Source organism: Elephas maximus, chromosome 2, assembly GCF_024166365.1.
Source record: "Elephas maximus indicus isolate mEleMax1 chromosome 2, mEleMax1 primary haplotype, whole genome shotgun sequence".
Classification (NCBI taxonomy): Eukaryota; Metazoa; Chordata; class Mammalia; order Proboscidea; family Elephantidae; genus Elephas; species Elephas maximus.
The window spans coordinates 129,816,872-130,105,229 of NC_064820.1; the positions used below are offsets into that span (position 1 = coordinate 129,816,872).

General features: G+C 39.0%; 1 protein-coding gene across 2 annotated transcripts; it reads right to left on the bottom strand.

Moving 5' to 3' along the window:
• Window positions 1-1,264: 1,264 nt before the first annotated feature.
• CCDC192 (coiled-coil domain containing 192) lies at window positions 1,265-235,903 on the bottom strand. 2 transcript variants are annotated; one of them, XM_049873251.1, is made up of 7 exons: window positions 235,802-235,903; window positions 232,920-232,971; window positions 202,575-202,682; window positions 166,262-166,393; window positions 165,390-165,446; window positions 66,889-67,021; window positions 1,265-2,109 (listed from the first exon to the last, which is right to left on the bottom strand). In XM_049873251.1, exons 2-7 carry the CDS (start codon window positions 232,932-232,934, stop codon window positions 1,823-1,825), a joined length of 732 nt encoding a protein of 243 aa, XP_049729208.1. In that variant the 5' UTR covers window positions 232,935-232,971; window positions 235,802-235,903; the 3' UTR covers window positions 1,265-1,822. The 2 variants fall into 2 exon arrangements, with proteins under 2 accessions (XP_049729208.1, XP_049729217.1); XM_049873260.1 differs by lacking the exon at window positions 202,575-202,682.
• Between the last annotated feature and the right edge of the window lie 52,455 nt (window positions 235,904-288,358).

Sequence of the window (288,358 nt, forward strand, 5' to 3'; positions counted from 1 at the left end):
CTAGATGTGTACTCATGATCAGCATGTAAGTTGGTTTCATTTCCGATTATGGACCACAACTGTGCATACATGCAGATATTGCAGGTGAAACTCTGAGGTTGTATATAAATATGAGAAAGTTCTAGCTTTGACTACAGAAACTACAGTAAGGTCCATGTTTTCTTTCTAGTGAAGCTCTGGATTCAATATCACAAAGCTATCATGTGTGAGTCCAAAATTACTTTCTTTTCTTTTCTAAATCAGGCTTTGGAAACTCCATTTTGTACATGGTGAGGATCCATAATCAGATTATGCGCTAGTTAAATTCTGCAAAGGATACCTCCCCTTGGTTTGTAAGAAGTAATTCTCTTTCTGGGCTTGGCCATTATCCTGGGAGCAAAAGTTTGACAGCTCTGGGTTGAAGCCATCCCTAAACCAATGTCATCTCAAATCATAGTTCCTGGAATATGTTCATCAGGAATATCACATGTGTTTGTTAAAATGCATATTCCTGAGCCCTACATCAGAGACCAGGGATATGCATTCTTCCTGATCACACATGCTCAGTAAATTTGAGAACATCTGCTAAAGCCGTAATCAAGTTTACCCCATGCTCATCCACTTTCTCTCTTCCATTTCCCATCTCTCACTATAATCACCATTACATTTAAATAGGCCAGTAACAGTCTCCTTTTTTTTCTCTTCATAAGCCATGGATACTTAAAAAATTATGAATTTTTTATGAACTCCTGTATGATAGAAGCTGTGATTCTCATGTTTGCTATGATAGTCCTAATGCTTATTCTAGAAGAGTTTCACTGACTATTTGCTGAACAGGTTGAATTAAATCGAGAAGTAGAGATATAGTCAAACACAAAGAATTGTTGTTTGCCTAGATCATGCTCTACCAGGGCAGCAAGAACTAAGTACCAACTGCTTCCTCAAAGTCTGTGCTTAGATACTCTGTTTGTGTGGGAAATAGTACATTTTAGGGAGGTGATAGGAGAGGAATATGATATTCCTTCTACTCCATTACTTACAGGATAGATTTCCCTTGCCCATCCTCCATTTTCTTCTACCATTATTTTGTGCTGTTCAAAGCTCCTTGATACAATCATAACAGAAGAATATATTTGCTTTGGTTTAGCCTTGCTCCTAAGGGAAACATCAATGCTATGTGTTTTCCCAGGGAGATGCTGTCCCAGGACACTTTTCCCAAAGGACCGCAGCTCTTGATTTTTTTTTTTCTTCAATTGCTTTGGTTTTATTTATTATTTGGTTTTATTTCATTCCCACCCTTGCTAAATGTTAATGAAATACATGACATAAAGAAATAAACCCCAGAGAACATAAAAGGACAGGCTTCATGGCTATGTTTTCTGTTGGCAATGATTCTCATCTTCAATGCGCTTCAATACTCTAATAGTCCCTAATATAAAGCTCGCCCTCCTGGACAGCAATTTGTTCACAATAGAGCTGCATACTAAAATGGGATCTGTACTACTCCTCTCCCCCTTTGCAGTGCGACAAACTTCTAGCAAGAGAATCTTTCATCATGTGTCTAACTTTGTGTTTCTCCATGCCCCACTGTTATCAGGAAGCCTAAAAACATAGTATTCTACATACGACAGCTGTGTGGGTTATGTGGCTACTGCTGTCTAAAGGGGAAATGTTCAGTGTTTGCGCCTGAACACTTTGTTTTGTTTCCTTCTAATATGAACAATACAGGATACAGTCAAACCCATGAACTTGAACTTGAGTTTGGCTGGTGAGGAGACAACTTGGGTTCTGGACTTTACCTTGACGGCATATAATAAATCTTTATTGTTTTCTTACTGAGTCTTTACACACCCTCATCAGAGACCACAGAAGTCATGTTATCATTAAAGATAATTGGGGTTTCTTGTAACCCTTCTGGAGGGTCCTGGGCCTCTTGGCAAGGAAAGGTTCCCTGCTCAGCTTCCAGTTGCTGGATCTTCCTTTCCTTTTCCTCTAAAACTTCTTCCAGCTGGGAGATCTTCTCGGTCTGAAGGGAAACCTGAGCTGACAACTCCATAATCAGATTAATTTTTCTATCATCTTCTTCCACAGGTGGGAGACCTCCACAGGACTCTTCCGGTGAGTTGTCTTCTAAAGCAAACAAGAAAAAGAAGGCCTGAGCAATTTTAATGGGATTTTCCAGAGCTCAAAGGGAGGAAATATGAAATAAACTTGATTTCTCACATTCTTAAAAGAAAACACAGATGTTGCATCATCTGGTCAGATGTACTGAGAATGGAATCTGGGCCCAGTGAAGGGAAAGAGTCTGGGTGCTCATGAAAAAGAACCTGGAGGCTCTTGAGAGAAGGGAGATCAACCCTGGCCAACTCATGTAACCTTCAATTACCCATGGGAATAAGGAGAAATGGGCAGTCCTTGAAAATCTAATCTACAAACAGCCATCCCAAGTTTTATGCTACCTTTCCCTAAGAATCTTTCACAAAGCCTAAAATAAAGTAGAAATAGACTTCAATTTGAATTTTAACTCCAAAAAAAAAAAAAAAAAAGTTGCCATTGCCCCTTCTGGGGAAGGTGATAATGAGAAAAGACCAGCTTTTTTTTTTTTTTTTTAAACCCAAGACAGCTTTAGAGTTGGCAGGGATGTAATTTGAGATGATTCAAGAAAACTCTACTAGCAAGACATCTCCCATGGAGATTCATTTCTTTCAGATCTGAGCTTTTCAACATTTCTAAAGAAAATCACAGATACCTCCTGGACATAAAAGCTTATTCTTTATCAATTTCTATCAGCTGATCCCTCAGGTAAGAATAAAAGCCTGAGTAAGGAGCGGAAGAGAGGCTTCAACAAAGATAAAAGATTAGTGGTTGGCAGCAGAGAGTCCTTGAAAATAAATCTCACTAGCCCAGCAAAAAAATTTATCTTCTAAAAGCAAACCCCGTCTCTCACTAGCCTTTAGCAGCACCACCCTCCTTACCACTCTAATCCTGAAATTTTCACCACAAAAGTCACTTTTCCAAGCTATATAGAAGGCAGACTTCAGAAAAGAAAAGGTCAATGACTCGGATACCACTTTAGAAAGAACAGAGCCAATGGCATATAAATAAACCAGACATACAGTCTGGACAATTGATTGCTATATCGAAGGTCCAGCATTTACTCATTTGCCAGTGAACATAAATCCCATAGCTGCATCTGGGATGCATAAATGTCAGTCCAGGGTACTATTATGTAACCAGTGCATCTAGATATCTGCTAGAGATGGGACAGCTTTGTAGTAGGAGTCCATGCAGGCACGACTTATTTGGAAGACTTAGTTTGAAACAAGGAATATGAAATATCTCATTAAGTTTTTTTTTTTAAAATATATATTGCATGTTAAAATGATAATGTTTTGTTAAATAAAATATGTTAAAATATATTTTCACTTTAGGAAAATATGGCTACTAGAAAATTTAAAATGTCATGTGTGGCTTGCATTTGTGGCTGTCATTTCCTTTCTGAAGAGAGCTCTCACAATTCAAGGTGGGTTTATTTCTTTTGGAAACCCTGGTGGTGTAATGGTTAAGTGCTACAGCTGCTAATCAAAAGGTTGGCAGTTCGAGTCCAGCAGGTGCTCCTTGGAAACACTATGGGGTAGTTCTACTCTGCCCAATAGGGTCACAATGAGCTGGAATTGACTCAAAGGCATCAGGTTTGGGTTTTTTTATTTGGGGTGGTACAAACAGTTAAAGCACTTGGCTGCTAACTGAAAGGCTGAAGGTTCCAGTCCACCCTTGGGCACCTTAGAAGAAAGTCCTGGTGATCTATTGCTGAAAAATCAGCCTTAAAAACCCTATGGACAACAACAGTAATAATAACCAAACCAACGTGCATGGTCACCTGGGTAGATATGTGCTCACATATGTGTATAGTGATATGAAATAATATTGGAATCATTATTCTCTGTCCTTGAGCATAGAGAATGTGACCCAACTGGAGCTGGACTCACAAGGACTCACAAGGACACATCAGCTGGGCCCTGAGGTATAAACACAATAGCTAGGATAATCTTGGAAAATATATTTTAGGGAACCTTTCACATAAGCCAATCAACCAGAATACAAAAGACTTTCCACCCTTATCTTTTTGTGTTAGCATTCAGTGAAAAGAAAATTTGTTGGACCAATGAAGACCCTCTTTACTTGTCTTTGCTGAAACCTGTACATTGGTAACAGACAATTTAAAATGTAGGATCACAGTTTTTAGCCAATCTGTGAAAATGTGAAGTTTTCAATGGTTTTCCCATTTTGTAATGTTAATATATTCTGATGATTCTATAATGTTCCTTGGACTCTAGCAGCATGCTTGTCCATTTTCACAATTCTTTGGCCTTCGACAGACACTGAAACCCTACTCTACCGCGGCAGCTCCCCAACCCCTTCGTTCACCATCTTTGCAAACTGCGGCTTCCGACCACAATTTGTCCCGAGCCCCCAATCCTTGTAAACCACAGCTTCTAACCTCAGTTTGTCCTGAGCACTAGATTTTTGTGCATGTACAAAGCAAGATCTTGGCACATGCCCTGATCAAGAGAATCCTGTCCTTATCTCACCCCAGACCTGAGCATCACCATAAGGGAAGATATTCTCCAGCACACAGTTCCACCTGAATCCCTTTGGAAAGCGAGAAGTCCCACAACTTGAACTTCCTATGAAGAGTGACTCAGCATGACTCAGCATCCAGATCTCCAGATTTGGGCATGGGAGGGCTCTAGGGTTTCAGGCAACAATCCCTCCCCACCAGGGACTTGAGGACATAAAAGGTCTCTGATCACCTTGGGCAGGGATCCTATGGTCTTTCGGCCACTAGTCCCCACATTGCTCCTTGTCTGTGCAGACAATGAATTTGCCACTTTGTTTCCCTTGCAGCTGACGTCCATCTACTTCAATTGGCTAATACAATAGACAAGAACCTGAAGAATTCAGTTACAACATGGCTCTAGCAGCATACTTATCCGTTTTCCCACTTTTGTCTGTTCTGTAATATTTCCTTGGACTCGGGCAGACATGGCTCTGGCAGCATGCTTGTCTGCGTACCACTTTTGCCTTTTTGAATATATGCCAAATAAAACTTTCTTTTTGCATTACTAAATTTTGTGATATTTTTCCCTACAACAATAGGAAGGTACATGTGCTTATTATGGGTGTGCATGGATGGGTGTATTTCTAGGCATGTTTGTGTGTTCTGCATATATATTCGTACACATAAAAAGCACATGGGGCACAGTTATGGATACTTCCCAGGCATAACCAAACACCTTGCAGGATTGGTTCACTGCGTTTGAAGGCTTAGGGCCATAGTCTGTGGGACAACTCAGTCAATTGGTATAACATAATTCATAAAGACAATGTTCTTTGTCCTAGCTTGGTAAATAGTATCTGGAGTCTTAAAAGCTTGCAAGTGACCATCTAAGATTCTGAGACCAGCAAAGGGCTGTGCCTGCTATCTTCTGTGATATAGGAAATATAGGAAATAACTCTCTGGTTTAAAGCTATCTCCTTATTTAGGTATGCTTCCCATTTCTGGCCAAGTTGAAGAAAACAAGGGACTGGGTTTGCAGGACCAGGTGAAACTGGCAAGAACTAGATCTGACCCACCTAAAATGCACAGAACCGTCGATCCCCTTCTCTGGGTGACCCCGGAACACTTCTCCCACCTGACAGAACCAAACTTTAGCAGCCCAAGATTGGGGGAAGGCTTTCGGAAATGAGGGGTCCGAGCCTAAGATCCATTTGAGAGACCCATCCTTTTCAGACTGAGCAAGTGCAGAAAGGTGAGACTGCCCTGGGAAGGCCTTTTCAGGCCAGACCAATCAGCAAGCTGGCCCTGCCTCGAGGTGTTCCTAAAGACCCCAGACCCAATTTACTTCACCCATATAAACCCCTCGGGCAGTTGTTCTGGGAGCCGTCTTGGTGACACAAGTCCCCGTGTGCTCCTTTGCTTGGCCAACCAAATAAAGCTGCTTCTTTCGTTTTCATCCGTTTCCTGTCTCTATGGCCACTCTGAGCAGGCCTGGAACAGTCTGGTTATAATACAACTATTGGTCTGTTCTCATCTGTAGCAAAAGAGAAAGAAGGTAACCAAAGACTCAAAGAAGAAACCAGTTTACAGGACTAATAGCCCACAGAAACCACAGCCTCATCTATCCTGAGACCAGAAGATGGTGCCTGGCTACCACTACTGACCATTCTGACCAAGGATGCAATAGATGATACTGAATAGAATGGGAAAAAAAATGCAGAAGAGAATTCAAATTCCTAAAAAAGGTCAGATTTACTGGACTGGCAGAGAAGAGAGGAACGGCCGAGATGCCCTTTAAACTTGGAACTGAAGCCATTCCCAGAGGTCACCTTTACAATATCACCCTTGAGTACTGTGCTCCTTTAAATAATTATCTACAGGAGACCAAACAGCCACCATTTACCCTAAAGCAAAAACAAGAAGGTTGGGTGGGGGTGGGGGTAGGGGGGCCGTGGCAGAGAAGTTAGACTAATGGGAACAGCGAGCAAAATGGAAATAATAATGCTGACACACTTTGAAAAATGTAACCAACGACACTGAACAATATGTGTAGAAATTGCTAAACGACAACATAATTTTCTGTGTAAACTTTCTCCAAAAATACAATAAAATACTATTAAAAAAAAAGTAAAAAACCCTGTGGAGCACAATTCTACTCTGACACACATGAGGTCTTCACGAGCTGGAGAGGACAACAACTGGTGTTGCTTGTAAATGGTTGTAATTAACTTGAACAGATGTTATTTGAGAGGATTGTTGGTCCTCACCCATTAACACATAGATCACTTTCGTGCTACCCCAGAAGATAGAGGCATGGAAAACTTGGGCTTAAGAGGATAGGTTACTATGAGTTGAAATGAGTTTCAACAGGAGAGGAAGGAAAAGACTGCGAAGTGGCCGCAGGGTGCAGTGGAAAGATGCCGAGGAAAGGAACAGCAAGTGAGATGGGGGACGCTGGCATCAGGGGCTCTCTCCCAAAGTGTGCCTGTCTATCATCTTCTTTCTCTTTGACCTCAGTTTTCTCTCCTTCCTAGAGAAGTTATTCTCTATCAATTTACACAATGAGGATTTATCGCAACTCTGAAAGGCATTTAGGAAGAACTGGTCAAAATGTTTTTGGTCTTTTTTTTTTTTATTAAATAATGCAATATAGAAGGAACACTTTATTCACCTTGTTCTAATGATAAAAGGACAAAAACACAGCAGGGCAGCATTACATAGGCAATCATAGTCTTTAGACCTATATTCTCTCTTTGTCTCTGGCTTTTCAGAAAAGAGTATGCAGGGAGAGGATAGACATAAAACGAGAGCAGGAGAATCAGGAAGAAGACAACTGGAAAAGCAGTAGAGAAGGAACATGTAGCTGAATTAGCAGCAATGGCAGGTCTTTGATTCTTGCTATATTGTTTTCATGTAATAAGTGAAAACGCTGATAAGGAGACAAGCTAAAGAGTAAGTACACCAATGAGGAAATTTCTCATACAAATGTTTTACTATTAAATGATCTATTTACACATATAACAAAAATTTTTTTGTTCTATAGCTAAACACATTACAAATAACAAAAGCATTTTAGCTCCTCAACAAGGTGGTGGATTCCAAGAATTGCATATCCTATTTGGATTGGAAACAGCTCAAAGCTGCCCCAGTGAGCTTTCCTGACTCCTCCACTAACCACCACGTGCCCTGGTCTGCACTACTGTTCCCTTGCCCGAGAGCTCTCATCTGTGACAAGAGAGTGTGAATCCCTAATGTCCTACAGTCCTGCATGCCCCAGAGTGCAAACACCCATCTCTGGGCTTTCTCTGGCAGCTCAGAGAGTCTTGCCAAGACCATGGCTGCCCAACGTGCAAAGACTCTACCATCTAATCAGGCCATCCCAGGTTAATTCCATGCTTTGAGGCTTTAGGAGACACAGCTCTGTGCTTGGGTCAGTTGAGAGGGACAACAAGAAAGGCTTTTCTGTTTGTGAGAAAGGAGGTAAACCTGGTTAGCCACAGTCAGGGTATGAACGCATCACATTTGTTACTATCATGAGGTGTTTTTACAAGCACATGTGATTTTCCCTTTTTTCTACTCCACTTAAAATAGGTGTGAAGCAGGAGTGAAAAGGAAGGTTTAGAGCTATGGCAGAAGGAACAGGAGAGGGGTGGTGATCGTTGGGGAGGTATACAAAGAGAAGAGACAACATGAGCATTCTGCCTGCAACTGGGCCAGGCTCCCTTCACTTTGACCTTGAAAGACCAAAGGCCCGGGAGAAATGGTGACATTTCCCCTTGGCCATTTCCAGCTTTTTTATTCTTCCTACCTTCAGAAACTTCATGCTCTTAGCAAAGTGTCATGTGAGAGTTATGTCAAAAATGACTAATATTAACTATGTTCTAATAGCACAGGAACCCTGGTGGTTTGTTGTTAAGAGCTATGGCTGCTAACCAAAAGGTCGGCAGTTCAAATCCACCAGGTACTCCTTGGAAATCCTATGGAGCAGTTCTACCCTCTTCTATAGGGTCACTATGAATCAGAATCGACTTGAAAGCAACTTTTTATTTTTTTAAATAATAGCAGAAGTAATTGTAGTTTAAAGAGCAGCTCAGAGACTTAGAATTGGAATGAATCTTGGCAGCTATCTGGTCTACCTGCCATCAAGTACAGGAATTATTTCTGCCACATCCCTAACAGATTTTCCAGGCAAACGGTCCTCAGACACTGGTGTCCCTCAAGCTTTTCATAAGGCAGCTGCCAAATTATAATCAATGAGTAAAACTTACATATTGCCATACTATAGCTACACAGTGTTATAGAGCTATCTGATGATGATAAACTGTGATGGACACTCTTGGTGGGCAGGCTGAGGAGCATAGCTAATCAGAGAAAGAATGGTATAATATTAGGCCACAAGACCTAGAACATGTGTGGATGCTCCCTCACGAGTTCAGGAACTTAATAATTTTATGTTAATAGTGATACAGCACTGGAGAGTGACCCAGTGAATGGCAAGAAGGGTTTTGTTTTTTAGATTTTTAAAATATTATTCTCTAAAAAGGGGTGTTCTCCTTTAAACCTCTTCACTGGTGCCACAGCCCAAAAGGGTACATTGAACAGAAATATGCTTAGAACCACTGATCTGGGTTCTGATTCAAATGCTTCCAACAACAAAGAGCACGAGTTTCCAGTCAGGTCTCAAGTGTCTTAGTTATCTAGTGCTGCTATAACAGAAATACCACAAGTGGATGGGTTTAACAAAAGGAAGTTTTTTCTCTCACAGTCTAGTAGGCTAGACATGCAAATTTAGGGCACCAGCACTAGCAGATGACTTTCTCTGTTGGCTCCGGAGGAAGATCCTTACCATCAATCTTCCCTTGGTCTAGGAGCTTTTCTGCAGAGGAAACTCAGGTCCAAAGGATGCACTCTGCTCCCCGCACTGCTTTTTTGGTGGTATGAGATCCCCCTGTCTCTCTGCTCACTTCTCTCTTTTATATGTCAAAAGAGATTGACTTTAGACAAAATCTAATCGTGTAGATTGAGTCCTGCCTTATTAACATAATTGCCACTAATCCCATCTCATTAACATCATAGAGATAGGATTTACAATGCACAGGAAAATCACATCAGATGACAAAATGGTGGACAATCACACAATACTGGGAATCATGACCTAGCCAAATTGACAGATAATTTGGGGGGACACAATTCAATCCATGACATCACATATCCTCTAGGGTTGTCTTTTTATTCACGCATTCATCCAGTATTTAGCTACTGGGACCGTGCACAGAGAAGGAGTACGATACCATCTCAGCTCCACGATGGGGTAGGGGAGAGAGGCAGCACTGAATTAGGCCCTAGAGGACATTCAGGATTTAACCTAAACAAACACCTCTGCTGGGTACTCACTTGTAAATGTTTACTTTTCTCTCTGCCTTTCAAGCTAATGACCAAGTCTGCCAAGTATGTACTCAATAATAAAGACTCTCACTGGTGAAATGATTAAATACCTCATTTCATCATAGCCACACAAGATTACTTTTTGGTCTAAAAGACTATGTTATCTTCCTCCTCTCTACAAATGCCCAACACTGACTCACCCTAGTTCTGGTTTTGCAAGCTGTGTATATTTTTCAGTAACCACAAGGGAGTCCAGTTTCACCTATTGCCATACTTGGACTTAAAAATTGGCACATCCTTGTAAATATATCCTTTTCACTACTTGAATTAAAAAAAAAAAAAACAACTTTCTTGACTTTTCTATCCTCTTGTCTGTCAGTTTGTCATACTGTGGTGGCTTGCATGTTACTATGATACTGGAAGCTATGCCAATGGTATTTCAAATACCAGGGTCACTGTGGTAGACAAGTTTCAGTGGAGCTTCCAGACTAAGACAGACTAGGAGGAACTTGGCTGTCTACTTCTGAGAAAGTTGGCGAGTGAAAACCTTATGAATAGCAGCGGAACATTGTCTGACACAGTGCCAGAATATGAGGCCCTAAGGTTGGAAGTCACTCAAAATACCACTGGGGAAGAGCTGCCTCCTCAAAGTAGAGTTGACCTTAAGGATGTGGATGGAGTCAAGCTTTCGGGACCTTCATTTGCTAATGTGGCATGACTCAAAATGAAACGAAACAGCTGCGAACATCCATTAATAATCAGAATGTGGAATGTAAAAAGTATGAATCTGGGAAAATTGGAATTCATCAAAAATGAAATGGAACACATGAAGATCGATATCCTAGGTATCAGTGAGCTGAAATGGACAGGTATTGGTCATTTTGAAGAGGGGAATCATATGGTCTACTATGCTGGGAATGACAAATTGAAGAGGAATTACATTGCATTCATTATCAAAAAGAACATTTCAAAATCTTTCCTAAAATACAAGGCTGCCAGTGATGGGATAATATTAACACGGCTACAAGGAAGACCAGTTAATGTGACTATTATTCAAATGATCTCTTTAATGTGTTGAAAAGCAAAGATGTCACTTCGATGGCTAAGGTGTGCCTGACCCAAGCCATTGTCTTTTCAAATGTCTCACGTACTTTGGACATGTTATGAGGAGGGACCAGTCCTTGGAGGAGGACATCATGTTTGGTGAGGTAGAAGGTCAGTGAAAAAGAGGAGTCATAATTGCAGACTGGAAAGAATATATATTTTCACCTAGCAGTGGTTCCATACCTAAGAGTTTAAAAGAATCTGTCTGTTTTAATAAGTGCCTTGAAAGGAAACATCACATGTGGCTGAGACTATGATGGAAAGGCTGCAACTCTGATGATATGGGGAAGTGCTCCAGGAGCCGCAGATTTTCCCCCTAAAACACGGGAAGCGAGAGAGACTGCACTGCAAGCAGTTGTTGCTTAAAGTTCATCTGGGCCCCAAGCAGATGCTGTGCCCACACCAGTCTCCAGAACCAGGTCCATGAGAGGCTTGGCTGATGTGGATGCTTTGAGGAGTCATCGGGTGTTTAGGGCCCATGTAGGAGGAAAAACCCTCATTACTAACCACTTGGCTGCCCTAAAACTTGTTGCAGTAAGATGCTCACCTTGGGAGATGTGTGGAAGCTAAGCTGACCAAGAGAACAGCAGATTCCTATCTTCTATCCTATGTTCACTCTGAGGCATATACTCACTCCAATGCCTATGCCTATCATTTATTTGAATGTTTAATTCTCTCTCTCCTAGTATATAGAGTTGAAGTCTCATAATAGCCTCATATCTGCCCTTTTAGTCTAGTTTCAAATCTACATGGAGAGATCCCACTGAAATGTAAGTTCAGTTGTGTCACTCTTCTTCTCAAAACCCTCCAATGGCCTTTAATTTCATGCAGACTGAACGTTTACATCCTTACACTGATGACAAGGCCCTGCATGACCTGGTCTTCCTTTATCTCCATGACCCATCACCTCCTCTTTGTCCCCCCTTCCCTCATTCACTCAGCTTCATTCCCACTACCCTCACTGCTGTTTCTAACAGATCAGGTATGTTCCCACCCCAGGGCGTTTTCACTTGCTATTTCCTCTGCCCTAGTGGTGTTAAAAGCTACAACAGCTAACCAAAAGGTTGGCAGCTGTAGTCTACCTGGCACTCCTTGGAAACTCTATGGGGCAGTTCTACTCTGTCCTTTAGGGTCTCTATGAGTTGGAATCAAATCGACGGCAATAGGTTTGGTTTTTTTGTTGTTGTTGTTATTTCCTCTGCTTGGATAAATATACCCCTGATGCATACATGGCTAGCTTCGGTTCCTTCAGGTCTTTATTCTCCAGTTACTTTCATACAATGAGGCCTTCCCTGGACATCCTACCTACAATTTTAACCCAACCTGCTTTGCTAAATACTTCACATCCCTGTTCTCTGTACTGTTTTTGCTCTTTAGCTTACTAACATACTGTATCCAACTACTGTATTTTTACTTTTGTTTGTAGTCTGTCTCCCTCACTAAAAGGAAAGCTCAGTGATGGCAGAGTCTTTTGACTGTTTTGTTCACTGCTGTATCCCTAGTGCCTAGAACAGTGTCTGGTGCATAGTAAGTGTTCATTTGTTAAATGAATGAAGGAATGAAAGTTAAGTGCATGTATGATACAAAATCACCATGGAAGTGGCCAGTCCTAAGGTTTCAATTAAAAAAGGGGGGTATCATTAAATGCTTCCTAGATTTCTTCCTGGGTCACATTTTATCTTCAAGGAGAGCTTTTTCTCCCACAATTTTTCAAAGACAATAAACGGTTTTGATTGCATGCGTCACCTAACATCTCTTAGTTTTTTTTTTTTCTGATAGAAAGTAGAGAAGTTAGAATAGTTGATCCCTAAGATCTCTTCCAGATCTATGATTCAGATTCAATGAGCTGTTAAAATGGGAAGCTTCCTCAATACAGAGAATACAAGGCCACACCCTTGAAATTCTGCTTGAGTGAATCTAGGTTCCTGAGAATTTATATTTTTATAAGGCTCCCCAGGTAATTCTGACGACCAGCCAGATTTTTACAATTGAGTTTTTGCTGACCTACAATAGCCATGGTGAATTAAGCTTTTGGCTAAATCCTTAAAGGCAGACCAGAAATATCCCAGGCAAGCCTCTTCTTGACACACTGCATGCACACGGCTGGAGGAGAGGGATCACATCTATTATGTCTCTCCCTGGTTACACCACAAGGCTCTGCCTATAAATGTTACCAGCTGACTGAATGCATCCATGGTTCCTCTGCGCCCCCCACCCCCGCCCCTTAATTAGCTTAAATCCCAGCAGTATTTTGCCAGTTCTAACTTGGCTAAATTATCTCCAGAACAACCAGAGAAAATGATGAGTGTTTGGGGTGTTTGTTTTTGCTTCTGTTTCTGTTTCCCAGTAGATGAATGGACTCATTTCCTCTCAAGCTGGTCTGGAGAGGAGCTTCTTTTTCTTTCCCTGAGGAATAGGCGGGAGAGGGAGGGTGAGCCACAGGAAGGGGAGGGGACAGATCACACCTTCGGGTGGAGGCTTCTATAAGCTTCCATAAGACTCTCTAGCTTCCTGAAGCATTTGGCAGCTACCATCACTATATTGGGAGGAAGTGAATCCCCTTCCGCAGATCTTAACCCAGGAACTTATTCTTTTTTTTCTTTCTTTAAAATGTTATTGTGGTGAAAAACCTTTGCCATTTCAACCATTTTTATATGCTGAAACACCAAATTTACACGTACAATTCAGTAACATTAATTACTTTCACCATGTTGTACTCTCACTTTCCATGTTTTTTCACCAAAATCTTTCTTTATCACAACTTTTACTTCCTGCTGCTCGTCTCCATAACCTTTCTTCTTTGGCTCAAACCATGGCTGCCCTGAATGGGTCACTGCATTCTTTTTTTAATTGTGGTAAATATATGGGAAAAAAACAAAAAAACACACACATTTACAAGGCCTTTCCTGGTGGCACAGTGGTTAAGTGTTTGCCTGTTAAACAAAAGTTCCTCAGTTCAAATCCACCAGATGCTCCTTTGAAACCCTATGGGGCAGTTCTACTCTGTCCTATAGATAGGGTCACTATGAGTCAGAATTGACTGGATGGCAGTGGGTTTGGTTTTAGTTGGTTTATTCTTGGAATTTGTCCAGGAGGATTGATAAGACTGAAAGAACATTATCACAGAAAGATTTGTGAATATCTTGGTGTTAGTAAGGAGTGGGGATAGGGTGGTAGGGTTTTGTGAAAAAGTGACAACTTCCCAAAGATGGTGCCACAAAACCAATATAAAGTGTTACATGGTGACAGGAGGAGAAAACTCCCAGTGGCCAGGTATTGCCTGGGTACACAGTTCAGTGGTATAGTCCGGCTTCTAACTACTCACCAGTAGGGCAAAATGTTTTACTTGAGGAGAGTACGACAGCATAGGTTAACTTCCCCTTTCCTCAAAATCGGGGGCAAGGTTATCTTCCCATCCCCTTTAAGGTCACAGCAGGATATTTTATGGAATGGGTTCTTTGACAACAGGAGAAAAGACACAAACACTGTTAGCATCACAATGCACCTGAGTTATATCAGGAGGAAGTTAATTTAAGCAGAAGAGAGAACTCTCTTATCTCTTCCTTTGAGGAAGACCTGAGGTGTTCTCCTGCAGCTCAAAGGCTGACAGGCTGGCCAGAGGTCAAAGGTAAAAATGGACCTTGGTGGAAGATCAGGATACGTGAAGGAAGGAGAGACCTAAGAGACCATGAGAAAGGAAGGAGAAGAAACAGTTTCTTCTTTCATGCTTATTTGAAGTGGAATCAGTGTGGACCAAAAGTCAACTGGAGGAATAAAAGTCAAGATAACCTTACATCTTTTAGACAACATGGTGCGCTAGAGTGTCTAACAGTGAGATTCCCTCTGCTTTTCTTCCTGATGCAGAGGGTTCACCTGGAGCTACGTCCTTATGAAGCAAAGAATGCCAATTTAGTTAGCTTTCATTCAATTTAAAAGGATTAGTTGTTACAGTTTCTGGTGATTTGTGGCATTGAGAAGAAATAAGGCTGTAGTTATAATAACATTGGCAGGGTCATTCTTCGATGCTGAATTTTTTTTTTATAGAGAAAGAAGGGATAAAGAATCCATCACTTTTGTTTATTAGAATTATGCTTGTTCGAAGTATGCAGAGAGATGGGTTTTGTACAGAGGGGGTTTCAGTCATTGTGATGTAGCTGATTTGATGGTATTAATGTCTCTGCTGGAACCCTGGTGGATCCGTTTGAATCCACCACCTGCTCCTTGGAATCCCTATGGGGCAGTTCTACTGTCCTATACCGTCATCATGAGTTGGAATTGACTTGATGGCAGTGGGTTTTTTTTTTTTTTTTTAATGATGGGACACTTTGATGCAGTCATTTTTGTGTGCAATATATCTAGTGATTCATGTAAAAACATCTCACAACAAATAGCCCCTTCTCTTTCTTGAACCTCACCCTGTCCTTTATTTTCTTCCTTTTGACTAGCTCTGTGATGACGATTGCATCGCTGACCTTTACCAGGTTCCCTTGATAGGGTGCTAGTTCTGCAGTCAGTGCCCCTTGGGTGGAGTTAAGGAATCTGTTCATATGACGTAATAAACTGCAGGAAATAGTACAGCAGCTGAAGGATCACACAGAATTTATTTGGTTTGGACATTTATTTTTCTCCAGAACACTAAAAACGATGAAATCAGCTGCTACTGGAGCCATTACAGTGGATGTTCATGTAACTCTCAGAACAAATTCTCTGAGTGGTGAATACTCCATCACTTGAAATGACATTGCTGAAATTCAAGTTTACTTATGTAAAAACATCAAGCGAGAAAACTTTTAAAGTTCTATCCATAATCCTCAGCAAGCTTGTTAGAATATTTTAGAAATAGGAAAGGTGTGGAAGGCAGGATAATATCCCCACCCCATCCCTGAAAGATGTCCATATTGTAATTCCAGAAACCTGTGAATATGTTAATTTTCACAGCAAAAAGGACTTTACAGATATAATTAAATTAAAGATCTTGAGCTGAGAAGATTATTCTGAATTATCTGGGTTGATTCAGTACAATCAGACGGGCCCTTAAAAGAGGGAGGCAGCAAAAGTTCAGAGTCAGAGAAGTCTCACGATGCTACCCTGCTGGCTTTGAAGACTGAGTCAGAGACCACTAGCCAAGAAATGCAGGCGGCCTGTAGAAGCCAGAAAAGGCAAAGAAATGGATTTTCCTCTAGAGCCTCTAGAAGGAACATATACTGTTGACCCCTTGATTTTAGCCCACTGACACCCACTTTGGACTTCTGACTTCTAGACCTTTAAGTTAATAAATTTGTATTGTTTTAAGCCACAAATTTTGTGGTAATTTGTTGCAGTAGCAGTAGGAAACAAATACAGAAAGGAAAGCTCATGAACTCTGAACAATGAGAAAAATCTACCCTTTAGAGGAGATCCACAGAGCTCAGTTGGGTGCACTGTCACCAAGGAACTTGAATTTCAACAGAGAGAGACTGAGAGCATCCAACCATTCACAGAGTTCTGAATTCCAGAACCCCTAGCCTCCTCTGGAATTTTATATCATTGTTATTCTCTCTTCTTTGTAAATGTTAACCTGTGGCTTTCTCCTGGTTCCTTGTCATTAGCATTTAAAGGCCTCAATCTATACCATTAAAAAAAAAAAAAAAAACTTTACTTAATGCCTTTTCAGTTATTGCTCTACCCCTTTTTCCTATTTAAGGAGAAACTCTTTGGAAGAGTTGTTTATACTCTCTGCCTCCATTTCCTCACCTCTTTCTGATATTAACCCACTGCAATATTTTTTTTTTTTTTTTTTTCAATATAGGTTTTGTTTTTACCTTCACTATTAACCTTGGCCTTGCTGAGGTTACTTGTGTCTCTAAGTCCAGTGGACATACTGCCCTGTGGATTTTACCTGACCTCTGAACATTTGCCACTAGTGGTTAAGAGCTATGGCTGCGAACCAAAAGGTCAGCAGTTCCAATCCACCTGGTGCTCTTTGGAAACTCTATGGGGCAGTTCTACTCTGTCCTAGAGAGTCGCTATGAGTCGGAGTTGACTCAACAGCAACGGATTTTGGTTTTCTTTTGGGGCTAGTCCCTCCTTAAAATACTTCTCCCTTGACTTCTCTAACATGACAGTGTTTCCTCTAAACTTTCTGGTTACTTTTTCAGTCTCAGCTCTTGGGCTTCTCTTCAGAATAATTATTATATGGAGAAACTTATAGTCCTGCTCTTAAACTTTCTCCTTTCTCTCTCTCTACGTCATCTCTATTACTCTTGTGACCTTGGTTGCAATCTGTTTGTGTGAATGACACCCAAATTTATAACCCTGGGTCAGACCTGAATGAACCTGGATGCCTATACTGAAATGTTAAAACTCATAAGCACCTCTGATACAGCATATCCAAAACCATATTCATTAACTAAACCTCAACATAGATTTCCCTCTGACCTTCTCTAGTTGAAGATCTGGCATCATTGTGCATCTGCTTGTTAAAGTTGGAAATCTGAGACTTACTTTAGATTTCTCCTTTATCCTCATTCTCCTCCATCCATTTTCTCACAAAGTCCTGTTGATAAAAACTTTTAAATATGATTTTTTAAAATAATTGTTTCCATCCCCATTAAAAAAAAAATTTTTTTATGCAAAATGCTCAAGCCCAATCCTTCACCACCATGCTCTAGTAATTCTCATTCAAAAATTATGTTCCTCATTTCAATGGACTTCCTAATGGCACATCTGAGCACTTAAATATTTATTGTTGGAATCTACAGGGCTCAATTTGGAAGAAACCAAGAGCAAAGTAGAAGTCTTTGGGGAAAGGTCTATAAAAGTGGTTTAAGTGCCTAAGAAGCAAAAGCAGAGTGGGTAAGAAAATACCAAAGTAGGGAGAGGTTCACAGAAACAAATAACTGCTTATCAATCTTATCTCTAATTCCTAGTGAGCAATTGTATTTAAATGTATTTTCAGTAACTCTCCCTCTTTTATTTTGCCCAATTTACTATTGTTTTAAATTTCACAGTTAGACAACAGCACTAAGAAACTGACTGAAAGTGAGGTGAGGGCCAGAGATGTCTCTGTTAAGTTAAATTGGCAGCATAGAAATTCCCTCTTCTTAAGGACAGACTGTGGAATAGGGTTATTTCAATTCCTCCTCCCAGTGGAATGCCATTCCAATTTTATCAGCTAGATTTTATTTTATTTTATTTTGTAATTTCAAGATGTAATTCCATCTTGAAATTACAAAAGATAATTTAAAAAGTAATGGAGGAAATCCCCAAGAGGAAATTCAAACAAGCTATTTTTTATTTAGGAAATCTTCTGATATCCAGTACAAACGTTAATTTTCATAGATTTTTTCCCATATAGTTACCCACTTTATCAGGTAAATTATATTCCTTGAGAACGTTCTCAAAGCTAATGGTAAAGAAATTATTTTCAAGTTGTGCTGAAATCCAAGACACTTAACCAAAACCGAAACCAAACCTGTTACCTTCCAGTCAATTCCGACTCATAGCAACCCTACAGGACAGAGTAGAACTGCCCCATAGGGTTTCCAAGGAGCACCTGATGGATTTGAACTGCTGAGCTTTTGGTTAGCAGCTGTAGTTTTTAACCACTATGCCACCAGGGTTTCCAAGACACTTCAGAGAGGCATGAACAATTGTCCAGAGGGCTGTGATGAAACACTCAGCAAAATTTTTCCACACTGGTGCTGGGAAGTTGTGCTGTATATAACTGGAAGTTTTGTTGTACACATTTGCACAAAAATAATATTAGGAAAATCATATTTATAATTTTTAGAGCTATTAAAGAATTTTCATAATAATGATTTCACTTTTTTTCTTTGTTGTGTAGTTCTATCTTTAATACTTGTGACAGTGGGAAAAGAGAGGGGGAAAGAAGAAGTGGGAAAAGAAACAAACATTTAGACCACTCACTTTATGTCATTTTACTAAGAACATGTTCATCAATCACCCCAATGCAGAATAAATATTTACATCTTGTTTCTATCATTATGACTAATACCACCAGAATTCTTGTATAGGAGCAAGTCTGAAATATGCAGGACACTTTTCAAACTCAGCAACCTAGCCTACCCCTCCTGTCAAGTATCCATGTAAACTCATTTAATAAAATGAATCTTTGGACCATTCAAGAGATACCTGAGTCATCTGTCCCTTCAATATCTTCTGATCAACAAGGGTCACAACATATCCATAGCGGTTACACGCTTAAACGGAAAAAAGCCAGACCATTGCCATCAAGTTGATTCTGACTCATAACGACCCTATGGGACAGAGCAGAACTGCCCCACAGAGTTTCCAAGGAGCGCCTGGTGGATTCGAACTCCCAACCTTTTGATTAGCAGAGGTAGCTCTTAACCACTACACCACCAGGGTTTCTATATGCTAAAAAAAAATGCTAAGCACGTCTCAATTGTTTATGGAATAATCCTGGCTTTAAAAGAATAGAACAACAGGCCAGGTGCCTCATTATTTTTTGTTTCCATCTATTATTAATTTTTGATCCAGCGAATACTAAGATAATAGGAATCCTAGGAATTGGCAGCAGAGTTACTATTTAAACCTGTGGGCATTTGTTCTGGCTACTTTCCAAAATGACCCTCCCCAGTGTCTTCTGGTTCTAACCACCTGGATAAACAAAAGCTTAGGGCATGCATTAATTTTCAGCAGGCCGAGTTCCTATTTTTGTTTCTGGTTTAAGACGTAGGAATTATTTAAATTTAATCTACATTATGTATTTTTTTTTTTATGTATTAATTGGCCACCTCAGTCCTTCAAACCACTTACACTGAAATTTCAGATTACAAAGTGTGCCTAAATTGTGAAAGTGCCTGTTCGTTTTTAGCATTCAGATTGGATTTAGTCAATCAGCCGAGGTTATTTAAATTTGGAGTTAGCCTCAAAAAATTGATATTGTTAGTAAACATAACAGGGTGATTTTTAGTTCTAGAAAACAGGACATGTGACTATCAGTAACTGAGAAAATGGGGAGTTTATTACTGTACATAAGATGAAGTCTGGAGAATTCCAGGGTTAGCTCGTTTCATGGCTCAAGGAAGCCAGGTTGGTTTCTCTTGGATTTTCTTGTTCCCCCCTCCTATTTTCAAAATGAATATATTCATCACAGCATATTGTCTAAAATCTGGAAGACAATAGAAAGTCCCGCCTTGTCGCCCCTTTTTAAGAGCTAGGAAATCTTCCCAGGATGCTCCCAGCAGAATTTACCTTCTGTTCTATTGTCCATGGCTACAGCACATGCCTAAAGCAGCCGTTTATAAGGGAAATAGGATCAGTATGATGGATTAAGACTAGTAAAAGTTAACCCTCTGAAGCGCATTCTCTGCCTAAATTATTTTAAAATTGGGGTTCTGATTACAAGAAAGAACAGTGTCTTTTACAAAGGTAACTAATAGTGTTTGTCACAGTGAACAAAACTATAAGAAATATCAAGAATAGCGTATCTATCAGTATCATTTTTTGTTATAAAAAACCTGAAAGGCCAACTATAACTGGCTTAATAGAGAATTTATTGGCTCCATAGATAGGGTTAGCTTCAGGCAAGACTTGAACTATTGTCCCCAATAATGTAACCAAAGATTCGGCTTTTGTGGGTCTCTCTGCTCTTTTTTTTTTTTACAGTCAGTTTCATCCTTAGCCTGGAACCACTGTGGTAACCAGATAAGCCATTTATCTTCCAGGGACAATCCTTCTTGCTGTCTAGTGTCTAGAGGGTCTTTACCTGACTCTACTACAGAAAATTAAGGAGATTTTTTCCTCCATAAATTTCAACACATATCCCTCGTCCTATTAGCTCATCTTTAAATCAATCTCTATTCCAAGGATGGGCTATGCAATTGGCTTAAGTCAAACAGGACCTTCTCTGGAGATAGAGCGTGAAGTCAAATTTCTTAATTAGGTAATTTAGGGTACCATTAGAGAGAAAGCATATATTTCCTATTAACGTTTATATTTAAGTCTGGTAGTTTAAGCTTACGACATTGTAATGCATTTAAAACAATGCAATTTACAACAGTAATCTTCTAACAAAAATGAAAGGAATCAGGAAGATGAATGAATGAATCAATGAATGAATAAAGACCCCTCCCAATTATCATATTCTCATATTGTATCCATTTTCCTAGTAAGAGTTTCCATAAATTTAATAATTGTTTTCTGGAAGGTAGCTAAAAATGAAGCAAGTTATAAAAATCAAATGTTTAGGAAACATTTGGTGAAAGCCACACCATTATTAAAATTCTAACAGAATAAGTAGATGGTTGCTTTGGATGCAATTTATTGGTTTTGAAAAAGGTTAAGAATTATTCAGTATGACATTTTGATATTGGGGAAATTAAACTAATGATTTTTTTTGCTAAAAAACTAACATAGAGTCCAATTAATTTAGATTCAAATTTGGCTTTGATATTTATCATTAGAAAAGACTTTTTTAAATATCAAAAGAAATAAAAAGAAATATTTTTGTGACATGTAGTTTTTAGTGCAAAATGATGTTTAATGCAAGGAATATCAACGCTTCTAGCATAGTTACTATATAGCCAGAATATTTAAAAGAAAAAAAATTATTCATACATTCTAAAATACTCTTACACAAGTTAATAGTGTCCAAGGACCAGAGTGAACCTACATAAATACAGTATAAAGGGGGGGTAGCTCCCAAAAGAAGTAAAGGGAGGATGCAAGGTCAACAATCACATAGACGACCACTACAATAATTTACAAAAGTCTCTCTTTGTCAGTTTCCTCATTTATAAAATGAAAATGTTAATTCATGTTATCGATGAAAATTTTCCCAACTCTAAAGTTCTATTGTCGTATTATCGACTTTGGACTTGTGGGCACATATTCTAAAGTATTTTGGCACTTAGTATAATGCATTGTACGGTTAATTTACATGTTTATATTTACACTCCCTACCCCTGGTTTGGAGCCCTGGTAGCGCAGTAGTTAAGAGCTTGGCTGCTAACCAAAAGGTCAGCAATTGGAATCCACCAGCTGCTCCTTGGAAACCCCATGGGGAAGCTCTACTCTGTCCTATACGTTTGCTATAAGTCAGAATCGACTCGACAGCAATGGGTTTGGTTAATGGGTTTGGTTAATGGGTTTCTACCTGTTCTAAGAGCTCATACTACATCTATGTTGCCCAGCAGTGGGTGCGTGGTAAGTGTCAGATTCTTGTTGAGTTAAATTGGAGGTAATGATGGTGATTTATGACTGTCTTATTCCATAGGTGAATAGCTTATTTAGTATCCCTCTAGCATCACTACAAGAGTCCCTGAGTGGCAGAAACGGTTAAGCACTAAACTATTAACCAAAAAGTTGGCAGCTTACACCCAAGCAGAAGCTCCTTGGAAGAAAAGCCTAGTGATCTGCTTCTGAAAGATCATAGCCTTGAAAAACCCTATGGAATGCAGTACTGCTCTGTACACATGGGGTTATCATGAGTCGGAACTGACTTGACGGCAATGGATTTGGTTTTTTTGGAGTATTACTACCAGTCCAAAACTACTTGTCAGTTCTTTCTTACAGACAAATAAATAAAATGGAAGAACCAATGATGGGCAGAAATGACTTGGTCAATATCTCTATCTTTATTTGTTTTAAATTCCAGGAAATTATGAATCCTATTGATAATATGGCACCCTGGTGGTGCAGCGTTTAAGAGCTTGGCTGCTAACCAATAGGTCAGCAGTTCAAATCTACCAGCCGCTCCTTGGAAACCCTATGGAGTAGTTCTACTCTGTCCTGTAGGGTCACTATGAGTTGGAACCGACTCGGTGGCAACGGGTTTTTTTTTTTTTTTTCTTGGTTTATTGATGATATACTATCACAAAATTACATATTTTCATATAAGCATAAATCTCCAAAAAAAAAAAAAGAGGGGGGGCCAAAGGAAAATAAAAATGTGAAGAATGTGGGTAAGTAAAAACTTTAATTAAAATTGAAAAAAAAAAAATTGACTCCCAAAATTGGCTCTACATTAACAGCTGGTATGAGAAAGGTTTGAAAAGTCAATAGGACAAATTAAACCCTTAAATTCTCAACTTTTTGCAAGGATGGTATAGGAGTGTAGATGTCTGTGTAGTTCAAGAACATCCAGAGAGAAAATATGATTATGAGACACAGGAAGGAAGAAGTAAGAGAGTAAGTGGTTGATATCCAACAGGGAATTCTGTATCTGGTCTTACCCCCCCTGAAAGTTGTTCTCTTCCTGTCAAAATAGCCCAACCTGCCACTATACTACAGAATCTATACGGGTAGAGAGGAAGGAAAAGAGAGAGAAAAGAGGAAGAACAAGATCTAGCAAGGCAGTAGAGTAGAGAGAGCAGCTACAGGAATGAGTAGTCATTGGGCAATCTTGCAGAGTATGCTTTAGAAAAGAGTGAGTCTGTGAAGTCTCGGCATTGTCCCGTGCAGTAGCAAAGTAGAAACTACTACAGAACCTCAGTACGCAAGATTTTGTGATTACGTTTTGTGTGAGAACTTTGAACAATTGCATATGGAGAGAAAGAGAATTCTCTGCTTTTAATATAGAAGCCCTGATACAAGAGAGTGACTCTACCATATACAGTCTGAAACTTAGACAATGAGAGGCACAGGAGAGGATGGCTAAGTCCTGCAGAACCTTGGCGATGATGCAAAATATGAATCGGGCCATGGAGGAGTTATTTTTCTTGAGTAAGAATTGAAAATTAACACTAGAATTACATTGTTTGCTCAAGGAATAACTTTAGAAAACTGTGTATGGGATGGTTTCAGGCTTTCCTAATCCTCTTATCTTTACAAAGTTCTAAGTCAAACAACCCTTCAGATATTGTTAGAGATAGACATGGGAAGTAGATGGAAGTGCCTGATTCTAGCAGTCAGGTATCTGGAGTGGTAAAACTGGATAAACAGCATCATTTCCCAAGTGCTGGTTGTATAAGACCTGATCCTACCTGGCTGTGCTCCACATTACGTACACATATGTACATTATGTATTCGTATACATGTCAGTATGAGCAGGAGTCAATAGAGAGTAGCTAAAATAATAGATTCTACCAATCCAAAGTTGTTAACTGTCTCTCCCCCCAAATCAATGCTACTCTTTTTCTATAAAAACAAATCAACCTAAAAGTTTCATCTCATAAAAAATTCTAATGAATTAATATCAACCAAATGAAAAGTGTAAATAAATGGAAAAGTACAAATCAGCAGTTTTGAATGGAGCTCATTTATTTTTGGAGGCTTTAGGGATTTAGACTCATTCATTCATCCAGCAAAGTGCCTATTGTATGCTGTTCTCTAACGTAGGCCTTGGGGATAAGATGGTGACTAAGAATCAGACACTACCCTTCAGGAAAAATACAAATGCTCAATTCATATTCGATTCAGAATAAGCTTGTTTTTATATCAATAATCCATTAATTGGCTCAGTTTCAAGATCAAGAACTGCAGATGTTCTCAGAATAAAAAAAGGACATTCCATGATGAAAGTAAGCATCTTGAGAAATATTACAGTAATTTTAAAATGTAAAATATATTGATTAGTTTCCAATAGTCAAGAAGAATGTGACTAGAATCATATATAAGAAATGTTTTCCTTGTGTATGAACAGAAATTAAATTACAATTATAACACTAATATTCAGGGAAGGGGTCAATCTGCATTCAAACTAGAGCCCTTCCACTCACTTGCTGTGCAAGCTTGGCAGAGATTTGAACTTTCTGTTTCTCCATCTGTTAACAGGCCTATTAATACATCAATACAGTACCTCATAGGGTTGTAAAGGGCTTAAGTGATTTAGTTCATGTTGAGCTCTTAGAATTGTGCCTGACATAGTAATTGCTCAAGAAATGCTAGTTATTAATATGATTGCCTACTTGCTGTTTCCAAGCACATTCCCCAAATTAAGGTGGCACAGTGGTGAAGAGATCGGCTGCTAACCAAAATGTCAGCAGTTCGAATTCACCAGCTGCTCCTTGGAAACCCTGTGGGGCAGTTCTATTCTGTCCAATAGGGTTGTATGAGTTGGAATTGACTTGATGGCAATAGGTTTTAATTTTCTGGTATCTTCCTGTAAATCAACTGATGTTACTGTTTAGCACAATGGTCAAGTAGAAGTTTCCATTTGTACAGGTTCACAGTACCATAGATCTATTTCTAAAAGCCTAAAAGCTCTGAAAAATGAATTTTTCATAGCTCATCTAGTGGCAAAATCTGACCTGAACTGATCTGAATTCATTTGGCAGAAAACTTGGTCTGAACTAAGGAGAAGCTATCTAGAGCATTTATACATCCCCTTAGTGTAAATATTAATATATTTGAGTATGAGGTGCTGCATTAGACCCTACTAGAGTTATCGTTCAAATCTGAAAAATTCTTCTTATTCAAACATATTTGTCCCCCAAGTTTCAGAAAAGAGATTGTAGGCCTATACTGGTCAGGGTAGACAGTATTAAAGAAATTTCCATTTGGCTCTGTGAGGCAAGATTAATCAAGCAAGAATGTAAGCTTTAATCAACTTTCTAGATTAGAAAAAATGTGAAACTTGTTTCCTCTATGACATTTGTTATCACTCAATCAATCCTCTCTCCTACTTTTTGTCCAGCCCACTATAACTTCCAAGAATCAAGTTATTTTGGTTTTGAAACATTTATCAAATTATGCTAATTCTACCCCTCCTCCTGATTATTTTAATTTCTACCATCTCCCCCCTCACTATTCATCTTCATATAAACATACCATAGAGCATAGGATAACACAGGCTCAAATTGTTGGGTGTAGGTATGTATCTCCTCAAGTTTGTATTTCCATCTACCTCTACCTGTGAGGAGTTAAGAAGGATGAGTCCTGCCAAGTATGTTGCCCTCCAGCACATGTCTTATTATAAGTGCACCACTGGTTGGAAGAACTGTCTAGTCTTCAGGCGGTTCATCTGGTTTTATTTCAGGAAGTGGACAGCAGATCCCGATCTAAAAGGCCCATTTTTGTTAACTACCCTTAGGATCTCCAGGAATGACTAGGAAAAAAGTTCTCTAAGTTTCCTCTCTTTTTTTATCTTCAGGGAATCTAAGGTCTTTTGATGTGTTTTTAAATTCTCCAGATAGGCTTAATCTCCACATCGGATTTAACCACAAAAACTGTAGCTGGGTTTAAAAATCTGATCTCACTCGTATTTCTAATAGAAAGCAGCAGTCTAGGTAGAGCTGAACCTGAAAATCTCTTCCAGGGTACTCAGGATGTTTTCTGTCTCTTTTATGGTCACAGGTGCCCCAAGAAGTAGAACTATTTGTGGCCAAATGTAAAGTAAAAGGGCAATGTGGCCAAAAAGTAAAGAGGCAAATATAGGCTTAGATGTTAATCCAAACAAGTGGAACATTCAAGCCCCAGAAAGTGAAGATCCAGTTTTGAAGGAAAGATGGTAAAGTGGTGCCTATGTTTGAAGTATCCCTGGGCCATTTACTCCTCGTGTGACCTAGGGAAAATTACGTCATTTCTCCAGGCTTTAGTCTTTTGGTCTGTAAAGTCGGGACCATAATACCCGCTTTTGCAGAATTGCCCCAGGCATTGCTAGAAAATTACTGAGGTGGGATTCAAATTCATATCTGTTTGTCTCCAAAACCACTGGTCTTGTCCTTGCATCATGTTGTTTCTCAAAAGTTCACATGTGAAACAGAACTTTTCTTCTGCTGTTAAGCAATCATTGCTGCTGTTGTTAGGTGCTGTCAAGTCGGTTCCAACTCATAGCAACCATATAGGACAGAGTAGAGCTGCCCCGTAGCATTTCCAAGGCTGTAATCTTTACAGAATCAGACTGCCACATCTTTCTCCCATGGAGGAGCTGTTGGATTCCGACTGCCTGCCTTTCAATGGGGTCGCTATGAGTAGGAATCAACTCGACAGCAATATGTTGTTTTTTTTTTTAATAGGACCTTTTTTTTTTTTGATTAACAGCCAAGTGCTTAACCACTGCACCACCAGGACTCCTTAGCTGTTACAATAGTGTATTAAAAACAGCATTTGGACAATTTAACTTCTGATGATGCATCTAGGATTTGGATTTGTTGATGGGGGCTACATGGAGAACATGGCTAAAATGCTAAATTTAAAAGACTACCCCATCCTAGTAACAGGGTGGTGGGTGGGTCAATCTGAAGATGCATGTGGGTTTTGTATGGTTAGATGTAAGCCTGGTTAGGCAGTAGACAGCAAACTTTAGGAAGTCCCACTGAAACATGTGAAGTGCATTGAGAGCTGAGAAGAAGAGTAGAAACTAGAGCAGAAATTTCCAGGTGCTTAAAAAATCTAAACAGAAAGTTAAGAAACTCCTCTTGAGCAATCCTAGTGTTTTGGGTATGACAGCTCCAATAAATCACCAAAAGGAATTGACTCAAGATAAGGGCCTGAAGCTAGCTTGTCATCAAAGAAGCCACTTTCCTCCTTGACTTTCTGGAATCCTTAAAGTTCCAAATATCTTTGATATACCTCTAAACACAACATTAAAAAACAATAAATTATAAAGTACATCTTCCTCTTTTTTTCCTAAACCCAGGAATTTGTTTCCAGTCAAGATAATAGGAAAACAGCTATGGAGCCCATTGTTGTATACTATTCATGAGGACTCAGAATTTATGTTTTAAAGGAAGGCTACTGAAGCTCTGGTGGTGCAGTGGTAAAGCATTTGGCTGCTAACCAAAAGGTCAGTGGTTCAAATCCACCAGCCACTCCTTGGAAACCCTGTGGGGCAGTTCTACTCTGTCCTTTAGGGTTGCTGTGAGTCGGAATCAACTTGAGTTTGGTTTGGTTTTGGTTTACCGGAAGAATAGTGTGAAGACACTGCCTCAGGTCAGTGGCATTTCCTTGCTTTTGTTGTTTCCTAATAAAAAATTTTTTTGATAGTGGTGATGGTGGACAAGTGGGTATAGGACTTTTAAAAAAGTGGATAAAGAGCTAAAAGAAGACAAAAGATAGGGAATTGGAGCATTAACTCTCCATTTTCCATTAATTATTTCTATCAACTATCTCTGTATCTATTGATAAATACAAATGAATTATTATTATTATTACATTATTAGGTGCTGTAGACTCAGTTCTGACTCGTAGCAACCCTATGCATAACAGGACAAAACACTGCCCGGTCCTGCGCCATCCTCACAATCGTTGTTATGCTTGAGCCAATCGTTGCAGCCACTGTGTTAATCCACCTCGTTGAGGGTCTTCCTCTTTTTTGCTCACCTTCTACTTTACCAATCATGATGAGCTGCTCCAGGGACTGGTCCCTCCTGATAACATGTCTGAAGTATGTGAGACAAAGTCTTGCCATCCTTGCTTCTAAGAAGCATTCTGGCTGTAATTTTTCCAAGACAAATTTGTTCCTTCTTCTGGTAGTCCATGATACATTCAATATTCTTCACCAACACCATAATTCAAAGGCATCAATTCTCCTTTGGTCTTCCTCATTCATTGTCCAGCTTTTGCATGCATATGAGGCCATTGAAAACAACATGGCTTTGGTCAGGCACACCTTAGTCCTTAAACGGCACTTTTGCTTTTTAACACTTTAAAGAGACACTTTTTAAACACTTTTGCAGCAGATTTGCCCAGTGAAATATGTTCTTTGATTTCTTGACTGCCACTTTCATAAGCGTTGATTGGGTATCCAAGTAAAATGAAATCCTTGACAACTTCACTCTTTTCTCTGTTTATCACAATGTTGCTTTATTGTCCAGTTGTGGGGATTTTTGTTTTCTTTATGTTGAGGTTTAATACATACTGAAGGCTGTAGTCTTTGATCTTCATTAATAAGTGCTTCAAGTCCTCCATGTTCAGCAAGCAAGGTTACAGAGTACACTGACTTGTGGTATGGAGGAGAGTATGATATGTGTTTTTTAGTTTTCCTATGGTCAATTTATAGGAGAGGGTATAGGATGAGTCCATTTAAATTATGAGTAAGTAATAATATCTCCGGAATCATGAGGACTTCACAGTGTTATCTAGCAGCAGGAGATGTACCTCCAAGCTTCTCAACAGTCATCAGAACACCCTGGAATATTATTAGTATTTGCCTGACTACATCTCTGTCCCCTCCCCTGCATGTAAACCCTTTGGGGGATATAGACAGTATGTTATCTGTCTTTATATCTCCAGTGCTTCACACAGTTCCCTGTCCCACAATGGATGTGCCACAAATGTTTGTTGACATCTTAGCAATATTGTGGAACCCAGTGTATACCTTGGGAAGGTAAAGAAAGCAATTCCCTTTCTAGGCTCTAGTGATTGGACTGGTTGTGATGTGGCTTCTTTGAGAGCTATTTTGTGTTCTTATTGGATGATGTGCTATATTTAGCTTGAAAGTCACATTTTACATAAAAGTAAATATCTCAGTTGGCTAATCCAAGCCATTCAGAGCAAGTTTGTTTATGTCTAATAAAATTACACAATGCACTAAGCTACCGGAAACTCACATTCTGTCTCTCTCCATTTTCCAGCTAAATTAGGCTCCAAGAAAGGAAATATACTTCTCTCTCACAGCCTACCACTTCTAAACAACCTCAAAGGCATATTCCCCTGGGTTATACTTTGGCAGAACACTGCTGTTAGCCTCTGTATGGGGTCATGTGAAATACTGTGATCTGGACAGTCAGTGGTCTACCATTCACTACTGGATATCACCTTTCTTATGGCTCCCTCATGGGAAAATAAATCCCAATGTTTATTGCAGCAGGAAAACCATGGGAATGATTGGAGAGTTGTGCTACATACAACCATTAAAACTCCTGTATTTTATTTAGTTCTGGACAATTACTAGTTCAACATTGACCATGTATTGTTGTATGGATTTCCCTATTCCATGCCCAATCATTTATACTCTCAGCTGGAATATACCTTTTACATTGCATTATTCTTCAATTACTAATACAGATGGACACATTAGCCAACAAATCTGAGAAAGGTAGAGCACTGGTTTCATCTGCTCATGAATTCTTTGTGATTTACTTAGGAAGTCGATATGAAAAGCTGCCACTCATTCTTGCATGCCAAGCTTTGGTATTTCCTACTTAGTGAGGTTGCCAAACGTTTCTAGGGATCTACTGAATAGTGATACAGTTTAAAGGTACATAAATAAAGGATCATACAATACTCTACTTTGAAAATCATAAAGGCATATATCATTTTGCAGACGCATAAGCAAGATGAGAAGGGTCTAGGGTCTAGCTTTAAGCGGAAGATGCCAATCTGAGTTCCCTTGGAAGCTTTGGAGACTCAGGAATGTCAGCCTTGCTTTGCAACATGTTCTGAGTCTTTCCATCTTGTTACGTTATAGACACTCCCACTATTTTGTCTAAGTTTAACGTAAGTCTCTTTCACACAGGTGCTTGTCTTGGCAAACACAGGGAAAGTGAGGAAACTGCCAAATTAAAATGAACACATTTCAAAAATACTGAAATTTGATCCATGTATTGATTCTTTTTCACAGGACAGGCAATAAAAACGGCCTTAGAGATGATTTGACATTCTGGTCTTCCCTAAGAAGTACAGATATATACAAGCCATTCTATCCAGTCTTCTATTTCTCTATCTTGACTAGAAAATGTTTTTAAAAAAGGACTTCCCATTAAACCAGTAAACATCAGTGCATCGTTGTCTTAGTGCTCTATAACTAACACTTAAACACAAAACAAGACTTCCTTTATTGAAAGTGTCCTGGACCAGATGTCAGAAAATGAGTGTTGCTTCTAGCTCTTACACTAACTAGACATGTGGCAAAGGGAAAATACTTCAGAGCTTTTATAAGCTGTTGAGACTTGGACTATCGTATATTAAGGGCACCCACCCGTTAAACCAAACCCATTGCTGTCAAGTTGCTTTTGACCCATAGCAACTCAATAGGACAGAGCAGAACTGCCCCAAAGGGCTTCCAGGGAGCAGGTGGTGGATTTGAACTGCCAACCTTTGGTTAGCAGCTGTAGCTCTTAACCACTGTGTGACCAAGGCTCCATAGTTGGGAAAGGACTGCAAATTAGGTAACAAATAAAAAGTTGCAAAAATGTAAAAAGTAGAATTTGCTTCCTCCTCAAATGCAACTCATTATTAGAACATGTTTATCCAAATCCTGTGTGGTGTACCCCAAAATTCAATTGATTTCTTCTTTTTTTATTTTTATTGATCTCCTATTCCCACTTGTTAGCAAGGGGAAAACATGAATTTAAACTTGCCCACTCAAGGTAACTATGTCCTTCTAGTTTAAAACATTCACTCCTAAGTCCCTTCAGGATTAGGTCAGTCAGTTCTGGGGTTTCCTCTCCTACTTTCCCCTACCGTTTTCCACGCTACAGTCTTTAAGGAGTTTATATACCATCCTGCTGTGGTTTGACAAAAGGATGCCTATTACTTGTATGGTCCCTGCTGTGGTCAGTCCTGCCCCACCTGGTCCCCAGGTGTTCTGTGCTGGTTCGTATCTGCTGAACTCAGCAGGTTTTACCTGTTTTAGGCTGCTGTGCTGAAACTGGATGCTGAAGCTTTCTGGTTTCTGATATATCCCTTGTTCTCCAGATCTCAACACTCTCTCCTTCTGGCTCTATCCCTTTTTTGCCTTGCCCTCCACCCCAGTTGGGACACATAAGAGCTTCTGTTTTTCCTCACAGTATATGTGAGACACTGGCAACCAGAAGTACTCCTGCTTCTGGCCAGTCACCATGGGGTATCTCAACAGGCCTTGAGACTCCTCACTGTGGCAAAGCAGTGAATTAGCTCCAAACCAAACTGGACCTTTATACCACTGCCTACTGCTTTCTCCCAGGGGCTTGGCCTTGTGCCAGTCTTCACAGACCTTTTCTCTCTCCTTTCTTAGACTCTTCCTCCTAGCAACAGAAAGGCAAGAACTTTGTTCACATCATATCACATTATCTCCCTTTCTTCTCAATGGTATAATCCATGGTCAATTTTCAGAGCTTGGGTCCTTGATGTACATTACAGGTTGAACAACAATATACTGCCATTTTTGTAGGTAAAAAATAATTAAATATTGGAAGTTTCATGTGATTCAACCCATGAAAATTTGATTTTGAGAAAATATGACTTAAAAATCCCAGTTTGAACAGCAGAATTAGATAATTATGCTTTGTACTATACAGTGGTTTTTTTTTTACTCTACAGTTAGCACTTTCCCCTACCCTGAGGAGTGAGCCTCAGCCTCAAGGTCTACCCTAATGACAAAATGAAATTTGAGGGATGTTATGTACTGAACTGTATTCTCCCAAAATATGTGTCAACTTTGTTAGTCTATGATTCCCAGTATTATGAGGTTGTCCTCCATTTTGTGATTGATATAATTTTCCTATGTGTTGTACATCCTAATCTCTTCCTGTGGTTAATGAGGCAAGATTAGATTATGTTAAAGAGGATTAGGGTGGGACGTGACACCCTTGCTTAGGTGACAGCCCTGATCCAATGTAAAGGGAGTTTCCCTGGGGTGTGGCCTGCACCAAGTTGAACTTACAAGAGAGAAAAGGAAAAGGAAGCCAGCAGAGAATGGGACACCTCATACCATCAAGAAGGCAGAGCCAGGACAGAGCATGTCCTTTGGACCCAGGGTTCCTGCTCAGAGAAGCTCCTAGTCCAGGGAAATATTGATGACAAGGACCTTCCTCCAGAGCCAACAGAAAGAAAGCCTTCCCCTGGACCTAATGCCCTGAATTTGGACTTCTAGCCTACTAGACTGTGAGAGAATAAACTTCTGTTTGTGAAAGCCATCCACTTGTGGTATTTCTGTAATAGCAGCACTAGATGTCTAAGACAAGGGAGAAACAAAAATAAAACTAAATTACTGAGACTAGAAATTATATCAGAGGATATTCCAAAACATTATTTTTCTACTACTATAAAAATTCGAATCAGGAACCAATACAATTGTTCCATGTTTTCCTTGAGGAAGTGTTGTGATAGCACTAACACGATTATATTTTATTAGGAAGAAGTAATGCTAAAACTCGTATATTTCTTATCTAATTTTTTTGAACTTTTCTTTCTGTTTTAAAGAAATGTTTGAAAAAAGGGACAAGAATGACTCTTAATATTACTTAAGACTATGACTCCTTTATCTACTTCTGTAAAAAGTTAAGATTTTTAAAAAGCATTTCATATAAATTTATTTCACTTGGTCCTTAGTAATAATAACCTGTGGACCTCTAAATTTCTAATGGATTTGCCCCAAATCAAAGAACTGTTAAATTATGTGACCAAGGGAAATGATTGGGCTTAAACTATTGGTATGTTTTGATTATTTTCCTCACCCAAATAATCACCCATTCTGGGAAAGAACCATAAAGTTGGCTGTCCCCGGAGCTGTACAAGCTGTGAGATGTGTATAGTCAGCGTGTGTGTGGAAGATGAGGCATCAGATGATGTCACTATTCTACAGGCAGAGCAGAGTGATAACTACTCAGCATTGTAGTTCTATTCTTAGAAAGCACCAACCTAGACTAGACAAGAATCTTTTATGTTCCTTCACAAATAGAACAAATAACCAGCTGCTGTCAAGTTCAAGTCCTGGTGACTTCACGTGTTGCAGAGTAGAACTGTGCTCTATAAGGTTTTCAGTGGCTGATTTTTTGGAAGTAGATCACCAGGTCTTTCTTCTGATGTGCCTCTGGGTAGATTCGAACTTCCAACCTTTAAGCAACCAAGCATTTAACCGTTTGTACCTACCCAGGGACTCCCACGTAAATCTAGCCCACCCTTAGCTAAACAGCTGCTGTCTACCTGCACTTAGATTTGCCCTTAGGTATTATTTCTCTCTCCCCATGGCTATTTAAGGAGCCCTGGTGGCACAGTGGTTAAAAGTTTGGCTGCTCCACAGTAGTCAAAACAGCCTGGTACTGGTACAACAACAGGCACATAGACCAATGGAACAGAATTGAGAATCTAGATATAAATCCATCCATGTATGAGCAGCTGATATTTGACAAAGGACCAGTGTCAGTTAATTGGGGAAAAGATAGTCTTTTTAACAAATGGTGCTGGCATAACTGGATATCCATTTGCAAAAAAATGAAACAGGACCCATACCTCACACCATGCACAAAAACTAACTCCAAGTGGATCAAAGACCTAAACATAAAGACTAAAACGATAAAGATCATGGAAGAAAAAATAGGGACAACCTTAGGAGCCCTAATACAGGGCATAAACAGAATACAAAACATTACCAAAAATGATGAAGAGAAACCAGATAACTGGGAGCTCCTAAAAATCAAACACCTATGCTCATCTAAAGACTTCACCAAAAGAGTAAAAAGACCACCTACAGACTGGGAAAGAATTTTCAGCTATGACATCTCAGATCAGCGCCTGATCTCTAAAATCTACATGATTCTGTCAAAACTCAACCACAAAAAGACAAACAACCCAATCAAGAAGTGGGCAAAGGATATGAACACACATTTCACTAAAGAAGATATTCAGGCAGCCAACAGATACATGAGAAAATGCTCTCGATCATTAGCCATTAGAGAAATGCAAATTAAAACTACGATGAGATTCCATCTCACACCAACTAGGCTGGCATTAATCCAAAAAACACAAAATAATAAATGTTGGAGAGGCTGCGGAGAGATTGGAACTCTTATACACTGCTGGTGGGAATGTAAAATGGTACAACCACTTTGGAAATCCATCTGGCGTTATCTTAAACAGTTAGAAATAGAACTACCATACAACCCAGAAATCCCACTCCTCGGAATATACCCTAGAGATACAAGAGCCTTCACACAAACAGATATATGCACACCCATGTTTATTGCAGCTCTGTTTACAATAGCAAAAAGCTGGAAGCAACCAAGGTGTCCGTCAATGGATGAATGGGTAAATAAAAAATTGTGGTATATTCACACAATGGAATACTATGCATCGATAAAGAACAGTGACGAATCTGTGAAACATTTCATAACATGGAGGAATCTGGAAGGCATTATGCTGAGCGAAATGAGTCAGAGGCAAAAGGACAAGTATTGTATAAGACCACTATTATAAGATCTTGAGAAATAGTAAAAACTGAGAAGAACACATACTTTTGTGGTTACGAAGTGGGGAGGGAGAGAGGGAGGGAGAGGGTTTTTTATTGATCAATCCGTAGATAATAACTGCTTTGGGTGAAGGGAAAGACAACACTCAATACATGGAAGGTCAGCCCAATTGGACTGGACTAAAAGCAAAGAGGTTTCCGGGATAAAATGAATGCTTCAAAGGTCAGCGGAGCAGGGGCGGGGGTCTGGGGAACATGGTTTGAGGGGACTTCTAAGTCAATTGGCAAAATAATTCTATTATGAAAACATTCTGCATCCCACTTTGAAATGTGGCATCTGGGGTCTTAAACGCTAACAAGTGGCCATCTAAGTTGCATCAATTGGTCTCAACCCATCTGGAGCAAAGGAAAATGAAGAACACCAAGGTCACACGACAACTAAGAACCCAAGAGACAGAAAGGGCCACATGAACCAGAGACCTACATCATCCTGAGACCAGAAGAACTAGTTGGTGCCCGGCCACAATCGATGACTGCCCTGTCAGGGAGCACAACTGAGAACTCCTGAGGGAGCAGGAGATCAGTGGGATGCAGACCCCAAATTCTCATAAAAAGACCATACTTAATGGTCTGACTGCGACTAGAGGAATCCCGGCGGCCATGCTCCCCAGACCTTCTGTTGGCACAGGACAGGAACCATCCCCGAAGACAACTCATCAGACATGAAAGGGACTGGTCAGCGGGTGGGAGAGAGATGCTGATGAAGAGTGAGCTAATTAAATCAGGTGGACACTTGAGAGTGTGTTGGCAACTCTTGACTGGAGGGGGGATGGGAAGATAGAGAGAGAGGGAAGCTGGCAAAATTGTCACGAAACGAGAGACTGAAAGGGCTGACTCAATAGGGGGAGAGCAAGTGGGAGAAGGGAGTAAGATGTATGTAAACTTACATGTGACAGACTGATTGGATTTGTAAATGTTCACTTGAAGCTTAATCAAAGTTAATTAAAAAAAAAAAAAAAAGTTTGGCTGCTAACCAAAAGGTCAGCAGTTCAAATCCACCAGCCGCTCCTTGGAAACCCTATGGGACAGTTCTACTCTGTACTATAGGGTCGATATGAGTTGGAATTGACTTGACAGCAATGGGTTTTTTTGGTGGTGCAGTGCTCGGCTACTAGCCAAAATGTCAGTGGTTTGAACACACCAGCTGTTCTGCAGGAGAAAGATGTGGCAGTCTGCTTCTGTAAAGACTACAGACTTGGAAACTCTGTGGGGCTATTCTACCCTGTCATATATAGTCACTATGAGTCAGAATCAACTCAATTGCAATGGAGTTTTTTTTTTTTTTGGTGGCACAGTGGTTAAGCCCTTGGCTGTTAGCCAAAAGGTCAGTTGTTTGAACCCACCAGCTGCTCTGCAGGAGAAGCATGTGCCAGTCAGCTTCCTTCAACATTTACAGCCTAGAAATCCTTATGGGATAGTTCTATGACTTGATAGCAATGGGTTTATGGTATGGGCTATTTGGCAAAAATTACTTAATTTCTGTACTCCTCATTTTTATTTTCCATCAAGAGAAAAGGTGGAGTTGGGTAATCTCTGGCTCTTCTTGAGCTGTTATTATCACCTTGGATGATCAAATGGAAAATATTAAGCCATGACTCTATTTAGAATCTACTATACTTTTGGTTTACTTTTTTGCATTCCACTTCTCTTAGGAGAGGAACATAGACTTTGAGTTTACTTTTCCTTGTCAGTTGCACCTTTTAATGGCCAAAGGAAACTATTTTACTAAAGTTCATTAATATATTGTCTTAAATGTACAATATTGATAGAAAAAAAGTAATTTTCATCATTTAAATTCTTAACATAAAAGCATAGTATCTGCATTAGCATTACTAGTCAATGACCAAAAAACATAAGAATTTACTTCTTAATAACATGCAAAACTACTCCTTGTTTTCTAGATTAAAATTCATTATTGCAGGAGGTAAACACTACAAATAAAAGAAATAGTTACTTACCTAATATTCAGTATTTTCCCAATTGCAATATAAAATTATTTATCCCCCTATTATATGGACAAGACAATTGAATCATAGAAGTTGCAACACAGTAAGTTAATACAGTTGCTGCAAAGTCGATTCTGATTCAAGGTGACTCTGTATGTTGCAGAGTAGAGCTGCGCTCCATAGAGTTTTCATGACTGTGACCTTTTGGAGGCAGATCACCAGGCCTTTCTTTTGGGGCACCCCTGGGTAAGTTCAAACTGTCAACCTTTTGGTTAGCTACTGAATACTTAACTGTTTGTGCCACCCAGGAACTCTAATAAGTTAATAAGAAAGACAGAATGAAAATTAGTTTCCAAAGGTTGGAACCTTTGTCTCCTGGAACAGCCTTATTCAAAGTAAATGTATTAGTCAGGACAGGGTAGGTTGGTCTATAGAAACAAACCTTGAAACTTGAGTGGATTAAAACATAGAAGTTTATTTTTCTGTCATAGAAAGCCACCTGCAAGTCCAGTGGTTCTGCAATGCAGCTCTGTTTCAGCAAAGCCTCAGGGATCCTGGGTGTTTGCATCTTGTGGCACTGCCATCTCAAGGTGAATTTTTAAATTGCCCAGGCAGGGGAAGAAAGAGATGGTCTCAGCCTGGGACAGGACGTATGTTATTTAAACTCAACATTGATTGGCCAGGGAAAGTCATACGACCTTATCTAACTGCAAGGGGCTGTGAAGGTTGGGTAGATAAGTGTATTAAGCATTAAATGCCTCTATCAAAACGAAATTTTTTAGACTGGGCAGTTCCAAATGATCTGAGCTGGCCAGGTCCTGAGGATTTAAGTCACAGGATGTACGAAGATGTCAAAATAGCCACTGTACTAGTTTCCCATTGATGATGTAACAAATTACCACACATAGAGTAGTTTAAACAACAAATTAGTTTTCTTACGGTTCTGGAGGTCAGAAGTTTGTCATAGGTCTTACACATGGCTTCCAATCAGTTCATTCCAGCTGGACCCTCTGCTAAGAATTTGCATTTCTAGCCCAGATATACTGAATCAGAATCTACATTTTAACAAGATTTCCAGGTGATTCTTATGTATATGTAAAAATCACTTGGGGGATCTTGTTAAAATGATTCAGTACATCTGGGGGTAGAAATGCAAATTCTCAGCAGGGGATCAAACTGAAACAAACCGGTTCAAAGCCCTAGTCTTACATGGCCTAAATCAAGGTGTTGGCAGGGCCGTGTCCCTTCTGGAAGCTCTGGGGGAGAATCTGTTTCTTGTCGTTTCTATTTCCCACAGGCCATCCAGATTCCTTGTGGCTCCCTTTCTCCATCTTCAAAGCCAGCAATGTCGCATCTCTCTTAACCATCTTTATAGTCACATCTCCCTCCGACCACAGCTGGGAAAGGCTCTCTGCTTTTAAGGACTTGTGTGATTACGTTGCACTCACCTGGATAATTCAGGCTAATCTCCCTTTCTCAAGTTTCTTAGCCTTGATCACACCTGCAAGTCCCTTTTGCCATGTAACACATTCACAAATTCTGGGGATTAAAGGATAGACATCTTTTGGGAGGAGGGGCAATGATTCTGCCTACTACTTTTTGCCATGATGAAATTCACTCATTTAAATCTGACGTTAATAACCAGCTGTAACCTTGGAACACCACTGTTTTCAACAGATATTCTTCTTGCTTTGGATTTTATTTGTTTTGAAAAACTATTGGTACAAATTTGTTCACACGAAACAGGACTTGAGACCAAGTTTTTAGTGTTTATATTTGTAGCAGACAGCTATCTTTTGTTTCTGCCAGGCAGTCCTATTTTTAGTAGTACCATCCCAACTTGGGTCATCTCTCCTTTTCTACTTTCAGGCTGTATGATTTGGGTGTGGTTGTCCTTACTGGAGCTGTGCTGGTGCTCCAGGAACCAAGCACACCCATCCAAAGCTTTACATCTCCCCAGCCAAGATAATTAATTCACAAAATTTCCCCCAAGAGAGTGAATGACAGGCCTTAGGTGGGGTTGTTCTAAAAGACAAGTTCTTCAAAATTCAAACTCACAAAAAAAGACCAGACTTACTGGCCTGACAGAAACTGGAGAAACCCTGAGGGTATGGCCCTCGGACACCTTTTAACTCAGTGCTGAAGTCTGTCCTGAGGTTCACCCTTCAGCCAAAGAGTAGACAGGCCCATAACACAAAATGAGGCTAAATGGGCACATCAGCCCAGGGACAAGGACAAGAAGGCAGGAGAGTACAAGAAAGCTGGTAATGGGGAACCCAAGATCGAGAAAAGCAGAGTGTTGACGTGTCATGGGATTGGCAACCACTGTCACAAAACAATTCGTGTATTGATTGCTTAATGAGAAACTACTTTCTCTGTAAACCTTCATCTAAAGTACAATAAAAATAAGTAAATAAATAGAAAAGGAGTTCTTTCCCCACTGGGGTTGCTAAGCATGTGCAATGTTGGTGTGGAGCTGCTGGCCTCTGACTCGCTACAGCAAGGGGAGAGCACACCCGAGAAGGAAACCACTGTGGAGGTAAGGAGAGTTGGAAGACAGAGACAGATTCCTGACTCCTGTTGACATTATTCAAGCCTCTGGGTCCAGCCATGGCTGAGATTTTTAATTGCAGAAACCTATACATGTTCTTTTTGTTTAAGCAAGTTTAATTTGGGCTCCTGACTCATACAACTTAAAACGTTCCAGAATAGCAACAGGAAGGTAAGCATTTAACGCACACACTCAAAGCAGTGGTTGAAGTTTTAGGGCACTTCACAGGCTGTCTTCCCCAGATGGTGAAAAGTCCACAAATCTGCAGAATAACGAGTGGCATCTTTTGTAAAAATACCACTGCTAATGCCCAGATTATTCCCTCTGTGATGCCACATAAACCCAGAAAATTCTCTATAGGTGGCAATCTTTGTGGGCATTTACTTCATATTTTATAGTCATACAAGTTGTTGAGCATTTATAATTTTGGAGGACGAATGCTCTACTCAAGGCCAGTCTAATATCAGATACGTCACTGGACTTTCATTGCCAAGTATGATATATGTTTCATGAATGCATACAGATAGGAGGTATGTGAAAACCGGGGGTGATGCTAAAGTAAGAAACGTTGATGAAAGTAAATTGAAGAGCATTTAATAAACTGAAAGAGGACAGGAAGTTTTTTTTTTAACAAGCATGTTGTGAATGTCAGGACCCAGATCCAAGAATGGGGGAAAAAAAAAGTTTTATAGTTTCCTGCTGTTAGGTTCTCTCTAGATTATTTGATTATTATTGTTAAAAGAAAGATTTACATTCCTTAACAATTACTCTTTCTTTTTTTTTTTATTACCCTGTTATATACACAACTTATTCATAATTTTTGGGGACCCTGAAATAGCATCGCTATGAGTCGGAATCGACTTGATGGCAACAGGCTTATAGTAGTAAAACTTAAAAGATCTTATTAAAACAGCAGAACACAAAATAAAATACTTAGGTTATAAAAATGTGTACATATATGCATTTATCTTTAAAAAAGAGCTAAACACACTGGGTTTGCCGTGAGTTGGAATCGGCTCGATGGCAACTAACAACAACAATATGCAAAAATAAACATTTTCTTGGGGCAGTGGGATTATAGGTAATTTTTTTAATCATGTTTAAGACTTTAGTTAGTATTATCATTAATGAAATATTTGATAAGTACAATATTTATGGTAGAGATAAAAATAATCAACTTATTTGTAAAAACGCTTATCAAAATATGCTCTGATTGTGGGAACATATGTATCCATTTCCTCAAAGGCCACTGTTTTTAAGTAGAATATCAATTTTCAAGCAGCTTTGCTGTTCTCTTAGTCCTATGACATATTTTTACTGACCTCTGTTTCCCAAGGGTGAGAATGAACATAATCTTGGGAAACCGTTTTTCTAGCTCTGTCTTTTATAAGCCTCTAATGGCTTCTCAACAGCTATAGAAGAGGTAACGGAAAGATATTTTGTTTTGATTCCCATTGTTCCAGCCATCACAAAAGGATAAGACTCTGGGAATCGGTTCTTGAACACCTCTCTGATGGCTCTTTGGTCTTAGGTAGAAAGAACGGACCCACATTTATCCCATCTCCCAGGAAGCTGAATTGTAACCATCTGCCGTATTAGAGTTGTTGCATTTCCAACTTGAATTTTGTTTTTTCCTGAAATAAGTTAGTCAGAAGAGGTTTCCAGAAGACGTTTGTTGACAAGTCTGATTTTTCAGAGGTCCTCCTTAATCATAGAGTTCAAAAGGCTCTCAACTAGGGGTTGAAAACTAGTTATTTCTTTACAGGTCAATCAGGTAAATGTGCACAAGTGAAGGCACCAGTGAGGAGCGTGGTGAACCCTGGAGCTCATTCCCCTTCTGAAGGAGGTTACCGTACAGCTCCAGCCCTTCCTCATCGCACAGGAAAGCAGCTCTGGGTCACCATAATTTCTGACTTCATGAAAAGAAAAGAAAAACAAAAAACAAATTTGAATTGCTAAAATGTGAACTTTCTCAATATTTAAACTTTGGTGAAATATTCTATGCCAACTTGTTTCAGTAATTTTATCAAAACAACAGTTTAAGAGCTTTAATAAGATGAAATCAAACACTGAGATGCCCAAACAGACATAAAACGTTAGGTCTCACAGTTTAGCTGTATACAAGAATTGGTTGGAAATGTGTTAAAGGTGGATTCCTGGTGCCTGCTCCAGATATTCGAATTCAGCTGGTTGGGGAAGCTGCCTTTTTATGACTCTTCCAGGTGATATTGATAAATATTATCTAGGCTCACACTTGAATAACACTGTTTTAAAAGACATCAGATAAACAAGTGGACACAACTTTTCAGGTTTTAACTGTTAGCTTGTATTCACATGTCATTGTTGTTAGCTGCTGTGGAGTTGACCCCCAACTCATGGTGACCTTAAGCACAATGGAAAGAAAAGCTCCCCTGTCCTGCTCCATCCCTATGATAGGCTGGGGATCAGACTGTTTTGATCCATAGGGTTTCCACTGGCTGATTTTTGGAAGTAGATCACTAGTTCATCTTAGTGTGGAAGCTTCACTGAAACCTGTTCAGCACCATACCCAAACGTGCCAGCCTTCTCTGACATAGGGGTGGTGGCTATGCCTGATCTGCATTGGCCAGGAATTAAACGCAGGCCTTCCTTATGGAAGGCAAGAATTACCACTGAACCACCACTGACCCCTTGCATTTACATAGTTGAGGTGTAAACTGTCTGCCAGCTCCCTGACCACCTTGCTTAAACCATTCAAGACCATTATCTGTGGTGCAGTGCCAGGCCTTTAACTCCCTGGGCTAAATTCATGTGGAGAGGGAGGTCGGAAAGGACTGGGTTTTGTTTGTTTTTGTGTGATGATGCCTGGTGATGGTGCCTGGACAATGTTGCCCACGGGAGACTTTGGTGTTGGCTCAGGAATGTCCTCCAAGGACCCTTATAAAAAGAATATCTTGAAAGAAGCTCATAGATTTAATCTTGACCACCCTGATACTCCCATTTGTACTTCATTTCACTATATTTCCATCTTCAGAAAACAATGTCGTTCATTTCTCTTCTGACTCTTGGTTATTGACTCTGAATAGTCCCCAAAGTAGATTGGTAACTTCTGACACTCTGGAGGTAGTTTGACAAAGCTAACAAAATTGACCATTAGGAAATGATGCAAAACAGAACATAATCCAGAGCCAAAACAGGAAGCATAGATAGGGTAGGTCAGTAAGAGACAGTCAAAACTGGCTTGGAATAGTTGCAATAGCTTCAGGGTGGGGGGCGGGGGTTGAGATGAACCATCAAAAATGTGCGGAATGGGGACAGATGAACAGTAAAGAAGGCCTGACTGATTTGGATCGCGGAAGAAGGTTCTTGGCTGCTGTACTCTTCCTCTAGGCTTTCTCTGAAGCTTGGACAAAAACAACTGTTTTCTCTTCTCTCAATCCTTCAATAGCCTTTTAGTTACTTTAAAATTGTGCATGCTTTAAAAAAAAAAAAATTTTTTTTTATATATAAATTAATTACCAATTTTCTCTGTTTATTTCCAGACTATTTATATTTGTTCGCTCTTCTAATCAGTCAAGTTCAGTAGGAATATAAACGTAGCTTTCCAAGGTGCCAATCACCTCATACATACTTTTTTTCATCAGCAAAAACTCTTACTAATCATGAAAAATACAAATGAGGGATAGGCTTGATAATAACTTTCTAATTATTTCCTTCTTGGCCTAAGTTTATCCAAAATAACTACAAATCGTCAATAATTATTCTTTAGCAATGGTTGTTCATGACATTGAGTAGCAATGTTGTAATTTAATGAAACTGTCTTAATTTCTTGGTGAATATTTCAGTGATACAACATGGAATGAATTTCATTATGTAAGCTTCATGAGAGAAAGGGATATATCTTTTTGTTTACAGTAAGTATGTGCTCAATAATATTGTGCAGGATAAAACTCATTATAATTTATATACCACTGTTTAGACTAATTTATATTTCTGTTTCAAAAACTATTTTATTTTTGAGGAGCCCTGGTGGTACAGCGGTTAAAGGGCTCATCTGCTTACTACAAGGTTGGCAGTTCGAACACACCAGCCACTCTGCTGGAGAAAGATGTGGCAATCTGCTTCTATGAAGATTACAGCCTTGAGAACCCTATGGGGGCAGTTCTACTCTGTCCTATAGGGTCACTGTGAATCAGAATTGACTCGACAGCAATGGGTATTGTATGGAGTCACATAGCAATATTAATAACTTTTATGTTTAGTGAAAAGTTATTTTTAAGAAAACTCAGTTCTGTAGAAGAGTTTACTATCTGTCCCTTGTTTCTGTTAACTAAGCCTATAGGAAGCCTATCTGTCTATGAGGTCATAGCTCAAAAACTTTGCCAATATATCTGAATTATAGATGCATTTGTGGTAATGTTTTACAACTTTTAACGTTCTTTTTTTTTGTCTTCTTGAATACAAAATCTTTTGCACTAGTTCACTGTAAGCATCTGTCTGCCTAAGGAGAAATTGAGATCTGTTACAAGGAAAACATCGACATACTATACTCAGCTTTTGACTTTCAAAACTGGGTTTGCCAGAAGCCTGTGTGGTAGACTATATTTTCCAAAGATGTCCATAATAATACATCCCACCCCACATGCTCTTCTAAAGTATGGACTGACCACACCCCACCAAGAGGTGGAATCTAATTCTCCTCCCATGGAATCTGGACTGGCTTTAGCGATGCTCTTGAAACTAATAGAATACAAAGAATTACATTTTACTTGTATATTTGAATTTAGGGTGAGTTGAAACTTGCAAACCTGCTTTATAGGTTTAGCATCCCTGAAAGGAAAAGACACCTCCAGGAAAAGGAAGGAACATGTATGTTGCCAGGAGCTTTCCTGTATTTTTTCAACAAAATATTACTAGTCTATTCCAATTTTATACAGGTGGAAAAACTGAGGTTCAGAGATGCTACATTTACACATTTTTAGGCTGAAATGTTAGTATTTGCAGAGCTAGGAATCAGGTCCCAGTTTTTCTGTTTCTTTTCACTCTACACTCTTTTTCCTAAGGACTAGATATTGAAAGCGAATCTTAAATATCTCTGACAAATAACATTTAAATCTTCACATTATACTAAGTACCCATGGATTCAGGTGCTTTTGGGAACTGGCTGGGCAGTTTTCTCTGGAGGATTTGAGCCATCACTTAAACATCAGTGGAAAGAGAAACTCGAGGGTGGTCACCGTGGAGATCTCGTGCCCCGTGCAGAAGACAGCCTGTTGACATTCTGAGGGGATATACACATGTCCAGTGTATTTGGCTAAATATTCAAAGATACGCAGGCAGGCTGTTTTGAGAACTTACTATAATTTTGAAAACACTATGAGTCACAAGTCTAGTACTGCAAGATTAAGATCAGGTGAGTCTCTAAGCCTAGCTTCTGCAGGTCCAGGATTGAGCTTTGAGACAGCAGATTCTCTGCTGGGTGATTGGGTTTGAATGGACAGCAATTTAATGCTCCTTTTTCTCATTGATTTTTTTATCATTTATGAAAGAGAGAGAGATACAGTGTGTGTGTGTGTGTGTGTGAAAGAGAGAGATTGCTAGTGAGTGGGTAACTTTTTACATTTATGTTTGGCAGTTGAGAGGCTGTGTTTATGCTCTTTTAAGCTCAGGAGCAGGCCCTTTGGCTTGTTGACACTGAAGCTTTATGACTAAGCCAGCCCCTCTGTTGTCCCAGAAACTCTCTCTTCAAACATTTCCTCCCCTGCAAACCCCGTGTGTACATTGTTGGTGCTAATGGGGAGCTCGGACACAGCCTCAGACCAGACCCTGTGTTTCTGCTTCTAAAGGTGCCTTTTATTGAACAGCTTCCTTCTCAGGCAAATGTCTGTTTAGAATGACTCATTTTTTGGGCCTCTTTCCATCTCTGTGTTAAAGCATCTTTTTGCCATATTGGGAAGAAGGTTTTTTTTTTCCCCTACAAAAATGCAAAACAGAAATAAAGGCATCATTCCTCACTTTTACTCTGGAGTTTAAAATTATTGGAGTTCTATAACATTTGGAACTAAATTTCAAAACATATCTGTGACTCATGCCTCATTCATAAAATTTTTTATTTTCTTCCTAAAAAGCTAGTTGATGCTAAGGAACTTACTCTCTGGCTGTTACCATAATAGGTTCTACAGAAAACAACCCTGAGGTTAGGGACCTCTGCTCACAGTGAAAATCTGTCCCCATTAGATATGACCCGTGTGTCCCAGAGGCCCATGAGTTATTTAGAAAACCGAAATTCTGTTCTAAGTACAGGATTGCTACAGATTTACCCTGGGGCATTTTCGATCAGAGGTCGGTGACCTCTAGTATCTGTCTTACTACCCCCACCACTTGGTCAGACAATGCTAAGGATGGGGTGTGCTATGCAGAGCTGGGAATGGGCTCCCAAAGGCTGGTCCTGGATATTTCATGGAGTCAATCTTCTTTGCAGGGTTCATGCTTATCTCCTCCCTTTCTGCATCATCTCCCCTCTTCTTCTCCCTCCTCCTCACTCCTGCAAAACAGGACCACTAGCTGCTGCTCAGCGTAGGGCATGATTGCAGGTGTTTTTTTCCTTCTCTTAAATAACTGTATCTATAAACAAGCTTTCTATTACATAGGGAACTCTGATCGGTCTAATCCGCCATCTTGGCCCTGCCCCCTACATAGGGAACTCTGAATCAAGCACCCAAATCGGCTCTTCTCCTCTGTTAACTAATATTTGGACCATAGTAGGGTCTCTTTTGGCTATTAAAATATACTCTAGTGTGTTTGTTAAGCTATCCAGTTCTGAAATGACTGATGTTAATCATAAGCTGAAGTTGTTAACTCTTTCAAGCCGTTACTTTTATCCTACCCAGTACCTTAAGCTTCTCATTAGAAATTAAGAGGAGTCTTAATAACTGGATGGAACCATGTCAAAATAATTACTTCTGCAGGACATTAGCTTATGTTCTAGTATTATAAAAGTTACTTTTGAAATAAAATACAGTAGAAGCTGAAAGACTCAAATATTTTAGAATCTCAAACGCTATTTTAAAAAGTGCTCTCACAAAGTAGGACAGCCATTCTAATACAAAACTTAGGAAGGAAAAAGGAGACAGAAAACTCTCTAAAGCCTGATACCTAAGAGGAAAACTGAAAAAAAAAAAAAACTAAACTAAATATATCCTTTTCTAAAACCGTATTATTCCATGCATATGTAAGGTTCTTTTCCACTGAATATTAAAAATTTTCCAAGGCCTTACCTCTTCTTATAAGAGTGGCCTGATTAGATACGCCTGCTTTAACATCAAGAATTGCTCCATTGTAAGTACTCAACCTGAGAGCCTTAACTTTCACGTTCAAAACTATCCTACTAGGAATCCAACTCAATGTTTTGGTGAAGGTTTTTTTTCTTTTCTTTTCTTTTTTCCCTTCCCTCTTTATCTTCTCTAATGTGGTGTTAACTTCTGTATAGTTTTAATCTGGATTAGTTGTGGATGGATATCATATGCCTTTTTGGCAGCCACTTCCCTATAAGAAAGTAAACTTTCTTTCTTGGACTGAATATAGATATTTTTTTTCTCTTTTAAATTGCTTTAAATAATAATAATGATAAAACTTAGATGGATTTTGATGGCATATATGAGATCTAGTTCAATTGCGTAAAATCAAACAACGGCCAAATGTGAAGGAACTACTGTTGGGTAACAATATTTGTTTGGCAATATTATTAAAAGTCTGTTTAAAAGTTGTGGGTGATGAAGTATAAAACTTTTAAAAAATATGAGTTCTAGGAAAGAAACATAAAATAAGTTGCCTAAAATTTATAGAGTTATAAAATCTTTGAGTATGCTTGGTTCATTAAGGAAACATCTTTGAATATGAAGGAAGCATTCTTTAGAAAGAGTCAAAAAGCCAGTAGAGTGATTAAGAGCTACTATATGTTACTGGGGAAGCCCTGGTGGCATAGTGGTTAAGAGCTGCAGCCGCTAACCAAAAGGTCAGCAGCTTGAACCCACCAGGTGCTCCTTGGAAACTCTATGTGGCAGTTCTACTCCGTCCTATAGGGTTGCTGTGAGTGTCCTATAGGGTCGACTGTTAGTCGGAATCAACTCGACAGCAATGAATTTTATCTGTTAGTGGAGCTCTGGTGGTACACTGGTTAAGAGCTCAGCTGCTAATCAGAAGGTTAGCAGCTTGAATCCACCACCCCCTCCTTGGAAATCCCATGGGGCTGTTCTGCTCTGTCCTATAGGGTTGCTCTGAGTGGGAATCAACTCCATGGCAATGGGTTTTTTGGTTACATGTTAGTAACCTAGTCACTGTGGTAAATATATTCTGATTGAGCAATTATATTTAAGGGGTTTGTCCTTCCTACTGTACCAGTCATGATATAATCTTTGAGTTTTTCTTTAATAATCCATGAAGCAGAGAACCCAGGAAAAGAAGGGAAAGAAACAGGGAGCACCAGTAGGGAAGTGCCATCCTCTGAGTGAAGGGGATCCAAGTACCATGATTATGGCCGGGAATGGAAGATCTTAAGAAGTGAAAGTGAGTGACTTCTTACTCTGATGAATGGGTGTAATGAGTCACCTGCGATACTCATTAAAAATGCAAATCGACACAGGCATACTAAATCAGAACCTCTTTTAAAAGAGCCTAGGAATTTAAATTGTCATCAATTTTCCAGGTGACTCTAATGTATGTTAACGTTTGCAATCCACATAAAGCCAATTTAGACATTTCTTTTTTCTTTTGCTACACAAAGCCAATCGCCTGTTAGGCCTCCTTTTAAGAAGAAAGATAATACGTTTGTAACCTAAGATCAAGCTAAGTAGCAACTGATAACCAGTAATATTTTATTTGAGGTGGCAGTTTTTACCAAAGTATTTTATTTCTGATTAATCTTGCTCTAAATTGTGCATCTGTACCTATTCATCTCTTAGAGAGTAACTAACAAAGGGATACTCATTAAGTACTTTCTACACTGAGAAAATACATAGTTGACTCGGAGATCTGGGTTCTGGAGCTGGCTTTAGTCTTTTGATCTCTCTGGGCTTTGATTTTTCTTTTCTGTAGAATATGGGTTTGAACTAGATCAGAAGTGTGAAGGCGAAGCCAGTCAGTGGAAATGGCCTGGGCAACCCCGTTGGGAATGATGGGAACTGGGTGACTGGAAAGACCTCATTGTGGTTAATGGTTGGCTACAGTTCAACTCTGGAGCCCTGGTGGCACGATGATTAAGAGCTTGGCTGCTAACCAAAAGGTCAGTAGTTCAAATCCACCAGCCGCTCCTTGGAAACCCTATGGGGGCAGTTCTACTCTGTCCTTTAGGATCACTATGAGTTGGAATTGACTCGAATGCAACTGGTTTGGTTTTTTTGTACTGTTCAACTTTAACCAAAGGATGCTACGCAGGAATACAGGCTCAGCGTTGCCAGGTTGTCCAACTTTTCAAGGGAAGCTAGAAATCCAGCTTTTAATGTTAATTCTCCTGATAGTTAAATGGTTCCAACTAATGCAAAATATTTAACACATACCACAAACCAATATTTTAAGGAACGATTAAAACACTATGGTGGCTGGATTTAGCCTGTGGGCTAATTTGTGACTTTGTTAAAATCCTTTCTAGCTCTAAAATCCTTTATATCTCTTGTCTTTCTCAGATATCCAGATCTGAGCTATTGCAACGGCAGCTCTAGGCACCTGGAAACAATCTAAATGGTAACCAGGAGAAAATTAGTTACTGGTAGTTCCCATATAGAGTTAATCCTGCTTCGATGTAAAAGATTCACATTACTATTCAAAGGAGTGATCCTAAGAAGGTGCTCAGAAGAGCAGATACCTGGTTGTGAAAACCTAAGATTGCTAATTTTCATTTAACATGTCATGGCTAATGACTATGTGTATACATGTGAGTTAGAATTAGACAGGACTGAAAATGTAAGCAGTTGGATTACCTATGATTCATTAAATCTATCCTATAAGTAGTAGAGCCTGTATTGCCATGTCATGTATACATACGATGAAGATAGCTAATTAGGACAAATACAAATTTCAGCTGTGTCTTACTCTTTTACAAACCATTAAGGCCTAAGAAATCTTCCTTTACCTCTCTTCTATAATTCATTCAATCTTTGATGGTTTGGATTTTTTTTTTTTTCTTTCTTAAATGTTAGATAGGTCTAATGCAATATTTCTTAACAACAACAACAACAACAGGCCATTATATATAGAACCTAGTTTGGTGTACATCCAATATTTGACATCCCATCCCTACACATAACATTACAGTATAAAAGTTTCTGCTCAGAGGTATTCCTTCAGCTGCATTTAGTGGTGTTTTCCCAAAGTTATTAGATTTCTGCTCCTTGTGTTGAACTACCCTTTGTTATGTTGATGTCTTAGAAAAATTAGGAAGTTCCATTTGACCTTTTAAAAAATACTGACTCTCCTGAGGGGGAGCAGGAAATCAGTGGGATGCAGACCCCAAATTCTCATAAAAAGACCATACTTAATGGTCTGACTGAGACTAGAGGAATCCCGGCGGCCATGCTCCCCAGACCTTCTGTTGGCACAGGACAGGAACCATCCCCGAAGACAACTCATCAGACATGAAAGGGACTGGTCAGTGGGTGGGAGAGAGATGCTGATGAAGAGTGAGCTAATTATATCAGGTGGACACTTGAGATTGTGTTGGCATCTCTTATCTGGAGGGGGGATAGGAGGATAGAGAGAGAGGGAAGCTGGCAAAATTGTCACTAAAGGAGAGACTGAAAGGGCTGACTCATTAGGGGGAGAGCAAGTGGGAGTACGGAGTAAGATGTATGTAAACTTATATGTGACAGACTGATTGGATTTGTAAACGTTCACTTGAAGCTTAATAAAAGTTAATAAAAAAAAAAATATGCCATAAGAAGCTGTAAGTATAGCCTAGCCTTATGCAACTTTTGGAGACCTAAAACATGCATCGGTCAAGAATAAAGACAAAATTCAAATTAGAAAAAAAAAAAAATACTGACTCATTTGATAGTTCTAAGTGTTTATAGAAAAGTGTAATGCCCTCTCCCTTGGCCTTTTTTTGGGAGATTTACTGACAGAGTATCTCTAAAGGTATATTGAAAACACACTGGGGTGGAGGTGGGCATCCTTGTTCTGCCACTAATGCCAGGACTTTGGACAATAAGACCTAGTATTTGTGATTCTTTATGTCCCAGATGGTTTATGTGTATTATTTCTGACTTCACAGCTACCCTGCAAAGTAGGTATTTTGATCCCCATATTACAGTTGAAGAAATTGAGGCTCAGAGAGCATAAGGGTCTGAGTGACCAAGCTGGGATTCAAACCGAATTCTATATGGTTCTGTATAGTTCCTAAATCCATACTCTGTTCATTACTTTTCATTGCCTCCCAGTTTTCTCATTTGTAAAACGTGGAGTAGGACAAGATGCTCACTAAGGTTCAACTTCTAACATCCTACACTGATATTATAGGGTTTTCTGCTGCAGGGAATATGATTCATTCTTAGGCAAAACTCCTCTTGGAAATTTTCAGATACTTCTGATCCTGGTTGAGATTTTTAAACAGGATGTTGACAGATATATTTAATATTAATCTTGTCTCACATGGCATTTGTATTCTTGCCAATTCTTTGTCACTCAAAACAATGGTGAAGCATTGTTTTCTCTGTTTTTTTTTTTTCCATTTCCACATAAACCTGCTCTATATATTTTTTCTTGTCCTAACCTTGAGCTACGGGTTTATATTTAACCAGACTCTTGCCTTAAAGATTTTTTTATTTGCACATTTGACCAACTATAATATAGATTTCTAAATACTTGTTAAATCCATAATTATCTAGACTCTCCTTGGAACATCATATGCCACATGTTCATAAAACTGTCTAACTTTGAGAAGATAGTGTCAGAGGACCATACTGCCAGTTGCCAAGTAAAATATTAGAACTAATAAAGATAAAATTTAAATTTCTTACACATCACCTATGCATCTGGAACCTACACACATACTTGCAATTACTTGCTCATTATAATAGATATATAGTTTGAGTTCACATAGTTTTTAAAGACATATGGAAATCTAAGCTACATCTCAACTAATATCAGAATTTTAGATACTAAATCAATTATTACAAAAGTTAGAAAATACTACATCTGTATTTTTCTGTTCTTCTGCTAGTTCCATCTAAGAATTAATCTTCTAGATTATTAGGTTTACATAATAGCAAAGCAAAACAAAACAAAAATGAAACACCCAGGGCCTTAATTGTCTCAGGGATGTCTACCTTTTCTTTTGAGATAATAAGTTTCTATGTAATTTGGGGGCTTTCTGCACAGGTCCAAACATGTGATGGCAATTAGATATTTGTACCATTTAATTCTGATATAAAAAAATTAAATTAGAATCTTCAGATAATGACTATTGCAATCAGCATCCTTTATTGCCTCTTAGCTGGATTTAGACTTAGTAATTTGCACAATATCTTTCATTCCCATTCCTTATAATAGTACCCTGGTGAAAACCAGCATTTATTGGCAGTCTTTTCATGTCAGTCAGTAGTACTGGGTACTGTGGGAGGATACAAATATGAAAGATATATACTCTCAAAAGCCTATGGTCTAGTAGGGAAGATATGGACACAAATTATTCTACAATGTAAAAACCAAAAAACCCAACTCACTGCCATTGAGTCGATTCCGACTCATAGCGACCCTATATGTACAGGATGGTAAAGACTAAAATTTCATAAATAGGTGCCTGAGAGGATCTGAAGAGCTGGTATTTTCACTGAGACTTGAAGATCAAGTAAATTTTAGACAGGGACATAGTGAATTAAGGGAGGATGCTCCACGCAAAAGGAATGAAACAAAGATCTTCATGACTTTTATCATTTGGTCCATTTTAAAGTAAATTTCTCCTGCATTCAGCCTCCTCCAAGCATAGACGTCTCTGAAAGATTCATCATCAAAGGCTCATTTTGAGGCCATATCTTTTAGGAATCCTTCTCCATCCAGTTGGATGGAGAAATATTATCCTTCTTCAGTTTTTCTCATATCATTAAATTAATTTCCTGTTGCTTAGTTTCACAAGTTAGAAACCCAGGAATCAACCTCATTATCTTCATCTCCTTTATCCCCACATCCAGTCTATCACCAAGTCTCACTAATTCTACTTTCAAAATAAAGATTAAATCCATTCTCTCCAATTCGACCTCTCTGGTCCAAGCCACCAAGCACTTCTCACCTAGACTATTGAAATACTCCCATTTGATCTAGTCCCTGCCCATCTTTATATCCTCATACCCTGCTACTTTCTTCCTCATTCATCGTGCTCCAAAGATATTGGATTTGTGACTGTTACTAAAATACACCAAACTGTTTCCCTGAAACCATTCCATACTTACTATTTCCTTTTGGAGCATGCTCTTCCCATCCCTCTCTATATACTTAACTCCTTGTCATTCATGTTTCAGTTAAAATGTCATCTTCTTAGAGATGTTTGTGCTGACCTACCTCTTCAATGTGTTCTCCATTTCTATTTTTCACAGGAATCTATTTCCTTTGCTGCACTTATTCCAATTTATAATTTTTAAAACAAATCTATTTAGCTTGAGCAACAGGGTAGGTGTTTGAATATCTTGTTTGAAGCAGGGTTGGGGTAGAAAGCTAAGTAGACAAGAAAAAATATAAAGTTCACCTGTATATAAATGAATCTGGAGCTCGTGGGAAAGAGCTGGACTAGAGAAATAAGTTTAGGAGTTATTAGACTATACGTGATATTTAAAGCCACAAGAATGGATAAAACCACTCAGGGAGAAACAGAAGAGAAGCGGGCCATGAACTATATATCCTCAAGATCTTCAGAGATCTATAAAACAGGATTTAGCAAATTGGACAGTGAAGGAATAACCAATAAGGTAGAAGAAAAACCAGGACTGTATGGTGTAACACAAGTCAAGAATCGAGTGTCAAGAACAAAGAAGTGGTCATCTCTGTTATACAATGCCAAAGTTCAAGTAAGTTAAAAACAGAAATATTTACATTAGGTTTGATATGAAGGTTTTTGGGGGACCTTGACTAGAGCAGTTTCAGCTGAATACTGCCATCTAAATTGGGTGGGAAGAACAAGACTATAGTGAATTAAACAACAAATGGGAGGGAGAGGAGAAAGTAAAGACAGTGTGTGGAGATAATCTTTTGAAATTTTTTATTTTAGAATAAGAACGGGACAAATGATGTTATTCCTGGTGAGGCACTGAGGGAAGTTTTTGCAAGATGTCAGATACCAGACATGTTCTTGTGCAGATGGGTATGAGGTAGGTAAGAAGGAGTACAGGAAGCAAATGTGAGATGGGTTAAGTAAGTTACATGCCTGAGAATGGTGAGAATGACAGGGTCTGGAGGATGAGTGGGAGGGCTGGTCTTGAATGGGAGGAGGAACTCTGTCTCCACTGTAACAAAAGGCAATTAGGAGAATACAGGTGAAGATCTGAAGCAAGAATTTAGATTTAGTGGTGGAAAGATGAGGGAGTCCCTATTTGGTGGCTTATGTACTCTCAGTGAATGATAGGTGAGGTCATTGGCTGTGACTAAGTGTAGAGGAAGGGTGGGAAGTTTGAGGAGAGGTATGAAGGTACAGAATAGTTGTCTTAGAGAGTAGGAAACAACCTACTAGAAAAAATCATGACTAGTTTGCTGGGCAGAGTTGGCTGTTCATCCGAGGTCTATGATCATGTAAATAAAGTAAAACCAATCAGGAAGGTTGTGTTCTTCTGTCATTAGGAATGGAGAGCAGGATAGAGGGCTTCCACCTGGTGTTTTGTCAGGCAAGCCTGATGGAAGGAGGAAATATGAGTGTGTAAAAGGAAGTTTTAGAAAGATGTGTTGGGGCTAGTTCATTGGGTGCTGAATATCAGGCTAAAAAATGTGAATTTGATTTCACAAACAATGGGAAGCTGTTGAAGAATTTCTGACTATGAAAGTGACATTTCCAAAGCTGTGCTCCTGTATAATTAACCTACCTTCAGTGTAAAGCACTAAGGTGAGTTAAAGAAAAGAAACAACCAGGGAGACTATTTGTGAAAGACCAAAACCAGACCAAACCTGTTGCCATTGAGTCAATTCCGACTCATAGAAACCCTATAGGACAGAGTAGAACTGCCCCATAGGATTTCTAAGGAGCAGCTGGTGGATTCAATCTGCTGACCTTTTGGTTAGCAGCCAAACTCTTAACGACTGCACCACCAGGGCTCTGTGAAGGATCTGGGAGTGGATAATCAAAATGTAAATGAAGCCAGGACAGACCATTGAAGGTGAAAGAGATCTTGGTATCTATGGGAATGAGACCAACTTGGTGGGAACATCCACCCACATGAGACAGAGAGAGAGAGTACTAAGGGCTGTACTAGAATTGGGCAGGATGTTACCTAAAGCAACTAAAAGCAGATATACCAAGGGACATAGTTATTATTCAAGGAAAAGAGTGAGAACTAGAGGAGTCACCTTGAGTATTGGATCCAATGAAAGGGCCAGATGTGGTCAGGAAAAGTTTAGGAAGTTGTGTGTGTAATGGGCAGGGTCAAAATGGATCAAGGTGTAGGCCATGGCCAATATAAGGGTGCTGGGTGCTGCCACATAGAGTAGGGCAGGTCACCTGCCAATTTAAAGGAATAGAAAAGAATTTGGAATGAATATTCAGTTCAGCTTTACAGGACTGGTCAATTTAGTGACAGAGCTCTAATTTGAACCTTGACCTCTAGATTTTAGGCTTTTCTAAATATATTTATGGATATATTTATTCCAAGAGTAGGGATCAACTTGATGGCAATAGGTTTTGGATTTTTAAAAAAATATTGTATACTTATATACCATCCATACGAGTTGAAATGGTAAAGTGAAAAGTGAAAAATAACAGAATTGGAAACTAGACCAGAATTGGTCTATTACAATATAGTACAAAAGAATCAGAAATATTTCAAACAAATACCAGGAGTTGATGATCTTCTTCAACCTGGGAGCCGGTAACTGTGCTATTAATCCCATGGACATCGCTGGCAATCTGAAAATTCAATCCTTTTTCCTCGTAAATCTGCCACTTGGGTGGTTTTAAATTTTTTAATTTCAAAAGCAAACTCTACTCCATCTCCTAGCAATTCATAAACATAATAAGCAATAGTACACCAGGACAGAATCCCATTAAGTTTTATTAAAAGCACATCCATCCAATGTTTCCTAACCATCAACTAAGTGCCAAACATTGTTCTAGGCTGTGGATACAGAGAAAAATAAAATACCATCTGTGTTTTTTTTCCTCAGGCTGCTAAACAAAAGGTTGGCCGTTCAAATCCACCAGCCACTCCTTGGAAACCCTATGGGGTAGTTCTACTCTGTCCTTTAGGGGGTCACTGTGAGTCAGAATTAACTTGATGCAACGGGTTTTCAAGAAACCTACAGTCTATTAGTAAAGAAAGACAAGCAAACAGATTTTTATAGTAGATGTTGTAACTGTGGTGTGTACTGGGTTTATGTGTGAAGCAGAACTCATTCTAAGGCAAGGGAGTAGGTGGGGAGGTGGTAATGGTGATGAGGGTTGTGATAGTTAAGGTTATGTATCAATTTGTCTAGACCATGATTCTCACTGATTTAGCATTTATGTAATGATGTAGTTTGGCAGTTATGCAATAATGTAGTCATCCTCCATGATGTGATCTGGTGTGATCAGCCAATCAGTTATAAGGGGAGTTTCCTCGGGGATGTGGCCTGCATCCAATATATATATGGATGTTTTGGCAAAGCTCACTTTCTTGCTGTGGATCCTGCATCTAGTTTGCCATTCTCTGACCTCCGGTTCTTGGGACTTGGGTTCATTGGCCCCTGCAGCTATGGAATCAGGAGATGCCTGTAGCCTGATGCTTGACCCACAGACCCACAGACTTGGGACTTGCCAGCCTCTACAACTGTGTGAGCCATTTCCTTGAGATAAATCTTTCTCTCTCTATGTATATGCTTCGCTGTTTTTGCTACTCTAGAGAATCCCAGCCTAAGCCAATAGTACTCACAAAAGACTTCTCTGAAGAAGGATTACAACACACAGAGGCAGGGGAAGGTACAAGATTAGGGCATCTGGGTTTTCTGGGTGGAAAGAGGAAGTAGCCTGGAGGTATTGATCTGAGCTACACTTAGGGGCACATTTCTAATACTTGCATATGGTTGGAGCTATCACTATGACACTTCAATTGGGCTTGGGTTTTACCCATTTCATGTAGATTTTATTTCTTTAGTATAATCTATATTTATTTTGTTTTTTTCCCCCTCCCTTGAAATGCAATCAAGATTTTTTTTTCACTCTTGCTTAACTTTCATGAGCACCAAATAGTGTTTATTACAATGGATACATGTAATAAATCCAGGAACAATAAAACAATATTTCACTAAAATAGAAATCTATGAAATACGTCATTAAAAAAGGGTGAGAGTACTTATTTATTTATTGTCTTAGTTGAAATTAACCCAAAGGAAAGCTAATGTAATTGAAGCAATAAAAGACTGGTAGGTCTATAAGTTTTCTTCAGGAATGTTTTCAAAGAATGAAAGCCTTTTCATATAAATAAAAGTGTTCATTAGCATGCTCCCGTGGGAAAAAAAATAAAACCTCAGACTAGTTTCCATTTTCATAAGAATTCATCCTGAAGTGAATTCTCAGCATCTTGGTACTGCTTTATTGACAAATAAATTAAGGTACTTAATTTTGTTTGCCAATATTCCCACATATACATCTTTGTTCAGAACCCACAGGTTCTGTTAAATGAATTAATGCCCTGTGGCTTTAGACAGAAAAAAACCAAAACCAAACCTGTTGCCATAGAGTGGATTCTGACTCCTAGCAACCCTATAGGACAGAGTAGAACTGCCCCATAGGATTTCCAAGGAGCACCTGGTAGATTCAAACTGCCAATCTTTTGGTTAACAGCTATAGCTCTTAACCACTACACTACCAGTGTTTCCTTTAGGTAGAAAGCAATCTCAAAAGAAGGACATCTTTTCTCAAATTCAGTTACAGACTCTTGAGACTTATATGGAAGAGCTTCAGCTATGAAAAAGAAAAAATCAGCCATTTGCATCTAAAAATGTTTACAGCATCAAGATAGACTATACAAGGTCTGATTCTAATATTTTCACTTCCTTAGATATAATTATAAAAGATAAGCACTGATTCTTACTTTCAACATAGTCAGCTCTGTGTTTCCCTCAATGTCTCCTGACACTCTCCTCGATTTATGGAGTTAATTACATTCTACAAATCTTAGCTTCTAAGACCTCAAGATCCTTAGCTGCTAAGATCCACGAGTGAAATCATTTTTGAACTGTGAGTACTGTGATAATATATCTAGGATTCTGTAGCAGGGCCATGATTTCAAATATTCTTGTGTGCGAATATAAATTTACATATCAGAATGTAAATTTATTTGTAAATGTGGGTCACACTGTGTTCTGATTTTTGGTTCTAATAACATGATCCCTGTAGATAAACATTAAAACTTTGAAATGAAGTGTGTTTTAAAAAAGTTCTCATTTTTAAAACTCCAGTTAATCTTTTAAATAAACTTTGCTACTCACTAAATGAATATGTCTATACACATATAAGTTAATTAGTTATATATATATTTATATACATATGTAATCAAAATAAATTCTGCAACCTAACGTTTTGTTGCGGTACACCCTACAAACAATAAAATAAAAGCATATTGAAAATTAGCTATCTTTTGCCAGTGATTTACTTAGCTCCCTGAGATAAGGCCAGAGATTTGGCACTCATCCGGAGTTGGAAAGACCTGTGTCCCTAAAGGGCCATCAAATTATTTCACTGGTCAGCTGGGAAAAAGGAACCAGAAGGGACTGTTTGTCAGATAGGTTGACATCTGTGGCTCAACTTAGAGGAGGAGATATTTACTTGAAGTCACAATCCTGACTATTACTGAGAGCTTAGTGTGATAATTTTACCATCTTTTCTCTTATAAATTTACAGACTTTTTGAGAGTTGAAGGTAATATTAGGATTCCAGATTAGTTTGATACTATTGATCAGAGTCCGGGAAATACTTGTTTGCCTTGGAGAACCCATGAGAGTTCTTGTTTTCTTCCATTCACTACACACACTTCTACCTCTCTTGCATCCTTTTATTTCCTTGGCCTCAGAATTCACCTTTTTGAGGCTCTTATTTATAACAAAATAAGGCCAGTCTGTGACTGAGGGCTCCTCCCTCCTTTGTTTGCCAAATTCTATTCAAAATCACCTAGAATAGGAACGGGCTCCTTCCCTATTCACTAGGAATGGCCAGGGAAAAAGTGACCCCTTTTATGCGCCCATATCGAGATTACAGCTTGGCATGGCATGACTTCTAGATCTTACTGGAAAATCAGGACAGCATTCTCAACTATCAGTTTCTGAGATTAAAGAAAGCATCTGCAGAAATGCTTTAACAATTTCAGGTCTTGCAGGCACCATTTATTATGCCAGCATGGGTTAACACACTTCTGGGTCCAAATGCAGACTAAGCAACTCAGGAAAAATGTTGCTCTTACATTTCCTCCGTATTTCTTCTAGTTATATATCCTTTGGCAAATATTACAAAATTATGGCTTTATTTGATACAGAAATTCAGAGGCAGAGTAATCTGGTCCAAGACAGTGAGTCTTTAAATACAAATATTCTTCCAGACTACCATGAAGTAAGGGCATATACATTAGAATATATATCTAACATGATCCCATTGACCATAATTAAACCCTGTGCCTTAAAATAGAAGGTTCCTGAACTTATCCATTAGAGAATAGCTTGCTGTCCCAACAGAATCTGGTTCTGTACATTCTTTCTAAATTTGATTTGATGAGCTCAAGCCCCCCCAAAGTATCCACTCTTTCCCTCCAAATTTATTTGTATGACCAATGTAGTTGTCCTCTAACCTCAATCTCCTATCAGGAAATATTCAGCCACTAAACAAAATAATAATGAGGTTTCTGGGAAGTATAGAACACCACTCAGTTTTTCTATTTTGGCAAGAAGAGGTTTATAACAGGGTCAGCTGTACCAGTATTGACTGCTGCCTGACAATTGCTTGTACTCCCTAATTCTCCAGTTCAGTTTATGGAGACAAAGAAATGTCTATTTGGTGATGTTTGGCAAAGGAGTGGCCAAGATTGCTCTGCAAATTTCCTGGAAGGAAGTATCTTCCGTCTGGGCTCTAATCTGGATTATTGAACTGCATTCCCAAACAGCACACACTCTTCTGGTGATCATAGCAGTCTTCATGGTTAAGCAGGAAACCTTTGAAATTGACCAAGTTCCAATTCCCACGTGCCTTCCTTGTCTGACATTTAGCTAGCACTTGCCCTTTCGTTCAGCCTCTCTGGACACGGAAGCCGTGAGACTTTTGGTTGTTATTTTACCATTGGAGCCCTGGTGGTGCAGTGGTTAAGAGGTTGGCTGCTAACCAAAAGGTTGGCAGTTCAATCTACCAGCCGCTCCTTGGGAACCTTACAGGGCCATTCTACTCCGTCCTATAGGGTTGCTATGAGTTAGAATTGAGTTGACAGCAACGGGTTTGGTTTTTTTTCAGGGGTTAAAGGATGGACAGAAGGAAGGGAGCACCATTTCCTGGTAATGGTATAATTCCAAAATTAGTCTTACAAACAAAGGAGGGAGGAGACCTTGACATCACTGAATTCCCACAGCTGTTGTAGCTAGAAAATTCTGGACCCCAACCAAAAATTTCAGAATGAATCTTCTTACTCTTTGTTATTTATAAAATCAGTAGATTTCCAGACTTCTCACAGAAGAAGAGCCTAAATACACAGTTTGAAAATAATGGGGAGAGAAAGAAGAGGAATTTTATATGTTCCTGACCAGATAGAATTGATTTTCAACAAATGACTATCTCCCTCCAGTTTATAAGTTTTAACGAAAGTAGATTACAGGGGACAGTAAGAGTTGTCTTCTGTCCAGAAAGCTTTCCCACCTTCTCTTATCTGATAACATTTCCTGGCCCTTGACCTCTGGCACATGACCCAGGTGTGGTCACTGACAATACCTCATTGCCTTGGCCATAGTGATTAATCTAATGGGTAAGAATATAATACAACTAGGGTCAGAGTCCTTCTGAGATTTCTTTTTTTCTTGAGCTTTTATTTAGTTTTATCTAAGAGTAAAAGCCTTTTACCACTATCACCAGCAGTGTTATTAGCACAGTACTTTATATTACCATATTTATTACTCATTTAATTTTTTTTTGTGTGTGATTTAGGTGAAAGTTTACAGAGCAAATAGTTTCTTATTAAGCAGTTAATACACGAATTATTTTGTGACATTGGTTGCCGACCCTGCGCTATGTCAACACTTTTCCCTTCTCCATCCCAGGTTCCCTGTTTCCATTCCTACAATTTTCCTGTCCCTTCTTGCCTTTTCGTCTTTGCTTTTGGGCTGGTGTGCCCATAAGTCTCGTATACATGATTGAACTATGAAGCATGTCCCTCATGTGTGTTACAGTTGGCCCTATAAAAATAAGAAACATTGTGGTCGAGTCGATTTGGACTCATAGCAACCCTATAGGGCAGAGGAGAACTGCCCGATAGAGTTTCTAAGGAGAGCCTGGTGGATTCGAATGCCCACCTTTTGGTTAGCAGCTATAGCACTCAACCATTATGGCACCAGGGTTTCTGTTGGCCCTATAGGCCTGTCTAATCTCTGGCTGAATGGTGACCCTCTGGAGTGACTTCAGTACTGAGTTAAAAGAGTGTCTGGGGGCACTTAAGGCTATGTTGGCATCTCTTGCCTGGAGGGGAGATGAGAGGGTGGAGGGGGTTAGAAGCTGATGAAATAGACACGAAAAGAGAGTGGAGGGAGATGGTGGGCTGTCTCATTAGGGGGAGAGTAGTTGGGAGTGTGTAGCAAGGTGTATATGGGTTTTTGTGTGAGAGACTGACTTGATTTGTAAACTTTCACTTAAAGCACAATAAAAATTATTTAAAAAAAAAAAAAAAAAGGAGTGTCCAGGGGGCATACTCTGGAGGTTTCTTCAGCAGCTGTCAGACCAGCAAGGCTGGCCTTTTTTTTTTTTGGTGGATTTGAATTTTGTTCTACATTTTTCTCCAGCTCTGACCCGGACCCTCTACTGTGATCCCTGACAGAGCAGTTGGTGATGGTAATCAGGCACCTGCTTCTGAGATTTCTGCATAGATTTTGTGAGAAAGAAGTTGTGTTCCTTGGAGTTGGGTATAAATTCAGGTTCCTTGGTTGCAAGTACAATAAGTCAGCTTTGACTAACTTAAGCAAATGAAAAATTATTGTATTTATGAAGTATTGTAAGGTCCTGATCAATGCATAGTTTTTACATGATTGCCTTTTCAGCCTAGAGATCTCTGAAATGTCCTTTAAAAATGAGAGCCACCCTGAATTTGTACATAATAAATTAGGGCACGACCCCCAGCTGGAAGTACTGTAATATTTCTTGAGGTCTTCTCTGTAATAAATCTCTAAGCTTTGCAGAGACTCCTGGAGCAGGCCCTTATCATTGGGGGGACTTCTGAAATCAGAAAATTTTGGCTTTGGGGTACAAGGACTCTATTTTAGAAAACACAATCTCAGTGGATAAAGAGAAGAGATAACCTGACAGGTAATCTCTGAATGAGACCTAGAGATCATAAAAACAAAGACAACCCTGCTTTAGGACATACAAGTACTACCTAGGTAATGTCCCATCAATGGGAGCAAAACAAAGAGATGACTTAGGAGTCAACATGATTTTCACTCGGGCAATGAGAAGCTAGATACTTGGTACATTAATTGTGCATATTTTTAAAAAATTAAAAGTAAAAAAAAAAAGAATTTAGAAGGATCCATTCCCTTTAGTATGCTAGCATGAAATCTATAAGCCAGGTCTCTAATGTTCTGGTGAAAGATAAGAGCTTTCACCATATCAAATGACTTAACACTCATGCATCAACCATAGGATTTAGGCAATAAAGTCTTTTGCAAAGCAACTGTGTCTTCCTAAGCCAAAGGAAGCACAGATCCTTTTGAAATCTAACCTTAGGTTCTTGCATACTGAGGTTATCAAAAGGTGCATTTAAGCTATGAAGGGGTACAATAGGCATTTCACTGATCCGGCTACTAAATAAAGCCATAAGCACTTTAGTTGCAGGCTGTGGAAATGACGGAAGGAATCTGCCTTGGGCTGTGATTATTTGTACAAAGTAAAATCAACAAACTGCACTCAGGTAGTAAGTTTCCTGTTGTGCCAGTTTTATAATAAAAGTGTTTTTCTTTTCAGCTGGACTTTCCATTGACTTAAATCATTAATTTCCTTGGATGTAATTTAAGTATATAGTCAATGAAATAGTTTATTGTATCTGGGTAAAAGAAAACACATGCACACACACAAAAGCCCTAAACCAAAACGCTGGGAGCTTAATGTTTCATCAATTTAAATATGCTTAAAAGTGTTCCTAACATTCTGCAGCATCCCTCTGATTAGAAGAGCTGAATGGTAATCTAATAGATAGGATTACTTGGAAAACAATGAAACAAATAATGAAAAAAATTGTACACTTGGGTTTAAAAAAAAAGTTCTGATTTATTTGGAAATATTTCCTTAATCTGCTTGTTAGGCTTGCATGCATTAGTTTCTAACTATAATAGAGAAGTAGCTTTATGTTAATCCAAATCACATGTCGCTTAGAACCAACCCCACCACCCCTCGCCCCCACTCCCTGGCCCTGCAGTTTGAATTGTTACAGTGAGGCTGATGTTCAGGGTAGGTGACCATGACATAACTGGTTAGATTCTGGAAGGGGATTTCTTCCCCAAAGTCGTTCACTCCCCATCTTTTATGAAATTTACCACTAGAGATTTATTTCTTGGGTCATGAAGATCTTTTGTCCATCAAGAAGAATCTACTTTTTAAGTGCAAACACCTGTGGGATGGGTGACTCTTGAAGCATTGCATTACATTTCAACTTGATCCCTAGCTGAGAGTGTATTGGATGTATGTCGGTTTTGTCCATCACTTCTCCTCCTTTCTGCTAATAGGATAGTCTTTCCCTGAAGGAAGTGCTTTCTCCTAACACAACCCTGGGCTTCTGGTGGAATCTGTCAGTCAGAACACTCTACTTCTTTATCCTTATTACCCACAGCCATGACCCAAGCTTGGCCAACCTTATTCTCCACCCCTAATCACAGGGATTTGTCCATGTCCAGGGATGGGTACCCAACCCAAGCCAGACAGTTTGTTCTTGTACTTTTTCTAACTGGAGATGGTGGGAAAATGCTTTCTTTCCTCTCCAGAGGAGAGGTAATTAGGAGGCCAGCGCATCACTGCTTATGGGTGTGTTTCCAGTCTTTTGGAACACTCAGCTGGAGGGGATGAAGACTCAATGCAGAGGGAGGCAGAGATGAGTGACAGAATGTGTCCTGATGGTATCAGAGATGCTGACTCCATTGCACTCTAAGGCTAATGGCATGTGCCTTCTTAGTTTGTTTACACGTGCCAATAGATCCCCTTCTTCCTTAAGCAGTTATGACTGGGACATCTGTCATCTGTGACCAGCAGAGGTCTGAGAACAGAAAACAAACATTTTATAAAAGGACACAAGATAAGTAAGGGAGGGGTGGTGTTCTAGGTTCAGAGGTGTGTGTGTGTGTGTGTGCGTGTGTGTGTGTGTGCCTGCCTTAATTGGAGTTAAAGGGTGGTCATTGTGTTTTAAAGTCACTAGCATTTTTTAGATTGTATTTTGACGTGAACAAGACGTAGGGCAAGGTGACAAAGGTTTCTGAGAATGAGAACTAATGTCACTCAGGGCCACAACGGCCTTGGCATCTCCTGGGCTATTGAATTCAGGGTGAGGCTGCCTGGGACCAGATGGGAGAGTAAGAATGCACACGCATTTGATTAAAGACCTTAGTTATAGTTACCAGTCCACTGACTCAGTTTCCCCACCAAATAAGAGAAGCAATGCATAGTCCAGAAGTGAGTCATTCTTTTGATCCATGCTTGACTTTAAAATGGCTGGCTTGATTGAAATGTGTATATGTTCGTAAACACATGAGGGGAAATTTTTTTCTATACTGGTACTTTTTTTTTTTTTAAACAGAAAAGATGGGCAAAGAAGAAAAGATAGGATTTAATGTTTTCTTCCCAACCCCCCAACCATTAGAGTCCTAGCACCTTAAGATTATTTTAATTTTAACCTATCAACGTATCAAAAGAACAAAATCATCATTACATTGTCTTTAAACAAACAAACAAAAAAGACCCACTGCCATCTCAAGTAGATTTGGACTCATCAATCCAACTTATAGTGACCCTATAGGACAGAGTAGAACGGCCCTATAGAGTTTTTAAGGAGCACCTGGTGGATTCAAACTGCCGAACTTTTGGTTAACAGCCATAGCTCTTAACCACTATGCCACCAGGGGTTCCAAAAATTGTCATTAGAAAGTATGTAATAGTGTTTTTTGTCAAAATAAAAGTCACAAGATTCAGATATCTTGCAATAATATCTTTTTGCATCAGCTATAAAATATAGTTGGTTGACTTCAAGCTTCTCTCGAGTGAGCTGAAGATGTTTCCCCAATGTGCTCTATGGTCGTAGCTTTTTTTATGAAACCATTTTAAAAACCCGGCTATCACGCTTTACAATAGAAACCTTGAAGCACATAATATTCTCTAACGAGTTTTATTCATTAAGGTTTCATGGTGCTAAAATTAAATTCAGAAACTGTGTTATATGTTGTTTTGTTGAAAGAGAAGAAAATTGACCTTCAGCATGTGTTTCAAGGTGACTGTGTCTCATACCATTTGAACCCAGGGAAAGCGTGATTCAAAACTGAAAATCAAAACCAAACTCATATTCAGAGCTTTACCATGCAGTCAGATGCTGGGAGTGTCTCACTTTTTGTAGTCACGGCATCACCTACTTCCTCCTCCTCCATTTGTTTCCACATTGCTCCCCTTTTTCCAAAGTTACTTATGAGTAATAAAGGAAGCTTGAGTAAGAACAATGGCATGTTCCTGGCTTTACAAGAGTGGCACACATCAAAGGAAGACATTTATCCCAGGGAACCACAGTTTTGCAAGAGATCCACTGTGCAAAAACGAACTTTGATATTGATGCTACATAAAAAACCAAAAACCGAACCCGTTGCCATCAAGTCGATTCTGATTCATGGTGACCCCATGTGTCACAGAGTAGAGCTGCTCCAGAGAGCTTTCTTAGCTGTAATCTTTATGGAAGCAACCAAGCTTTTTTTCCATGGAATGGCCAATGTTTCAGCGCAAACTCTTTGTGGCACCCAGAAACCCCGTTGCTATATTGTTGTTGTGTGTGGTCAAGCAGAGGCAAAATGCAAGAATCCAATCCTTACTGCATCAGGCTGCTGCCAGCACTCTCGTGAAGGGTAAGTCGTTGCCCTGAAGTCCGACTACCCAAATATTGCTTGCACACATCTAACCTGGGGCCAGGTAATTAACATCTCTAAGTCTCTGCTTATTTTTGTGAATTCATAAATGTACTTACCTCAGAGGTTGTCAGAAAATGAAATACACGTGAAGTGTTTAGCAAAATGCCTGGCACATAGTATTAAATGTTAACTTGTATTATTGTTAATGGTGACAATCTGAGTTGTTTTATTTTGTGTCCCCCAATGTGTGTTTATAGTCCCATAGTTGGAGAAGTCTTTTTTAAAATCAAAAGCAAAGTGGCTATTAAAATTCTTGTGAATCACCCAGATTTTGTCCCCAACCAACCTTTCCTGCTTGTTTCCGGCTCATTCTGCTATTGTTTAAAACACTATTGTCTTCCCTTCCTTGTGCCTGTCTGCACTTTTAGACAAGCTTCTGGCTGCACTGGAGAGCAGAGAGCTGATCCCCGAGGGCCAAGGGCCTTCCTTCTTAGGCACTGCCCTTCCCTCTATTGCTCTCACTGCCAACAGGTTTGTGCAGCAACACTTAGCATATCTGTTTCAGTCCAGCTTTTCAGCTTCAGAGACTTTCCCTTAGCGGAAAAGTTTATTCATTCCCTGTCTCTTAAGGTAGAAAAGAATCCTGCCTGGAGCTAGCAGCTCGTGTGCTGTCTGCATTCATGCTAAATGGAGGTCAGGGCAGGCCAGCAGGGTGCTGGGCCTGGATGCAGCCGGCATTGCAGCCTCACTTTTTGCTTTGTTGCCAAGAAAACTGTATACATGATGGGCCAGTGTATAACTGTCACATGGTAATACTGACCTCTAGGGGCTGGCTTTCCTTCACATAGAGCCTTTATCTTCTCATTGAGCTCCAGGACTGTGATGGCAGCTTCTTGCTTAGCTGTTGCCAAATCAGTTTGTAGCTTTTTCACTTTCCTTTTGTGCTTTAGTTTCTTAAAAAAAATAAGAGTTTCCGTCACTAGAGACAGATGCATCAAAGGAATAAAAGAGGCTAATAGTGTCTGAACAAACATGGCCTTTGAAGCTCAGCTTTGATGAAATGCTCCCTGTTTATCTGGATTGAGTCCTGTTTGAGGTCTGTGAATCAGAGCAAATGTGCTCCTGAGGTCGGAGCAGTTCAATCCCCAACAATAAAGCCCCATTCGCCATCACGGTATCTCTCACCCTCTCTCATCTGAATCTGAACCCTGTGGGTTAGGGCTACTTATGCTAGAGGTAATTAGAGAAGAACTCTAGGTGCCTGCTGGCATTTCCCCACTGAGGTGCTAGCGCCTTAAAGTATCTGAGTTTTTTCTTTTTCAGTTTATAAGTGGTGGTGTTGTTGCCATTGAGTTGATTCCAACTCATAGTGACCCCATGTGTGCAGAGTAGAACTGCTCCACTGAGTTTTCAAGGTCGTGACCTTTCATAAGCAGATTGCCAGGCCTGTCTTCTGAGGTGCCACTGGGTAGGTTTGAACCACCCACCTTTCAGCGAGTAGTAGAGCACTTAACTGTTTGTGCTACCCAGGGACTCCCAATATCTAAGTGGACTCACCTTAAATCGGCAGAGCCTTGATCCTGAGTCATTTTTTGCCCCTGACACCATAATGGTTTCTATTCAAATAAACTAAAGGTTTTAGATGTTACCACAAAATGCTAATATCTGAAGATGTTTACTACAGTATCTATGTAGGGAAAGTGGTCAAGGGTAAGAAGAGTTTTCGAGCAATAGAGGACAGGAAGGCCTTGCTGTAAAATAATTTGTTTTATGAGATTCTAAACCTTTGAAAGAACAACATTGGGAAGTTGTTACATAACCAAAGTATTCACTTGGAGACTTTCTGAATAGAAAGCTCCTTTTATGAATTTCAAAGAGGATTGGATTTGTCAAAATGGGATTTATCTGCAACTCTGGTGAAGCTGTCTATTGTGGAAAGGGCTGGATTTGCATTTTTGTGTGGCTTTGGTGCAGCTGCTTTTTCACTGAAGAGCTCACCTTGCCAAATCTTTGTGGGCTGGTCATTAGGAAACCCAGAAAATAAACAACTTTTATTATCCAACATAAATCTTGAGATAGGGAAAGGAATGGTTTGTGCTCGCTAGGGAAGATCCTGTTCCTCCTGGGACCCAGAAGGGAGCACCCTGGGGCAGAAATGAATTACTCCCATATGCTGAGAGTAAAGTCAGCAAGGCTTATCAAAGATAGGATTAGATATGCCATATTTTCATGCAAATAAGACTCACGCTATACTTTTTTTTTGTCAACTGTGCACTCCCCTGTGCTATTTTTGTGAGTGCACCATGTCACACTTTGTATGTGTGGGCACGTTATTCGTGAAAAATTACTGTACACAGGTTTTCCATTTTAAAGACAGATTGTCTTCTAGACCAAAAGCAAGAAGATTGGGACTCCTTTAAAGCTTAATTAATAGCATGAACATGTCTAAAAGAGAATGTGTCATTCAAAAGAGAATGGTGGCCATGGACCTTCTTTAACGGGAGTAAGAAGGGTAGAATTTGGCAGGCCTCACCCAGCACAATTCAGGTGAGAGATGTCCAGAACCAACAATGCAAGTGTCTACTCTGGGTGACACATCTACTAACCAGTTGCTGTCAAGTCGAGCTGGCTCATGGTGACCCCATGTGCGTCAGAGTAGAACTGTCCTCCATAGGAATTTCAGTGGTTAGTTTTTTGGAAGTAGGTTGCCAGGACTTTGTTCTGAGGTACCTCTGGATGGGCTAGAACCTCCAAATTTATGGTTAGCAGCTGAGCATGTTGACCGTTTACATCAATCTGGGGCTAGGCACTTCTACATGTCGTTGTGTGCTGTTGAGTTGATCTGAATCATAGTGACTCTACAGGACAAAGTAGAATTGCCCCATAGGGCTTCCTGGGTTATAATCTTTATGGGAGCAGATTACTAACTAGGTCTTTGCTCCCAAGGAGCCACTGGTGGGTTTGAACCCCCAACTTTCAGTTAGTAGCTGAGTGCTTAACCATTTTGCCACCAGGGCACTTCTACTAGAGTGGTAATATTCCTTCCTTCCTTCATGTATTCTTTTTATCATTGTACTAGTAATTATGAAGCACCCCTTCAGTGTTAGGCACTGCTGCACAGGTGTTGAAACATCAAGGCCGATAAGGCCTCTACCTCCATGCCACAAAGCCCTTTTTATCTAACTCCTTTTCTTTGAGTCTACATTCACCAAAAACCTTCATGATTTGACCTGTCACATAGATTCAACACGTCTCTGGGTGGCACAAGTGGTTTGCTCTGAGCTACTAACTAAAAGCCTGGCAGTTCAAATTCTTCCAGCAGTGCCATGGAAGAAAGGCCTGGAGAACCACTTCCATAAGATTACTGCCAAGAAGGAGAGCAGTTTTACTCTGAAGCACATGGGATTGACATGAGTTGGAATCCACTCGATGGCAATGGGTAGATTCAACATGGAGATGTTCAGGGAGGGATGGAGCTGATCAAGAAATGCACATGTCTGGTATTTAATGATTGTATTTCTCAAAGTAAATTATTAAATTGGCTCTAATCGGTGAGCTGGTTAGCATCACTTGTTCATGAGGAGATGGTCCATCCTGGGCCTAATGTGATGATACCTTTGAGGCCCTATGTGGTCATCATTGACCTTTCCTGATGCTACTTCAAAACTCTTCCATGCTCAGACATTCACACCTGCCTTTTAGCACTTAGACTTTGGGGACAGAAAGTAGAAGGAAGGGCACAGAAATAAAAATTGAGGATGTAGAGGGAATGAGGGGAAGTATGGCAAGAGCGATTCAGAAGAGTGTTAATCAAATGTATCAAAAAAAAAAATCCCCAAAACAAAAAACATGATAATGGTCTGCATGCTGAAGTGTTAGGGTTTAAGTGTATGGATGAGTTCATTTTACACTGAAACCCATAAGATATAAGATGGATATAGGGGTGGATAGAGACATGAATAGATACGATAAATCAAAGATAGCAAAATATTAATTGTAGAATCAGGTTGTTGACTGCATGATGTTCACTATGCAATTATTTCAACTTTTTCTGTATGTATGAAATTTTCATAATATTAGGGGAAAAAGAATTGAAGATTTAGTTTCCTTACATTGCTCCCTACTCTTTATTCTTAACACCAAGCGCCAAACCAAAACCTTTGCCATGGAGCCAATTCTGACTCATAGCAACCCTACAGGACAGAGTAGAACTGGTCCATAGGGTTCCCAAGGAACAGATGGTGGATACAAATTGCCAACCTTTTGGTTAGCAGCCATAGCTCTTAAACACTGCCCACCAGGGCTCCAATTCTTAATAGCTGGTATTCAGATTCTCAAATCATGTTACAACCACTCGTATGCAGGTAAGTTTTCTCCAAAAACTTTTTTTTTTTTTTCAAAGTAGGCGTTGGTAGTAAATAAACAAAAGCAAAAATTATGGTGGGACTTAATGGGTGATCACTAGGAGCTGGCATGGTGTCACTCAGAAGTCTTTATCAGGTTATATTTCCTTTCTGACAGATGGCTTGGTGGGTACAGGGTAGAAACTCTGGAAAGACACAATTTCAGCAAAAGATTTAATTTCCTTTTTCATTCAAATTTCCAGACCACCTTTTGTCTTTCTCTTAAGACAATTACTGGCCTGTTTCTTATTATGTTATTACATTTGTATATTTGCCTTATCGTCTTAAAGAAATTGGGGGATATTTAGTTTGGAGAAGCAATTACAGTGGGTTGTGCCAGTTGACTTTAGATATCTGACGGAGTATTCAGAGGAGAAGTTGAGTCAACAGCATTGTTTTAGAGATACCATGAAGAACAAAGTGTAGGAAACAGAAGGAGGCAGATTTTGGCACAATGTGAGAAAGCGTCCCCAACAATGATAGCTGTATCCACAACAAGATGGAATGACTCCTGGCAAAGACCTGCCTGCTCTGGGGATGGTCAAGTGAAGACTGGATGAGGATCTTCCTGCAGGCCTATGGTAACTTCTGGGCCCCAGGTCAAGAGGTAATTGTAGGCCTGGACTACCTCCAGCTCTATTCACCTCTGGTTTCCTCCTGCCTCCCCTCTCCCCCATTCGCCCCTCGGAGGCACAGGGCATGCAAGAATGAATACCTCATAGCCTCTAACATTGGTGCGATTGTCAGGGATACTTTAAAGATAATTCTGGTATTTGTATGGAGTTGGATAAGATGACAAGAGGGCTTGTGAGTCTCTTAGAATTCAGGGATGATATGACATAAAACATACGAACTTTATCATTTAACTACAAGGGAACAAGGAGAGAGAAAATTAATTTTAAATTAAACGTTGAATAAAGGACCTACATTGGTTACTTAAGCTTTCTGTGGGGACCTTTTTGTTATTCATATAAATTTTAAAATAGTTTAAAGCCTTTCTCTTTTTTCTTTTCTCCAGACAGAACTACTCTATGCTATTAATTCATAGCTTTAATCAAGCCCTTTGGGCATTTCAAAAAATTCAATTTGCCAACATGTTTTTTATTAGTCATAGACATCAAATGATTTCAACAACGATAATATTTTCTTTATTTTGCTGGTGTTCACTAGCCAGGCAACCAAAATGTACTTGAGTCTAATGGAGTCCGTTATGGTCTCTTTGGTAACTATGAACTCACCTCTGGTGATTACTAAAAGAATAGGAAGGCTTTATAGCTTGGAGGTAAATTCCTATTACTTTCCTCTTTTCCTACTTCTCCTACAGGGTGAAATGAGGGAGGAAATCATGTATTTGTGCAATGTTTTGAAAAGGAAACATCAATCTGTATCACACTGCTGAATAGCTTGCATTATACCAAGTTAATGGGAATTAGAAATAATCAGGAACTATTTATAGAAGAGTTCCAACATGGATTTGCCAGCACTGTTTAAAATTCCTGGGTATTTCCACATACTTTGAATCATGGCCTGGGCTTTGTCATTTACCAGCCGTGAGAAATTGGGCCAGGCACATGACATTACTAAGTCTTAGATCCCATTTCATACAGCTGTTGTGGAGACCAAATAACATAAAGTATAAATGAGAGTGCCCAGTGCCCGGAGAAGCCTACGCCTGACCCATGGATTTGGGACTTCCCAGCCTCCACAGCCAAGTGAGCCATTTCCTTGATACGGTTCCTGAGTTCTGTGAGACACTGCGGCGAATTACAGAAAAACCAAAAATGAGAGGGAAGTACTGAGGGGAGGAGGAGTTGATGTTAGAGATGATGAAGTAGTACAGCAATTTGGAAAAGTTGGACATTTGGGACATCTTTAACTTCCGCCTCAGAGGAACCAGCTTTGTGCTGATCCTTATAAAAAAAATTACTCATTTACATATCTTTTCTAAAGATACCTTTGCTGCAGTTTACAGAAAATAAAATTTGTACCTAATTGAAAGTAAGACTTTTATTTTCTTACTTTTTTCTTTTAAATTAAGTTTTCTGCATGATTGCATTGATCTTCTCACTTTGTACGGGTAGACAAAACTTAATGTTCTAAAAAACAGACATGTAAATAGCCTTGATCCAATCTCCTGCCAGAGATGGCCTGATACCTAGGCAAAGTAGGTGGCTGCCTGCATGGAATGAGGTGAGGAGCAGTCTGGGACCCTGCCTCTTGTTCCCTGTGGCATCTCTCCCTTGGGCTTGCCAGGGCATACCTTCCTCCAACTTCTTCTGAAATGTACCATGACCACTTCACGCTAATTCACTTAGAAAGTGTATATGTGTAACAAATACAGGGATTTTGTCTTTAGAGAGTTACTGATAAAATACTTACTAGCAAGAGTTTCGTTTGCATAATGAAGGTACAGGCAGGTTCCTAATAAACCCATTGCCGTGGAATCGATTCCAACTCGTAGTGATCCTATAGGACAGAGTAGAATTGCCCCATAGGGTTTCCAAGGAGTGGCTAGTGGTTTCAAGCTGCCAACATTTTGGTTAGTGCCTGAGCTCTTAACAACTGCGCCACCAGGGTTCCAGTTTCCTAATATCTATCATTAATAATGAAACTAGTAAAAGTAATAGGAGTGTTTGGATACAATTTGACTTAAAAAATAAATTTCACATCTCTTGTTTTATATTTGGAGCCCTGGTGGCATAGTGGTTGAAAGGTATGGCTACCAACCAAAAAGTCAGCATTTCTAATCCACCAGCCTCCTTGGAAACTCTATGGGGCAGTTGCACTTGTGTCAGACACTAGGGTCTTGTGTCAGACACTAGGGTCTTGTGTCAGAATTGACTCAATGGCAATGGGTTTGGGGTTTTTTTTTTGTTTGTATATATACCACCCTGAGGTAAATATTTAAAAATCCAGGGGTGGCAAATATGAAGCCCATGTATGTTCCTTGCCAGTCCACACTCCCAACAGCCTGTTGTTTGATGAAACCTAATTGCCATCCTAAGGTGCCCTGGTGGTACAATGATTAAGTGCTTGACTGCTAACTGAAAGGTTGGCAGTTTCTACAGGAGAGAGATGTGGGAGTCTGCTTCCAGTCAAGATTTACAGCCTTGGAAACCCTACAGAGCAGTTCTACGCCATCCTATAGGGTTGCTATTAGTTGGAATCGACTCCAAGGCAATGAATTTTTAAATTGCCATCCATGTTAATATCTATTTTGTAGATGAGAAAGCTGAGATACCAGAGAACTTGAGTAATAGTCATGCGGTGAGTAAGTAGCTAAACAAACCTGAATTGAGATCTTTTGGTTCCAGATGTTATTTTTCTTTTCAAAGATAACAGGAGACTTCACTAATACAATGTTGTTGTTGTTGTGTGCTGATGAGTTGATTTAGGCTCATAGTGACCCTATAGGACAGAGGGGAGATGCCCCATACAGTTTCCTAGGCTGTATGTAATCTTTTTGGGAACAGATCTCCAGGTCTTTTCTCTCAAAAAGCTGATGGTGGGTTCAAACTGCCAACCTTTCATGTAGCAGTCAAGCACTTAACCATTGTACCACCAGGGCTCCTTTCACTAATCAATAAAAAAAAAAAAATTTTTTTTTAGCACCATTAATTTTTTACTGAAAGGAAAACTTTGATAGTGTATAAGTGGCTCTAGCTAGTAGAAGTAGAAAAGCAACATAAATACTTGGTTATAAAAGAGTTGTGATGATATCCTAGGAAATAAAGATGTAGATGAGCCCAGCCAAGGGCAGTCTGGGCCAGTTGGTGCTTTGAGGCCCCTTAGTGTCTCTCACTGGAAACTCTGGCAGTGTAGTGGTTAAGAGCTATGGCTGCTAACCAAAAGGATGGCTGTTCAAATCCACCAGGCCCTCCTTGGAAGCTGTATGGGGCAGTTCTACTCTGTCCTATAGGGTCGCTATGAGTCGGAATCGACTCAAAGGCAATGGTTTAGTGTCTCTCATCAGGGGAGAAAATTCCTGAGTTGATCCTGGCAATTGTGACCATTCTGTTAAGTCATCTGAAGTGTCAGAGGGGATCAGATGAACCTTTTTTGACAAAATGCCTTGAGTTAAAGACAGATTGCAAAATGTAACTTAGACTTATTTTTTTGGGTAATGTGGATAGCTAGTTGATAGACAAACCCTTAGGCTTCTTGACAACTTTGACCAAGAGTCCTACCCCACATGACCATAGGTAGATGCTTAATGGCCTCATTGGTAGATGCTTAATGGTCAAGAGATTCAGACTTTGTAAACCATAGCTGGCATTTTTCAGTTCTTTGCAGTATTCCTTCCATTTGAGTACCAAGTCAACTTATTTTATGTTCCGACATGCTATGGTAATACATTTTAATTCTGATTCCCACACCCAGCGGGTTTGGAGTTTCTAATAAAAAGAAAATAAAATTCCAGTAATTAAACTAACAACCTGACTTACTATGAGGCAAGAATTTACCTATAGTTGAACCAAGTGTTAGTACTTTCCCTCTAAAGGATAAATAATTATTACAGGAGGATTTTGCCAGTGGGATGTCCTGGTTTCCAAAAATGCCTGTTTAAGTGTTTATTTAAGAGAAGTTACAAATTAATATAAGATAAATAAGATGATCTTATCCTTGGGAAGAAATTCCAATGATAAAGCAGAACTTTCTAATGGTAGAGTTGTCTAAAAAATGGAATTTGCTGCCCTAAAAGACAGTAAGCTGCCTTTCACTATTATTATATTATACAAGCAGTCCATTACTGGGAATGCTTCAGAGAGAAGCTAACATTTATGGACCACCTATAATACTCCAGGCATTGTTCTGAATACTTTATATGCAATAGCTCATTTCATCTTTGTAGCAGCTGAAAAGAAGTAGGACTGTGATTAACCCCATCTTCAGATGCAAATACTGAAAAATGCAGAGATTTAAGTAACTTTTCCAAAGTCAAGTGATGAGTCACAATTCAAACCCATGCAATGTGGCTCCTGACTGCACCTTTGATAACTATGATTTGCATGCCCCAATGTTCTGTTCAGTGACCTACAGTATGGGGAGTTTGGATAAAATAGAATTGACAGTTCTGTAAGTTCATCTCTTGAAGTAAGTGGGAGTGCTATAGATATTCTGACCATAAAATCTTGAATCCATGGACTGACTCCTCAGTACGACTTAGGAAACAGAGTTTTGAACCATTTCATTCCAGTTTGAACCCCTGCTGAGAATTTACATTTCTACCCCAGATATACTGAATCAGAATCTACAGTTTAACAAGATCCCCAGGTGATTCTTATGTATAATAAATTTTGAGAACCACAGCTCTTCTAGTGGTTCTCAGAACTGGTCCTTAACCAGCAGCATTAGCTTGTTTGGGAACTTCGTAGAAATGCAAATTCTCAGCAGGGGTTCAAACTGGAATGAACTGATTCGAAGCCTTGTTAGGAAATCAGACAGAATTCCTGAATCATAGATGACACAGAATTAGATGCAATCTTAAATACCAAATAGTCCAGTCCTAGCATTTTAGAGATGTAGAAGGAATTGACTCGATGGCACTGGTTTTTTTTTTTTTTTTAGAAATGGCAGCAGAGAAAAGTGAAATTATTTGCGTGAAGTCATAGCTAATAAAGCTGCAAGAAGCAGAACTCAAAGCCAGTTTTGACTCGGTGTTTCTGCTATACCATGCTGCTACTTGGCATAAGACCTGAAGAGCAGTGGGATAGATATATGATTGGAACCTGGGGCAGTACCTAGGATCCCTGAAGTCTAGGGCCTCACTGTCACAAGCAGCAGGCCTTTATAGGCAACTCTCCCTTAAAGCCCTAAATCCCTGTTCACGCAGAGAGCCAGGAAGACCTGGTCTCAGGTCATTATACACAGATACATGATGGGTTTACATTTGATAGAAAGAAAAGTCTTTAGGCAACTGAGGTCCTGCTAATTTCAAAGAAATGAGCTGAGCCAATGTCTACCAGCAATCCTGCCTTCATAAAACCAAACCCATTGCTGTCAAGTCAATTGCAACTCATAGTAAGCCTATAGGACAGAGTATAACTGCCCCATAGGATTTCCAAACCTGTAATCTTTATGAGAGCAGGCTGCCACATGCCACATCTTTCTCTCACAGAGTGGCTTGTGGGTTTGCACCACTGACCTTTCTGCTAGCAGCCAAGCACTTAACCACTGCACCATAAGGGGTCCTTCTGGCCTTTATATAGCATTAGAATATCTGTACCCAACCCAACAAACCCATTCTGAGATTAAGGGGGGCCTGTTTTGTTGTTGTTGTTGTTTATATGGAGTCCTGGTGGCACAATGGTTAGTTGCTCAGCTGCTAACCAAAAGGTCAGCAAATCCACAAGCTGCTCCTTGCAAACTCTATGGGGGGGGGGGTTCTATTCTCTTCTATAGAGTCACTATGAGTTAGACTTGACTCTACAGCTGTGGGTTTGGTCAACGGGTTTGGTTGCTTATATAGAGTCTCTGGGTGGCACAAATGGTTAAGTGCTTGACTAGTAACCAAGAGGTTACCAACTCAAACCCACCCAGAGGCACCTTGGAAGACAGTTCTGGTGATCTGCTCCTGAAAGGTCTCAGCCATTGAAAACCCCATGGAGCACAGTTCTATTCTGACACACATGGGGTCACCGTGAGTCAGCATCAATTCAATGGCAACTGGTTTGGGTTTTTTTGTTTTAGCTGTTTGCATGTTCTTTTCTTTGTGTAACCCTGAATGTCTCATCTTTCTTACCTAGTATAAATTAGTTAGGCTGTCAGCTGGGATTTTTGAGAACAAAAGAACATATAGTGCAATAAATAAGTTTTAATGTTATTGGCTGAGCATAGCACAGATCAAAACTGAGTGCTCAAGTAGGTCATGAGAAAAGAAAATGTAGCCAGTGCCTATTAAATAAAACTGAGTCTACTTTTTGCTCTTTCAATCTCAAATCATACCCGGTAAATGGAAAGAGAGAGAAGTATATTGTCACACCTAACAAAGCCTGGTAGGAAGTTGTTTTCCATCCCAATTCTCCCTGGAGACAGAAAGAGCCCAAAGTGCCAAGGCTGTATATGAAGCAATTTCGATTTTTCAGCCCCACCTTTACAGGTGTTGGTATTACTGGCAAACAGCCATAAGAAGAAATGTGGGTGGAAGAAAACAGAAGCCAGAGATGACAGAATATGCAATGATGAAAAATAATTCCCATATTTGCCTTGTGAAAATTCTGCCAAGCTCCTTTAATATGATTTCTCTGGAAGGGCTTTATAACTGGGCAGATGTATGCTTTTTTCTCTGTGCCCTGCGCTCCTGATGAACTTGCCCAGGGCTGCCTTCTGGGAGGAAGCGGACAGCCATTGGCCATCCGTGACTTCTCTGTTCAGTCATAAAGCGAAGGCATATGTTCAAGAGCTGGATAGTTTAGATCCTGAAGCACTAAGGGGTTTAAATCACCTTGGAGAGTTTTTTGGTATGGAAAAGGGAGCCTGATTAACTTACCCTTCCCAGCAACTTTTTCTCTCCTTTATATAAACCCCACTGTGTCCTGAAAGCAATAAATTTATAGGGGATACAGGCTCAGTGAATACAAGAGTCGGAATTAAAACAACTTAACAAGTGATGAATCCAAACAGGGAAAAAAACTGTCGTAAGAGGAAAAATGATGCACGTAAGCATGAAATAGCTTTGTATACTGTATAAAAGAAATTAAAAAAAAAGTAAAGTTGGAATTTTTACATGATATACATTATTTTCCCATGAAACACAATGTTTAAAAAACTGTGGCTTTGTTATTGCAGAGTTGAAACAATTTTACAGCAGAACTTTCCAAGCTTCAAATCAAATGAGCCCGATTCATATAAAAAGCATTTATTCTGTTAAAAATAAGAGATTGTATGAGTGAGCACTTTGTAAATTGTTGAGTGTCATGATATTAGTTAATATTGTTATTGATGGTATTACTTTAGAATCTTTAATCTGTATTCAGTAGAACCTCTGAGACAGTAATTGATTCTCGGCAGTGTATTGCTGAGCTCACGGTTTCGCAATAGTATCTGTAGGTTGAATACTATATAGTTGCACTTTGTCGATTCTTTAATTTTTCAATTGCCTCAATCTGATACGTGTTTGCGAACAAAAGTAGTTTTCTTGTGAGAAAAATCTCAAGTTAAGTTCCCCCTAAGAAAATCTATAATTTTCCATCAAGTTCATTGCATGTGATATTTGACAGTTAATTTGACCAAGAACATTTAAACACAAATGAAGAAATTACCAGAAATTAAAGCTTCTGACTTGGCTCCTAGCTCAAGATGGGGTTTGCCTTAAGTCTTTTACTTGAAAGGGAGAATTCATTTGAATATGAAACTAACTGGCTAATATAAATTCAAGGAGGAAGAATAAGTTAATGAAGCAGATGTTTTCTGCTTTGGGAAAGCCATAACCGTTTAGTACTACCATGCCACAGAACCAATGATACATAGTCTACATATGCTGAAATATCTACTCTTGTCTAGAACCCAGACAGTGTTCAAGTTCAGTTATTATTGCTACCTTGAAAGTTCTCTTTTCTTGATTTTGAACCTCATCAATTAGATTAGAATTGTATAGTAATAAAAAGGAAGTCACTTGTAAAAAAAAAAAAAAAAGGCTCAAGAGGGATATCAAAGGCTACTAAAACTGTGTCCTGGCCTTCATTTCCTGCTATGGACACAAAGCAGAGAAAGGTGTTAATTTTTAAGTTGCAAACACAGTCTTGACAACTATAGACATGATCCAGTGATTAAAACTGAACTACTTTAAAGTTCATTTTCCCGAGAGCTGCAAGGTAAGGTCACTTGGAGACTCTCATTTCAAACACATTTTGCAGTTCTCCCATTATACTCTGCTTTTTTACATTCATGGCTGTCCAGTGAATGTGAGCTGATGATGAGTGTGTAATAGAGGACACTTTTCTAGTATTGGTGACATTCTTGGAAACCCTGGTGATGTAGTGGTTGAGAGCTACAGCTGCTAACCGAAAGATCGGCAGTACGAATCCACCAGACGCTCCTTGGAAACCCTGCGGGGCAGTTCTACTCTGTCCTATAGTGTCACTATGAGTCAGAATTGTCAGAATTGACTTGATGGCAATGGGTTTTTTTTTTTTTTTTGTAACATTCGAACCTGTGCTCATTTGATGACAAGAAGACCATGCTTCCAATAATGCAGCAAGATAACCCCTTGCTTCTCTTGGCTAAAACTTCACAATCTGTTAGCTTAGTCTTTACTTCAAGGCTTTCCTGCAGCCCCTGTCCTTGACTGTTATGGCAACTTGCACCCTCAACCTGTAAAGGTGATGGAGGAAATAGCCGTGGTTTGCCACACCTGGAAACTTTCTTACTAAAAGCATCAGTCTTGTTCTGTGTGTAGGTAGCTCTTGGGAAAATGGTATGAATAGCAAGTACTATTAACAACCTAAATTCAGTTTCATTCCTCATACTCAACATTCTAGCTGTGATTTTAGTAACATTATTTATTAATTTTGTTTTTTTCCCCCTCAAGTATTTAGAGCATAAAGCCATATTTCATTGATAGAGAGGCAAGAATATTTGGATGTATATGTAGTTGTTTTTAATAGTCACTAGGGCAAGAGATTAGGAGCCCTCATGGTACAGTGGTTAAGTGCTCAGTTGCTAACTGAAAGGTTGGTGGTTCAAAACCACCAACTGCTCCTTGTGAGAAAGATGTGGCAATCTGCTTCTGTAAAGATTATAGCCTTGGAAACCCTGTGGACAAGTTCTACTCTGCCCTATAGGTTCCCTGTGAGCTTGAATTGACTTGATGGCAATGGATTTGAGTTTGGGGTAGGGCAAGAGATTAATTTTGGAATCTTATATTATATATGAATCAGGTAACATGCATGCAAGGTGAAGTGGCAAAGGCATGACCTTTTAAGAAGATCTGGCATTTGGGAATAGCACACAGAATCAGAGAGGGAGGGAAAGGTGTGGTAATGATGTGAACTTTTGCTATGTAGATATTAGCAAGTTTCAGAGTGCATTTTTTAACAAGTCTAAACAAATATCCTTGCTATAAAACAAGTCATCAAATGTAGATTGTTCCTTGGTTTTATTGGACTCCAGGATCAGTCACTCTTATTGATTCGCTCTCTGTGAAGGTGCTTTTTCTAATTCCACTAGAAATCTAGCACTGAAATGATTGCACATGAATATAAACATCAAACCAGGGATCTTTAAGTAGATCTCAAAGCTCTATCTGGTACCTCCCTAAACCTGTTCCCATCAATATACCCTCAACGCTGACATATGCAGGTATAACTAGCAGGAAAGGGAACATGAGGTCTTAGCTTGAAGCTACTCACCTCATCGCCAGCTAGTGACTTATGGTGTCACAACTCCCCAGAGGCTAATATTATAAAATTTAAGAATAATCAGATGAGTTGTTCATCAGAAAAAAGTTGAAGATATTCCAGCTTAGATAAATGGAGAGTTACCTGTTCTGGTGCCAACTCAGAAAGCCCAATGGAGCCATGTTTGATCAGTCCTGGTTTGGACTTTAACTTCTGGGTCATTCTTAGTGGAAACAACACTGGCTGACAGGAAACCACCCACGTCTAGAAAGGTCTGTTATCCAGAAAGACATCCTTAGGACACCCTGAAGTAAATCTGATCCTCTTAGATAACACTGAGGCTTAGACAAGAGTGGGCCAGCCAGGATTCTATGAAACTAAAACTCAAGAGATATACATAAAGAAATACTTTTTGCCTTATTGGAAGAATATATAACATGTCCCCTAATTTTTCTCAAACATCATATGTCGAAGTCAAAACTGACTTCTACTTGCTCTAATTTCAATTTATAGTGCTTATCTAAACCAACAATCTCAATTACTCTGAGTCAGAAATGCTCTTGACTTTTCAAACAGAAGATATTTCTTGAAATAGCTATTATAGTAATACAATAATTACAATATTTGTCTTTCCTAGATGAACCAAAATTTTTATCTTTCAATTACAAATTGTATTTTTTATTTTCCAAAAATATTTACTTTTTGTTTTTGCTGTCAACCAGCATTGGACCCAAACAGGAAGACATATTAGAAGCCATCTCGGATCTTATAAACTGATTATGGTAGGACAATCTCTATCACAGATTTCTAAAACTAGGTATTCTTTTAAGTCTGACATAGAGACTTTTTTGATAAAGAAAAGACCTATATTACTCTCCCTATGACTTAGAATTCTGCTATTATGAAATACAAAACCCCATTGGTGGACCAAATCAGGTCTGAGGTCATCAAGCAGATATCGCTCAAAAATGTATTAGCCACAGAAATAGGTATATTTTGATAAATATCCAGTGGTTGTTAGAAAAGAAACATGAAAGAGAAAATTATTATCAGACAGCTAATTCTGTGGTGATCTTCTCTCCTTCATGTACTCTTTCAAAAGAGGGGTGCCAAGCCTTCCCTTCCTCTTCTATAACTTAACACCTGCACATCAAATCCATCTGAGGAGCTTATTAAAAACACATATGCTCAAGCTTCTCCTTGATCAGATTTGGAGGAGTTAGAGTGTGGGGCTGGTCATCTGTTTTTTAAAATCTCTGCTTGGTTCTGATGTACACATCTGTAAAGGTCAGTTGGAGGGGTATCTGTAGACAAGAGAAAGGTGCTGACCACAAAGTTAGCATAAGTGTCCTCGTATACATGCGGGTACTCAGGCAGGTAACACTGCTATGATACACATGGGGTTGCCATGAGTCAGAATCAACTCAACAGTAGCTGGGTGTTTCATTAGGCATGTGCGAATGCCGGTTGGCTAAGTGGGGACAGTCGCAGCTCCAGAAAGCTGCAGATGGAGGAGTTTTCCATGGGGGTTTGGTCCATGTAACATGGCTGTCATTGTTTTGTAAGATGTATACTTGAGCTATAAAATGTCAATTACTCTGAGTCACAAATGCTCTTGACTTTTCAAGGGGAAGACATTTCTTGAAATAAGTATTATAGTAGTACAATAACTATAATACTTGTCTTTCCTAGATGAACTGAAATTTTTATCTTTCAATTGCAAATTACAAATCGCAGGTTTTGGGAATTACAAATATGGGATGGTAGGGCTGTTAAGGCTTTTGTGGAGCACATCGTCTTCCTTTCTAAGGTAAACATGCACCAAGCCATTCCAAGTTCCATCACTGCCCCTTTCTCTGACTTGGAGACAAGTTCTGATTTCGTTTTCTCACCCTCAACTCCTTTGCAACTCCTTGTAGTCCACAAAAGCTAAGGAAAATCCCCATACCTGTTTCCACCCTCATTGCATTGTTGAAAGTTATTTCAATAACCTTCATAAGCTTCAAAGAAATCTAGCAGGAAAATTCTAAGTCCTGTTCCCAACTCTGTCAACAACGGAGTAATCTGAGGCATGTGCCTTGATATTCACTTTCTCTAAATGCCAAATGGAATTTTTCAACCACTGCAGGTTTACATATGATTGAATTAACTCCTGCTGATTAAATGCTCAAATGTTTCAAGTGAAGTGGGAAACAGAGACAATGAAAAGGATACTTGAAGAAAATCTACTTCCTCTTTATCAGTTTTAAAACTATAGTTTATTTTTCTTATTTTAAAAGTAACTCAAAATGTAACCAAAAATGCATAAGGATGTGGAGAAATTGGAACCCTTATCCATTGTTGGTGGGAATGCAAATGGTATAGGTATTGTGGAAAACAGTGTGGTGGTTCCTAAAAAAAAACCTAAAAATAGAACTACCATATGACCCAGCAATTCTACTACTAGGTGTATACCCAAAAGACTTGAAAGCAGAGACTCAAACAGACACTTGTACACCAATGCTCATTGCAGCACTATTTGCAATAGCCAAAAGGTAGAAACAACCTAAATGCCTATCAACAGATGAATGGATAACCAAAATGTGGTACATACATACAATGGAATACTACTCAGCCGGTAGGAAAAATGAAGCCTTGATACATGTTATAACATGGATGGAGGTGGAAGACATGATGCTGAGTGAAAAAAGTCAGTCACAAAAGGACAAATATTATTTGATGTAATTTATATAAAAAGTCAAGAAAAGGCAAATTTATAGAGAACAAAGTTTACTTGTGGTTTCCAGGGGTGAGAAAGAAGGGGAAAGGGGAGAGGGGTTAACAGTGGTAGAAATATCACATTGATTAAGGGTAGTATTGCACAGTTGATTATTGTAATTACTGTCGATAATTTGTACACGTGTAAAAAGTTGAATTGGAATAAGTTGTGTGATAGATATATCTACAACAACAACAACAACGAAGAATGGCTGCTGAGGCTGCTTAAGTACAACCAAAAAACCTCATAGGATTTGGTTTCCTGGTTTGGAGATTTAGGGCCATGGCTTCATGGGACATCCCAGTTAACTGGCCTAATATGTTTAGTGCTTCTGTTCTACCTCCTAGTTTGTTGCACAGTACCTGGGATCTTAAAACCTTGCAAGCAACCGTCCAAGGCACAATTGCTCTCTATTCACCCAGGGCAATGGAGAAAGAAGTAGAGTCAGGAATAAGGAAGATATGGAATCTGTGAATAATTACCTCCATGAACAACTGCCTCCTTTGCCATGAGACTAGAAGAACTGGATGGTGCCTAGCTACCATTACTGAACAATTTGATCAAAAATTCTATAGAAGAATCCTGATTAAAAGAGTGATAATGCAGAACAGAATTTCAAGTTCTCATGGACTTCAGACTTCCTGGAACCATGAAGTTTGGATGTATCCTTGAAACAGACACTTTTAAATCTTAAACCAAAAATATTACCTAAAGTCTTATTAAAACCAAACAATAGTTTAGCCTAACTAGTGAAAATGTTTACCTCGAGCATTAGGTTCTTTTAAGACTATCTATATAAAAAAAAAAAAAAAATTTTTTTTTTTTTTTTTTTTTATATGGGATCAAATTGACAACAACTCAAAAGATTAGATAGGAACCCTAAGAGCCAGGGAATTTATGTAAATGGGAGAGGAACAACTCAAAAAAGGAGGGTAAGAATGGTTGTACAACTCAAAGAATGTAATTAGTGTCACTAAATGGTGATTAAATGCTCAAATGGATGTAAATTAAATGTAAATTGTACATGTAGAAACTGTTGAATTGGCTTACGTTTTGCCGTATACATTGTGATGGATTGAATTGTGTCCCCCATAAATGTGTTGTAAATCCTAACATCTATATCTGTGGTTATAATTCCACTTTGGGAATGGGTTGTCCTTGTTATGTTAGTGAGGCAGAATTAGTGTAGGGTATATTTTGAGTCAATCCCTTTTGAGATATAAAAGAGCTTAAAAAAGCAAGCTAGGAAGCAGAGGTAGGGGAAGATAGGTTCCAAGACACATGAAAACTGCTCAGGAGCAGAAGCTCAGAAGAGACAAAGACCTTCCTCCAGAGCCTACAGAGAAAGCTTTCACCTAGAGCTGGCACCCAGAATTTAGACTGCAAGCCTCCTAAACTGTAAGACAATGAATTTCTGTTTGTTAAAGCCACCCACTTGTGGTATTTCTGTTGTAGCAGCACTAGATAACTAAGACAGAATTTGGTTCTGGGAGTGGGGTACTGCTGTAAAAAAAGGACACCTAAAAAATGGAAGCAGTTTTAGTATTGGGTAATGGGTAGAAGCTGGAAGAGTTTTAAGATGTCTAATAGTAAATTTTTTTTTTTTTTTTTTAATAGTAAAAGCCTTCAAAGTTGATTTAAGACATTTTGGATGATATGATGGGGTGAATGTGTTTTGCACATGGGAGGATATGAATTTTGGGGAGTTGTTTTAATTATCTAGTGCTGCTGTAACAGAAATACCACAAATGGGGGGGTTTAACAAGCAGATATTTATTTTCTTGGAGATTTGGAAGCTAGAAATCTGAATTTAGGGTGCTGCCTCTAAGAGAAGGCTTTTTTTCTCTGCCAGCTCTAGAGGGTTGTCCTTGTCTCTTCTGAGTTCCTGACCCTGGGCAATCTTCACGTGGCTTTGCATCTCTCTCACACATCTCTGCTCTGCTTGCTTGTTTAATCTCTTTTATATCTCAAAAGAGATTGATTCAAGATATACCTACACTAATCCTGCCTCATTAACATAACAAAGACAACCCATTCTCAAATGGGATTATAACCACAGGCATAGAAGTTAGAATTTACAGCACATATTTTGGGAGGACATAATTCAATCCATAATATTCCACCCTTTGGTCTCCCAAAATTCATGTCCTTGCCACATACAAAACACCCCATCACATCATTGCAAGTCTTAAATCAACTCCAAGTCCAAAATATCATCTTCTGAAGCATCTAAATCAAATATGGGTGAGACTTTAGGCATATGGAAACCCTGGTGGTGTAGTGGTTAAGTGCTACGGCTGCTAACCAAAGGGTCAGCAGTTTGAATCCACCAGGTGCTCCTTGGAAACTCTATGGGGCAGTTCTACCCTGTCCTATAGGGTCGCTATGAGTCGGAATCGACTCGACGGCACTGGGTTTGGTTTTTCTGGGTTTAGGCATATTCCATCCTGAGGCAAAATTCCTTCTCATCTGTGAACCTACAAAATCTGGAATATAAGTTATCTGTTTCCAAAATAGAGTGCTAGAACAGTCACAAAGTAGATGTTTCCATTATACGTGGAAGAAATTGGAGGAAAAGAAGGGATAACAGGCACCAAGCAAGTCCAAAAAACAGCAGAACAAATTTGCTCTCAAGGCTTGACAATAATCCTCTGTTCTCCGAGACCATCTGGGCAATGGCCCCACCCTTCAGACTCTGGGTGTTGGCCATGCCCTCTGGATTCTGGGTGGAGGGCCCTCAGTCCTGGGCTTCAGCTCTGCCTTCCAGGCCTACTGGGATGGCAACTCTGCACCCTCACTTGGCTTTGTGTGGTCACATTCTCCTAGCTCATCTGAGTGACGACCCCATCCTCTCAGCACCGGCAGTCCCTGTTCTTCTGCCCCTTGGACATGGAAGCTCCCCCCTTTCAGCTTTGGTTGGTGGCCTCATCCCCTCAACACAACTTAACAACATCCCCACACTCTGGAATTGAGTTGGCGAAGATCAGACTTTTGAAATCTAGAAGACCATGGCCTCACCCTTTGAAACCAAGAAGGTACTGCTTCTGTGCTCCTTTCAGGAGTTCTGCAGATCTCTGAGCTGCTCCAGGGGTCTTGGAGGACAACAGGTGAAGCTCCTTTGGTCTGTTTCCTGCCTGTAGAATTCCAAGAGGCAGAGAGCATTCTTTCCTTTCGTTCTCTCTCTGTCCACTTCAGTCTAAGCTGATGGTTTTTCTGTTGTGGTAGTTGGTTAGGTCCATCTGTTACAGGGTTAATCTCTATAACAAAAGATTGTGTAGCCACGTCCTTGGCAAACATTCTATTATACTTGTCCTAAAGATTTGTGCAACAGAATTTTCCAAATCTTTAAGTTCTGTTTCCATTTTGCACAATTCATTTTTAAGTCCATCTCTTTCCTTTCAAATTTTATTATAAGTGGCAAGGAGAAACCACGCAGCCCCTTTAAGATCTTTCTCAGAATTCTTCTCAGCTAAATATCCAGATTCATCATTTACAAGTTCTACCTTCCACCAAGCATTTGAACATAATTAATTGCCCTTCCTCCATTATCCAATCCCATGTTCATCATTTTCTCTTAAAGCCTCACCAGAAGCACATTTAACGTCCACATTTCTAGCAACATTCTGTTGCTGGTGCCATGTGTATTCTCTAAGACAATAGAGACTTTCTCTATACCTCTCCTTGCTTTCTTCTAAGCCCTCATCAGAATCATCTTTGATGTCCATGATTATACCAACAGTCTCTTCAAGGCAATCTGGGTTTTTGCATTAGGCACCTTAAAATTCTTCCAGCTTCTATCCATTACCTGATTTCAAAACCACTTCCACATTTTACGTGTCCGTTAGAGCAGCACCCCACTCCCGATACCAAATTCTGTCTTAGTTATTTAGTGCTGCTATGACAGAAATGCCCCTTGTAGATGGTTTTAACAAACAAATTTATTTTCTAACAGATTAGGAGTCTAGAAGTCTGAATTCAGAGCACCAGGTCTAGGGGAAAACTTCCTGTGTAGGCTCTAGAGGAACGTCCCTGTCTCTTCTGAGCTCCTGCTTCTGGGCGATGTTCATGTGGCTTGGTATAACACTCCACTATCTCGCCTCTGCTTGTTGTTTAATCTCTTTTATATCTCAAAACAGATTGACTCAAGATATACCCTACACTAATCCTGCCTCAATAACATAATGAAGACAATCCATTCCCAAATGGGATTATGACCACAGTCATAGAGGTTAGGATTTACAACACATCTTTTTGGGGGACATAATTCAATCCATAACAGGGGCAAAAGCGTGAAATGAATGAATTGTGTCCCCCCAAAATGTTTTGTAAATCCTAACCTCTATGCCTGTGGTTATAATTCCATTTTGGGAATGGGTTGTCCTTGTTATGTTAATGAGGCAGAGTTAGTGTAGGGTGTATTTTGAGTCAATCTCTTTCGAGATATAAAAGAAATTAAACAAGCAAACTAAGAAGCAGAGATGACCAGGAGCTGAAGCTCTTAAGAAGCTCATAAGAGAGGACATTAGGACATTCCTGTAGAGCCTACAGAGAAGGAAAGCCTTCCCCTACAGCTGGCATCCTGAATTCAGACTTCTAGCCTCCCAAACTGTAAGAAAATAAATTTGTTTCTTGAAGCCACCCACTTCTGGTGTTTCTGGTATAGCAGCACTAGATAACTAAGACAATACTAACAATACCAACAAAATAAATAAAATTAAAAAAAAGGAACCCATGTTGTATCAGTGTTTCAAATCCCTTGATAATCCATGGGTGTATTTAACAAATAGGAGCCGCTGGGTGGTTCAGCTGGTTAAGCTCTTGGCTACTAACTGAAAAGTTGTCGGTTTGAATTCACCTAGAGTCATCTCAGAAGAAAGGCCTGGTGATCTATTTCTGAAAGGTCACAGTCTTGAAAACCCTATGGAGTGCAGTTCTACTCTACATACGTGGGATCATCATGAGCTTGAATCAACTCAATGGCAACTGTTTTTTTTTTTTTTTTTTTTACTGGCACACACACACAGCAGAAAAGAGAAATAAAACAGAAATTCCAATATGTGGAAGAAAGTAATCTTGATTTGTAATCTGAAAAGGCTTAATGTGAAGTATAGTTATTAAATTAGCTAGCCTTTAATCATTTGTATTGTTTGTGTTTATTCTATCTATCCAAGAACCTGGCATCACACTGTATATATTTTCAAGGAAAGAAGATTGTATCTAGTTGCTTTTCTTTTGCTTTTCTCAATAGCACTTTTAATTTTTTGATGGGACTTTTATTGCTAACTTCTGTAATAGATACATGAGCAAAAACACCTGAAAAGTGGATAAGGAATTCTACTAGAAGTAGTATATCTATGGACCTGGAACAGCCAAGTAAGCAATACCAACAAGGGTTGAACATTTCTACTAGATGGATCCCAATTTTCCAGGCATAAAACTTACTGAGAAACGTTTTAGCCCAAGACATTTTTAGGGCATGTTTTTCTGACCAGGTTACATTTCCCAAAGCAGATAAAATTGTAAGAGAGAATCCAGCTCATTAGAAAGAGCTGATTTTCTGAGATTCTCAATGCTTTAGTTCAGTTCAACAAACATTGAGTATCTATTCTGTACTAGGCCTAATGCCAGATGCTGGAAATTCAAAGATAAATAAAGCATAATCCCTTCCCTTTGGAAGCTTTTGTCTTAGAAGAGATACAAATATATAATAAATTTTCAATGTAATGTTTCATGGCAGAGTATACAGAAGTGTGAGGTTGATAAATAACATTGTCTATGTAGGAAATCACATACCATTTCTTATTTCTAGAATTCAAGTGCAAAGTGTAGAGAGAAAAAGCAGGAGGGATAGAAGCTGGGTCATGAAGATGTTTTATGTGGTTCTAAGCAGCTTGGTCTTTATCTTGTAGGGAATGGAAGTGTTTTAGGCTTGGACAGATGCATGCTATAGATAGATCACTCTGGTAGTATGAGGTGGGAACATTTTTTAAAGGAATTTTTAAAAGGATGAAGTCTAAATGTAGCAATTTCATTTATGAAATCGTTTCAATGGTCCAAGTGAATGAGGGGATAATTGGGGAACAAGAACATTTGAGAAGGAAAGTTCAAATTGAGTGATTGGATGTGTGTACATGGGGTGATGGTAAAAAAGGTGATGGTAGAGTGGTTAAAAAGAAATTATTGGATTTCATAATGCAGTGATTCCCAAACTTTCATATGATTTCCAAACTTTAGTGTATGTAAGAATTACCTAGTAAGTTAGTTAAAAATATCAACTCAGACTTCTGATCAAGGTGAAAGATTGGATTGATATGAGGAGGCACTCTTTCCATACCAGTCACATGGTAATGCTGAAAAATATATTACAAATCTAAAAAAACCCCAAACCTATTGCTATCGAGTCAATGCCAACTCATAGTGACCCTATAGGACAGAATAGAACTGCCTCATAGAGTTTCCAGGCAGCACCTGGTAGATTTGAACTGCCAACATTTTGGTTAGCAGTCGTAGCTCTTAACCAGTATGTCACCAGAGTTTCAAAAACATACGTAAAAATTTCCGAAGCAGGAAAGCAAAAGGTCTGGGTAATCATGCAATGGGAACTCAAAGCAAGGAATTTTGAACAAAAGTGGAAATGAAGCAGTGAGCAGGGGCATCATGACCAAACATAGACCTAACTTTTTGCCATTGAGTCAATTCCAACTCATAGCGACCCTATAAGACAGAGTAGAACTATCCCATAGGGTTTCCAAGGAGCTGCTGGTGGATTCAGACTGCTGACTTTTTGGTTAGCAGTCTGAGCTCTTAACCACTGTGCCATAGACCTGGGAGGTGAGAATTTCAATGATCAGTCACTAAAGGGAGTCAAACCTCGCAGGTGTTGTGCATGGCAAGCAACTGGAACAGGGCTGTTCTTTCCCTATGTATAACCTGGAGGTAGGAACAAGAGGGTTTTCAGTTGGGAAAAGAAAGGGCTAAAAATACTCCATCCAACATCTCAGGGACATCGTAAGAGGTAATGGTAGAAAAGGAAACATCTTAGAGAAATTTGAACCCCAAATCTATCCCACGTGTGGTGTGTGGCTCTGATATTCATTTATCTTGTGTTGTAAAAACCGTGAGCCAAAAAATATAAAAATATAAAAACTGGCACAGAAGAATGAAACATTAAGGCTTCCAAAACCAAACCCACTGCCATCAAGTGGATTCCGACTAATAGGGGCCCTACAGGACAGGCTGTAATCTTTATGGAAGCAAACTGCCACATCTTTCTCCCAGGGAGCAGATAGTAGGTTCGAACTGCCAACCAATAGAGGTGAAATTGGAACTGTGCAGTAGAAGCTCCCATGGAAAGCAAGGTCTGCTAAAGATAAGTTCACAGTCCAAAATTATAAAACAAAATTTAATTCACTGCCATGAGAGAGAGGGAATCAGCATCCACAACAAATAGGAGAATTTATACTGGAGAAATGTTAATAAAAGATAAATTTGAAAGGGTCTTTAATGTTCAGAAGTATGTATTAAAATTCATATGATAAGAATAAGACCTAATGGAAAAAGAATGGGTATGAAAAAGAGTATAATCATTGAAAAATATATATGTTAAACTGTAGAATAAATATAGCAGTCAAGAAGAGACTTTAATAAATTGGCAGATGATCATGAGGGATATTATGCTCCCAGAGAAATGAAGAGGAAAATATGGAAGAACATTTAAGAGACATAGAATAGGGAGGGGAATATCTGATATGAGTCTAGCATACTTTCCAGAAAGAAAGAAGAGAGAATAGGGGAGGGGCAATATACCAAAAAACCCACTGCCATTGAGTCAAATCTGAACCTCCCCATAGGGTTTCCAAGGCTGTAATCTTTATGGAAACAGACTGTCACATCTTTCTCCCGTGGAGTTCAAACTGCCGACCTTTGGGTTAGCAACTGAGCGCTTAACCACTGTACCACCAGGGCTCCTTACAGGCAATACATGAAGTAAAAATGGAGAATTTTCCAGAAATTAAGGAGGGCATGATTCCTCAGGTTTAAAAACTAGATTGAGTTGTAGCAAAAAAAAAAAAAAAAATATGTATGTAAATAAAAAATAAACATCTTGGATCCTGCTCCTAGGGATTGTGATTCTGATCCATCAGGTCTGAGGTGAGTTCCCTTGGATAACCACCCTAGGTGATTTTGATGCATGTCTAGATTCTCAAATTCAAGGAGCAGTTCTCAAATGTTAGTGCACGTAAGAATCACATGGGGAACTAATAAAAAATGTGAATTCCTTGTCTGACCATGGAAACTTCTGACTGGAAAAGATCCTCCAAGGGGGTTGAGTTAAATATTAACACTCTTTTTTTTATAGAAGAAATAAAAGTAAGACAGAGTGTTATAGCTGGCTCTGGGTTTTTGAGTTTGTCCCTCTGAACATGTCAGGCACAGAATAGCTCAGGAATTTATCCTGGAGAGTTTGATCCTAATACCATAGTGTGGTTTTAGTCTTTTGTTCTACCGATCTGCATGTCTGTCTGTATGATAATAACGCACTGTTTAATTGCTGTCGCTTTATGATGTCTTGAAATCAGGTAGTAAAAGTCCCGTAAATTCGTTCTTATTTTTCAAGATTGTTTTGACTCTTTCAGGCCCTTTAGTGTCCATATAGATTTTAGAGCCATCTTAATACAAATTTTTTAAAGTAAATTTTTAAAGTTTTTTTTTTGGGTATTTATACAAACAACTGCTGGAATTTTGACTGGAAATACATTGCATCTATATATCAATTTGAGGAGAAGTGGCATATTAAAATACTATCTTTAAATCCATGAACATGTTATATCTCTCCATGTTTTAAGATCTTTAATTTCTCTCAGCAATACTTTGTAGTTTTCAGTATACATATTTTACATATGTTTTGTTTAACTATCCCTATTTCATGCTTTTTGATGCTATTGTAAATTTATTTCATTTTCAGTTTGTTGTTGCTAGCACATAGAAATATAATTGCTTTTTTAAAAAATTATCTCCCATCCTAATAACTTGCTAAAGCTTACAAAATTCCTTAAAATTTCCCTTTGAATTTCCTTAATATTTTCTGAAGATCTTATTCTTCAAAGAAAGACACTGCAGCACACTCAGGTCTCTCAGGTCTTCCTTTTTGAGGGAAGAAATTGGTCCAAGGAGTGCTGTTAGTTGACTGGTTCTAATAACTGTGAAGGAATGCTTCTAGCAAGATGATGTTGTTGTTGAGTACCATCTAGTCTATTTCAACTCCTAGTGACCTCATGGGACAGAGTAGAACTGCCCATAGGGTTTTCTACACTGTAATCTTTACAGGAGCAGATCTCTAGGTCTTTCTCCCATTGGCTATTGGATGAGTTGGGACCACCAACTTTTCAGTTAGTAGCTGAGTGCTTAGCCATTGCACCACCAGGGCTCCTTGCTGACAGGCATATGGAAGAATAATGGGAAACTGACTAAGCCCTGGTGGCTTGGTGGTTAAGAGCTTGGCTGCTAACCAAAAGGTCAGCAGCTCAAATACACCTTGGAAACCCTCTGTGGCTGTTCTACTCTGTCCTACAGGGGTGCTATGAGTTGGAATTGACTTGATGGCTGCGGGTTTTTGGTTTTGTTGGTGGTGAGCAAACAGCTAAAATCTAAGCGTGAGAGCTAGCAGGTGTCTTTAGTAGCCTGCAGAGGGACTTTTCTCCTGCAGTGGTAGAAGAGTCACAGTCAAGAAGCAAACTCAGGATCTGATCAGAAGAGTTTTAGGGTTGCTGCTCTTCAACGACAATTGAGTGCTCAGCGGAGGCAGGTCTGTTATGGTAAGTCAGGGCTCTGATTGAGAAAACCTGAGACTCTGAATCATGGAATGGGGACACCAGGGTGGAGTCCACTGAAGCTTGTAGCTCTGCAGACTGTCCTGAGTCCTCAGAATCAGCCCTTTCTGTTAGAGCTAACACTTTCACTGTGTAGAAAAATACTGCAAAGGCCTTCCCCCACAAGGCTGAACAGGTGTCCCCCCGACCCCCAAGAGCTGCCTCCACCTTCTCTCCTGCCTATCAAGGGTAATTATAAAACAAAGGTAATAATCAAAGTTAGGCAATGATCAAACATATTTTTTATGTTTGAAGAAAAAAATTGTGAAAATGTGAGTAACTGGCATCAAACACAAAAGAAAGTTCTGTTTTACATACATATGCAAAAGAATGATAACCATCTGACTGACTGGGATAATTCAAGGAGAAAGTCAAGGGGAGGAGGCACTAGAGTCTGCACTCTGGGGAGTGGGTATTATGTGAAACATTTTGTGTGCAAAACAATAATTACTAATTCAGGATTTAGAGAGTGAACCATAAAAATAGTGTTCAAATATAATTTCAACTGTTAAATTTTGAATGGTTGTAAAACTGATAACTGATCATTTTTTTTATAACCATAAATATTTATAACTCAACATTTCATGGTCCACCTCAACACAGTACTGTGAAACACCAGGTGGTAAACTGAGATACAGCCATATTAAGATGGGTGTATGGGTTCAAGGCAAATCATTTTACTTAGTTGTAAACAACTGAGACCAACTTAAGTGAAAAAGAATTTACTGTTGGAAGACTTGGAGAGCCAGATGGAGAAATAGGGAGACTTTGCAGTAGCCAGGACCACTGACACCTTTACCTACCCCCACCCCTCCCCACAGAACTAGCCTAGTGAGAAAGACTATTGCTGCTACTAAGCCTCAGGCACTGCAGATTGCAAAGCTTTTCCTGTAGCACTGGGTGCTGGATGCTTTCCCCCTGCAACCTCTATCTTTGCTGCTTGGGCTTTGGAATTTGCTGCTAACTCAAGGAAATCTCCTTGCCCTTTCCTGTACATCTCGAACTCCCAATTCACAGTCCAAAGAATGTGCACATGATTGGTCATATTCTTTCACCTTAGCTGCAAAGGAGGCTGGGAAATTACCTGGCCTGCTTAGCTTAATCTGAAGACTCATACAACGGAGAATTTCCTCACTATAGAAAAGAGGTTCAGAATTCTGGGCAACTAAAACTGCCCATCAAGATTGCCACTGTATCCCATGAAGCACTGCTGTGGGAATTAGCAAAAGGTGCTCCATAAGGTAGATGCAGCCTTATGGGCTAGCCAACAGATGGCTTCTCTCTTCTGGGAAAAGCCATTCCTGAGCCAAGGTGTTCACTTAAACAAGCAGAATGTTGCTGGATTTTAGTTCCCACTTGCCCCTCAGCTGGGCGTATTTGTTTAGGAATAACCTATGCAACCATATACAATGGTTCTGATTATCTTACACCTGCCAAAGATAAGGGGATTAAGTGTGATCATGAAACCACATGCGAAGAAGTGGCAGACCCAGGTGGCAGCACTGATCCCAAACTCTAATCTAAATAAGGCCTTTACTTCACAACCAGCGTGAAAGCCATAAACTCTTGCTTCACAGTCAATTGTTAGATGTAATCAGAAAAGGAAGATAAGACCCCTCTTTTTTCTTTGTTGTTATTTTCCAGGTCCTGATCTGAGTAAGGAGCCCTGGTGGTGCGGTGGTTATGAACTTGGCTGCTACCCAAAAGGTCAGCAGTTTGAATCCATCAGGTGTTCCTTCACCCTATGTGGCCGTTCTACTCTGTCCTATAGGGCCACTATGAATCGGAATTGACTTGACAGCAATGGGTTTGGTTTTTTGGATTGGACTGAATAAGTGCAGAAGTTTGGCAACTGTGATGAATGCAAGGGATCCTGCTTTGACTCAAGAGTTAAAGGGTCTTATTTGAATTTTCTGAGTCCTGTCTTGAGGATTCTTCTTCATCAAGAATCTTTTTTTTTTTTTAATTTTTATTGTGATTTAAGCGAAAGTTTACAAACCAAGTCAGTCTCTCATATAAAAACTTATATACACCTTGCTATCTACTCCTAGTTGCTCTCCCCCTAATGAGACAGCACACTCCTTCTCTCCACCCTGTATTTCCGTGTCCATTCAGTCAGCTTCTGACCCCCTCGGCCTTCACATCTCCCCTCCAGACAGGAGCAGCCCACATAGTCTCGTGTGTCTATCAAGAATCTTTCTTAACTGAGAAAATTTTGAGATTTTGGTCTTGATTCAAGTTAGGAAACAAGGCTGACTTTAGGAAAATGTATTGATTCAGAAGTTAGTAATTTGTTTCCCCTTAGTCCGTGGCTAAGGATCTCTGGTGGTACAGTAGTTAACGCTCAGCGCTAACAGAAAGATCAGCAGTTGGGACCCACCAGCCACTCCATGGGAGAAAGATGTGATAGTCTGCCTTTGCAAAACCTACGGGGGCATTTCTACTCTGTCCTGTAGGGTTTCTATGAGTCAGAATCAAGTAGACAGCAATGGGTTAGTCCTTGGATGCTGCAACAGCTAATTTTCAGGCCTGGCCATCTACTTCTGAAAAATCAGCCATTAAAAACCCTGTAGAGCACGATTCTACTATGACGCACATAGGGGTTACCATGAGTTGAAGTTGACTCCACTGCAACCGGTTAGTCCTCCTTGAAGTTCACTCCTCGCCTCTCAAGTATCTTCACTGGTCTGTAACCCCAGTCAGGTATAAAATCACTCATTTGACAAAATTTTGATTTTTACAAGCTGTGGTTGCCTAAGGCCAAGAGGATGAATCTCTCATGATGGAATTTAGACACAGAAGGCAGTGGAGGAAGGTTCTCTTGGGGCCAGTGAAATCACCCTCATGTCCTAGTAAGTTGTCAAGTAGGTTTCAACTCACAGTGACCCTATGTACAACAGAATGAAACACTGCCCAGACCGGCACCATCCTCACAGTCTTGCTACGTGTGAGCCCATTGTTGCAGCCACGGTGTCAATCTCTCTCATTGAGGGTCTTCCTCTTTTTCACTGACCCTCTACTTTACCAAGCATGATGTTTTTCTCCAGGGATTGGTCGCTCCTGATAACATGTCCAAAGTACGTGAGATGAAGTTTTGCCATCAGCCTATGTAATTTTAAAATCAAACTTTAAATATTTTCCCAGTGAGAAAGGTATACCATGGCATCTTATTATTATTTTGATTTAATTTAATTTTGAAGGAGTCAAACATCTTTTCATATTGGCTAGTCATACATATTTTTCTTTGTATTGTCTGTTTATATTTTATGTCCAATATTATACTGGGTTTAAATATTAGTCTAAATTTCCTATTTTCACTTGCCATCGAGTTGATTTCAAATCACGATGACCCCACATGTGTCAAAGTAGAACTGAACTCCATAGAGTTTTCAATGGTTGATTTTTCAAAAGAAGATCACCAGATCTTTCTTCAGAGGCATCTCTGGGTGAACTTGAGCTTCCGATCTTTTGGTTAGAAGCTGAGTGTGTTAGTCATTTGTACCACCCAGGGCCTCCCACTTAACCTATACCACAAATATTGTTTCATATCTTTAAAAAATAATTTTCTTTTGAGAAATACCATCAGCAGTACAAATGTAACTGAATATTCACTATATGAATTTCAAGGGAAGAAGTTCATTGGAGAGAGTTAAATGGAGAAAAAAATTGGAAAAATAATTATGATTTTATCGCATGGGCTGGGAGACAAGAATATTATAAACAGAGCAAATAACATGAGAAAAGGCATGGAATGATGATAGTGTCAATCCTGAAGGACAGAACTACAGAATGGAAAGAGACTGAATCCAAAGCATATCAAGGGATTAAATTGTGCAAACTGTTAAAGACCATCCTGAGGAATTTTGGAATTTATTCTATAGAAAATGATGGATTATATTTTTAGCCTGTAGATGGGCATTTGGAAATAACATAGACCAATAAGCGAAAAACTTGGGTCAAGGAAACTAAATATGGCACTAATGTAATAATCTAGCTGAGCAATGATGAAGCCTGCACAGAGCGGGACTGTAGGAACACCAACTGGGAAACATATTCATCAGACTTTTCCAAGAAGGAATTGATAGGATATGGGAGCTAACTGGTTATAGAAATGGGGAACAGGGAAGGATCGCCAGTTTCCCTGTGTTCTAGCTTTGTTGACTAGGTGGATGACAACTCTTTTAACTGAAATAAGTAATACAAAAACAGAAAAACCAGTTACCATTGAGTCAACTCCAACTCCTGGTGACCCCATGTGTGACAAAGTAGAACTGTGCTCCATAGGGTTTTTAGAGTTTGATTTTTCTGAAGTAGGTCACCAGGCCTTCCTTCTGAGTGGACTCGAACCTTCGACATTTTGTAGCAGCATGGTAAGTTAACCGTTTGCACTACCCAGGAACAAGGTAATACAAAGAAAGATCAGATTTTTTTTTGGGGGGGGGTGGTGGTGTGGGGTGAGGTAGGTAGAAAATTAATCCAATTTTCACTTTAAGATGCCTATAAGAGGTCAACGAGAAGAGTCAGCCTTGTTTAATGCGTTCATTTAGTCAACAAATACTAGTGTATGCCTACTTACCAAGTACTGTTCTAGGAAAGACAAAGTCCTGGACTTAATAGTAAAAGTAGCTAGAATATAAACTGCAGGACAAATCATGATGCACAAGAATTGTATTTTATTCTCTGGGCTCACTGAGGTTCATGGAAGCCTTTTATACAGTTAATATGTATAGCACATAGATGTCCCTCTTGATTCAACATAATTTTTGTTTATTAAAATACTATAAAGATTTATAGTTTTATTACATGCTGCTGTTTCTGTCTAGGATCCATTTGATGCCAAGTTCCTGCTCAGCAATGAAATCCTCACATATTACCAAGTTCATATAGGAAACCAGGAAGCATTATAATGATTTTCTTGATGATATAGTCTTCAGAAAAGCAGTGGTTAAATGTAACCTCTCTGAGCCTCAGTTTCCTTATGAGTTAACTAAAGGGATTGCACAAATATTCTCAAATGTTACCTCCTCAAGCTCAATGGAGTCTATCTAGTGTGATATCCTTGTCCTGTCACTTCAACTCTTTTCTCAATATTATCCACAGTTATCCGCCATTGATCTGTTGCCCCCCACCAGCCACTTTCTTTGATTCTTTTCCCTCTGGGGCCAACACTGGTGCTGCTGAGTTCTGAACCTCACAATCTTACACCTTAAAGCCACTATACAATCTTAGTCTCTAATCTTGACTTAGTTTTCTAGTGCTACTATAACAGAAATATCACAAGTGGGTGACTTTAACAAACAGAAATTATTCTCTCAGAATATTTAAGCTTGCTTGTTTAATCTCTTTTATATTTCAAAAGAGATTGACTCAAGATACACCCTGATCCTGCCTCATTAACATAACAAACATAACCCATTCACAAATGGGATTATAACCACAGGCAGAGGTTTGGATTTACAACCTATGTTTTGTGGGGGACACAACCCAATCTATAACAAATGTCAGTGGAGTCCTCAGACTGGCCCAGCAATCCTTCAGAGCTTCTCTTGCAGCTTGGTCTAATTTCCCACCATGGCCAGGTCAAGCCCTCACTATTCTCCACAAGGATCCTAAACTAATTAATTCCCCTTCACTCTCTACAGATGAGCTGGCCAGCTATTACACAGAGAACAAACTCCTTAGGTAAAGAATTCAAACAGGAGCTCCATCAGATCCAGGCCTCAATGTCCACAGAGTTATTTGCTTTCACCTCTATCCTTTCCTTCTTACCCTGTTCTCACAGTTGGAAGAGGTACCCTATATAGGCCTGCAGCTAATCCCTCCCCATTGCCTTTATATGCTCTGGGTCCCATCTGTACCTACCATCACAATGACTTTCCCCTCTGATCATCCCTTCTTTCATATCTTCAAACCCCCTCTCTCTAGGTTCATTCTTAACAGGTTTAAATATGCTTAAAATTTTTCTATTTAAAAAGAAATTAAAAAATAAAACACTTTATCCCATATCTCATGATCTAGCTATCACCCTCTACTTCCGTTCATAGCCAAACTTCTTGAAAGAGCTGCCAGTTCTTGCATTTCCCATTTAACATCTCCCATTCACTTTCCAACCTTGTCTAAAATGGCTCCAGTTCCCACTATTGACATGAAAGTGTTGAGTAAATGAAAACATGTTGGACCAACTGACTGAAATGAAATATCTCAGGTCACTTTCAGATTTTAATTCATAACATTTGAATTAGTAAGATCTTCATATGAAGTAGAAAAGAATAACATACTTTCTTGAGGACAGTTTACATTGGGCAAGTATTTCTAAATACTTGGTTATATTCTTTTGATCTAAAGCATTTCTACTCTTATAACTGAACATTAATGAAATCTAGAGAAAACAAAAATGAAACCCACCACTAGTCATACTGTGGTAGCTTGCATGTTACTGTGATGCAGGAAACTATGCCACTGGTATTTCGAGTGCCAGCAGGATCACCCATGGTAGACAGGATTCAGTGGAACTTCCAGACTAAGACAGACTAGGAAGAAAGGCCTGCTGATCTATTTCCAAAAATCAACCAGTGAAAACCCTATGGATCAAAACAGAATATTGTTTGACTCGCTTGCTTTGGACATGTCATCAGGAGTGATCAATGGCTGGAAGAGAACATAATGTTTGGTGAAGTAGAGGGCCAATGAGGGTGAGGGAAACCACTGGTGGGATGAGTTGGCACAATAGCTGCAATGATGGTCTTCAACATGCCAGTGGTTGTGAGGATGATGCAGGACTGAGCAATGTTTCATTCTGTTGTAATTCAGTCACCACAAATCAGAGTTGACTTGATGGCAACTATCTGTCTTTCTCCCTATCAGTTGAAAAGTAAACAAACACTTCTCTTTGATAGGCCAGGTTTTGACCGAAAAACAACTCCATTCCTAGGCCCAAAATTTTGAAGTAAATACAGAGAAATAGATGTGTAGTTGAAATAGATATGTGAAATTGCTTTCAACCTCAAGCCATTCCCTATTCAGTAGAAGTAACTGGCTATCACATATGTGCCTGCAGGGCACATCTTCTCTTGGACTATAGTATTTGTCATAGAAACAACAAAGCTGAAACATGTGGGTAAATAGGAAGAGTTATTGGCCATGTATACAATGACTGGTTCTGAGTACAATCTTTCTCATGGTCTGCATGTGACCATCATGCTTCCATGAAAAATAACACACTGATTACACCAAGAAGTCCTCCACGTTTTACATTGATTCTTTGAGTGATAGCGGCTATTTCTTCAAGTGAAAACATCATCTTTTCTGCTTTGCTTGGATGGTGGTATTCACTTGTTTTATTCCAAATGTAGGCTTTTCAAGTCAGTACACCTCCCTGTCGTTATCTCAGAGTTCTTTATTCTTCTACCCATGACCCTTCTTAAAAACAGAGAATAGCAGTGGAATCTTGCTATTTTCAAAGAACCACAAAGAGTAGGGTGGCACCCTTTGGTTTAAAAATAACAAACAAATGACAAAAGCCAATGTCTTGTGAAATGGTGGCACAAGGCCCTGTGTGGCCACAAACATTATTTCCTCTTCCTGTCTTCCCAGGGTTACTTGGTATTTTAGGGGCACCTGCTGACAGTATCAGCTACCAGAATATTGCTTGCACCACATGGTACAAAATAACAAAGGAGCAAACACAGGGCCCTGTTGGCTCAGCTGCCCAGCAGGCTGCCACCATGAATGCACAAAACAGCAGCCACACCATCCACATCTTGCTGCGTCCCCAAAACATCTTGCTCATCTGCTCACAACCCTTCCTCCCCAACTTTTGTTTCTGTGAGAGGGAAATCCAGTCTAGCATTGGTGCTAAAGATTCAGGAGATCACAAGGCAAGGGCTCGCATGTCAAAGAAAAATCGCTTCATTTAAACCAAACTCCTAATCGGGATAGGACTAGGGCTCTTATATCCAAGGCACAGGTTGTTTGTTTCTAATATTTTACTTTGTAATCTCTGTTGAAACTGTTCCTGAGAACACCTTCTACCCATCACAATCTCTTTCAACTAAGTTGTCTCTGTTGCTGTTGTTGGGGGCCAGTGAGTTGATTGCGACTCATAGTGACCCCATGTGAATGAGTAGAACTGCCCCACAGGGTTTTCTTGGCTGTAATCTTTACAGAGGCAGATCACCAGGTCTTTTTCCTGCAGAGCTGCTGGAAACCTTTTGATTAGTAGCTGAGCACTTAACCATGTGGGCCATTAGCCCTTTGATTAATTGCTTCCTTGAGTCTTTGGTTTTCTTCACTCTCCTTTGCGCCAGACTGGAAGAGACCAACAGTTGTATCTTAGATGGCTGCTTGTAAGCTTTTAAGACCCCAGAAGCTATTCACCAAAGTAGTATGCAGAACATTGTCTTTATGAACTATGTTATACCAAATGACCCAAGACTATGATCCCCAACCCTCAAGCCCAGTAATTCAGTCCTACAAGGTGTTTGGTTATGTCTAAGAAGTTTCTATGGCTGTGCCCCCTGTGTGTTTGATTGTATTTGTAAATATGCATGCACCACATACAAGTATGTATGTAGAAATATCCATAACCTACCCTACATACTGCCAGTCAGTTGGCCAGGAAGCTGTCCTGACCAACTGACTGGAAGAGATTCATATTTATGCCTATTCCCAAGAAAGGTGATCCAATCGAATGTGCAAATTGTAGAACAATATCATTAATAACACACGCAAGCAAAATTCTGCTGAAGATCATTCAGAAATGCCTGCAGCAATATATCAACAGGTGACTGCCAGAACTTCAGGCCAGTTTTAGGAGAGGTCGTGGAACCAGGGATATCATTGCTGATGTCAGATGGATCCTGGCTGAAAGCAGAGAATACCAGAAGGATGTTTACCTGTGTTTTGTTGACTAAGCAAAGGTATTCGACTGTGTGGATCATAGCAAATTATGGATAACATTGTGAAGAATGGGAATTCCAGAACACTTAATTGTGCTCATGAGGAGCCTTTACATAGATCAAGAGGCAGTTGTTTGGACAGAACAAGGGGATACTGATTGGTTTAAAGTCAGGAAAGGTGTGCATCAGGGTTGTATTCTTTCACCATACCTATTCAATCTGTATGCTGAGCAGATAATACGAGAAGCTGGACTATATGAAAAAGACCAGGGCATCAGGATTGGAGGAAGACTCGTTAACAACCTGCGTTATGCAGATGATACAACCTTGCTTGCTGAAAGTGAAGAGGACTTGAAGCACTTACTAATGAAGATCAAAGACCACAGCCTTCGGTATGGATTGCACCTCAACATAAAGAAAACAAAAATCCTCACAACTGGACCAATGAGCAACATCATGATAAAAGGAGAAAAGATTGAAATTGTCAAGGATTTCATTTTCCTTGTATCCACAATCAAGAGCCATGGAAGCAGCAGTCAAGAAATCAAGTGATGCATTGCTTTGGGTAAATCTGCTGCAAAGGACCTCTTCAAAGTGTTGAAGAGCAAAGATGTCACCTTGAAGACTAAGGTGTGCCTGACCCAAGCCATGGTAATTTCAATTGCATCATATGGATGTGAAAAGTGGACAACAAATAAGGAAGACTGAAGAAGAATTGACACGTTTGAATTGTGGTGTTGGCGAAGAATATTGAATATACCATGGACTGCCAAAAGAACGAACAAATCTGTCTTAGAAGAAGTACAGCCAGAATGCTCCTTAGAGGCAAGGATGGCGAGGCTGCGTCTTACATACTTTGGACATGTTGTCAGGAGGGATCAGTCCCTGGAGAAGGACATCATGCTTGGCAGAGTACAGGGCCAGCGGAAAAGAGGAAGACCCCTAGCAAAATCCCTATGTTGTCTTCCATGATCTTTATAGTTTTAGATTTTACATTTAGGTCTTTGATCTATTTTGAGTTGGTTTTTGTGTACGGTGTGAGGTATGGATCCTCTTTCATTTTTCTGCAAATGAATATCCAGTTTTGCCATCACTGTTTGTTAATGAGACTATTTCTTCCCCATTTAATGGGTTTCTACCCTTCATTGAAGATCAGCTGTCATAGGTGGAGGGATTGACTTCCGGGTTCTCAATTCTGTTCCACTGGTCTATGTGTCTGTTGTATCAGTATCAGGCTGTTTTGACTATTGTGGCTGTATAGTAAGTTCTGAGATCGGGGAGTGTGAGGCCTTCTACTTTGTTCTTCTTCATTAATGCTTTATTTATCTGGGGCCTCTTTCCTTTCCCTGTAAAGTTGGTGATTAAAGAATGTTGTTGGAATTTGGATCGAGATTGCATTATATTTGTAGATTGCTTTGGGTAGTATTGACATTTTTACAATGTTAAGCCTTCTTATCCATGAGCATGGTATATTTTTCTATTTATGTAGATTTCTTTCAATAGTGTTTTGTAATTTTCTTTGTACAAGTCTTTTACATTCCTAGTTAGATGTATTCCTAAGCATTTTATCTTTTTTGGGAGCTATTGTAAGTGGTACTATTTCACATTCTTTGGTAGGGTGGGGTCCAACACAAAACTAAAATCTATAAAAATAGCTAGTCCATATACCATCTGGTAACCCATAATGTACTTATTTATACTGTGTTAATAAAGATTAGGACACACACACATACACATTAGACTATATTTATAGGTTTGTTCACACTATTTTTTTTCTCTTAAATCACACAGTGTTATTAAATCTGGTAGCATGAGGAAAGGAGAAAAGAAAGCAATTGCTCACACCAAAGTCTGCAGTCCTTGTGAATTCCTTGTAATGTACTTCCTGCCTTAGATTGGGCCCCTAGAAATGTACTGACCCCTAGGTAAGTCAAGAGATATTACTTGGATAATTACTGTGTAAATGGTAATAAAATCAACAATGACTTACACTCCCTGGGTGAAAAATGGAAGTCAGCAAAAGATAAACTTTCTTGGCAGACACACAGGCCAAGAAATTACAGAGGGAAGCAAAATTGCACACTGTCACAGATGCCATCAGACTCAGAGTCTTTGTGCTTGTTGTTATGTGTACTATGCCCAGGAAAAGCAGCTCCCAACAGGCCCAATGTAGTGGGAGTTATATATGACAGCCTCTGCTTCTATGACTCTTCCCTCATCTATAGAATAAGGGGACTGGGAAGGTTGCCTCTAAAATCTCATAGCTCCATCTTCTAAGATCTAGCATTATCACTGAGAAGATCTGTAGGGTTGAAATCTGTTGCCCACCACAGACTAATTAGCTTACTGATGTGAGGCATTCACATTTTAAATTTGAATTACTGATAAATGTTTAAAATTGGAATATTTTACATAAAACTATGAATGGACAGTTTCTCTTGAAAATAGGACTGGTTACATTATTTTTTGGGCCCTAAAGCAAAATGAAAATACATATGCCCCTTGATCAAAAATTTATAAGAATTTCAAGACCGCGACAGCAGATCTTTAAACTAAGTGCGGGGCCTTCTAAGTGCAGGACCCCGTGTGATTGCACAATGCAAATGCCCATGAAGCTGGCCCTGCTTGAAAAATCAGAGGAGCTGGCAACCAGGCTCATATGCCCAAGACAACAATCAGCAGGGCCGAATGGTGGCTGACCCTTTAAAATGGAGCCTGCCTTTTCCAGATCACCATTGCCTTCTTTCCTCTGTTTTGTTCAAATTGAGGCCAAGTGTCAGTCAACATTCATCTTTGCATTTGCTCAATTGATTGTTTGACCCTAGCTTCACTGAGCTCGTGTACATGACCTGCCTGGCCCCTGTAGAAATGAGTTCACAGTTAAAACTGCCCATACCAAACATGCTTACTGATCACCCACTGGGAGCAGTGACCTGCTACAAGGCTTTGTGGCTAATTGGGAGTGGGAGTCACACACATACACAGGCTGGACAACTCTTTTGGTTCTAAGAATGCAATCAAGGGAGGAGGGTGAACATGTATGTTAAGAAGTAGCTCAGCCTGATCCCCAAAGCCTTCTCTCTTCTATGACCTGAGCATGCCTTTCCTCTCCCAGGGGAATTATAGGAAATCATGAAAGACTAGAAGATGGATGAATCCACTTTCACTCTAGGATTCAAAAAATAGTCTATCATTCTATGAAAACCTAGAAGACTTTATTCTAAAACCCACGTCCTCCCCACAAAAAAAAAAAAAAAAAAAGATTGGCAGGTACAAATGGCAGTTTAAAAAAATCACTCTTTCTTCGTAAATCATTCTTTGCAAATCAACACTCATGGAAAGTGTTGAATATCAGCCATTCCCTTTGACCTCATCTGATGTACTTGGATGCACCTTTCTCCTGAGAAAAAGAAATCATGCACTTTGGGAACTTGGAGGACTAATCGGAAGGGTTCAGCTCTCATTGGATGTTAACCAGTTGCCACTGAGTTGATTCCAAGTCACGGTGAGCCCACGTGTGCAGAGTAGAGCTGTGCTCCATAGAGTTTTCATGGCTGTGACTTTTAGGAAGCAGATTACCAGGTCTTTCTCCTGAGGCATCTCTGGGTGGGCCTGAACGCTCATCTTCCAGTTTGTAGTCCAGCATGTAAGTGTTTGCACAACCCAGGGACTCCTATTGGATGTTCCTATACTTCAAAATATTGCTCGAGCCTCAGAATGATCCATAGGCTTGCAATTTATATGGACTCCACTGTGGCCACCGTCCTGCACTCTGAAACTGATTTTGCCTTTAAGAGCACACAAAAACTGAAGGAATATCTTTCTGCCCACAGTTCCTTCTTCCCTTTAAGCCCTGGCACCACAGAGTATTTCATTTTTCTGGACCATTTCCAGTCCAAGTCTTGTTTTTATACAAGGTTTGTTCTATTCAAAATCTGAATAGGTTGAGTGGTCAGGATTCTGGTTGACTCATTCTGCCAGATTTCTCCCACTTGGCCAACATTCTTTACCATGTTTCCTACCTATAGTCTTCGCCAGCGCTTTTATACTCACCTAACTTAAGCACCCACGTGGTAAATATTTGGTAATCTATAAGTGAGTAAATAAAAGCACAGTAGATTTATCCCTTAAGTGTCCAAAATGAAGTATACTGTTTTTTAATGCTATTAATAATTCTTTTTTACTATTCTTGCTATTAAGTGAAGATAATTTAAGAATACATTCAGTCACAATAGGTCCTTTTAAAAAAGTGCTTGAGATAGAAAAACATTAATTTCTGAGAACCTTGTTGCAGCTCAGGAAATGTGAACTAAATAAAAACATATTTTTAGCATTTCTCCATTTTTCTGTATTTATCTTTATTCTCTTCAACTGCAATATATGCATACCAGTACAGATTTGTTAAATTGCAAGTGTTTTTGCATGCATGTCTTTATTTTGTTGACTTGTTTGGAAAGTCCTTAAGAAAAGTGATGGCAAATGTGCTTTTTCTTTGTAGCTCTATCTCCACCCCCATCCATGCAACTGTTGGGCTCTCTCTGTGTGCTGTGGTTACTCAATAGATGTAAGGATGGATTAGATAATTTGATGACTGCAATGCTTAAACCACTCAAACTCAAACTCTCTTTCTCTTTTATACTCTCAAACCTAACAATGTAACTTTTTACCTAGTCATTTGAGAATTACAAGTTTTCCTTGTTTTTAGGACCCTAACTTTCCACTGTAGAGTTATGCTATAATTTAATACATAAGTTGTTTCCAATTTTTCATCATTGTAAGTACAAGTGATGGGCAGCCTTATTAGGACTCCAAGAACTGTTTATACTTTTTTCATCATCATGCTATGCTCTGCGTATCAGTAGAATTAAGAGAGTAATGTGCTTTCCAGGCAGAAGAGCTGCAAAGTTGGAGTGTCTGAGACATGCAGGGCTCAGGTGGGGAACATTTCCCTAAAAAGTCCACCTGTGGTTTCCTGTGGAGCCACTACCTGGCATTGTTCAGCCTCTTTGGAGATTCTATCTTCACTAGAAAAGGCACAGGCAGTCAGTGTGTTTGATGATGAGTCACCATACTAACAGGGCCTTTGCTCCATACAAGTTCTGGTCACATAATTAATGTGGAAGCTACAATCCAGGGTCTGCTTTCACGGTGTTGGGGCCTAGAGTATGTGGCACATAGAAACTGTGGGCTGGGGATTGTGGGTCTGGGAACTCTGGTATAAACATTTTTAGGGTTCTTCTCTCTTTTTTTTTTTTTTCCTTAACTTCTCAGTTCTGAAATAGGGAAGGAAAATCAATGAGGAACCATCATAGTAGAGTTCAGACTTTATAAAAAGGTCATAGAAGACTGAAAGAAAGGTTTAAGAGAGTCCGTGGGAAGACTATGCATTCTTGACAGCCCATCCATTAATTTCCAGAAAGACATTTTGTACATATTCCCACCTTCAGAAAATAACCACTGTCAATTGTGGCTTTTATTTCCCGGGTATATACGTTCATGTTTACCAATGTGATTAAAAGAGTTTTGAAAATTACTGTCTCTTGAAAACTAAGGGATATTTTCTCAGTATTCCCAATTAAAAGACTTCAGTAACATCTTTTACTTTTCAATTTTATAATCCAGAACTAGGTAACCATAACTTTCTCTAAGTGAAACTAACAATCCTACCCCATTATAGTCAGTACTTGCTACGTGCCAATTCTACACATGACACTATACGAGGTGCTACAAAAATCCCAAACCAAACCTGTTGCCATTGAGTCCATTCTGACTCATAGCAACCCTACAGGACAAAGTAAAACTGCCCCATAAAGTTTCCAAGGATCGGTTGGTGGATTCGAACTGCCGACCTCTTGGTTACCAGCCGAATTCTTAACCACTGCACCACCAGGGCTCCAGGAGGTGGTATAGAAACTACCAAATTCAAATAAGACCATGCTTCTTGCTTTACCAGAAAGCATCAACCACGGCAGCGTTTGAGGATGTAGTATGGGTCAGGGAGATGACATAGAACAGTGAATGGTGGAGGTAGTGGTAGATAACATATATTTACATAAAAAATACTTTCTAGAATTCATATTTCAGAATCAGTTTGGATTCTGGCCACTTCTTATTATTCAGTACAAAACAATGAATGTTTGTTTTGAGGCTAATGGGGGCATTCCCAGGCTGGCTCTTGCACATAAAAAAAAATTTTATTTATTTACTTTTTTGCACAAAGCTAAGGTATAATCCCTGTGTCCAAAGCATTTACATTCTAATACCAACAGCCAGTTGCCATCTTCCCTAGTCAATTCTGATTCATGGCGACCCCACGTGTATCCGAGTAGAACTGTGCTCCATAGTGTTGTCAGTGGCTGATTTTTTTTCAGAAGTAGATCCCCAGGCCTTTTTTCAAAGAGCCTCTGGGTAGACTCAAACCTCCAACATTTTGGTTAGCAGCTGAGCATGCTAATCGTTTGTACCACCCAGGGACTCCTTTTATTCTAATAAGGGGAGAGAAATTTCTCCAGAATCGCCATGACTGAAGGTATCATCTGAGAAGGGCTACAAGAAAGAAAAAGCATTCAAAGGAAGAAGAAGCTATGTTTGTTGAGGGTGTCAGGGAGGACTCAGCCATAAAAATAGGAGCATGAGGAGAAAAGACACCAAAAGGACACATACCAGAGTGAACTTGGGAAGCTGCAGAATCTGGGTTGGCTGCCGAACATTATGGAACATTTTCTGATGTATAAGCCAGGCTGACTTTCTCCACAGAATTTCAAGTTTAGTAAATGTGCTATCTATTTTAGAATTCCTCTAAATTTCTTGTGGAACGAGATCTGATGCCTAATAGATCTCAGAGGACCAAATACAAGGAACTAAGTTTAAATTATTTTTTATCATGCCTGTTAGCTTAAATAGGATTTACAGTTATGATCACTATTCGTATTTCTTCCCTCAAGTTGCAGACACTTTCTGAGACAGTTGGTAGACTTTGCTCAAGAGAAAGAAAATTTTTTTTGGAACTACATACTTTGAATTTTTCATATCAAGTTTACCAATAATTTAAAATCTGTTTTTCTCTGCTTTGTAAAAGAAAAGCATATGCTGGCCCTTTAATGGTACTGCAGCACTTAACTGCACATTTACCCTTTTTCATTATTGTGCAATCATATTTTCTTCACTCATGAAGTGATGATGTTTTTACAGCTTCAAGACACAGCTGCTTCACCCTTCACTGGAGACTTAGGCAATTAGCAGGTCTACCCTCGGGGATGGGGTTGTTTGGCTCTGTCCTGTGGAGCTAGTTGTTTGCATACAACTGTTGCTCCCTTTAAAAAAAGATCTCTTGGTGATGAATTTGAATTTTTTCAATTTGAAGTCCTCGTCTGCAAAAATACTATGATTACAGTGTGTTATAAACTAAATTTTTATATTTTATAATTATAAAGTTTAAGTTCAATGATAATTAAATAATATTAATTTAAAATTTTGCTTTTTATTATTGTAATTTCCAATTCCTCCACCTGATCTCTAAATAATTTTCTCACAATTTTGTAATTGTGTAAGATTTTTAGTGTGTGACTCAGAAGAAATTTTCAAATTCTCTGTGTTGGTTGGAAATTAGGAAATAATTCTGAGAGAGAATTCAAATTGATTGTTTCTATTACAGCTTATTCTAACATTATTATTGCTAACTACAGTGCTTTGACCTTGTAGAGTTGAAAATAAGCATTTTTTTGTTTGTTTGTTTTTGTTTTTTAACTCTAGGAGTACAAAAACAGATCATCTGAAAAAAAGTACTGGTTTCAAACATTGGAACTCTCTGAATGGCTTTGCTTTGGTAAAGAAAAAACATACCCCAAAACCCAGAGCCGTCCAGTCGATTCCAACTCATAGCGACCCTATAGGACAAAGTAGAACTGCCCCATAGAGTTTGCAAGGAGCGCCTGGCGGATTTGAACTGCTGACCCTTTGGTTAGAAGCCATAACACAACCACTACGCCACCACGGTTTCCAGAAAAAACATAACAAAAAATAGCCTTCTACGTAATTAGTCATTCAAGCAATATGAAGCAGTTATTGAAAGTAAGGTACTGTGTAGTTTAAGGAGAATACACAGAAGATAATGCCCCTGCCCTCAAGAAGCTTATTATTTTATATCTATAACTTTTTTTTTTATATAACATAAAAAAAAATTTTTTTTTTTTTATAGTATAAACAGAGACCGGAAGAAATAATTCCAAGAAGTGCAACTCAGAATATACTTGAGCACCTAATGTGCCCAACATTGGATAAGAGGACAGTGAATAAGAAGCTAAAGTAGTTTAAACAGTGATAGACACATAAAATAATTCCAATAAAGTGTAATTTCAATAACATATTTCATATAATAAAAGTGCTGGAATAGAAAAAAAAAAAAAAAAACATGGAAACCCTGGTGGCTTAGTGATTAACTGCTACGGCTGCTAAGCAAGAGGTCCACAGTTGGAATTCACCAGGCGCTCCTTGGAAACTCTGGGGGGCAGTTCTATTCTGCCCTATAGGGTCACTATGAGTCAGAATTGCCTCGACGGCAACAGGTTTTATTTTGTTTTTTATTTGCTGCGCGAGAATTAATTAGCTAACTATCTAGTAGCAACCCCATCAGTGAAAGAGAACAAGGCAGGACTGTGAAACGAGAAAAAAACGGGCTTATGAGAATGTTAACAGTTGAGTTTTGCATCAAGCCATATTTTCTGAGCAAGAACTATACAAGGGCAACCAAAGAGTAAGGTCATCTATTAAGGACAGGGCAGAGATTAAATAAATAAATAAATAAATAAACAAAATTTCCCCAAAATCTACCATCATGTTGAATAACCCCTTTCTTTGACTTAGTTAAGAATAATTGCTAAAAAAAAAAAAAAAAAGATCAGGTACTCTGGCCACAAATTCAACAACCAGGAGGTCTAAGCCCCAGGATGGCGGCAGTCACCTGGAAATGGACAAGACCTGCTGGCACATTTCGGCTGACATATGTGCTCCCAGCTAATTCAAATATGCCTGGGCTCCAAGGTACTATTGTTTTGTTCTGTTTTTAGATACATAGGAACAGGATATAAATGTATAGTTTGGTTTTTGGTGATTTGGTTGAGTCTAGGTAAATTAACATATTAATGGATGTGTCATTTGTTGTGTGTGTATAACATTGCAAATAAATTTGAAATTCACTTTGTTCCAATCCCCAGTTCTACTCTCCAAATTTCTCTCTCCCCAGGGGCAACTATTATTATGAATTATTTGTGTGTGTGTGATATTTTTTCAGGTTCATGTTTTTATTCTTACTCTATTTTGTTCCATGATTCTTTTACATATACTGTTACTACAGATAGTTGCTTTTACTCAATTTTTCACTTTTTTTAAATTACGTAAACACAATTATACTATATATACCATTTTACAGTGATTCTCTGGTATAAGAGTTTCTTCATAATATATAGAGCCAGAAGAAGAAATGTAGGGAGACAATACATGGGCATTTTCATCTTACTGCTATTGCCTGATGGCTCTAGAGCGAATATAAACTCTTCCCAGCATTTTGTGATAGTTCTTGTTTTTCACGTTCTCTCTAATATTTGATGTCCTTGTTATTTCATCCAATCTGAAATGGTATCGCATTGTTGTATTAATCTCTATTTCCCTCATTACTAGTGAAATTAGAGAGACTTTCGTATATTTATTGGCCATTCAGGTTTTCTTCTAAATTTTGCTTTTCATACTCTACCTATTTTGCTATCATGTTGTCTTCTCTCTTTTTTTTTTAAAAAATTGATTTGTAGAGTTCATGTTTTATCTATTCCTTTAATTATTTCATTCGTTCTATTCATTTGAGTTTCCTGTGTTATTCTTTATCTAGCATTTAAAATTCAGCAACAAAATTCATTTATTTTCAGTTTTTTAAAAATAAATACAGTTAGGACTATGATTTTCCTTCTATGACTTGAAGTTATATTTCATAAGATTTTTTAATATAGTACTCTTACTGTAATCTTGTTTAAATATTTCATAATATCTATTGTAATCAAAGAAATTTTAGCCCATATGTTAATCAGGAGTGTACGTGTGTTTAGTTTTCAAATGCATTTTTAACTGCATTTAATTCTATTTCAGTCAGAGATCATGGTCTACCTGATACATGGTCTTTGAAATTTGTCAAGACTTAACTTTGAAGTTGAATGATGGCCAGTGTTTAAAAATGTTTTATGTATGTCTAAAAAGAATATATGTCTGCTAAGTTATATAGTATTCTACATATTAGAAAACATGTATTGTGATTTAAAAATATTCTGTATTCTTTCAGTCATTTCTCATTTATCCATTGTTTCTGAAACTATATTGAAATATCCAAATGTAATAGTGTATTTATCTCTTCTCCTTGTAATTCTACCAGTTTATATATATATATATATATATATATATATATATATATATATACACATACACATACACACATGCATATATTTGCTTACACACACCCAAACATAGCTTTAAATTTGGTTATGTTGGAAGAGTGCTTATGTTCAGTAAGTCCTTTATCTTCCTGGTAGACCGTTTTTTAATTATTATGTAGTGTCTTTTATATTGCTATTAAAATTTATGCCTTAAATTCTATTTTGTTTCACATTATTACTATTATTATGCTGCTTGTCCATTTGCTTCATCTTTGCTTAGTGTTTCCTTATACATCTCTTTATTTTTACCCATTTTATGCTAGTTTGTTTTAAGTGTGTACCAGATAAGCAGCACAAGCTGGATTTTAGATTTTTAATCTAGTCTGATAATCTCTGACTTTTAATGGTAAGGTTAATATGTTTACATTTATTGTGATTCATATTTGAATTATTTCTGTCATATTATTTTGTATTTTCTATTACTTTGTTTACCTTTGCTTCCCGTTTTTCTTATTTTCCTTTCAGGCTTTATGCTGGATTGATCAAATTTATTTATTTTTTACATTCATAAACTGAGGTTTATTGAATCAGTTTCTCAAAAAATTCCATTAAGTGGCAGAATACCTATTGCACATTGTTGTTGTCGTTAGGTGCCATTTAGTCAATTTCAACTCACAGAGACCCTATGTACGACAGAATGAAACACTGCCTGGCCCTGCACCATTCTCACGATAGTTGCTATGTTTGAGCCCATTGTTTCAGCCATTGTATCAATTCCATGTAGCTGGGGGTGTTCCTCTCTTTCACTGACCCTCTACTTTAGAAAGCATAATGCCCTTCTCCAGGGACTGGTATTGAACATTGATTGCTGTATTTTGCTGTTTGTCATTAAAAATTCCTTACCATATTCTAGTAAAAGAGTATTTACATTTTAATGGATAAGAAAATATTTTGCTATTAGATGTTTCCATTCTTGAAAGAAAACACAAAGGTATTATAAATAATTACAACAATTTAAAGAATACAAAAATAGTGAATAAGGTGCAAATATTGTTGTTTGGAGATCTATAGAAAATTAAGCACAGCCTACAGTGGTCTTTGCAACCCTTCGGAGGCTAAGTTTAGATTACGATTTCTTATCTTTTCTTTACCCCTTTCTTGAGAACTTCCAGTTGTGCAGCATTTTTAGCATGCAGAATATACTGAATGTATCTATATTGTGATTTCAGAGATTCTAAATATGGATTTCAAGAACATTTCAAGATCTATCCTGAATTACAACACTTGTCAGTGATACGTTAATGTCCATATGCCTATAAGGAAGACCAATTAACATGACTATTATTCAAATTTACCCACCAACCACTAAGGCTAAAGATGAAGAAATTGTAGATTTTTACCAACTCTGCAGTCTGAAATTGATCAAACGTGAAATCAAGATGCACTGATAATTAGTGGTGATTGGAATGCAAAAGTTGGAAACAAAGAATTTGAAAAATAAGGCCTGGGCGACAGAGACAAAGTCAGAGATTGCATGATAGAATTTTGCAGGACCAACAATTTCTTCATTGCAAATACCTTTTTAAACAACATAAGCAGCAACTATACATGTGAACTTCACCAGATGAAAAACACAGGAATCTAATTGGATATATCTGTGGAAAGAGATGATGGAAAAGCTCAATATCATCAGTCAGAACAAGGCCACGGACCGGCTGCAGAACACAACATCGATTATTCATATGCAAGTTCAACTTGAAGCTGAAGAAAATTAAAAGAAGTTCATGAGAGCCTAAGTACAATCTTGAGTATATCCCATTCAAATTTAGAGAACATTTCAAGAATAAATTTGACACACTGAATGCTAATGACTGAAGACCAGATGCGTTGTGGGATGACACCAAGGACATCATATGTAAGGAAAGCAAGAGTTCATTAAAACAACAGGAAAGAAAGAAAAGACCAAAATGGATGTCAGAAGAGACTCTGAAAGTTGCTCTTGAAAGTAAGTAGCTAAAGTGAGAGGAAGAAATGATGCAGTAAAAGAGCTAAACAGAAGACTTCAAAGGGCGTCTCAAGAAGACAAAGTAAAGTATTGTAATGAAATGTGCAAAAACCTGAAGTTAAAAAACCAAAGGGGAAGAACACGCTCAGCATTTCTCAAGCTGAAAAAACTGAAGAAAAAATTCAAGGCTTGTGTTGCAATATTGAAGGATTCTACTTGAAAAATATTAAATGACACAGGAAGCATCAAAAGAAGATGGAAAGAATACACAGAGTCACTGTACCAAGAAGAAGTGGTTGATGTTTAACCATTTCAGGAGATAGCATATGATCAAGGACTGATGGTACTGAAGGAAGAAGTCCTAACTGCACTGAAAGCATTGGTGAAAAATGGGGCTCCAGGAATTGACAGAATACCAATTGAGATGTTTCAACAAACGAATTCAGTGCTGGAGGTGCTCACCGGTCTACGTCAAGACATTTGGAAGATAGCTTCCTGGCCAACTGGCTGGAAGAGATCCATATTTGTGCCCATTCCAAAGAAAGGTGATCCTACCAAATGTGGAAATTATTGAACAATATTAATCTCACACACAAGTAAATTGTTGCCGAAGATCATTCAAAAGCAGTTATAGCAGTATATCAGCAGGGAACTTCCAGAAGTTCAAGCCTGATGCAGAACGGGGCATGGAATGAGGGGTATCATTGCTGATGTCAGATGGACCTTGGCTGAAAACAGAGAATACCAGAAGGATGTTTACCTGTGTTTTATTGACTGTGCAAAGGCATTAGACTGTGGGGATCATAACAAATTATGGATAACATTGCAAAGGATGGGGATTCCAGAACACTTAATTGTGCTCATGAGGAACCTGTACATAAACCAAGAGGCAGTTGTTTGAACAGAGCAAGGGGATACTGCGTGGTTTAAAAACAGGAAAGGTATAGGTCTGGGTTGTATCCTTTTACCACAGTTATTCAATCTGTATCTGAGCAAATAACTCAAGAAGCTGGACTGTATGGAGAAGAACGGGCCATCAGGATTGGAGGAAGACTCATTAACAACCTGAGATATGCAGATGACATAACTTTGATTACTGAAAGTGAATAGAACTTGAAGCACTTGCTAATGAAGATCAAAGACCACAGCCTTCAGTATGGATTACACCTCAACATAAAGAAAACAAAAATCCTCACAACTGGACCAATAAGCAAATTGGACCAATAAACAAAGAAAATATTGAAGTTGTCAAGGATTTCATTTTACTTGAATCCACAATCACTGTCCGTAGAAGCAGCAGTCAAGAAATGAAACAACACATTGCGTTGGGCAAGGCTGCTGCAACAGGTCTTTTTCAAGTGTTAAAAAGCAAAGATGTCACCTTGAGGACTAAGGTGCACCTGATCCAAGCCATGGTGTTTTTGATCACCCCATATGCATGTGAAGGCTGGACAATGAATAAGGAAGACCAAAGAAGAACTGATGCCTTCAAATTATGGTGTTGGCAAAGAATACTGAATATACCATGGACTGCCAGAAGAATGAACAAATCTGTCTTGTAAGAAGTACAGCCAGAACGCTCCTTAGAAGGGAGGATGGTGAGACTTTGTCTCCTGTACTTTGGGCATGTTATTAGGAGGGACCAGCCTCTGGAAATGGACATTATGCTTGGTAAAATAGAGAGTGAGTGAAAAACAGGAAGACATTCAATGAGATAGACATATTGATACAGCTGCAACAATGGACTAAAACATAGCAATGATTGTAAGTATGGTACAGGACCAGGCCGTGTTTTCGTTCTGTTGTACATAGGATTGCTATGAGTGGGAAATGACTCGAAGGCGCCTAACAACTGCTCAAAGCTTATGAACTTTAATGAATATAGCATTTCTTATTTTTGACGTCATAACAAATAGGTAAACTTTGGGACAAAACAAAAATTTGAAGTTTTAGTGGGGGAAAAGTTTATTTTGTTTTAAGACTTACACTTCAAGCTGTCAATTAGATTTAGAAAGTCCCTACTGCTTATTTACAAACAAACAAACAAAATAACCAAGAGCTAGAGCATGTACAAATTTAGAAGTGGCATCTGTCAGAATTAACTGTAAACAACTCCCCAGCCCTGGAGGCTTTGCTTCCTTGCCAAGTTTGCTAGGTGAGCTTGCTGAAAACAGGGCCTTAACAGATACTCAATTATCATTCCAAGGGGTTTCCAAAATATGTTCTTAAGCTATTGTTTAATTAGTAGATAAATTTAAACCTTTACCTTTCCATAATGAAGCACAGTTTCTTTTTGTTCATTTGTGGATCATAAAGTCATAGTGGTAGGAGAAAAGAGTCCCCAATTCTTTATGCCTCCACAACCTTTAGAGTTGTTCATACCCTGTTTGTATGAGAATTTCAGGGAGGCAGGGCAATCATTCCTCTTCTCTACTCTTGGCAGGAATAAATGGGAACCTCTGCCTGGGTTCACTCTTTTTACTGCCCTTGGAGGTCCTGGCACACTAGAGATATCCTTCATTTTCTCGATAGTCCAAAAGGCACCTGTGTATCTTATTTTTGGATGTGAGCACTGTGCTGTTTGTTTCTTATTTGCTACATAGGATATATTATGAACTGACAATGTAGACTGCTTTAAAAACTGAGTTTTAGAAATTAACTTGGGATGAATGAAGGGTAGATAAGAAATATGAGTTCACATTCTATTCTTCATTCCATTTTAGGTTTTTCTTTTTCAGGAAAATGGATTATTTGTAGGAAAAATGCATTAGTTGAGCCACTTGCTTTTGTTCTCAGTTGTCACATGTTCTTGTCTGTGTCTATATCGTCATTAGTAAACAGTCGTGGGGGCTACGCCTAGGGAAAGGGCCCTGCCCTCTTCCCTAAGCTGTATTTAATTCCCTCCATGCAAATCAACAAATGATTATGAAAATAATTGACTTGAGAAGTAAAGCAACCTTAAAAAACTGAAAAATAAAATATTGTCCTTCTTCACACATCTTTTATTGAAAATATTTTATAAAATTGGAAAGATTTCATTTTTGTGCTTTAAGAATACATTTCATGGTAAATCTGTTCTTCACCTAACTCCTCCTATAACAACTCCTTTTGTTCCCTGCTATTCTCTTTCTCTTTGGTTACCAGCAATGATGTTACAAATAAAGAAATAAACATTAGAAATTACAGTGCTGTCAGAGATATCTGAAGGACAAAGGTGGAAAAATGTTTGTGGGTTCTCCTTTGCCGATTCCAGAAGATATTTATAAAGCTAACTCCTACAGAACAATTCTCAAAAGAAATATAAAAGAGGATCTAAATTTTTCTCTTGTTTACTCAACTTTTTTTTTAAATTGTTTCTAGCTTTGTTCTCAATTTTCAGCTTCAGACCTGCATTTTCAACTTTCTCCTACCCACCTGCCTTTACGTGCCCCAACACGTAAATCAAGGACAACAAACTCAAAATCAAATTAATTATATTCCCCCCAAACCTGCTCCTCTATAAGTCCTTAACTCTGTGAGTGGCACCACCTTCCACACTTTGCCCGAACCCAGGCACTGTGCTGGCTTCCCTCCTCTCACCTATGTTGCTTCCCTTTCCCATCTCCATTGCTGTGGTCCAAGAGAAGCCACCATCGCCTCTCATCCATACTCCTTCAGTAGGCATCCTCGCCCCATCTCCAGTCTAGTCTCCACATTGCCCCCAGCTTGATATTTCTAAAAGATAAAGCTATGTCCAAAACCATTTAGTGGCTACCAACTGTTCTTGGCAACAGTTCTAAATCCTTAACCATGTCTCAGGAAGCCCTTCATGATCCAGTTCTGTGCCTTTGACCTTTTTTCTGGACACCTGTCTATTCCAGGAAATGCCCCTGGATCCTTTTTGAGTCCGATGTTATTGAGCGTGTTGTTCCCTCTGCTTGATATTCTTTCTCACCTGCACTGTTTTGGACAATCATATTTCAACTCATATGCTATTTTTTTTCTGGGAAACCTTCCCACCGACTCTCAGCCTCAATTAGGGGGTATTCCCAGGTATTGTTACAGAGTTATGTGACACTTTGGCTTAGCACTTTTCATATTGCATTGAAAATGCCTGTGAAGTAGGTTGTGTTCTCCATCAGTCCGCAAGTGCCAAAAGGCTCCGACAATCTTTATGCTGTTCACCATTATATGTGCACAGAACCTGGCACAGAGTAGATGATTCCAAAACCGAAACCAAATCCACGAGTTGATTCTGTCAAGTCGATTCTGACTCAGAACAACCCTAAAGGACAGAGTAGAATTGCCCCATAGGGGCTCCAAGGCTGTAATCTTTATAGAAGCAGACTGCCATATCTTTCTCCTTTGGAGCGGCTGGTGGGTTCAAACTGCCGACATTTCAGTTGGCAGCTGAGCACTTTAACCACTGCACTACAAGGTCTCCAATAGACGATTAATAAGTACTTATTAAATGAACATGTAAAAAGTAATCAGTAGACAATTGCCACATTATTTCTGATGCACCTCTCGCTTTGTCTTTTTGTTTGAGTGTCTTAGTAGTGTAAACATCACACAAATGGGCTTGAAAAATCCTTAAGTGAACCTTCATCTTATTTCTCATACAACTCTTAAGGACAGTGATGACAGGGAGGGAAAATTAAATGGTACTGATTCCAAATGGATCAAAACATTGACTCATTAGGCCATTCCTGTTACTTAATAATAGAGCAAATGAGTAGGTGTCGTGACTCACTGCTCTTCTCAAGTGTAATGAGTTTTTCCCAAAGGCTTCTAATTACTCAGGAAAAGGCTAGCCTTTCCTCCAGAGCTCCTGTGTAGAAAGTGAAGGATATTCTGCATTTCTTGAAAACGCTGGGAAGAGACTGAAAAATCAGTTGATGACTCAATCCTGAAAATTCCTAGCAAATAAGTGGATGAAAAATTGCTGATCTTGGTTAAGTCTAGGGACATACCTCTCGATTTTCTGTCCAGGCATTACTGGGATTTCTTCAAAGGAGTAGGAAGTTGCTAACCAACAGAAAGATAAAATTGGAAGCAAGAGCTCTTTTATTGTCTTGACACTTATATGTTGGTCTAGTATTTCAGGACAGTCCTTGTACATTGTACAGCTGTGTCTTGCGCAGGGGAGACATGCCAGTGTAAATGACAGTCGGCAGTACAATGAGTTCTTCTGCAGACCACACCTAATTCTTTTACGCTGATTAAATATTTAAGAACAGCAAGGCTCTGTGTTTAAAGACACTGTAAACCATGCAAATCTAAATCAAAAGGTTTTAAAATGTCAGACCACGCCAAGACTTTAGGCTAATCATTCACCGTTGGAATGATAAAAATAAGCTAATCTTCTGAGTTCAACGTGTTTAGATTCTGCCATTAAGAATATCTGAAGTAAAGAAAATTGTACGGCAATTTCTTTTTCTTTCAGGCTTTATTCCCAAAGTATGCAGTGGACCATATATCAGGCCCAATAAAAGCAGATGCTAGAAGAGCACTAGAAACTGCCCTTTGAAGTTCATGCCTAGATTCCAATGTCTTGACAGAGCAAATGGGTATTTGATGCTTTCAGGGAAACCTATACTCCTTTTTACTCTTCCCAGAAGTAATAAAGAGCAAAATGGCCTGGCTACTACCCAAAATAGGTCTGTACTTCAGGAATTCTTACCACCTACTTTGTGGAGCTGCACAGCCCTACATATATCTCCCTTACAACTGGCCACCATCTTGGAACACAGGCTTCAGAGAGACTTAACTTACCTGCTACACTAATAATGACTTATTCAGCATTTCCATTTTCTCAAGGTTCATAACGTTTAAAATTAACATTAATGTTTCAGTATGCGATTTTAAATTATCTGCAGAAAGGTATACTAGTCAAAACATGGTTCTTTTAAAAACTTATTAAAGTTATCAAGGAGTCATCAGAACGTTAGAGGGCGGAGAACTTTAGAGATAGTCTTTAGTCTTGTTCTTCAGTAAAAGGGACTTATTCTTAAGGTCATTACAGAGTTCGATCCAAGATTACTATGGACCACACAACTCAACAAGGAGAAGAATGACTAAGTTTAAACCTGAGAACTGGAGACAGTGGTCTACAGAAGACATAAATTTAAAATCTACCTGAAGCCAAATACTTATTAAAGCCTTTAAATACTCTTAAAAGAAAACTTAAATGGCCAGCCCATTAATCTGTTAAAAAAATGCATAGGCTGGGCACAGAAAAAGTCAAAAGAAGGTAAGAACTTCATATAGTTTCACTAAAATGGTTTCTTTAGCAATCTATGTCCCCTTGTAAAAGACTCGTGTTTATACCTCTTTGACTTTAATACATTTCAGGGTATGCTGTGGTTTAAAGCAGTGGGGATTATCGTACAAGTTTCTGCTCAGAATTTTAGCTATAAATGTTATTTCAGACAGTACTCTTAATGGTCTAAAGATGGATACCATTAATATAACTTGCTGGATTCTGGACTATTTCTCTGAGCTACCATTCTGGGGGTAACTTGTTTTTTCCGAATTGTAAATTAGGGATGTGTTTTAATAGATAAAAGCAGGTGTCAATGCTATTATTTATCCCTGAGTGACTCTCCATTCCCAGTCAATCCTCCACAAGTCTCTTCAAGCAAATACTGATGAAGATGCCTTAATTTTTATTTGTATAAGTGTATCCAGATTTGGCCATGAAGCTTGACAGTCCTGTTGTGCCAGGCAAAGCATAAGTATTCAGATTATATTAAAAATTGGCTCATGTGCTAAAACAACTACAAAACTTGTCTTTTCCCTTATTAAAATATATTAATTAGAGTTTTCATTGTTTCTCTTGAAACAAGTATGTTTGGATGCAAAGGTTTCGCACTAACTAAACCTCATTTACCTTGACATAGTTGGTGAAAAAATAGACTATAAGGAGCTCTGTGACTTCCTAAATATTCTTTTCTCCAAGTGGGACTAATCTGGACTGGAGATGTGCAGCCCTGCCTGGGGCAGGAGGGGAGAAGTTGAAGGAGTGATGTGGTGACTCTGCATTCTACAGAAGACACAGGGCTCCCATCATCCATGAATCACAATTAAATTTTTAACATAGACTCTGACTTCATCTTAATCTACAAGGCAATGTTGAAATAAAATGCTATCTGAATTCTAGGAAGAGCCCTGGTGGTACAGTGGTTAAGAGCTTGGCTGCTAACCAAAAGGTTGGCAGTTCGAATCCACCAGTTTCTCTTTGGAAAACCTCTCAGGCAGTTCTACTCTGTCCCATAGGTTCACTATGAGTCGGAATCAACTCGACGGCAATGGGTTAATGGGGTTAAACTCTAGGAAGCAGTATCTTTGTTCTTGAGTTTATGAAACTTCATTAAAAAAGTTTTCAGAAAGAGTTCAGTTAGATGAAGGATTTGGCAAGTTTGAAAACACTAAAATAAAACCTGTTTAATTTATATGATCCCCCAATGAGGAAAGCATTAAGAACTGGAGTTTTGAAATAAAACTTTTCCACATTATTTCACAGGGTCTGTTTCCTTACTGAATGCTGCTTGTAGCTTTTTATAAATACTAACATTTCCTCCAGCTGGCACACTTAAACAGGATCCATTCAAATGAATTTCATGGGACATTGAGCAATTCCGGTACCTTTCTCAATCAAAACTAAAGGTTATATTATCCTTACTATCCTTTCCTTTCGAGTGAGTGGCCAGGAAAGACGTTGTTATTATCGTTAATATTTCCAGGAAAACTACAGCTGTTAATTTTTTTCTTAAGTGAAGTGCAGCTTTCAACCTTGATCATGTCCTTGAAGATAGACTATTTTAAGTGTTACTATTATTTCTCAAGACAGTCCCTAGGTGGACACAAATGGTTAAGTGTTAGACTACTAACCATAAAGGTTGGTGTTTCAAACCCACCCAGAGGTTTCTTGGAAGAGGCCTGGAGATCTGCTTCCAAAAAGTCATGGCCTTGAAAACCCAGTGGAGCAGTTCTACTAGGCATATGTTGGATCATCATGAGTTGAATTTGAGTCAACAGCAACCAACGACATTACTTCTCAAAGGGGAGCAGTGGTAATAGAAATCCTTTGTCTTCCATTAGTTTGCTCTCATTTCTTTGCTAAGTCTGCCTCACAGTTAAGAACTTTGCCATTGAATGGAGGTGCACACATAGCTTATGTGATGACCCTGGTTGGCCTGATGTACTGGGTTGCATGAGGGTTGAACATTTTGGAAATGTCTATGGTTTTCATCAGCAACGAAAAAAAAAAAGGTAAGTTAGCAACTTAAGGTCAAATTGATAATGATTCTTTTGTTCGGGCACAGTTGGAACAGAAAGCCTTTCACCAATTTTAATAAAACCTCTGAAACATGATTGTAAAGAGACATTGGAGAAAATCCTATGATCTCTTTGGAATATATAAGAAGGACACTCAGGGTGCCCTGGAAGGTCATAGAGGGAAAAGAGCCTTGCAGATGGCTCTTTCCAATGAAAGCAGTTCTGGATGTTCTCAAAGTTGTTTTAGAAGTAACAGAAACCCCAACAAAGCTTGAGGATAGAATCTGTTGGTTACTGTGGGGAAAAGTTGGCCTACCTAGTACAGCTTTGCAGCCTTTTAACCCATTTGGTGAAAAGAAGATAGTTCATTGTAAAATAAACTTCAGTGTGGGAAACTGAATTGGGAAAATTTGTGGAGAGAGGAGAATATGTTAAGGATATATTACAATGTGACTTCCAACAATGTGGCATAATGGAGACCTCTGGATGATCCTCAGAGCAAATGGATTCACCTGGCACTCAGCATTCAAAAGCAGAGGGACACTTTCTGACCAAAGACCTGGGAAGATGGTAGGGAAAAGAGGCATGGTTGCAAACAGCCCCAGACTCTGTCAACATCAACTGTATCCACGGACTTGAAAAGATGAACTTTACCCAAAGTATGGGAGGGACACCTGTACAATCAGATTACCACTGCTGCAGTTAGCTGTGACTACTCAGAGGACATGCACAAATCAACAAAACATACCTTGATAGACACATTTAGGAGAGGGGCAGATTTGCCTGAACTGCTGTTTTGCCATGCAGAGCTAGTAGGCAAAGTTATCTTCCTGAAAGATAGCTGATATTTTGCTGGATTTCTGGCACTCCTTAAAGAGTGTTGAGGGGATACCGGTTCCTTCTGCCCTTGGATATCTTGCCTTAGACTGGCACCATGGGAACGTACACAGCCTGTAATGTAGACATAGTCTAACCCTGCAGTTAGCTGACATTCACTGTGCCTCAGTGGCCTGAGGGACTCAAGCACAGCCTCTGATCTTCAGAAGGAACACGTCAGGCTTGAGGGCATTTTTTCTGTCACGCTTCAAACTCTCTGTCGGCAGAGATCTGTGTTCTGACACCAGGCATGTGACTTTTGCTCTTCTTGGTGTCTCTGTCTGGAACGTCCTTCCCCAAACATTGCCAGAGCTTGTTCTTTCTCTCCCTGCACACCTCTGCTCTGACGTCATTTTGCAGCAAGTTCTTCCCTGATCACACTACATAAAATAACCCCTCTCCCCAGGAGCCCTACCTCCTGTCCATGCTCTACTTTTCCTTTTAGCCTTTTTTACTATCTGATATATTATTATGATATATTTAATAGTTTATTTGCTTATTATCTTTCTTGTTTTTGTAGACTATAAATTCCACAAGGGCAGGAATTTTGTCTATTTTGTTTACACTTACGTTCCACTATTACCAGTTGCTCTCAACTGGATTCTGACTCATGGCAATCCCAAGTGTGTCAGAGTAGAACTGTGCTCCATAGGGTTTTCAACAGCTGATTTTTGGAAGCAGGTATCAGGCCTTTCTTCTGAGGCACCTCTAAGTAGACTTGAACCACCAATTTTTCAGTTAGCAGCCAAATGCATTAACTATTTTTACCACCTGGGACTCCAAATCGCACTATAGGCATTCTGTAAATATTTATGAAATGAACGAAGACTTAAACAACACTTTTAACTCTTTATGATCTCAATTAATTTCCTCAGACCTACGGGCAATTTGAACCCCAACGGGGATGACACACGGAAAAAGCTTCTTTGAAAAGAACATAACCTAAAAGGGGATAGGATTCCAAGGAACAAAGCGAAAGCCCCTTCATTCTGCAAAGAGCAACCAGTGTTTAGTGTTTCTTTGTTAGGTTTCTAAGGCAGGGCCTTACCAAGTCCAGAATGTGGTCCCTGGAGTGACAGCGGCAGTTTTTTGGTGTTTAGGGAAAAAGAATCAGAACAAGTGATTCAAATGTGGTCCTGGAAAACTTCAGAGTTTAGTATTATTGACTTGTCTCTTGATTTTCATCTCTTTAAATCTTCCCTTTATTGTTGCTTGATTTAAGCTTGTGAAACCAAAGTAACCAACAGAGTTTTTGAAATATTTATGATTATCTTAATAGTTAAATTTTATAGAAATAGTTATAATTGACAACTTTTTGTTATAATTGACAAGATTTTATGTTAGCCCTTCTGTTACATGGTTTCTTGGTTCCACCTTGTATCTGAGGGCTATCATGGTAGTTACAATCTTGCTGCCATAGAGGGAATGGTCACCACTAGGAAAGGAATCTTCAAACATCAGTGGGCTTCAGGATCACCTGAGGAGGTGCTTGATTACCCAAGTTTCCTTCTTGATGACTCTGAATTCCAGATACCAGGGACAATAGGTTCTGGGCTGGGCTTTATGACTTCTACAGGATGCCTGGGCAAACTGTTAGCTTTTGCACTGGTAAGATGGGCATAAACCATGAAAGTCCGTTTGCCCAAACCCAAATTGGGATCTACAGTAAAGCTTCATACAGTGTTTAGAAGGGATATGTGGGATCCTTAGAAAGATGAACTTTTCAATCCCTTGTTCACTTTGTATCAAGCAAGGGGGCTGAAATGGCTTTTTGGGTTTGCTGAAAGAGGCTGGTGCATAGACGAGTTTCTCTGCTAGCCATGAGAAACAAGTACCTCTTACTGTTGGCACCACAGTCTCAGTCAGTGCTGTCCTATAGCTGACTCATACATACTTGTAAGATCATGTTAAGTTTTTAGGAAAGATGAGAACTAGGTGATGTCACATTGGTAGCTTAAAAAGGGCCATGGTGGGAGCATTTAAACCACTGAAATCAACAAACACTTAAATCAGAGCTGTCTCTTCACCTCCTGAGAGCTGGTTATTAAATATTTACCAGCACACCACTGGCCCTCAGTCATCATGCCAACATTGCTGTGAACTCTTTGTCTGCCTGGGCTTCATCTGTGTGTGTTGTGTGTATATAGGGGTGTATGTTATGGGGATAGGAGGAAAAAAAAGGGGGGCTTGCAAAAGGGTTAGCCAGTTGGGGAGCAGAAGGCATGGGATGCATCAGCTAAAAGTTAATGAAACACTTTTATATTAAAAAGCATTTAGATTAAAACAATCTTTGTTAAGGATTTCGCTTTTTAAACAGTGTATCTTTAAAATATTTTTAAAATGTGTATGACTTATTGATAAGGGAAAAGTGTGATACACACATTTGGAAGGTGAAACATATAGGAGATCATATTTTTACAGAAACAAAAAAAATCATCCCAACCTAAAACAAATATACATGTATATGTGTGTTTTTGGAGCCCTGGTGGCACAGTGGTTAAAAGCTACAGCGCTAATCAAAAGGTTGGCAGTTTGTATCCACCAACTGCTCCTTGGGAACCCTATGGTGCAGTTCTACTGTCGCTATAAGTCAGAATCAACTTGACCGCAACAGGTTTGGGTTTGGGATGCGTGTTTTTATATGCTGTAGGGTATAGAAATTGCATACTATTAACATGAGGAGCTGGGAAATAGGAAAGAGGAGGAGAAGGAAATGTTTGAATTCATACACCTTTATATTACCGACTTTTTGGCCAAATATTCATCGGTTACATTTTGGAGTTGTAGAGCAAAGGCTGAGCAAAATGGTTTTAAGGAATGATTTTTTAGAAACCCAACAGGAATAAGAAGCTATAGATGTAGATGAAAGGTTCTGAGAGAAATAATTTTCATTCAATGCCAATGCCATATACAAAATTCACAGCATTAGCTTCTCAAGTAGGTAACAACACAAGAAGAATATAAAAATGATTGTAGGGGGCGGAGCCAAGATGGTGGACTAGGCAGACGCTACCTCGGATCCCTCTTACAACAAAGACACGGAAAAACAAGTGAATCGATCACATACATAACAATCTACGAACCCTGAACAACAAACACAGATTTAGAGACGGAGAACGAACTAATACGGGGAAGCAGCGATTGTTTCCAGAGCCTGGAGCCAGCGTACCAGTCAGGTACGGCACAAGCACAGAGACCTGCTCCACCCCCCTGAACTAACCCCGGGAGGGGGACCAGCCGGTTCCGCGGGCGGCGTGGGATGCAGCAGGTAGGAGAAGTCCCCAGGAGGCAGTGACTGGTCTTGGAGCAGAAAGAGCAGCGTCCGAGGCGGGGAACCGTCCCGCAGGGATTTGGACTGGACGCAGGTACGGCATAAACACGGAGAGTTGCTCCACCCCCCTGAACTAACCCCGGGAGGGGGGCCAGCCGGTTCTGCGGGTGGCGTGGGACGCAGCCGGTAGCAGAAGTCCCCGGGATGCAGCGACTGGTATTGGAGCCGGGAGAACAGTGTCCCAGCCGGGACACTCGGTCACAGCACAAGCATGGGGAGCTGCTCCACCCATCTGAACTAACCCCGGGAGGAGGCCCAACTGGTTCTCGAGGGCGGCACAGCCATGCTGCTGGAGGGACGAGAAGTCCCCGGGAGGCAGCGACTGATTTTGGAGTCGAGAGTGCACCGTCCCAGTAGGGGAGCCTTGACGCTGGGCGTGGGGCTGGAAGCGGAGGATCTGACCGTGACTCCAGCGGGCCAGACCCCCCCAGGGCAATCTCCACACAGCCAGCACACATAGGCGACGTGCCCACGGGAATCTCAGATATAATAGTCATTCCAAGCAAGACAAGCAACTCTGGCTATATTCTGAGGTGCTACTCTCCTATCTCTCTGTTCCCTCCTCCACCCTCCCCAGGTGGCTTCATTAACATCTGAATAGCCTGAGCTAGAGGGAGAACTCTGATAGGGATCTGACTGCATTTTTTTTTTAGCGGATTTTCTGGAAAAACTAGTTTCCCAGTGATGGCTCGGAGACAACAATCCATATCAAACCACTTAAAGAAGCAGACCATGACAGCTTCTCCAACCCCCCAAACAAAAGAATCAAAATCTTTCCCAAATGAAGATACAATCTTGGAATTATCAGACACAGAATATAAAAAACTAATTTACAGAATGCTTAATGATATCACAAATGAAATTAGGATAACTGCAGAAAAAGCCAAGGAACACACTGATAAAACTGTTGAAGAACTCAAAAAGATTATTCAAGAACATACTGGAAAAATTAATAAGTTGCAAGAATCCATAGAGAGACAACATGTAGAAATCCAAAAGATTAACAATAAAATAACAGAATTAGACAATGCACTAGGAAGTCAGAGGAGCAGACTCGAGCAATTAGAATGCAGACTGGGACATCTGGAGGACCAGGGAATCAACACCAACATAGCTGAAAAAAAAATCAGATAAAAGAATTAAAAAAAATGAAGAAACCCTAAGAATTATGTGGGACTCTATCAAGAAGGATAACCTGCGGGTGATTGGAGTCCCAGAACAGGGAGGGGGGACAGAAAACACAGAGAAAATAGTTGAAGAACTCCTGACAGAAAACTTCCCTGACATCGTGAAAGTTGAAAGGATATCTATCCAAGATGCTCATCGAACCCCATTTAAGACTGATCCAAAAAGAAAAACACCAAGACATATTATCATCAAACTCACCAAAATCAAAGATAAACAGAAAATTTTAAAAGCAGCCAGGGAGAAAAGAAAGGTTTCCTTCAAGGGATAATCAATAAGAATATGTTCTGACTACTCAGCAGAAACCATGCAGGCAAGAAGGGAATGGGACGACATATACAGAACACTGAAGGAGAAAAACTGCCAGCCAAGGATCATATATCCAGCAAAACTCTCTCTGAAATATGAAGGCGAAATTAAGATATTTACAGACAAACACAAGTTTAGAGAATTTGCAAAAACCAAACCAAAGCTACAAGAAATACTAAAGGATATTGTTTGGTCAGAAAACCAATAATATCAGATATCAGCACAACACAAGGTCACAAAACAGAACGTCCTGATATCAACTCAAATAGGGAAATCACAAAAACAAACAAATTAAGATTAATTAAAAAAAAAAATGATTGTATCTGAAATGCTAAGGTTAAACAAAAATTAGCTGTGGTGTCTGCACTTTAAAATACTTAATGAAAACCAAAAAAGAAGGAGAAACGTGTCCCAGAAAATGAAGGTTGAGGTTGCCCATTCAAGGATAAGCACCTCATAGACAATGAACTATTCATGTGCTCTGAGCAGGAGCTAAATGTCTATCTGCCTATTCCAGGTAGCAAACTCAATGACTCGCTAACCTTGAACCAGCTATTTCATCTTCCTGTAAATCATCTTACAGGGATTGTGGTGGGGATCCAAGAAGAGAGCAAATTTTGTGAAAGGATCTCAGAAGCTATGATGCCATCTATACATTCTAGCAGTAAAACCAAAAAAACCAAACCCAGTGCCGTCGAGTCAATTCCGACTCATAGCAACCCTATAGGACAGAGTAGAACTGCCCCATAGAATTTCCAAGGAGTGCCTGGCGGATTCGAACTGCCTACCCTTTGGTTAGCAGCTGTAGCACTTAACCACTACGCCACTAGGGTTTCCATTCTAGCAGTAAAGACATCTAAAAAGAAAACAATAATTATCAGAAGGTCTGTCTCTCATGCTACCTTTTACTGTGGTATTAACTGTTTGGCAAGATGTAAGCTTCTTTTGTTTCAGATCTTTAAAGTCACATTACAGATGACCACCCAGATTCAGTAAAAAAAAAGAACATATATTATCAGATCACTCTCTCTACCACATGAGATAAAAGCAACCTCCCTGCAACCTCAAATGTTCTTCCGGAAAAAAAAACACGGATTGTTTACCCTACCTGAGAACCACCTGTATTTGTATGGCAATCAGACTTGAAAGATAGTAAGAGTTCAGAGCCAGGAACCTGAACCAGGGTCTGTTGACATAATTAGGTGGTGACTATTCAACCCTAAAGTTCTTTCAGGGATAACAAAGAAATAGGCACCTCTTGCTCTATAAGGAAATTCCTTTTCAGTTTGCTTCCTAGTAGTTGCCTAGTTCATGCCCTCCTTGCTGTTTAGTAGTTACTAGGAAGAATGAGGGGATCTTAACCCTGGCCCATGGGCTCAAGCCAAACCAAACCAAACCCGTTGCTGCTGAGTTGATTCCAAGTCATAGTGATCCTGCCCCATACGGTTTCCAAGGAGCCTCTGGTGGATTCAAACTGCTGACCTTTTGGTTAGCAGGCGTAGCTCTTAACTACTCTGCCTTCAGGGTTTCCCATGGGCTCAGGCACTTCTAAAAAAATGCTCTGTGATTGATATGTATTAAGCCCTTTACAAAACATCTAACGAACTCCAGGATCCATTTCAACAGCTGATAACCTCACCAAAGAAGTCCAGGCTGCCAGGTTTTCTTCTACTGTGAGTCCATATTGCAGGGTATTAAGATATTGCTGCCTTTCTTCAAATGCAAGAAAGCAAGAAGATGACCGTGACCTGAAAGTCCCAGCATTGCCAACTCAAGTTGGTTTCTGAGGGAACTTCCAATGACTGTAAGAAAAGAAAACAAAACCAAGCAAAGCAAAAAACCAAAAATAGCCTGTTGCCGTGGAGTCAATTCTGACTCATGGCAACCCTGTGTGTTACAGAGTAGAAATCCCCTATAGGGTTTCCTAGGCTGTAATCTTCATGGGAGCCTACCATCAGTTCTTTTCTCCCATAGAGCACCTGGTGAGTTTGAACCACTGGTCTTTCAATTAGCAGCTGAGGTCTTAACCATTATACTACGAGGCTTCTTTTAATGGCTATAGCCAGCTATAAAATATATAATCAGGACATTTCTATGTGGCTTTTACTTAATGGTCCTCTCCTCAAGCTAACATTCATGCTCTTTCATCCCTTTTTGTCTTTGCACAGGCTACTTCCTCTGCCAGGTCACTCTTATCCTCATTTTACTTTGGACAATTCTTTCTCATAAGTTAATAATCAGCTCAGCTATCACCCCATATATAAAGGCTTCCCTGAGCAATCCCTACCTCCAAACTGGATTAGAGATGGTTCCTCTTTGTCTCATAGAAATTTTTCATTATCACCAACAGATCATTTGGCATAATGTACCATATGACCTATTTATGGGTTCATCACCTCTTTATAAGAGTGGTTCTAACTTTTTTTTTGCATATTTGAATGACCTGAGGGGATTTAAAAAGTCCTGATGTCCTGTCTGTACCCAGATCAATGAAACCAGAATCTCTGGGGGTGGGATCCAGAATTCAATGTATTCTAAAGCTCCCTAGTTGATTTCCCCTAGGTTCAGAACCATGCAGTGCATTAGATGGCAAAGTCTTAGAGGACAGAGGCTAGGGCTTTTGTTTATCAACCCAATGCACGAGCTTGTCTGATGCTACTAGTAAGAATTTGAAATATTTTGTTAAATTACTTAGTTAATACACTTCAAGGTAGAGCATTTTAGGCTTTTATCAAATGACATTAAGAGGCAGCAATTTATTTATTCCATAATACAAGCAAGCTAAGGTAAAAAAACATACAAATATGATACTGATTAAAAATAATTAAGTCCATTGATTTTACAGCAATGGTTTGGGAAAAAGCCATTGTGTTATTCATACACAGGTATGTATCACCTAACGTCCACGATTGTTGTTAGGTGCTGTTGAGTTCGTTCCAACTCATTAGCGACCCCACGTACAACAGAATGAAACATTGCCCGGTCCTGCGCCATGCCCACAATCACTGTTATGCTTGAGCCCATAGTTGCAGCCATTGTGTCAATCTACTTTACCAAGCATGATGTCCTTCTCCAGGGACTGATCTCTCCTGATAACATGTCCAAAGTATGTAAGACATAGTCTCACCATCCTTGGCTCTAAGGAGCATTCTGGTTGTACTTCTTCCAAGACAGGTTTGTTCGTTCTTTTGGCAGTCCATGGTATGTTCAATATTCTTCGCCAACACCACAATTCAAAGGCGTCACGTCCACAACATGTTCTGCGAAATCCGACCTAACGTGATTCGGATATTATGCAAACACTGTATTAAAACCTTATGGAAGTCTGCTTCCAATTGTCCTGGTTGCCGCTGCTGCTGCTGCTGGAGCTGCTGGCAAAGGCTGGAGGAATGGGCAGTAGCAGAAGTGGAGCAAGAGGAAGTGAGGGAGAAGGGATCCCCAGCCTCTGTTCTGCCTACCTGAGCAGCAGGAGCAGCCTGGCCCACAGACCCCACTGCTGCGGCCTGCCTGCCCACTGGACAAAGCACAAGAGACCACACCCAGAGCCATGTCCTGCCTTCACCTGCCTGTATCTCATCCGTGATCCAGTGCTTTAAGAGTCTGGGTTTAGGGCCTTTAAAACCATTAGGGGGAGATAATAAAAGGAGAGCTGCTTTCCCTTAAAAAAAAAAAAAACCAAAAAACCCTTACAGGACCATGGACATATATGCAGTCTGACGTTACCCAAATAGATGTTAAGCAAAACATACCTATTCTAAAGACTCTTCTGATAGTATCCTTTGCTATTTTTACAGAACTTTTGTAAGACAACATAAATAACTTTGAAAAATTGTGGATATATATGAATTCCATAATGTTATAAGAGATTTACACATGTAAGGTCCAGGTGCAATGCTTCTCAAAGTGTAGCTCGTAGACCAGTTGCAATCAAATAAAAATACGTGTTTCCAGACTCTATCTCTGAGCCACATTTAGATTATTTGAGAGAAAGATTCAGGAATCTACCTGCATTTGTTCCTCTCTTTTAAAAAATTTTTTTCACATCCTTTGAGTTTTAGTTTGTTTTTGTCTTTAATCCTAACATGTGTCTCTTGTAGATAGCATATAGACAGATTGTGTCTTTTTATCCATTCTGCCACTCTCTGTCCCTCTATTGGTGCATTTAGTCCATTTAGATTCAGCATAATCATGGATAGGTATGAGTTTAGTGCTGTCATTTTGATGTCTTTTTGTGTGTGTTGTTGACAGTTTTTTTTTTCCACTTATTTTTTTGTGCTGAGTATTTTTTCTTTATATATTGTCTTTTCCTCTTTTTCATTGTTGCTGATTTTGTTTTTGTTGAGTTTTTATGTTTTCCTTGTATTTTATTTTGATGTGTAGGATTGTTAGTATCCTTTGTAGTTACTTTATTATTTACCCCTATTATTCTATGTTTAAACCAAATTTTATCTCTTTTTATCACCTTGAGTTCCTCTCCATATGAAAGATCTCTGAGTACATTTTTTAGTCCCTCTTTTTTTATTTAATTTTGTCATCTTTTACATAATGATATCATTGTCCCCGTTTTGAGCATTTAAAAAAAATTTTATTTATTGTACTTTAGGTAAAAGTTTATAGATCAAGTCAGACTCTCAGACAAAAAGCCATACACATCCCACCGTGCACTCCCAGCTGCTCTCCCCTTAAAGAGACGGCACATTCTTCCTCTCCATCCTGTATTTCCTGTGTCCATCCAACCAGCTCCTGTCCCCCTCTTCCTTCTCATCTCACCACCACCAGGCAGGAGTTGCCCACATAGTCTCATGTGTCTACTTGAGCCATGAAATTCACTCCTCACCACCATCACTGTCTATCTTATAGTCCAGGCCAATTCCTGTCCATAGAGTTGGTTTTGGAAATGGTTCCAATCTTGGGCTATCAGAGGGGCTGGGGACCAGGTCCCTCCGGTCTCAGTCAGACCATTAAGCCTGTTTTTTTTTTTTTTTTTTTTAAAGAGAATTTAAGATCTGCATCCCACTGTTCTCCTGCTCCATCAGGAATTCTCTGTTGTGTTCCATGTCAGAACAGTGATCAGTGGTAGCCTGGCACCATCTAGTTCTTCTGCTCTCAGGCTGATGGAGTCTGTGGTTTATGTGGCCCTTTCTGTCTCTTGGTGAGCTTTTTTTTTAATCTTGATTTATTTTTGTGGTTTCCCTATCTGGGTTGATATCTGGTTGCTCCATCCACTGTTCTAGTCGTGGGTTTTGAGCTGATATTATTGATTTTCTAACCAGAGGACTCCCTTTAGTATTTCCTGTAGTTTTGTTTTGGTTTTTGCAAATTCCCTAAACTTCTGTTTATCTGGAAATGTCCTAATTTTACCTTCATATTTGAGAGACCATTTTGTTGGATGTATGATTCTTGGCTGGCAATTTTTTTGCCTCAAGACTTTATATATGTCACCCATTGCCTTCTTGCCTGCATGGTTTCTGCTGAGTAGTCCCAGCTTATTCTTACTGACTCTCCTTTGTAGGTGACTTTTTGTGTATCCCTAGCTGCTCTTAAGATTCTCTCTGTATCTTTGGTTTTGGCAAGTTTGATTATAATATGTCTTGGTGGCTTTCTTTTGGGATCTACCTTGTGCGGGGTTCGATGAGCATCTTGGATAGATATGTTCTCGTCTTTCATAATATCAGGGAAGTTTTCTATCAACAAATCTTCAACAATTCTCTCTGCATTTTCTGTTTTCCCTCCGTGTTCTGGTACTCCAATCACTCCTAGGCTATGATTCTTGGTTTTCTTCATTTTTTAAAATTCTTTTATCTTATTTTTTCTTGGAATATATTGGTGCCAAGTGTTTTATCTTCTGTCTCACTAATTCTGATTTCCATTTCCTCAATTCTGCTCATCGACTTTCTATTGACTTGTCTAATTCTGTAATTTTATTGTTAATCTTCTGAATTTCTGATTGGTGTCTATGGATTCTGGTAGCCTATTAAAATTTTCATTATGTTCTTGAATAACCTTCTTAATTTCCTTGACTGTGTATTCCTTGGCTTGTTCTGTGTTTTGCCTGATCTCCTTCCTGGTCTCTTGAAGAGTTCTGTAGATTAATCTTTTGTATTCCATTTCTAGTAATTCCAGGAAAATATCTTCACTTGGAAGATTTCTTGGTTCCTTGTTTTGGGAGCTTGTTGAAGTGATCATGGTCTGCTTCTCTATGTAATTTGATATAGACTGTTGTCTCCGAACCATCTATAAGTTTTTGTATTATTTTATGTTTGCTTACTGTGTCCTAGCTTCTTGCTTTGTTTTGTTTTGCTATACCAGAATAGGGTGCTCCAGTGAGCTAGCCTGATTATTAGCACCTTTGAAGCTCTAAAGTCCTGTCACCAGATGGCTAGAACTGTTACCTGGTATATGCACCTAGGAGTTCTTTCACTTTTCTTGTACGGATTCAGTTCAGTGTCCAGGTAATTGGCCACCAAGTGTGTGGTACAGGCTTTCACCTACAGTCTTTTTAGAGGAGCAGTGGTCGTTGGTGTATGCACAGGTACCTAGTTGCAGCAGGAGATCACACTCTGAACAAGGCTGGAGGCTGACAGCCATCCCCTGGGTATCTGTGAGCAATGTGCATCCTGTTCCCTAGAGCTCACAGGTGGGTGGGCTCTGCAGCCTCCTGTGGACACCCAGTTCTTTTAGGTGTAAGGACTGGGAGGCATCATTTATCTTTGGACCCCTGTCAAGGGTGGCTAGGTGGTATGGGTGGAACCCTCTGGCCCCTGATATGGGTAGATAAGGACCCTGCTTAATAGGCAGAGTGGTGACAAACATCAAAAACCCGCCTCTCCACCACACAGCGAAGCAGTTAAAGTCAAACCTCCGGTGCATACACACTTGCACCGTGCCAACAAGGGCCTACTTGCTGAAATGGGCCCACATGGGTTCATGGAGGGGTGAAAGGCATGTAAAGTCTGTGGACCTCTTGTACCTGGGCAGGAGCTGCTTCGGCCCTGAGTTCTCATCTTAGGGGAGCTGGCAGATTATTTTTTCCCTGTTTGTTAATTTGTTCCTTCTCCAAGGCCAGAATGGCTCAAGGTGTGCAGCAGAACCTATCTCAGGCCCAGGGAAATCGATTGTCACTGAAGCTCGCTTGGGGCCTGGGGCGGAGGGAGGAGGGATCAGATAAATGGGAGAGAGTTCTTTCAAAAGCGTGCTTTTAGATCTGCTCAGTAAATTAGATGCGAGCATTTTTTTTTTTTAACTTATACGAGAACACTGTTCTTCACTGATTCCAGAGGCATGAGTAGACTCTGCCGCTTACTCTCTGCGGCTGAGAAAACCACGTCCAGAACGCTACTGCCAGCTCCACTGCAGTCCTGCCAGGGGATTGGGGCTGAGGGGCGCTGTTTCCTGCCGAGTCAGGTCTGGCAACTTCTTGCTCCTTCTGAACAATCTGTCTGCCTTCCCCCCTCCACCCCCCACCGCTTGGTCCAATTTCTTAATTTTGCCTTTGTTGTTCAGGGCTCCTAGCTTGTCATATATATAATCGATTCACTTTTTTTTTGGGGGGGGTCTTTGTTATAAGAGGGCCCACCAGAAGCATCTGACTACTGCACCATCTTGGCTCCTCCTCCTAATGCCAGAACATTTTTATCACCCTAAAAAAGAAACTCCATACCCATTAGCAGTCACTCCCCATCCATCTCCTCTCCTTCAAAGCCCTTAGCAACCTCTAATCTATTCTTTGTTTCTATAGATCTGCCTATTTTAGACATTTCATGTAAGTGGAATCATACCATACGTGGCCTTTTATGTCTGACTTTATTTACTTAGCATTATTTCTTCAAGGTTCATCCATGTGGTAATACGTATCAGTGCCTCACTCCTTTTTATGGATGAATAATACTGTATGATGGTTTATCCATTCATCAGTTGATGGACATTTGCTTTGTTTCAACTTTTTGGATATTGTGGTTACCACCACTATGAACATTTGTAAACAAGTTTTTCAAATTTAAATTTAGATGTGGCAAAGGACAAGATTTAAAGAAAAGAAATAGCTAGAAATAAGTTAATCACTAAGAACTCTGGTATTTTCCCAGACTAGCATTCGGCTGTTAACCAAAAGATCAGCAGTTCGAATCCACCAGTTACTCCTTGGAAACACGATTGGAATTGACTCAACAGGAACAAGTTTGGCTTTTCTTTTTTTGTTGTTATAGTTGGATTTAGGAGTTCCTGAATGGCACAAATAGTTAAATGCTCAAAATGTTGGTGGTTCAAAGCCATTCGGAGACTCCTCAAAAGACAAGCCTGGTTATCTGCTTACAAAAGATCACAGCCTTGAAAACCCTATTGAGCAGGTCCACTCTGCACATATGGGGTCAACTTGAGTCAAAATTGACTTGACAGCAGCTAACAACAGCAACAACATAGTTGAACTGGTCTTGATTTTCTTTTGCTGAGAACCAGGAGCTTACAATATTATGCTCTCACTGCAAACCAGATTCTGAAAGTGATAGGTATGGAAATATGCCATTGTTTTTGCCTGCCAAACATCTTTAAACACTCTTCTTAAGCTTGGGGGTTTCCCCACTTTATTAGTCCTCAGCTTCTCAAAGTAGAAGCTCAAAATTCACTTGCTGCCTCCCTTTCATCCTCAGGGCAGCTTGAGCCTTCCTCTCCACCAGAAGTACTCATGCCAGAAATGAGATGAGGACAGTTGCTGTGTGTACTCCACTCACAGGAGAAATGTTCTGTCTGGAAGTAGTGGTCCTAGTGGAAGCCTCCAGGGTCCAGCATCGGACATACTAATTGTGGGGAGGCAGTGGTGGCTCCACTGGGGCAGCTCTGTGGTATGGCTTGAGCATTGTTCCTGGCTGCAATTTCCAAGTCTGGTCCTCTGGCCCTCCTGGAGAGCAGGGAGTTACCCATGACCTTCAATTAATTCCTATCCTGCTTAAATTGGCTGGAATGCATTTCTGTTCAACAAGAATACAACTGATAGCTCAAGACTCTATATTAGAGGCCCAACTGATGCTGAATTTTAAGTACACACTTGCTCCAAATTCACTGATTAACATTAGGGTCCTGGCAAATCTCTATCTGATTCCTTTGCAGAAAAGTCCCCCTTTTTGTGACTCAATTTGGCAAATTCTTTTTACCATTCAAGAAATAAAACGTAAAAGTTTCACTGATGCAATGTGAACCCCTTGTGAAGTTCAACTCTAATTATAAAATATTTATCTATGACAACAGCATGCTGATTTCTAAGATACTTTTTCTAGAACACGAGTTCTGAATCATTGTTTTTCTGCCAAGTCCATCAGTTTTATACTTTTAGGTGGTGCTATTTATTAACCACCTTCCCTACCCCACTACCTTTCTCAAACACATATGAATGTACCACAACAGCCTAATCTAAGCATCAATAGTGAAAAGAAAATTTTAAGAGAAAAAAATATGGAGATGTGATTTTTCTTGTAGTTTGTATGTACGTGTGTATTTTTAATGATAACACCTGATCAAGAATATTTTCAATCATTGATATTGGCATATAATTCTCTTTCTTATACTCGTCTATTTAAAAAATCTCCTTTGACATCACTGGGCAATCTAGAAGACCTAAGAGGAGACTGTTTCTGTGATCCTGATGGTAAATTCCACACACAGGAACCTATGAACTTACAGATTCTGCCTCCTACAATGGGCCACTGCATAGGCCCAGCCTCAAGACACAGGTTTTGAGACTCTTAGGTCATTCCTAAAGGAAATCCAACTGGAGAAAGGTACGGTTTTACCTGATACTCTGACAGTCTCATCTTTATCTGCACCAGGTTTAGTTTGCTCCATTATGTGGGAGTCTGGAGAAAACGGTGCAAATATCAATTGACCCTTTCTGAAACGTATTAATCCTGATGACCACAATAGCTCCCATGGCACCCACACATCATATAGACTAGAGAATGTATTGGTGGATCTACAGCTCCAGATTGAGAAGCACTGGCCCAGTGTTTTATTACTGTGCATTAAGGCTACAAGTGGTCATTGCTAAAAAAGAGAGATCCTGCTGTCATAATAGTTATTCATCAGCGATGCAGAGAATTAAATTCTTAGATTAGAAATTCTCCCAGAACATATGGCCTTGAAAATAAAACAAAGAAAAACTCATCCATGAAAACCAGTCAAAATTAAAATACCCTGAGAAAAAGAATTTGCCATACTTACAGAAGATTTTGAATACAAATGTTTACCCTCAACAATTAATTAAGATAACAGATGCATAAGTCATGAATGGGAGAGCCGTGGGGTCTGGCTAACGTAAAATTTTATTGGCGGGAACTTCCAAAGGGATGAGTCTCAAGACTGACAAGGAAGAGATCAATTTGCTGTGGAGCCATTGTGAAGCCTAAGTTCTTACCCTAAGATCCCTGGCTGAATGGCCAAGTGAACACTCAGACAACACAGTTTTGGAGAAATCAAGGAACTATCCTCCAAAATGTTACTAACTCACTATTCAAGTAAATTTTGAGCTACTCCAGTGAGCTAAAAACTATACAACTTTATGAGCATTTAACATGACAGATGCTCAGACTGAAATCCACCTCAATCCTAGGTTTCCCTCCAGTGAACTTTTTGTCTACAACATTGCACACCAACTTGTCTACCACATTGCAGACTTTTAATGGTTACTGTGTTAAAAAAAAAAAAAAAGAGATCTTTAATTACTTTGGTTACCTTCTGAGCTCTGTCTCTGGGGATGGGTGTGTTCCAGGCGTGGAAGAGTGTTGAGGGGGAAATGTTCCCATGAGCTTAAACTGGACATAAGTTGTTTTTAATGTTTAATGTAAACATCTAGCTGTATTCTCATTAGCAATTCCACAAAGCATTATAATGCCTTCTATTCTCATTTCCGCCTATTCTCTCTGCTGAACTTCCAGTCTGACTGTCTGCATTGTTCCTGCTCCCACTTCCACCCTGGCCTGCTCTTGAATTCTCCCCTACGCCTGCAGCCAAGCCTCCTGCTCCTCCCCTTAATCCTTCCTCTTAACCGGTTCTTCCATGAGGACAGACAATAACAATTCACAACCACAGAACCCTACACCCATTAAGCCTGAAGGGCAAGAGACAGGCTTGTTAGGATCAGCAAAAATAGTTGAATAATGAACAATTATAACTAATTCTTTTTGGTTTTCTATTTGTTTACTTCTTTCTGCAATTTTGTTTTTTTACTTGTAATGGAACCTTTCTATGAGAAGCTCAAAGTCCTCCTTAGTTCCTAAAACCCAGCATTGACATAATTTTTAATGCAAAAAGTTTAAAAGGTATGGAGCTTATTTTAGTTTTTCCTTAAAAAAAAAAGAAAACATGACTCATATCTGAACCATTTGTTGACTCTCTGACCTGGTTATCCTTCTTTGAGAATTAACACCCGTCTAAACAAGTCTGTCTACATCATTTATTTGTGTGGTAGCTGGTTATAGCTACAGATTCCAAGGCTATGACAATGCCTTTCCATTTATAAAGGCTCAAGAGAAAGCTCCCAGACCCCTTCTCCTTCCCTGCTGGCTCCCCACAGGTTTTATATCGGTCCTCAATAAATGTCACTTGGTACAAAGAGAAGAGATTGGGCAAAAGAGAAAATTAATTATATCTGAAACACTACCAGTGATAAACATCTGCACACAAGCAGTTACTTCAGTAAACATTTAAAATCAGAAAAAACTTCCTTTTTTTATTTTGCAAAAGAGTGAATTGACACCCTCAATGATTTTTAGGAAACTATATTAACATTTACCAATTAAGATTCTCAACAATTCTGGTTTCTTATTCAACTTGATGGAGGATAATTCTTTCCTAGAGGAATTCTGGACAGATTATTTGCGTCTTTCTTTAACAGAAAGAAGACAGAAGATAAAATAGGGACAATTTAAGTCCTATCTTGGGCACTGAAAATCAGCAAGATGAAGAATAATGTCAGAAGGGTCTCTTGAAAGGCCTGTGCTGGCTGGCCGTCCTCTGCCCTGCACTGCCTCCCACACCAAGGACAACACATGACCAAAGACACCAAAAACAAAGACAAATATCAAAGAAACATTGACAAAGTCAGCTGCATTTCATTTGGCACTACAGAGAGGGAATATGTGTCATTAAGAACTCCCAGTTGGGATGTTTGTTTGTGGGGACCAAGCAAGAATCTGAATGAGGTAGGATGCCATTCTCCAGGGCTGAAAAAGTGAAGGGTAGGAAGACAAAGGTGGAGGGACAGAAGTGTGGTCAGAATTGCTTGTAGGTGTCAAAGATGGTCTTTTCCAGTCACTCAACTCCTCAGCAGTAGTTTTCCATTCCCCATCGGATTAACATTTGCCTAACTCAATCATCATGGTCTTACTCTGGTGAAGATGAACAGAGACACCAGGACTAGTTCCTCTAGGCCTCCTTTGCTGGGTGCAGAACAGTCTCCTACACACTCTCTTCATGTGCAGCAAGAATAAGAGTCCTTCCGTGGGCTTGAAAGGGGCATATATTTATTTTGAAGACAGTGAAGTAATTAAGACTTAAAGTCAATAAAATGGAATCTGGTACCAGAAAATATATGCCTTTAAACTGTTAGATTAATGTCTAAGCGTATATTGCAAATGATGATCAGAACAAATTAACAATAGCAGTTTTTAATAATAATTCATATTAATAATAGCAATAGAGACCTATAATCCAGATGAATGACTTAAACATCGGTGTGGTAGAGTCTGATGACTGCTCACTAAAATCCATGCTCTCCTCTTCTTCCTGAGCACATAGCTAGACTACATTTCTCAGCATTTTTTGCATCTAATGTGGCCTCATGACTGAATTCTAGCCAATGTAATGTGAACAGAAGTGAGCTGTATACTTCCAGGTATGGCCCATTATAAAACTCCCAAGCACACTCTTCCATGATTGCTTCCCTTCTGGCCAACAGGGGAAGAAGGGGCCCCAAAGTGATGTTAGAACCCATGATAATGGCAGAGGCTTTTTAAGTCATTGTCACTAAATGACCATAAATAACAGAGTGAGCAAACCCTACCCACCAACAAGAACACCCAAAATGGACAGTTCCTTGTTAACCCACTGAAATTCTGGGATCTATTTTTTTTTTTTTACAGTAACAGGGTTTATCCTAACTAGATTAACAACAACAACAAAAAAACTACCAAACCATTGACTTCAAGTCAGTTCTCACTCATGGTGGCCCCATGTGTGTCAGAGTAGAACTGTGTTATATAGCGTTTTAAAGGCTGTGGCCTTTTATAGACAGATTACCAGGACTTTCTTCCAAGGTGGCTCTGGGTAGATGCAAACCTCCAAACTTTGGGTTAGTAGTCCACCACTTGCTCTTTGAGCCACTCCACTAACTAGACTAGAGTGGCTAAAACAACAACCACAAAAGCAAGCTAACTCCCCTCTCACCTACTATCACCACACATAATTGTCTTTTGTAAAGAATATCTTACGAATAGTAGAACAGATGTAAAAACAGGAGCCTGAATTAAAAATCAGTGTAATGCTCGTATTTAGGTGAATCCCAAATGCGTTTGTTTACCATACCAGGAAACACTGGTGGCGTAGTGGTTAAGTGCTACAGCTGCTAACCACGAGGTTGGCAGTTTGAATCCACCAATGCACCTTGGAAACTCTATGGGGCAGTTCTACTCTGTCTTATAAGGTCGCTATGAGTCAGAACCAACTTGACAGCAACAGGTTTGGTTTTTTGGTTTTGGTTGATCATACTGAGTATTTTATTTCAATTAGTTGTTATATTTATAAATAAGGAGATTTCACATGAAAATTTGGGATTTCATTTTCTGAAAAACTGAAGGGTCTGGCCACTGTTGGGCTCCATCCCCCTTTACGACTTGTCTGACTATCTTCCCTTCTCTATGTTGCTTATCTAGCCTTGGATGCAGTTGAATTTGGCCTCCTGGACTATCATAAATAACTACGGATTTAAAAAATATGCAATACCAATCACACTATAATTACAATGAGGAACAGTTACTTGAACTATTAACATGTTATGCCCTTGGCCTCTTGATGGAAATTGTTGTTGTTGTTAGGTGCTGTGCCATCTTCACAATTGTTGCCATGTTTGAGCCCACTGTTGCAGCCATTGTGTCAGCCCATCTCATCTGGGGCCTTCCTCTTTTTTGCTGATCCTCTACTTTAACAAGTATGATATCCTTCTCCAGAGACTGGTCCCTCCTACTAACATGTCCAAAGTACTACAGACAAAGTCTTGCCATCCTTGCTTCTTAGGAGCATTCTGGCTGTATTGCTTCCAAGACAAATTTGTTCATTCTTTTGGCAGTCCATGGTATATTCAATATTCTTTGCCAACACCATAATTCAGAGGCATCAATTCTTCAGTCTTCCTTATTCATTGTTCAGCTTTCACACGCATATGAGGTGATTGAAAATACCATGGCTTGGATCAGGTACATGGCTTAGTCCTCAAAGTGACATATTTGCTTTTTAGCCGTTTTAAAGAAGTCTTTTGCAGCAGATTGGTCCAATGAACACATCGTTTGATTTCTCGACTGCAGCTTCCATGAGTGTTGATTGTGGATCCAAGTAAAATGAAATTTTGACAACTTCAATCTTTTCTTAGCTTATCTTGATGTTGCTTATGGGTCCAGTTGTGAGGATTTTTGGTTTCTTTATGTTGAGGTATAATTTATGATGAAGACTATAGTCTTTGATCTTCATAAGTAAGTGCTTCAAGTTGTCTGCTTTCAGCAAGCAAAGTTGTGTCGTCTGCATATCACAGGTTGTTAATGAGTCTTGCTCTAATTCTGATGCCATGTTCCTCTTCGTGTAGTCTACTTTCTCGGGTTATTTGCTTTTTTTTTTTTTTTTTGCTTAGCGTTCAGATTGAATAAGTATGATGAAAGGATACAACCCTGATGCACACCTTTTCTGATTTTAAACACGCAGTATCCACTTGTTCTGTTTGAACAACGTCTGTTGGTCTATGTACAGGTTCCTCATGAGCACAATTAAGTATTCTGGAATTCCCATTCTTCTCAATGTTATCCATAATTTGTTATGATCCACACAGGTAAACATCTTTTTTCTATTCTCTGCTTTCAGCCAAGATCCATCTGACATCATTAATGATACCCTTTGTTCCACTTCCTTTTCTGAATCTGGCCTGAATTTCTGGCAGTTCCCTGTTGATGTACTGCTGCAACAATTTTTGAATTACCTTCAGCAAAATTTTACTTGCGTGTAATATTAATAATATTGTTCGATAATTTCCACATTCAGTTGGATCACCTTCCTCTGGAATGGGCACAAATACGGATCTCTTCCAGTCTACTGGCCAGGTAGCTTGTCTTCCAAATTTCTTGGCATAGACAAATAAGGGCTTCTAGTGTTGCATCCATTTGTCAAAATATCTCAGTTGGTATTCCATCAATTCCTAGAGCCTTATTTTTCATCAATACCTTCAATGCAATTTGCACTTCTTCCTTCAGTACTATTGGTTCTTGATCCTATGCTACCTCCTGAAATGTCTGAACATTGACTAATTCTTTTTGGTACAGTGACTCTTTTTATCCTTTCCAACTTCTTTTCATGCATCCTGAGTTATTCAGTATTTTGCCTCTAGAATCCTTCAATACTGCAACTTGAGGCTTGAATTTTTTTCTTCAGTTCTTTCAGCTTGAGAAATGCTGAGCGTGTTCTTCCCTTTTGGTTTTCTAACTCCAGGTCTTCGCTCATCTCATTATAATACTTTACTTGTCTTCTTGAGCCACACTTTGAAACCTTCCGTTCAGCTCTGTTCATCATTTCTTCCATTTGCTTTCGCTATTCACTCTACATGCAAGAGCAAGTTTCAGAATCTCTTCTGACATTCATTTTGGTCTTTTCTTTCTTTTTAATGACCTCTTGCTTTCTTCATGTATGGTATCCTTGATGTCATTCCACAACTTGTCTGGTCTTCAGTCATTAGTGTTCAATGCATCAGGTCTATTCTTGAGATGGTCTCCAATTCAGGTGGGATATACTCAAGTTTGTACTTTACTCTCATGGACTTGTTTTAATTTTCTTCAGCTTCAAGCTGAAATTTCATACAAGCAACTGATGGTCTGTTCCACAATCAGCCATTGACCTTTTTCTGAATGAAGATATTGAGCTTCTCCATCGTCTCTTTCTACAGATGTCAATTTGATTCCTGCATATAATCGCTGTTTATGTTGGTGAAAAAAGGGTATTTTCAATGAATAAGTCATTGGTCTTGCAAAATTCTATCATGCTCTCTCCAGAGTCATTTCTATCACAGAGGTCATAGTTTCCAACTATCCGTCCTTCTCTGTTTCCAGCTTTCAAATTCTAATCACCAGTAATTATCAATGTATCTTGAATGCATGTTTGATCAGTTTCAAACTACAGAAGATGGTAAATATCTTCAATTTCTTCATCTTTGGCATTAGTAATTGGTGTGAAAATTTGAGTAATAGTCGTATTAACTGGTCTTCTTTGTAGGTGTATGGATACTTCAGGATAGATCTTGAAATGTTCTTTTTGACAATGACATCCCTCTTCAACTTGTCATTCCCAGGATAGTTGGCCATAAGATTATCTATTCAAAATGGTCAATACCAGTCCATTACAGCTTTCTAATGCCTCGGATATCTATCTTCGTGTGTTCCATTTCATTTTTGATGACTTCCAATTTTCTTAGACTCATACTTCATACATTCTACATTTTGGCTATTAATGGATATTTGCAGCTGCTTTTGTCATTTTGAGTCATGCCACATCAGGAAATGAAGGTCCTGAAAGCTTTACTCCAACCATATCCTTAAGGTCAACTCTACCTTGAGGAGGCAACACTTCCTCAGTCGTATTTTGAATGCCTTCCAGCCTGAGGGGCTCATCTTCTGGCACTATACCAGACAATGTTCTATTGCTATTTATAAGGTTTTCACTGGTCAATTTTTTTTGTATGTAGATCACCAGGTCCTTCTTCCTAGTCTGTCTTAGTCTGGAAGCTCCGCTGAAACCTGTTCATCATGGGTGACCCTCCTGGTATTTGAAATACCGGTGGCATAGCTTCCATCATCAAAGCAACATACAAGCCACTACAGTACAATAAACTTAGAGATGAGTGGTGGTGATGGAAATTATATCCATATAAATTGTAGCCATATAAAACCTATTACTGCATTTGCAGGTCTGAGGTTAATTTTTTTTTCCTCCCACTGTGTCTCATTATTCTCTGTACGAAATCTAACAAAATTTCATTTCAAAATTAACTCATTAGAAAAAATTGGTAATATCTTTCTCCCCCAATACGTTAAGAACTATTTATCTGATCATTTTTTTCCCTTCATTTGCCTATGGCTGTTGGGAAGGTCAAAGTCATATTTCTTTTTCAACCACATTGTATAGGAAGTTATGGCTTACACAAGCATATTCCATTTTTTCTCCTGATACTGCTACTTTATGTCAATATATATTTTTCTCAATTATGATTATTTTTATACTTTTAAAAATCCTATTATTTAATATATACATTTCATATAAGCCACTCTAAATCCTTTTTGAAATTAAATAGAGGCTAAATAAACAAATATGGCTAAATTAAACATTATAGTTAATTTCTAATAACAGTATAAAATTGTATCAATAGAACAGCTGCAGCTCAATAATCATAAAACAGTAGGCTATACCTATTCGAGATGTAAATTTTTACTTGATTTTGTTTCTTTTGAAATACAATAAAATTGTAAATGAATTTCTTGGTATCTTTTCTGGGCAATTTTCTGTAAACTAGAGGGACATGCTTAATTTACTGTTGTCATTCTACCGGTTTTAAAAAGTTAACATTAAATGGCAGACACAGCACATACAGGTAGACATGCCTTCTCATTGATTTGTCTATTTATTCAACAAGGCGTCTACTGAATACCTACTTTGTGTCAAGAGTTATGCCATGTGTTAATAACATCAAGTCCCAGAGCTTAGGGAACTCAGACTAATGGAGTAGGATTAAGATTAAAAGAGAAACCCATAGTATGTACTATGGAACCACTCTAGAGGGAGGGGCAGGTTCTGCATGAGAAGTCAGGAAAGGCTTGACACCTGGAGGAGATGTGTACCAGGTGTTGAAAGGTGAGCCAGTCCCTCAGAGGTGAAGTCCATCAGGGCCCACTCTGCAAAGGCATGGAGGTCTGAATCCAGAGGAATTCTTAGTGAATCTGAAGTTCTCATATCAGCTCCATTGTGGGGTCAACTGGTAGTGGCAGGGAAAGCTGTCAATGTAAAAGTAGTAGCTACCTGGTCAAGGTTCTTACTTGCCATGGTCAAGGGTTAGTTATTATTTTGTAGTCAATATACGGCCAATAAATTTTTTTTTGATTGTACTTTAGGTGAAGGTTTACAAAACAAACTAGCTTCTCATTAAACATTTAGTGTACATATTGCTTTATGACATTGGTTAACAACCCCAGGACATGTTAACACTCTCCCTTCTCAACCTTCGGTTCCCTGTCACCAGTTTTCCTGTCTCCTCCTGCTTTCTAGTCCTTGCCCTGGGCTGGTGTGCCTCTGTAGTCTTGTTTTGTTTTATGGGCCTGTCTAATCCCTGGCTGAAGGGTGAACCTCAGGAGTGACTTCATTACTGAGCTAAAAGGGTGTGCGAAGGCCACACTCTCAGGATTTCTTTAGTCTCTATCAGGCCAGTAAGTCTGGGTTTTTTTGTGAGTTAGAATTTTGTTCAACATTTTTCTCCAGCTCTGTCCTGCACCCTTTATTGTGATCTCTGTCAGAGTAGTCAGTGGTGGTAGCCGGGCACCATTTGGTCAAACTGGACTCAGTCTAGTGGAGGCCGAGGTAGTTGTGGTCTATTATTTCTTTGGACTAATCTTTCCCTTGTGTCTTTAGTTTTCTTCATTCTTCTTTGCTCCTGAAGGGGTGAGACCAGTGGAGTATCTTAGATGGCTGCTCACAGGCTTTTAAGACCCCAGATGCTACTTACCAAAGTAGAATGTAGCACATTCTCTTTATAAACTATGTTATGCCAATTGAGCTAGATGTTCCCCTAGATCATGGTCCCCACAGCCCTCAGCCCAGCAATTCAGGCCCTCAGGGAGTTCGGATGTATCTATGGAGCTTCCTTAACCTTGCCTTGTACAAATTGTGCTGGCTTCCCCAGTACTGTGTACTGTCTTACCTTTCACCAAAGTTATCATTTATCTATTGTCTATTCAGTGTTTTTCCATCCCCACCCCCCCTTCCCTTGTAACCATCAAAGATTGTTTCTTTTTGTGTGTAAACCTTTTCATGAATTTTTATAGTAGTGGTCTCATACAACATTTGTCCTTTTGTGATTGACTTATTTTACTCAGCATGATGCCTTCCAGATTCATCCATGTTGTGAGATGCTTCCCAGATTCATCATTGTTCTTTATCATTGCATCATCCTCCATTATGCTTATGTACTAGTGATTGTTTATCCATTCATCTGATGGTGGGCATCTAGGTTGTTTCCATCTTTTTGCTAGTGTAAACAGTGCTGCAATGAACACGGTTGTGCATATGTCTATTTGTGTGATGACTCTTATTTCTCCAGGCTATATTCCTAGGAGTGAAATTGCTGGATCATACAGTATTTCTATTTCTAGCTTTCTAAGGCAGCACCATATAGTTTTCCAAAATGGGTATACCATTTTGCATTCCCACCAGCAGTGCATAAGAGTTCCAATCTCCCCTCGGCCTCTCCAAAATTTGTTATTTTCTTTTTTTTTTTTTTTTTATTCGTGCCAGTAAAGCTGGGGTGAGATGGTATCTCATTGTGGTTTTGATTTGCATTTCTCTAATGGCTAGTGATCTTGAGCATTTTCTCATGTGCCTTTAGCTGCTTGAGTGTCTTCTTTGATGAAGTGTCTGTTCATTTCCTTTGCCCATTTTTTAATTGGATTGTCTTTTTGTTATAGAGTTGTTGGATTTTCCTGTAGATTTTAGAGATTTGAACTTTGTCAGAGTTTCATAGCCAGAAAAATTTTCCTAGTCTGTAGGTTCTCTTTTTACTTTTAGTGAAGCCTTTCGATGAGCAGAAGTGTTTAATTTTTAGAAGATCTCAGTTATCTAGCTTACCTTCTGGAGTTTGTGTTTTGTTAGTTATGGTTTGTATCCTGTTAATGCCACATATTAAGGCCTCTAGCATTGATCCTGTTTTTTCTTCTATGATCTTTATAGTTTTTGGCTTTATATTTAGGTCTTTGATCCATTTTGAATTAGTTTTTGTGTATGGTGTGAGGTATGGGTCCCGTTTCATTTTTTTTTGCAGATGGACATCCAGTTTTGCCAGCACCATTTGTTAAAAAGGCTGTCATTTCCCCATTTGATGGACTTTGGGCCCTTGTCAAAGATCAGGTGACCATAGGTGGATGGATTTACATCTGGGTTCTCAATTCTGTCCCATTGATCAATGTATCTGTTGTTGTACAAGTACCAGCCTGTCTTGACTACTGTAGCTGAGTAGTAGGTTCTGAGGTCAGGTAGTGCAAATCCTTCTACTTTATTCTTTTTCTTCAATAGTCCTTTACTTATTTGGGGCTTCTTCCCTTTCCATATAAATTTAATGATTATTTTTTCCATCTCTTTAAAGACTGTTGTTAGTATTTGGATCGGGATTGCATTGTATTTGTAAATTGCTTTGGGTAGAACTGTCATTTTCACAATGTTGAGTCTACCTATCCATAAGCATGGTATGTTTTCCCATTTATGTAGATCTCTTTTGGTTTCTTGCAACACTGCTTTGTAGTTTTCTTTGTACAGGTCTTTTACATCAACTGTTAGGTTTATTCCTAAGTATTTTACTTTTTTAGGGGCTATGATAAATGGTATTGTTTTTGTGATTTCCTTTTTATCATTCTTTTTTGGTAACTGATTTTTTTTTTATGTTTATCTTGTATCCTGTTACTCTCCCGAATCTTTCTATTAGTTCCAGTAGTTTTCTTATGGAGTCTTCTGGGTTTTCTATGTATAGTATCATATCATCCACAAATAGGGACAGTTTTACTTCTTCATTACTGATTTGTATGCCTTTTATTTCTTTTTCTTGCCTTATTGCTGTAGCTAGGACTTCCATCACAATATTAAATAGGAGTGGTGATAAAGGGCATCCTTGTATTGTTCCTGTTTTCAAGGGGAATATTTTCAGCCTCTCCAGTAAGAATGATGTTGACTGTGGTTTTGTATAGATGCCCTATATTATGTTGAGGAATATCCCTTCTATACCTATTTTATTGAGAGTTTTTATCAGGAATAGGTGTTGGACTTTGCCAAGTGTCTTTTATGTACTGATTGAGATGATCATGTGATTGATTTTCTAATGTTGAACCATCCTGGCATACCTGGTATGAATCCTACTTGGTTGTGGTGTATTACTTTTTTGATATAAGGCTGAATTCTACTGGCTAGAATTTTGTTGAGAATTTTTGCACCTATATTCATGAGCGATATTGGTCTGTAATATTGTTTTAAATTTTTATTGTGGGGAAATATATAATAAAACATTGGCCATTTTAACCATTTTCACAAGTACAATTTGGTGATATTGTGTTCACCATGTTGTGCAACAAACACCACTCTCCATTTCCAAATTTTTCATCATCCTTAACAAAAACTCAGTGCACCTTAAGTAATACCCCACATTTCGCCCTCCCACCTACCCTTTGTAACCACCAATAAGCTTTTTCTCTGTGCATTTTTCTGGATATTTCATATAAGTGAGATCATACAGTAGTTGTCCTTTTGTGTCTGGCTTATTTCAATTAGCATAATGTTTTTAAGGTTCATCCATGTCATAGCATGTATTGGAACTTCATTTCTCTTTATGTCTTAATAAAATTCCATTTTATGGATATAGCACATTTTGTTTATCCAGTCATCTGTTGATGGATGCTTGGGTTGTTTCCACCTTTTGGCTATTGTGAATAATGCTACAATGAATGTTGGTGTACAAATGTCTGTCAGGTTCCCTGCTTTTGCCACTGAAGTTTTTAAGCAAGAGACTTACACGACTGAATCTACAGTCTACGGAACTAACTCTGGAAAAAATGCTCAGGGCTGTTTATGGAGTCAGTCTAATTACTTCCATCATGAATTCATTGATTTGGTCAATGTCACATTTCAGAAAGGATTTAGTGTAGCTTGAAAAAGTAAACATATTAAATTAGAAGTTACTAAAATAAGGATTTGAAAGATGAGGCAAAGGGAAATTAAGATAAAAGTGGGAAGGTTGATTCACACAATTCATGCATGATACCCTGTATACTCACTTGATAGAGGCACAAAGTTGCTCTAGCCTTTCTGGTAGCTGAAATAATCATTTATAAAAGCAGAGTAGAGTAAAAGCAAGCCCAGTGCTCAGTGGAAGCACCATAATTCTTGGTGCAGAGAAAGTAACGTGTCCTATGGTTCTTCAGGAAGGTATACTATCTTATATAATAATAAATGTCCTTAGTAATAATCTGATAGTAAACACACTGATAAGCTTCATAGGATATTTTCTTACAAAATCTGCCCAGACTAAGCCATTAGCATCATGTCCAACCACACTGCCAGATAAAAGCAATTCTAGGACAACTTGATCCAGCCTAGGAATGGGACTCTTTGTTGGTCTCACTTAATTTGGAAGAAGATTTTTTAGGCTATCTGTGTGAAAGTAAAAATGGACTATATTTTAGGTACTCCATTATGTACTTCCTTTCATTCAAGCTCAAGATTATACTCCTGGTAGAAATGGTCAGCTGGGCTGGGGTTAGAATTGGCAATCTCTTTTGAAATTTGTGGGGATTCACAAAGATACTGTGCGAATTAAAAGGTTGCCTATCTTCACTCATACACTAACTCATTCATTGACTCATTCACTCAAGAAAACTTACTGAGAAGCTACTATGTGGGGAATCCTGGGGTAGTACAAAAGGTAAAGCATTCCACTACTAGCCAAAAGGTTAGTAGTTCGAATCTACTGGGAGGTCCCTAAGAAACAGGCCTGGCAATCTACTGAAAAGTCACAGCCTTGAAAATCATATAGAGCAGTTCTACTCTGCACACAAGGTCACCATTAGTCAGAACTGACTCCATGGCAACTAACAACAACACTACGTGGCAGACAAAGTGAACTAAACCCAGGTCTACCCTCGAGAAGCTTATTATCTACTAAAGGGTAAAAACAAAGGAACAGACTACTACATTACAAGGAGATAGTTCTCTGAGAGGCTTAAGAAGACGTTCATTGAGGGAAGAAATGAGCTGAGGAAGTACTGACAGGAAAGGACAAGATTCTTCTTAGAAAGTAATTTTGGGTCTTTGACCAATTAACTTCCCAGTATCCCCTATAAAATGAGCTGGCAGCTAATATGTGAGGTGACATTCTTTAGGATTATTTACTACAACCTGTAAAAGTTTTGGAAGTTACTACAAAAGATAATTACATTTTGGGATAACTATTAATAAATTTATTGAACACTTTGTATACACCGGGCACTTTGCTAGCTGCTTCTTGTGTATTATCTCACTTCACAACTCTATGCGCCTTTCAAAAACTCCCATGAGGCTAAGTAACATTGTTACCTTCTTTCCATAAAAGAGGAACAGAGAAGCTAAGTAACCTTCTCAAGATCATGCACTAACTCCATCACTCTGGCAGCAGTTAGGTAGTGGGATCAGAAGCCTTTTAAAACCCCTTCATGATTCATTAGATCAGCAGCTTATCTCTCTGTTCTCTATAATGGAAGGGTATGCCTCTCATTCATCTTAAAGCTATTTAAGTTATTAAGAAAACAAAGACTAAAAATAAGACTCCTATTAGATTCTTATAATAGTATAGAGTGAGTGCCATATGAGCATTAATGGCTGGAAATTTAGGTAGATTAATGTAGCTCAGGATAGAAAGAGGAAAAAAGTTGCATGTAAACCTACATTATTCCCAACTGATTTTTCTACAAGGTGGTTGAGATTATAACAGCAATCTGTATTATGATATTCGGACTTCTAAACTTGTATATTTCTTTTATAGGATGTTGGTGTAAGGAGTTCAAGCTTGTCATGTAAGGTGTTAAAATACATTTTTGAAGAAACGCATAGTGTCATGGATTGAATTATGTCCCCCCAAAAATGTGTGTATCAGTTTGGCTGGGCCATGATTCCCGGTATTGTGTGAATTTCATACATACTGTAAATCTTACCTCTATGATGTTAATGAGGGAGGATAGGCAGCAGTTGTGTTAGTGAGGCAGGACTCAATCTACAAGATTGGATTGTGTCTTGAGGCGGTTTCTTGAGATATAAAGGAAAGATGCCAGCAGAGAGATAGGAAGACCTCATAGCACCAAGAAAGCAGCATCAGGAGCAGAGTGCATCCTTTGGACACAGGGTCCCTAAACCTATGAAGCTCCTCGACCAGGGGAAGACTGGGGATAAGGACCTTCCACCAGAGCCAACAGAGAAAAAAAGCCTTCCCCCGGAGCTGAAACCCTGAATTTGGACTTTTAGCCTACTTTACTGTGAGGAAATAAATTTCTCTTTGTTAGAGCTGTCCACTTGTGGTATTTCTGTTACAGCAGCACTAGATAACTAAGCCACATAGTAAGTTAACAGATATTTATAAAATATATTACACGCTGTGTCCAGGTGGGTGGCAAAACAAAGGTCAGACACACGCAATGGTTCTTAAGCAGCTGCGGTGGCAGGAATCGTCCTTGGGTGCTTTGTTCAGCGTAAACTTATTCATCATCTATCTGAAATAAGAAACTCATATTTTGTCAGAGAAAGGAAAATGAGCCTCCTGGGTGTCAGCCAGAGGCCAGGCTTACATGATTTAACTGGCCAACTCATACCTTTGGTCCAGGCCCCTCAATTTACCCTCACTAAATGTTCCCACAGCAAGTTATTGTGCCTTGGTTTTTTGAGGTAAAAAAAAAAAGATGAGTTTAACTAAATAAGATCCTTGGTGAGGCCTCCAAATTTTTATTTTGAATATTGCCTCTTCCACACGCTGCAGAATAGCTGTTTAGTCATGCCTTACTGGGCAGGATCTGTTTAAATGGATCACCATTTTCAGAGATTACTGTCTCTAGGTTATAAGCAACCTGCTAGGGTGAAGTGAGAGCTTATGCCCCCTCCCCTTCTGACTCGAGGGGAAGTTTGACAGCAACACTCACCAAGGGGATTTAGGAGCCTGCGTAATTCTTCTCCGATTTCTAACTTTTCCAGATTGAACGTGTGGAAGATGACCCATGGAATAACTACATGAAAGGTTAAATGTGGGAGTGAACAATCATTTGGTCCAGATAATCAAAAAGAAGGTAGGATGCAGAGATAGGTTAATTATAATGTAACCAACAAATGTGATAAAAACATTCCTGACATTTATGCCACATGCTACCATTTAGTACAACCTGGTTCTATTCATAGTCACTGAGGAATTTTCCATTGTAATTAATACATCTGGTTCTAAAAGAATGGCCCACACGGAAGGAATTTTCCTATTCCTTGTTGGCTCCAGGTAGGGCTTTATTAGATCCACTGCCAAAGTCTCTCCGGATAATTAACTCCATCATGGAGTCTGTTGAATACAATAAAGTTAAAAGATCATAGAAATTAACTTATTGACACAGCTGGTATATATGTATTGGAATATATAGGAAGCAAAAAATTCTGAAATGAAAGAAACAGTGGACCTAGAGTCAGAACATCCTGTCTTCTGCTTTGCTTTGCCTCAAACTAGCTATGTGTTTAGGGCAGGGTACTTAGTGTCTCTGACTCTTACTTTCTTTATCTGCTAGAGGAGGAATAATACCTGCCTCACAGGAAAGTTGCAAAAAATAAATGGCATAGTGTGAGTACCCCACGTGTCTGTCAGTTTGTCATACTGTGGGGGCTTGTGTGTTGCTGTGATGCTGGAAGCTATGCCACCAGTATTCAGATACCAGCAGGGTCACCCATGGAGGACAGGTTTCAGCTGAGCTTCCAGACTAAGACAGACTAGAAAAAAGGACCCGGTAGCCTACTTCTGAAAAGCCTTAGCCAGTGAAAATCTTATGAACAGCAGCAGAACATTGTCTGATATAGTGCTGGAAGATCAGCCCCCCAAGTTGGAAGGCACTCAAAAGATGACTGGGGAAGAGCTGCCTCCTCAAAGTAGAGTCGACTTTAATGATGTGGATGGAGTAAAGCTTTCAGGACCTTCATTTGCTGATGTGGCACGACTCAAAATGAGAAGAAACAGCTGCAAACATCCATTAATAATCGGAACCTGGAACATACAAAGTATGAATCTAGGAAAATCAGAAATCGTCAAAAATGAAATGGACTGCATAAACATCGATATCCTAGGCATTAGTGAGCTGAAATGGACTGGTATTGGCCATTTTGAATCGGACAATCATATAATCTACTATGCTGGGAATGACAACTCGAAGAGGAATGGTGTTGCATTCATCATCAAAAAAAAGTTTCAAGATCTATCCTGAAGTACAATGCTGTCAGTGACAGGATAATATCCATATGCCTACAAGGAAAACCAGTTAATATGACTATAATTCAAATTTAGGCACCAACCACTAGGGCCAAAGATGAAGAAATAGAAGATTTTTCTCAGCTGCTACAGTCGGAAATTGATTGAACATGCAATCGAGATGCATTGATAATTACTGGCGATTGAAATGTGAAAGTTGGAAACAAAGAAGAAGGATCAGTAGTTTGAAAATATGGCATTGGTGATAGAAACAATGCCGGAGATCGAATGATAGAATTTTGCAAGACCAACGACTTCTTCATTGCAAATACCTTCTTTCACCAACATAAACGGCAACTATACACACATGGACCTCACCAGGTGAAACACACAGAAATCAAATTGACTACATCTGTGGAAAGAGACGATGGAAAAGCTCAATATCATCAGTCAGAACAAGGCCAAGGGCCGACTGTGGAACAGACCATCAATTGCTCATATGCAAGTTCAAGCTGAAACTGAAGAAAATCAAAGCAAGTCCACGAGAGCCAAAATATGACCTTGAGTATATCCCACCTGAATTTAGAGACCATGTGAAGAACAGATTTGATGCACTGAACATTAGTGACCGAAGACCAGACGAGTTGTGGAATGACATCAATCATGAAGAAAACAATAGGTCACTGAAAAGACAGGAAAGAAAGAAAAGACCAAGATGGATGTCAGAGGAGACTCTGAAACTTGCTCTCGAAAGTCGAGCAGCTAAAGCAAAAGGAAGAATTGATGAAGTAAAAGAACTGAACAGAAGATTTCAAAGGGCGGCTCGAGAAGACAAAGTAAAGTATTACAATGACATGTGCAAAGAGCTGGAAATGGAAAACCAAAAGGTAAGAACACACTCGGTGTTTCTCAAGCTGAAAGAACTGAAGAAAAAACTCAAGCCTTGAGTTGCAATAGTGAAGGATTCTATGGGGAAAATATTAAATGACACAGGAAGCATCAAAAGAAGATGGAAGGAATACACAGTGTCATTATACCAAAAAGAATTAGTCGATATTCAACCATTTCAAGAGGTGGCATATGATCAGGAACCGATGGTACTGAAGGAAGAAGTCCAAGCTGCTCTGAAGGCACTGGCAAAAAACAAGGCTTCAGAAATTGATGGAATATCAATTGAGATGTTTCAACAAACACATGCAGTGCTGGAGGTGCTCACTCGTCTATGCCAAGAAATATGGAAGACAGCTTCCTGGCCAACTGACTGGAAGAGATCCATATTTATGCCTATTCCCAAGAAAGGTGATCCAACCCAATGTGGAAATTATAGAACAATATCATTAATATCACACGCAAGCAAAATTTTGCTGAAGATCATTCAAAAACAACTGTAGCAGTATATCAACAGGGAGCTGCCAGAAATTCAGGCTGGTTTCAGAAGAGGATGTGGAACCAGGGATATCACTGCTGATGTCAGATGGATCCTGGCTGAAAGCGGAGAATACCAGAAGGATGTTTACCTGTGTTTTATTGACTATGCAAAGGCATTTGACTGTGTGGATCATAACAAACTATGGATAACACTGCAAAGAATGGGAATTCCAGAACACTTAATTGTGCTCATGAGGAACCTTTACATAGATCAAGAGGCACCTGTTCGGACAGAACAAGGGGATACTGATTGGTTTAAAGCCAGGAAAGTTGTGCGTCAGGGATGTATTTTTTCATCATACCTATTTAATCTGTATGCTGAACAGATAATCCGAGAAGCTGGACTATATGAAGAAGAATGGGGCATCAGGATTGGAGGAAGACTCATTAACAACCTGTGTTATGCAGATGACACAACCTTGCTTACTGAAAGTGCAGAGGACTTGAAGTACTTACTAATGAAGATCAAAGGCCACAGCCTTCAGTATGGATTACACCTCAACATAAAGAAAACAAAAATCCTCACAACTGGACCAATGAGCAACATCATGATAAAAGGAGAAAAGATTGACGTTGTCAAGGATTTCATTTTACTTGGATCCACAATCAAGAGCCATGGAAGCAGCAGTCAAGAAATCAAAAGATGCATTGCATTGCGTAAATCTGCTGCAAAAGACCTCTTCAAAGTGTTGAAGAGCAAACATGTCACCTTGAATATTAAGGTGCGCCTGACCCAAGCCATGGTATTTTCAACCACATCATATGCATGTGAAAGCTGGACAATGAATAAGGAAGACCAAAGAAGAACTGACGCCTTTGAATTGTGGTATTGGCAAAGAATATCGAATATACCACAGACTGCCAAAAGAATGAACAAATCTGTCTTGGAAGAAGTGCGGCCAGAATGCTCCTTAGGGGCAAGGATGGGGAGACTGCATCTTACATTCTTTGGACATGTTGTCAGAAGGGATCAGTCCCTGAAGAAGGACATGATGCTTGGCAGAGTACAGGGTCAGCGGAAAAGAGGAAGACCCTCAACGAGGTGGATTGACACAGTGGCTGCAACAATGAGCTCAAGCATAACAACGATTTTAAGGATGGCTTATGACTGGGCAGTGTTTCGTTCTGTTGTGCATAGGGTCACTATGAGTCAGAACTGACTTGACGGCACCTAACAACAAAAACAACAACAATAGTGTGAGTGGAAGAACTTAGGAAATTGTAAATTGTTATATGACTCTAAGGTGTTATTCATAACTTTCACTTTACAGTAGAATTATTCACAACAAGCTTCAGGAATGAAATGATACTTCTAGAGCACATAGGCAAATGTGTGGGATTTAGAGAGGAAGGGTAGGAAGATCATCCCCATTTAACTTAACAGTTTCATAAACATGTACCCTGTGCCGTAATCCCGATTGCTGTGCTAAGAATCAGGCCTGGAGATACTCCCCAGAAACAGGAGCATTAGGGCCAGAGAGGCTGGCATACCATAAGTGCGATGCTGGCCAAGCACAGTGATTCTGTGAGAACAGAGGGTCTATGCTGGAAAGTGGTGGGGGCGGGGTGTGGGGTGGGGAGGCTTATTAGCTTATTAGGACAGTGCTTCTCAATGTTTTTTTTTTTTCTTCTCAATGTTAGTCATCATCAGAATCACCTTGAAGACTTTTAAAAACATATACTCCTAAGTTCTACCTTCTAGAGTTTCTGTTTCGGTCAATATGGGATAAGGTCTTAAAACTTGCGTTTTAAACAAGTCCCAGATGATGGTAATGCTGCTGGTCCAGGGGCTGTGCTTTGAGAACTCCGTGAACAGTGGAGGAACTAGAATTTCTCAGTTGTAAACAACTGAATCTGATCTGACTAGCTTAAAGAAAACAGGAATTTATTGTCAAGCTATTGGGACTTGATAGGAGCTGAACTCAGAAACAAACAAGACCTGGGGCAGTTCTGGTCCACGCTGCACAAACTCCTTCACCATAATATCTGGGCTTCACGGACAGAATGCATTGGCTCCAACTCTTTTTCCTTTCTTGCTTCACCTGATTTAATATTCAGAGTCCCTGGGGGAAAGAGTCCAGTTGGTTTAGAGCACATGCCCACTCTCCAGCTCTTAGTTGATGGAATACTTTGAATACCAGCCCCTCCAAGACTGCACACAATGGGAGAGATACAACCCAAAAAGCTATCAGGTAGTGTTGCCAAAGGTGTGTTAATGGATGTTTACCAAAAGCCAAACCCATTGCCTTCAAGTCAATTCCAACTCATAAAAATAGGGACCCTATAATGGATGCTTAAAAAAAAAAATAATGGATGCTTAGGCTTCCAAAAACAAAATACAAAATAACAAAAAGCAGCCTGTGTCCTTAAAAAACAATTAGTGGGGGGTCTAGAATTCTGAGAGGTTACAGCCTGCACTTGATCTAAACTGTAGGCCCTTGTAGATTCTTAGTTTAGGAAATGGAATGGCAAATTATAGCTTCTTTAGAGAAGGAAAGGAAGAAGTTACACCGAGTCTTTCAGAAAATCATGCCACAGGTGTCTATGGTAGGTCCTCCAGAGTCCTACTCCTGACCTTGAGCTTCAAGACTATTGCTTCTGGATCTAAGTGTGTCTTCAGGAACTAGGGTTAACCACAGTTCCTGGGAGCTTCTGATTTCAAGACACACTTATCTATCCTGCATCTTGAAACATGCTGTATAATTCATTTAAAGGGTTCCTTCTTCTGGATTTTTTTTTGGATATTTTTAACTTATTAGTTTATTGAGCCCTGGTGGTACAATGGTTAAGCAGCTCAGCTGCTAACTGAAAAGTTGGTGGTTTGAACCCACCCAGTGGCTCTGTGGGACAAAGACCTGTCGATCTGCTGCCATAAAGATTACCGCCTAGAAAACCCTATGGGGCAGTTCTACTTTGTCTCATTGGATCACTATGAGTCGAAGTTGACTTGATGGCACTTAAGAACAACAACATTAGTTTATTATGAAATATTTCAAACATACAGGTCAGTACAGAAAATAACAACATCTACCATCCAGCCACCCGGGTTTCTACTTTTGAAGTAATCCTTTAAGATATTAGAGAAATTTTGGCCCTGGTAGGGTCTTGGAAATAGCTAGACATCAAGAGATGAGATGTCCATTGGGATGGAGGTGTGGGGAGAGGTAAATCTTTGGACTGCTGTAAATAATTAAATCACCAATGATTCAGTGGATGGATGGGGCAGGATATTTAGATCCTCAAATGCTAAAAATAGACAAGAAGTATATTCTACAATTTAGAAGACATTGTTCTAAAAACACTTTTTTTCCTTAAGGTACATAGTCCTGACTCAAATTGCCCTAGAAATAACAATTATTTTTAAGTGATTATAAGCAATCACTTCAAATATTTGTTTCATTCTGTGTAGGTCTCTAAGAAGATAAGTAATCACATGGGAGGGAGTGATTAAAATGCCCAGGGGCAGATTAGCCCTGTGGGTGGCTCAGCCTGGGTGCCCACATGTGCATTTAGGAGGGGCAACTTTTTATAATCTTTTTTAAAGCATAAGCTGTGACTAGTAAGGAAAGTTAATGAGATGACATTTTTATCTTGAAAATATTGTCAGAGGACAACTCCCTCCAAAATGTCAAGGCTTGTATCTCCTCTCCATTTCATAGCTATCAATTTAGTTATGCGGTAATACAATTCAACTATGGGGTTGTGAAGCAGTGAACTCGTTGGATCCTAGGTTGTTAATTTTCATGCTAAGATGATAGTTTCCTTTAGACTGCCTTCTTAGTTCATCTGAAAAATACGACTTTCTCCATTATTTTTCCCTTCTATTTCCACCCTAAGAGATCCATGCCTTTTGTCCTAGCGTGTTATTCCTTGAAAGCTTCAGCCTCAAATTAATATAATACCTTATGTAACTGGCATCTTTAAGGAATACAATCTTTGATACAGTGATTTTCCCAGAGATCTAAGGTATGTCCCCTATGAATGCCAAAAAAACTGTATTTTTTAATTTAGCCATTTTAACAATTCAATCAAATGAAATTTGCACAAGGCACTGAGACAGACAATGCAGGAAACATAAAGATGAGCAGACTTGCTACCTATTCTCCAGTGGCTCACAGTCTTGGAGAAGAGAGAACACATTAAATAACTATATTGTGTGGCATAATGTGACAGTGACAGAAAAGTGGTACAGGAAGGGCTATGAAAATACCAAGGAAGGGGAGATTACTTCTGGGTTCAGGGAAAAACTCTTGGAAGGAACAATCTTGATGAAGAATGAGAAAAACTTGAGAAACACAATGGTGGGAGCAGGTATTGCAAGTGGCAGAAAAAAAAAAAAAACTGTGAGGAGAGCCTCTAGGACAGGAATACATGCGTACTTGGAGGCAGGGGGATCACAGACATATGGCTGAGAAAAGGCAGAAAGAAAGATCAGGCCCTCATTTTTAATGTAATAAATGCCATGCTCAGGTGGTTGAACTTTATTCTGGAATAATGGGCAATCGTTGTCTTACTTAATGCTTTGGAATTGTGGAAATGACATGATCAGAGCAAAATTCAATTCAGCACAGTTTATTGAGCGGCTACCAAGTCCCCAGTACAGAACTTGATATAGTAGATACACAGACAATCTTAGCACTGCTCTCAATGACCTTAGAGTGTAGTGGGGAGACCAATGTATAAACAGATAATGTCAATAGCATGTAGCATATTGAGCTAATTAAGATACATGTATATACAGGAGCCCAGGGAAGGGGCATTTTACCTAATCTGATGATTAAGGAAGTAGTTGATCCCTGCTTTGAGTTCTGCAGGAGCAGTGAGAGCTATTTGGATGGAGGGGAGAGGGAAGGACATTCCAGGCCAAGAGAATAGCGTGAGCACAGTTACAGAGGCAACACATGGCAATGGAGGTGTCATGGATTGAATTATATCCTCCCAAAAATGTGTGCATCAACTTGGTTAGCCATGTGTTGCTGTCCTCCATTTTGCAATTGTAATTTTGCATCGAGAGGATTAGGGTGGGATTGTAACACCACTCTCACTCAGGTCACCTCCCTGATCCAAGGTAAAGGAAGTTTCTCTGGGGTGTGGCCTGCACCACCTTTTGCCTTTCACGAGATAGAAGGAAAGGGAAGCAAGTAAAGAGTTGGGGATCTCATACCACCAAGAAAGCAGCATGGGGCAGCAGAGCACATCCTTTGAACCCAGGGTCCCTGTACCTGAGAAGCTCCTCAACCATGGGCAGATTGAGGACAAGGACCTTCCTCCAGAGCCAACAGAGAGAGACAGCCTTCCCCTGGAGCTGGTGCCCTGAGTTTGGACTTGAAACCTACTAGGCTGTGAGAGAATAAATTTCTCTTTGTTAAAACCTTCCACTTGTGGTAATCCTGTTATGGCAGCACTAGATGACTAAGATAGGAGGTATAAAGAAAGACAAGCAGCTCCATTTTACTAGTCTACTCAAGTATGAGGCAGAGTGGTGGGGAAGAGGGAGAAGAAGGAGATTAGGGTAAGGACTGTGCCCTCACTCAGGCTGAAAGCAGGACACGCAGGAGACCACTACCAAGGCCAAGTCCTAGAGCAGTGTTACAGCCCAAACATGAACTCCAAATTTTACTCATGACTTTCTCAAACACTAGAGTTTCAAGTACATGCTAAGGGGCAATTTTTATTAGTACTCCTTATCATTTCTTAATCTTCAGTACCCTCCCCAAACACCCAGATGCCTTACAATCTCCTATTCCAGAAAAATCCTCACTCCCAACTTGCTGTGTTCCATTCCCGATATTTTTGTCCCTTGATCTGCTTTCTCTTCTCTGCCACCACTATCAGTTACATCCTCCTTGAGAAAGTTATCTTTTGGCTCTGTTTGGTTTTCTGTCTCTACCCACAAATCTTTACACATGGTTTTAATTCTTTGTCTACTCTGCAAACAGGGCTTGGTGTCAAAGCCAAGCAGGCTACTTTGTGTTGGGAAAGTTGTAAACCAACATATGCTAATAATCTGGGGTCAGTCACAATAGCTAAATATAAGATGGTAAAAAAAATTTTTTTTTTTTTTAAGAAAGAACTAGGAAAGTGGCAATGGGCATGGAATGACTTAAAGAAATGGCAAGTGATGACTTATAGAAATGTACTCAGGGCCTGACAACTAACGGGATGCTGATGGAGCTGTGGGGGGGGGGGGGGGGGCTAGGATTTAAAAACAGCTTTTTTTTTTTTTTTTTTACAGTCTACATCTAGAATAAATAATGGTAGTGTGTATCCGCCATGGCTGTGGAATACACACAGAGGAACATACTTGAGAAATAGGAATAGAAAAATGCTAAAATTGACTTTCTATATACACTGAGCTGAGGTGTCAGCAAGATATTCAGGTCACATTTAGCAAGTACAGTGCTTTGACTTTATGCGATATGGCCACAGTCTTCAAACATGTGTGCTGTAAAGCACAATGCATGGTCAAGTACCCTTGGAAAGTGACATACTACAGCCATTTCTTGGAAATTGGTTATACACTAGTAAGTCCTGCAGTAAATAAACCTGTTTAACTTAACTTTGTTTCCTATCCCTCCTCCCTACTTCTTTTTTTTTTTTTTTCCTTTCAGAATGCCTATTAGAATTCTATAGAATGTTTCCCACCCCCCGCCCAGGAATGTTTTAAGAAATGCCATTAAAGCATCAGGGCTGTAATCAGGAGATGATTAAGAAAGCAAGAACTTGGTGGGCATGGAGGACACTGTTTATCTGAATGGAAGTGAGAGTTGAAGCATTATGAATGACGACTCACTAAGAGCAAATTGAGAGATAGAAGGAGATTGAAGATAAAACCTTTATAAATACCATTTTGACACCACAAATGGCCTGTAGAGAATACAATTCAGGGAAGCAGCAGGTTGTGATTAAAAAAAAAAAAAAGCAAGGGTTTTAGAGTGAGATGTGTGATCGTGGTGATTTAACGTCTTTATGACTCAGTTTTCTCATCTGAAAAATAATGCCCACCTTGTTAGGTTATACTGAGATTAACATATATATTTATATATATAGCACGTACCACACACTAGACACATAAGAGTAATAAACACTGTTATTCATATTATTTTTACTTTATTTTTTCTTAAGGAGTTGAAGCAAAACCTTGATGATTATACCTGGACATGTAACATCTGAACCTGAACACTGAACAATTACACATGATGAGAGTCTTGGCCATTGGTATTAATATTCTAATACAAAGAAGCAACCCCAGATCAGACAAGTCTGAGACAGGAACAACATGATACAGGACATGAATCCGTAGAAACAAAGCATGGAAGAAGACACAACAGGAATTTTCCTAAAGTACCTGTGACTCTGTTTTTTTAACCAGTTTTTCGTGAAAAGACACCACAAGCTAATATCAGAAACACAGTAAATACACCTGTTCTTAAAAAATTCTGAGCTAAGAACCCCTGCCATGTGTGGCTGAAGATGTCAACCTGGCATGAGGGGACATCCTCTGACAATAGTCACTATATGGTACCCTCAGGTAGGCTAGGGGAGATGTGTTTGTGACAGGATACTGGGCTAATGAGATGTACTTCTGTCTGAATATATCACAAGGTCACAAATACAGGCCTTGGTCATTTTTCTTATTGGTCAATTCAGGATGCAAGGTCAAAAACGAGTCTGAATTTAGGGTCAAAAGCTATGGCACCTGCCACTACAGATTAGTTTTTCTCTTTCCTCAGCATTGCAGCGAAGAGATTACCAAGACCTTGTCCAGGTCAGCTCATTTCAAACCCCAAAGGGGTGGTCAGCGCATTTACTATTTCGCACAGTCTTTTCTGCAAGTTTTCTCGACTACAGCCTTTTAGGTCTCAGATCTGCCTGAGAAGCCTGATGTTGTTAAGATTGGCCATGTAACAGGACTGACAGTGTTCTTAATCTGGCTAATCTTGTGGCACCTAGATGTAGATGGAAGAGATGACTAAAAGGCTTGAGGTGTGGGGGTTGTTTAGGTTCTTGGACAGGAACAGTGGCAGGAAGACTGGATTATGAGCATGAAGACACACGGGTATTGTGACGGAAAATGTTCATTAGTTGTTCTCTGAGCAATGACGGATTACTAAAAAAAAAAAAAAAGGCTAAAGTGTAAATGAAATTTACCCTAGAAATGCACAGGGTATCCCTCAGGGAGCCCTTGTAGCAGAACATGGGCAATTATGTACTCTAGCTGCTTTATAAAGTCACTTGCAGATTCTTAACTACAAAACAGTACTGCTCAAACCGCAGTCCAAAAACTACTGGCATCCGCACAATCCTGGATCTAATATCACCTAGAAATGCAAATTATTAGGCCCCCTCCCAGGCATTCAGGAAACAGGATGTTTGGACAATTTAAGAAGAATTTCCAGGTGATCCTTACGTACACTTTGAGAAGCACTGTTCTAAATCTATATTCTGAGTCTACAAATGCTGCAACTCTCCACTTTTATCCACTCACTAAGTTAGCCTGGTTTCCTTGTTTTTCTACCCTTAGCTTTCAGTTCTCTTTCCCTGATGGTACCTGATTAAACCATCTAGTTATGGAGAACATCTCACTTTTGTAATTTTTATCATCAGCATAAATCAGAATTCTAGCTACGGAAAGCAACTCTGTACAATCTGTAGAAGTATAGATTCTAAATCTTATGATTTGGTTTCTAGCAGACACCTCTCACTAGAATGGCAATAATATAAATAAAAGGATGAGAAAGAAGGAAACACTTACGTGGGCTATAAGCTGTTCCTGGGATGCTTTCACTTCAGCTTGTAATTTCTCAATGCACTGAAAAGTGAAAAAGTAGGGGGAAAAAGTACATAACTTTTACTATTCAAAGTATTCCAGATATAAATATCTACCTGCTCTCAAATCTTGTGAATAGCAGCATTATTTCAGCTAGATGTTTTAAAAACCATCATTGAAGAAATCATTCCTCCCATCCCAGCTCCTCTTCCATTATATGGAAGAGCCTAACAAGGAAGCACATAAATATGTTAAAAACTAGGAAATGATTGGGAAAAATAGTGTTAGCTTGATGTAATACAGTTAATGGTAACTCACCTTATATCATACATACATATATACTGTCATACAAAAATATGCATGTACTGCAAAGGCAGATACAAAGTCATTTGGGTTGAATAAGAGGTAGATTTATATAATAACACATATATAAAGGCCCAGAGATTCAGAGATTAATCAGTTTTTGACTGATTAATTCAATCAAGTAATTGACTAAAAACATATGCCAAATTTTATGATCTGCTTGTTCTACTACACTAAAAGAAACTATTCCTTCATTAGCTTCAACCTCGAAAACTAAGCAACAGTTGTGTAATTAATACCACTTATAAATATTACACTCAGCTAATACTGTTCAAAAGGATACATATCAAACAAAATTGAAAAAAAAATTAATTTTTGCATGTGAATATTCACCAAAGAATAAAATTACCTATAACAAATACAAATATTGTTATTCACCATCTTGAACTTAAATATGAACTTCCAACCCAAGCAGAAATGGCTTGGCAGAATTGCCAGTTTCAATAAGTTTAGATAATATTTAAAAGAAAGATTATTTTTCCTCCACAACATACCTGGTTTTTGGCAAGAACAATTTCTTCATATGGTTCCCCACTGCCTTCTTTATGGTCAGCAGCCTCTAGTTTTTCCTCCAGCTGGGAAACTTGCTCAAGCAGTTTTGATCTTGTTCCTTCAGAAGCTGCAAGCTAAAGGTATTTTCGTGTAAGGATGTATAAGTGCAGTGCTTTTTTAAAGCTCCTTTTAAAAGTCTAATTTATAAATGAATTGACTTCCACTGGTATCTGTTACATATGAAGATAGCTTCTGGCTCAATCCTTATAGACGACAAATGTTTAGTATAGAGAGAGTAAAAGAATGTTGATTTTATTTATTTTTTAACAATTAAGCTCTTTCTGGGCAAGGGATGAGACCACATAGTTACAAGAGGCAGAGAGATTTCTAGTGCGAAGATCTCAACACTCATCTTCATTGTGTTTCAGGATTGCACCTTATTTGTACAGCTGAGTCTGCAAACCTATGCTGTGGTCCACAGATGGTCTTGAAACTTAACTCTTGGGGGGCTACAGCTCTCTAGAAAGAGCAAGACCTCTGACTCCCTTGAATGTTTACTACATAAGCAGCAGGGTGGATAGAGCTGGAAGGAAAAGCAGGAATTTCAAGTTAAAACCTGATTAAAGGCAGAGCTATGCTAAACCCCAAGCAAAAAAAAAAAAAAAAAAAATGTAATGGTGGCTTTGTCTTTGTTTTACTGTTCGTAGAGTTCCCTGAGAGGAAAGTGGTAGTTTGATAGTCCCTGGCCCCTTTATTTCCCTTGGAGAGCTCTTGGGCTAGCTTTTGCTTTCATTCAGACAGCTTATTGTGCTTTTTCTCTGTTGCTCAGTGATAATTTTGAGTCTCTAAAAGGGACACACAACTTTATATTCACTCCAACTCCTACTTTATCCTCTGGGGCCTTGGATTATCTCTAAGTATCTTTTCTCATGACTCCAAGTGTTGTTGCAAAGCATTCTGTCTCATCTTGAAGAGCAAAGCAAGTTTGTGTTTTGTTTCATAACTGACAAAGATTTCATAAACACATAAAAATCTTTAGAAATGTTTTTTAAAGGTTCTGAAAAATCAATTCACAATGTAAGCAATATAACCAAAAAAAACCCAAACCCAATGCCGTCGAGTAAATTCCAACTCATAGCGACCCTACAGGACAGAGTAGAACTGCCCCATAGAGTTTTCAAGAAGCGCCTGGTGGATTCGAACTGCCAACCTCTTGGTTAGCAGCTGTAGCACTTAACCACTATGCCACCAGGGTTTCCGTAAGCACTATAAATGATAAAATTATAAGAAATGATTAATCACATTAGTAATCAAAGGAATGCCAATTAAAGTCTGAGTAATATATTTATTTTTACCAATGATTTTGGGACTGTTTCTGAGGATGTATGAAACTATCATACTAATTTCAAAGATATTCCAACAATGCCATTTCTGGAACTTTATTCCCCTCCTCAAAGCATACATCAGTTGGAAAATACAAAGATGTTCACTGGAACATTGTAGTAGAGAAAGCTGGAAATAATCTAAAAGTATATCTTCAGTGGAATAGTGTAAATTAGGATATAATGAAATAACATCAGCTGTTGGAAGTAAATGTAAAGATGGTCTGGATATACAATTAAAAAAAAAAATTAGGTTGGATAAAATGAAACTGAAAAGCAATATGCATATTAAAATCTATTATAAAATTAATAAAATGTTAATGTCTGCATCCAAATGTTAGGAAACATAACTTAAAATTTTAGCAGTGGGTCTCTCTGGGAGGTAAGATTACACTTTCTACTTCATATATTTGTGTTGTTTACTTTTTTTTTTAATTGTGGTAACACATGGAATCACCATGAGTCAGAACTGACCTGGAGGCAACTGGTTTAAGGACATATGTATAACAAAACACTTGCCATTTCAACAGTTTTGCATGGACAATTCAGTGACAATAATTACGTTCATCATGCTGTTCAACCTTTACCCCAGCAAGTTTTTAAAGACAACTTACCAAATGGGGAGTCGTGAAAAGGTTGGTGTGCTGTGGAAATAAAGTGGGCACATCATATATGCTGGCACTCGTTCATTCATTCAGCCACACGATCATTCACTTAACAAATATTTGTCCAGTCGATGCGCTCTACAGGCAGTGTGCTGTGTGCCGAGGATTGTAGTAGAGGAAGGTGAGAGCCAGAGGGAGCACATACGTCATGAACTGTTGGCTGTGCCTTACGGCTCTCAGTGACCTGAGAGGTCTGTTGTGCGCCTTGTGGCCACTTACACGTTTAACTTTTGGATGGATGGTGGTGTGTGGATGTATTCTGTTTTCTTTAAGCACCCTTCTATTTTACTAGAGATCCAGGGTAGTGTAATGGTTAACCCATCAACCCTTTTGGGTAAAAAAATCTGTTTCGCTACTTACTAACTATGCGATTTGGGCGATTCGAGTTCAGCCTCTCTACGCTTGTTTTTCTTATCTGTAAATGGGGTTGAGAATGAAAAGAATGATACCTCATGGGTGTGGTTTGAGGATTATATGAGTTTATACAAGTGAAACATTTAGAATAATGTCCAGAACATATCAAGCACTCAGTGGTATTGTTATTTCTTCTACCTCCTCTAGATCACAGTCAGCACTCATCTGGGTTTTATTGCAATATAGATTATTTATCAAATTGTAAAACACAAAATATCTGAAGATATCATAGCCCCTATGAGCTGGTTACCATGAAATCAAACTGCATTTGGTTTGCTCACTTCCTGCAACCATTGTAATCTTCAAGGAAAACCCCTCTTTATATCTGGAATTATTTCCTTTCATATATATTCTCTCTCAATCTGGCCCATTCTGTTCCCATGTCCTGCCTGTCTAGTAATCCATCCAGTCACCATTTGGTTGTCTTTTTTAAAAAATCTACCTTCCAGAGTTTTCAGACCTTTGTTCATTCACTCAACAGCTTTCATTTATTCATACATTTGTTAAAGAAGTATGTTGAACAGTTATTCTGTGTAAGACCATGGAGATATAAAAATGAAAGTGATATTGTTCATACCCTCAAAAAACTCACACTTCAGCAACAAAGACAGATGATTTAAAACCAACCATTACACAATATGAAAATGTCTAGATGAGTAAATAGTAATAACGATAAGAATAATTCTTAAATTTACTGGTCACTACAGGCCAGGCACTCTGAAACCTTTTATTTTCACATTTATTTCACTATCCCAATTCGTCTCCAAAACTTCGTAAGAGGTTCATGTTATTATTCTCCCTATTTTACAGATAAGAAAATTGAGACTTAGTGAGAAAATTTAGGTTCAATAAAGTTATATACCTTGCCCAAGGACATAGCAAGTAAGTATTGGAACCTAAGCAGTCAAACATCAGGTTTGACTCCTTAAACCCCAAACTGACCCCAGCTCCAGAAGGGAACCCTGATAATGGTGATAATCCCACCCTTTTTGCTGCCGAATGGTTCAGGAATCAAGGCCTAAACCAATCAGAGCCTGGCTCTCCTCTAGCAATGGCTGTTGAGGAGATGTGACCTAATTTGGGCCACTCACACTGAGAGGAAGAATGATTTGGAGAACTCTCTCTCTTCCTTTGAGTCAGAATCGACTTGACAGCAATGGGTTGATAATGGGTCTCTCTTACTTATCAGATATAAATACTATTTGGAGCCATGCTAAAAGTGTCAGGGAAGCCAGGCATAGGATGAAGTCACACTTTGAATAGAAGAGAGAACGAATAAGAAAAAAACCTGGGTTCTTTTTTTAAATTTTTTATTGTGCTTTAAGTGAAAGTTTACAAATTTAGTTTCTCATACAAAAATTTATATACACCTTGCTACATACTCCTAGTTGCTCTCCCTCTAATGAGACAGCATACTCCTTCTCTCCACCCTCTACTTCCGTGTCCATTCAGCCAGCTTATCTCCCCCTCTGCCTTCTCATCTCTCCTCCAGACTGGAGCTGCCCACATAGTCTCAGGTGTCTACTTGATCCAAGAAGCTCACTCCTCACCAGCATTATTTTCTATCTTATACTCCAGTCCAATCCTTGTCTGAAGAGTTGGCTTTGGAAATGGTTCCAATCTTAGGCTAACAGAAGGTCTAGGGGCCGTGACCTGTGGGGTCCTTCTAGTCTCAGTCAGACCATTAAGTCTGGTCTTTTTAAGAGAATTTGAGGTCTGTATCCCACTGCTGTTCTGTTCTCTTACGGGTTCTCTGTTGTGCTCCCTGTCAGAGCGGTCATCGGTTGTAGCCAGGCACCATCTAGTTCTTTTGGTCTCAGGCTGATGGAGTCTCTGGTTTATGTGGCCCTTTCTTCTCTTGGGCTTATAATTACCTTGTGTCCTTGGTGTTCTTCATTCTCCTTTGCTCCAGGTGGGCTGAGACCAATTGATGCATCTTAGATGGCTGCTTGCTAGCGTTTAAGACCCCAGACACCACTCCGCAAAGTGGGATGCAGGATGTTTTCTTAAACATGGTCCCCAAACCCACACCCCTTCTATGCTGGCCTTGGAAGTGTTCAGTTTATTCAGGAAACTTCTTTGCTTTTAGTTTAGTCCAGTTGTGCTGGCCTCCCCTGTATTGTGTGTTGTCTTTCCCTTCACCTAAAACAGTTCTCACCTCCTAATTAGTGAATACCCCTTTCCCTCCCTCCCTCCCCACTCTCGTAACCATCAAAGAATATTGTCTTCTCTGTTTCAACTATTTCTTGAGTTCTTATAATAGTGGTCGCGTATAATATTTGCCCTTTCACAACTAATTTCACTCAGCATAATGCCTTCCAGATTTCTCCATGTTATGAGATGTTTCATGGATTCATCATTGTTCTTTATCCATGTGTAGTATTCCATTGTGTGAATATACCATAATTTATTTATCCATTCATCTCTCGATGGGCCGCTTGGTTGCTTCCATTTTTTTGCTATTGTACACTGTGCTGCAATGAACATGGGTGTGCATATATCTCTTGTAAAGGCTCTTATTTCTCTAGGATATAGTCCAACACGTGGGATTGCTGAATTGTATGGTAGTTCCATTTCTAGCTTTTTAAGGAAGCTCCAAATCAATTCCAAAGTGGTTGTACCATTTTACATTCCCACTAGCAGTGTATAAGTGTTCCGGTCTCTACACAACCTCTCCAACATTTACTATTTTGTGTTTTTTGGATCAATGCCAACCTCGTTGGAATCTCATTGTAGTTTTGATTTGCATTTCTCTAATAGCTAATGATCATGAGCATTTCCTCATGTATCTGTAAGCTACCTGAATGTCATCTTTAGTGAAGGGTCTGTTCTTATCCTTTGCCCATTTTTTAATTGGGTTATTTGTCTTTTTGTTGCTGAGTTTTTGCAATATCTTGTAGATTTTAGAGATCGGACGCTGATCAGAAATGTCATAGCTAAAAACTTTTTCTCAGTCTGTACATAATCTTTTTACTCTTTTGGTGAAGTCTTTGGATGAACATAGGTGTTTGACTTGTAGGAAGGAGCTCCCAGTTATCTAGTTTATTAACATTGTCAATAATGTTTTGTATACTGTTTATGCCATGTATTAGGGCTCCTGGCATTGTCCCTATTTTTTCTTCCATGATCTTTATTATTTTACAGTTTATATTTAGGTCTTTGATCGATTTTGAGTTAGTTTTTGTGCATGGTGTGAGGTATGGGTCTTGTTTCATTTTTTCTGCAGATGGCTATCCAGTTATGGGAAACCCTGGTGGCATAGTGGTTAAGTGCTACAGCTGCTCACCAAAGGGTCGGCAGTTTGAATCCGCCAGGTACTCCTTGGAAACTCTGTGGGGTGGTTCTACTCTGTCCTATAGGGTCGCTATGAGTTGGAATCAACTCGACGGCACTGGGTTTTTTTTTTGTATCCAGTTATGCCAGCACCATTTGTTAAAGAGACTGTCTTTTCCCCATTTAACTGACTTTGGGCCTTTGTCAAATATCAGTTGCTCATATGTGGATGGACTTATGTCTGGATTCTCAACACTATGTTCCATTGGTCTATGCATCTGTTTGTGTACTAGTATCAGGCTGTTTTGATTACTGTGGTGGAATAATAGGTTCTCAAATCAGGTATTGTGAGGCTTCCCACTTTGTTCTTCTTTTCCAGTAATGCTTTGCTTATCTGGGACCTCTTTTCTTTCCATATGAAGTTGGTGATCTGTTTCTTCATCTCATTAAAAAAAGTTGTTGGTATTTGGATTGGAATTGCATTGTATATATAGATCGCTTTTGGTAGAATAGGCATTTTTACAATATTAAGTCTTCCTATCTAAGAGCAAGATATGTTTTTCCACTTATGTAGGTCTCTTTTGGTTTCTTGCAGCAGTGTCTTGTAGTTTTCTTTGTATAGCTCTTTTACATCTCTGGTAACATTTATTCCTAAGTATTTTATCTTCTTGGGGGCTACTGTGAATGGTATTGATTTGGTGATTTCCTCTTCGATGTTCTTTTTGTTGGTGTAGAGGAATCCAACTGATTTTTGTATGTTTATTTTATAACCTGAGACTCTTCCAAACTCTTCTATTAGTTTCAGTAGTTTTCTGGAGGATTCCTTAGGGTTTTCTGTGTATAAGATCATGTCATCTGCAAATAGAGATAATTTTACTTCCTCCTTGCCAATCCGGATGCCCTTTATTTTTTTGTCTAGCCTAATTGCTCTGGCTAGGACCTCTAGCACAATGTTGAATAAGAGGGGTGATAAAGGGCATCCTTGTCTGGTTCCCGTTCTCAAGGGAAATGCTTTCAGGCTCTCTCCATTTAGAGTGATGTTGGCTGTTGGCTTTGTATAGATGCCCTTTATTATGTTGAGGAATTTTCCTTCTGTTCCTATTTTGCTGAGAGTTTTTATTGTGAATGGGTGTTGGACTTTGTCAAATGCCTTTCCTGCATCAATTGATAAGATCATGTGGTTCTTGTCTTTTGTTTTATTTACATGATGTATTACTTTGTTTTTCTAATGTTGAACCATCCCTGCATACCTGGTATGAATCCCACTTGGTCATGGTGAATTATTTTTTTGGTGTATCATTGAATTCTATTGACTAGAATTTTGTTGAGGATTTTTGCATCTAAGTTCATGAGGGATATAGGTCTGCAATTTTCTTTTTTTGTGGTGTCTTTACCTGGTTTTGGTATCAGGAGTATGCTGGCTTCATAGAATGAGTTTGGGAGTATTCCATCCTTTCCTATACTCTGAGATACCTTTAGTAGTAGTGGTGTTAACTCTTCTCTGAAAGTTTGGTAGAACTCTGCTGTGAAGCCATCTGGGCCAGGGCTTTTGTTGTTGTTGTTGTTGGGAGTTTTTAAATTATCTTTTCAATATCTTGTTTTGTTATGGGTTTATTTAGTTGTTCTACTTCTGTTTGTGTTAGTTTAGGTAGGTAGTCTGTTTCCAGGCATTTGTCCATTTCTTGTAGGTTTTTAAATTTGTTAGAGTACAATTTTTTGTAGTAGTCTGATATGATTCTTTTAATATCAGTTGGGTATGTTGTAATATGGCCCATCTCATTTCTTATTTGGGTTATTTGCTTCCTCTCCTGTTTTTCTTTTGTCAGTTTGGCCAATGGTTTATCAATTTTGTTAATTTTTTCACAGAGCCAGCTTTTGGTCTTGTTAACTCTTTCAATTGTTTTTCTGTTCTCTATTTTATTTAATTCTGCCCTAATTTTTATTATTTGCTTTTTCGTGTGCTTGAGGCTTTCTTTTGTTGCTGTCTTTGTATTTGTTCAAGTTGTAGGGATAATTGATTTGGGCCCTTTCTTCTTTTTGGATGTGTGCATTTATTGGTATAAATTGACCTCTGAGCATTGCTTTAGCTGTGTCCCAAAGGTTCTGATAGCAAGTATTTTCATTCTTGTTTGAGTCTATGAATTTCTTTATTACATTTTATCCTTAATATCTTCTATAACCCAGTTGTTTTTGAGCAGGGTTTTGTTCAGTTTCCAAGTGTTTGATTTCTTTTCCCTCCTTTTTCTGTTATTTATTTCTACTTTTATGGCCTTATGGTCAGAGAAAATGCTTTGTAATATTTTGATGTTTTGGATTCTGTTAAGGCTTGCTTTATGACCTAATGTGTGGTCTATTCTAGAGAGTGTTCCATGTGAGCCGGAAAAGAAAGTATCCTTGGCTACTGTTTGGTGGAGTGTTCTGTATATGTCTACAAGATCAAGTTGGTTGATTGTGGCATTTAGATCTTCTGTGTCTTTACTGGGCTTTTTTCTGGATGTTCTGTCCTTCATGGAAAGTGGTATGCTGAAGTCTCCTAATATTATTGTGGAGCTGTCTATCTCACTTTTCAGTGCTGTCAGAGTTTATTTTACGAATCTTGAAGCCCTGTCATTGGTTATATCCTCCTTGTATCTTGTCCCTTTAATCGTTATATAGTGTCCTTCGTTATCCTTTGTGGTGGATTTAACCTTAAATTCTATTTTGTCAGAAATTAATATTGCCACTCCTGCTCTTTTTTGGTTGTTCTTTGCTTGATATATTTTCTTCTATTCTTTGAGTTTTAGTTTTTTTGTGTCTCTAAGATGACTTTTTTTTTTACGTCTGTGTCTCTAAGTCTAAGTCTTAAGTCTAAGATGTGTCTCTTGTAGGCAGCATATAGACGGATTGTGTTTTTTTAATCCATTCTGCCACTCTCTGTCTCTTTATTGGTGCATTTGGTCCATTTACATTCAACGTAATTATGGATAGGTATGAGTTTAGTGCTGTCATTTGATGTCTTTTTTTGTGTGTTGTTGACAGTTTGTTTTTCCCACTTAATTTTTTGTACTGAGTAGTTTATATATTGTCTTTTCCTCTTATTCGTTGTTGTTAATTTTGTTTTGCAGAGTCTTTATTTTTTTCTTTTATTTTGATGAGTAGGATTGTTAGTCTCCTTTGTAGTTACCTTAATATTTACCCCTAGTTTTCTAAGTTTAAGCCTAAGTTTCATTTCTTAATATCACCTTGACTTCCTCTCCATATGAAAGATCTGTACTACGTTTTTTAGTCCCTGTTTATTGTTTTAATGTGGCCTTCTTTTACATAATAACATTGCTGTTTCCTTGTTTTGAGAGTTTTTTTAATGTTGATTTATTTTTGTGATTTCCCTGTCTGGGTTGACATCTGGTTGCTCTGTCCAGTGTTCTAGTCTGATATTATTGATTTTCTAACAGAGAACTCCCTTCAGTATTTCTTGTAGTTTTGGTTTGGTTTTTACAAATTCCCTAAACTTTTGTTTATCTGGAAATGTTCTAATTTCACCTTCATATTTGAGAGACAGTTTTGCTGGATATATGATTCTTCGCTGGCAGTTCTTTTCCCTAAGTGCTTTATATAAGTCTTCCCATTGCCTTCTTGCCCACATGGTTTCTGCCGAGTAGTTCAAGCTTATTCTAGTTGACTCTCCTTTGTAGGTGACTTTTTGTTTATCCATAAAAAAAAATTATCCCTAAGCCGCTCTTAAAATTCTCTTATCTTTGGTTTTGGCAAGTTTGATTATAATATGTCTTGGTGACTTTCTTTTCAGATCCACCTTATTTAGCTGCTCTTAAAATTCTCTTTTTATCTTTGGTTTTGGCAAGTTTGATTATAATAGGTGTTGGTGACTGTCTTTTGAGATTTACCTTATGTGGAGCTTGATGAGCATCTTGGATAGATATCTTCTCATCTTTCATGATATCAGGGAAGTTTTGTACCAACAAATCTTCCACAACTCTCTGTGTAGTTTCTGTTATCCCTCCCTATTCTGGTACTCCAATCACTCGTAGGTTATTTCTCTTGATAGAGTCCCTCATGATTCTTAGGGTTTCTCCATTTTTAAAAATTCTTTTATCTGATTTTTCTTCAAATATATTGGTGTGAAGTGTTTTACCTTCAATCTCCCTAATTCTGCCTTCCACTTCTTCAATCCTGCTCCTCTGACTTTCTATTGAGTTGTCTAATTCTGTGATTTTATCGTTAATCTTCTGAATTTCTGATTGCTGTCTCTGTATGGATTCTTGTAGCCTATTAGATTTTTCATTATGTTCTTGAATAACCTTTTTGATTTCTTCAGCTGCTTTATCTGTGTGTTCCTTGGCTTGTTCTGTGTTTTGCCTGATCTCATTCCTGATGTCTTGAAGAGTTCTGTATATTAATCTTTTGTATTCTGCATCCAGTAATTCCAGGAAGACATCTTCATCCAGAAGATTCCGTGATCCTTTGAGAACTTGTTGAAGCGATCGTGGTCTGCTTCTTTATGTGATTTGATATTGCCTGTCGTCTCCGAGCCATCTATAAGTTACTGTATTAGTTTATTTTATGTTGCTTACTGTTTCCTAGGTTCTTGCTTTATTTTGTTTTGATATGTCCAAATAAGCTGCTTGAGTGAGCTAGCTTGATTATTTTCAGCTTTGAAGCTCTAACATCCTGTCACCAAATAGCTAGAGCTGTTATCAGGTATATGAACCTAGGAGTCCATTCAGTTTTCTTGTATGGATTGAGCTCAGGTGTCCAGGTAATTTGTCTTCAAATGAGTGGTACAGGCTCTGTCCTACAGTCCTGGAGGGACGGGGTGATTGGTGTAGGTACAGGATCTTGTTGCAGCAGGGCATCACGCTCTGAACAAGACAGGGTGCTGACAACCATCCACCGAGTGTCTGTGAGGAAAGCGCATCCCTGTTCCCTAGAGTACACGGGTGGGTGGGTTCTGCAGCCGGACCATGGGTACTCAGTGCTTTCAGTTGTAAGGACTGGAAGGCACCACTTATCCTTGGACCCCTCTCAAAAGTGGCTAGGTGACGTGGGTGGAGCCACCAGTCCTTAGGCCTCCGATGTGGGTAGGCGAGGACCCTGTTTAATAGGCAAAGCAGTATCAAACATCAAACACCCACCTCTCCTCTGCACAGCTGAAACAGTTGCAGTCTGCTAACAAGTGCAAATTCTCCTGAAGTGGGCCCACATAAGTCCATGCAGGATTGAAAGGTATTCAAAGCCTACAGGCCATTTGTGCCTGGACAGGAGCTGTTTTTGTTCTGAGCTTCCCAGCTTTGTAGAGCTGGCAGATTATCTTTTCCCCCAATTGTGAATGTATTCCTTCTCCAAGGCTGGGAGAGTGGCTCAGGGAGTACAGCAGGGCCTATCTAAGGCCCAGGGAAATTGACAGCCACTGAATCTGGCTTGGGGGCTGAGGCCATGGTAAAACAAATGCAAGTACTTAGCTTTTGCCAACAGCGTCATTCCATCTCTGGTTCTGGAGATGTGAGTAGGCTACATGGCTCACTGTCTCTCCCTGAGGATACCATGTCCTGAACACTACCACCAGCCCTGCCTCAGTTGCTCCAGGGAATGGTGCCTGGGAGTTTGCGGCAACTCACGTCCAGCAACTCTTTGCCACTTCTGAACTATCTCTCTCTCCCCATGCTGCTCAGTCCATTTTCTAACTGCCTTTGATGTTCACAGTTCCTATCTTTTCATAAATATAATCGTTTCACTTATTTTTCATGTCTTTGTTGTAAGAGGGATCACCTGAAGCATCTGACTACTCTGCCATCTTGGCTCCCCCTCAAAACCTGGGTTCTTGATGACATTCACCAGTCAATCTTGAAGCCCACCCTATCTCAGGTCTTTGGTTAGTGAGCCAATAAGTTTCTTTATTGTTTAAGGAGTTTTCTATTACTTGCAGCCAGAAGGATTACACTGATATTCTGCAATCCCAAAATCCCATGCTCTTAATTACAAGTGAATAAAGTATGGGAAAAAAGCAGCAACTAATGTACATTTGGCAGCTACCCCATACTAGGCATTGTACTGGGGGCTATGTACGTACTATCTTATTCTATTTCTCAAAACCCTGTTGTTTTTGTGTGCCATTGAGTCATTCTAACTTCTAGCAAGTATGACAGAATAGAACTGCCCCATAGGTTTTCCTAGGCTGTAATCTTTATGGGAGCAGATTGCCATGTCTTTTCTCTTGTGGAGCTACTGGTGGGTTCAAACGGCTGACTTTTCAGTTAGCAGCTGAGTGTTTAACCATTGTGCCACCAGGGATCCTTCTCAAAACCCTAAAAGCACTTTTATTTGTATTTTTTTGTTATCACCAATTTAGAGCTTGAGGAACTAGGGAGTTCCTTTTATAGGTGAAGTAGGTTGCCAAACATCCCAGAGCTAATAAGAAGAGGTTGGATTTGGACACTCATTGGTCTGCCTCCAATCTATGGGCTTTGTATCACATCCAAACCCTAACTCTGAGGCTGCCTGTCAAGAAAAGTCTGTGATTTTTTCCTCTTACTATGTGGTCCTTAGTGTTCTTTCTCAGCATGTTTACTTGTCTACCTGAGAAAAACTTACTTTTTTTTTTTTTTTAAGACCTAAGAAATCTCTCTTTCCTGCCATTTTGCTTCCTTTTTAAATGAATACATGTCTTTTCTATTCTTTTATAAGGTGTTTCTGTCCAAATATCTCTTTGACTCAGATAGGTTTAGCTCAGGTTCAGCTTCACTGAAAAACCTTGAGTTGGAATCAGGAGATCTATGTTTTAGTCTTAACCCATGATTCTCTGGCTGTGGGACCTGATGCCCGTAACAGGTTTTACTATGCTAATCACTATATTTTTACACGGTACTTCTCTAGTCATATATTTAAACTAGATTGTAAATTCCCCAGAAGGATGAATGGAAAATTCTGTTAAAACTTACAAGAAAACACAAATTTGCCAGGAGCAGTTTTTGCTAAGATTTTTCCATTGAATAACTTTTTAACTATGAATCTTGGTTCTCATTTGCATTATCACCTGACAAAAGCAAAATAAAAGGACCTTATTTCCTTTTCATGTGGACTATTGGGGCAAGGACTGATAATTTATTGTTGGATTCCATTATATAGTGGTGGGACTGTTTATCAGCACAGGACAATTGGCTTTCCCTCAACCCCTTTGCAAATGGCCCATCAAATTAGCCTGCAAATCCAAAAAAGAAAAAGACAAGGAAAATAAAAAAGAAAAATTATAGGTCTGAGGCACTCTTTAAGCACTGCATAAAAGATTGTGCTGTACTGTTGAGTCACAGCATATTAGCTGCCATCTTGAATTTGCTCCATTGTCTTGACAGGAGTTTTGGGGTTTTTTCAAAAGCCTAATTCCCAGTTCAGGAAGCCCTTAGGAATGCTGCTTAAACTCAAATTCAAATTATGGAATAGAAAACACGGCATCAAAGTAGAAAAGAGGAAATCCAAGTTAGCAGCTACAGGATAGCACAGTTGAATTTTGAATCTCTGGGGGTATTCGGCACTGCTGCTTCTTTGTTCTTGTTTTTTTTTTTTTTTAAGTAAGAGCTGCTTGGTTTTACAGAGTAACTGTTTTGAAAGAGCATGGGACAGAGGGCTCAATCCAACCTAGTATCAGGTATCTGCTTACAAAAAAAGGCACACAAATACGCATATTTTTTAAATGATCAGTTTTGATACATCCTAATTAGCCACTTTTACGGGAACTTATGGTTCACACAATGCTGGAAGGCTAATATTCTACCCCTGACTCCTTTGGAAGACCCGTCCCCGCTTCTCCCATGGTCCAAACTAGTTTGGAGGGAGGAGAAATAAATAAATAAATAAATAACGACCTTCATCAATATTCATTCTAAGAATTCTGTAAAACAAAGCGACTACTTCCAGATCATGCATCTGAAGTTGTGTAAATCCACTATGAAAATTTGACTTTCAATATTTACCCCAATGTTCAGTAAAAGCTATTCATAAAACAATTGCAATACATTAAAAATCAAAGAAAGATAAACTGTATCCATTGCACCATACAAATACAGTCAAGAAATTGTACTGATATATTTTAGAATAATATTCAAGAATATATAATCTCTTAGTTAACTCTCTGGTCCAGGAAACCAGCAATATTAGATACAATCATTGAATATTATTAAGAGGAAAACCATGGAATAGGATTTGACTACTCTTAGTTTAAATTGATGAGCACACATCTCAGATACCTACTCAATACTGCCCTGAAATCAAAGTACCAGTACTTTTTTTCTTAATAATCTGACTTTCCTCCTCTCTAAATTAGCTATTATCATCTACTTTCTCTTCAAATATCGTTTTATACTCTCTCTCTCTTCAAAATTCCGTTCCCATTTTTCACCCCACATGATGCCCTCGCTACAATTCACTGAAAAAGTAGAATCTGCCAGATGGCTACTCCCTTACCTTCCCAGACCCAATATATAAACTTTACTGCAGCAGACACTGCTAATCTCTTTCCCAACAGTTGTTTCCCCTATTTATCTTGTCTAATGGAAACTCAATTTGGGTTAGCTATCAGCCATGTGTTTAGCGGAGCTTGGCCTTGCCTAGCTCCAAGGCATGATTCATGATTCATGATTGAACTAAGCCGGCCATGCTGGTCTCATTTTCAGAGACCAGAGATTATTTTACGTATGAGTGTGCAAATCAGCAGAGGCCCCTGGAACCAGAGGAGAAATATTTTACCAGATTAAAAAAAAAAAAGACACACAGGAAGAAGCACATCTCTTTTTCTCTGGATGTTTTCTCTGCCTAAATGCTTGGAATTGTTGCAGATATCTTGAGATAATGATACAGCCAACACATTAAGGATGGTAAAGGATTGATAGCACCTTTATTCCTGGTGACATTCTTGAGCCACTGAATTAACGAATGCTGGGACTGTGCCACCTCTGAGCTTATTGTTAGGTGAAATGATAGCTGTCCTTATCAAGTCTCTTTAATTGGGTTCTTATTACTTGAAGGTGAAAGTATCATTATTAAACAAATAGAGAAGATATCTTTCTAATAAAAACCACTTCTTTCATTTGGCCTTGACTCTAATCATCTCTTCTGGGCACAAAGACATTGCTCTGTAATTTCTGTAAACACACCCCCGTTGACCCCCTACACCTATTTGGTGCTGCTTCTATTATTTCCTTATTCTTATTATTTCCCAAGGCAGAAAGCTTTCTTCACATACCTAAAAAAAAAAAAAAAAAAAACACTGCGATGAGTCGATTCATAACAACCCTGTAGGACAGAGTAGAACTGCCCCATATGGTTTCCAAGGAATGGCTGGTGGATTTGAACTGCCAATATTTTGGTGAACAGCCTGAGCTCTTAACCACTGCACAATTCTTCACATACTGGAACAAAAGCAAAGTTTTCTTCTGGTAACAAATTTAGAAAGGACTCTATTTGGACCATCTTAGTTCACATGACTTCTCCTGACTCAATCTTTATGGCCAGGAAAATGGGATATCATAAATGACTGGACCTAGGTCATGTGCTACAAGGTTATTCCCTCTATCCAGGAATACCACAACTAATAGCCACAGAACTATCATAAAAGTGAAGTCAGAGAGGGACAGTTCTCTAGAGAAGGCAGACATAAAACAACAAAGGCCAATTTCAGTCCATCCTCTGGTTGTTCAGCATAGTTAGGCACTTATGCCAAAAGGTCAGCAGTTTGACTCTATCAGCTGCTCCTTAGAAACCCTAAGAGGCAGTTCTACTCTATCCTGTAATGTCACTATGAGTCAGAATTGACTTGATGGCAACGGGTTTGGTTTTTGGTTTTTCATTCTATATTCATCCAAAAATGAACTCACCCACTCCCAAAGGAGGCAACCACAAGTCATATCTAATTACTGTATCTAGCTCCACATTCAGATCCCCAGATCTCCAAAAGGAAGCACATTCCTTGAATCAGATCCAGATGAGACTCCTTATGATATGACACCAAAAGACGAAATAAAAAATGTACCCTTCTGTAATATGCTCAATATACAGGGAACACGGGACAATCACAATATAATTTCCATTTAGAAAAAGAGACAATGGGAAGCAAATTCAAATTGTCACCAGCCATTGCAAACACTACGTTCTACTAGTCAGAGATAGAAAAGGTCTCCCTGTCCTGGCAGTGCAGTGAATGGAGGTAGCCAAACTGAGAGTCTTCTTTGTCTCTTTTATCCATGGTCACAACCAAGAAAAGGGTTACCAGTTCTAAACTAAATTCCAGTCTGGGGTATTTCACCAATTCCTATATTCGTCAGGACCTTTTCAGTTATGTTACAAAAACACAACACAAATTCTCTTAGACTAAAAAAAGAACTAATTGGCTCATGTAACTGGGAAATCCAATCCAATCCTGATGCCCCTGATGCATCAGGATTGGAGGAAGACTCATTAACAACCTGCGTTATGCAGATGAAAAAACCTTGCTTGCTGAAAGTGAAGAGGACTTGAAGCACTTACTAATGAAGATCAAAGACCACAGCCTTCAGTATGGATTGCACCTCAACATAAAGAAAACAAAAATCCTCACAACTGGACCAATGAGCAACATCATGATAAATGGAGAAAAGATTGACGTTGTCAAGGATTTCATTTTACTTTCATCCACAATCAACACCCGTGGAAGCAGCAGTTGAGAAATCAAGAGACGTATTGCGTTGGGTAAATCTGTTGCAAAGGACCTCTTCAAAGTGTTGAAGAGCAAAGATGTCACCTTGAAGACTAAGGTGCACCTGACCCAAGCCATGGTATTTTCAATCGCATCATATGCATGTGAAAGCTGGAGAATGAATAAGGAAGACCAAAGAATTGATGCCTTTGAATTGTGGTATTGGCGAAGAATATTGAATTGCCCAAAGAATGAACAGATCTATCTTAGAAGTACAACCAGAATGCTCCTTAGAAGCAAGGATGGTGAGACTGTGTCTTTGGACATGTTGTCAGGAGGGATCAGTCCCTGGAGAAGGACATTGTGCTTGGAAAGTACAGGGCCAGTGGGAAAGAGGAAGACACTCAATGAGGTAGACTGACACAGTGGCTGCAGCAATGAACTCAAGCATAACAAGGATTGTGAGGATGGCACAGGACTGGACAGTGTTTCGTTCTGTTTTTCATAGGGTCGCTATGAGTTGGAACTGACTTGATGCACCTAACAACAACTAGAAAGTAGAGGTACCACTGGATTCTGATTCTCAAATTAAATGGTCAGAATATTCTCACCCTGTCATCACTGGCTTTACCTCTCTATCTCTCTCTCTCTTCCTCCATTTCTCTCAATTTTTCAAGTAGCTGGGAAGATGGCTGCAAGTAGCCCTGAATTATGTCCTCCTTCCAATCTCTCCTCAATCTGGCTTCTGTCTTCCACTGTTCTACTGAACTGAGCTTGTCTAGGTTGCCTGTGACCCTCATTTTTCCAAATTCAATGGAAAATTATCTGGTCATCTTATTTAATCTTCCTGTAAAAATTAACACATGTGAGCACTCAATGCCACTTGAAATACTCTCCTCCTTTTGTTTGCAGGATACTATTCTCTGGCTTTCATCCTGATTTTCAGTTTTATTGGCTAGCTTTTCCTCATCTTAAAGTTCTCAAAATACTGAAACTTGAGGTTTGATTTTGGTCATTCTTCTCTCCATTATGTAGGTGACTTCATTAGGAACCATGGTTTAAACGCAATTCACATGTTGGTGACTCCTAACATTTTCTTTTTTTTACACGTGTAAACATTTTTTTTTTTAAACATTTAGCTTCAGAGTAATACATTTGACAGCCTGCTTAATATTTTCACCTGAATGTCTAATGACAAAGCTGATATATTCAAAATTAACTCCTCATAATCTGTTCCCTCTCTAGACTACCCCATCTCAATATTTGGTACTACTTATCCAAAAAAATTTTTTCTTTTTTTTAATCCATATGTTTGGAAACCCTGGTGGCATAGTGGTGAAGTGCTACAGCTGCAAACCTTAAAGTTCAGCAGTTCGGATCTACCAGGTGCTCCTTGGAAACTCTATGGAGCAGTTCTACTCTGTCCTATAGGGTCGCTATGAATCGGAATCGACTCAATGGCAATGGGTTTTTTTGGTATCCATATGTTTACAACACAAACATATTTAAGATTTCTCTTTCCCTCATCTAACTAATGCATCAATGAGTACAATGATTAAAATCACCCCATTAAGTAATGTGAATTTTCATGTTTATTTATCCCCTCTTACTGTTAGTTCTTCCAGATCTCCTTCTGCAGACCTCCTCCGTGACCCCCTCAACACACATATCAATTAATATTTCAGAATAGGTTTCCAACATCACCATAAAAAAAACATTAAAAAGCAAAATGAGTCTTGGCAAATCTTGTAGAGCACATGCTACAGAGCAAGGAGGGGCTTAACTTAAACACAAAGACTTCCCTTATACTAAGTCCTTCATAAGCTGACTTGGACTAATATGCAAACTTTGAAGTCCCCGGGCAATAAATAACTGAGGCAAGAGCTTTAAAAATTACCTGTCCTACCTGTGGGCTGGGCAGGAATCTCTGTGTTTGAAGATACATTTAGTTCACAGAACTGGTTTGGTCCCATTTCAATTTTACAGCTAAAAGCAACAACACATTCCTCACCCCACCTGCATTCTAGACAAACATTTACATTTATTAATATTTCTGCCTTTAACAGGCTATTTTCAGTCATTTCTAGGTTTATCCACATCTTAAAATAAATCTCCAAAGACATATAATTTAGAAGCATAGCTACCACCAAATGATTTTGGAGAAAAAAAATTCCTGAGTAATGAAGGAACATTTAAGCTCTGAGTAAAAATAGAGAGCAATTTTACCAAAGGGTCAATCAACAATCAAAGGATAAAGTTAGGATCCAGGCATAGCTCTTCCTAAAATTCTTTAACCTCCAAGAAAGGCCTCTGGGACTTATGATTAGATAAGAATACTAGAGAGGAATGAAGAAACATGAGAAAAGGCAAGGCAATTAATTGTCAACTTGGATATAAAGGTCAAAAAAGTAATAATGTCAGATTCTGAAAAATTAAAGCCAACATGATATTGGACATAAAATAATTAAATAGAAACAGAGCTACTGTTGCCAGGTGTAATGGAGACAACTTGAAGGCCACAAACTCAAGTATGCAAGAAATAATATTTTTTTCTATTCCGTAAATCATATTTATTACAACTCAACACCCCCATTTTTAGGCAGGCAATCATTTCTAGGGGTCCCCCTTCCCGGAGTTGTTCACACTATGGGACCCTTATACAGCCTCATGGCACTGGGGAAAGCTCTCTGGTCTCAGAAACAGCTCATCCCAAAGCATGGATCCCATGGGTAAGCTGAGTCTATGGCTTCACTGTAAGGGCCTAAGACCAATTCCTAGGATGCAGCTGGTCCCTCTAATGTTCCTGCATGTTCTTGGAGCACTTTCAGGGAGCTGGACACAGGCCTCCCCTGCTGGGGGGATCCACCAAGTTGACTCTCCAATCCCTCAGCTTGGAGGAAATGCATTCTTCTATCTTTGAGTTTCTCTTAGAGGTCTCTCTTTCTCCTTAATCTCTATTGGTTTGTTTGATGAGTTTAGACTTTTGGGGAAAAAAAACTAGGCAACTTGTACTTTTTGCCCTACAGGTAACCTTCCCAGAAGTAAGGAAATACAAACTCCCTACCTTGTTTAAATGAGGATGGCAACCATTCTTAGATGAAATTTAAAGCAAGAAGTGATTGTTCCCACCAGAAAGATATCATAACTCCCTGATCCTTTAGAGTATGTGTGTATGTATGATCCAAAGGAAATACAAAACTCTCTAGATGTCTAGATGGAGATGGAGGAATGAGAGACAAGGTGAGAGGGGGAGAGAAAAGGAGATAAAGAGTAAGGGAGAGAGAGAAGAAAGATGAGGAGGAGGAAGAGGAGGAGGAACTGTTGCCATGGCCTCAGGATACTATAGAGTATAGATAGTAAGTTTTGTTTTTGTTTGTTTGGTTGACACAGGACCTAAGCATACACAGATAATAAGGGACTTTGAAGCAACAAGTAGGCACCCCGACTTGGCTGGTGTGTGACAAGACAACAGATAAGGCTAAGGGAGTAGTTCTGGTCTAGTATGGACTTTTAAGGCAGGTCCAGGGCCTTCTGTGGGTTCCATGTTCTGAATTAGAAACCGGTATCAGAACCTACAACCTATCCTCTCTAGATTTTTTTTTTTTTTCCTACATACCTCTGCATTCTCAACAAATTCCTTTCTGATGTTCACAAAGTTAATGAACACTCCTAGAAAATCTTTCTGTGACTGAGTAGATCAAACCTGACCATGAAAACCAAGACTCTGGTAACCATCTTAGGCAAAATCCCATAATAGCGCCCATCTCTCCTCCCTTACACAATTCCAGAAAAGGCATATGTCTGCTCAGGTGTGCTATCAATTAAAAATAATTCTGTCATAATCAGAAATGCAGTATCAACACAGGGCATATTTGAATGGACTGAGGTCATAAAAAATAGTTTTAAGAAGCTGAAGACGGGAAGTGGCGGGGGGGGGGCCTGTTTCTATGACAGGTTGGACAAAATAGCCTCTGGGGAACTTAGGTGCATAAATAATGGGAATGGGAGGCAAGGATGAAAAAGAATTCTCACCATGTGGACAATTCTTTTATCAGTCACAGACTTGTGGAAGTATGAATAAGAAACACTTCATGTCATTGATTTCTTTCTACTAATTGACGGATGTTTTCTCTTCAGTGGCAAGTTGACCAACCACCCCAGTTCACTTACAACTGCGGTTACCCCTTTTCAGGGGGCCTATGTAGCATTTATCATTTTATCAATCAAACTTACAGTAATTAACCATCCACCTGATATAATGGTGTTTCTATCACGATTCATATTCTCAAACAGGCTGTGCTTCTTGCCTCACAGTATACAGAGTCACTAGGCCAGCAGTTTGCAACCTTTTTGTTCTTAGGACCTCTTTATGTGCTTAAAAATTATTGAGGAACTTAGCCAACTTTTGTTTATGTGGGTTGTATCTATTGATATTTATCATACTTGAAATTGAAACTTGGAAATTTAAAAACTATTTTTAGTAATCTATTTTAAAATAACAATAACAAACCCATTATATAAAAAAATACTAACATAAAAATGCATGTTTAATTAAAAATAATTATTTTCCAAAAGAAAACTTAGTGAGAATTACACTGTTTTACATTTTTGCAAATCTCCTTAAAGTCTGGCTTTAATAGAGAATGGCTAGGTTCTCATATCTGCTTCTTCAGTCAACCTGTCAGGTAGAGTCTAAAAAACTCTCTTGTATACTCAAGAGAGAATGATAGTGGAAAGGCCAATAACTCATTAGCGTTTTGTGTAAATAGCTTTGACTTTGGAGATCTCCTAAAGTGTATCAGTGACCTCCAGGGGTCCCTGGGTCACATTTTGAGGACCTGTGCACTAGATGGTACCTGTCACAATACATTCATTCAATAATCTCAAGAGATTTGCATTTGTACTACTCCAAATTTAAACATTAAACTGTCCCCAGAGCTAACAAATGAGATCTTAATACACAAAACACACGATCATCAAAATTTTTTTCTTTGAAACCTCAGGGACAGCAAAATGGCAACACGATAAACCTATTTCTAATAAATAGGTTAAGGGTTTGATGTAATATCAAAAGGCCTGCCAGATTCAGAAGACTGAATTAGACCTAAATACAGAAATCTAAATAAGAAAGCTCTCAGAAGCATCCAAGAAGTGGAAAATTGAGCCTGCATGGAGTTTTCCATATGAAATGAATCATCTCAAACATCCAATGATTCAAATATAAGATAGTCAGGGTGACCACAGCTCACCCAGTCACTTGAAATGTGAGATCAGTCTTGAATATTACTTTTTCCTCAACCCTCTTATTTAATCCAACCAAATCCTCATAAGTATTTCTTGTATCTGTAGTATCCTTCTCACCACCACCTTATCATCTCTGAACTAGATTTTTGCAAAAGCCTGGTAGGCTCTGGCTCTGGTCTCCTCTCAAATCTTTCCTTCTTAGTATCCTGAGTTTCCTCTCTAGAATGCAACTCTGACCATGCCTCCTTCAAACACTTCAATGACTCTCCATTGCCTACTGGTAAACTCCAAGTCTAATAATAGAAAAAGCACAGACTTTGGCTTCAAAGAGACAAGTGAGTTGATCCTAACTAGATTTGGGACACCAGGGGAGTTACTGTCTGAACTTCATTTACTGCTGATGCAACTATGAAGCAAACAGACAGACATGGTCTCTGCTTCTGTGGGACATATGGTGTGGTGACAGATACAGACAATTACAGTTGGTTGGTTGTGGGAAGGCGAGAGAGAAATTATGAAAGCACCTAGGAAAGACTTCTAACCCAAAACTTGAAAGAGGAAGGAAAGCTTTTTGGAGGAAGTGATCTTTAATTGAAGATCTTGGATATTGGGAAAGCAGGTAAGAAGCAGTGTGAGCCAAGCAGAGAAATTCTAGGCAAAGGAAACAGGGTGTTCACATTAAAATTTGATTCTAAAGGACACAGTCTTTTGCTTTTTCTTAGATGGATGGATAAGAGAGATTATGATAAATTCAGCAAATTGAAACTATTTTCTTAGAGCTGGTATAGTAGTAATAGGCAAGGAGTCGTGCAAGGTAAAGCTGGAGAAACAAGTAGGAGGTCAGATTACCAATGGCAGTAGATGCTCTGTTAAGGAGTACAGAATTGACCCTGGCAGTAAATGTGGAATAAGTATAGATTTGAGGCCAAGGACAAATATGATGAGATCTGTGTTGTAGAATGTTCACTTTGGCCGTAGTGGGAAGAAGTCATGAAAGCAAGAAGACAAATCAGGAGGCTGCTGCATATGGTAGCCTAGACAAAGATGGATTTATGTGTTATCATTCATCCATCAATTCGATTAATCAATTTAGCTTAGCAATCGATTGGATGTATGGGGTAAGGAAGAGGAAAGAATCAAAATAGCTCAGATTTCTGATGTGAGTCACAGGCCCATCACTGGTCTAGAGAATATGGGAGAAGGAGCAGGTTTTGTGCAGAAAGATGAGAAGTGAATTCTGGACATGTAGACGTTGATGCAGCACTGGAGATGCATCGCTGGAGGTGCTCACTCATCTATGCCAAGAAATATGGAAGACAGCTTCCTGGCCAACTGACTGGAAGAGATCCATATTTATGCCTATTCCCAAGAAAGGTGATCCAACCAAATGTGGAAATTATAGAATATCATTAATATCACACGCAAGGAAAATTTTGCTGAAGATCATTCAAAAACGGCTATAGCAGTATATTGACAGGGAACTGCCAGAAACTCAGGCCGGTTTTTGGAAGAGGACATGGGACCAGGGATATCATTGCTGATGTCAGGTGGATCCTGGCTGAAAGCAGAGAATACCAGAAGGATGTTTTCCTGTGTTTTATTGACTATGCAAAGGCATTGAATTGTGTGGATCATAACAAATTATGGATAACATTGGGAAGAATGGGAATTCCAGAACACTTAATTGTGCTCATGAGGAACCTTTACATAGATCAAGAAGCAGTTGTTTGGACAGAGCAAGGGGACATGACTGGTTTAAAGTCAGGAAAGGTGTGCGTCAGGGTTGTATTCTTTCACCATACCTATTCAATCTGTATGCTAGGCAAATAATCTGAAAAGTGGACTATATGAAGAAGAACGGGGCTTCAGGATTGGAGGAAGACTCATTAATAACCTGCGGTATGCAGATGACACCACCTTGCTTGCTGAAACTGAAGAGGACTTGAAGCACTTACTAATGAAGATGAAAGACCACAGCCTTCAGTATGGATTGCACCTCGACATAAAGAAAACAAAACTCCTCACAACTGGACCAATGAGCAACATCATGATAAACAGAGAAAAGGCTGAAGTTATCAAGGATTTCATTTCACTTGGATCCACAATCCACAGCCATGGAAGCAGCAGTCAAGAAATCAAAAGACGCATTGCATTGGGTAAATCTGCTGCAAAGGACCTCTTTAAAGTGTTGAGGAGCAAACATGTCACCTTGAAGACTAAGGTGCGCCTGACCCAAGCCATAGTATTTACAATCACATCATATGCATGTGAAAGCTGGACAATGAATAAGGAAGACCAAAGAAGAATTGGCGCCTTTGAATTGTGGTGTTGGTGAAGAATATTGAATATACCGTGGACTGCCAAAAGAATGAACAGACCTGTCTTAGAAGAAGTACAACCAGAATGCTCCTTAGAAGCAAGGATGGTGAGACTGCATCTTACATACTTTGGACATGTTGTCAGGAGCGATCAGTCCCTGGAGAAGGACATCATGCTAGGCAGAGTACAGGGTCAGCGGAAAAGAGGAAGACCCTCAATGAGGTGGATTGACACAGTGGCTACAACAATGAGCTCAAGCACAACAACGAATGTAAGGATGGCTCAGGACAGGGCAGTGTTTTGTTCTATTGTGCATATGAGTCAGAACCAACTCGACGGCACCTAACAACAACAACAACAACAGGCGCTGAGTTGACCGTAAGAGCCTTGGTGGAGTTGTTTAGTATGCAGTTCAATGATCAAGTCTATTGTTGTTGTTGGGTGCCACCAAGTCGAAATCAACTTATAAATACCCCATGTGACAGAGTAGAATTGTCCCATAAGGTTTCCCAGGCTGTAATCTTTATGGGAGCAGATTGCCAGATCTTTCTCCCATGGAGCCACTGGGTGGGTTCTAGGGTCAGGAAAAAGATCAGGACTAATGATGATGTCTTGATTTTTACAAGCAGATCGTGTGCCCTAAAGCCATGTCATCAAAGGTAGAGTGTATGGAAGGAGCAAACAAGAGGGTCTCAAGCCCGCAAAAGGACTTCTCTCATTTGCAAAATGGGGTTATGATTTCCTAGGGTTGTTGGGAGAAATCCATGAGCTAACATATTTGGAAGTATCTAGCAGATGCCTATCTTCTAGTAACGGCTCAGTAAATATTTATTGAATAAATAACTGAATGAGTGTATATACCTAATTTGCTTGTAGATATTAAGCAAAGTGAAAATTTATCATCTCAGAGAAAACTTTATGGGGAAAATGCAGATTAAGTCAGTACAGAAAGACACCTACTTTTAGTAACAAAGCCATGACTCTTAAGGCACAAGGCCTTTTGCTTTTTCTTAGCTGAGGAAGTCACATTTATTAACACCCGGTCAGCTATTTAAAATTGATCTCAGTTTGATCTTGACATTTACAAGCAAAAGGAAGTCTTTAGTTACATAACAGACCAGCAGTCCACGCATCCTGCCTGCAAAAATAATAAAAACAGAAGCTGATTTGTGAATTATTGTTGTGCCTGGCTCTATTCAAAACAACCCACATATCTTCACCAGCTAGTTTTTTCTTCTCTTTACATTCTCTAAGGCCCCCAGTTTATGCCTAACAACTCAATAATAGGGTAAAGACTGACAGTTGCTTAGATGTCAGGTTTTTTTGTTTTGTTTTGTTTAAAAAGAGAACTCTTCTTCCATAAAATTAACCAGAGCCCCAGCTAACCAAATTGTTTAAGGAAGTTCCTGATAACTCGGTTTCATGGTTAGAAGAAAATTCATTTCAGGGCAAACTGATCGCTTGTGATTTTATGGCATTATAGTAGACTTCAAAATAGATTGGAAAACAAAAACTCTTTCACAAAAACTCCTGATTTCAGATTGGCATGTCAAGCACAATTTCCGAGTGTTTGCAGAAATGAATACTCCTACCAAGGGCACATTACTTATTTCAAATAAACTTGACATCAAGGGATCCACTGTTGCATTTAAACAATGATAAAGAACCAGAACAAAAAAAGAAAGAAAGAAAAAGAACCAGAACAAAAAAGAAAGAAAAAGAACCAGAACATTTTTGGGGTAATCTCAGTACGCATCAAATCTTTTTTAGCCACTCAATACACATATTCAGCATTCACAGTTTGCAGGAGATCTATATTCTTTCTATCACTAAACTTAGAGAAAATACAGATTGAACACTACGGGGTACTATGAGGGAGTTCATTTCGGTGCCATAGGTATAAAATGATGAATAATTCCTTGATTATTAAAGTGAAGCATAATATACTAGTTTTTTTTTTATTTTTGCCTTATTGAATGTTAAAGTGAGAAACTTAATTCTCTTAGAATCCAAATTTCTGGGTCCATAGAGCTGGGGTGATCTATCCAGGCTATTTCCTCTTGGGTGTCTTTTGAACCTTGAGCCTTAGAAAAAGTGGTTCCTGGGGGTGGCCTTTGAGTCAAAAAACAGTCTAGATAAACCAGTTTCACTGTTAACCTTGGGCATTGTGCTCTTTTGAAGAATTCAGTCAGTTTTGGGAAACAGGCTCTAAGAGACTAGGAGCTATGTTTAGGGTAAATCAGAAATTATTTTAATTGTTCTTCAAGACAAATGCAGTATGAAAATCCTTCCCTACCTCAAATGCTTATCAGTTCTGTTCCAGCACTTTTTCATGGCAATGCTGAAAAAATTTGGCCTAAGAGTGTTTCACGGTTCTGTCATTTTTAGGATATTTTTGGCTCTCTAGTCAAAATGTCACCCAATTTCCAAATTGTATATTAAATAAACTTCAATCAATTTCTATTTTGGGGTTAATATGATTTTTGTTTTAACAAAGGTAAAAGATCAGTCAGAATATTCAATCAATCCTCAGCTATCACATAAATAAGGGAGGTCCATTACTCAACGGCAGTGGGTTTGGGTATTGCTGTCCTCACACTAAGAAAGGGTCATGGAAAAGGACCCAAAAGACTGAGTCTGAGCTCCAGCTCAAAAATTTACTCTTTCAAAAGGAATAAAAGACCTTCTAAAAACTGAAAGCAAAAATGCCCCCCATTTGCAAAAAACAAACCAAATTTACCCCACAAAACTCCACACTAACCAAAATATATACCTGACCTAATCTCACATTAAACACATAGCAGCATTTTTTCACATTTTTAAAAAAAATCTGTTAGTTCCTAGTCCAAGTTTTATATCAACACACACAGATATGCCTGGAGAATTAAGAGGAAATATTAGTCAAGTTGTTAATACTCCCAAGAGAAGACAAGCTGTGAAAATCCTTCCTTTTCTGCTACTCTAATTTACTTCCTCTTGCCCTTACCATCTGCTATTCATCCCCATTTCATTGTTTATGGCACATTCTAAATGCCATTTGTACAACTGCGTTTGTGCAACCTTACGTTAACTTTGTCCATACCTTATGACCAAAGAAGTCCTAAACGGAAAACTCCAGTTTTTCTTTGGAAACCCCATCTTGAAGAGAAAACTTGAGTCCCAAGTGCCTTGAAGTAACACAGGGCAATAACTTGGCCTTAGCTTTCATTGTTTACTATCGAAAGTAAGAGGAACAACACACACCCACACCCCTATATTTACCATCTTCTCAAGGCCAAGGACCTACTGGGTACTGAGTAATCAGACTTCTTAATCAGATTTAAGATACAAAGTGGCCCCACAGACACTTTCTAACATGACCCTGCAATGTACTTAACACCATCCGAAGCTCTATATATTTAAAATATTTATTTATTATCTGTGTCCTTCCACTAGAATGTCAGTTCCATGAGTCAGGGATTTTGTGGTTCTTGTTTACTGCTGTGTTCACACCTCTTAGCACAATGACTGGCATATAACTGAGTGCTCAATAAATGCTTGTTGAATTAATGAATGCTATTAAAAAAAATAATAAGTTAAACTTGTCTTGGTCATAACTTTGACCAACCTGCAAAACCACTAGTGCCAAAACTGAGTCCTTACAATAGGCCAAAGGGGGAGTAGGATGTGGGAAAACCAGTCAGGTCAGACACAAGTCATCTTCAGAATAGAGCTGTTTTCCCTTCCCTTTTTCCCTCTCTCAGATTTTCCTTAAATTTCTTGTTCATTCTGATAACATACGCATTAGTTTTCTTTCTTCAAATAAAGATCAAAGGTAAATTGTCCCCACCTCTTATATTCCAGGATGCTGTTGTTTCTCACCATCTGCACCTTTTCCGGTGTTAACAGTTCTCCTCACTTCTTTCTGAGTCTTCTATCCGTTCACAGTTTCAAAACCACTTCCACATTTTAGGTATTTGTTAGAGCAGCACCCAGTTTTCTCCTGGTACCAAATTCTGTCTTAGTTATCTGGTGCTGCTATAATAGAAATACCACAAGTGGATGGCTTTAACAAAGAGAAATTTATTTCTTCACAGTAAAGTAGTCCAGAAGTCCAAATTCAGGGTGTCAGCTTCAGGGGAAGGCTTTCTTTGTTGGTCTTCTCATCAGTCTTCCCTAGGACTAGGAGCTTCTCTGCACAGGGACCCCAGGTCCAAAGGACACGCTCCGCTCCTGGCACTGCCTTCTTGGTGGTATGAGGTTCCCCTGTCTCTCTGCTGGCTTCTCTCTTTTATATCTCAAGAGATTGCCTCAAGACACAATCCAATCTTGAAGATTGAGTCCTGCCTCACTAACACAACTGCTGCCCATTCTGCCTCATTAACATCATAGAAGCAGGATTTACAAGCACAGGAAATCACACAATACCAGGAATCATGACCCAGACAAATTGATATATTTTTGGGGTGACACAATTTAATCCATGAAATTTGGGATTTGGCTTTGTCTCTTGCTGAGAATTGCTCTGTGAACTGGATGGAGTACAGGGTTCTAAGAACAATATTTTGTGTATACTTCCTACACAGTTTCTGCATTAAAAGAATGTCCAATTGCTAAGGTATCTGTCTGGGACATTGTCACTATGTCAAGGATTTAGAGAAGTGAGAAACCACGAAAACTCATTTCATTTGATTCCGTTTGAGATGCTTAAATAAACATATACTATATATATGTTTCTGTCTATATGAAGTGCCCCAAGAACATAAATATTGTCCCAGGTACAACCCTCATGCACTGGGGCTTCCAATCAGCAGCTCTTACTGAAGGTTGCACAGTCCTTTGGGGTTACTAGGATAAGGCACTATGTGCAACAGTGTGGTCAAGGGGCCGGATGAGTATGGCAAACACCGCTATTTACCAACCCAGTATCCATTCTCCCCTTCTTAGTAAAAGAATCCCCATACTATTGGGAGTGGCAGTGCCTACCCCTACTTTGCACTCGCTCCTTCCTTTTTCATGCTGCCTGAAAGGTGAATAGGATGGCTTCTGCTGCAGGGGTAACTTTGACCTTGAGGATGGAAGCCATGTCTGTGATAGCAGAAAGCCCAGGTCTCCAAGGATTGTGGAGCTGCCATTCCCATGCTGGGCCGCTTGTGTCCAAACTTACTTTATATGAATGAAAAATAAACTTGTAACTTGTTTAGGTCATTCTTCCTGGACCCTAATCTTAACTGATTCAAGCAGTCCCCATGAAGCTCATGACATATAGCAAGAGTGAAGAGGAACCTTGGTCTAGTGGCTAGAACGTGAGTGACCACACAGCATCAGAAACTCTTGGCAGATAGAGGGTGGAGTGGGGGGCTTCACATCCAAGTGTTCTCTGGTGCCCGTGATTACAAGAAAGATGGTGGAAGTATTTGCTCTAATAGTTGCCAGGGGACTCCGGATGATGCCACCTGGTGATGCTCAAACAAGTGAATGTGATTTCTGGATCAGCTGCATCAGCATCACCTGGAAGCTTGTTAGAAGGGCAAATTCTTGAACGCTGCTCCAGACCTACTGAATAAGAAACTCTGGGGGTAGGCCCCAGCAATCTATTTCTTTAGCCCACCAGGTTCCAGTTTGGGAACCAAGGCTAGTTCTTGTTCAGGTGCTGCTTGTGTAGGCAACTCCTAAATGACTTGGACTATGACCATGTGCTCTTAAGAGCAGGGGCTTTGAATTTTAAACATACATAGGTTCTGCTACCAGCTTCACCATTCATTCACTGTTATGAGATTAGGCACTGACTTAATGTTTTTGAGTCTCATTTTCCTCAATGGTAAATGGGGATTATAACAGTACTGCCCCTCGCAGGGTTATTGTGAAGATCAAACGAAATGTAAATCTAAGCTGGAACACTGTAGGTGCTTAATAAATATTAGTTCCTCCAGTCCTTGTCCACCATTCACACTGTACTGCAGGAGTCTGGTCCCAGCCATGCATTCCTGTAGAATGACAACTTAGATCCCTGGGCTTTCATGCTTTGCCTCCATGATTGCTCCTGTTACTCTTTAAGGCTGGAGACAGGCCGAGGCAGGGAGAATCCGGAGGAAAAACAAAGTAAAAGGAATCTTCTTTGTGTATAACTGGTCAGGTCAGTGAGCTACAGTGTGAGGATATAGAGATACCCTGTTACTAGTTTATTTTGGATCTGAGGGAATGTTTCTGTCATCAGATAAGGGAAAAAATATGCCCCACTGGCAGATGAGCTATCATGCAGAGGTAAGAAAAACACACATGCTTTTTTCAAAAATGGGGAAATAAAACCACCATGTTCTCCATTGAAATTTCACTGCATTTTTAGTATAATCAACAAAATTCTCTTTATGGAAACAAAAGGGGTAAAGTCATTATTTTTATGCTTCAAAACACCGTAAAGGAGCCTCTTGCCATGCCCTGTCTATGCCTGATGCACCATCGTCCCTACCTGGGAGAAACAATCGTTAGAAAAAAGGTCAAGTTTCCCATCTGCTAGACCTTGAATAAAATGAAACTTCTAGCCAGTGGTCATTGAACACCTAATATGTGACTAGTATTTTGTTAGATACGTTAACTGGAAGGTGTCAGAAGTTAACTGTGACTACATAGTTTCTTACTAGACTCCCTTCGCAGTGAGGAAATGATCCCTCTACTACCCAGGCTACCAGATACCAGCTCTGTTCATCTCTCTCTTGTGCTCCCAGTCTGGGCAGAGTCAGGGAATGCGCAGAAACAGGCAGAAGACCCAAGAGATGAAGCAGAAAGAATGAAAGAACAAAGTTAAATAACTTAAGTCCCTTTACCGAATGGAGAAATTTAGACAAAGAAACCCAAGCTAAGGTGAGCCAGTGCAGGGCGGAGGGAGGGGCTTTTTCTAGTTGAGTGACTGAGATTGTAAGTGCTAAAGAAGAATTGTGGCACAGTGATTAAATGCTCAGCTGCTAACTGAATGAAAAAAGATGTGACAGTCTGCTTCCAAAGACTACAGCCTTGGAAACCTTGTGCGGGCAGTCCTACGCTGTCCTACAGGGTGCCTATGAGCTGAAATCAACTCCAAGGCAATGGCTTAATGGACAGAAAAGAATTGGCCATCTTTCAAACATTTCGAAAGACACAAGAAAGAAATTTCATGTGTGTGTGTGAGATAGAGACAGAGAGACTTTTGGTTGGCTGAAACTGTGGTTAGTTCATGTGGCTCAAGGCATCAAGAGAATCACACCATTCTTATGTTCACTGGCAAGAGTGGAGATAAATTAACACTCACTGAACACCTACTAAGAGCCAAACACATCTTATTTAATCCCCATAACAGCCCCATGAAACTCTCAATGTTTATCCTGCTCTAGATAAGAAATTGCTGCTCAGTGAGATTAAGTGAATTGCCCAAGGTCATAAAGCTAGCAAATAGTGGAGCAGGAAGAAAACCTAAGCCCTCCTTCTGTCCAGTGCTGGGAAGCAGAAGTCCCTGATGAAGAGAGAAACCCTTGGTGAATGTTATTGCCAGGGTAATGCTATCTCCGGAACTTGCCAGAAACATTCCTCTGCAATTGAGAGTCTCTGAACCTGGGCTCCAGTGTGAAACTGTGTGTTCTGCTGACATTCTTTTAGGATCTGTTTCAGCAAAAAAGCTGTGGAATCTATTCATTTGTGTATGATCATAAACTGAAACTCTTTTTTTGATCCTCTCTCTACTCGGGTGATATAAACAAGCACACACGCAAAGCTGCTTTTTATGGATTTCTCTGCAAACGCTTTTTTCACTTTTCTCCTCTCTCCTGCGTCTAGCACTTTTCCTCTCTTTCCTGTTCCCCCACTCAATTTCCAGGCATTTGGCTTTCCTCCCACTGTTCGTAACCTATAGGAAACATAATCAAGTATTTTCTTTAGCAAAACTTGGTAATGTTTTGAATTTTTTACCACTATAACCCAAGACAAGAGTTAGATTCATATGACCCTTTCTCACTCTAGCCAGCTGAATTGCTGTGAATTATTTCTCATAGCCTTATATACCTAGATTATAAATCCTATTTTTTTTTTATTGCAAATTACCCTGATCTCAGATTTCTCTGATAACAGTGACATGACTGAAGGGAAATAAAGAATAATTGTTAGTGAGAGGAAAGTCCAACAAAGAAGTCTGTCTACTGTGTGACCTCCCAGAGGAAGTGGCCATAGTCTCATTTCTTCAGCCTTTCTTTCTAAATTTCTTCTTTCATAGTGGACCAAGGGAAACCCTGCAGGAAGAGATCTTAGTTTGAGTAAACTGAGGCCCAGGACTGACAGAAGCTTAGTGGTAGATGGAAACCTCATGCCACTGGACTTTCCATTCTGAACTATTTCTATATTACCCTCAAGGATTCCCTGACTGGAGCAAACGGTTAACTTTGGCTGCTAACTGAAAGGCTGAACGCTGGAGTCCACCCAGAGGCACTTTAGAAGAAACACCTGGAAATCTACTTCTGAAAAATCAGCCATGGGAAACCTTATGGAGCACAATTCTACTCTGACACACGTGGGGTCACCATGAGTCAGAATCAACTCGACGGCAACTTTTTTTTCCCCTCAAAGAGGCCAGGAGATGAGGATTCATCTAATAGCAAGATTTACCCTTTTCTCTAGGCTAAAGGACCACATGAACCACAGCCACCGCCAGCCTGGACCCAGAAGAACTAAATGGCGCTCAGCTACCACCACTAACAGCTCTGACAGGGATCACAAAAGAAGGTCCTGGACAGAATAGGAGTAAAATATAGAACAAAATTCAAATTCACTGAAAAAAACTCCAGACTTACTGGTCTGACAGAGACTGGAGTACCACCCCCCCGCCGCCCCGAGACTCTGGCCCCTGGATACCCTGCTAACTCAGAACTGAAGACATTCCCAAAGCCCACCTTTCAGCCAAAGATTAGACAGACCTAAAAAACACATGTGAGGAATGTGCTTCTTAGTTCAATCAAGTATACGAGACCAAATGGGCAACACCTGTCCAAAAACAAAGACGAGGCGGCAGGAAGGGACAGGTAATCTGGACAAATGGATACCAGGAACCGGGGGTATAAAGGGAAAAGAGGATAGTGCTGACACATTGTGGGGATTGTAACCAATGTCACAAAACAATTTGTATATACATTTCTGAATGAAAAACTAATTTTCACTGTAAACTTTGACCTAAAGCACAATTAAAAAAAAAAATTCTTAGGGCAAATCTGCCTGAGCAGGAAGTGGGGGGTAGGTGGGAAAGATTTACCCTTTTTTCAAAGACAGGATCCACTGGCTGACAGCACCACGAGTCACCCTTAGTTCCTACACAAATCTTGGTCTTTGCCATTTCCTTTGCTCACCTCACCCCACCCAAGCCCACCAAAGCCAACCTATCTGGCCAGTGTTCAGCCACATGGCTAACACACATGATTTGAGTTACCAGTTAAAGCCAACTACCATTCCCAACTTCCTGTGACATGTCCTAAATTAATGACGTTTGAAAGAAGGTGTAACTTATATAGCAGGCAAAAATACTCCTACGCACACACAATGTCTTTAATACTAAAAAAAAATCTCTCCTTCTGGAATCCCTTAGTGGTATAGACTGGTAAGGAAGATAGTGGCACCCAGTGGACAAATGTTTGATTGTCTGAGACAGGCATTCCTTTCTGAAATAGTCTCATGTTTTAGTCTTAAGAAAGGTCAGTTGTTCCCTTTACCTTGCTCTATTTTTCTCTCCCACCATTTTTTAAAATGTCAATTAAAAAAAAAAAATGAGGGGAGGCAAATGTTCTTATAGCTTTTATGTTTTCTAGGTTAAAACTAAAACACCAAAGAAAGCAAAATCTCAGGATTAAATCCTTTGAGAACAGTGTCTGTATTTGATTAACCTGTTTCAAAAGTAACAATGGAGACCACCAAATCTAATAAAGTGCTCAACTTAGTTAAAAATGGAATATTGAAAATGCCTATAATGTGTTTTATTCATCATACTCTACTTTCCCTCAAACCATTGCCAACTTCCAATTCAATTCACTTGGTTATGCAAACTTGGCAACTTCAGGGATAATACTTTAGGAAAATAACACACAGAGACCATTAAAATGTCCATTTCGTCTTCAGGTCTTTCAATGATTCTATTCGGCTGTGAGCTTAGATGTCTCTCTTCCTAAAACGCCCAAGCAACATTCTTACTCATAGAAAGTATACAAGAAGTTGAGTGAAATACAATTTTCATTTTATAGATTTAATTCGATAAAACACTGGAAAAGGTAAATAAACCAACAAAACAAACCTGTTACTGTCAAGTCAATTCTGATTCATAGCAACTCTGTAAGATAGAGTAGAACTGCCACATAGGGCTTCCAAGGAGCGGCTGGTGGATTCAAACTGCTGACCTTTTCATTAGCAGCTGAGCTCTTAACACTGCACCACTAAGGCTCCAGAAAAGGTAAATGCATCTAATTATTTAGTGTTACATAAAGGGATATTGCGCTAAGAATCTTAGATATTAGTGGATATTTGTATTGGAGAAAAATATTTTATAAAGAACAAAAGGGATGAACATTCGTCTCAGTGAATTCAATTCTACTGACTTAAATGAGAAGTCATTAAAAGCCATTCAATTACAGAAGAACACATTATCTTCTTAATGCAACTTAAAGCCAGCTGGAGTGCCCCCTTTTGGTCAGCCATTCAAAAATCCTTCCCAGTTTTGAGGCTCTGAAATTCTTCGTTCCTTTGGTTGGAAACGGTACCCTGTGTTCGTCGTTATGTTCTTTGTAACTCATAATTTTGCCACAGTTTGAGGCTTCTTTTTGTTTGTTTTAGAGAAAAGACCAATTGGCAAGCCAGGGAGGCTGTGGCATGCAGCTGGGATAGAAATTTTCCAAAAGGGTTCAGGCTTAGAGCAACACATTTTAATTAAAGGACGCAAGTCCCCTGGTGGTCCCTTGCATCAGTCACATTTAGCCAATAAACAATAAACACATCCCAAAGTCAGGGATGCACATTTTAGTGAGTTGAAAATGAAATGGAGGTCATTTGTATGTCACTACATTGCATGGTAAATTGAGTTCATTTTCTCATAACAAGCAACTTTTCCCTCCAGTTTCTGCAAAAATTCTTATAAAATCAGATTGTATTGCACAGATATTAGCTTTATTATTTAAAATCTCTTAAAACGGTTTTTCAAAAGTTTCTAAAATGTATTATCATCACATTTTTTCAATCCATGAGAAACTGACAAACGTTGATAACATTTCAGGATCTCTTCTGTCCTTTTCCCCCACTATTGCCAAGAGTAAGCATTGGTGCCCTGTGCTACAAGGAGAACGCAGACTTCAGACAGCTTTGCTCTCCGGGGCCAAGCCCCCTGGTCCAGAGGGAAAAGGCAACAATTACAATGAGATTTTCACTATGCTGTATACTATTTATAAAGTTTAATCATGTTGGGAAATGATCCAGCCCTAGGTCTGAGCTTTACTGACACAAACAGCTACCAAACAAGTAGTTGCCGTCAAGTTGACTCTGACTCACAGAGGCCCCATGTGTGTCAAAGTAGAACGGAGCCCCATAAGGTTTTTGCCTGTGATCTTTCGAAAGTAGATCACCAGCCCTTTCTTCCAAGGTACCTCTGGGTGGATTCAAACTGCTAACCTTTAAAATCAGAGCACTGCTGTGTATGCAGAACACCTATAATGTGCCCAGGCTCAACCTGTAATCTACTTTGCTTCTGTGAATTTCAAAACCTCAAGAGGGTAGCCAATATTTGAAAACCTCTCTTCCAAGTGAATTTTTCTCGGATAATTTAAGAAAATTACTCCTGTGTAGTTCTGATGGGTTTTATTTGACTTTAGGCTTATCTGTTTACGATGCACATAACCTGTACCAAAAAAACCAAACCCGTTGCCAATGAGTTGATTTCAACTCATAGTGGCCCTGTAGGACAGAGTAGAACTGCCCCATAGGGTTTCTAAGGAGTGCCTGGTAGATTCAAACTGGGGACTTTTGGTTAGCAGCCAAGCTCTTAACCACTGTGGCACCAGGACTCCAGGACAACCACTTGTTTAAAGATGTATTGCCTAACTGAGTTGGTTGTAGTGCATGAAAATCAAATGAAATATAAATGTGAAAGTATTTTTAAATGCTGAAAAAGCCACAGTGATATAAGTAATTATTGCTATATCTAAAACAAATGTCATGTCGTGTCTGTATGTGCATGTGTGCACACACGGGTATGTGCATGCATGCGTGTATGCACGAATGTGTGTGTTTATGTGTATCAATAGGGGCAGAGGTTAAAACATACATTTAGGTTTACACTTGCTGTACTGCACACTGGAGACTATATATTTCCAGTCCAGATGACAAGTATTACCTGCTCGGATAAGGCTTTAGCCTTCTCTTCTGCCTCCTTCAGGCAAATTTCCAAGGCATCGAGTTGTGCCAAAGTCAATGCCATCTCTCCATTTTCCAGGGATTCTTTCTTTAAAACAATAATCAAGTGTTACTTTTTGACATGGATAGTTTCCTAATGATAGGCTTAATAAACTCAAACGAATTCTCTACTTCCCTTAAGATAGCAATAAAACAGCAAAACATTACAGAAACAACAGCCTTACTTAGATTAGGACGTCAAGGGAGGGCAAAAATTGCATAGTAAATTATGATTATTGCATATTAAATTATGACATTGAGGAGTTTTAGAGAGTTGAAGTACAATTATCCATATTGGATCTTGGCTAACCCACAACTTTTATTCTTGGTGCAAAGAGAACTTGGCTTCAAGAGGTTAGGACCAAAGCTTCCCATTCTAATGGGAGATGTTACCTGCAGAATGCCTGTTTTTAGCATTCATGTCTCTTGAGGAACAGGGTCATTTTGAACTCACAGGAGCCCTTGTTTCCTCTGATCTTCACCTTTTATCACGAGTTACATTAAAGGAAAGACACTTGAAAGAAAATATCGCATGCTTTAGAATCAGATCTTTCTTTCCAGGGCATGGTTAATATCATTCGAATCAGATGTGTAGACTTTGCTTCTCAAAAACATTCTAAAGTTACCCTTTCTCAGCTATAAGCTGAAAAGAATGCAAAATTGATATGAAAAAACCAGTTGCAGGTCCCACTGACCCTAAAATACTTTCTGACTACTCTTTGACTGTTGTGACAATTAATAATTACGAAGCAATCTGAAAATTTAAAATGAAAAACCTCATGTATGTGAGATTATGACCTTCCTATAGCCTCCCTGGGTGTGCTCTTTTTTCTTGTGAGCGCGCTGGCTGCTGCAGCTGCTTCCAATTAATCCTAGAAAGGAAGATCTGTATTCCTACATATTTTAAAGGTCAAACTGTGCTTTGTTCGTCTTGGTTTATGAGACCATCGATTTTACACATGGGTGCATTTCCTGATGATACAATAGAGCCATCTGGTGGTAAATGGAACCAGGCATAAAAATACAGCTTTCATTCAGTTCCTATAGTTGTTCCTACTGGACTCTGAACCTTGGGGCCCTGCCTATGATACAGATGGAACTTCATGGGAGGAGGGGCAAAGAAAGGGCGAACGTCTGAAGGCCAAGTTGGGTCCTAGGTCAAGCTCTGTCACACACAGCTACATAATCTCCTCTAAAAGGTAGACTTTTGAGGGATGAACATCTTGCACTAGAACCATAATACGTGGGATGAAGTGAACCAATGATTCTTAGCATCCAATAGTGATTCCAATAATTTCAAGAGTACCAACACCAGCACCAGGTGCTATCGAGTCAATTACAACTTATGGAGAGGATCCAAAAACTCTCAAAAACCAAGCTTCGAAACAAAATTTTGGTGTATTTCAGTTACAGATAGACATGCTGTACAATACTTTTAACAGGAAGGGGGAGTTGTCAAAAGGTCAAACTACTCCAAAAATATGGCAAATCCATGAGCTAGACTCTTATTTCCAGGGAGAATTGTATTGTCTGATGTTTGATCTCAAGACAAGTTTTTTTTTTTAATACATGTGAGTAAACCCAACAAGTTCGGCTAATCCATTTCTCCAGGCCTTTTTCTCCAAACAATAAAAAATTTCCTGAGCCAAGAAGGACAACTATTTCCAGTAATACAAAAGTATTATAAGCCAAAACCAAATAAAACAGGTGTAACTAAAGACTTATTAAGCAACACAGAACTTTTTGTACAGATACCAACCCCCATTGTACAGATAGATTCAGGAAATGGCTGTGTGTTATAGAATAGGAAGAGACCTGAGCAAACTGTGAAGAACACAAAGTCTGTCTTTTGCCCCTTTCCCCCAGCTGGAACTGGCTTTAACTTGCCAGACCTTTCTTCCTCCTGCTTCCCCTACTCCCTTAAGGCAAAGAATCATAAATGCATCTATACTCAGGTAAAAATGGCTTATACAAAGACAAGCACCTTTTAGTAGGAGGCAATACCCATTGACCAAACAAAGGAATAAAAATTCAACTACAATTTCAGGAATCAGTAAGTAAATGGGCATAGGTACTTTGGAGGTAGGTATATGCTCTCAGAGACCCTAAAATGTTAGATGTAGTCAGTCATTGTCCCAGTTTTTAGGGTGCAATGGCAGAAGAGCAGAAAGGAAGGATTTATACCTTTAAGTTCATTCTGCTTCCAGGTACATGTGGATATATCCCATACAAAGGAAGCCCTGGTGGCATAGTGGTTAAGTGCTATGGCTGCTAACCAAGGGGTCAGCAGTTCAAATCTGCCAGGCACTCCTTGGAAACTCTATGGGGCAGTTCTACTCTGTCCTATAGGGTCCCTATGAGTCGGAATCGACTCTACTGCACTGGGTTTGGTTTTTTTTTGTTTGAAAGGAATTCGTACTTATCATGAAAATGAACAATGTCTCAGTGGTTAAAGTAATTAACATGTGAATTATATTAATCAGCAGTGATTACATGATCCAAAAATGCCAAAAATGTAGAAGATATACCAGTGTTTGCAGATTGAGCCTGTGTCTGTGGAATTCCATATGGTAAATTCCAGCAATTCAACGGTAATTTTGATTATTTATTTCTATTCTTTGTCCTAAAACTTTCTACCTAATATCAAGCCAATCATTGAAATACATGTAGCTAAGGTAACTAAGATGATCAAGCTAAAAGAATACTAAACAATATTAAACATTCAATAAATTCTTTGATTAATGATACCAGAATGTTAAGATTGTACTAATCAAAGAAATCTTATATGAAATTATAAGACTAGATTTCCTTTTGGTTACAGAGGTTCCTCATTTGAGAATCTATAGGAAAATCTACATATTTTTTCTAAGTTTTTCTTGGTTTTCCTAACCCACCCCAGTACCTTCTCATTGTCCCCTTCCTCACATTAAAGCCAGTCTTTCTCTATCCTCTAATGACCCCACTCTTCTCCCTCGGCCAAACAAAGGACTTTCACCCTTCAGGACTTGATGTTCAAGGTCTCTGATTGATGCAACTCCTCCTCCACTCCCTTCTGAACCCACGTGCCACTCTAAGAAAGGCTCCCGCGTGCAGAGCCTGGCAGGACTTGCTGAGCATTTAGCAGGAGCTCAATGCATAATTGCTGAGTGATTGAAGGCTCAGCAGTCAGGAAGGTGGTTACACCAGAAGGAGCAGTCCTTCATGATGAGAGGCTGTAACACTGACTTCTTTGAGCAATACTCCTCATGCATAGCACACGGGACACTGACAGGACCAGAGTGCCAGAGAAGCTTGGCTTGCCAAGGCCAAGGGCCAGACGGTGCAGCAGAAGACATGGCCATGAGGGTGGGCAGAGTGGTGAGGAGTAAACGAGGTAAAGCAGATAAATATTTAGACGGTTGAAGTGCTCAATAAATAATTCCATTATCCCAACTCCTTCAAAGAGAAGAATTTGACATTAAAACTTTCTTGCTTATTTCAAAAACATAGTAAAAAAGGTACCCATAGAGACATTTTTGTTACAAGTGGTCAAACAGCAGCAGTGGGAAATTTATTCAAACATGCATTTAAGAGCAAAGTTAACATGTTAAATATATATATGTGCATTTATTTAAAAGCAAGCTTGCTAAACTAAGGTGAGTTGTAGTATATTCCATCTTTACAGAGGAAAAGTTGACATAGGTCAGTCTTAAGAGAATTTAGTGTCTCGAGCAGCCTGAGGAGGAGCCCTGGTGGTACAGTGGTTAAGTGCTTGGCTGCTAACTACAAGGTCAGTGGTTCAAACCCACCAACAGCTCTGAGGGAAAAAGATGTGGCAGTCTGCTTCCGTAAAGATTACAGCTTTGGAAACCCCAGTTCTTCTCTGTCCTATATGGTCCCTACAAGTCAGAATCAACTCGGCGGCAATGGGTTTGGGTTTTGGGTTTTAGCAACCTGAAGCTTCAGATGTGCCAGGGCTCTAGCGGCAGCTGCTGCTCAGTGGTACAGTTGTTGAAAACTGCTTTTAACAAGTTCTGCAATGGTTGAGCTATCTGTCTGATGTCTCATCTGTTTACTACTGTTGTCCATTCCTCTTCGCCCCTGCTTGACAGGCACCGAAGGCCGTATGCTTCCTTACCCTTCTACAACCTGCTCATATTTCTCACTCAGATTAAAATCTTAACCTAGCTGATCATATTCCTCCCTGTTGCCCACCCACCTCAGACCCTTTCCTGGGCAGATTGATGTCATCCCTCCCTCCCACCTTTGGGGATCAGAATTCATTCCACAGTGGAAATTTCATCAGTCTCAAATCCTTTTGTGCTTAGCTTTTGCAATAGTTTCTTAGGCTAAATTCCCAATTTTTATGTAGGCAAAAATCTAACAAAACCTCGATTTTTCTGATTCCAAGCCATTCCAATGAAAACAGTAGTTCTCTGTGTTTTGGGTTGCCTCAATAGACACCTAACAAGATATTTATATGCAACTTGAGGAAACTACAACTATTGTCAAAGTCCAGTGGGAAAAGATTCTAAAATATGCCTTTCAATGTGACTGTGAAGGTCATGGCCAGGTGAGCACTAAGTAAGGAGCACTCTAGCCTGGAGGGCCCCAGTCCGGACCCAACCTGATTCGTAACTGACGGTGTGACTTTGCTCCTCTGGGCCTCAGTTTCCTCATCTTTAAATGAAGAATGTATTGGTCAAGTCCCATCAAGAAACCCATGGCTCCTCCAATGGGGTCATTGAGGAGAGTTTAATAAAGGAACTATTTACAAAGATGTGGGCATGGTTAAGGGCATAACAAGAGATGATGAGGCATCTCAGGGCTAGAAGTACAGGTACCATTTGCCTTACCTTGCCTGAGAAGTAGGGGGAGAGGTAAGCAGAGAGAGCTCAAGCAGAGTCATCCCACAGGCTTTGGGGTGGAAGAATACCAGCGGGGCGGTGGCATCGCTGGTGGCGCTGGTGGGAGGACGGAAGGAATAATTAACCTGACCTCATCTCTTCTCCCTCTGTTTTTTTGCCTGTATTTCCTATGCGCTGAATCCAACAAGAAGTCAAAGGGCAAGAGATCCGGAATAACAGGCCTGGCTTCCAGGGAACAGAGCAGGGTGGGAAAGGGTGGTAGTGGGCCTGGAGGGGGAAACGAAGAAAACTCAGGCTAAAGGGGTTTAATTATCATAGTTCTCAGACACCAGCCCATAGATCAGTGTTGGTTTATGATAACATTTTCACCAGTCAGCAACAAGAGGGCGAGAGAAAAATTAAAAAAAAAAAAAAAAAAAAAACCATTGTGAATTTCTCATGAAGCCAAATTTATTCTGTTTAGAGGACCATCTTTTATCCTGAGATTATAATCGTTCTCTCTCTCTTTTTTTTTTTTTTGGTGTAAAAGGGTATTTTTTAACAAAATGATAGTGATAGTGTATGGTAATTATTGTTTTAGGGTCTTTCCTTGAAAAGTTTTGAAAAGCGGGCAGTCCTATGAGAACTAACCCCAGTTATTTTTGAGTAGAAATACTTACTGGTTTATGAAATCTGAAAATGCAGAGACCCCTGATTTAAGTGATCTCTATTAAATCATAAATTGAATGTTTTACCAAGTGGCCTTCCAAGAGCTATGGTCTCTGAATTCCCCTGGACTGAGACCAAGATGGACCAATATTCTATATCAAGTTGTCTGTCTGCATCAGCAAGATTCCAGGATACCACTTTCCTGGATCAAAACACATTCCTAAAGTTCAATCTTTCCTCCTGTGAAAGATTTAACTACTTTTCCATTTCTGTAGCATCACTGATGGAATAATAGAGAAAGGCATTTGAAAGGAAGACTCGGGTGTTAATTTATAAAAAAAAATGTTGGCATGGAAGTTGAAGAGAATTGGCCATGTGAGGTTTGATAGCTTCATAAATAACTTTAAATAATGGCTTATTAGAAACTCTTAACCTGCCAACCTTCATTTCAACTCAGTTCAAAGCAATTCAATTCATTTAAGTTAAAACATATTTATTAAGGGCTTACGATTTGCCAGATACCGTGCCAAGCATTAGAGAAATAAGGAGTAACAGACTTTTATACCCTCACCAGAATACTCAGCTTAGAATTCCTCTCAATACAAAAAACGCCAGGATTTGGTTTTACATGAGATCAAAAGAATGCCAAACATTTGGTGGTAAATTTAACACTTACGTGCTCACTCATAATACACTGCTGAGTGCTTTGGGGCCTCGTTCTTTTCTCTTTGATGAGGATTCTTATAGAAGTAAGAAAGTGGTAACAGGTAGTCCTAGCTTGTTTTCAAATATTTCAGTTCTATCTCAACTAACACTGGCTTATAGATTTTTTAGAGACCATGTATAAGTAATATCACAGAGTTTGCTCTAGGAGATCGAGAAAAGGTACCTAAGAAACTATGTGTATCTTCTATCTTTTAAAGTCAGCAGTAAAACAAGGACTAGAGACTAGAGGAGATCTGATTTGAGTTAATATTATGTTACGGAATTTGTTCTGTGACCTAAAATAGCCCTCTAATGTTTTGATTACACAGAGACATTTCTTAAAATACTGAATGCCACAAGCCCCTATGAGAACCTGATGAAATCTGTAAACTCTCTTCCCAGAAAAAAAGTGTGTGTAGTGTATGTACCCACACACAATAAACACACACTCGCATAATTTTGCATATATTTTCAGGGTGTTTCAGCACCCTTCTCAATGCCATCCATGTAGCCTAAATTAAGAATTTCTCATTTAGAAAAGAATATTCTATTCCAGCCACCTTTAACTGTTATTCTAAAATAAAATACAAAATCTTAATGAATGAGAGTATTGATAAGCTCTTGCTGCCTCTATTCTAAATCATGCAGATGAACAGACAAATACATGACTTATAATTTCTTTCTTGGGGAAATGCCCAACACTCAAAAGAAACAAAATAGTGTCTTTTCCTGGACAGTAGAACAAGTAGCATACCTTCCTAGGGAAGCCTGTTTCTTGAAACTAAAACCTCGAGGCTCCTAAATATAATGCATTCTGTCGACCATAAAGTGAAGATTTTAATAGCGGGAACATAGTTTATTTGTAATAATAATAAAAAATAGATTGTAAGCCAATCTTCCTATAAAAAAGGATTTTAATGTCCTTAAGAAAAAACAGGGGAAAAACATAGTAAGATAATCTTGAGGAAAGAAAGGATATTTATTTCTTTATTTAGAAAACATGCTATTTAAATGCTATTCGTTTTTAAATAAAATTTTCTATTTTAGTGGGGCATAAAATATTGAAAATACTTTTCCCATTTGTAAAGATGGTGATTTGAAAAGCCAAGTTTTTCTGTGACTCCATTACTTATTTTCTCAAACATCATACAGAAGTTTAGCTATTGAGCACCTTGCAAATTCACCAACAATGTCTTCCTTCTTCCACTGAATCTCATGTTTTAGGAAATATGTATGTCTGTAGGAAAAACGATTTCAAGTTGACTTATGAACGATATGATTGAATTTTACTACACAGTGAATAAACGATCACTGCACTGTGTATAAAGCAACAAGTTAAACGATCACTGCACTGTGTATAAAGCAACAAGTGCGTAGGATTCACAAGTGTTCAGAGTGAACTTTTTTTTATGTGATTTTTAGTCCCTGAATAAGTAAACTTAAAAAAACAATTTGAGAAACATAATTATAATGATGAATACTTCAAAACTCCAGCAATGCTGTCCCTAAAACCTAGCAAGGAAATCCTTAGTCGAACTCGATGTTACATGAGAAATCTTTTTTTTTTTTTTTTCCAGCCTGATATTTGCACAGGCTCCCTTTTTTACCAAGTTCTGAAGGAGAAATGAGTTATGCATCCTTTTGTATCAGATGAAAGTTCAGCAACAATTTCTATAATACATTCCAATGTGATAAGTTAAGCAGAGGACAGATGGGAGAGCTCACTTTTGCTGTAAATTTCCATTTCTTTTAAGGTATCCCTTTAATGTTACTCAGAAACACAGCCAGAATATAGAAGAAGGCATAGCGTGCTCGATATCAGCCGCCCAGTAGGCCTCGGTTTTCTCATCTTGAGCTCTTCGTGGCCATTCGCCATGCTCTTGTGACTGCCCAACATCTTCCCCTGTTTGGAGAATTTCTGATCTCATGAATCTCATCTTCCCAAAACAAATCAGAAACTCTCTCAAGCTTCACTTGCATCCAAGGTGCAGGCAAGTGAATTAGGCTCCACCAATCAAACCCACCAGCAAGAGACTTCAGTATGGATGTGGGTGGTATGTAGGAGATGCCAAATAGAATGGAATCTGGCTAGGTTGACAGGGTCATTCTGCTTTCAAAGGCTGCAGTTTCCAGAAGACTTAGAGGTAATATCTCATACCCAAGAGTAGTGACGAGTGATGTGGGGCCTATGCCCAGTGGCAGCAGTGACATATTTTTTTCACCAGAATCTGGCTGGGTAATGGGTATAGTCTCCAAAGCTGATCCCCTGGCTCTCCCAGAGAACATATGGAATACCTAATATCCTTTAATAATTCATTCTTCTGTTAATACTAGGCAGAATGTGTTCTGTTGTTTGCAAATAAGAATCTAATTAATACAGAGTCCCTAAAGTAATTATCACTTGCTGTTCGTGTGACTTTAAGCAAGTAGTTTGATTATTCTGAGCCCCCATTTCCTTATCTATAAAAATGGAGAAAATGATAACTCAGTGGCAACTGTGATGATTAAATGTGGTAATGTAGAAAAATGCTTAGCATAATGCCTGATCCATAGTAGAAAATAAAAACAACAAAACAGAACAATCATCTTTTTTATATAAACATTTTTTTGTTGTGCTTTAGATGAAGGTTTACGGAGTAAATTAGTTTCTCAATAAACAATAAATACACATATTGTTTTATAATATTGGTTGCCAATCCCGTGACTTATCAACACTCTCCCCTTCTGAGCTTGTGTTCTCCATTTCCATTCATCCAGCTTTCCTGTCCCCTCCTACCTTCTTGTTCTTGCCCCTGGGCTGGTGTGCCCGTTTAGTCTTGTATCCGTGGTAGAGCTACGTGTATTATTTTTTGTTTTATTGACTTGTCTAATCTTTGGCTGAGGGTAAACCTCAGGAGTAACTTCAGTACTAAGTTAAAACGGTGTCCAGGGCCATACTCTCGAGGTTTCTCCAGTCTCTGTCAGTCCAGTGAGTCTGGTTTTTGTGTGTGTGTGTGTGTGTGTGTGTGTGTGTGTGTGTGTGTGTGTGTGAGAGAGTTTGAATTTTGTTCTACCTTTTTCTCCAGCTCTGTCTGAAACCCTATATTGTGATCCCTGTCAGAGCAGTCGGTGGTGGTAGCCGGGCACCATCTAGTTGTGCTGGATTCAGTCTGGTGGCGGCTGTAATAGTTGGGGTACAATCACCTTTTTAAGGTCTAGGTTCTACGTTTCTTTGGTGTAGCTTTTGGGAGCTCACTGCCTGGGAAGAGGCTTGAAAGTTGATTATAAGGACCAGAAACTCTTAGAACCCCCTGGAACTCTTGGTTTTATGTTACTATACTTAACCTGGTTACTCCTTGTTGGAAAAGGTAAGTCATTATGCATAGTCTAAGGAAAAAAAATTAAAAAAAGAGGGCACGGTCTATATGGTGTTAATGGTGGTAGAATTATTTGGACAAAGATGTAGTGAGAATGGTTTCACAACATGAAGAATGTAATCAATGTCATTGAATTATACATGTAGAAATTGTTTAATTGGCGTATGTTTTGTTGTGTATATTTTCACCACAATAAAAAAAAATTGAATGCAAACTTATTCTATCTTGCAGTTATCATAAAGGTCTATTGGACTCTTTTAGAAATAAATAAATCTAAGACACATTCTGGGATCTTTGTGATCTTATTTTTCCTATATCTTGAAACATCTTGCTATTTTTATCATCCTAGGAATTATCTTTTATCACTAATTATCAAAGATTTCCAACTAAGATTTAAAGAGACTAAAAAGAAAACAAACAAACACACACACACAAAAAATGGTGGGATCACCTAGAAGGATGATACAAGAGTGAAATAAGCATCCTTCAGTCTTTTATTGTGCAGCCCAAAATACTACATCATCTTTCAAGATGGCATAAAAGAGGAGACACTGTTTTTGTAGTCTGATTTGAGCTTTCATTGAATTTAGTTGAGAATTTGGAATTTCTCTTTTCCCATCTATAATGCCTAAAGAGAAGAAAACTAACAGAGGAAGACGTTTCACAACTCTTAGGCAAGTCAGAAGACGAATGTAAAGAGCAGCAGCACTCTAGAATAGAACCGTCCAATATGGTAGCCAGTTACCTTACGTGGCTATTGAATATTTGAATGTGGTTAGTTTGAATTGAGATATGCTGTAAGTACAAAATACAAATTTCAAAGACTTAGCAGAATAACAGAAAAGTATATTGCTTACATGTTAAAATAATAATATTTTGAATATTTGGGGTTAAATAAAATTAATTTCACCTATTTAATTTTTTTAATGTGGCTACTAGAAAATTTAAAATTACATGTCTGATTGTAGTATATTTCTTTTCATTTCATTTGGGTCTCTTGTGATATCACCTATCTCATTTCTTTTTCGAGTTATTTGCTTCCTCTCCTGTTTTTCTTTTGTCAGTTCAACCAATGGTTTATTGCTTTTCAAAAGAACCAGCTTTTGGTCTTCTTAACTCTTTCAATTGTTTTTCTATCCCCTATTTCATTTATTTCTTCTCTAATCTTTATTATTTCCTTTCTTCTGGTACCCATGGGCTTCTTTCACTGCTCTCTATTTGTTCGAGTTGTAGGATTAATGTTTTGATTTGGGCCCTTCTTTTTGGATGTGTGCATTTATTGCTATAAATTGACCTCTGAGCATTGCTTTAGCTGGGTCCCAAAGGTTCCATAGAAAGTGTTTTGTTCTTGTTTGATTCTGTGAATTTCTTTATTCCATCTTTGGTTTCTTCTATAACCCAGTAGTTTTTGATCAAGGTGTTCAGTTTCCATGCATTTGATTTTTTTTTTTTTTCTTTCTTGCTCCTTATTAATTTCTACTTTTTTGGCTTTATCGTCAGAAAAGATGCTTTGTAATATTTCGATGTTTTGGATTCTGTTAAGGCCTGGCTTAATATGTGGTCTATTCTGGAGAATGTTCCATGTGCATTGGAAAAGAAAGTATGCTTGACTGCTGTTGGGTGGAGTGTTCTGAATATGCCTATGATGTCAATTTGGTTGATTGTTGCATTTAGATCTTCCATGCCTTTATTGACATTCTTTCTGGATCTTCTATACTTCACTGAAAGTAGTGTGCTGAAGTCTCCTACTATTGCTGTAGAGCTGTCTTATTTCTCTCGTCAATGCTGTTTGTTTTATGTATTTTGGAGCCCTGTCATTGTATGCATAAATATTTATTATGGTTATGTCCTCCTGGTGTATTGATTATTATATAGTGTCCTTCCTTATCCTTTGTAGTGGATTTTATTTTAAAATCTATTTTGTTAGAGATTAATATTGCAACTCCTGCTCTTTTTTTTGTTGTTGTAGTTATTTGCTTGATATATATATATACAATTTTTTTTCTTTTTTTTCATCCTTTGAGTTTTAGTTTGTTCATGTCTTTGAGTCTAAGGTGTGTCTCTTGTAGGCAGCATATAGATGGATTTTTTTTTTTTTAATCCATTATGCCACTCTGTTTCTTTATTGGTGCATTTAGTCCATTTACAGGAGCCCTGGTGGCATAGGGTTAAGACCTATGGCTAACCAAAAGGTCAGCAGTTCAAATCCACCAGGCGCTCTTTGGAAACCCTACAGGGCAGTTCTACTCTGTCCTATAGGGTTGCTATGAGTCAGAATTGACTTGATGGCAATGGGTTTGGTTTTTTGGTCCATTTACAATCAGCATAATTCTTGATAGGTATGAATTTAGTGCTGTTATTTTGATGTTTTGTTTTGTGTGTATGTTGTTGACAGTTTCTTTGTGGTCCAAAATTTTCTGTGTTGAGTTGTTTTTCCTTATGTATTTTCTTTCATCTTTTTCATTATTGTTGATTTTGTATTTGCTGAGTCCATATTTTTTTCTTTTTTATTTTGATGTGTAGGATTGTTAGTTTCCTTTGTGGTTACATTAATATCTACCTCAATTTTTCTAAGTTTAAATCAATCTTGTTTCTTGATATCACCTTGACTTCCTCTCCATATGAAAGTTCTATGACTGCATTATTTAGCCTCTCTTTTTTCTTTTAATGTTGTCATCTTTTACATAGTGACATCTCTATTTCCCTCTTTCCAATGTTTTAGCTTTGATTTATTTTTACGACTTCCCTATCTGGTTTGTTCCAGTCTTGGGTTGTTATCTGATATTACTGATTCTCTAACTGGAGGATTCTTTTTAACATTTCTTTTAATTTTGGTTTGGTTTTTACAAATTCCCTTAATTTCTGTTTATCTGGAATGCACTAATTTTGCCATGATATTTGAGAGACTGTTTTGCTGGATATATAATTCTCACCTGGCAATTTTTTCCTTCAAGGTTTTATATATATGTCATCCCATTGCCTTCTTGCTTACATGGTTTCTGCCAAATAGTCAGAGTTTAGTCTTATTGACTCTCCTTTGTACATGACTTTTCATTTATCCCTAGCCTCTCTTGAAATTCTCTCATTATCTTTGGTTTTGGCAAGTTTGATTATGTCTTGGTGACTTTCTTTTGGGATCTACCCTGTGTGGGGTTTGATGAGCTTCCTGGGTAGATATCTTCTTGTCTTTCAAGATATCAGGGAAGTCCTCTGCCAACAAATCTTCAAAAAATTCTCTGTGTATTTTCTGTTATCCCACCTCCCCCCATTCTGGTACTGCAATCACTCTTGATAGAGTCCCACATAATTCTTAGGGTTTCTTCATTTTTTTTAATTCTCTTATCTGATTTTCCTCAAATAAGTTGGCATCAAGTGCTTTATTTTCAATCTCACTAATTCTGGCTTCCATTGCCTCAATTCTGCTCCTATGACTTTCTATTGAGTTGTCTAATTTTGAAATTTTATTGTTAAACATTTGGATTTCTGTTTGCTGTCTCTTTATGGATTCTTGAAGCCTATTAAATTTGTCATTATGCTGTTGTATAACCTTCTTAACTTTCTCTGTTGCTTTGTTTGTGTGTTCCTTGGCTTGGTCTGCATTTTGCCTGATCTCCCTGATCTCTTGAAGAGCCCTGTATATTAATCTTTTGAATTCTACCTCTGGTAATTCCAAGACTTTATCTTCCTCCAGGAGGTTTCTTGGTTCTTTGTTTTGATCACTTGCTGAAGCTATCATGGTCTGCCTCTTTACATGATTTGATATTGGCTGTTGTCTCCAAGCCATCAATAACCTATTATATTTATTTATTTTATAAATAAAATAAATACTGGGTCCTAGCTTCTTGTTTTGTTTTGTTTTGATATGCCAAATAGGCTGGTCGTGTGAGCTACTTTGATTATTGGTGTCTTGGAAGCTCTCATGTCCTGTCACCAGGTGGTTAGAGCTGTTACTAGGTATGTGCGCCCAGAAGTCTATTTACTTTTGTTGTATGGATTCAGCTCAGGTGTCCAAGTCGTTGGTCACCAAGTGTGTGGTGCAGGCTCTCACCTACAGTCCTAGATGGGCAGCGGTGATTGGAGTAGGCACAGGTATCTGGCTGCAGTAGGGGTCATGTGCTGAGCAAGGCAGGGGGCTGATGGCTGGCCCTGAGTGCCTGTGTGGAAAGCACGTCTCTGTTCCCTAGAGTGTGTAGGTGGGTGAGTTTTGCAGTTGTACTATGGGTACCCGATGCTGTTGGCTGTAAGGACTGGGAGGTACCACTTATTCTCAGACCCCCATTGAGGGTGGCTAGGTAGAGTGGGTGGAGCCACCGGTCTTCAGGCCCCTGATGTGGGTAGCTGAAGACCCTGCTTAATGGGCAGGGTGATGTCAAATGCCATGAATCTGCCAATCCCCCTTACAGCTGTTGCAGTTGAAAATAGGCTTCAGGTATATACCCTGTTGTACTGTGCTAATGAGGGCCCACGCTGTTGAAATGGACCCCCACAGGTCTAGGCAGGGGAGAAAGGCATTCAAAGTCTGTGGACCCCTTATGCCTATTCCTAGGCAAAGGGGCTGTTCATGCCCTGAGTTCCAGGCTTAGGGGAGCTGGCAGATTATTTTTTCCTGTTTGTTAATTTGTTCCCTCTCCAAAGCCGGGAAAATGGCTCAGGATGTGTGATGGGTCCTACTTCTGGCCCGGGGGTGCAGCAATCATTGAAAGTGGTACCCAGAGCAGGGTGGGGAGAGGGCAGATAAACGGGAGAAGGGTACTTCCCAGAGGGAAGTATGGCTATTTTTCAAGTATGCAAAAAGTTCAGAACTTGTGTTACTTGGAAATTACCTGTAAGTACTAGACTGTTTTAAACCACAAACCAGTTCTGAGACTGGACCATTTAGATCTCAGCATTACATGAGAAATGTCACACACAAAAAAAACATTATCACAGGAGACTATTGTTTCCAGATTTTTAGGAACATGATTATCATAAAAGAACGTAAGAACAGATTTGAAGGCAAAAAGCAAAATGTTGCTGTATGCAAAAGGGGAAGGATTAATAAGATTCAGAATATAGTCACCACACACATGGATATTTCTATTTTAAGGGAGATTCCAAGTAGTAATAGCCCCTAGGGAAAGCAGGCTGTTTTAGAATTTATAGCATTTTCCTTAGGCACTTGAGACAAGCAAAACAGGACTTATTCCTTTCCAAAGAATTTTTCTGAGCCACATTTAATTGAAAAACTTTACAATTTAATTTTTCTTTGCATTAAGTGTATGACTCAAGAGAATTTTCTTCCGTAACTGAAAAACAATGTGTGCAGCTACTCAATAACAAACACATGAGACTCATTCACATATTTATTGTGCACCTTTATATGTAAGGCCCAGAGCTAAACCCTGGAGGATAATCACATCCTTACACTTCAGGATTCGGAAGCTTGTAGTGTGATGGTTGAGAAAGTAGGGAGAGACATTTAGACATTCAGTGGACTTCAATATCTTAAGGATGGGAAAGGAGAAAGGGAATAGAATACCTGTTAAGTATTATCTCTGGATTTCAGATTTTCTATATATTATGTCATGAAAATTCAGACAATATACCAACCAAACAACCAAACTCATTGCCACTGAGTCTATTCCAACACATAGAACAGGGTAGAACTTCCCCATAGGGTTTCCAAGTCTGTACATCTTTAAAGAAGCAGACTGTTGCATCTTTCTACCATAGAGCAGCTGATGGATACGAACGACTGACTTTTCGATTAGCAGCCAAGTGCTTTATCTGTGCCACTAGGACACCTTACAATATAAAATATTGTATAAATAGTTTATATAAAATATTATTGCATAAATAATACAATATAACTGCATATTTTGTATAAATATTTTATACGCAACTATATAAAAGTTTAAAATGAAAGCAAAAATCATCCAGAATCCTACCATCCAGAAATTGCTACATTTGATGTTTTATCTTCTAGACTTATGTGTGTGTATGTGTAAGATGCAATAACATATAAAGCAAAGATTCATCCTATACTTGTTAATTTGTGATTATTTTCAATTAACAATATGTCACAGGCATAATCTACATCTGAAAAATGACAGATGTCATTTTCCCATAATTTTTAATTTTTGAAATTACCATAGTTTTTAATGGTCACAATAAATTTTACTACATGTATATGTCTGTTAGTATTTTTAATTCCCTGTTAGACAACTCTGCCATAAACACATTTATATATGCATCTTTGTGAACATCTTACATTATTTCCTATAAATTGCAAAAGGTGGTTGCTGGATTTTACAGAGCATATGCTTGATACATATTTAAGATTACATCCTGGAACTTAACAGTCCGCCAACCGTATTTGAGAGTCCTTAATTTTTTTTACATCTTTGCTAATAATGACATTTTCATAATTTTTATATTTGTCAAATTGACAGGTGATAATGATACCATGGAAACCCTGGTGGCATAGTGGTAAAGTGCTACGGCTACTAACCAAAAGGCTGGCAGTTCAAATCCACCAGGCGCTCCTTGGAAACTCTATGGGGCAGTTCTACTTTGTCCTATAGTGTCGCTGTGAGTCGAAATCGACCATAGTTAAAAAAATTATTTGTTTCTTTACCTTCTATTGAGTTTGGACACCTCTTTTAATATTTGGGAGTTTGGACATCTTATTGGATATTGGTATTTCTTCTTTTTAGATTGTGGTTTGTGTCCTTTGCTCATTTTCTATCTGAGTGCTAATCTTTTTTTTGCAGATTTCTAAGGGATCTTAATATTGTTATGATAGATGATACAAATATTTTTCTATTACTTATATGAATATAAATAATCATGGTTTGACACAGTGGTAAGTTTTCTTATGAGATACAGAATGTTCAGAGACTAAATTATCTTGTCACTTTTGTGTGTTAATGCATAACTTTGTTCAAGGAGAGAGTCAACTTCTTGAAGAAGTAAACTTTAATCAAAGCTTGGAGAAATCTTCAATTTCTCAGAACCTCAATAAGTTGAAATAATATATCACATTGATTCAAAGTATAAAACAGATTTCAAAATAGCTGATTGATGCTGATACCTGATCTAACACAAACAGTTCGGCTATTGACACGAAGACTTGAGGCTATTATTCCTAGCAGCAAGTTTCAGTTCAATGAAACTATTAAAACAAATTAAGCCAGTGTTATCCAATCTGATGATACTCAGGGCAACCAGAGGCTAAGCCTTATCCCTGACAGCCCGCATCCTTGTCTTCTCACCATCATGCTACCCCATACTCTTCCAACCACTCTACAAGCATCTTAAGAATCTTGAGATTTATGCCTTCTGGGAAGACTAGGTTAAATGCTTTTCCTAACCCTTGGGAGGATGTGCTTACTCAAGGAAATTTTGAGCAATTTTGGAAAGTATTTTTCTTCAGAGTACAAAAATTGATTTGTACTCTCAAAGTCAGACTGATTGATTGACCCAAATGCACTTCATCCTTGTCTGATTGAAATATTCAGGTTTCAGAAGATGTACATGAAACTTGATTTTACCCAAAACAGTAACCCTGTGTGTATATATATATATATCGATATAGAACGTCTGTTCCCTGTCCACATCTCACAATTCCTTCCCTTCTGTGAACACAAACTTCTGAATGCTTCCACCCTCACAGAAAATAAAATGTGTCAGCACTACATGGACAATACAAATTAGCATGCTTTCCCCAAATAATGCCCATTGTTTGGAACTTTTTGCCATTTGAAGGAGCCAAATAGAGAAAAAAAATGTCACAGGCAACTGATGAAACAAATTTGCAGACAGTCAAATGTTTCAGTTTATAGAGGTCCTGTGCGCCACTGATGCCTCTTGGGGAAATTCTGAAAAACAGTCTATCTGTAAACAATCTGTTTCAGTGCCACATGTTTTCTAAATTTCTTTGCCTGTTGACATTTAAAAAAAGTAAAGGAACGCATTTTCATGAAAACAGGACCTTTTGTTTCTTATACATTCACTCTATCATAAAAATTAAAAAATGAAATAGGTCATCTTGCCCAATTGCTTACAAAAGATCATTTTTAAAAGACACTTTCCAGTTCTTTGGCCAACTTCATTTTAAACTGTTAAGACCTTTTTGTGACCTCTGTTCTCAGATTAAAAAACCTATCAGTAAAATAAGAAATTCTGTAGCTAATGCTTTCCTGTTTTTTATGTCTTATCTGTAGCATTTCTATTATTTTCTTAGGTTTATTTCTTTTGAAAAAAATTTGTTTAGCTTTAAATTGCTACAACTTTCTGTCCATCAAAATATTTCTGGAACTTCTCTCAGGCATATGATATGATTTCACTTCCCCTATCCTTGAAGGTAAGGAGCCCTGGTGGGTCAATGGTTAAGTGCTCGGCTGCTAACCAAAAAGCAGGTAGTTTGGATCCGCCAGTGGCTTCGTGGGAGAAAGATGTGGCTGCAGCTTTTGTAAAGATTTACAGACTTGGAAGCCCTATGGGGAAGTTCTACTCTGTCCTGCAGGGTTGCTATGAGTTGGAATCAGCTAAATGGCAATGGGTTTGGTTTTTTGGTTGGTATATTGTCTGAATTTTCATGACATAGTATGTAGAAAATCTGAGGCCCAGAGATAATGCTTAACACATATTCTTTTCCCTTTCTCCTCTCCCATCTTTAAGATATTGATTGATTTTTAGACTGAATGTCCAAAACTCTCTCCCCATTTTCTCAATCTTCATCATACTATAAGCTTCTGAATCCTGAAGTGTAAGGACATGATTATCCTCCAGGGTTTAGCTCTGGGCCTTACATATAAAGGTGCGCAGTAAATATGTGAATGATTCACATATGTTTGTTATTGAGTAGGTGGACACGTTGTTTTTCAGTTACGGAAGAAAATTCTCTTGAGTCGTATGCTTAATGCAAAGAAAAATTAAATTGTAAGATTTTTTCAATTAAGTGTGGCTCAGAAACATTCTTTGGAAAGGAATAAGTCCTGTATTGCTTGCCTCAAATGCCTAAGGAAAATGCTATAAACTCTAAAACAGCCTGCTTTCCCTAGGGATTACCATATGACCCAGAAATTACACTCCTAGGTATATACCAGAAGACCTGAAAGCTGAGACTCAAAAAGAGACTTGTACACCAATGTTCGTTACAAACTGCTTACAATAGCCAAAAGGTAGAAACAACCTAAATGTCCATTAATAGATGAATGAATAAACAGAAGTGGTACACACATACAATGGAATACTACTCAGCTAGTAGGAGAAATGAAGTCTTGATACATGCTACATTATAGATGGCGGTCGAAGACATTATGCTGAGCAAATAAGCCAACCACAAAAGGACAAATATTATATGATCTTGTTTATATATTAAAAAAAAGAAAAGAAAAGGCAAGTGTATAGAGACCAAAGTTTATTAGTGGTTACAAGGGAGGGGGAAAAGTGGGGTTAGCAGCGATGGAAAAATCACATTGATTAAAGGTAAGGTTGCACAGCCGATTATTGTAATTGCTTTTAATAAGTTGTACACCAGTAAAAAGTTCAATTGGCAAAAGTAGCGTGACAAATGGAAACCCTGGTGGCATAGTGGTTATGAGCTATAGGTGCTAACAAAAGGACGACAGTTCGAATCCACCAGCTGTTCCATGGAAACCCTACAGGGCAGTTCTACTCTGTCCTTTAGGGTCACTATGAGTCGCAATTGACTTGTCTGCAACTTTTGTTTTAGTGTGATAAGTATATTTACAACAACAGCAGCAAAAAAAAAAAAAAGAGTAGCTGCTAAGGCTGCTTATGTACAACAAAACACTTCATGGGATTTGGTTCCCTGGTTTGGTGGTATAGGGTCATGGTTTTATAAGATACCAGTTAATTGGTCTAATAACATGTTTAGTGCTTCTGTTTTACCTCCTAGTTCATTGTATAGTATCTGAGGTCTTAAGAGCTTGAAACCAGACATCCAAGACGCAACAACTGGTCTCTATTCACTTGGAACAACAGAGAAAGAAGGAGAGTCAGGAATAGGAGGAGGATACAGAATGTGTGGCTAATTGCCTCCACAAACAACTGCCTCCCTTGCCATGCAACCAGAAAACTGGATGGTGCCCAGCTACCATTATTGAACATTTTGATTAAAAATTCCATGGAAGAATCCTGATCAAAAGAAGAAAATGCAGAACAAAATTTCAAATTCTCAGGGACTGTAGACTTTCTGGAACCATGGAGGGTGAATGAACCTCTGAAACTATTCCCCTGAGATAATCTTTATACCTTAAAATAAAAATATTCCCTGAAGTTATCTTAAAACCAAACAATAGTTTAGCTTAACTAGTAAAAAAGGTCTGCTTTGAGCATTTGCTTTTTTATGAACTACCTATATGGGGTCAAATTGACAACAGCAACTTGAAAGATTAGACAGGAACCTTAGATGGCAGTGAGTTTATATTAATGAGGGAGGAACAGAGGGTGAGAATGGTTGCACAGCTCAAAGAATACAATCAATGTCATTAAATTGTACGTGTAGAAACTGTTGAATTGGTGTACATTTTGCTGTGTATATTCTCAGGAACACAAAATAAAGTTTAGAAAAAAAGATAAACCATTAGCCAATCACAATTGATAATCTAAAAAAAAGTAATGATAATCAAATTAAACTGAAATCAATTGGAGTTTTGGTCTTTCTTAATAATAGCCAAAGAAAAAAAAACTCACCAATTAAAATGACACTATCCTAGCACTATTACTTTTCTATGTACTGCTTGACCTGAAGTCTCTAGCTTTCTGTACAGAATTTGTTGTTGTCATTGTTGTTAGGTGCCATCAAGTCTGTTCAGACTCATAACAACCCTATCCACAATGGAACGAAACACTGCCTGGTCCTGCACCATCCTCACAATTGTCATCATGCTTGAGTCCATTGTTGCAGCCACTGTGTCAATCCATCTCCTTGAGGGTCTTCCTCTTTCTCACTGACCCTCTATTTTACCAAGCATGATGTCCTCCAGGGACTGATGCTTCCTGATAACATGTCCAAAGTATGTGAGATGTAGTCTCACCATCCTTGCTTCTAAGGAGCATTCTGGTTGTATTTCTTCCAAGACAGATTTGTTCGTTCTTTTGAAAGTCCATGATGTATTCAATCTTCTTTGCCAACATCACAATTCAAAGGTGTCAATTCTCTTCAGCCTTCCTTATTCATTGTCCAGCTTTCACATGCATATGAGGTGATTGAAAACACCATGGCTTGGGCCAGGAGCACCTTAGTCCTCAAGGTTACTTCTTTGCTTTCAACACTTTAAAGAGATCTTTTGCAGCAGATTTGCCCAATGCACTGTGTCTTTTGATTTCTTGACTGCTGCTTCCATGGCTGTTGATTGAGTAGGTATGGTGAAAGGATACAACCCTGATGCACACCTTTCCTGACTTTAGACTACATAGTATCCCCTTTTTCTCTTTGAATGACTGCCTCTTGATGTATGTACAGGTTCTTCATGAACACAAGTAAGTGTTCTGGAATTCTTTTTATTCGCAATGTTATCCATAATTTGTTATGATCCACACAGTCAAATGCCTTTGGATAGCCAATAAAACACAGTATAGAATTATGCTGCATGATTTAAATTGGGTGAAGTTTGATACGGTTGTATAAGAGCAGGGGTCAACATGGGGGAAGGAGAGTATGATATTGATCAGCTGTTCATTTAGCACAATATTTCGACATGAAAGTAGCTATAAAAAAATATATAAGAGGGTAAATAATGGGTTGAACCTTCTCCTAATATTTCTGTGGTGAAATGAGTTTCTTTATGTGGTCTTTTGCCTTGGTTCTTTGGAAAAAAATCTTGGGAGATTTTTTTTCCCCTATGCCCTGAAGAGTTACCTTTGCCCTAGTTTTCTATCCCAGAGGATTTGTTACTTTTGCTAGATTGATTGACATTTCCTTGGTAAACTGTAAACAACTTTTTTTGATACTTTTTGTCTGGTCCTTGGCTATAGCCTACCCTATGATTGGTGTGAACCTTTCATGGATGGGTCAGTAGACTATGCAAATGAGGTGAGCTGTAGCCTGGGGTTCAAATGAAGTAGTCTGTGGCCTACCAAGAGGGTATTGGTCCATTTGTGGCCCTGGTGGGAGTGCTACGCCTTGAAATTGACAAGGAGTTTGTATATTTCAGCAGCCAGTCCCACAGAGGTTTCTGAGGCAGAAAAAAGCAGGAAGAGAAGTAGGAAGAAACACACGAAGCAAGACTTCCTAAAAGAGCTCTAAAACTGGTCATGGACTGTAACACCGAAGACAGTGAGAGGCCTGGAACGGGCCCAGCAGCAGAGCTGACAGCAAAAGGCAGCAAGGCCAAAGCCTGTCCTCAGGGGGCTGAGAGGAGCCTTTCCTGAGCGGGCTGAAAGGAGCCTGTCCTCAGGGCACTGAAAGGAGCCTGGCCTCAGGAAGTTGAGAGACGGTTGGTAAGGTTGAGAGTTGCTGAGAGAGCTGTCCTACTCTGAAGAAGGGAGACTTTGCCTATGTGTTTCCTGATCCTGATCTTCAGTTTTAGCTTGTTGATCCTGATAATGAGTTGTACCCTGCTCCTTAATAAACCACTTAACTGTAAGTATGGTCTGTGAGTTCTGTGTTATTGAACCCAGAAGAGAAGTGGAGTGTGCTGTGGGAGGGATGGCTGGTGTGAGAATTGGTAAAAAGTTTGGGAAGTGGAGGTATGTGTTACCTCCACCTCATAGGGATCAGCATTAGGCTGATGTTTATTCTCAGTATCCACCCTGAAGTTAGACAGGTTCAGAAAATGACACTACTGCTACTCCCCCCACCATTTTACAATCTCACATCACAAGAGCTGGGTAAATAACATTATACCACGCTTTGGCTGATGTCCCTAAAAATAAAGATCTAATTAGTATACTATTTATGCTTTTTTGTGGGAAAAAAATGATTTTTTTTAGACTGAATATATGAACATTACATGATGGCTGCTTAGCATTTCTCATGGATTTCCATTCACTAGAACTTCATTTATTTGGTTACAACCTAGTCTGATTTTGTGATCGTATCAGGTTAGAGTTCCTGGGAAACAGATTCTGAAGTAAATTCTTGTGTGCAGTGAGCTTACTGGAGATGGCTCTTGGGAACGACAGCTATAAAAGGAGAGGCGCAGGAATGGAGCCAAGGCAACTCTAGAGTTGTGATAGCCGCTCAGAATTGCCCCCAGTCAAAGTAAGGAGGCAAGACCTTGTGCCCCTGCATCAAACAGTCATTGGATGCATCCCGATTCTATGAAGAGGGTGGGGACACCCTTAGGGCAATGTAGATTCTTTCTCTGAGGGTAGTTCCTGAAGACATTCAGCTGTGAGTCATCAGAAGACAAAATTCCCACAAGTTGAGGATGTGAGTCACTTAGTCCTGATGGCAGGAATCTAGATCATCATAGTGATGTTACTATTTTAGCCAAAATAATTTAAGTAGGTTATTTTATATATATACATATATACATATATATATATACCAAAAAACCAAATCCATTACTGTCAAGTTGATTCCGACTCATAGGGACCCTATAGAACAGAGTAGAACTGCCCCATTGGGTCTCCAAGAGCGGCTGTGAGACAGATAGGGTTAACTATGCTGGCAGAACAAAATAGCTGTTAAAAGATTACCATCTAGAAGTTGGGTAAGCAGGAATCACACCCTGTCAACATGAGATAAGGTTGAAACAACCCTGTGAATTGCTGTCTCCTTCTTAGTGTTTTTCTAGTCCCTTCCCCCTTTATATGCTCAATGTGCAGAAAAACAGTGTGACGGCTGTTTAGCCTTCCTTAGCCCTCCGAAGATGGCGATGTAGTCAATGCACTTGTGCTGTACCACATATTAAGTGATGCCAAGGGCTGCCAAGAGGACTCCATCTTGAATATCAGCGGGTTCCATCTTGGATTCCAGATGCACGTGCAACCAAATTAGCATGCACAGTCATTCTGGGAAGTACCCACACCTTGAAAGAAGCCCACTAAATATTCATTACTCTGTTGTCTCCACCAAACCCATATAAGCCCTAGCCTTGCTTCCCTTTTCAAGTCAGTCTTTTGCAGGGATTAGTCCCCCACTGAATCCTTTTGTTTGACTCAAGCAAAACAAAGCTTGCTGAAGATAAAGTTTGTCTTTCGCATGTATTCTTACTCAGGAAAAGACAAGGACACTTCATGTCAGATTGGCGATTGGTAACAGCTGGTGGATTCGAACTGCCAACTTTTTGATTAGCAGCTGAGCTGTTAACCACCGCACCACCAGGGATATGTGTATATATATATAAACTCTGGTGGCTTAATGGTTAAGTGCTACTGCTGCTAAGCAAAAAAGGTCAGCAGTTCGAATCCACCAGGGGCTCCTTGGAAACTGTATAGGGCAGTTCTACTCTGTTCTATAGGGTCACTATGAGTCAGAATTGACTCGACGGCAGTGGGATATATATATATATACATACATACAAAAATTTCAGGTAAAACTAAACACAGAGCCTTTAAATCAAGTAAGCTAGATATACAAATTTGTGATTAGATCTGTGGCATGTTGCCTTTTATTACCTTTTCCCTCTCTGAGTAGAATGCTGAAGCAATGATAGTATTATAAAAATGCAACAAACTGATATAAGTTTACTTGATATTAATTTCATGTATCCTTAGAAGGACAACAGAATAGGTTTTATTTTCTCTGTGTTAATTTTTTTTTTAATGAGATTGGAATATTTAAAATGATTAACCCTGACTTCCATTTCTTGTCAAGATGGAATAACAGGGACTAGATTTACTGAACCACATGAAACAATCACCACACCCCAGCAGACAAATATATTGAACAATGATTTACAAGACACTGTACTTCATGCAAAGAAGAACAGTGGCCCATGTGAGATGGGAAACAGAGGATGTGAGCTGTACAATTGCCTCAACTTACTGCCTTGAGATAATTTCCAGGCATCAGTGCAGGAAGGGAAAATCAGGACAGAGCTCTGCAAACTCCCTCAATTAGAGACAGAGCTGAAAGCCTAGGAAGATCAAAGCAGCTAGAATTCATAGAAGAGAAGTGGAGAGGAAAGAATTGCACAAAGAGAGAACTCTGGAGATCTGCAGACCCATGGCATGCATGCTGTCTAGCCAATTCTAACTCATAGTGACCCTGTAGGACAGGATAGAACTGCTCCATAGAGTTTCTAAGGCTGAAATCCTTACGAAAGCAGATTGCCACATCTTTCTCTTGCAGAGTGACTGGTGGGTTCAAACTGTCAACTTTTCAGTCAGCAGCTGAGTTCTTAATCACTGCACCACCAGAGCTCTTTGGAGACCTGCAGGGGTTAAGGTTAAGTATTCAGCTGAGTTCTAATCAGCATATGAGGAAACTACCCAAGGGTGGTAAAAGATCTTATACTATGTGTGAAGTGATACAATATCAACACCCATGGAAGCATCTGTCAAGAAATCAAACAACGTATTTCATTGGGCAAATCTGCTGCAAAAGGCCTCTTTAAGATGTTAAAAAGCAAAGAAACCACTTTGAGGACTAAGGTGCACCTGACCCAAGCCATGGTATTTTCAATTGCCTCATTAACGTGAAAGCTAAGCAACGAATAAGGAAGACCAAAGAAGAATTAATTGAGAGGATACCACATGGTTTAAAGGCAGGAAAAGTGTGAGTCAGGGTTGTATCCTTGCACTACACTTATTCAACCTGTTTGCTGAGCAAGTAATTCGAGAAGCTGGACTATGTGAAGAAGAATGTGGCATCAGGATTGGAGGAAGGTTCATTAACAACCTGCACAATGCAGATGACAAACCCTTGCTTGTGGAAAGCAAAGAGGACCTGAAGCACTTACTGGTGAAAATCAAAGACTATAGCCTTCAGTATGGGTTGCACCTCAACATAAAGAAAACAAAAAATCTGCACAACTGGACCAATAAGCACCATCATGATAAATGGAGAAAAGATTGAAGTTGTCAAGGATTTCATTTTCTTGGATCCACAATCAACACCCACAGAAGCAGCAGCCAAGAAATCAAGCAGTGTATTTCATTGGGCAAATCTGCTGTAAAAGACCTCTTTAAAGTGTTAAAAAGCAAAGATGTCACTTTGAGAACTAAGGTTCATCAGACCTAAGCCGTGGTATTTTCAATTTCATATGCACGAGGCATGTGAAAGTTGGACAATGAAATAAAAGAAGACCGAAGGAGAATTGATGCAAGAATATTGAATATACCATGGACTGCCAGAAGAACGAACAAATCTATCTTGGAAAAAGTAGAACCAGAACACTCCTTAAAAGCGAGGATGGTGAGACTTCATCTTACGTACTTTGGACATGTTATCAGAAGGCCATAATAATCCTCTATGTTTAGATACCTAAAAACAGAGCTTCAAATTATGTGAAGCAAAAATTGAGAAAACCATAGGGAGAAATTCTAAAAAAACACAATTTGAGTTGAAGATTTCAATGAAACCAGGTGCCATTGAGTCAATTTCGACTCATGGCGACCCTATGTGTGTCAGGGTAGAACTGTGCTCTAAAAGGTTTTCACTGGCTGACTTTTTGGAAGTAGACCTCCAGGCCTCTCGACAGACTTGAACCACCAACTTTTCATTAGCAGCTGAGTGTGTTAATCATTTGTACCACCCAAGGAGTCCTCATACATATTCTAACTTTAATGAATTCATACTCACATTCTCACTTTTGGATGTGTCAGTCTACATAATCAATGATATCATGTGTTTTGCATTGTTCATTTCTACATGTCAGGATTCTCAGAAAGCATTCAGGGGGAGGAGTCCTGAGCCAGGTGTTCTTTTCAGCACAGTTTTCTTCCAAAAGAATTTTTATTTCCTAAACAGCTTCAAATGAGATGATTTATATACACTAGCTGTTCTCTGTCAGAGGATGTTAAAATGGAGCATAAGCCATAGTTCAAATAAAATCCCAATCCTCCAACAAGCTCAAAAGAAAGTTGGGATAAATGAGGCAATGAGGCATCTAGATCTAAATAAACTAACTCTCACCGTATTATCCCATCACATTCCTTATACACTGTTGTAGTTATTTGCCATTGAGTCGATCCCTACTCATGGTGACTCCATGTGTGCAGAGCAGAACTGCTCCATAGGGTTTTCAAGGCTGTGACCTTTTGGAAGTAGATTTCCATGCCTTTTTCTTGAAGAATAAAAATACAACAAGCAGATATATGTTAAGCTTGCTTGATATTAATTTCTTGTATCCTTAGAAGGGCAACAGAATAGATTTGCTTTGTTTCTACTAATTTTCTTTTTTTTACAACATTGGTACTCACCTCTGGGTGGGGTTGAAGCCCAACCTTTCGGCTAGTAGTCAAGTACTTAGCCATTTGTGCCACCCAGTGGCTCCTCCCATTATAAAAACCAAACTCTTTGCCATCGAGTTGATTTCAACTCATAGTGACCCTATAGGACAGAGTAGAACCGCCTCATAGGGTTTCCAAGAGTGGTTGGTGGATTCGAACTGCTGACATTTTGGTTAGCAGCCAAACACTTAACTGCTGCGCCATGAGGGCCCCCCCAACTATAAAGTGAACAAATATTCTCTGATCACTCAACATCTAGAATCTCTCTGACTTGCCCTAAATCTCAACTCTCTAATTTCTAAAGTGACAGTAATAATAATTACAAAAGTATCAATAGAATAGTGAAGATGCTAGAAACAGTCCTCTCATGGCTGCTTTATGCATTCAGAGGGACGGCATACATCTAATGCCTAGTAGTGTCCCTGGAGCCCAGTACGTTTGTCCTGATTCAGCTAATGCAGATTGAGTGCCCCTTTGGTGTCTGGAGTTGTCCCAGGCACACAGAGGCTAATAAAGCCCAGTCCTTACTTTCAGAATGCACAGTTTACCAGTGGAGTTTAAGATTTAAAGATGGGTTCAGAGAACAGTACGGTAAAGGCAAATAAAGAAACACCATCTTTGCTCAGTGGTGGCACAAAGGTAAGATGTGATCCATTCTGCTTGGGTGGTCAAGAAATCATCATAGAGTTGAAAGTATTTCATCCTTCATCTCAGCCTTCTCTACCAAAATGAAATGGAACTATTGAAAAGAGGCAACTATGATCTGCCTGCAATTTGGTTCCTCTTAGTGCGTGGAAGAACCTGTTCTATTGAATAAACATGCTATGTATTCTAAGGCTCAAATGAGACTGAGTGACGAGAAAGCCGCAGTAATTGTGGCTATCCTGTGGCCTTGGGGTCTCTAATCCTAACTTTCTCTAGCTAAATGTATTCTTTTAGAAATGTAAAAAGATAGGAACTAAATCGGAACCAGTTACTTCAAGCCCCAGGGCTCTCAACCATGTCAAGTGTAATTGGTAGGGGATGGAGTCTGAACTCCAGGAGGTTAATTGGGAGTCCTAGGCAGAAATTCTAAATGTGGTCATTGGCACCACTCCTTTTCCCTGTCTTGATAAGCACTGTTAGAGGAAAGGACAGTAAACAGAGATTGGTGCACTGTTGTCTCCCATCTCCAAAACCCCAATTTAACTGCTAATCCAAGGGTTGCAACAAAACAGAAAAATTGTTTTCAGACAGAACCTGTGAGGAATACTATTTCTTTAGGCAACAGAATTGTAAATCACGCCACTAAAATAAAAATTCATGACCTATTTTTACACAAATAATGTGCACCTTCTATGTTTGCTTGCCAACCATACCCTTCTCCTTCATTTGGTAAGAACTGCTATGCAAATTTTTTTTTGTTTTTACGTGTTGCTGTAAAAAAAAAAAAAATTAGCATAGTGTGTTTATGAAAATAGTTCGAGAAGTGAAGAGGCACGGCTAGCAAGCAAACATAGAAGACACCTGTTACTTGTGTAAAAATATGGCGTTATATTTTCTTTTCTTATCCCCCCCAAAAAAAATGCAGTATAAGATTAAACTATCACTAGAGTTAAAAACAAATTTTCAATTTAAACCATATTCCGAAATGGTAGAGCAGAACCACAGAATCAAAAAAAAATAGAGAAATTAAAGAGCAAAGTTCCACAACCCACAGAGGAGCCTGCTCGAATGCTATAAACCACAAACTGTTTCCGAGTCAGTTCCTGTTCACGTCAGCGTAGAACTGTGCACCATAGGATTTTTAGTGGTTGATATTTTGGAAATAAATCACCAGGCCTTTCTTCTGAGGCACCTCAGGTGAACTCAAACTGCTATAGGACCTCAGTAACTATGTTGATAGCTGCCATGAAGTCGGTCCTTGACACAATGGAACTAAATGTTGTGCAGTCCTGCGCCATCCCCATGCTCGGTTGTGGATCAGACCTTGTGATCCATTGGGTTTTTATTGGCTAATTTTTTCAGAAGTAGATCACCAGGCATTTCTTTAGAACAGTACAATCTGTTCTTAGTCTGGAAGCTCTGCTGAAATCGACATATGGGAGGTGGCTGGGTATAAGGTGCTTGGGCCAGAAGTTGAACCTGCGTCTCCTGCAGAGAAGTTGAGAATTCTACCACTGAACCACCAATGTCGCCACCAAATAACTACCAAAAAAAACCCTATTGCCATCAAGTCCGACTCGTAGTGACCGTTAGGACAGAGGAGAACTGCCCCATAGGGTTTTCAAGGAGCTGCTGATGGATTTGAACTGCTGCCCTTTTGGTTAGCAGCCAAATGCTTAACCAATGCACCACCAGGACTTCATTGAATAACTATACTCTTGAACATTTGTAAGTACTTTACCAACCATTTTCATATCCCAGATGTCTTATTTGAGTCCTACTTGAGTAAGCTATTTGCGTCTTATCATCCTAGTTCTATAGATGAAAAATAAGGCTCAAAGAGATTAGATTACTTGGCTAGCATCACACAGCTCAGAGGTGGCAAAACTGGCCAGAGTCTTTTGATTCCTAGTCCTACGATTTCTCTCCTATATCAGCCTACCTCTACATTAGAGCTGGAAGGATTATTCTAGAAATGTCTGTGGCTAGAGTATAGAGGGTTCTGACTGAATATGAAATCAAGGGTGCTTGAGAAAAATACAGATTTTTTTTTTTCTTTTTTAGAGGAAAATTTCAAACTTAAATTAAACTAGACAATCTAGTACAATGAACCTCCACATATCCATTACCCACCTTCAACACTTCTTAACATTCCATACAGGTAATTTTGACCTAAGGCCTAGGAACGGACCCGGTGGTGCTCAGGTAAAAAGCTTTCCTGGAGCATAACAGAGCTCATGGAAGTAGGAATATCTCAGGGGTCAGAGTGAGACATGTCATCAGCCGTCTTGAAAGAGAATGAAAGCGGAAATATATTGGGAAGAAACGATTATTTAAATTCATCCCTCTCTAAACTGCATAATGTGATTTACCTTATCTGTATCATGTCCGAGTTGCAGAAGGCAAATACTTTGAAATGGCTGAGGATGTATACAGCCTTATAGAGGTTGTCTGGGATACAGTACACATCAAAATGGGAAAGGCCACACCACACTAACTTCCCTACTGACCCAATGACATCTTTGGCTGGCACTCACTCTGCCACCCTTTACCTCAGTCTTCTACTTATAAAAATACATTCCATGTTTTATTTTGAAAATCTTCGCTAGTAAAATATGGAAACTAAACTGTATCAGTGAAGTCTCAATGTTAAATCAATTAAAAATTACGGATTCATTATCTGTAATGCTTCTTTAAAAAAAAAAATTCATACAAAACATCATCAGTTCTTACCGATACTGTGTTCATTTGCTGAGTATCTGACCCTGAACTTCCAGATGCAGTGCTGAAATAAAGTAAGAGTTTAGAATTTCAAACCAAATTGCAAACATGGTTGCATGTGCATGTGTGTGTTTATGCATGTGCACGCACACACAGACACACCTCACATTAAACAGATCTATACAGTATAACATTTAAGACAAATTTCTAAATATAAAAAAAAAACCTCTTTCCTCCAAATGTCAATTTTTGGACATTTCTAAATGAAATCAAAACAATGGAATGTAAACTGTACTTGAAGAAGATAAAATAACTTTTGAAGGTTCTCTTTAGAATAAGCAGTCTGAATAGTACAATCTGTTCTGAAAACCTGCAAAATCTCTTGTTTCAACTAAAAAAGTGGGGGAAAGAAAGAAAGCATATCAACCTATTAAATAACAGACTTAGGAAATTCTTCTCTCTCTCTCTCATTTATATCATACCTTACAAACACGTTTATTTCCTGCATCTTGAGGCCTCTTTTGCCTTTAGTTTCTGATCAATTACTCTGGCTCCCTGTATACCAAAACTGTAATTCTCACTGTTTCTAATTCTTTTCTTCCCATTTTGTGTTAAAGCCACCACAATCATACTCTCTCAGGTACCACTCCACAGAGCTGCACTTTTGAATTCACAAATGATCCCCACATTACTATATCCTGTGGTCATTTGTCACAACTCACCTTACTTGACAGCATTTGACATGACTGATCACTACCTGCCTAAAATACTTTCTTCATTTGGTTCCCAGGACCCAGGTTTCCTTCCTATCAACCTGCTACTCCTTCTCAGCCTCCTTCAACGGTCCCTTCTCATCTCCCTGAGTTCTTAACGTAATGTACTCCAGGGCTCAGTCCTTGGACCTCCTCTATTCTCCATTCATATTCACTCTCTTGGTGATCTCATCCAACCTCAGAGCTTTAAATTTCATCAATATGCTGATCACTCCCAAATACACATCTCCAGTCCAAACATCTCCCTTGAAGTTCAGATTTCGTTCATTCAATCACCTTCTTAAAATCTCCACCTAGATGTCTAATAAACATCCCAGTCTTAACATTTCCAAAACCTAACTCACAGTCCCTACCCCCAAATCTGCTCTACATACAGCCTTCCCCATCTCAAGTGATGACAACGTCATCCTTCTAGTTGCTCAGGCTAAAAATCTTGGCATCATCATTGACTCTTTTTTTCTCAGAACCCATATCCAACCCAACAGGAAATCTTTGGCTTCACCACCAAAATATATTCAGATCCAGAATATGACCACTTCTCATCACCTTCACTGCTAACACCCAGTTCAAGCCACCATCAGCTTGTGCCTGGATTATTGCATTCATCTCCTGTTTGCCCTACTTTCACCTTTGCCTCTATGATCTGTTCTCATTATAGCAACCAAAGGAATTCTTTTAAAAGGTAAAAAAAAAAAAAATTATTTCACTGTTCTGCTCAAAACTCTCCGTCTTAGAATAAAACCCAAAGGTCATCATATAAAGGCCTACAAGGCCTTCAGATGTCATAGCCACTTACCCCCCATCCATGACCTTCACTCCACCCCTTTCTGCTCTCCCCCTCCCCCTATACTCACCCATCATTATCTCTCCGAATTATCTAATATTCTCCTCAATCTCTCCCCTCCAAGTCACATGGGCCTCCTTGCTGTTCCTTGACCCCCACCACCACCACATAGGCTTCCATCTCAGGTTCCTCCACCAGGAATACGTTCTCTACGTTATCCACTTGTTTCATTCTCACTTCCTTCTTGTCTTTACTCAGATTTCAGCTTCTCAGTGGGGCCTACTACATGCATCTCATTTAAAATTGAACCTCTATCTCCCTTATCCATCCTCCTCATCTTGTGTTATTTTTCTCTGAAGCACTTACTGAGTTCTAACATACTATATACCATAGCATAACATATTTGTTGTGGTAGAGTCAATTCTGACTCATAGCAACCCTAAAGGACAGAGTAGAACTGCCCCATAGGATTTCCAAGGAGCGCTGGTGGCTTCAAACTGCCGAAGTTTGGGTAACAACTGAACTCTTAACCACTACGCCTCCAGGGCTCCGTATATATAATACACTTATTTATTATGTTTATTGTCTGTTTCCTTCAACTGAAAATGTAAATTCCTTGAAGGTAGGAAATTTTCTCAGGTATTGTTAATATCTGTTGAATGAATGAATGATTCCATAAAACTAATAGAGGCACTAAGTCTCATTCTGTTGTTGCCAAGCAACAAGCCTTACTTTAAACTTCTGGGTAGTTGTATTATTTTCTACTCTGCTGTCTCCTTAACAAATGTATTGTTTTATTCCCATATTTCTGTGCATGTCCCTTACTTTTATCTTACATACTTTTCAAAAGATTTTAGAACCATTTAAAATATTTAGGCAATAATCAATGGTGACTGAACAAAATTAATTAAATTCTCACTCAGTGGAAGGAGACACTGGGGTTCTGAGAGATGTAATTGCTTTTCTCGCATTACACCTAACCATCAGCAAAACCCAGTATTTCTGTGGTTTCTACTTGACAGTACTTCTTTGTCACAAAATGGAAAATAACCTTTTGGTAATCACAGTTGTTGGTAAAATCAACAAATGGCTTTGAAGGACTAGTAATCTGGCTCCTCTTATCTACTAACTAATCTTATCTTCTATCAATGCAGCTCACAAAATGGATATTTTCACCAAGTGACTACCCACTAACTCCAGATACGCATGCCCCTTTTCTTAGGCTTTTACCTCTGACTAAAATGGTCCTGCTCCCTTCTCTGCCTATTGAAATCCTATCTGTTCTTCTCACCACAGCTCAAATGCTCCCTCCCCCTGAAGGCTCTTTTTGATCCTACCAGCCAGTCTTGCTTCTATTCCACAAGCAGTTTTTGGATCTCTGTTTTGTAGCCCCAATGCATTATGTATTGTCCTAGGAGGTTGTATTTGTCTACCTACGTTTTTGCACTTCTTAGTGACACCCTTATGGGGCACAAGAACTATGTCTTGCTTATTTTCTATTCAACAATCAAATGCCAAGCAAGAGATTAATATTTGAACACTGAATGAAGCAAAACAAAACAAAAACGTTCTGAGCACATACCCTTATGTGCATATTCAGATGTGCCCCAAATGCACCAGAGAATGTACTCTTTGAAACCACGTCCTCTTGATAATGCCAGAAACAAAAATACTGATTTAAAAGTGACAGAGCTTTGGCTGCCTGACAATAATGTTTAAAGGTCATGAGTCACGGCCTCAGAGCAACCATAGTAATTCAGCATATGCAGTAGAAGCCATGTTGTACAATAATTAAAAAGAAGAGCAGAGGAGGGGAGGAAACTTTGGAAAGACTCTTAGCCTTGAAATAAAACAAATTAGAATTAACAAATGTATTTTGAAACTTGTTTTTAGGGCAATGTTTTACTTTTTAGGTTTCATAGAAAGACTGGAAACATTTTTTTGAATTTCTATTGGCAGGGAGTAGCAATATGACATATCAGCCTTACAGTATTTTTTTGTTGTTTTTGTTAGTTTTTTAGAAGAAAACCCTTCTTAGTGTTTTAGAAGAACTTAAAGATTTCTTCTCTTTAAATATACTATCTGTTCTCCAAACTTTTTACTCTGAGTTTTGTTGAATTGAGGTAGTTATCAATTACCAATTAGTCCACGTAAATCAATGATTTTAATAAAATTGGCTTGGAAATATAGCTATGTATCCCCCAATTCTTATAGGAGAGAATTTCATGGGAAAATACCTTTTTGTTCACTAGGCTAATTGTATCCTGGATGGAACACCTCTCCCCCACTTGCATAGACAACATAGGAGCAAGTTCTCATTCAGTTGATAAACTGAATGATAAAGAAGAGCAGGGAGGGAAAAGCAGAAGGGCAGGCAGAGCAGATACATGGCGTCTGTTTGGTGCTGCTTAGAAGTGAAGGAGCAGAACTGAATCCAAGTAAAAATTAACAAAAATAGTTGGTAGCATGATACTCCCCTGGCTCCTGTCTCAATGTCTTGCTCTCTACTTGTACAGAACACTCAGATCCATGTACCAGGAGAACAGAAACGCTAACGGTAATTTACAGTGAGGACAAAGTCCTGCTTTCCACTTGGCCTCCCTGCTGGCTGTACACTGGTTGTTGACAACATTTCAGTGTTGTTCATCACAGGACATCCTCTCACCTTTTGGCAACATTATGTTCACCACTATGTTTTTCAGCATATTGACATATTATCTCTTCAGGCGCTAGTTCAGGGAAATTAAAAGAAAAGGAGTGCTTGCTAAATTTCATTTGCCCTAACAAAAATGAGTTAGAAAGCAAAACAAAAGCTTTCTCCCTCCCAGAGATTGTTAATCTTTTAGGGGTCATGTACTCCTTTGCACATAGACACAACATTTGACAAAGATTTCAGGGAATTCATGGGCCTCCTACTCCATCATCCATGAACCTCAAATCCAAGGTTGAAATCAAATAAAAACAAGGCTCATGCATTTCACGTAAGGAAAAAGACATTTAAAAGCATAAGCAAGCAGAACCCTGGTTGTCTGTGAACACTCCACAGAGGGCATCACCCCCAGGATACAGCTCCTTCTACAGAGGAGGTGCTTCGGTCTCCCATTCAAGGCTTAAAAAGAAGGTATTTTCACATCTAAAGGGGACCTGAGTATTATGCCAACATGCAAATTTCCCTGTGCCTAACTGTAGCTCAATTATAGAAGTGAACTGTACTTCCATATTTGTAGCCTGAGTAGGTTAGGGTTTTTATTTGGGGAGCGTAGACAGAAAGAATGACTCAGCTTCTTTTATGCATATCTGCTGGCAAAAGAATGGTGAAGGTGACATTTTCACTTCAGTAGTTCTGAGTAGGAGTCCCTGGGCAGTGCAAATGGTTAACACACTTGGCAGCTAACTGAAAGATTGTAGATTTGGGTTCATTCAGACACCTCGGAAGGAAGGCCTGGCAATCTACTTCATGGGGTCACCATGAGTCATAATCAATTCGACTGCAATTGGTTTTAGCTCTGAGAAAGGACTGACTCAGTCCTCCTTCACACCCTAGTAAAACAGTTGGGGTGGGTGAGTATGTGATTTGAAGAGTAGGTAAGTGAGGGACATTTTATTCATTCAGCAAATATACCTATACTGTATCCCAGGCCCTGCCCTATGATCAAGGAAGATAACTGTGATCAAAAAGAAAAGGATAAAGAGTTTTTCTGATGTTACTCCTCAGACTTTAAAGAAAGGTTTTCTTTGAAGCACTGAGTGGAAACCACTTTAATCAGAAATTCCCATAAATTCTTTTAAACCAGGAGAAGCTGGGAACTCACCTGCTTTTCTCTGGGGTTTCAGGCCTTGGGGCCACAGATTTCTTGCTATAACATGCTCCCATCTCCAGCTGGCCCACTGGGGTCCCCTGTCCATGGGACAGACATCAACTATTCCTGTTCTTTAGAGTTTTAGAATCCCTGCCACTGCTCTGCTGTCCCCTGTTGCTAGGTAACCACAATGGTCATAGGAAGGACAGTTAACTTCCCAAAGAGAAACATTTCAGTTACAAAGCCATAGTAACCCCACAAAACATCTCACAAATCAGATCCAGACAAGAGAGTGGATGAGGAATCGTCATGTATTCATCATTTCCAGAAAACCCATTCAAAGTGGGCCAGAAACAGTGGTTTTGTGTTCAAACCATGGCATGTTTACAGCCAGGACCAACGCTCAAAAAACAGTCTTGCTGCTCATCTGAGGGGGTGCACACACATAAATGGATTGACTTATGGGCCAAGCAGTGGTTTCTGCCACAGACCCCTCGTTGTGGTGGCCTGCTTTCCCTGAGACCCAAAGGCCCCAGACAGAAGAGGCCACCTGGCCATGTTCTAATTAAGGCTTCTCTCCCGACACAGGATGGCCGAGGTGACAGATTGCACCTGATTAACTGGTGCTTTGCTCACTGACACAGTTCATCTGTAGCCATTGCTCCTTCACCCTTGTTGTTTGTTTAAAAAATCACCAGTCACTTTCTCCCTGCCAGCTGTTGCATCTCTCTCTGGGTGCATTTGTGGACCTGGGTCAGCCTGCATTCACTCTCCTTCCTACTCTGGCAGGAAATAGATGTAGGAGCTCTGCAGCCCACAGATGAGGATCACTCCTGGGTTTTGATCCCTTATGTCCTAGACGCAGCCAACCCAATCACACAGCCCATCCCAGAATAAATTAGATTGGTACAACAGCAATTTTTCTAATCATAGATTCTGTCTCTAGGGAAGTATGGAGTATATAAATCAAATAACTGTAATAGATGAAACTTGTCAATTAAAAAGGGTAATTAGCATTTGCTTTTCAAATAAAAGTTTAAGTTGCTCAGTCCTTTGGTGAAACAATCCTATGAGTAAAGGTAAGAAATATTGACAATGGACTAGCAAAAGAACGAACAAATTAGTCTTAGAAGAAATACAACCAGAATGCTCTTTAGATGCGAGGATGGCGAGACTTTAGCTTGCTAACTTTGGACATGTCATCAGGAAAGACCAATTACTAGAAAAGGACATCATGTTTGGTAAAGTAGAGGGTCAGCGAAAGTAAGGGAAACCTTCAGTGAGATGAATTGACACACTAGCTGCAACAATGGACTCAAACATACCAGTGATCACGAAGATGGGGCAGGACCAGGCAACACTCCATTCTGTTGTACTTAAGGTTGTTGCGAGTCGGAGCTGACTCAATGGCAACTAACATCAACAAAAACAACAACAACAGGACTGAGAAGTTGGTATTGGGGTGGAAAAATCGACACTACCTGGGTAGGTGTCGAAAGATAAGGACTTGGATATTAGCCTTGTGTCTAGTTAGCAGGCAGCATAACATTCTAAAATCATCTAATATCTCTATGCTTCTGTTTTTTTTTTTTTTTAATAAAAAATGCCACTTGAACTGTTTCTGCCATCCCTTCCGGCTCTAACATTCTGTTCTATCTCCTTAACCTATCTTATTAAAAACCCACAGAGTGGATTATACTTTAATGCCTGTTAAAGGGATGTACAGATAGATGTTCACCATGTATTTGGTTCACAACTTCATAACATTTTATGAAAGGAAGGTCATCTCAATAATGGCTGGTGAAAGGCAGTGTAGGAACTACTTATTTGCAATGGTTATTAATCTTATCGTAGATCTCACTAATCAAAAGGAGGCAGGGAGATAGGTCTGGTACAAAAATAGACTTTCAAAAAAGTCCTTGAAAAAAGGGACTTTTCCATTCTCACACCTCCTTAAAAGAAGATTGTGGCAAAAGTGGGTAAAGAATTTCAAAAGGGGATGATGAAGAAAGTAGCAGGTTTGTTGAAGAATGACATATTGGCCTATAGAATTCTAGAATCGCACAGGCTAACTCATGAAATTAATGATATTGTTCTTTTATGTTTAAGTTCAGGAAAAGTACTTATGAATGAAAATCATTTAAATGGTCTTATTTTTAAAAGCTGAACAGAATTTTTACAAAAACTACAATTTTCCCCCTCTAATTCTTAAAAGAAAAAAGAAATGCTGTAACAAAGATTCTAGAAATATATCTAAATCGTTGTCACCCACCATTAACAATACCGTAAACTCAGAAAACACTGTGAGCTTCTTGGGACTCTCATAGACAACTGCCTACAATTTGAAAACTTACCCTTGTGGCCTATCAAAACTGTGTCTTTTCTTAGAATCAGAAGTCACACACACACATATATATATATACACATATATATATACATATATATATATACACACATATATATATACATATATATATATGACAAGAAGAAGTCTTAAGGACTATAGCATACTTTATGTGCTCTGCTGCTAAAGCCTATAAAGATGGCTTATCAAATTTAGTAAGTAAACATTTATATGACCAGAAGAATCCCTGGATAGCACAAATAGTTAAGCACTCAAACATTAGCTAGAAGGTTGGTGGTTTGAACCCACCCAGAGATGCCTTGGAAGATAGGCCTGGCAATCTGCTTCCAAAAGGTCACAGCCTTGAAAACCCTATCAAGCAGTTCTATACTGCACACATGGGGTTGCCATGAGTTGGAACTGACTCAATGATAACTAATAACAACAATAAGACCAGCTAGAAGGATAGAAAGAAACACAAGTGATGAGAAAAGAGCAAGACAGAATAGGCTGGGGAGGTCTTTGGAGGCTCTGCTTGGAGATAACTCTTTGGCTTTCATCAGTTCACTCATTCTTTTGCTTATTCATTTCTTCATTCACTTATTCACCATGAATGGAATTGATACTGTCCCGCCCTCATGGAGCTGACCATTCTGTCAGAGTTATCATTCCAGTACCCATTAATAATCTATTGGAAAAATACTAAATAAGGGATTTTCTAACATAACAGATTCTAAGCATCGAAAAAATATAAATAAGAACAAAAAGGAGCCTCGCCTAGATATTCTACCTGTGGAGCAATCCTGTGGAGAAAAATGACCTCCGTTCACAGACTCGATCCAGGGAATTTCACTATATTCTCATTGTGATGAACACAAGGTGACTGCTGTGTCCGAGAGCCTGGGTGAGTGCCCTGCACTGGACATGTATAGGGGAGGATCAGAGAAGGCAAAGTGGGAGAGAAACCAAAGCAACCTCACACAAACAAGTGAAGATCAGCCCACATACCGCAGCAACCAAAACATCTTTTAACTGATTACAAGGGCTTTCCTTCTGTTTCTCTCAAGATTAGCCAGATCACTTGTCTTTTTTTTTTTTTCTTGTAAACTTTTCCCTATGTTGCTGATTGCCTGACACAGTGGGTGTCATTATCTCTAAGCTTCCAGCCTGTTTTAATGGAGAGGGTTGTTTATCTGGGTGAGCGTCATGCTCACTCTGCCTTGACAAGAGTCTTGTCCACCCCTAGGGTCTTAAAGTTTTTTTTCCTCAGGCAACATAGGATGAAATTGAAAGCTGTTAATTGATGAGCAGGAATGAAAACTTTTCATTTATGGCTTGTTTATGGCAGGAGTGAACATTATTCTCCCTCCTTACAGCTCTTTACTGTAGCAAGTATTTGTCTTTTGGGGACTCCCTAGTAATACCTGATTTCCCTGTGGGAATTGCCTGTTTCCCCTTGTATTGATGGGTCAGTGGCAGAATTCTCACCTTCCGTGGGGGAGACCTGGGTTTGATTCCCCAGCCAATGCACCTTAGAAGGTAGGTTAGAAAAAGCAAGGGAGCACTTAAAATTTTTATTTGAAATATAATTTGAGAAATATTGTCTTACACAAAACTATGAAGTTAATAAATAGTAATTATCTAATGATTTATATATAATTTGTTTTCAGAATACAATGTTTATATTTAAAATACATTGCCTTCATTTATCTTGTTACATTCACTAAATTACCAATCACCTTATAGCTGTACCTTAGGAACTATTTTGAAATTATATGTCTACTGATGTATTTGTTTTACTTAACTTAGAAAGACACCCATAATAACGTCTCTACCCCAAAGAATAATGAATATTCATCTTTATCTTAATAGACCAGCGACAAAACAAATCTTGATCCAGCTCCAAAATTAACTGTAATCTTTCATCATGGTTCAATGCAGTTCATTTCATCGGTTATTCATTTAGTTTCTCACCCATTTATTCAAACGTCATTAAATACCTAGGAGCCCTGGTGGCACAGTGGTTAAGAGCTCGGCTGCTAACCAAAAGCTTGGAAGTTCGAATCTACCAGCCACTCCTTAGAAGCTTCGCGGGGCCGTTCTACTCTCTCCTACAGGATCTCTATGAGTCAGAATTGACTCAACAGCAACAGGTTTGGTTTTTTGGTATGTGCCAGGCACTCTACTAAGCATTATGTGCGTGTGTGTGTGCTTTGTTTGCACAAATGGAAAATGAATTTGAAAGGTTTCTGCAAACGTTTCTCCTTTCTGCAAATGCACACAGAACATGGAAGGAGAGGTTAAAAGATTCAGAGTTGAGATAAAGACAAGAGAGGTCAAGGATGTGATAAAGGTATACCTACTTGCTTTGGAAGAACTACAGCTCCAAAAGTCCTAATGCCAGGCCACTGAGTGGCAGGAAAGGGTTCGCAAGTACAAATACCAGAGTCTGAACATGACTGACAAGTGATATCTCTTTTACCGATAGGTACATCTTTGCCATCATCCTTCACCAAGTAGCCAACTCTTCGGTACCTGATGTGGATATGAATTGGAAATAAATGACAAGTACAAACGGCAATCAGCACTTTCTATATTTATTCAATGTAGGGAATGTTTAGTCATCTTAGAGTTATTAATCATCCTGAGCTACCAGCATGGTTAATGCCATACAATGGGGAGAAATGATTTCTCTTCAAAATTGCCTGTTTCAGCAGCAGATAGTATTTGTCTGTAGACAAAATACAGAAATGATTCAAAAGTCAACAATCTTAAAAAAACTAAAAAGTGTTGAGACTTGTGCTTATAGTTTTACTTTTAGAGAGTAAATGAATTATTAACTGTAATTAAAGCAAAAGTGAAGAAATTTAGAGTTGGAGAGGTTTAATGTATGACAGATTAGAAACAAGAAAAGAAATTTAAATAGGAGAGCAACTCAAAAGGCATACAATTTTGTCAGAGTTCTTGGTTTCAATTAGGAACACTCAACCTATATTGGACAAGGAAAAAATTCTCACAACCTACTCAACACATCTCAACCAGTAAGTCATTGCTTGTTCTTGCAAGACATTAATTATTTTTTTTATCTTTCTGTTAGAAGGTTTGTGAGATGCTTGCTGAATCTAAAAGTAATTCAGCAAGAATTTGAAGTTTCAGAAACTGGTCAACCAGAGCCACCCACCCACTTTCAATCTATCACACTTGTCATTTATCATTTACAAAAGACTGTTTTGGCCAGTCTGACTCACATTAGCAAAAAAAGTTACATAGACAGTAAATCCCAAAACTGGGGAGACATTATATGTAAAGCAAAGAAAATAACTCAAGAGAATGAAAGATAAAAAACATAATTTAAATTAAGTGCTTTGACAAATGTCATTCTTAACTTTTAGCCATAGTTAATATACTATTATTTGCTTTCATCAAAATGTTCTGGGGAAAAAAAAAAAACACAGTAGCTTCTAAACTGATTTTAAAATTTTAGTTCCTAAATAAAATACTAAAAATGGAGCCCTGGTGGCAGAGTGGTTAAACCAAAAAAGTCTGCAATTCGAATCCACCAGCCACTCCTTGGAAACCATATGGGGCAGTTCTACTCTGTCCTGTAGGGTCACTATGAGTTGGAATCGACTCAATGGTAACAGGTTTGGTTTTCTGGTTTTAGTGTACTAAAAATACGCAGGTTATACACAAAAGTGAAAAGAAAAAGCAATTACATTGCCATGCTTCCTTCTTTAGAAGTATATTGTTTATAATATAAGAATGCCATGTACATTGTTATAAGGAATTATTAACTATAATGTACCAGATGACTAGTGCCAGTCTTCCAGGCACCATCTTTCAATCTTTGCTACAGGAAACAAACAATAAACGAATCTTGAACAATAAAATATCTTCCCTGTAACTGACAATAACAAGACAACTTTGTCAAGAGAAAATCATTCTCTATGTAGTAGATACCAGCTGTCCTTTTAATCAAGAGGCAGTTCGATAAAAGGTAGGCTTTCAGAAACTGCTCCAAGAACAAATGTGTTCTTAGGACAGAACTGTTCCCAAAATAAGCTGTCATGTTTGGCTTCTCTCTGTGGGCAGATTGAATTTCCTTTTCGTGATCCTACTGTCATTTCACACGTGGCAGATGCAACAGATGAGTAACTAAACAAAACTCCTGCCAGCATGGACTGCTTCCTTACCAACACTGAAGCAACGGCTTTCATTTGCTTCTTGACTTACCTAAGCCAAACCAAACCCACTGCCGTGCAGTCAATTCTGACTCATACCCCATAGGTTTCCAAGGAGAGCCTGGTGGATTCGAACTGCTGACCTTTTGGCTACCAGCCATAGCACTTAACCACTACACCATCAGGGTTTCCATTTACCTAGTGACATTAAAACAGGGTTTCCAACTGGTTCATCCCAGTTTGAACCCCTGCTAAGAATTTGTATTTCCACCCCAGATATACTGAATCAGAATCTACACTTTAACAAGATCCCGTAGCGATTCTTAAGAATAATAAATTTTCGCTATTCTGTATAAAAAATTACAAGTAGTAATTCCTTATAATAACATATCTGGCATTTTTATCTTCTAAAGAAGGAAGCATGGCCACGTAACTATTTCTTTATGTTTTTATGTATAATCCTTGTATTTTTAGCATAAAAAAAAACAAAAAACCTATTGCCATTGAGTCAATTCTGACTCATAGAGACCCAATAGTATAGTTCACAAAATTTATATTAAAACTAGTTCGTACCAGTTCAAAGCCCTGCATTAAAACAGCAACAGCAACACAGTAAGTCTTGAAGTATATGCTATCATGGATTATCAAAATCCCAGAATTTAAGGGAAAATAAAGCAATCACAATCATTCAACATCATTAGTTGAAATTTAGAGATGTAAGTAGATCAAAATCATAAATGGGATGATAGGTTATCCTATTACCTCTCCTTAAAGGAAGTTATTTCCCCAGTTAATTTGCAATTTCAGAAATGAAATTTTAAAGGTTGCCTGATAGCTAAACTACATCTCCCCAAGATTTTCATATCTTTTGAAACTGATCATTCTGATCTTTAAACATATATTCAGAAGGTGTCATTGTGATTTATTTTTATTAGCAGAAATGTCAAAATTTACTGGCAGGGAAGTATTTTAGTCTTTTAACCATTCGTTACTTCCAAATAGTAAAACACTTTACATTAACCTTAATGCAGTACTGAAAGCAGAAATGAAGCCAAGTATTTAGTGGTAAACTTATCATCTTACTGACTCATTGTAAGGTTCCAATATCCATTTACTCCCTTTAAATCTCCATATGCTGGGAAAATAGTAGCTACTTTATGGAACTTTTAAAAAAATGCTTATTGCCAAAGCAATTATGAGAAGAACAAAGTAGGAGACCTCACAATTCCTGACTTCAAAACATTTTACACATCTGCAGTAATCAAAACAGCATGGTACTGGATAACAATAGACACAGAGACTAATGGAATAGAATTGAAAATCCAGAAATAAATCCCAATGTGTATGGTCAATCGATTTTCGATAAGGGTCCCATATCCATTCAATGGGGCAGGAATAGTCTCTTCAACAAAAACTCGTTGTTATCGAGTCGATTCCAACTCATAGCGACCCTATAGGACAGAATAGAACTGCCTCATAGGGCTTCCAGGGAGCACCTGGTGGATTCATACTGCTGACCTTTTGGTTAGCAGACATAGCTCTTAACCACTACACCACCAGGGTTTCCTCTTCAACAAAAGACGCTGGCAAAACTGGATTTCTGCATGCAGAAAAATGAAACGAGATCATTACCTCACACCACACAAGAAAACTAATTCAAAATGGATCAAGGACCTAAAAGTTAAATCTAAAACCATAAAGTTCTTGGAAGAAAATATAGGACTAACGCTTTGAGACCTATTTTTTTTTTCAATGATAGATTATGAAAGACAACGACAAATGCATGAGCAACAGTTGTTCACTGGATACAAAACTGCTAGTTAATAAGCCTGAGTTAAAATAATTGTATCTAAAAAACATCGAGGCATAAGATTACATTTCAGATCGCATTAAGAAGAGGGCTTAAACATCAATATTGTATATAAGGAGCTTCATTAAAACAGTCATTATATGAAAACCTGAGCTCATACAACAGATAAAGTTTGGTTTATTTACAGTGTCAGGTGTTTATTCGCTTTATTTTTCTTAACTTTTCTGGGGGAGGTTCATGCGCTTCTTTAATTATACAAACTTTTGCGTATATAAGGATTTGTGTGTTGGGGCAGGAAGATGACAGATCGCTTTCATCAGATTTTCAAAAGAATATATATTTCAATGAAGATTAAAAATTACTGCATTGAAAAATGCTCCTGTAGTATAGTGCCTACTACAACTATTATCATATAACGATTTGATTTACAAAACATTGATTTTGTTTGTCAGGAAAACACCTGCTTTGCAAAATAAAACATACTCACATAAGTGGAAAATGGTACTCTAAAATTACAAATATATGCCAACTATGAGGATGAATGGGCCCAGAACCTAGAAATATCATTAAAGTACATTACTACATCTGCATTGTTATATGTAATTTAAGAGTACATGAAAGATAGTAATATTAGAAGAGCTACCATTTATTGAGTTTTATGATGTGCCAAACTTGTTGTTGTTGTTGTGTGCCATTAAATTATTTCCAACTCATAGCGACCCTATAGGGAAGAGTAGAACTACCCCATAGAGTTTTCTAGGCTGTAATGTTTATGGCGCAGATCCCCAGGTCTTTTCTCCCAAAGAGCAGCTGGTATGTTAAAAACACCAACTTCTCGGTTAGCAGCTGAGCACCTAACCGCTGTGCCACCAGGGCACCTGTGCCAAACTTAGCATTCTACTAATATTATTTCATCTCAGCTCTTACAACACTGTGGGAATCATGATGATTATTATCCCTTTTCATATGAAGAAACTTACGGACGTTAAAAATGTGCCCAAGATCTCACAGCTAGTAACTACAAGGACTGTGTGATTCAAATCTGTGTCTTTTTGAGACTAAAATCCATACTCTTCATTTCTCTGCTGTAATCCATTTCCTATAATCCACTGCTTTCCAAAATATTATCTTGGATTTTGTAAACCTTAAAGTAGAGTACTCAAGTTTATTCACTGTTTTATCAGAGGCCCAGTGATCACAATATATCCTTCTAGAACCGGGTAAGTGAATATCATTCCCCTTCGCTACCATCCCACTGCCTCACATCTTTTCAAGAACAAATCTCAGCTCAGAGTAATCTGAAACTGAAAAGAGCTCACTTTCTGCTGAAAGAAAAAGGTGTGGCAACTTCATTCAACAATGATATTTCAGGATTGATTTCTTCTAAAGTTCATATTATTAAAGAGAGTTGTCATTTATGTTTTTTACTTACTTTGCTGGGGTAGTATTAAAGAAAATAGATTTTTAAAGAAAAAAATAATTTTAGTTAAAGCCTCTTGATTTTTAAAATTTACACAGTGAACCTCAAAGGCTTTTTTTTTTTTTTATCTACCATTTGAAAAACTTTTCTAGGGGTGCTCAGTGCCAGGCAGATCTTTGGATGTATCCTCCAGGAACAAATTAAGATTTGAATCCTCCGGGCTGTTTATGATTGACAGTTCCTTCTGCCACAGAATCTATGTTTTGACAACTAAGACATCCTGCTTCTCTTGGAATGTTCTGCAATTTACACTAACACACACCACACACACCCAGAGCAATAACCATCACCAGTGTAGTGTGTAGAACAACATATTTTATACTTTTTATTTCAGTGAATTTCAAAGCAACCTAGTGAAGTTGTTACTAACGAGGCAACTAAGGTTCAAAGAGCTCATGTAAGTGACATGCTTCCGTAAGTAGCAGTACTGGGGTAGAAGACAGGTGTTCTGATTGCAGATTATGTCCTCTCTTTCCACCATGCTGTATGACATAGCTGGTCTTTCTGAAAGTCGCTAAATGGAGAAGGTAGAGATGAAACCCTCAGCTGTCCATTCTTAGGTGTTAATCACTCTTCTAGGAAAATCTTGGAAGACATTTTTTTTCTTAAGGGATGCACCATGATTTATTGAGCTACTGTTTTACTCATGGACACAAGTTTGTTTTCCCTGCCTCTCCAATTTTTCACTTTCACGAACAATAAAACAGCAAACATATGTATGACTTATTACACAAGTGGGAGAATTTCTCCAGGCTGGTTGATTGCCAAAAAGGAGTTCACAGCCTAACTACATTTGAAATTACCCAATGTACTTCTTTTGTTTTTAAGTGTTATATATATATTTTAATTTATTTTATTTTTTGTTATTGGAAATATGCACAGCAAAACATCCACCAATTCAACAATTTCTACATGTACAATTCAATGACATTGATTACATTCTTCAAGTTGTGTAGCCATTCTCACCCTCTTTTTCCTAATTGTTTTTCCCCCGTTAACCTAAACTCACTGCCCCCTAAGTTTCCTATCTAACCTTTTGAGTTGCTGTTATCAGTTTGATCCTGTATAGTTATTTAAAAGGGTACAATGCTCGAGGCAGACGTTCTTTACTAATTAAGCTAACTATTGTTTGATTTAAAGAGGACTTCAGGGAATATTTTTGGTTTGAGGTTTAAAAATTGTCTCAGGGCAATAGTTTTAGCAGTTCATTCAGCTTCAATGGCTCCAGAAAGTCTGGATTTGGAAGGCAGTTCTTGTGTATTAAATTATAGCCTTACCTATTTAAGTGTGCTACAAATGAGGCTAGGATCTGCTCTGAATAGGTACAGATTATGTTGAAGTTTTCATCAGAGACAGTCTTTCTCCTTGTACTTGTGACTTATGCCTGAAAGTAGGTTAATCTCTCACCTCTTCCAGGTAAGGAATACTTACTTTTATTTCTTTTGTAGTGCCAAGACAGGGAACTCTCTTGGCCTTTAATGTGCATTTTTGAATCTCTTAACTAGTCAAAATAAGATGAAAGTGAAAACTTGTAATAGGAAGAAGGGATCTGACTTTGGACAGAAGGGGAAGCAATAACACTGATTTGTTTAGAAGAAAATGCGTATTGGACACTCAAATGTGTCTTGACCAGAGTAAAATTGGGAATCATGTGGTCTTTTTCCCCTTTTTTTACCCATCTCTTCATTTTGGGTTCTCCACCCAGTCTACTTCAGCCTGCCTCAAACTCTCACTTTTCAAATTCTTGTGTTGTCACCCTCAATTTATATGAGAAGAACATACTTGATAGATAAAACTATCAATCTCTTTTGTTTACTACTAAATTCATCATACTCAATGAAGACATAAGAATAAAATCCCAGTAAGATGTGCCTGGCCCAAGGCAGGGTCTTTTCAATCATTTCATATGTGTGTGAAAGCTGGGCAATGAAAAAGAAAGACAGAATTGATGCATTTGAACTGTGGTGTGAACTACTAGAAGAACAGATAAATCAGTCTTAGAAGAAATACAATCAAAATGTTCCTTAGAAGTGAGGATGGCAAAATTTCGGTTCGTTTACTTTGAGTATATCATCAGGAAAGACCAACTGCTAGAAAAAGGACACCATGTTTGGTAGAGAGTCAGCAAAAATGAAAGAAACCCACAATGAGTTGGAGTGACAAAACAATCAACTCTAACATACCAACAACCATGAAGATCGTACAGGACCAGGCAATATTTCGTTCTGTTATGTATAAGGTCATAATGAGTCAGATCTGACTTGATGGCAACTAACAACAACAACAAGGTGATATTAACTTTTTCTTCTAACCCCTAGAATATATGACATTTAAATGAGTAGAAGAAAATAATGTTTACCCTCCCCAAACCCGTAAAGAAATCTCTAGAGGTGGTATTTAACACAGCGAAGGCAGAAGTCAAGGAGTAAAAAGGGTGGATGCAATGTGGGAAGGGGAGAGAGGCTTTCCCTTCCCCATCAAATTACAATTTCTAGACTTTTGGGCATGCCTTATAATACCCAACCCTCCTCGAGAAATGTTTTCTAGGGGAATTATGCATCCGGGGGTCAAGAAGTAAGATATTTATCTCTTTAATCTCTCACAGAATCTAGAAAAATCTGAACAAACAGTAAGTAGATGCTCAAATCTATATAAATACAGGTACATGCAAATAAATTGTTATAGAATTGCCAATCTTTATTGTGAAATCAAAACAGAGGAGAGTACTTAAAAATCCCAGTGCTGTTTTCTTCTTTAGGTTCTTCTGCATTTTTTCAATATTTTATTCTGAGCATATTCCTATTTTATAATAGCAAAAAGCAATAAAGTTATTTCCAAAATATGTCCTAGTACAATTTCCTCCTATATACCCCTATAGAGGGATGCTTTAAGCTTTCATCATAACATTTGTTCATTGAAACAACACGGCATTAAAAGAACCTTTCACACTGAATGTATTGGCTGCTTCTATTGATAAATGGGTAAGTTCCAAGTCTTTTTCGGAAATTACTTAAAAAAAGAAAAAAAATCTTCTGAATTCTATAAACACACAAATATCATCAATCAAAAGGGAACTGGAAATTAACTGTCAGGTTTCTCCTTAACCTGGCTATTCTGGAAGAATAACTCACTGAGAAACCAGCACTGAAGATTTTGATTAGTTGAGTAAGAAAATAAATCTTTGTCTGCCATATGTAACCATCCATTCATCATTTATTCTTTAGAGCCTCAACATTTTTGAGCAGCCACCATGTGCCAGGCCCTGGGCTAAGTGCTGGGAATGCAACAGTAAATCAGAAACACTGTGCCTGCTCCTACAGCCCAATAAAGACAAATCAAAGAATGTCACTGCTAAAGGTGTCTCAGAGATCATAATCCAGAATTTCCAAGCAGAATTTGTACCCTTCTTTTCTTTACCTGTATGGTTTGGCAGTAGGTTCAAATTCATTTCTCTCTTCTCCTGTCCAGTAGTAGAGAGAATTGTAAGATGGACCCTGTCTTAGTTATCTAGTGCTGCTATAACAGAACTATCACAAGTGGATGACTTTAACACACAGAAGTTTATTCTTTCACAGTCTACTAGAAGAATTCAGGGCATCAGCTCCAGGGGAAGTCTTTCTCTCTCTATCGGCTCTGGGGGAAGGTCCTTTTCATCAATCTTCCCTGGTTGAGGAGCTTCTCAGTGCAGGAACCCCAGGTCCAAAGGAAGCATTATTCTCTTGGCTCTTGTTTCTTGGTGGTATGTGGTCCCCCTGTCACTTTACTCTCTTCTCTCTTTTACATCTCAAATAGATTGACTTAAGACACAACCTAACCTGTAGATTGAGTCCTGCCTCATTAACATAACTGCCACTAATTCCACCTCATTAACATCATAGAGATAGGATTTACAACACATAGGAAAATCACTTTAGATGACAAAATGGTGGACAATCACAGTATACTGGGAATCATGGCCTAGCCAAATTGATACACATATTTTTGGGGGACACAATTCAATCCATGGCACCTAGCATTTGTTGGACACTGTTTTAAGGAAATTGAGATATATATTAATGAACTCCAAAGGTTCCTGATATTTAGCAGGGGAGACAAACAATTAATAATAAACACAATTAAAATTGGGAATCATGGTCTAGCCAAGTTGACACACATTTCTGGGGGACACAATTCAATCCACAACAACCCCTAGGATCATTGCCCCTTGATGTAACTGCAGTGATTATGCTGTATTGTATGGCAAAAGAGATTTTGCAGATGTAAGTAAGGTTACTAATCAATTGATTTTAAGATAGGGAGAATATCTGGTGGCCTAACCTAATCACATGAGCCCTTTAAAAGTGAAGAGTTTTCTTTAGCTGGTAGTAGAAGAGGAAGTCAGAGAGATTGAAAACTTGAGAGGGATTCAGTGAGGGATGGTCTCCATTACTGATACAGAGGGGGCCCTGGGACAAGGATCTAGGTGCACCCTCCAGGAGCTGAGAGAGGTCCCCAGCCGACAGCCAAAAAACTAAACAAACAAATACCTAAACAAACAAAAAATGGGACTTCAGTTCTATGATGGCAAGGAAGTGAATTCTGCCAATAACAGGATTAACCTTGGAAGAGGATGCTGAGCTCCAGATGAGAAAACAGCTAGCCGACACCTTGATTTCAGCCTTGGGAGGCCCAAAGTAGAGAATCCAGAATTCTGGCCTACAGAACTGTGAGATAATACAAGAGTGTTGTTTTACAGTTTGTGCTATGAACCTAATATATATTCTTTTTCATTTGTACATGATTTCTGGGGCTAGTTAGTACACTTGTCTACAATATATCTGGGGTTGAAACCCATGGATCTCAACTCTTCTACTTATTGTACAGATGGTGAAATTGAGGCACAAGGTTTCTAGCCATATTGGCCTTTAGCTTTCTCTTTTTTGATTTTTCCTTTTTTTTTTAATTTTGAAACAGTTTCAAACTTAGAAAAGTTGGAAGTATAGTAAAAAGAACTATTTTTCCCTGAACTATTTAGGTGTATACATTTCTGACATGATGCCGCATTATACCCAAATACTTCAGTGTATTTCTTATAAACAAGGATATTCCTCTACATACTTACAATACAACCACCAAAACCAGGAACTTAACTAAAAGAAATTCCTCAGATACCATTCCAGTTTCACCAATTAGACTAACAATTTCCTTTATAGACAAAGATCCAGTTTGGAGTCACGTGTTGCATCTAGCTGCCTTGCCTCTTTAGTCTCCTTCAATCTGGAAGAGTTAATCAGTTTTTCTCTGACTTTCATGACCTTAAAACTTGAAGATTACAGGCCAATTACTTTGTAGAATATTCCTCAATTTGGATTGGTCTGGTTTCTCTTTATGGTAGTTGTACACTTTGGTAGGAATATTAGAGAATTGAGGACCTTTTTTTTTCCCCCATTGATTACTATTAAGTGGCACATGATTTCAGTTTGTCCCATTACTGAGGATGTTAACTTTGATAACCTCATTAAGGTGGTATCTACCAAGGTTCTTCATTGTATTCTTTTTCTCTTTGCAATTAACGAATATTTTTTAGGGTGATACTTTGAGACTATGTAAATATCCTGTTACTCATCAAACTCTCAATTTAATCATGTATAATTATTATATCAGTATTAACTCATGGTTTCCTATTGTATTCAGTGTTTTATCACCTGTAAGTATCATTATTTATTTTGATACTCAAGTTGTCTGAAATTTGGCCAATGGGAACCCCTTCAAACCAGCTTTGCTTCTCTGTTATTTTGACAAGTCCTCTTTATCCTTTGAACACTTCCTTATTTTCTGGTGCAACAAGATGTCCTGGGATCATCATGTACTTTGTCTTCTTCAGTCCTGGGTTAGGAGTTTCTCCAGGGACTCCGGTTCTATATAGTGAAGAATGTGATTAAGAAACCAAGATATAGCTCTAGGTTTGTTCATTGCTTTTAGGGTGTTGGTGCTCCCAGGTACATTGGCTTCTTTTAAACTTCTCCACGACACCATGTTCCTTCCAGCCACAGGACTTTAGCATATGCGGTTTCTTCTCCCAGAAATGCCCTTCCCTCCTTTTCACATAATGAAATCTTCCTACTCATTGTTTAGATCTCAGCTTAAATCTTGCTTCCTCAAGGAAACCTTCTATAGATGCCCAGACTGAATGAAGTCTCCTCTTAGATAATCCTGTTCTTTAGAGTGTTTATAGTGTAAGAATCATTTAATAATATGTCTCCCTGTCACTAGACTAATAATAAGCTTTAGAGGACAAACAGTATCTGTTTTTGATCAACATCGTGTTACTAGTGCCTAATATGATACCTAGCACATAGTAGTTCCCAACAAATATTTGTTGAAGGAGGGAGCAAATTAATGAATGAATGAAGCCAGAACTAAATTCCAGTGCTTTCTCAGCTATTCCATAGTAAGAACTCACTGAGGTAGTCTCCACTGAATTCTTAGATATAGTGGCACAATTTGATTCCTTCTGACAAAACCTTGAATTTTGCACATTTAATCAAACAATTTTCCATCTTATTGTTCAAGTTATTTCTTCTTGATATGGATTCAGACAAAAATGGACAACCAAGTACCCTCTAAAGAGGTCATAGAGCTTGCCACTATTGATTTAATCTCTTGGTTCTATTCTCCATTAGACCTGTTTATATTCTGAGTAATTACACTAAGTTGTTAAGAAAACAGAAAGCTGTAGAAGTATATTTAATTTGATTGCATAACACTAAATCTTCACCACCTCCTGGGTCCCTAATTAAATCTTGTTTTTACATGGCACTTTGTCCTTGAATGTGGACTGCTTTGAGAATCTCAGGAAGGGAAATCCAGAAAGTTTCTTTGAGACAATATGAAAATCTAATAGTTCTGCCATTGACTCTACAGGAAGACCAAACATACAATTGTCTTCTCAGCTTGATGCTTTTATGGTTTTCCTCTGGTTTTGACTCAGACCAAGACTCAACAAAGACGCACCTTTGGTTTCTGCCTGTCTCTAGCAGCAACTCCCAAAACTGTCCCTGGGCATTATGTCAGAACTTTGGCATCCCTTGGAACATTTGATTATTGAATTCTGTGGACTCACCAGAAGGAAAGTGGGGTCGGAAAAGCAGGCCTAAAATAGTTATAATTCTTTGAGTCCTGTGAGATCTATTAGGAGAGTTTTCAAAAGGCTTTTTCTTATTTCTTGGTTTCTGAGATGGACTTCTGAGATGCTTGGTCATTGCTCTTCCATTCATTGTATGTCATATGGCATTTATTACAAAAGCAGAGACTATCATAGCAACTTAAACAATGAAAAATGATTATTTGACTATTTCTCCTCTTCCTTGACTTGCGCTGTGGTTTTCTTCCATTCTAAGTTATCTGGCAAAAGTGAAGACCTGGTTAAAAAAAACTAAGTGTGGTTCTATCTAAATCAGCTGAGATCTGCAAAACAGCACATGTGAATAAGGAATCTTTGACCTTCTGAGCTTGCGGTAAAGGCATGTTCTTTGTCATGCTGTGGCTCCTCCAACTTGACATTTTAATACTTCACACTAAGAATCTAAAAAATAATTATAAATTCAAGAAAAATCTTTCTACTCTTCCAGTGGTGTTTTCCTCATTCACTTTGTTATGTTTCAGGTGGTCTGGCATTCATTCAGGACCCATTTAATGTAACTTTAAAAACAACCAGTTGCTAGTTCAGCACATTTCAAAAATAATTGAAATGGATACAATTGACAGGTATGATTTAATTAACTAGGACGCTTTACCTACGCTCAGAAAATTATAATGTGGGTTTTACTAAACAAACTACAGTATCCTGATTAGGACCCAACTGAGTGTTCAAAGAATCAAAGGCAAAGAATCAAAACAAGCTTACAAAAATCTCCCCTAATGAAAACTCTGTCTGAAAAATACTACATTGTTCAGCTTTGAAGTGAAAAAATGCTTAGCTGCTAGGCTCTACCACTTGCAAAACAGAGATGTATTTTAATTGTTGGATCACTTTTGTATTTTCAAAGGAAGATTGGCAATTTATGTGCCCTTTCTAGCAAAGGGAAAAAGGAAGGTAATTGAATTTCTGTGTATCGTGCCTTCAACAATGGCCTGGAAGATGGAACCGCAAAAGGTCCATTCTTCCCTCTTGGACTGTAGCTCATTTGTCAAGGTGAATAGAGGATATCAAGCCATTTCCAGTGTTTAGCAATATTCTCTCCAGTTCAGCCAAGCACCACTCTATGTCAGGTGTTGGCAGAGCAGAGCATGCTAACAAGAGCAGAATTGCTGGGTTATATTTTAAGCTTACCAGATGACAGTCTCTGGCCACAAGGAATATTTGGTGGGGCTCTGTTAAATTATCCAAATAATCACTAAAGATCTGGTTCATTTGTCTGTATGGAGAAGCTCCTTCACATGCTGTTGAAAGCTACTTGGTAACATAATGTCTACAAATGCCATATTCCTGAGAGGAATTTAAAGTCTCTATCTACTTTTTTTTTTTATCTACTTGGGTGGCTGAGTAGGGGTGGTGTTATGGTAAGTGTGTATGTTTCTGGCATAAATGTTTAAACTTGCTTGTGCTTGTCAACAGCTGAGTACTTCTCTGTCCTCCCACTTTATGTTATCTGATATCCAGCGAGGATCACCTCCCTTAGAGCTAGCTAATGTTTATCTTCCAAGTGCTAATATTAAAACCCAGCTCTTGATTCAGGCAACAGAGAGCCAGGGGATTTCCAAGCATCATTTCTCCTCTTCTAGAGTCTTCCATGGGGGCAAATATCTTTTAAGAAGAGTCATCACTGAGCTACTTTCTTGAACACAAATTACAAGTGTCTTCTCTGTCAGAAGTAAAAAAACCAAATGTATATTGAAAATCCAAATAAAGAAACATTCATACCCAAACCTCATATATTTAGAAAATTCTATTGCTCTTTTACCTTGTAAACATGCTCCTTAAAAAATAATTTTTAAAAATGTTGACAAAAATGTAGTCTATGAGATGCCTGAAAATTTTCTTATTCAGGGTGATGGTTGAATGAGATGGATATGACTAATGTCATTGAACTACACACGTGAAGATTGTTGAGATGGTTAATATTTTGTTACATACATATTTACCACAATTTTAAAAATAAAAAGTACTTATTCAAGAAATGTACTTTCTTAGGTAAAAAATGAAATCACCTATAGACTTAGGAAATAAAATTTGTAAGATCTGTAAGGGTGGAGATTGGCGTAACCCCTGCCTAGCAAGTAATGAGTGGTTACTAATCATTTGTTGAATGATTAATAGAAGGATGAAATATTGATAAAATTAAGGTCCTGTTAGTAAGATAAAAATAGTAATTGAATAATGATATAAGTATATAATTCTTTAAGTGCTGAGAAACATGATTTTGACTTATTTTAGTATAATTTTTAGTAGATTTATCTCTATAAGAAAGACATCCTGGGAAATTTTCATTAGGGTTTGTATTGGTAATATATGAAATTGTTCCTCAAATCTCTGTGTTCATACTGTATTTGCCTTTTAAAAAATCTTTTAAAACATCATTTCACACCCATTTCTTATAACTAGAACTTTAGAATGGCAAGGACAACTGACTTCGAAAACAGAAAATCATGCTGGAAAAGAGTAAGGGCAAATAACCCAGAAAAACAAACCCATTGCCATTGAGTCAATTCAGAGCAAACCTGATTGTTTACTTGGCAACATTAAAAGCTTGTCATACCTATGATAATTTTATTGAAAATCATATGATAAAAGTTTAGAAAATTAGGTATATAATTTTTGTTTGTCAGAAGACTTCCAAGCCACAACTTACATCTCCAGGATATAGAAATCAAACTGTTGTAGAAACTTAGAAAATAATTTACAACAGTGCTTGGACTGTCATATTTCTTTTTTAGCTAAAGCAGAATACCAAACAATGAATGAGTATTTGTCATCTGCTATGTACCAACACCATACTAGACATTTCACAGCATATAAATAGAGTATATGTCATGCTTCCTACATTCAAGTGACATACTTCTTGTAGGGGAAAAATGTAACTAACAATCATGAAACAATCACTAAATTTCATGAAATGGAAGGAATTAAGTACTAGCTAGTTTTTTTTTGACTGGGAGTTGGAAAAGAAGGTCAACGTGATTTCAAGTGCTTGGAAAATATGTCATGAGGTGTTTGAAATTGAGGTATGCCTTATGGATAAGATTGGAAACCTGGTGGTGTAGCGGTTAAGTGCTATGGCTTCTAACCAAAAGGTCAGCAGCTCGAATCCACCAGGTGTTCCTTGGAAACTCTATGGGGAAGTTCTACTCTGTCCTATAGGGTCACTATGAGTCAGAATCGACTCAATGGCAATGGATTTTTTTAATGGATAAGATACAGGAAAATGAAGGGAAGGGTGAGCATGTCTTGCCTATTGAAGTGACAGGAACTTGACAGCAGATAGGGGAATGAAGGGGACATGAATGAGGTCAGAATACTGCCCCAGTAAGACCTAGTAGTGTTTTTTTTCAAAGGGATATACGGGACACTAGAATCCTATTTAGTGCACCCCACAAGCTGTTGTTAGCAGAAGTATAAATAGAATGAAAATTTTCTTTCAGGAGTCCTGTCAGACCTAAACAACATTCACTTGTCAGGGTAATAATTTGAGATATCAGTTAGTTCTTTCCTTTTCCCTGTGACCATTCTGCCTGATTCTTGAGTCATGGAGCTGCCGTTCAGAATTGTTAATCCATGTTCCTTTGAAAAACAAATTTACTAACTAGGGTACAATATTTGTGCAGAGTTCTTTTAGCCTTTAGCCTTCCAGCATCTAGTCAAAACTTTCTAAAGTTGCTTGGGTTGGTCTCACTCCTTCACTGTCTTTATGTTATCCATTTGTAATACAGGAAAGTTCATTTGCTACTATTTGCATCCCATTTTGAGATGCCGCCCCACCACCAACATACACATATAAACCCACTGCCGTTGAGTCAATTCCGACTCATAGCCATCCTATGGGACAGAGTAGAACTGCCCTATAGAATTTCCAAGGAGTGCCTGGCGATGTGGTTAGCAGCCATAGCTCTTAACCACTACGCCACCGGGGTTTCCAACATACACATATATTCTGGTTGATTTAAGTATCTGGTTATTTTGTAGGTATATGAAACTTTACCATAGCTCTAAAATCAGAACTATGTTAAAAAAAAAAAAAGAAAAGAAAAGAAAAAACAAGTGTGCTCAGAGAAGTGTCCCTGCCCTCCCATACCTCCTATATTATTGGTAAGTGGCTAATCTCATGAGTCTCTGGTTTATCATTCCTGTATTTCTTTTTCTACAAAGGGACAGATACATATATATTTACTTATGTCCCTTTCTTTATTACATCAAAGATAGCCTATTATAGATACTTTTCTGCACTTTTCTTCTTTTACTTAATATTTCTTGGAAATAACACCATATCGTTTCCACTTCGTGCATTTTACCCACCGCACTGTCTCCTACTGATCTCTCCTGTTGCCGCTTCTCTTCCATCACTTCTCACTGTCTTCAGTGATACAGTTCTCCGTCTCCTCGGCCCAGGAGCTTCTCAGCACAGGGATCTTGGGTCCAAAGGATGTATACTTCGATCCTGGCTGCTCTTCCTTGGTGGTGGTGGGTTTCTTTCTCTCCCACCTCTGGGATGGCTCACCTGAAGCCCAGAGGGATGACAAAGCTGACCAATTCCTTTGGCGGGCCACAATTACCCTATGTGCACAGTCTTGCCCAATCACTTGGTTGGGAGTTAGAAGACCACAGTGAGAAAGGCCACACAAAACAATCCATCACACCGCACTCAAGCTAATCATTTAGTGCAAAAGCCCTGCCCAAGAGAGCATTCTAATTGTGAAAATTACAACTTGAGTTTCTGGTCCTTGCTTGTTCCAGCGTAGAAACTTTTATTTGCATATTTTCCCCTCTACCCAGTCATCCAAGACCAGATCCTCTGACCCAGATCTTTTCTGTCTGATTCTCTAACAAGTTGACAACCGTCACATGCCTATCCTATTACTCCCCCTGACTCTCTTGGAGTTCTTTCCTAAGGAAGTGAAGTGTTTTGATGCCAGTTTTTTATCTGCTTCTGATAAAATGTATACCTACATTTGCCCAGTGGCACCTCTAGGAAGATGTGGGTAATTACAGACAGCACAGGTGACACTGTCAGAGGGGTGACACTAAAATGATTGTCTATAAAATTTTTGTGTAGCACAAATTAATTTTTTAATAAAAATATCCCTGTAGCAAGTTATAACAAGCATTTTTTGTATGCCCAGCTTACATGTATCAATATACCTACAAGATTAAAACACTATGCTAATATGCTTTTTGAACCTTTTAATTCACTCCAGTCAGAGCTGTCATTGTTGCTCAATTACCGTGACGCTTCCAATCACGTGGTCCCCCTGCATGCACTATAGGCATGCCCTGTTGCTTTTGTTGTTCCTGACATTGTTATAGTTGCTAATTTTGTCAAATTTTCTGGTGTTTTGGCTATAATATTGTGATAATCAGTATTTGTCAACCTATATCAATAACTTTTTTTAAGACTGAAGTAGTAATTAAAGGAAAAGAAGGAGAAAAATTGAAAAAGGCTTCTGCTCAGTTACTAATAATGTTGTAACTAATTAATAATGTTGCAAGTCAATGTGGAAAGATTTTACAAAACAATTTTTGTTGTTAGTATTCATATAATCTAAGAAATATTACATTTAAGCAATTTACAACTATATTTATCACATATTATCCTATGATTAAAATTGATAATAAATATTGCCAAGTATTCTTTACGGCCTGGTACGGGAAAAGGTCCATGAAGAGGACACCATGAGTTACTGCACAGGGTAACGCCAGCCCAAGTGATGCCACCGAGTTCACCTCCTCTTCCTCCACAGTTAAATTACCAGAATTCTGTTTTCTTCTATAATAGAAGTTACCTTCTCCTAAATTCTTTATTATCCTGATAGTTATTTTCCTTTTCTTTCTTTTTTTTTTTTTTTTGTGGTGATTTTATAATTTGTCACCTTGGCTAGGCTGAACTACCTTTCCCAGAATTCTCTTTTTCTGTATATTTCTGCTTAGGATGTACTCCAAGAAAGATTCTTGAAAATTCCCAGCCTCTTTAAATGGCAAACAATGTTAGGAAATGACTCCCAAGCAAAAATTAAATTCAGAGAACTGCCTGTAAAATGACGAAAATTCCAATTCCAGGAAAATGTAGCCTATAGGTGAAGCTGTGGGCATGACTACAAAATCTTTTGTTAAAAAAAAAAAGACCTTGGAAATATCAAAGGTGATACCTTAGAGAACTTTTCAGTCACATAAAAGGCTCTTTGGTGTTAAATATGTACCACTGGCACCTTGACTGAAAGAGACAAACACTATAAAAGTACAAAGAGGAAGCTGAACATCTCCCCCTGCAACACACACACACACACATGCACACACACACAAATGCCACTGTTATGAAATAGGCTGAGAAAACTGCTCCTCTGCAAACATGGGATAGCTTTCAGGACAGAGGAAGAATGACTCAGCAAGCAGAACCAATAGCACATAGGACAGAGCTGAAAGCCATGGGAATTATTCCTAGCCTTTAAGACCTAATCAAGGAATTTATAACATTTGCCCGGTTAGATTTTGCAATTTCTATGGACTAGTGACTCCTTCAAAATCCCAATATCCCTCTTTTTTGACCAGGAATATTTATAGTTGTTATCCTATATCCTTTCCACCATTGTATCTTAGATGGGGCAGGTAACCTAGATCTTTAATTTCAAAGGTCTATAGGGTAAGACCCAACACTGTCAAGTCAATTCAGAATCATAGCAACCTCAGAGGATAGGGTAGAACTGCTCCACAGGGTTTCCAAGGCTGTAAATTTTTATGGAAACAGACTGCTACATCTTTCTCTCATGGAGGGGCTGGTGGGATCAAACTGCTGACCTTTTGGTTAGCAGCCAAGCTCTTTATTCTTGTGAGCTTTGGTTGCACAGTGGTTAGAGCGCTCAGCTGCTAACCGAAAGGTCGGAAGCTCGAACTCGCCACCCCTCTGTGGGAGAAAGATGTAGCAGTCTGCTTCTGTAAAGATTTACAGCCTTGGAAACCCTAAGAGGCAGTTCTATACTGTCCTGTAGGGTTGCTAGGAGTCAGAATTGACTCAATGGCAGTGGGCTTTTATAGAGCAAAAGAAACTGTACATAAGTTGCTGTATATAAGGAACTTTACCTGAGGAGACTCATCCACACCTGGATCTGATTTAGGTGATGAAACTCTGGACTTCTAGTTGATACTGTAATGGACTGAGATTTTGGGGAACTTGAGAGGGGATGAAAGCATTTTGCATGTGGCATGGATCTGAATCATTGAGGGCAGGCCCTGGTATACCAGTTGCTATCAAGTCAGTTCTGACTCATGGTGACCCAATGTGTAGTAGAGTAGACCTGTTCTCCATAGGGTTTTCAATGGCTCACTTTTTGAAAGTAGATAGCCAGGGCTTTCTTCCTAGGTGCCTCTAGGTAGACTCAAACCACCAACCTCTTGGTTAGCAGCCAAATGTGTTAACTGTTTGCCCCACCAAGGGACTCCATGGACTGTGGTAGGCAGTCTCTAACATGGTCCCCAATGATCCCTCCTGCCTAGTATTCACACCCTTGTAATTCTCTTCCCTTGTCAGCTGGACATATGGACTTACTTCTAACAAACAATATAGCAGAAGTGGTGACGTGTCATTTCTGAAATTAAGTCACCAAAAGACTGTGGCTTCCATTTTGAGTTTGCTTTCTGACTCACTCTGTCTAAGGGAAACCAGCTGCCATGTTGTGAACTGCCCTATGGAGAGAAACACATGAGCAAAGTACTGATGCCTCTGGCAACAGCAACTGAGGACCTGAGGCTACCAAGAGCTACACGATTGAACTTGGAAGTGGATCCTCAGTTAGTCAAGCCATGAGATGATTTTGGCCCCAACTAACACTTTGATCCCAGCTTGTGAGACACTGAGCTGTGTTCAGGTTCCTGACCCACAGGACTTTGGAATAATAGATATTCTTAAGCCAGTAAATTTTGAAATCAATTTGTTGTACATCAAAAGATAGCTAGTGCATTTGTTATTCACTGTCTCTGTCCTTCTTATATCTTCATTGTGACTTTAACCTTCAATTTTCAGTCTCTTGGATCAGTACATATGTATATGTGTGTATATGAAATAGGCGGAAAAAATTAGCTTTTTATTATAGAAATTTTCAATATATGAAAATGTAGTATGAATAGCATAATGAACCTCCATGTACCCTTCACCAAGCTTCAACATCAGCCCAAGGTCAAGATTATTTCATTTCTACCTCTACACATTCCTCTAGCCCAGCTTGTTTTGAAGCAAGCCTTATACATCAAACCATTTCTTTTTTAAGATTTTCAGTATGTATCATTATTTAGAAAAACATTTTTAGTTTAAGGGTTGACCACAGAAATCATATCGAGGAGTATTTTTGTGATGGAGATGAGGCTTTCAGGATAGAGCCAAGTGGTAGCTATTCTTGGAAATATGGTCTACTTGAAGGTAGATAACTGTTCCACGGAAGAAATGAACAGGAATTTTGAAGACAGGTATTAGCAAGCCAAAGGTGGGGGGGACTCAGCAACATGGCAATAGGCTGAAGCCAGTGTTGAAGATATAACCAGTGCAAATCAACTGCAATAGGATTGAGAAAGTGACTTTTAAGAACAAGCCTATCCAACCTTGAAGGTTAAAACCAAAAAAAAAAAAAAAACCAAAGCCATTGCAGTCGAGTCGATTCTGACTCATAGTGACCCTATAGGACACAGTAGAACTGCCCCATAAGGTTTCCAAGGAGTGGCTGGTGGATTCGAACTGCTGGTATTTTGGTTAGCAGCCATAGCTCTTAACCATTATGCTACCAGGGTTTCCACGTTGAAGGTTAGGCTATATCAAATATACTGCATACTTGATATAAACCTTCAGGCCTCCAAATTCTTCAGAAAAATTGGCTACACACATAGCTTAGACTCAGGGTTACTTTGAGAGTAAAGGGGTGTGGACTGGACAGTGGACAGCAGGATGAAACAGTACAGAGAAGGGAAAAAACAGATAGGAAGTGAAAGACTGAGTACAGATTGAGAATTCAATAGAGCAAGAACTGGAAGTCAGAAGTGACCAGGAAAGATGTAAGCTACGTCCCTCCTTCCCCTCCTCCCCAACCAGTCCCAAAAGTTGCACAGTGGTTAAGATCTCAGGCTGCTAACTAAAATGTTGGCACTTTGACTCTACCAGCCACTCCTCGGAAACCCTTTGGGGCAGTTCTGCTCTGTCCTATAGGGTCACTATGAGTCAAATCCAATTTACTCTGTCTAAAAAAAGAAAAAAAATCAAAACAAAACACAGGAATTTAGTCCCTTTGTTTCACCCACTAAAGGCTACAGAAGACAGTGAGAACTTCAGATAAGAATCACCTATTCTAGCTTTTTTTTTTTTTTTATAATAGCACCCATGATTCACAACTTTCCTTCAATCCATAAAACTGGGAATTTTCATCTCAGTCATCAGACTCACTGTACTGTACTGAAGAAATATTTTATTTTTCTTGGATTTTATTTTCACACACTGGGGATAATATTACAGAGCAATTTCCTCTCCACTGTCAATAATAGTGATAAACCGAAAATGTGCGCAAGTAAGGGTAAAGTATGGTGTCAATCAAAAAACAATTTTTGCCATATAAAGAGCTCTTTTTTAATAAAAATATCTTCCTGGTATAAGTATTGACCTGTCCTTGATTTCTGAGAGGAGGATGGTTTTATTGAATATAGTCCAAGGGTAGCCAATACCTCATTTCTCTCTCATACCATCTCACTATATGAATTTGATGTCACAGATTAACAAATTACAAAATTATCATTTCCAGCAATTCATGTTTCAGAAATATTTTAATACTGGTGCAAGGCCAACATTATTTGGAGGTAAACCTATGCGTGTGTATTTATATACACACAACCATACAGAGCCACAGAGCATGTATGCATATATGCATGCATACATGTATATATGAAAGGTGTGTGTATATACACAGAGAGATTCTCAAGAAGGAAGGCTATGGGGAGGGAGTTAAGAATAGAAACCATTATACCATGCTTATTCCCTCTCTGAGCTTCCATTCACCTTCATCTTGCTCTTCAGCCTGTTGTATCCTTCTATCCTCCTCTCCTCATCCAACTTCTCCCTAACACTTTAACTAGATCCACTGAGTTCTTCCGTAACTATATTGTCTTTGTCGTGAGACACACGGAGTTGCCATGAGTCATAATTGACTTGACAGCAACTAACAAAAATAACATAACACACATAATGCATTATAATTAGATATTCTCACACCCTCTCTTGCTTGCTGTATCGTGGATGCTAAGTAAGTATTGATATACTGCAATAACAAACTTTCCAAGTACCATTTCCAAGTAATGTTGATTGAGAAATTATAAATGGTTCTTAAAATTTGGGCCTAAAATTTTCGGAAGGTTTCTGTGCATTTCAGACATCCATGTTCTTTATTTGAAATATAAGACAGTTTAATGGTTAAAGCACGCTGTGTTTGAATCCCAGGTCTCCAATTTACTACTGAGCAAGTAAAGTAAATGGCCTTTGCCTCAGTTTACTCACTATAAAATAGGAATAATGATAGGATCTAACTCAAAAGATACTGTGATAATTAAATGATTTAGTTCATGAACAGCATTGGGAACAATACCTGGTACTTGGAAAGCACTCTATAAGTGCAAATTATTTTGCTATGGTTGAACTGGCAACTTATGGAAAAAGTTGGCTGTTAATGGGTTTGAAGAAACCCCAGTCATTTTAGACTCAGCTTCTAGAAGATAAATAATGTATTTGAGAAGATACGAAGAGGAGAGGTCTGAATTAAATGATGGGAGGTTTATTCCAAACACAAGGCAAGAATGATCAAAGGCTAGTCTATGCCAAAAGCCTACAATGGAATGTCTTTCCCCAGTCCTAGACAGTTTTTGGATCCCTGATTTAAGAGAGTTTAGGTAAGATTGGTGAGGCAGGGTAGATTTTGGAAGCAATCATATTATAATAACCTGGTGTTCTGAGGTTAATATTCCCAAGATCCCAAGAAAGTATGTTGTTGAATTGACAGATGTAGTATTTATATGTATATATAAAACAAACCCATTACCATCAAGTCAATTTCAACTCATAGTGACCCTATAGGACAGTGTAGAACTGTCTCATAGGGTTTCTAAGGTGCAGCTGGTGGATTCTGTCCAAACGATTGCCTCTCGATCTATGTACAGGTTCTTCATGAGCACAAGTGTTCAGAATTCCCATTCTTCGCAATGTTATCCATAATTTGTTATGATCCACAGAGTTGAATGCCTTTGCATAGTCAATAAAACACAGGTATACATTTTCTGGTATTCTCTGCTTTCAGCCAGGATCCATCTGACATCAGCAGTGATATCCCTGATATCACATCCTTTTCTGAATCCAGGTTGAATTTCTGGCAGTTCCCTGTCAATGTACTGCTACAACTGCTTTTGAATGATCTTTAGCAAAATTTTACTTATATGTGATATTAATGATATTAATAGCACACACAAGGGTTGTATCCTTTAACCACACTTATTCAACCTGCACACTGAGCAAATAATCTGAGAACCTGGATTATATGAAGAAGAACATAGCATTAGGATTGGAGGAAGACTCATTAACAACCTTCATTATGCAGATGACACAATCTTTCTTACTGAAAGTGAAGAGGAATTGAAGCACTTGCTGATGAGGATCAAAGACCACAGACTTCAGTATGAATTACACCTCAACGTAAAGAAAACAAAAATCCTCACAACTGGAACAATAAGCAACATTGTGATAAATGGAGAAAATATAGAAGTTGTCAAGGATTTCACTTTACTTGGATCCACAGTCAACATCTATGGAAGCAGCAGTCAAGAAATCAAAGAATGTATTGCACTGAAAAATTCTGTTGCAAAAGACCTCTTTCCAGTGTTAAAAAGTAAAAATATCACTTTGAGGACTAAGGTGTGCCTGACCCAAGCCATGGTGTTTTCACTCACCACATGTGCTTGCGAAAGCTGGACAATGAATAAAGAAGATGGAAGAATCGACGTCTTTGAATTATGGTGTTAGCAAAGAATATTGAATACATCATGAACTGCCAAAAGAATGAGCAAACCTGTCTTGAAGGAAGTACAGCCAGAATGCTCCTTAGAGGCAAGGATGTCAAGACTTTGTCTCACATACTTTGGACATGTTATCAGTTGGGACCAGTCCCTGGAGAAGGACATCATGCTTGATAAAGTAGAGGGTGAGCAAAAGAGAGGAAGACCCTCAATGAGATGAACTGACACAGTGGCTGCAACAATGGGATCAAGCATAACAATTGTGAGGATGGCACAGGACTGGGCAGTGTTTCTGTTGTACATGGAGTCACAATGAGGCTAAATTGACTCGATGGCACCCAACAACAACATAAATCTATAAACCAAAAAACCAAACCCCCTGCCGTCGAGTTGATTCTGACTCATAGCAACCCTATAGGACAGAGTAGAACTGCCCCCACAGGGTTTCCAAGGAGCGCCTGGTGGATTTGAACTTTTGACCTTTTGGTTAGCAGCCGTAGCTCTGAAACACTACATCACCAGGTTTTTGATATATATATATAGTCCTGGGTGGTGCAAACATTTAAGCACTTCAGTACTAGTGGAAAGGCTGCTGGTTTGCACCGACCCAGAAGTGCCTCAGAAGATAGGTCTGGCAATCTGCTTCCAAAAGGTCACAGCCTTGAAAAACCCGTGGAGCAGTTCTACTCTGCACGCATGGGGTTGCGATGAGCTGGAATCAACTCTACAGCAACCAACAATACATACACACACACACATATATGAAAAGTGAGATGAAAGCTAAAATCAAAACTGGAGGGGTGCACTTGTAAACGCCTTCAAAGTAACCTGCCTGCCCACCCTTGGGGAGCCACCTTGGCAGCAGCAGCTCCCACTGTCTCCTTTTCCTTGTACAACAAAATAAACGTGACTTTCCTGTTCTCCCACCTTGGGCTCTCATTTATTAGACAATACGAGTCATGCTGAGCAAGAACCTGGGATTTCCACCCAGTAGCATCATTATTTAGTTCAAGCTTCTTATAATGCACATTTCTCTGCCTGAAGAACCTCCCTCCTCCAGTCTCCACCATTTATGCTGCATTCTGTTGCCAAATCCATCTTCCTAATGAGAGGTTCAAATTAAACTACTTCCTACTTGAAAAAAAAAAAATTCTTCTTGTCTATCAAATAAATTTTATAGCCGCCAGCTCCTTACTGCCTTACATATTAGCTGTGATGCTTTCAGATACCAAGGTAGGCAGAGCAAGATGAAGCTCTGTTTATCTGGATGAATTTTTATCTTTATTTATTTATTTATTTTTGCTTGGGGTATTTTTGTTTTGTTTTCTTTTTGGCCACATGACATCTGGCATCTCCATAGGAGCTGGTTAGTGACTTGACCAATCCTGGCTCAGAGAATGATAATCAGATTTTAAAAGCTGAAATAATATGTTTTCTTTGGTAATTCCCCCAAACCATCAGTGCTGACAAAGAGCAGCAACCTGTATAACAGAAGGAAGAAGAGGTTCCTCATACCACTGAAGGGCTGCAGCTCCTCCTCTGAGATGCTAGATTGATAACATTGTGTCTTAAAAAGACCAAGTGTCTATTTTTACCCATCGTTGGGACTAGTGTCTCTCTGAGAAGTGCAGGAATAACCAAAATGTTTCTGAAGCAATTAAACGGAGAAACTGAAAGTGCAAAGGGAAGGGCAGCAAAACCTCATGCAAAAATCTATCCATTTAGTACCGTTTTCTGAATGTCAAATGATGGGTGGAGCAGACTCAAAAGTTTTGCTGTTCCAAGCTAAAACCCAATACTGTTTTAATATCAGATCTTGTTATGATTATTAATATTTTTCTTCTTAGTTTCACATTCAAGGTCAAACTCTAATACCAATATTTCTTTCAACATGGATCCTATGCACCAGCTCATCTTGGTCAGTGATAATTCCATGACTATTCATATTAATTCCATGTCTTTCCTCATGCCACCCCCTTTGCCTAGAATGCATATAGTCATTGTTATGAGTTAAATTGTGTTATCCTCAAAATATGTGTTGGAGTCCTAACCCCTATACCTGTGGATGTAATCCTGTTTGGAAATAGGGATTTCTTTGTTATGTTAAGGAGGCCTTAACACTAATCACTTCTGAATTATAAAAAGAACTGATTAGACACAAAGGCTCTCCTGCCAAGGAATCAAGATATGAACCAAGGAGCCAAGGAACACCTGGGGCAATTCACAAAGAAGGAATCAAAACGGCTTTCTTAGGCTGCGTTCTTTAGAGAAGCAAATCCAGTAAAATGTATAAATATATACGTATAGAAAGAGATTTATATCAAGGAAATGGCTCACACAGTTGTAGACCCATACGAAGTCCATGGGTTAGGGCAGAGGCTTCTCCTTATTCACATGGTCTCAGGGGCTCGTCATTCCAAGATTGGCAGGTCGGGAAGCAGAGCTCTTGCTCACAGGTTGTGAAGATCAAGAATCCCAAGATCAGCAGGCAAGACTGGAGGTAAGCTGCTAGCTCAAGTCCCAAGAACCGGAGGTCAGATGAACAGGAGCCAGCTGCAGGATCCAGGATGAGCAAAAGCCCCCAAAACCCTGCCATAATGTCCACCCATGCTCGATGCAGGCCACACACCTAAGGAAACTCCTCTTCAATCGATTGGCTACTCACAGCAGATCCCATCATGGGGGTTATCACATATCAAATCTCAACAGGGAAGTGGCCAAAATATCACCAAAAAAAACAAACCTGTTGCCATCATGACTGCCGAAACACTGAGAATCATTGCCCAGCCAAGGTGACACACAACCTTAACCATCACAACTGCCAAAATGCTGATTTTGGACTTTTAGTATCTAGAATTGTGAGAAAATAAATTTTTGTTCTTTAGAGCCACCCACATGTAGTATTTGCATTACAGCAGCACTGGGAAACTAAGATAGTCATGGAATAGTAGCACTGGAAGCAAAGTTGGAGATTATCTATATTTCAACTGGTAATTTTGTAAATGAAGACCCCCAGGTCCTGGGGCTCATGAAGTAAATTTTCCAACAGAGGGCAAAGCCCAGATCAGCTACTTTCCAATCCTGTGCCTTTTCTAACACATCAAACATTCTTCCTCTTTTGTTCTGATTTTGCTTATTGAAATTTTACTTACTCTTCAAAGTCTAAGATAAATGACACCTTCTTTACGATGACCAACCAGCAATAACCCATTCTCCTGTGCTTGCCCACTCTCAGCCTGTAACCTGCCTGACCTTAGCTGCCTTCTTGGATTTTATGCATGTTGAAGGTGATGATGCTAGCTGACACAACAAATGTCCAGTAAAACCCTTCCACGTCAGAAACTCTCCATGCATGTTTGTCAAATAAATGATTGAACAAAGGAAAACAATGTAGCGACATGGAGCTTTGACTATTAAAACAATAATAACGAGAAAATGAATGTATGAAAATCTGAGTAAGCCGTGATGCAATGCATTCTGATCTCATTGAACAAAAAGGCTCCACATACATTGCAAGGTTTATATTGATTTAAAAATAATAATTTCATCCCTCATCTTTAAGCTTTTCCTTTCATTAAAACAAGCAGAAGGGAATGAATGGATTATAACAGAGACTAGCTTTTAGGGATTTACAGATTAAGTTTGGAAATCCATGCGTCTCCCTTAAAATATGAAGAGTGTCAGTTCAGCTGAGTGCAGAAAGTTTCATAGCCAAAAAGATTCAGCCGCATGAAATTGAAAAAGTGTTGGTTACTATCGTCAGTGAAAGTTTAAATGTAAAATCATCCATCATCCCGACTCTTCTGTTCCAGTATGTTTATTAAGCAAATGTTTATTATACTAAATTCCATTTCAAGCTGAGTGAGGTAGGGGGAGGCGACTTGTAAAAAGGAGGAATTACATACAAGAAGAGATTTTCTTTAAAAAAAAAAAAAAAAGAACATTAATATATTTCTATTTTTGAATATGATTTTTACATAGGATTAAAAGTAGGGTTAGAAATGAAAACATAGCCCTGAGTAAAATCACTACAGAAAAAAACAAAATCCCCATACAGAGAGCATACAAGTAATTTTAAAAATGGGAGAGAATGGGTGGGCAGAAAGAAAGAGAAAGGCAGTAATAGGCCTTCCGTATTTTTGGGATTAGGAGTCAGAGCATGAATGCATATGGAAAACAGTGTTTAGTGGCCACAGAGATAGATACTTGAGTACTTGATTTAATTCTAGTCTATTGCAGCCAACAAATAATTATCAAATATCTGTTATGTATAAGATAGTGTGCTGGCTAGGAAATATGAGGTAAATAAAGACGATTATAAAGAATTAACAAGGAGGAGGCAGAGCCAAGATGGTGGAAGAGACAGACACTTCCAGCGAGCCCTCCTTACAACAAAGCCAAAAAAAACAAGTGATAATGAGTACATTTGTGACAAGCTCGTAGCCCGGAGCTTCAAAGGCAAGTTTAGAAAAAAAAATGAGGGGCAAGGGGAGGAAGAGACCCTTTAGAAGTGGAGAGGAGTTACCAGACCTGGGTCGCAGGGAGCCCTCAGGCACCATTCCCGAAGCGGTGGTGGCGGGCTAGTACTAGTGTTTGGCCACAGTTTCCTCAGGGAGAAGCAGCCAGCCACACACCCCACTCAACATCGTTGGAACTAGAGAAGAACGCCGCTCTCGGCCAAAGCTAAGTACTTGTGTATATTTTACCGTGCCCCTCACCCCCAAGCCAGCTTTAGCAGCTGAATTCCCTGGGCCTGAGATAGGCACTGCTGAGCACCTACAGCCATGCTCCCGGCCTCGGGGAAGGAATAAATTTGCAATTGGGGGTAAAGATAATTTGCTAGTTCCATCAACCAGGGGAGCTGAGGACTGAAGCAGCTCCTGTCAAGCCATAAATGGTCCATGGACTTTGAGAACCTTTCCCTTCTGCATGGACTTGTGTGGGCCTATTTCAGAAGAATAGGCCCTTGTTGGCACACTCCAACCATTTCAGCTGTGCGGTGGAGAGGTGGGTGTTTGATATTTGACATTGCTTTGCCTATTAAACAAGGTTCTCACCTACCCACATCAGGGACCTAAAGACTGGTAGCTCCACTCAGGCCACCCAGCCACCCACGACAGGGGTCCAAGGATAACTGGTACCTCCCAGTCCTTACAATCAAAAACTTTGGGTGTCCATGGTCCCTCTGCAGAACTCACCCGCCTACACACTCTAGGAAACAGGAATGTGCTTTCCTCAGAGACACTCGAGGGTCGGTTCTTAGCCACCTGCCTTGTTCAGAGTGTGACCCCTGCTGCAATCAGATACTGGTATACACACCAATCAACCCTGCCTCTCTAAGACTGTAGGACAGAGCCTGTACCACACACTTGATGATCAGCTACCTGGACGCCTGAACTGAATTCATACAAGAAAAGTGAATGGACTCCTGGAGTGATATACCTGATAACACCTCTAGGCTTCTGGAGACAGGACGTCAGAGCTCCAAAAGTGAAAATAATCAAGCTAGCTCACTCAAGCAACCTATCTGGGTATACCAAAACAAAAAAAGCAAGAAGCTACAACACAGTAAGCAAGCATAAACTAATACAATAACTTATAGATGGCTCGGAGACAACAGTCAACATCAAGTCACATAAAGAAACAGGCCATGATCTCCTCAACAAGCTCTCAAAACCAAGAATCCAGGGATCTCCTAAATGAAAGCGCATTCCTGGAATTACCAGAGCCAGAACACAAAAGATTAATATATAGCCCTTCAAGACATCAGGAAAGAAATGAGGCAATATGCAGAACAAGACAAGGAACACATAGATAAAGCAACTGAAGAAATTAGAAAGATTATTCAGGAACATAATGAAAAGTTTAATATGCTGGAAAAATCCATAGGCAGACAGCAATCAGAGATTCAGAAGATTAACACTAAAATTACAGAAGTAGACAACTCAATAGAAAGTCAGAGAAGCAGAATTGAGCAAGTAGAAGCCAGAATGTCTGAACTTGAAGATAAATCACTTGGCACTAATATATTTGAAGAAAACTCAGATAAAAGAATTTTAAAAAATGAAGAAACCTTAAGAATCATGTGAGACTCTATCAAGAGAAATAACCTACGAGTGATTGGAGTACTAGAACAGGGAAGGAAAACAGAAAATACAGAAAAACTTCCCTGATATCATGAAAGATGAGAAGATATCTATCCAAGATGCTCATGGAACATCACATGAGGTAGATATTAAAAGAAAGTCACCAAGACATATTATAATCAAACTTGCCAAAACCAAAGATAAAGAGAGAATTATAAGAGCCGTGAGGGGTAAACGAAAACTCACCTACAAAGGAGAGCTGATAAAAATAAACTCAGACTACTCGGCAGAAATCATGCCGGCAAGAAGGCAATGGGGTGCCATATTTAAAAAATTGAAGGAAAAAATTGCCTGCCAAGAATCATATATCCAGCAAAACTGTTTCTTAAATATGAAGGAGAAATTAAGACATTTCCAGATAAATAGAAGTTTAGGGAACTCATAAAAACCAAACCAAAACTACAAGAAATACTAAAAGGAGTTCTTTGGTTAGAAAATTAATACTATCAGGTATCAACCCAAGACAAGAAGACCAGGCAAAACAAACAGAAGTCAGCCGAGACAGTGAAATCAAAAAAACAAAGCAAGATTAAAAAAAAAAAAAACTCAAAACAGGGTAACAGCAATGTTGTTATATAAAAGAAGACAACATTAAAACAATAAAGAGGGACGAAGAAATGTAATCATACACCTTCCATATGGAGAGGAAGATACGGCAATACAAAGAAATAAAAGATAGGTTTAAATTTAGAAAAATAGGGGTAAATGATAAGGTAACCACAAAGGAGACAAACTAGCCTACTCATCAAAATAAAATACAAGAAAAAAATAGAGACTCAGCAGAAACAAAATCACCAACAACAAATATGAGGAAAGGACAATATATAAAGATAATCTACTCAGCACATAAAATTAAGTGGGAAAAAGAAACTGTCAACAACACACACAAAAAGACATCAAAATGATAGCACTAAATTCATACCTATCCATAATTACGCTGAATGTAAATGGACTAAATGCACCAGTAAAGAGACAGAGAGTGGCAGAATAGATAAAAAAAACAAGATCAGTCTATATGCTGCCTTCAAGAGACACGCCTTAGACTTAGAGACACAAACTAAAACTCAAAGGGTGGAAAAAAATATATCAAGCAAACAACAATCAAAAAAGAGCAGGAGTAGCAATATTAATTTCTGACAAAATAGACTTTAAAGTTAAATCCGTCATAAAGGATAAGGAAGGACACTATATAATGATTAAAGGGACAATATACCGAGAAGATATAACCACATTAAATATTTATGCACCCAATGACAGGGCTGCAAGATACATAAAACAAACTCTATCAGCATTGAAAAGTGAGATAGCTCCACAATAACAGTAGGAGATTTCAACACACCACTTTTGGTGAAGGACAGTACATCCAGAAAGAAGCTCAATAAAGACACGGAAGATCTAAATGCCGCAATCAACCAACTTGACCTCATAGACATGTACAGAACACTGCACTGAACAGCAACCAAGAATACTTTCTTTTCTACTGCACATGGAACATTCTCTAGAATAGACCACATATTAGGTCATAAAGCAAGCCTTAACAGATTTTTTTTTTTTTTAGCAGAATCCAAAACACTGAAATATTAGAAAGCATCTTCTCTGACCATAAGGCCATAAAAGTGGAAATCAATAACACGAAAAGCAGGGAAAAGATATCAAATACTTGGAAACTGAACAATACCCTGCTCAAAAAAGACTGGATTATAGAAGACATTAAGGATGGAATAAAGACATTTATAGAATCCAATGAGAATGAAACCACTTCCTATCATGAACCTTTGGGACATAGCAAAAGTGGTGCTCAGAGGCCAATTTATATCAACAAAATTGATAAACCACTGGTCAAACTGAAAAAAGAAAAACAGGAGAGGAAGCAAATAACCTGAATAAGAAGATGGACGATATTACAACAGACTCAACTAAACTTAAAAGAATCATATCACATTACTATGAAAAGTTGTATTCTAACAAATTTGAAAACCTAGAAGAAATGGATGAATTCCTAGAAACACACTACCTACCTAAACTAACACAAACAGAGGTAGAACAACTAAATAGACCGATAACAAAAGAAGAGATTGAAAAGGCAATCAAAAAACTCCCAACAAAAAAAAAAAACCCTGGTCCGGATGACTTCACTGCAGAGTTAACACCGATACTACTAAAGGTATTTCAGAGCATAGAGAAGGACAGAATACTACCAAATTCGTTCTATGAAGCCACCATATCCTTGATACCAAAACCAGGTAAAGACACACAAAAAAAGAAAATTACAGACCTATATCCCTCATGAACTAAGATGCAAAAATCTTCGACAAAATTCTAGCCAATAGAATTCAACAACATATCAAAAAAATAATTCACCATGACCAAGTGGGATTCATACCAGGTATACAGGGATGGTTCAACATTAGAAAAACAATTAATGTAATTCATCACATAAATAAAACAAAAGACAAGGATCACATGATTTTATCAATTGATGCAGAAAAGGCATTTGACAAAGTTCAATACCCATTCATGATAAAAACTGTCAGCAAAATAGGAATAAAAGGAAAATTCCTCAACATAATAAAGGGCATTTATACAAAGCCAACAGCCAACATCACTCTAAATGGAGAGAGCCTGAAAGCATTCCCATTGAGATCGGGAACCAGACAAGGATGCCCTTTTTTCACCGCTCTTATTCAACATTTGTTGGAGGTCCTAGCCAGAGCAATTAGGCTAGATAAAGAAATAAAGGGCATCCAGATTGGCAAAGAAGAAGTAAAATTATCTCTATTTGCAGATGACATGATCTTATACACAGAAAACCCTAAGGAATCCTCAAGAAAACTACTGAAACTAATAAGAGTTCAGCACAGTATCAGGATACAAGATAAACATACAAAAATCAGTTGGATTCCTATACACCAAAAAAAGAACATCAAAGAGGAAATCACCAAATCAATGCCATTTACAGTAGCCCCCAGAAGATAAAATACTTAGGAATAAATCTTACCAGTGATGTAAAAGAGTTATACAAAGAAAACTAAAATGCACTTCTGCAAAAAACCAAAAGAGACTTACATAAGCGGAAAAACATACCTTGCTCATGGATAGGAAGGCTTAACATTATAAAAATGTCTATTCTACCAAAAATGATCTATAGATACATTGCTATTCCGATCCAAATTCCAACAACATTCTTTAATGAGATGGGGAAACAAGTCACCAACTTCATATGGAAGGGAAAGAGGCCCTGGATAAATAAGGCATTACTGAAAAAGAAAAACAAAGTGGGAGGCCTTATTTTACCTGATTTTAGAACCTATTATACTGGCACAGTAGTCAAAACAGCCTGGTACTTGTACAACAGATACATAGACCAATGGAACAGAATTGAGAATCCAGGCATAAATCCATCCACATATGAGCAGCTGATATTTGACAAAGGCTCCAAAACAGTTAAAGGGGGAACAGACAGTCTTTTGAACAAATGGTGCTGGCTTAACTGGATATCCATCTGCAAAAACATGAAACAGGACCCATACCTCACTCCATGCACAAAAACGAGCTCAAAATGGATCAAAGACCTAAATACAAAATCTAAAACGGTAAAGATCATGGAAGAAAAAATAGGGACAACGTCAGGAGCCATAATGCATGGCATAAACAGTATACAAAACATTACTAACAGTGCAGAAGAAAAACTAGATAATTGGGAGCTCCTAAGAATCAAACACCTATGCTAATCCAAAGACTTCACCAAAAGAGTAAAAAGATTACCTACAGTCTGAGAAAAAGTTTTTAGCTATGACATTTCCGATCAGCACCTAATCTCTAAAATCTACATGATATTGCAAAAACTCAACTAGAAAAAGCCAAATAACCCAGTTATAAAATGGGCAAAAGATATGAACAAAGACTTCACTAAAGAAGACATTCAGGTAGCTAACGGAAACATGAGGAATTGCTCACGATCATTAGCCATTAAAAAAAAAAACAAACAAGTTTTTTTTTTTTTTTTTTTCATTAGCCATTAGAGAAATGCAAATCAAAACTACAATGAGATTTCATCTCACTCCAACAAGGCTGGCATTAATCCAAAGAACACAAAATAATAAATGTTGGAGAAGCTGTGGAGAGATTGGAACACTTATATACTCCTGGTGGGAATGTAAAGTGGTACAACCACTTTGGAAATCAATTTGGTGCTTCCTTAAAAAGGTATAAATAGAACTACCATACAATCCAGCAATCCCATTCCTTGGAATATATCCTAGAGAAATAAGGGCCTTTACATGAACAGATATATGCACACCCGTGTTCATTCCAGCACTGTTTACAATAGCAAAAAGATGGAACCAACCAAGGTGCCCATCAATGGAGGAATGGATAAATAAATTATGGTATATTCACACAATGGAATACTACGCATCGATAAAGAACAGTGGTGAATCTGTGAAATGCGGAGGAACCTGGAAGACATTATGCTGAGTGAAATTGATCAGTTGCTAAAGGACAGATATTGTATAAGACCACTGTTATAAGAACTGGAGAAATAGTTTAGACTGAGAAGAAAACATTCTTTTGTGGTTACGAGAGTGGGGAGGGAGGGAGGGTGGGAGAGTGGTATTCACTAATTAGATAGCAGATAAGAACTACTTTAGGTGAGGGGAAAGACAACACACAATACAGGGGAGATCAGCGCAACTGGACTAAACCAAAAGCAAAGAAGTTTCCTGAATGCTTCAAAAGCCAGTGTAACAGGGGCAGGGGTTTGGGGACCATGGTTTCAGGGGACACCTAAGTCAATTGGCATAATAAAATCTATTAAGAAAACATTCTGCATCCCACTTTCAAAAGTGTCGTCTGGAGTCTTAAATGCTAGCAAGTGGCCATCTAAGACCCATCAATGAGTCTCAAACCACCTGGATCAAAGGAGAATGAAGAACACCAAGGACACAAGGTAATTACAAGCCCAAGAGACAGAAAGGGCCACATGAACCAGAGACTACATCATCCTGAGACCAGAAGAACTAGATGGTGCCTGGCTACAACCGAAGACTGCCCTGACAGGGAACACAACACAGAACCCCTGAGGGAGCAGGAGAGCAGTGGGATGCAGACCCCAAATTCTCGTAAAAAGACCAGACTTGATGGTCTGACTGACACTAGAAGGACCCCAGTGGTCATGGCCCCCAGACCTTCTGTTGGCCCAGGACAGGAACCTATCCCAAAGCCAACTCTTCAGACATGGATTGGACTGGACAATGGGTTGGAGAGGGATGCTGGTGAGGAGTGAGCTTCTTGGATCAGGTGGACACTTGAGACTATGTTGGTATCTCCTGCTTGGAGGAGAGATGAGAGGGTAGAGGGGGTTAGAAGCTGGTGAAATGGTAACGAAAAGAGAGAGTGGAGGGACGGACCTGACTGTCTCACTAGGGGGAGAGTAATTGGGAGTATGTAGAAGCAAGGTGTATATGTTTTTGTGTGAGAAACTGACTTGATTTGTAAACTTTCACTTAAAGCGCAATAAAAATTATTAAAAAAAAAAGAAGAAGAAGAATTAACCAGAGACTTGAGGCAGTGTGGATGCTGATTTTTATCACTCAGCTGATTCATCCCTTTTCCATTTATAGACTTAAGCACTAGTTCCAGGAGGAAAAGGGTGTGAATTACCTGGATAACTCTTCCCATTCATTATTTAACTGATTTTATTATTATTATTTTTTTATTTGGCTTCCTAGTTCTTCATATGGCCTAACCCCAAACATTTTCTTTAAATCCATCTTAAAGACATTTCCAGAAATGAAAAATTGAATGGTTCTGGGATCTGAAACCTCATTCAAGACATTTATATATTTCTAAAATTTTACTCATATGTCATATTTTATTGAATTTCATGACATGCTTTAAAATTATATTCACTGGAAAACTGGTGAAGCAGTTTGTTTCTAGAGGGTAAACTGAAATACAAATCAAACTGAAGGTGCATCTTGAGCAAAATTCCATCACAATGTGTTAGCATCTTCAAAAATGAAGTACTAAACAGCTGAATTTTTGATTGATGGTTTATTTATTTGCTTCCCAACTAGAATGTATACTCTTTGAGGGTCAAGACTGTTTTGTTGTTGTTTTATTGTGGTGAATAAATATATATATATAAAACATAAAATTTGCCATTTTAACCATGTTTAAGTATACTATTCAGCGACATTACGTTCACAGTATTGTACATCACATTTTATTTCCAAAATGTTTTCATCACCGCAAAGAACACCTGTACCCATTAAACAATGACTCTTCATTACCCCTTGCTCTCAGCCCCTGCTAACTACTAATAAAGTTTTGTCTCTATGCATTTGCTTATTCTAGATATTTCATATTAGTGGGATCGTACAGTGTGTGTTCTTTTGCTTCTGATTTATTTCCTTCAGCATGTTTTCAAGGTTCAACCATGCCGTAGCATGTATCAGAATTTAATTTCTTTTTAGCTGAATAATATTCCATTGTGTGTGTGTGTGTATATATAAAGAAAAAAAAATTATATATATATATATATAATCACATTTTGTTTACCCATTCATCTGTTGATGGGCAGTTTTTTTTTTTTCACATTTTAGCTATCAGGAATGATGCTGTAATGCACATTGATATACAAATTTGAGTCCCTGCTTTCAATTCTTTCAGGTATGTACCTAGGAATACAATTTCTGGGTCATATGGTAATTTACCACTCATCCATTAGTTTGTCATATTGTGGTGGCTTGTGTGTTGTTGTGATGCTAGAAGCTATGCCACTGGTATTTCAAATACCAGCAGGTTCACCCATGGTGGACAGATATCAGTGGAGCTTCCAGACTAAGACAGACTAGGAAGAAGGACCTGGCAGTCTACTTCTGAAAAAAAATTGGCCAATTAAAACCTTATGAATAGCAGTGGAACATTGTCTGATATAGTGCTGGAAGATGAACCCCTCAGGTTGGAAGGCACTCCAAATACAGCTGGGGAAGAGCTGCCTCCTCAAAGCAGAATCGATCTTAATGATGTGGATGAAGTTTTTGGAACCTTCAGTTGCTGCAACTACGGGCCCAAACAGAGCCATGATTGTGAGGATTGCACAAGACTGGGCAGTGAGTGTTTCCTTCTGTTGTACATAGGGTGGCTATGAGTTGGAACCAACTTGATGGAACCTGTCTTAGTCATCCAGTGCTGCTATAACAGACATACAATAAATGGATGGCTTTAAGAAAGAGAAATTTATGTTCTCACAGTCTGGTAGCTTAGAAGTCCAAATTCAGGGCATCAGCTCCAAGGAAAGGTTTTCCCTCTCTGTCAGCTCTGGAGGGAGGTCCTTCTCATCAATATTCCCCTGGACTAGGAGCTTCTCCACACACGAACCCCAGGTCCAAAGGATAGGCTCTGCTGCTGGTGCTTCTTTCTTAGTGGTATAAGGCTTGCTTCTCTTTCCTTTCATCTCTTGTAAGATAAAAATTGGTACAGTCCACACTCCAGAGAAATTCCTTTCACATTGAATCAGGGATGTGACCTTAGTAAGGGTGTTACAATTCCACCCTAATCCTCTTTAACATAAAATTACAATCACAAAATGGCGGACAACCACGCCATACTGGGAATCATGGCCTAACCAAGTTGACACATTTTGGGGGGACACAATTCAATCCATGACATTCCACGCTTTGGCCCCCGCAAATTCATATCTTTGCTGCATGCAAGACACATTCACCCCCTCCTATCATAGCAAAAGTATTAAATCAACTCCAAGTCCCAAATCCAAAAATTCCTCTTCATCTGTGAAATCTAGAATACAAGTTGTCTGCTTCCAAAGTACAATGGCAGAACAGGCACAAGCTACACATTTCCATTACAAATGGGAGAAACTGGAGGAAAAGAAGGCATAACAGGCACCAAGCAAGTCAGTAGAACACATCTCATTAGCCCTCAAAGCTTTGCAAATAATCCTCTGTTCTCTGAGACCATTTACATAATGGCCCTGACATCTACACTCTAGGTGTTGGCCACACTCTCCAAACTCTGAATGGAGGCCCCTCAGCCCTGGGCTTTAACTCCATCTTCCATGCCTATTGGGATGGCAACTCTGCTCCCTCAGCCTTAGACGCATCATTCTCCTAGTCCATCTGAGTGGTGACTCTGCCCTTAGAAACTCCAGAGGATGTGGCTCCACCCTTTGAAACCGCAGAAGTCGAGGCCATACCTTTTGAGACTAAGGCAGCTCTGCTTCCTTTGTTCCTTGTGTCTTCAGCTTCTGCTTCCTGGTTCTTTGGCCTCTCTGCCCCTTGGGCCTTAGGCCCACATCTGCCCTGCTGGGGCAAGTGTTGCTAAGCTCTGTAGCTCCGCTGATAAGTGCCTGGAGGCACCCCGCTCCACCATGAAGCCTCTCATGCAAAGGCACTCAGCTCTTTCACTACCTACATGGGTCAGCTCCAGTGCTGTCTGGTGCTGGTCTCCTCGTTCTGCTGCTGCTGCTAGTCCTCTGCTGCTGCCACTTCTCTCCTGATGCCTGTCCTCTGTCCAGTCACAGTTTCAAAGCTGCTTCCACATTTTAGGTTTCTGTTAGAGCAGCACCCTACTCTCAGTACCAATTCTGTTTTAGTTATCTAGTTTATTTAGTGATCTAGTGCTACTGTAACAGAAATACCACAAGTGGACGCCTTTAACAAACAGAGTTTATTCTCTCGCAGTCTAGTAGGTTACAAGTCCAAATTCAGGGTGTCAGCTCCAGGGGACAGCTTTCTCTCTCTGTTGGCTCTGGAGGAAAGTCCTTCTCATCAACCTTTCCCTGTACTAGGAGCTTCTCTGTGCAGGAACCCCAGGTCCAAAGGACATGCTCTGCTCCCAGCACTGCTGTCTTGGTGGTATGAGTTCCCCACTCTCTGCTTGCTTCCCTTTCCTTTTATCTATTTTAAGATAAAAGGTGGTGTAGGCCACACTCCACGGAAACTCCTTTTACACTGGATCAGGCATGTGGCCTTAGTAAGGGTGGTACAATCCCACCCTAATCCTCTTTAACATAAAATTACAATCACAAAATGGAGGACAACCACACCATACTGGGGATCGTGGCCTAACCAAGTTGACACATATATCTGGGGGACACAATTCAACTATGACAGTACCTAACAACAACAAATGGTAATTCGATGTTTAACTTTTTGAGGAACTACCAAACTGTCTTTCCACGGAGACTCTGTTTTTTATCTCTGTAAGTCTAATGAGGGCCTAATGCAGTATCTGATACTTGTTTTAAAAAACTCATTGCCGTCGAGTCTATTCCAACTCATAGCGACTCTGTAGGACAGAGTAGAACTGCACCATAGTTTCCAAGGAGCACCTGGTGGATTAGAACTGCCGACCTTTTGGTTAGCAGCTGTAGCACTTAACTTCTACGCCACCAGGGTTTCCGATACTAGGCACTCAGTAAAATACATTGATGAATGAATAAATGAATTAATGAAGAGAATATGGCCTTATAGCATTTTAGAAAGTTTTGTTTCTTAAATTGAAACTAAGCAGAAGGTAATCAAAGGCACAGGATGGCTTAGCAATATAGGGCAGTCCAAGAAAACATGCAGATGTTTCCCAGAGCCAAACGGGGAAGTCATTTTGAGAAGAGCCACTGAGTGAGGATGGTAGCTGATCATAGGATCTAATTCGCTCTGCCTTCCAATGATGTCCTATAAGATGCATCAGTTGTAGACATCTCTCCAGAGATGTTTGCCCCATGGAAGCCTCACCACCAAAGGCTGTGGCCAATGACCTGATTCACTGGTAATCTGTCCAACATACCGAGTAGAGCTATCCAATTCCATAGAGTAAACGGAATTTACTGCCAAGGATTCCTTTGCAAGAGTTAGAGGACATATCATTCTCATATTTTGCCCGCCTTGGTGAGATATTTAAATAAACACATAGTTTCATTCCTGGAGTCATTAGCTGGGCAGGCTTCTTTGAAACTTCTGTTAACAGATCACTCAAAGGAACAACATGACCTCCATGAAAGGTCAGGCTTGGAACTCTGTGAGGAGGGTAATCACAAGGCTAATGTTTTTCCTATTTAAAACTAAGTTCAAACTAAAAATAGCTTCCTCATTATCTACTTGTCTTAGGGGCAAGGCAGGCTGGCAAGGGGCAGGAATTATACCATTAGGGAACATTCATAATAAATTCTCCAGTGTTTGAACATTGAATACATTACTTGGGTACCAAAAGTAGCTTTTATCACATGTGCAATGTATGTTGTTTTATCAATAAATATGTGATCAATTCTTTTTTGAACACAAATGGAAGTGAATAATTTTCAAATATTTTAGTATTTTATACTTTTGCAGAATTTTAAGCACTCAAAAGATCATGTATTTATTTGTTGAATAGTCCATTTATCATCTACAGTTTATGTGGAATATGAAGGAATTCAATTGAATTTAACAAAGTCGATGATGAGAAAAACCTGAGCGCGAATCCTCTCTGTTTCCAAATATTTTGAAAGTTGGCTCATGTAAAGAGAAAAATATATATATGATGAAAGAGTACTTCTGGGAATGAAAAAGAGAAACCTTGTCTCTCAGTGCCTAGGGGTCTGTTCTAGTTCCAAAGACAAAGCTTTTATTAGGTGCAGAGCTCAAATTAACTGGCAATTTTCCTCATTATATATTGAACTTGGAAAAATAAATGAAATAATTGCAAAAGCGCAAATTTATAAAATATGTTCTTATTAGTCCAATTTTTAGTGGTGGAGTTTTGTATCTCAGTAAGGTATGCATATAAAAGATTCCTTCTCCATTGTAATATTTATTGAGCCAGTATTTATTAGAGCTTGTTAGTTAGCTAGGAGCCCTGGTGGCACAGTGGTTAAGAATTTGGCTGTTAACCAAAAGGTCAGCAGTTCGAATCTACCAGCTGCTCCTTGGAAACCCTATGGGACAGTTCTACTCTGTCCTATAGGGTCACTACGGTTTGGAACTGACTCAACGGCACCTAACAACAACAACAATGTGGGTAAGGAGTCCTTGGGTGGCACAGTTAAGAGCTTGGCTACTAACTGAAAGGTTGGCAGTTTGAAGAAAGGCCTGGTGATCTACTTCCAAAAGATCACAGCCATCGAAAACCCTATGGAGCACAGTTCTACCCTGACACACATGTGGCCGCCATGAGTCAGAATTGACTTGACAGCATCTGCTTGGTTAATGTGGGTAGAGTCCTTTGTTGCCATCTGTGTTGAGTCCCACTTGCCAATTTGGTTCCATGACATTTCAGCTGAGCTCCATCTTCTGAAGCTTTGCTGTATGACTTAAATGAATCTTCATGCTTCATAGGTCTCCCCATGGGCAGCATCTCCATGGAGCTTCCAGTGGGGAGAAGTTGTTTAAAATTACTGTTGCCAACTGATTTCTTAAATGCATTGAGATCTCTGTGGCATGGCCGAAGGCTCACTCTTTGGCTCTGATATGTTCAAAGTTTTATCAGTAACCTAAATAAAAATATGGGTAACTTGCTGAACCAACTTAAAGATGATACAAAGATGGAGTACGATATAGTCAATATGGTAAGGTGGGGATTGAATTATAAAAAGCCTGAAATGATGGACTAAACAGCATACGGTGAAATAAAAAATGGGACATTTCAAATTTCTGGACTTGAGTCCAAAAAATATCTGTAGGACAATAGGATGTAAATATTTCACATAAAATTGGCATAGGTTAGTTTATATCTTGGCACACATAAATATGCCCATGAGTTTAAGCTGATTGTGAACTTAATGAGAGTTAACAGTAATGTGATTGCCAAAAAAGATCATTTCATATTAGGCTGCCTTAAAACAGGTGGTTTTCAGAACAAAATGAATGACAATTTGGTTCTATTCATTTTAGGCAGACCACACATCTTTTCTGGACACCCGGGGCCTAGTTAAACAAAAAAGTATCCAGAATTTTTGACAAGAATGAGAGATAATTCAAAGCATGACAATACGAAGGATGGTTGAAGGTATTGGAGTTGTTTATCCTGGGGGAATATAACTGTCAAGAACTATGAAGGTTCTGAAATTCACCCTACTTGCAAGCTAGCAAGTTAGCCTGCCATAGTTTTAATGGATGCTGGCAGAAGACACAAGACTCCTGGGTCAGAGACAAAGGACAGTTTATTATTCACAGCAACTCCGGTACCCAGAATATCAGTATTTTCTTTTGCCAGTTTCTTGAATTCCAATTCCCACAGGACAGTGCTAAAAGGGACATATGATGTCTGTGCATGAAATGGGTTATGTTACAGGAGAAGAACCCTGAGCTGAGGAAACCCCAATCTTTTATAATGGTTTGCAAACAAACCTGCCTAACCTTTTTCCTATCTCTATTTTTTGAGGCTGTTTTCTATACAAACATCTCTGAAAAGAACAAAATGCTGCCAGTGCCTTTGCTGGAAAGACAGGCAAAAACAGGAGAGATCAGAAGGCAAAACAAGGTCCACTGGTGAAAATTATAGGAAGTTAAATTTCTGGCAGATAAGGAAACATTTTTCAAAAACCAACGTGCTCAAAATGGGATGGGTTCTGTAATAGATTGAATTGTGTTTTCCAAAAACATATGCCAACTTGGTTAGGTCATGATTTCCAGTATTGCATGGTTGTCCTCCATTTTGTGATTATCCTATGTATTATAAATCATAATCTCTGCTGTGGTTAAAGGGGATTTGGGTGGGATGTAACACCCTTGCTCAGGTTACATCCCTGATCCAATGTAAAGGGAGTTTCCCTGGGGTGTGGCCTGCACCACCCTTTATCTTACAAGAGGTGAAAGGGAAGAAAGCAGAGAGTTGAGAACCTCATACCACCAAGAAAGCAGTGCTGGGAGCAGAGCCCGTCTTTTAGACCTGAGGCTCCATGGAGAAGCTCCTAGACCAGAGGAAGATTGATAATAAGAACCTTCCTCCAGAGCCCACAGAGAGAGAAAGCCTTCCCCTGGAGCTGACACCCTGAATTTAGACTTCTATCCTACTGGACTGTAAGAGAATAAATTTCTCTTTGTTGAAGCCATCCATTTGTGGTATTTCTGTTATAGCAGCACTAGATAACTAAGACAGACTCCTTAAGAATTTAGACATGTTCAGGCAGAAACCAGGCAACCACTTGTGACTATTGACAAAAATATATCTCAGACAAGTACTAAATCTCATGGTACATTAAGCTTCTTACAGCACTCAATTATCAGAAAGATAGAGGGAGAGAAAGAGGTAGGGTAACTAGAAAAAAAGGCAGGGCAGAATAAGAGGAAGGGTACTTTCAAGCTTGAAATATCCCATTGTAACTTCTCTGATGCTCTATGCATGTCCCGGGAGGATTCACACATTTCTCTGATAAACCAGAGATAGGGCAGTGTCCATAGCCTTTGTATACTTTATGTTTTAATCTCCCTCATCATGCCTCTTCAGATAAGAAAAACAGCTCAGAAGTCTCAGTGGAAATCAACTTTGAAGCTTTATCTTAGATTGATTATGCTGTGTTTTGAGAATCTGAATCTTTGCTAAGGAATTCTCAATAATCTGATTAGAAATACTTCTGGTTGCACAGAAACTTAGGCTGACTCTTGGGAATATTCTCAAATGAAAATATTTTGTTCATAGGGCCTTTTTTCCCCAGAAACAAAGCACATTTGTCCCCCAAGAAGAAATTACCTAAGAATGACTCTCATGTGGAATAGAAAATGAACATTTTCTCTCATAAATTTATTAACTGATCATTCTGTATGAATTCCTCTGCACACCACACAGGTGAGATGATACAACTACAACTAATGGTTGGAGAAGTGACTGGGAGCCTGTCGTTTGACCTTTGCATCACTATTTCTTTATATGTAAAATGAGGAGTTTGAAATAGGTGATAGCAAAGTTTCTTATACAGAGTTCAAACTCCAAAGGATCAAGGAAGATCCTTCATCTTAAAAGCTGGTATAAGCTTGGAGATTTAGGGCTGCAAGCAGGGGATGGAAGAAAATAAGAGTGCAAATCCCTTTCAAAAGATGGTTTAAAGGAAATCCCTCTTAGTGTAACGTAAAGCAGGCATAGAAGAATCCATCAGGATATTGGGAAAGGCTGTGGGATAGAGGGGTAGGAGAGGATCTTGTGGTATTCTGGGACACGACATGAGTATAGTTTATAGCAGGAAACTAGGAACAAAATCTCAGCTCCATATTAAACCCAGCAGGGAACCCTATTCTGAGAAAATGGCCTTGGAAAGAGCCCTAGACCGGCTGAAGTACTGGACGCTGCTCATCCGACCTGAGCAAGCCTGAAGACGGGAAGTGTTCATTTCTGCACAGGTAGGTATCTATCTGGAAATAATTCTTTCATTCATTTAAGAAACAGGAGATACAAAGAAAGCTTAGAGGATCCGTCTTTCCTGTCTCAAAACAGGCATATAATCTCTTCCTGCCCAGCCAGTAGGATCCTGGATTGCACAGGCACATATAGGAATTTGGGCACTTTTTCTGCAGATATGGCTCTACTTTACAGCTTGGTGATTCATCAATAAATGAGACACCTCTCTTACACAATTTTTCATTGAACACACACATCTCACAAATCACATCTCATATTTTATTCGATGCTTTTAGGCTTAAATATTTATTGAAAATAATCATGTTTCAATAACTTTTACGTGTCATCTCAGAGAGTTGACATCCTCTTAAAACTACCAGGTGTTTTTAATGATTGTATGGTGGACAAATGAAACTCCTCATCACACCAAATTTATCAATCTTCTTACAATATAAAAGCGTCAGTGTTTCAGTAAAATACTGTGCAATGAATCCAATAAAAAAGGAACTTTAATACCTTTTTTTTTTCCAGGCATACAGAAACATCTGGTCTATTTAACTACTGCCTCCTAAAAGTGTTGCTTATT

Excerpts from the sequence above, each read along its gene's own strand:
- CCDC192 (XM_049873251.1), bottom strand. Across the intron at positions 166,394-202,574 it reads CTAAAGCCTTATCCGAGCAG|CTTGCAGCTTCTGAAGGAAC; the intron begins GTAATACTTGTC and ends AAATACCTTTAG. Across the intron at positions 2,110-66,888 it reads AGGAAAGCCAGCCCCTAGAG|AAGACAACTCACCGGAAGAG; the intron begins GTCAGTATTACC and ends TGTTTGCTTTAG.